Below are 259,477 nucleotides of genomic sequence, written 5' to 3'. Positions count from 1 at the left end.
TAGTTTAAGTTGATCCCCATCTGTGTAAAAAATGAGGTAAAAACTTCCCTTCTCCCACCCTCTTTGTATATCCTAAGTTCTTCCAGACAGAAACTGTCCTTTATCACCTAGCGTAATGAGGACCCAAATTCTGTTGGAGCCTCTAGATAACAATTCAATGCACATTAAGTTCTAGAGAACATATTCTCCTTTTCCCTATGTAATTACAATTTGTTAATGAGTCTTGATATGCGAAACATTAGTCTCTTGCACTGACATCTCCTCCATTTCCTACCAAACATTTATTCTGTCTCATCCACCCTCACCGTCATCTTCTGGGGATTTTTCCTCTTTCCTTTAGTATAATATGGTACAATTCAACCCCTTTCTCACAGCTTTTAACCCAGATCTAGAGAGAGGAATTCAGGAGATCAGATCACTGCAGAAATGCTATAGAAAGTACCTTGGCTATATTTTGAGAGAAAAAAATGGAAAGCAGAGGTCTCTGTCCCTCTGGTAGCAGCTGTGATGCTGATGTATATTTATTTTATCAGCCTTTAAAACATCTCAGAATTGAAGTAGCCAGTATCAAAAGGCACTTTTGAAATTTTTGTCTTCTGCCCTGGTAGAAGTTCTCACATCAAAGAGACATATAAAAGGTCCCATAATGTACCACGGTGGCATGATTTCCTCCTGACCCCAGCTGAGGATCCATTTACATTCAAGTATGAGGAATCAGAGTCTTGGCAATTTTATCAGTTTTTGTCCCTGCAGAATAAGTGTATAATTCTTATAATTAAAAAGACTGCCTGAATCCTCAGCTGTGCAGATCTCCTACTTGGGGCAGCTGGGCATAGGAAACAAAGGCAAATAAACCTCTTTCTCCGTTTTTTTAATCCTGGGACTGGCTGAGAATCAAACCAACCATCTGCACAAGTTAAACTAACCTCGGGGCATCTCTGTGTGGTGCCATAAGGACTATTCTGCCAATCCAGGATTGGCTGAGTGCATTGTGCTCCAACTCCATCCACTCTCACTTTCAACATGTGCCTATGTCAGAGATGGGAACAGGTGGTGTAAAGCCTACTTTGCAGTGCCGTACCCCCATGTCAGATGAATCCTCAGCTATCAAATTAGGGGTGTTGGTCCCTTTACGCCCCTATGACAGTACTAAGGACCTAGCAGGGGCTAAAAATCTGGCTCGTTGTTTTGAAGTATTTCATATTTGATTCCTCATTGGAAGGCTTTCTTACCCAAATCAACCTCAGGGTGCTGGGCCTAGACAAACAAGGATCCTGAGAAGGGCTTATTTCCCCAATGAACTTTTTCAGGCTTCTGAGCAGAGCTGACATTATTCTATAGTGCCCCCAAATGGGCTGGACATCTCACAGTATAGATAACTTGCACCAGAGAGCGTATAAGCCAATTTTACACATGAAATAACAAAGGATCAAGAAGACAGTGGGGTGGAATGGTGTAGGAAAGAAAGCAGTGACAATAGTAACACTGAAGTTGCCAAGCAGAGGCATATGTACACAATATGGCTCAACAAATTATCTTCTAAAAAGAGGATCTTACCTGATGCCCTTCTTATGGCAGAAGTGGTTCTTATGGAGGGATTGCAATAAGGTGAGTGATACTGATCATAGGAAAAACTTCTGGCCTCAATGAACATTCAGACTGCTGGGTTTAGACACAAGGAAAAAGATGTCTTCTGTTCTTACACAAATACATCTTGAGAAGGCTGCCCCCTTGGATTACTACAGATCACTCACTTTATGACATATTACTGTGGTATGTCACACATATACCTGGAATCTCAATTATTTTAATACATCTTCAGAGGGCCTTGCAGGGACAAAGGATACCCAGCTAAATGGATGCTAACTTAACCATGATAGATTTCTCTGCAGAGGGTTTACAGGCTCACTCTGAGTGCACTTCATGCAGCAGGCACGGTCTCAACATCCCATAGTTCTCATACATTCCCCAAAGAAGCAGTCAGGTGTGAGGGGTAGCGTGAAAGGTTATATATTCCCTTCAGTTATTTGGGCCAAGCTCATTGGTTGCTTCTACACCAGGGCTCAGTTTACCAGACCTGTCTCTAATGGCAGTTCTACCTGTGAGGAACTGCTCCACTAACACAAATGAGAAAACATAAAAGCAAAAAATATATTTTAGGCCAACATTTCCAAACCTAGGTGCCTTGTGTTAGTCTTTAATCTATATTAGGGTTCCTAAACAAAAAACAGCCTGATTTTCAGTGATGCCAAAGAAGTCTCAATATTAATTTCAGAGACCAACATCAGGCATCCAAGTTGGAAAATTCTGGCTTTAATCTCCAGTTCAGCTCCAAATTATTAATTTAGGGGAACTGCGCTTGCATCCATCAGATGAAGGTTCCATGCATAGACACTTTCCCCTGGCCACAGTATGTCCATCATAGACATTCTTTAAGATTTTCCTATGCAGCAGGACTACAGGAAATTTGTCTGCATTTTACTGGTTGGCACAGCAGAGATCTGAAGGACCTTTTCAAAAAAATCATAATAGTTACATGAGTACTCACATCCAGACTGTCTCTTGGCCAAGGGAGGATTATTGTCTTCATTACAGTTTCTGGGGTTTTGGCTTTTCTAGTCTTAAGTGGATGACAGTGTCACATTTTTATAATAAGAGCCCTAAATAACGTGTGTATAGCTAAGAAGGGTTAATTTCAATCTGCCTCTACAGGACTGCTAATGCCTCTCAGAAAACTCTGAAAGGTTTTCAGACTCAGAAGCAATTCTGCCTCTCTGTCTCAAATATTCCCTCATATTATTTGCTCCCTTCTTCTTTATCACTGTTCCAGTTTTCATTAAAATAGTATCTCTTATTCAGCAGTTCATCTGCTTCCTGCTGCATAATCATCTATGATGTCACCAGTGTCAGTTGTGGTGATCGTTATGATGTGACAAAAAGAAGATTCTGGCATCAAGTAATGCCTAACGGGCAGAAACAAGTGAACTTGAAAGGAAGAGATACTCTATTTCCATGTTCCTCCTATAAAGAAAAAGGATGAGAAATTGGGGTGGGGGGGAAGATAGTCTTTTGAATTAATCACAGACTTTAGAGGCAGGTTGTTTTCCCAGCTCCGCCGCAGATTGGCTGTATGACTTCAGAGAAGTCAAGTTATCTGTACCTCAAGTTTCCCTAACTGCAAAGTGGAGATAATAAAATTATGTGCCAGGGCTGTTGCGAGGCTAAATACCTGAATGCTGGCAAAGCACTTTCACACCCTCCAAAATAAGTTTAAAATGTTATTAAATACAGACGACAGACAACTGAAATACAAGAATTGTTTCTAAACTGAATGTGTTTCCAAGAAGACTCAATGGCTCCTTATTAAAGGGGCTTTGTATGGTAATGTGACATTTTGCAGCCTACATGCAGCCAATTATCTTTGAAAGAAAAATGACCAAGTTATTTTGATGAAAATAGGCTCTAATTGAAAAATTTCTGTGGGAGTTGAAATCCAAGGACCAAATGTATATATAATGCTGATGCAGGAGCAGTTATTAAAAGGTACTAGAATAAAGGAGTCTCAGCAGACAAGGGGGATTCAGACATCAGCCCTGTTCCAGACTAGTTTATAACACTAGCTGGAGCCTGTACCACATTATGCTAGTAATATTTATTAGTGTTTCCTTATACTTCCCTTATGCTCCCTCCTGGACCCCATGTGAAATGTAGTAATATTACACTGAGGAAGATAACTGGGGCTGCTTAACGTCTCAAACTCACAAGGTCTATGGTGTAAAAAAATTAGAGAAGAATGATATATCTACTCGTCTAACAAGTGTGCAAATACACCGATGACACTCAGGATGTGCAGGAAGGGGCCACTATTGCTTTGATCCTGCAGTATTAAGTCAGTGAGAGTTTTACCACTGACTTCAGTGGGAGCAAGAGTAGGGCTAAAGTGCAGAAAAAGTTGCACCTGCACTCAAATACATACAATAAGTACCTATAATCACACCCACACCTAGCAAAAATCTACCTATAGTCCACCCACATGTCACCATCACATATACAATCTGCATTCACCCACAATCCAAACTATTATATTATCAAATAGGGCAATTTTAAGGCCGCCCCACATGCCCTGCTCCCGATTCTACTTTTGGGCATTTACATTTTTATGTATGAGGACTATTGGAATAGGGGTGGACAGGTAGAAAGGCAGGCTGGGCAGCAGACTGAGGGGCTGGCACATTCAAGCAAACGCTCAGGCTTCAACCCTTCACTGCAACTGTAAGCCATTCTTCATTTACTTCCCTTGTCATAATAGCTTGATTTATGCCAAGAGTCAACTTCATTAAAACACATCTAGTGTATTTCTGACATTTAGGCCCAGTTACAAAGCCAATTAACAGGGATGACCTCTGCTAGTTTTAGGTAATCTTTAAATTTGGGATAGTGTTATGATCTAGTCAAAAAGGGAGTATCAGTCTACCCTGAGTAAGGGGCATCGCCTAGCTGCGCCACCCCAGGAATAGACATGAGAACCAATGCTGATTCAGTCATGATGCCTTTCCTGAGCTGGGAGGGTTTGGTAGGTTGCACTCACTTCTTTGAGGATCCCCAGTGTACAGGCACAGGGCTGCCATTTTCTTCTGCACCCTGTACTCCCTGCAGGCTATCAGTCAGCCTCTGGGGTCTTTCTGTGGCTCAGCCCTCTGGGCCAGGTCACACAGTTCAATCCCCTTTTGATGAACAAAGTCAAAACACAAGTTCGTGGAGCTTCAGGGCCAGTTATAAATAAAATAGCTTCTTGTTGCTTTAGTTATGGTCTAGGGAGTATCCTTCCTCACTCCAATGGTTCGAGCCAGGAACTGTCTTGCTAGCAGCAGGCAGCTCCTTTTATTTTGGCCTGCTGAGTTGTAACTGGATGTTGCTGGTCCTCAGCTCTTTTAGCTGCTGGAGGGCCAGATCTCAAGGGTTCCCAAAATGGCTGCTCCTGGGATGCCTCGAGGCAAGCCTGGAGGTCAAATATTGGCTCCTCTTTTCCCCTCAGAGAATTATTTCCTGGGTCAGGGTGCATCAGAGTAGTGGAGCCTCCAGCACTGTGCACTTGCCACTGGTAAATCTATGCAAGACTGCTTCTCTGTCTCTTTGGGAATAGCCGTCCATGATACATTGCATGCACAACCTTCAGACACAAGGTCATTTTTCATCCAATCCAACTCCCTTTTTTGTGTAATCCTATCACATCTATTTTCCATGATGGCCTTCAGAAGAACGTTTATGAAGACCCATTTTGAGCCTCTTCGACCCACATCACATGTGTCATGTTACCTGTTGGAGAATCATTTTTGTTTTTCTCCTTTGCTTGTAGGCTAGTCTTCCTTTCAGCGTAACTTTGATTAAGGCTTTGCATTGCTATTTCCAAATCTTTGGTCTCTGAGACGAGCAGCTCTTCCTCTTACACTCCAGCTCTTCTTGGGCATACCTCCCCGCATCTGCTGGCCTGGTGGTTTCCCTTTCCAAGGTTTTGAGGTACTGCCTCAGTCTGTTTGTGTTATACCTGACATTCCCTGGACCTCAATTCCCTTGAGGGATACTTCTCACTTTCTAGTAATTCAATTCTTATTTTGGTTCTTGATAACCTGGGACTGTTGAAGGACTTTCACAAAGCTCTAAGCTCCATCTGTAACAAGTAGAACTGTTGTTCATAACCTGCTTGAGGATAAAGATGGAAGGCAAATTCTTGCTCTCACTTTATGGCTTGAGCCATGGTCCAGTCCCTTGGAAAGCACATTTCCCCTAGCTCCTGTAAGGCTAATGCCTTTTGGCCCACTAGAACACTGAGTTGTGCCATGACTTCCTCCTGGACCTCATCAGCTGCAGCTACCTTGTCTTCTAATTTTCTCCAGTCTATTAGTGCTTGGGTTTGTTGGGTAGTTGTCTGCTGCCATCACTGCAGCCACTACAGTTGACACAGCCTTGCATATTTGTGGCTGTTGATACTAAGTCCTTCACAGAGTGGTGAATCCAGGCCATTGCAACATCTTCTGGAGTGCTCAAATCCTCACTCCACTTTCTTTTGAGGATGAAAGCTTCCTGATCAGGTGTCACCAAGATTTCCATTTCAGTGGCAACATGGAGTCTGAGGGTATAGGGGAAGGTGCCCCCATGCTCTCTCCTCTCCCTTGTGTATTCTGAAATGCAAGTTTGCTTTCTTTCTTGCTGTCTCAAGGACCTTATTTATTACTTGTATGTAAATGGAGGTAAACATACATTCCTTTGTTTAAGGTAGACCTGCTTAGCCACTCCTGTCTAATCAGGGCTACATGGGTTTGAATGTGTGCTACTAACACCATAGAAGGGGAATTCCTAACTTTACATACCTTTCAGCATGATATTATTGACCAGCAAGTTATTAGTTTTCAAATGATACCTCACAAGGCAGTAATCTTTGTACAAAGTATGCAGCAGTGTGTAGGGTATGAACAGAATGCATTCAGTCACACTTGGTTCCCTGCCAAGGTGCTCCTGGAGTCATCACTTCTGCTCCATCTGACATCTCATGCTCAAGCAGGGCATACACATTGCTCTAAGTCATCATCCCTCCTTGACACTAGGGGGTCTTGCACCCCAGTTCTGATAAGTGTGGTGGGTTGCCACAAAGGCCTGGTATGCTCGATCACAGAGAGAGAAAGTTGTTCCGCCTTTTTCACGGAGCAGCTTACTCTTTCCTGAGCACCTGGCCACTGAGTATGGGTAACAGAGCCAGGACTCCTCTCTGCTATTTGTTTGCAGTGGGGGTAACAGGTGAATACCCCTACTCACTTTCCCATGATCAGAGTCTATCTGAGCAGGGAGACATTTCTCCCATCGCAGCTAAGGTCAAATAAATCAGGTAACAATCCAGGCTATGTTCAACTCATCCCTTGCAAAAGGATGCACTTTCTCCTTATAACCTTTTTTGATGTTGCCCTGCTGTTCCAATGTCAAGTGAGAGAAGTCAGCTGGGAGATCTGAGTCAGAGATAGCAGAGGATGTGGATTGTTATGTGCACCAGGCTATTGTGTTCCCTTGGGAGAGCTGGCTATATTATCCATCCAGTTATTTGTACGGCCCTCACTGTAGTATGAGCACCTCCCATGTTTTAAGAAATAGAAGGTTCTCTCTTCCTTCCCTGCTACCAAGGAACAGGCTTGTGAGGATTTAGTTTATTTAAATAAATTAAGCAGCAATAATGAGGATATTCTTGTGGGAAAGCCTGGGTGAAGAGGTGGGTTTTACATTAAGAGCCTAATGTATGAGGTTAATGGCCATTATTTCTTCTAGCAACAATTTCCATGGTCTTGGTGATGCTCCTGTGAAGGAGCCGTCTTCCACAGTCACAAGCTTCCCACACTGGTGGACAGCAGCAGCATTCCAGTGAAATGCAGCTGGAATAGGAGGTTGTGGTCACATAAAAAGACAGCCAATCTCTCAGATGGCCAGGGCTAGTCCCACATAATGCTTTGAAAATTATGACAAAGGTCTTCAACTGGACTCTCTTTTCTTTGGGGGAGACAATGCAGAGTGATGTGCTCTAAGTAAATAGCGTTGCTGAGTAGGGCTGTTGCATTCTGAGCTTGCTGGAGATTTTTCAGGACTTGGAGATTCATTCTTGTACATGAAGAGTTGCAGTAGTCCAGACTAGATCTTACAAATGCATGAATCACTGTGGCCAGCCCTGCATTAGATAGGCTCAGGTGCAATCTCCTGGCCACCCTCGGATAGTGGTTAGCATTTTTCATTGCTGTAGCTACTTGGATGAACAGTGCAAAACAAGAGGAACCCATAGCTATGGGCCAATATGTGTTCAAGGGAACTGATCATTATGAAGGAGGAAAGTTCCAGCAAGGTGCTTCTTTCCACTAGCTTCAGTTCAGTCTTATTGAATACAGCTTATTGCTCTTTTTCTGGGTGCTGATCTCAGAAAAGCAGTCAGAAAGCTTGTTGATAGTATTCAGTTGATATAAAGGCAATCTAGAACTGGGTGTCATCTGTACAATGCAAATATTTCAGCCCATACTGTCTCATTAGCTCTCCAACAACTTCATATAGATGCTGAAAAATGGAGAGAACTGAGCTTTGAGAGATCTTGCATGAGAAAAGGCATGGGGGGCATACAGGAGAAAGTTAGACACCTTTCTGGCCCCAAATTCAGAATCAGCAACAGCACTGCTGCTGTATCCACACTCTTTCAGGTCTTGAAGAAGAGATAGCAGGTGCATGAGACAGGAAATACATAATTTGTGTTTACTGCATTTTATGTATAGTCGGTTTCGCTGAGTATACTAACTGAATAAATGGAGAAAAGTTTTTAAAATTCTCTAGCTTTTTTTCAATTCTAAGAAACTTTGGGGTTAGCTGTAACAATGTAAGTAAAGTTTTCCCAGTCACAACTGTGATTTTTAAGTTGATGACGACCTTCTAACTATAGGTTTCATTATAAGCGATGTGGTAGAGCAAGAGCATTCAAGATGCCCTTACCAGAGGATTCAGGGGGCCTGGGGCAAAGCGGAGGAGCTCCAGTGCTTGTACTCACCCAGCAGCAGTCCGGGTCTTTGGAGGCATTTCGGCAGAAGAGGGCCCTTCAGTCGCTCCACGTCTTTGGCAGCACTGAAGGGCCCCCCACCACCGAAATGCTGCTGAAGACCTGGACTGCTGCCAGGCCAGGGCTCGCAGGGCCAGGGCCAATTGCCCCTCTGGGGGCCCTGGAATTCTACAGCCAAATGGCTGCGAGGGTTAGGTAATCTACTTTCTAGTGACAGCGTTCTTCTCACTAGATACTTCTTATCATTCTTGCCAGAGAACTTATTCCTGGGGTTCACAAAAACACTTCTAAAGAGGACCATTTTAGCTACTTTGGGCTAGACTGCACTGACAGCAGGTATTTTCCAAGAGTTTCCCAGAAGGAACATATAAATGTTTCCCTAAAAATGGTCTTAAATCTCCATCTTCTGTTTCAAGTCACTGAAGTTGAACACTTGGCTATACTATAAAATGGCAGATTCCATATTTCTCAGGCACAAACTACAAACATTCCAGCAAAGTGCCCTTTAATGTATATTTGTTTGACAGGTGCCAAGGCTGTCTTCCTTGGATACAGCTTTTTTAAAATGGGAAAATAAATTAAGAGATTCCCCACTCCCTCCCCTAGTAAATGCAGCCTCTGGAAGCCAGAGATTAACACTGGAAAGTGGGGAAATGTTTGCTGAAGTTTATCGCTATGAGCGGTTGGGGCTGGATCATATTCAGATGTTTACGAGTTTGTTACTGCCTCCAAGATAATGGAATTACCTTTTAGTTTAAGTGAAAGATGCTTATGTTTTTAGATTTGTATGTTTCAGGTTCAGTCCCTGCAGATGACCTAGTTCAAAAGGCATCATTACAAATAGAATGCTATAATACACTACAGGGAGCAAGACATGTTGGCATAATGCAAGATGGAATGTTGTGAACTGTGTGTAGTTACATAGAGATTGTTATATGTATGCCACATAATATGATCAAAAAGTCTACCTCATTATCTCTGAGAAATGAATGAAACAGATCTGCAACTTCCACAAAACCTTCCAACTTACCTCTGCAGGAAAGGATGATTAATATTTTACATTTATACTATCTTTCTCTTGGTTAATTATTCAAAAGCATAACTGACTAAAACACACAGGAAGCCCAGAGTGTCAGGTCAATTGGTTGTTTTTGTACTAGGTTGGTTTTCACACACTTGTTTCAAATATCAGTACATGGAATGATGATAAGTCACAGGACCAGAAGTATAGTGAAGGTAAAGGCTGCACAGAATAGCAGAGTTTGGAAGTGGGGTACATTGCAGATAAATGATCCTCTTTATAAGGCAAGTCAAAAGGCAAGTTATCTAAGGCAAGTCAAACATTTTAGGATTGGTACCCTAGCAGATCAGTCTTCTTTCCAGCATTAAATTAGTTTCCATAGCAATGATAGAGCTTACCATGTGCAAGAAGAGACTATATTTTTGGAGGTAAGCTAGACACACAATTGAGGACCTAATTTGTGTACACACTTACCATGATTATATAGGCAAACTGAATAACTATATAAACATGTAATTAATTGTGGCTTGTTTAATAGTCTGCCTCCAGATTAGCAGTCTGCAATTTTTGGAAATGATAAAAGAGCAAGTAAGAGATGCAGTCCATCTTCCTGACAATGCTGGATTGTTCCATCGTGCATTTTCTAGTAATTTGTCCAGTCTAGTATAGCTTTAGAAGTCCCACATATAGGGGCTACCACTTCTTTTGGGAGTCTAGCCTACAACACGATAGATCTTATTGATCAGGAAAAGTATCCTGAGCTTCATCCAGTTTCTCTTATGCCCCCGATACCATCCTAGATATAGCTCTACTCCATATTTGGTATTTACATCCTTGAAGTATCTATAGATTATTATCATACTCCCTCTTGGTTATTTTATAGACACCCTAGACATATTTACCTCTTAGTCTCTCCATCCCTTTGAGCACTTGTGTTAATGATCTGAAACGCCTCCAGTTTTCAGTAGCAAAAGGGTATGTAAGTATGCGTCATTTTCCTTAATGACTATAACTGTGGCCTTCTCCTCATCCTTCCAAGTCCCAGATTATTCTTTTGCTAGGACCTATATCCATGCTTTGTAGAAGGGCCAAACAGCAGCACTGGGGACATCAGCAGGAATGGGGAAGGTTAAATCCCCAGTACCATTGTCAGAGTCAAATCTAGTATTAAGTAACAGAGCTGAGAGATTATCAAGTCCCTTGCTCGGGAGGATAATTATCACCATACCACAGCAGGTACTATTCCCTTTCACTGGTTGTGTTTGTGCCATTGCCCACCTCCCCATGGGGAACTCCAAAGAAGCCCAGCCGAAAGGGTGCACTGAATCACCACATCTCCCAGCTGGCTGCCCAGCCTGGCACAACTGCACACTCCCTCTGGGTGGCCTACAGCTTACTGCACCAGAAGCCAGCACAAATCAGAGCTCATTTGAGCTCTGTATTTGTTCAGTCCAGTTGCACGTGCCTGAATACGCATGACCCTCCCAATCCTTAAATGCAGTGACAGCATTCCTTACAGCCATATGCTCCTTCTGCAAGGAGCAAAGAGGCACAAGTGCTATCTCTTCAAACATTCCTTCTTTCAGTGTTACAAGAAAACTGTCTTTTCCATTAAGGAAGCTTTCCTCCACATCAGTATTTTAGTTAAGAAGGCCAGGTGCCACTTCCTCCTCAGGGCAAGGGGGGGGGGGGAAAATCAGGGAAAGGAAATGGCTCAGATTCATAGATTCCAAGGCCAGAAGGGACCATTGTGTTTCAAACCAAAGCTGAAACTAAATGCAAGATATTATTTATTCTATGTGAAACAGATAAGATGTAAGGCGTACCCAAAATGAAGGCTCCTCAGTGGGTGTCAACATAAAGGCAAGCCAATAAGATCATCCATCAGCTATAAGGCTCTCAGCTCAAGAGATGGCTACATCTTGGTTAAGAGAAGCAAAGAGATTTCTTACTCCTCTCCACCTCCATTTATAACACTTTAGAGTTCATCTTCTTCTGAAGCATGGGCTATAGCTGGTGGCCTGATGATCAGACTATTGACCTGCTACACTAACTCATGTAATAAATGTTAGTACTTTGCATTCTTTAGTAACTTTCTTGAGGTTCTCAGAATCCTTTAAGAAAAAAATAATTACAATAACCTAATAAGGTATCATTATCCCCATAACACAGATGGTAAAACTGAGACAGAGATAAGTTATTAATAGGGCTGTGTGAATAACACTGTTTTGGCTCTCCAGCAGTACTGAAGAAGGGGAAAAAAAGAAAGTTCAGCTTGATTCAAACTAAATATTTTGTTTGGGGTACTGTGAATCTTTTAAAATAAAAGCAAAGGAAATGAAGGGCTAGATTCACAAACAGTGCAGGAAGTGGTGCTCCCATTGTAGCCTAACAGTTAGGGTACTTACTTAGGGGATGGGCGATTGGTTCAAATCCCAGTTCTAGAGCAGGAATTTGTATGTAGGTCTTCCCACACCCAAGTGAATGCCCTACCTAGCAGGGTATTCTGGGATGAGTGCCTCTCACACTCTCCTATTGAAGCTTTTACTTTATATACATTAAATAGTCATTGAAACAGAGAATAGAACCCAAGTGGCCGCCTTCCCAGGTGAGAGCACTGATCACCAGGCTATAGAATCATTTTCACTCACTCTCTCTCTAGCCCAATGACTAACCAAGTATTTTATACATTTAGTCATCCACAGCCACATCATGGAAATATAGAGCCCTGCAGGCAACTGTTGATTACTTGTTGGGAGCAAAGCAGAAAACATGTGTATTTAACAGACCCGATAAATTTCTCAGAAAGCCCTGGCACTCCACAAGTTCCCTGGCAGAGTGCTTTCTGTTTTGCACTGCTGCGAAATGTTTATGTTAATTTTTACTACAAAGAAGGTTTTTCAAAATATGAGAACCCCAAAAAGGTACAAACTTCAAAGCTCAACTTTGTGGAAATACTCTGCCTCCACCTGCTGACTGGAGGTGAAATGTAAAGCTCTCTTCAAGTAAGACACTGTTCCCTCTAAACTCCATCCTCTCCTGTTGTGACTGTGCAGAAATTCATAGGTCTGACAGCTCTGATCCTGCAAATATGGTCTGATTTCCTGCACTGCTGTGCCTGCAGAAAAATACCATTAAATGATTCATCAGGGTGTATGTAGTTTAGTGCTTTAAAGCATTATCCATTTTCCTTTCTGGCATGTGCAATATAGCACACTTCCCAATATGCTGATTCAGTAGCTTGGCTGACTACCAGATAAACCATTCTTTATATCACCCTCTTTGTTGCTTTGTGGGATTGTAATGTAGCAGGACTCACCACCACAGTGCCTCCTGCTGGCCATTCTGGGAATTAGCTCTCATTTCACAAGAGCGCCCCCATCTAGTGGTGTTTTGCCCATTGTCATTCTCATCTCCACCTCTAGGACCCACGTTACTTCCCAGACCGCAGCGTCCTCTTCTAGACACAGCCCTCTGACTGTGCCCCACACTGTTCTCTCCCTGCTTCCAAGGGACCCAACAGTCCTCAGTGCAGCCACTTACCTCCATGGCAAACTGCAATATCTGGTCTAGCCACTCACCTCAGTGGCAAACTGCAGTTCATGCACTGGCCACTCCCCTCGGTGGCAAGTCGGGGCGGGGGTGCAAAGCAGGGGACCTGGGCCAGCTGTCCCGCTACTCGGGGTCCCAGCCCAGGGACCCTATAGCCAGCAGTCATGTACTGCCCCTCCTCCAACTCCTGTCTGTTCCCCTGCAGCCTTAGCACCATCTCCGCTCTTATATCAGGGCCTCAGTCGGAGTTCTCTCTTGCTTCCCTGATCCTGCCCAACACTGCTCTGTCCATCGTGCTGTCTCTCTCAACCCTTCTACAGGGCAGACAGTCCTCCTCCCTTGGCCTCCAGGGAGACACTGCCTCTGTTCTGCTCAGCAGCCCTTCTTATATGGGCCAGCCTGGCCCTGATTAGCTGCTCCACTAAACCTTCTCCCTATTGGCTGGCTCAGTAAGCCCTCTTGGCTGGGTTCTGCACAGTCTTCCCAAGGCTGCTTTGACCCTTCTTCTGCCTGTGTGGGGCAGCCGCTCAACCACAGAGCCATGTGACATCTCCCTTAAATGAAAACAGTTCTTAACCTATAACCAAGCATGGAACATTCAATCTGAATGCAAGAAAAAAAAAAAAAAAAAGATGTGCAAAATGCTTTGCCTACAATGTGTAGTACATCCACAGCAACCATCCTGCTCCATGAGTTTGAGTGTACTGTGTCTACCTACACACAGCATTCTCTACAAGCATTGAAGAGTCTGGATTTTTGTATCTATCCTATAATTCTCGGCCCAATTACCTGGACCTTCCCAGAAAGAAGACCATGATATCTACAGCATAAGTGTCTGTTGATGCCTGTTCACATCTGCAGTTTGTTTGTTGTTTTGTCCTACATGCGCATAAGTGTCAAATTTTGTACAACTCCACGACGCTTCTTGATATTGACTTATTTTCCTCTGCAGGGTTGCCACACACACAGAAGAACCAAGTGTTGGGGAGGCAGGAGCCTCTTCCACACGCAGCTTAAAATCAGAAGGGCTTAGTAGGAATTAGGGACAGGAGGCGGTACTGCGGTTACCACTGGGGAATCAGTCTATTGGAGCAGGACCAGGACTGTGGATCATGCCTGGAGGGACAGTCTGGAAGAGGGTTTTTTCACCCTTAATTCTGGCATTTTCTATCTTTTGAGTTCTTGACTTTGCAACTTTAACATTGTTTTAATGTCAGTTTTCCCATCTTAAATAAATTCTGTTCTTATATATATATACTCTCACACACACACACCCCTCTCTTTCTCCCAGTGAAACTGCAGTACAGTATTATGGAAAACATAAGTGAAGAGAGGCCAAAACCAAACCGTTTGTTTAAAATAACCTACCAAACTTTGAGGGGTCTGCTATAAAAGGACCTAGCTCCAAACTATTGCATGCTTTTCATTTTTCAAGATCAAAAACTGACCAAGATTTTGCAAAAGCCAAAACCACAGTCTCCTCTCCCTGCCAGTTCTGAATGCCCTTAAAGGGACACTGACACCTAATCAGCTTCATGTTGCAAGTTTAATGTAATTTCAGACACTCCTCAATCTCTTTGTCAGACGTGTGGTTTTACCACTTTGGGTTTTTTTGTTTATTTGTTTGTTTTGTTTTGTAAAAGAAAGGAATCATGTTTCTCTATCCTGTGATAGGCCTACACAAGCAAAGGGGGAATGGAGCATACGGGGCAAACTATAAAGATTATACACAAAGTGCAGTCAAAACCAAGAGGAAACTAACTGAAAAAAGAATCTATATTTGGTTTAGATATCTCCTTCATAGTGATCTTAGGAGTTACTTGTAACAATAGGTAAAAGCCTTCAGAACGAAATAGAACTTTTAATCTGTTGTTCCTTTAAACAGAAATGCACAAATCATGACAAGTTGAGTGTCTGTAACACAGAAAATGGCAATAGACATTTAGCTGTTCTTCTGGCTCTAGACCAAACAATTATGTGGTAAAACGTTTCCATAATTTGGAGGAATTCTGGCACTAAATTTGCCAACACACCTCAGCAGGATGGTCATCATCAGTATGCGTCACTGGCAAACTGATCCAAGAACAATAGCACTCAGTTTCTCATTATATCAAATCCCCACAGAACACTTGGTACAGAAACCGGCAGTCTCTATGCAAAAAAATAAATGGACACAAAGCAGACGTCAAGAATTATAACATTCAAAAACCAGTGAGAGAGCATTTGAACCTCCCTGGACACTCAATTTCAGACTTCAAAGTGGCCATTCTTCAACAAAAATACTTCAAAAACAGACTTCAATGAGAAACTGCGGAACTGGAATTTATTTGCAAATTTGACACCATCAAATTAGGCCTGAACAAACACTGGGAATGGCTGGGTCACTACAAGAAGTAATCTCCCATTGACTGTTGAGTATCGGCCATCCACCCTGAGGAATTGGCATCCTTAGCACTACAAAAAGTAATTTTTACTCTGACATTCACACCTTCTTGTCAACTGTTGGAATGGGACACATCCACCCTGATTGAATCATTGCCCCCTCCCCCACACTTGGTAAGACAATTCCCCTCTTTTCTTGTGCTGTATATTTATGCCTGCCTACTGTAATTTTCACTCCATACATCTGAATAAATGGGTCATAGCCCACAAAAGCTTATGCTCTAATACATTTGTTGGTCTTTAAGGTGTCACAAGACTCCTCGCTGTTTTTGCTGAAACAGACTAACATGGCTACCCCTCTGAAACTTGGTACTATGTTCTTCATAAGACCAAAATGTTAGCTATAGCTTCTATGCATCTGTTAGGAATTTTCTCTAACAGGTATCTTAAGTGTTTTTCCTTCTTTAGCTTCAGGCTACTGCTTGTTGTCCTTTCAAATTTAGTTATGCTAAATAACTCACTTTCACTTATTATTCCTTAACACTCAAGCATGTAAGTGAACATGATGTTTTACAAACAAATAAGACATTATCCCTTCTTCTTAGTGTAGTTCAGATATGATGCACTGGAAAACAGTTTCAGCTCAGGAATAAATGGAGATACGGTTGGGGGAGAGGGTATCAACACTGGAAGCCTTAATGAAAGTTATGGGTTTTAAGGACGATAGGGGTGGCACTTGATACATACAAAGTAGAAAACTATTTTAAGCATGGGGGCAATGTGAAACGTGGCATAAAATTCAATGTGGGAGAAACAGAAAGGGAGCAGTTAGAGAGGATTGGGAGAAAAAGAGCATGCAAAGAAATATGTGGGCAGCAGTGTTTAGAGCCTTGAAGGCAAAGAGTATGAATCTGTGGAATTGGAGAGGAAGTATATGAAGGAATTTTATGCTTACTTTGCACATACTTTTGGACTATTCCCTCTAGCTCTGTAGCCTTTGCTAGGCTGTATAACTTTAGGATCTTCTGATTCTTTAATATTGAGAAAATGAGTGAGAGCAAGAGGAGACATGATCAGAACACAAAGCCACCTTGTCTGCTATGCAGAAAACCTTCTCAGGGTGAGACCACACAGCATGCACATTGACTCCATTTTTTTTTTAATATCAAGTGATCGAAGATTTGCTTTTCTTACTATTTCACATGTACATGGGTGGCCATTTTCAGTGGCCAGTAGTCATATGACATGTAGATATGACAGGTGGCAGTAAATCATTTGCCAGTGAAGAAGATCTTTGATAATATTCCTAGAAGTGCTGCCATAATTTTGTGTAGAACGGTGAAGAATTAACACCTGATACCAGGAAGATGAGAATTAGCCAAGTACCACACAGTGCAGCTTGCACTCTTATTGCTGCTGTTCTGCTCTGCTTATGTGAAAGTAAGCATTTTAAAAAATTAAGACTTAAGCAAGAGATTTTGTGACCTTAAGTCAGTCATCCATATTTCTAGAGGAACCTGGTTCAATCTTAATGAGCCCCTAATTTTAAATTAGCCATAAAAAGGAGAGCACAAGGGTGATGAGAGAAATATTCACTACAGAAGTCACCTCATTTACAAGCTGTATGTGAAAGCAAGAAGCTAGAAAAGGTGCATGGGTGACTAATGCATGTGAAGGATGTATGTTGTGTACAGTACACCACTGCCCTCTGATGGAACAAAATCAGATTTGTTCTAGTATGTGTGTGAGTTTGCAGCTTTGTAGACGTGTTGGTTTCAGGATATTAGAAAGAAACAAGCTTTCATCAACAGAAGTAGTCCAACAAACAATATTACCTCACCCATCTTCTCTCTACAGTATGTGTATGGGTGTCGGTGGAAGACACATTTTCCCTTTCTTTGCTGACCTCTGAGGGTTTATTCTCATGAGACAGAGAAAGAAAGGAACAGAGACCCAATTTTTTCCTAACCACTGTTGTAATTATTGGGCCTTGTCACACAGTATCCTACTCACCACTGGAGTGCCTCCTTTTGGTGATCTGTGGGGATTAATTCTGCCAGGCCAACATCCCTTTCTATAGTTTCACTCTAATCGCTCTCTCTGTATCTCACTCTCTTGGGGCTCCACTGCTCCCAGCCAGGTCAGTGTAGTCTTCCCTTTCCAGGGTAATCTCCAGACCCACTGGCCCAGGCAGTTCTTCCTCTTTCACAACCCCTTAACAATGCCACTTCCCTAATGGCTGGTAGGGGAACCCAAGGCCACCCTAAATGCTGGCTTCCAGCTCAGGGACCTACAACAAGCAGTCAAGATCCACACAGTCCTGAACATTACTGCTGTATCCATGGACTACTTAACCTTACCTTCTTTTTCCCCCTTAGAACCACTGCAATTTCTCTTTGCCACACACTCCTAGTCTCAGCTCCTGGTCTTTATACAGGATCCACCTGTTCCTGTCCAGCTGAGCCTTGTGTCTAATTAGGCCTGGCTCCTCTTCCAGGTGGAGCCTACGCTGTTAATTGCCCCCTGATCCCCTTCAGCCTTGTATGGGATGGACACCCCATCATAGTCATACACATTTGTGCCTAATTGTGAGCTCAACTGTAAAAAGTACTTGAAAGGTCATAAGATAACACAATAACCTATAATAAAAATGGTGATGGAAAGAGGTCCGAAAGAGGCAGAAAGACTGAGTTAGTTCAAACTAAAAGGATTACTGATATAACTCAAGGACTGTGCTAAGATCATGGTTGTAAACAAGAAAATGTGGGACGAGAAATTAATGAACCAAAATTGGTTTGTTGGATATTAGGCCTAATTGACTGACCAAATAATGAGCAGATGGGCTATTCCACCTATCACTCCCTTTGTGGGTCCTTCAAGAAAGCCTGGCTACTGGAGCAAGCTTCACCATCATGGATACCACCCCAACCATCTCCTAAGAACTTCAGCCCTCTTCATCCTGATCCCAAGAGAGATTCTGACTAGACCAGGCCAGAGAAAAGGAAACAGATAATACCTCTCCAGCTCAGTCTGAATCCTGAATGCTATCTGGGATGTGAGACTTCATCTCTCTCTCCTATTCCCATGTGTCCTTTTCCTTCCATATCTTATTCCTTCTCTTTCCTATCCTCTCATTTTTCCTTCTCTCTAGTGAGATCTGGCTTAGCAAGCCAAGACTGCATATTTTTGCAACACTGCTGTAAGCCTGTGACCAAAAAGAGGTATTTAAAAGCAATGCCTTAAATGGCCCAATGCTGGCACAAGTTGACCGGGTCTCATAGTGGCTGATAAGATTGGATGCTGGGCCTCTGTTTTTGAGTAGTCAAGTTACAAGTGAGAATCAATACCAGAAACAGAAGCTGCATTTTCTGTCTCTGCTGTTCGCGTGTGTGTGTAATATATGTATTCATTCCATCTAAATTAATACAATACTGCTCGGGTCAAAAATGAGCAACATTATTTTTATGCTTTGGGGGTCATGAAGTTGAGTCTTCAGGAGGAAACTGAATTGAGATAAGGTAATTTGCTGAACTGGGGTTGGGAGAGAATTCCATGCATAGTGGGTGGCATTGAGGTTATCAGTTATAAAAGTTTCAGCTTAGAGCACGGGGGTGATGTACTGATGCTCTCTTGAAGTGACTCTACAGTATGTACACAAGTTGTTCTTACAATGACTGAGACTGTACACAAAGCTAGGTAATATAAAATCCAAATGACCAGGTTAATGTGCACATGTAATTACTTAATGAGTAATACTGATAGTAACTGTGCATGTAAATTAGGCAAGCAATTGTGTATGTCTAAAATTTGAAAAATCAGACATTTAATTGTTGGACATTTTATTATAATTTCAGGTCATTTATATTAACTCTGTTAGAAACTATAACATATCATTGACTAATAATGTAGTACCAAAATACTGCAAAAAAGACTTCTCATTTAATTGGAAATAGAGTCAGAAAGCTAGTCAAATGGATTACAAGTCCCTGGCTCCCAAATGTGCTTAATCCATTAGACTACACTGCCTCTCTAAACATTTCACATCTTTATTTTAAAGATTTCTTAAAATGAATGTAGGGCTAGTGAAAGATGTGGACTGGCTGCCTGGAGACCTGTACTTGCTGGGAACAATTCTCATTTACACTGGGACCACTTTGGCAGCATAAAGAAGCAGAAGTGGACAGCAAGAATGCTTCCTCGGTAGAGGGCCACCATTTCCAGTGCAGACCCAGCATATGAATTCTTCACCAGCCCTGCTCCCAGCACTAGGGCTAGATCAGGGATATGGCCAGCATGCACAGCACTATGGCTATTCTCTACTTCAGGGGTACCATAGAAAGCACACTAAGTTAGAATAGCCTAAATGCCAGCCAGGGCCAGGAAGCCTCCTGCATGACCTCAGAACAGGAAGGCACAAATGCAACTCAAATCCATCTTTGCCCACACTTCTCATCTCTTCCCCCTCAACATCTGCCATAAGTACAGGAATAAAATAACTGACAATCAGGCCCTCTATTTATACCCTAGTGAAGGTACAGCAGGGGCAATGGAAATGTAAGCTTCACTCTCCCAAGCCTGGTCTACACTACGCGTTTAAACCGATTTTAGCAGCATTAAACCGATTTAACGCTGTACCCATCCACACAATGAGGCCCTTTATATCGATATAAAGGACTCTTTAAATTGGTTTCTGTACTCCTCCCAACGAGAGGAGTAGCGCTAAAATCGGTATTACCATATTGGATTAGGGTTAATGTGGCCGCAAATCAACGGTATTGGCCTCCGGGCGGTATCCCACAGTGCACCATTGTGACCGCTCTGGACAGCAATCCAAACTCGGATGCAGTGGCCAGGTAGACAGGAAAAGCCCCGGAAACTTTTGATTTTCATTTCCTGTTTGTCCAGCGTGGAGCTCTGATCAGCACGGGTGGCCATGCAGTCCCAAATCCAAAAAGAGCTCCAGCATGGACCGTACAGGAGATACTGGATCTGATCGCTGTATGGGGAGACAAATCTGTTCTATCAGAGCTCCGTTACAGAAGACGAAATGCCAAAGCATTTGAAAAAGCTCTCCAGGCTATGATACAGAGTCCACAGCACAGTGCTGCGTGACAAGCGTAACGGAAAGCCAAAGAATCAAATGGACTCTTATGGAGGGAGGGAGGGGGGACTGAGGACTCCAGCTATCCCACAGTCCCCAGCAGTCTCCGAAAAGCATTTGCATTCTTGGCTGAGCTTCCAATGCCTGTAGGGCCAAACACATTGTCCGGGGTGGTTCAGGGTATAGTTTGTCAGTGTACTCCCCCCCGCCCGTGGAAGAAAAGGGGAAAAAAATCGTTTCTTGACTTTTTTCAGTCACGCTATGTCTACTGAATGCTGCTGGTAGACGCGATGCTGCGGCAGTGAAGAGCAGTATCTTCTCCCCTCCCCTCCCCGGTGGCAGACAGTACAATATGACTGCTATCCGTCGTCATCATCAGCCCGTGAGTGCTCCTGGCTGGCCTCAGGTGAGGCTGGCCGGGGGTGCCTGGGTTAAAATAGGAATGATTCCCGGTCATTCCCAGTAGATGGTACAGAACGGCTGGTAACCGTCCTCATCATAGGAACTGGGGGCTGAGCTCCATCAACCCCCTCCCTTTCATGTGTAAAGAAAAGATTCTGTACTGCCTGGACTATCATAGCAGCAGGATGCTGGGCTCCTCTCCCCCACACTGCTTAATGTCCTGCCCAGACTATCATAGCAGCTGGAGGCTGCCTCCTCCTCATTTTATCTCAGTAACAAGTCAGTGTTTCTTATTCCTGCATTCTTTATTACTTCATCACACAAATGGGGGGGACACTGCCACGGTAGCCCAGGAAGGTTTGGATAGGAGGGAAGCAACGGGTGGGGTTGTTGCAGGGACACCCCCTAGAATGGCATGCAGCTCATCATTTCTGCGGGATCTGACAGGGAGCGGCTGTGCTCTCTGGTTCTCTTATACACTGGTTCTCTAGTACACTTGCCCCATATTCTAGGCAGGACTGACTCTATTTTTAGATACTATAAAGGAGGGATTGACTCGGGAAGTCATTCCCATTTTTGTCTTTGCGCCCCCAGCCGATCTCAGCCAGGGGCACCCATGACAGCAGCAGACAGTACAGAACGACAGATAACCATCATCTCATCACCAATTTACAATGGTGCAGCAGACAGTACAGAACGACTGATAACCATCTCTGCTGTCATGAAAAGGCAAATGAATGCTGCTGTGTAGCATTGCAGTACTGCCTCTGTCAGCGGCATCCAGTACACATACGGTGACAGTAAAAAAAAGCTGAACGGGCTCCATGGTTGCCATGCTATGGCGTCTGCCAGGGCAATCCAGGGAAAAAGGGCGCGAAATGATTGTCTGCTGTTGCTTTCATGGAGGAAGGAATGACTGACGACATTTACCCAGAACCACCCGCGACAATGATTTTTGCCCCATCAGGCATTGGGATCTCAACCCAGAATTCCAAGGGGCGGCGGAGACTGCGGGAACTATGGGATAGTTACGGAATAGCTACCCACAGTGCAACGTTCCAGAAATTGACACTAGCCTCGGACCGTGGACGCACACCGCCGAATTAATGTGCTTAGTGTGGCCGCGTGCACTCGACTTTATACAATCTGTTTTACAAAACCGGTTTATGTAAAATCGGAATAATCCCGTAGTGTAGACATACCCATACAGAAGTGCCTTACCCCTCCTCACCTGGCACAACCAGCTGTAGAGCTATAAAGTTGTGAAGAGGGACACTCACCTCTCACGAGTACCTCCCATCAGGTGGGTGTGAACCTGCACTCTCTCTTTCTCTGCTCAAAGTGCCCTGTCTTTAGTTACCCTCATCAGGTGGGTCTTCAGTGGCTCAGCCCTCCGACCAAATGACACACAATAGATATGCATGAAAGCACAAAAACCCCTTCCTGGGAAATAGGTTCAACTGGGCCTGTCCCTGTGCCCTTTAGTAATGTCTGCAGCCCTGTCTCTGGGCTCAGTTATCAAAGGTCCAACAGGGCCTATCACAGTGCCCGTTGGTAGTGTCTTTAGCCCTGTCGCTGTGCTCTGTCCTCAGCCCCTTCTGAGCTAGCTTTAAGTCAGTGTTTCTGCCCTGTTACAGAGCAGTGCTCCCAGGGCTTTCTCTCTGGGGGCTCTTTGCCTTGAAATTCTAGCCTTGTGCTTAGGCTTCTAAATGAAACCTATCCCCTGCTTGTGGCTTTGGCCACTCTTCCAGTGGGGGGACCCAGGCCCATCCACTACTCCAGGTCCCAACCCTCCTGGACCCTACAAATAACAACCACATGATGCTCCTTTAATAATTGCTACTGCTATTCCCTGGGCCATTTTCCCCATAGCCCCTTTCTCTTCACCCTTACCTCGGGGCTGAAGTTCTTCCTCATGGAATGCCAGTGTCATCAGAACTCATCTTCTGGTTCTCCCTGGAACTCCAGCAAGGAACACCTGCCTTGCTCCTCTAGTTCCTGCCAGCAATTGGTCTGTTCTGGCTCTGCAGCTTTGCCTAACTGAACCTGCTAGACTTTGATAGGCTGCTTCCCTGCAGCCTTTCTAGGCAGGCCTGGAGGACTCACTTTCACTGTTCCTTTTCTGGGGCGGGGTGAGGTAGGGGGTGTCAAAAGGCCTGGTCCACCTCATCATAAAGGTATTTTCTGCTCCAAAACATATTAATTCTGTCAAGCTGTTTGGAGTGGCTCATGAACATGAGTGCCAACTTCAGGGCAGACTGTTACAAACCAGGACACAAATCCTAAACTGATTATGTCTTCTATAATTAGATTTCACCAATCAAGTATCAAGAGTGAACTCTTCGAGTACTATAACAGCCTTAACATGTAGTCACAGACAGTCCCCTTGGTCTCAACTATCTTGCCACCTAGGCGGTACTTTATCCCAAAAATCACAATATTTAGGTTACTCCCATCCCACAGGACCAGTCTCTTACCCCAGGCCAGTTGTATTTTAGACCATTGTCTCAAAGACAATGCTTGTAACCAGTCTTATATTAAACTAACTAAAGTAACTAAACTAACTAGGAAAAAGAAATCAGAGGTTCTTAAAGATTAAAATAGGTAAACATACACACACCAATGAGTTACAGTGTTAGGTTCCAAAAAGAAATAGAAGCTGCTATAATGTGCAAGCTCTATATGTCTTTTAGGGCTAACACAAGCTAAGCAGTATGTGTTATCCTTGCCTATTCTTGGAAATATTGCCCTCACCAAAATCCAAGCAGCACAGAGATACAAACCTTTCTGGTTAAGGATTTTTATTGCCTTCCCCCAGAGTTCAAACTGTGATGAGATGAGTCTTTGTGCATGTCCCCTCTTCATGGATGTGGAGAGAGCAATCAACACAGTCTTTTGTCCACTGATGTTCCACAATGTGCAATCTGGTATCTATAGGACTTCTTTTGCTGGGCAGAAAATGACACCTCTTGTAGTAGTTGATGCAGCAACTCATGGTGTTGGATGCCATCAGATGTCAAGGGACATCTACATAGAACACATCACTGGACACTGGCAATAACAAGAGGGATGAGCTGCAGTGCCGAGGAGAAAAGCAGTCAGGAAAGTAACTGAAATACTTCCCTGGTGGATTGTATTTTCTAAATGGACAACCTACCCTAAATGCTCAATTACTGAGGGATAATCTATGCTCAGTCCTATATTTGCTTTCCACAACCAACTCTCTGTATAACTTTTCATGAGTGATGTACCTGAGTATTCAGATACTAATATCTAAATGATATTTTTAAATTTATTCACCTTAATTTGGGTTATTGCTGATTATGCACTATATGCATCTTATGACTTTTAAAACAAACTTTGTGGATAATCTAAGCACTATGCCCAAATGTACAGACACTCTTTCCTTAACCTGTTTATTATATAATTTTTTAACATTAGCTTTAATATTTTTTAATTAGTACCTCACAGTTGGTAATGCTCCTCTCCTGTCTATGGTGGTTTCTAGTGTCATAGCAAACACTTTTATAGTTACAAAGTAAACACTTAAATTTTATGTTATAATATGGGATACAGATATTATAAGTGAGATCAATGCATGCAGCAACTCACAAGCATTTCATAAAATCCAAAACCTGAACACATCTCTAGAAATCTATTTTAACAGTACAGTACTAACATAGGTGAGCCAGACTAGTTTCCAACTGTTACAGCAGGCAAACATCCATATGTACTACATCCGCTCTTCCTTTCCACTACTAAAAATAAGAAATCTTTGCCATATTTGTATCATCTTGCTTGTAGTTTGGTTTGGCAATTGGCAGAATTACTAATAAAATCTGATTTTATTACATAATGGAAAACCACAACATTTTTGCAAATTGAAATTCTACCATGCAATAGAAAAGATACATAAAGTTCAAACCATGTAAACCTAACATAAAGCCCTGTCTTTTTTGGCTCTGCATTGTTACAGTAATGAAGTAAATGATGTAGTAATGAGGCCATTATTCTGGCATCATCACCTAAACTGAGAGGCAGATCAGATCGTTAACTTTAAATGGTGTCTGTCTCTTTCTTATGAAAGTTTGAGTAAAGAATGGAAAGCTGAAGCCCCTCTCACAGTCTGCAGGACCAGGCTGCAAGGGTGAGGCTGCTGAAATTCAGTACACTGAGAAAATGCCTGAATTTATGTATTAGAACATTTCACAAGTCTTCTCTCTTCGGCCATGGCTACACTAGAGAGTTGCAGCGCTGGTGAGGGGGTTACAGCGCTGCAACTTAGGATGTGGCCACACTTGCAAAGCACGGCCAGCGCTGCAACTCCCTGGTTGCAGCGCTGGCTGTACACCCGGTCGAGCCTCGGGTGTAGGGATTCCAGCGCTGGTGATCCAGCGCTGGTCAGCAAGTGTGGACGCCCATCAGCGCTTTTATTGACCTCCGGGGAATAAGGAGGTATCCCAGAATTCCTGTCCACAACAAACCGGAAGAAAGGGAGAGCTCGGAGTTCAGCCAAACTGCTTATTTAAAAAACAAACACAGCTCCTGTTTGCTGAGCGAGCGGAGGCAGGCAGGGGAATTACTTTGGAATGTTCACAGCTGTTTGCTTGAAGAGAGAAACAGCACGCTCACACGGCAGGGGGGGAGGGGGAAGTCCATGTTGAGCAGTTGCTGATCTGGTCTGACGGGTATTTAGCAGTACATAATTTGCATTTAGTGAATGAGGGAGGAGCGGGGGAAGGGAGTTAGAACTTTTAAAATGATTGAAGGTAGGCACAGTCCTTAGAACTTGCAAGGCAGGGAGCTGAGAACAGTGTCAACTCCAAAAATCCATTCTGTCTGTCTCCTCCACGCTGCCTATCACATTCCACCCCACCCCCCTCTTTTGAAAAGCACGTTGCAGCCACTTGAATGCTGGGATAGCTGCCCACAATGCACCACTCCCAACAGCGCTGCAAGTGCTGCAAATGTGGCCACACTGCAGCGCTGGTAGCTGTCAGTGTGGCCACACTGCAGCGCTGGCCCTACACAGCTGTACGAACACAGCTGTAACTACCAGCGCTGCAAAACTGTAAGTGTTCAGAAGCCATTCTATAGCACAAGCTTCTCCAACTCCACTCTGCTCTCTTGTATTTTAGAGATAACCAGAGCAAGTTTTAAACAACAAAAAAATATTTAAACAAGAAAATACTTAAAATAAATATAGTACTGATGCTCCTGTAATGTAGCCTGGCTGAACTCTCTTCATCCACCACTGCTATTGGTTCCCGTCTATTTGTTGCCAAGTCGCACATTTAAAAAAAAAAAAAGCAGCTTTCCCTTTCAAAATAAGCCCAAAACAAGCCCAACTCATTTCAGAGGGAGGGAAGAAGGGGCATTGCTTCATTTGTAATGAAAGAGATGCCCTGGCACAAATTAAACACTACACACACCAAAAGGGACAGGAACAGTGGGAGATTTTCCTCCTGAGGCCTGGAAAGGAAAATACTCAGGCCATGGCTACACTAGAGAGTTGCAGCGCTGGTGAGGGGGTTACAGCGCTGCAACTTAGGATATGGCCACACTTGCAAAGCATGGCCAGCGCTGCAACTCCCTGGTTGCAGCGCTGGCTGTACACCTGGTCGAGCCTCAGGTGTAGCGATTCCAGCGCTGGTCATCCAGCGCTGGTCAGCAAGTGTGGACCCGCACCAGCGCTTTTATTGACCTCCGGGGTATAAGGAGGTATCCCAGCATACCTTTTAAGCCTCTCTGGTAATCCTGCACACTCCACTGCCCTGGGCTCAGCTGACCCCACCTTTAAATGCCCTGGGAATTTTAAAAATCCCCTTCCTGTTTGCTCAGCCAGGTGTGGAGTGCAATCAATCAATCAGCGACCATGCCTCCACGCCCCAGACAAGCCCCAGCATGGAACAGTTCCGAGCTGCAGGACCTCATCAGTGTTTGGGGTGAGGAAGCTGTGCAAGCACAGCTGCGCTCCAGCCGGAGAAATTATGATACCTATGGGCAGATATCACAGTCCTTGCTGATAAGGGGCCATGAACGGAACGCGTTGCAGTGTAGGGTAAAAATTAAGGAGCTGCGCAGTGCTTACTGCAAAGCCCGTGAGGGAAATCGCCGCTCAGGAGCTGCCCCCACAACTTGCCGTTTTTACAAGGAGCTGGATGCCATACTTGGGTGTGACCCCACTGCCAATCCGAGGACCACGATGGAGAGTTCAGAGCAGGGAGAAGTGGGGGGGAGTGCAGAGGAAGCCAAGAGTGAGGCTACTGGGGTGGAGGGAGACACCCCGGAGTCCCAGGAGGCATGCAGCCAGGAGCTCTTCTCAAGCCAGGAGGAGGCTAGCCAGTTGCAGCAGCTGGAAGTTGCTGGTGAGGAAGAAGCTGAGGAGCATGCTCGGGGTAATCAGATTTTTATATTTTGGGAGAGGACGGTTTGGGTTATGGCTGCCTGCATGCATGCCTAAACGTGGAATAGCCCATTGATTTGCTCTATCACGTCTCTGTAATCTGCCTCGGTAATCTCTTGAAAAGTTGCAGCCAGAGCGTGGGCAATGTGCTTTCGCAAGTTTATAGGGAGATCCACCGTGGTCCTTGTCCCGGTCAGGCTAACTCGTCCGATCCACTGTGCAGCGAGGGGTGGGGGTACCATGGCTGCACACAGGCAAGCTGCATAGGGGCCAGGGCGGAATCCACATTGCTGTAGAAGATCCTCCCTCTCTTCCCAGGTAACACGCAGCAGTGATATATCTGGCAGTAGGAAACCCTGTTGAGAATTTAGGGATACTTCAGTGCAGGGCGGCAGGTTCGCGGTCTCCCACCCCCCTTCCAGCAGGTAGCCAGCCCCGCGGTGCGTTCCGGTCTCCCACCCCCTTCCAGCACGTAGCCAGCCCCGCGGTGCGTTCCGGTCTCCCACCCCCCTTCCAGCAGGTAGCCAGCCCCGCGGTGTGTTCTGGTCTCCCCACCCCACCCCCAGCAGGCCGGCAGTTCCGCGGACCGCCCCCCCCCCCGCCAGCAGCTCGCCAGCTTCGTGTTCCCTACTGTCCCCTGTGCAGGCCACCAGCTACCTCCTCTACCCAGTGCAGATAAACCCCAGTGAGCCATCAGTCAGTTCCCCCTCCCAGGTGAAGTCGGGGCAGAAACACTCACCCCATTGCTCGCCATGCCTTCGCTTCCCTGGCCTCTCTGTGTTATGTTAGGTATGTGGGAATGATGCTACTAAAAGTCTACAAACTCCTTCACTGTGTGATAATAAACAATGTAGCCTCTGTGTATTACATGTTTCTATCTATGTTTTTTTTTAGTGACCTTGACTAATGCAGCCGGATCACCGGCCTCACGTCACTTGCAGAACTTGAGAAAAAATCCACGAAAATCAAAAGAGGAATTGATCAAAGCAGTTATGAATCACTACAACAGAGAAAGTAGGAAGACGCAGGAATGGAGAGAGAAAATGTATGAGTGGAGGCAAACAGAAAGCAGGAGAAAGGAATTGGCTACCAAAAAAACCTCAAAGCACATGATAAGCCTCCTGGCTCGCCAAACTGACTCTTTCGAGTCTCTCGTAGCCATGCAGGGAGATCTGTACCGTGGTAACCCACAACCCTCCCAAAGCTCTCTTTCTTGTTCCCCAGTATTTGCACAAAACACCTTTCTCCAGCAGCCAGTTTCTTATTACCCCCAGCTGCCCCCAACACCTGTACGATCACCTACCAGCCCTGATAACTACAATTCTTACCCTGTGCACTCCACCCCCATTCCTCTGCAGCATAGTAATCCTGAAGTGCAGCAGACATTGAACAGTAATCCAAACAGGACATATTCAAACCTGTGAATGTACAGTCCACCACCCTAACCCCCCTGGCCTTTTATGTTCTGTACTTTGAATAAAGGATTTTATGGCTTTTACAATACTTTTTATTATTGCAGAAAGTGGTAAATACTGTACCCCAAGGTAGAAAGGAGCACAGCAAAGGCACCAAACATTACTGTTGGCTCTCAGCATCAAATTGCTCCCTTAAGGCATCCCTAATCCTTGAAGCCCTTTCCTGGGCCTCTCTAGTAGCCCTGCTCTCTGGCTGTGCAAATTCATCCTCTAGGCGTCGAACCTCGGAGGTCCATTCCTCACTGAATCTTTCACCCTTCCCTTCACAAATATTATGAAGGGTACAGCACGCAGATATAACAGCGGAGATGCTGCTTTCCCCCAAATCTAGCTTCCCATAAAGACAATGCCAGAGGGCTTTCAAACGGCCAAAAGCACACTCCACGGTCATTCAGCACCGGCTCAGCCTGTAGTTGAACCGGTCCTTGCTCCTGTCAAGCTTCCCTGTATACGGTTTCATGAGCCAAGGCATTAAGGGGTAAGCGAGGTCTCCAAGGATCACAGTGGGCATTTCGACATCCCCTACTGTGATCTTGTGGTCTGGGAAAAAAGTCCCGGCCCTCAGCTTCCTGAACAGGGCACTGTTCCGAAAGATGCGTGCATCATGCACCTTTCCAGGCCATCCTGAGTAAATGTCAGTGAAACGCCCACGGTGATCCACAAGCGCTTGCAGAACCATGGAGAAATACTCCTTGCGATTAACGTACTCCGATGCCAGTTGGGGTGGTGACAGAATAGGAATATGCATCCCATCTATTGCCCCTCCACAGTTAGGGAAACCCATTTGTGCAAAGCCATCCACAATGTCCTGCACGTTCCCCAGAGTCACAGTTCTTCTTAGCAGGGTGCGATTAATGGCGGTGCAAACTTGCATCAGCACCATTCCAACGGTGGACTTTCCCCCTCCAAACTGGTTCGCCACCGATCGGTAGCTGTCTGGAGTTGCCAGCTTCCAGATTGCAGTAGCCACCCGCTTCTCCACTGGCAGGGCAGCTCTCAATCTCGTGTCCCTGCGCCGCAGGGTAGGGGCGAGCTCAGCACACAGTCCCATGAAAGTGGCTTTTCTCATCCGAAAGTTCTGCAGCCACTGCTCGTCATCCCAGACTTGCAGGACGATGTGATCCCACCACTCAGTGCTGGTTTCCCGAGCCCAAAGGCGCCGTTCCACAGTGCTGAGCACGTCTGTTACTGCCACAAGCAATTGAGTGTCTTGAGCGTCAGGCGTTTCAATATCATCGTCTGACTCCTCACTGTCACTTTGCAGCTGAAGGAATAGCTCCACTGCCATGCGTGATGTGCTGGCAACATTCATCAGCAAGGTCCTCAGCAGCTCAGGCTCCATTTGTAACAGAAATCTCAGAAATCACGCTGCAGACTCACAATGCCGCCAATCTGCTCGGAATGTGTAGCAAAGCACCACAGGGTGTTGGAACAGGAAGCGGAAAGACCCGCACACTTCCTTCCCCTTCCCACAAGCCACAGCGCCAAAATGGGACGAGGTGCTCTGTGGGATAGCTGCCCACAATGCACCACTCCCAACAGCGCTGCAAGTGCTGCAAATGTGGCCACACTGCAGCGCTGGTAGCTGTCAGTGTGGCCACACTGCAGTGCTGGCCCTACACAGCTGTACGAACACAGCTGTAACTACCAGCGCTGCAGAACTGTAAGTGTAGCCATGGCCTCAGATGTTTGCAACAGGGTTTAACCAGGGCAGTGGGCAGAGAGGGAGGAGAATAATGACACACATCTCTGTTTTTCCAAAATCAACAGCCAACACTGACTAGGCAAGGTCGACTTTCCCCTTCAGACTGCAAATCCTGGCTGAGGACAAGTGGGGCAAGCACTAAGCTTTGCTAGCACGTGGCGGAGCGCCAGGCAGTGAGTGAGGGGCAGGGGACGGCACTAGGACAGCCAAAGGAGGGAGCAAAGCTGGGAAGTGGGAGGTGGCAGCAGGCGCCATTCACTGGGTGACTAACTTCGACCAGAGATGACTCACCTCCTGCAGCACAGAGGAACAGAGGAGGCCATGGCGGGAGGTGTGGGTGGCAGTGGTGTCCCAGTTAGCAGCAGCTGGAGGCTGAAGCAGCTGGGTGGCAAGCTTATGGACCTAGAGGTGGCTGGTCAGGCCCCTGTGTTCTGCCCACAGCACAAGAGCAGGAGCAGGGACCATAGCAACAGAGCTCTCCCCTAAACCTCATCTACACTACAAAATGTTGTTGTAGAAATCTGCATGGAACTTGAGGAAACGAGAACAGGCTGCAGGAAGGAGGAGTTTGGAGAAGGCATCAGGAAGATAGCCTGTGTACCCAGGGTTTGAATGCTAACTGCTGTTGAATGCTATCACAGATAGTGACAAGCAGAAGTGAAGACATCACTCAACCACCACCCCTCTACTTCAGGGGCAGGTGGTGAACCCACCTAAATGCACCTCTGGTTTCTAAGACATTGCTGACCTTGGACAACCAACTGTGAGTGGGGAGCAGTAGAGGGAAACATGCAACAGTGACTTAAAAGTATGTAAACAATAAGTATTTGGAGCAGTGTCCTTTGCCTCAGTTTCCCAGTTTGCATTGTGCAATTAGACTTAAAGAATTAATCGTTTGTAAAGCAGTTTATAAGTAATGATAAGTGACTCTCAAACTGTTTAAATCATCATCCCAGTAGCTTAGTAAAGGGGAAATGGCCCATTTCAGAGAGGAACAGCCGTAATGAAAATCAGTAAAGTTCATAGCAGCATTGGCATTGCCTTTTTCAATGTCATGAAAAGGCTGACTACATGGTATGTAGCTCCCACTAGAGAATTCCTTAGATTCTTGACATATATTGTAGGAGAAGCAGCTGAAGGATACCCACTGACTATGAATGTTATTTAACATCCTACATTTGCTCCTCTACTCATGCCTTCAAAAAGGGGCTATAGAAGCTTAACTAACATTTATAGTCAGCTTTTTTTCAATGATGTCGGAGTGAAAAATTATCTTTTGGCAAGACAAACATGCCATTGTTGCTTAATATGGCATTTCATGTAGTTATGGCACTTTAGCAGTTGCTTCTACAGATTATTTCAGGAATTCTGCAGTGCAGGCTACAGTTTCTGCTCTTACATTTAGGAATCTTGGGAATTAGGCACCCATTCATATAGGTGATGATCCTAATATTTCAATTTTTTTTAATTCTACAGAGAGGAGATATAGCCAACGTACCTAATTCAGGAATCATACAAAGGATGATATAATATGCTCCTGCTATATCAGGAATTTCTCATTTATTCAGTGCAGGAAATCTCATTGAACCATGATTCTGTTCTATTTCATACAAAACAGCAGTGGGTTGTCACAGGGTTAGGTATTCCTTCATTTAGCTGAAGTATAAATGGTGATAATCAATTAACTCAAACACTTTTTAAAGTACATGATGGTTGACTATTTTGGCACTTGGCAGACATATTTGATTGAACTGAATAATTTGAAAATCTTTCTTCAAGGTCTAGAATAAACATACTGTGATTTCAGAAAAAATATACTGCATTCAAGAAGAAAAAAATATTATCCTTTGAAAAAACTTGTGTGAAACTGTTAGTGCAGAAGTATTTTAGCATGAATGGATTCCTAGAGAAAATTAATTTGAATATGAAGATGTAAAATTGTTGGTCTTGACTCATCTCAACAATCTTGAAGCTCATTTTCAAACGTGTGTTTTCAAATTGTTACACAGACCATGGGTGGTTCGCTACTCTGTGTCAGTAACTCTTGTCAGGCCTGACATACTGACTACACACACTGTTGTCATAATCTGCATCTAAAAGGTGTCATGTAAAGTATCCTATATAATCTGGTAACTGGCTGGTCCTGAAAAACCATTGTGTGGTGTGTGAATGGAGTGTATGCAATGAGATAAAAATATGCACTAAAGTTGTTTTTGTGTTTGGCGAGCAATGCTTAATCCCAAACTGCCTAGACAAAGGAATGTGTATTTGCTTGTTCAACCACCTTGGTCATCAGGCAGAGACAATGAAGGTAAATTTACTTATAAGGTTAACAAGGTTATCAAGTGACGGAGAAGACAGCATGGTGTCTATAACAAAAACTTTGTCTAGGCTTACTTTTTCAAAGAATATATTTCAAAGGTTTTCTGGACAATAAAAGGAAGGGGAGATAACCTCATAGTTATCCACTAATAGGCAGATACAAGAGGCCAGGGCTCTTGTAGATCTAAGGAAAGTGGCTCCTTCAACCCAGAGGGTTGAAGTCTCTGGGATATAGGTGAGAAACCTGCAAAGGCAAAGACTGTAATTTGCTGAAGTTAAGTTTAAGTCTTAGAAGCATCATTTTACTTTCGTTTGTCACCATTTCTATCCTTACCCTTTGTACCTGGTATCACTAAAACCTATGACTTTGTGTGTAATAAACTTGCGTTACTTTACTAGAAATCACTTCAGTGCTGTGATTGAGATAAGAATGTTTGTCAAACACCAGTTAAATTAATGAGCTGCAGTGTATCAACTCAATATCTTCTGTGAATGTACAATGGTAGGGCTATGCATTGCAGAGAGACATCTCCGAGGATCTCAGGGGCTGGAGTTCACTGACTGATGCCTGCTAGGCAAGGTTAAGACTGGTAGACTCTCAAGGAGTTTGCCGGTGAAGAAGGCAGACAGGCATGGCAGGGAGCTGACATGTAGTCCCATCTCCAGCAAAGCTCACTGTAGCTGAGGCAGAGAGGTAACAGTGGTTTCAGCAAGCGTGTTACACAGATGCAGACTTTTCAGAATATTATTGGACTTTAAACCCAGTCAGAAACTCAATTAGCTTTACTCATTTTCCATTCACAGCTCAAAAACCTCTTTCAGAATTCAGAAGCAACAAGACTTAGCTCAAAATTCAGCTGAACTCCTCTTAATGAGTTTCTGCATTAATATCCTCAATTGTCCCAACAGGCCATAGGAAAATTAATTCCATCCACATCTGTTTACGTCTGCAAAACTGTATTTTACACCAGGCAGTAAATAGAGACAAATTCATCTTCAAGTAGGAGATCTACAAACTAGCAACAAAAGATTTTCTCTGTTTGAAGGTGGAAATTTATCCTTCCCTCTAAATAAGAAGTAAACCCATTTTGTCAGTAGCCATTTAAAAGTTAAAATTAAAACCTGTAATAACTACAGTATATTTGCAGTAAATTTGAGAAAGTGCTGAGGTAAAGACATTTAGTATTTACTACTATATAAGGGGCTGTTTATGAAGGTTTATGCCTTGCACTGGAAAATAAAGGGTTAACAGTGAGTCTATGGTACCTAGAGGAGAGACAGCTAATTAAGGATTGATGGAGAACCAGACTCTAGGGCCACTAGGAAGAACTGAGCTGTAGCTAGGAGTTCAGACCCTAGGATTGGCACCAAAGGTAGAGGATAGCAAAGATGAAGGGGTTTCAGGGAGCTGCCAGGCATCTGGGAAAAGCTTCTTGGGAAGACAAAATTCCAGGGAAGGTGAGGACTGAAGAGCACAGCTCCACAATAGATGCCTGCAAGTAGGCAAAGGCCAGAAGTAGCTCAGAGAATCAGTGAAGAATTGCAAGGAACAGACCCCAACTGCTTATGGATTGTGAGCATTGCAGTTTCAATTATGGGCACTAGACATGGCATGGCACAGCACTCATTTTGTGTCTCTTTTTTCTACTCTTTTGAAAACCCATGACTTATGTAAAAATTAGTTTTTTTATGTATCATGCATTGCAGATTCTTTATGAATGTGCAATATTTCTAATTTATAATAAAACAAGTGAAACAGCTTTAAAATGAAAGAGCGCAAGTGGAGAGCAATATATAATGATTTCGAGGAGGGGGCTCCAGTTCACTGGAGAGTATACACCTTGCTCTTGTTCTTTTGCCTTCTGGACCTGAATGTTGTCAGAGGCATTTGATGGGTGGAAAAAGCTGGGATCCTGGATGAGCTGAGGTGGGAAATGGCATCTGAGAACATGACTGTGGGGGTATAGCAGGGAATATATGCTGGTGTTTGCAATACCCTGTATCATTTCAGGGGCTGCAGAACATGGAGGGGTCCTGGTTGAGGGCACTGGTTTGGCTGTAGGCCTGCTAGCAGCATACACTCCAGCAGAGCATTCTGCTTCTGTATTTTCTCCAGGAGTTGCCTCTGCATGTCCCTGTCTTTCTCTGCAGTGCTGTTTCTGCCCACTTTGACACTCTGGATAGCTGCCTGTCTTTTTCCCTCTCAGATTGCAAACAACTTCCAGCTCTCAGTTTTATTTTTCTGTGGGACCCTGCAATGAGGTCTCTGAAATCTCATCCTGAGTTTTCAGTTTCTTCTCCCTCAGGTTAGCCAGCCACTTAGCTGTTGATAAAGGCCCTGTCCTTGAAGTTCTGGCCCTGCAGATGCCATGGCTGGGGGAGCATGAAAAAAACAAGTGGATGAGCTCTACCCTGACATCTGGTGGTGAGTTATGGCAAGTGTGGAAAAGAATTTCAGAGGCTGATCGTGTTTGCATAGGCACACCCACCACGCCTAGCATAGCCCACAGCAGCCTAAAATGGTTACTTTCACAGCTGTGGAATCCCCAATTTCTTTGTTATTGGGGCAGGAGGAATAAAGTGTTGTCACCCGGATTAAGTAAATGAGGAACTATGAAACTGTTTTATGATAAAGGGTTTCATCATCAACTAAATAGCACTTGCTAGACAAGGGATATGGGTTCCAAAACCCAGTGAATTAAGAGAGGTTGAGGACAGTTATCTGTACCTCTGGTGTTGGTCCTTTGTGCGAGCCAGATGCACCAATTGTACCCCCTCCTCTCTCCACTGTTGAATATCAGAGCTGATTTTTGATTCCCTTAAGAATCTAGATACAGGTTACTGAGCTGAACTCACTTTGGGCTAATGGTGCACCAGCATTGGGGCTCCCCTACTAAAAGCTGAAATCAATAAAGAGCTAAAATTACTGAGCTGAGAGCACTGAGTACTGTGCTAACTAGTGGGGTAGCCTGAAGCTATACTGCGGAGCAGAGCAGTTTGCAGAGTGGAGTGGAGCAGTTTGTGGCAGTTGGCCCTGGACCACGTAAGGTGCCCCTTTCTACCCAGGCTGGGAGGGGGAGGACTCTTGAACTGCACTGACCCGGGACAGAGACTTTTGGGTTGTGGGACTTTTGGGACTGTGGGTGATCTTTGGGTTGCTGGACTCTAGGGACATTTGGAGTATTGGACTTTGGAGTGTTGGGGTGATTTTGGGGTTGCTGGACTCAAGAGCCCAGGGAAAAGGACACGGCCCAATTTCCTGGAGTGGGTCTTTGTTCATGGTTTGGTCTATGAACTCTAGTTGAGGTGTTTTCCCAATTTAATGCTTGTTGTTTATCTCATGTTGTTAAACATTTTCTGCTACACCGAGACTCTGTGCTTGCGAGAGGGTAAGTATTGCCTCTTCGAGGTGCCCAGGGGTGTGTGTAGGATTTTCCCAGGTCACTGGGTGGGGGCTTGAGCTGGTTTTGCACTACGTTGTAGGGAAGGGACCCCTATGTATTGAACCTGGCCCTTGCTGCTATCAATTTGGCCTGGCAGAAGGGTTACATTCATGTTCCAGAGAGGCAATTATACCTTTTTAAAAAATATGTATTTGACTTCCCCTCCCTGAGCTTCCTCCCAGTCTTGGGGAGACCTCAGAGATGGAAAGTGGTGTGTTCTGGGGCCTAGATGGGGAATTTTGGGTGGGCAGTATTTGCTGTTCATGTTTGCAGTTGTCTTTGGGGCTTTTGGGCGAGGGCTGGGAATTATGTTCCTAGTTTGGGTTCACAGTTCAGGCTGTGCCTTGGCAGTACTTACATGGTGTCAGAGGTTATGGGGCAGCATCTGGTGGCAAGCTGGATAATAATGGCCTCTTCATTCCCCTTAGGTTGGCCTGATTCTCCATGCAACATTACACTGAGCTGGGTAACTAGGGGCCAGAGAACCATAAGGGCAGACCAGTGACATATGTTGTGAAGTTATTCACCAAGATGTTGAATAACACCCCGTCCCCCAACAAGATGCTTTAGAAGTGGAAGGGACTTGTGAGTTTTGCTGCGGGCAGTGACTCTGCAGCTATCCTGCACAATGTCCACACTGCAATCAAGCAAGTTCTCAGTCTTAGATTCTATTGTATCTCCCCTGAAGACATGCTGAAAGTGCATTAAAAAAAAGATTGGGGTCTGTATTGATTGTTTGAAATCTCCCAGGTTTTTCTATGTAAGCTTGTGAAAAAGCCATTAAGAGCTGTACAGCTGTGCTATCCTGACGGTAAACTTCTCTTCTCAAAATCCCTGCTTCAAGCCAAATATACCTCACCAGGGAGCTGTCATTTTACTACCTTTATGGCCCATGTTTACGTCATGTAAACAGAGAACACTAAATTGTCCTATGTCTTTTCTGAATATCCTCCCAAATGGAATAAGATACCTCTTCTCATTTGCTAACATTTTCAATTCCTAGATGACTGATCTATATGTTAATGATCATTTATTTTCTCAGGGCTGCGGGAACAGTAAGTCTTGTTTCTCTTAGCAAAATGTCCTCCTCACTAACTTCTTCCTTAAATAACTGATCTGGTCTCAGTTTGGGGTCTAAATCTGTGCTTTCTTTGGGCCATCCTTTTAAAACAGTTACTCTCAGTGTATGCTAAAAGTTCTGTTTTTCAGTTTAAAATTCTCCTAATTATGAATTAATAGGAATATGCCTCACCACATGAATTCCATACTCATCAATAATACTTTCATGTGGTATTGATCTGTTTATCACCCTGTTCAAGACATCTATATTCTTTACTCCTTTTATATTCTACACAGAAATAATATCTCTGCACTCTCAACATCATACATTAGATCAGGGGTAGGCAACCTATGGCAAGCGAGCTGATTTTCAGTGGCACTCACACTGCCTGGGTCCTAGCCAGCGGTCCGGAGGGCTCTACATTTTAATTTTAAATGACGTTTCTTAAACATTTTAAAAATCTTATTTACTTTACATACAACAATAGTTTAGTGATATATTATAGACTTATAGAAAGAGACCTTCTAAAAAGCGTTAAAATGTATGACTGGCACGCAAAACCTTAAATTAGAGTGAATAAATGAAGACTCGGCACACCACTTCTGAAAGGTTGCCAACCCCTGCATTAGATTGTAATTTGGTGCTGAAGACCAAGGTTTTTAAAAACAAACTAATACTAATTTCTACATATAGAACTTTCTGTCCTGTATAAATGGTGTATAGGGTTGTTGAACCGAAGATGAACAAAACTAAAACACAGTTGGTAATATCTCCTCTTTAAGCTTGCCATAGTTTCTTTCTGCCTTCTATGCAATCGCTTTCCCTTCTTGCATAAGATTTGACCTCGTTCTCTGGAAGATGCACCTATTGACAGTGCACCTGACTCAGGTAACTCACAGTATTTTAAAATGGATAGATTAATGAACAATGTTTTACACTGCTCTTTATGTCTGTTTTCCCAATGCCAGACAATGTTATTTTCCAACAATTTCCTTAAGGGGAAATTTGAGGCCCTCATAGCATTCCCACAATATCTCCATTTCATGATAGAATGTGAAGAATTATAACTAAATGGATCCCAGTTCTATACAAACCACCCAGCTCTCAAGTGCACTTACAGTACGTATATCTCATCCCATAAGATATATCAGGTAAGCACAGATTTACATTTACATACCCCTGGGGGAATTCTGCACCACTGCGCTATGCAGAACTTGTGCAGAATTAATGGTCTGCACAGAATTTATTTTTTTTCCTGCAGAATTGGATGTTGCAGAGCTGCTGGCCCCCACTAAGGGCCACTGGACCTGGCAGAGCCCAGCTCCTAGACTGAAAATAGAGGACACTGCTGCAGAGAGGGTGTGAGTTACCAGCATACCTTGAAAGAAGGAGGCAGAGTGTGGGCCGTGCCCCTGTAGTGAACGGAAGGTTCAGCCCAGCCTATCAGGGATGGAGGCCCTGCACAGTGTCATCCCTGAAGATCCAACACTGAAATCACCACAGGAAACTCCATACAAGCCCATTCTGACCTGCATTAGGCTCTCTCTCCCTTTGGTTCCCTGGGCTCGGAGAGTGAGAGGGTGCGGGTGTCTGGCCCTGCAACTGGGCTTGGGGAGGGAGGTGGTGCGGGTGTCTGGGCCGAGGGCACCCTGTGGCTGGGCTCTGCAGGGGAGGGGTAGCAAGTGTCTGGGCCGGAGGGACCCTATACAGCCCCTTCAAGCACCCCCAAATACCCCAGTACACACACTCCACCAACATCTCCCAACTGTACCCCCTACAACTTCCCTTCTACCCAGCAGTGTCCTCTATTTGGGATCCTCTATATAGTAACCCTACAGAGTCAGGGTGAAAAAACAAGAGTCAACTAAAAGACCTGAGGGGCAGAGTTTCCCCCAAAGATATGCCCAGCTGGCATGTATGATCAGACTGAGGTGCCCAACAAAAAACATTACAGAGAAACAGGAACTGGGTTGTCATAGAGGTTTCTTTAACTCTCTACTCCTGGGGAAATCTTTTTTGTACCTGTATTGTTACAGACATACTTGCTGACAGGTATTTTGAAATAAATTACCAGAATAATTAAAACTAACCTGATTATATTGTGTTATTTTCACAAATAAAATATGCAGGATTTTGCAGAATTTTAAAATACTGTGCACAGAATTTAATTTTTTGGTGCAGAATTCCCCCAGGAGTAAAAATTTACAGTACCCCTGGCCCCAGAAAGTGAGAATACACCCCCGATGTACAGAAGAGCAAGTTGTATTAAAAAAATTGAGAGAGCTTTGAAGCACCCATCATTGCCTGTGTTCGTGACATTGGCAGTAGACTACGTCTGTCCCTGCTAAGACAGTTCTATTTCCATATAAAAACAAAATTCATTAACATTATTTTTCAGTTGCCACTCATCCCAGCAGCCACTTCCACTCTTCTTGTGAAACTCAGCTTTGCTTTCTGGATCCCTAGGCAAATAGCATTGTTGTAATATAATCGAGATGATTCAGCATGTTTAGAGATCTGCTATCCAGATTGTAGGGACCAATGCATTGGTCTGAGTTGCAGAAAGGTCAAGGTCAGCTGGAAGGCAAGATGGGAAGGAGTGGAGATACTGCACAGAACTAATGAAGCAGGAAAAAAAAAACATTTCTGGTGTTACCTTCTCCTTTTACCCACAGCTCTCTCCATTCCTTTTCCTTAGCAACATGCAGAGAGCCACCAGTAGCCCTGAGATACAGTTCTAGACAGCACCTGACATAATTAAATTTTAGACCAGACCTTGCTCTGCTTCAGGGACCTTTCTGTTTCCATAACAGCAAGGCAGCATTTGCATGCACAGATATTTGAGATGCAATTTTATAACAGCCTGAAACTCTCACATGTTGCAGTCACTGGGTCTGCAAGGCTGTCTGGGCCCCCTGCTAAACAACAATGTTGATTTACAAAGCAGGTCTCCCGGCTCAGTTTTTTGCAAGCCAGACTGAAGTTGTAGATAATGGGAAGCTGTATTGAGGCACAGAACTCTGAACGGATATATAAACTTGGATTAACAGCAGGCAAAGTGAGTGAAGGCTTCTTACACAGATACTCTTTGAAAAGCAACCAAGGTGTGTACATGAGGTCAGAGGGAGTTTTAAAAAACACTTACAAATGAACCATTCTGCGAGATCAAGGATCAAAGATTTTTCATTACATTCCTCCTCCCCACCCTCCATGATGAAGGGACCTCCCTGGGAACAGTTCCTATCAGCTAAATTTTTGAGGGAAGAGGATATAAAAATGCCTCACAAGGAAAAACGATCTTCTCTTTGCTGTTTGCATTCTCACTCAGTCAGAGGCTCTAAACTGAAGCAATAGATCCCTCAGAGTTATCCCTGGGTTTGCCCTGAAAGACATGTTGAATTGACAGATCACCACAAGTCTGTTGCAACTTATTTGCATGATATGCTTGCTTGTGTTAGCCTGTAAATAACCAGTGCTTAATTTATGCCAGGGCTTGCCAGAGCTCAGCCCCTGCGCTTCTGGGCTTGCCATGTCAGTTATGAAAGTGAAAAAATGTTTGAGCCTCAGCACCTAATTGCTTGAACCACAGCACCTATTTCAAATTAAGCACTGTAAATAACTTTTATTTTCCTAGTTAATAAACCTTTAGATAGTTTATTACAGAACTGGCTACAGATGTTGTCTCTGGTGAGATCTAATATACAAACTGATCTAAGGGAAGTGACTGGTCTCTCGGGAATGGAAGCAACCTGAACATTTTGTGAGTGTTTGTGTAAGTGAACATTTGTCACCAAGACCAGCTTGCTTGAGTGGCAAGATGGAAGAGCCTAAGGGGACTGTCTGTGACTCCATGGTAAGACTGGACTGATCCAGGAGTTCATATTAGTTACTGGATTGGTGAAATTTAGTTATAGAACATACCACCAGTCTGGAGTGTCTGCCCTGTTTTTGACAGTCTTACCCTGAGGTAGGCACTCACAGTCCTGAGCAACTCCAGAGAGCATGACAAATCTATCTTAGAAACTTGCCTTTATTTTGACCCATCTGAAATGGGAACTATCCAGCCACAAGCAGTAGACATTGGCTTTGAGCTAATTAATACTTTAAAAGGACATGTTTGGAGGTGGGGGGAGAGAGAGGTAAATTTCAAATTTTGTAAAACCAGGTCCAATAGGAAGTGGCATTGGGAATTTTTTTTAATTCCACTGAGAATATGAATATAAATAAAATTTTTATATATGTATAAACACTTTCTGCTGTGTTTACAACCCTTGTAATACCCTGTGTTTGCAGGTTTGTGCTAGTGTATAAGAACAGGAAAGTGAAACTGACTGTACTTCCAGTCTATTTTCAGTGTACTATGCTCCAAAATGAGTGAAATGCTAAAACTGTACATCAATAGTGAAAATTAAATTAGATTATTTTCATTTACAGGGTTATCTAAGGTATTAATAATTTTAATTATTTTTACAATGGAGTCTCTTTAAAATAAAATGATTGTTTAATTTTTAAAGGAAACAATTGTCTATAAATATATATTTAATTTTTTTTTAAACTACCAGATCCCCTCTCTCTCTGTGAAGGTAAGAGAGGAAGAAAAATAATATAGAAAGCAAGATGTTTGGTTATACCAGTATGCCACATGGGAATGTGGCGCACACTCGCTCAGTGTATCGTGTGCTTTTATACCAGCCCCCAGGAGACTTCGGGTGGACAGTAATTCATAGCAACACATTCACTTGAACCAGATCCTCATATTGCTAGGGTTAACGCACGCAAGATGCACATCAGATCCTCTACATCTTTTAGGACTGAGGTTATTCTTGGTCTCTCTCCTAGATGGGAGCCCCATGTGTCCCCCTTTTCTGTGTCAATTTCATTGAAGTTGCCCTCATTGCTATCTTGTTCTATCTCATTACACTGGATCTTGTTTCCTCTCCCTATGAAAAAGCACTGCACTTGCTCCCCAGGAACCCTTAAGAACAATTAGTGTTATTTCCTTTATTATGACTTTCAGTTTTATAGAAGCTGCTCATTCATTCTGGCTCATCTGTTCAGACTGGGGAAGGAAAAAATCCACCTTTTCCCATTTAATAAAACTTTTTCCTGATATAATGATATCATAATGATCTGGAAAAAGGGTTGAACAGTGAGTTGGCAAAATATGCAGATAATACAAAATAACTCAATATAGTTAAGTCCAAAGCAGACTGTGAAGAGTTACAAAGGGATCTCACTAAACTGAACAACACTGCAGATGAAATTCAGTGATGATAAATGCAAAGCAATGCACATTGGAAAACCATAATCCCAGCTATACATACAAAATGATAGAATCTAAATTAGCTGTTATCACTCAAGAAAAATCTTGGAGTAAATAATGGATAGTTCTCTGAAAACATCCACTCTGTGCAGTGGGAGTCAAAAAAAACAAAGGCAAAAAACTAACAGCCAGGGCCATAACTAGGGCAGGGCAAGCAGAGCAGTTGCCCAAGGTGCAGAGACACTAGAGGTGCAAAAATGGGCTGGCATGAGCCCCTTCCTCCTCCTCCCCACCCCCGCAGGATCGGGCCCAGCAGCATCCAGCTAGAGCCCAGGGTGCTAGGCCCCCCCACGCAGGATCGCTGGCCCAGTGATCCTGGCCAAAGCAGACTCCCAGCATTAGGACCCTGGCAGGGCAGTAGATGGGCAAAGTGCTGAGTGCTGCTTAACTCCTACTGAGCATGCTCATTGTTCACATCTGCTGAAGCTGCTGTCCTCGCTGGGGATTGAAAAGGTTAAATGGGGACAAAGAGGCCAAATCAGGGGTGGGGCAGTGTCTGAGCAGGGAGGTGGAAACTGACTGCATGGGGAGGGGTCAAACAGCTGGAGGCAGGGGCAGGGGAGGGACTGAGGAGCAAAATTGGAGGCAGGGGGTAGGAGCTGGAGTTCAGCTCTGGGGTGAAATGCTGCCAGATGTTGGCAGAGGGCAAAGCCCTGCCACGGGGCAGGGCAAAGGGGGTAACAGATACCCCGATAGGGCAGGTGGCTCAACCTAGTCGCAAAAATAAGGGGGGGGGGTGTTCCATGCTTATGAGGAAGTGTTCAGACAAGAAAAAATGAAGACATCCTGGGCTGCTTATGACTTACAGTTGGGGAAGCAACAGTAGAAACTAAGTACTGTGTGTCTTACAGAGACCCAGCTGTGCTGCTACAGCTGTGCCACTGTAGGGTCTCCCATGTAGCTGCTCTTTGCCAGCAGGAGACAGCTCTCCTGCTGGCAAAATAAAAACCACCCCCAAGGAACAGCAATAGCTTTGTCAGCGGGAGAAAGCACTGTCCATATTGCACTTTTTGTTGGTAAAACTTTTGTCAATCAGGGATGTGTTTTTTTCCCCACACCTCTGACCATCAAAAGTGCAGTGTAGACATAGCTAAAGAAAGTAAACACAGCACAAGTAAAACAGACCTTTTTAGTCAACACTCAGTAAGGGTAAAACATGCCCTGCTCCCTCCTTTAGCTGTGTTGTCCTGTTATTGTAACCTACCCTTACTTGTTGCTGCCCCAGCCTGATTCAATCGTTATTAAAAGAACAGAATAAGGAGCCTCCTTCTGAGCCATTGTTATAATGCTCCATTAACTTGCCAGCAAGGTGCACTCACACATCAGGGAATTGACACCGTCAGAGCAGACTGGCCCAGGATGCTGAACACACTTTGGCTTTTTTTTTTTTTAAAGGCTTCTAATCTTGGGCTAGGGCCAATTTTCAGTTGTGCCCAGACAGATAAGAATACAGACCATTTACTGTACAGGTGAAGAGACCAATAGGGAAATCTGCACTGCATTCAGATCTGGATTGGGGCTGCTGGTGAGATACGAACCAGTGAAGAAGCATGTCTGCTGTGACCTGTGCTTGTAGCATTCTGGGCTGTGACCCAACTAGTCTGTTCCTGACACCCTTCTCTACGAGACCAGGGTCATCAACTCAGTGATATGCACATCTAGCCACTAAACCAAAGGCACTGTCTCACACTGAAGCATACACAGTCTGATTTCACAATCACCACAGCCATATACTTTCTTCTATCTACATACTTAGGTGTGTGGGGCCTTGCCTGGCCAGAAGTCAAAAGTCATAGAACCACAGCGTTAGAAGGGACTGCAAGGGTCATCTAGTCTAACCCCTTGCAAAGATGCAGGATATGTCATGCCTCCTATCAGCTGTTTCAACATAGCTTCCCCAGCTGAATGATACTTCCCAGACTGGCCTTATACAAACAAGCCATGCTGTTATAATCAGAGGCAGATTATGGGTTTTGGGGGGCCTGGGTCTGTGCAAGTGGGAGCCCCTCCCCACCCCTTCCAGCAGCAGTTTCCCTCCCAGCATGCCTGCCGGGGAGCAGGTGCTTCCCCTGGTCCCTGACACGAGCGTTGGGCAGGTGAGGAGAGCAGGGCAAGCTCCTGTGCCTCAACCCTGCCCCCCAGCAGGAGCATCAGGCAGATAGAGCAGGTTGGGGCATGGGGCGCCCCAACTGGCCAGGGCCCCTGGGCTAATCTGCAACTGGCTATAATCCTTAATCCCAATTTGCTTGGCAGGATTCAGCGGGAGAAATGATCAGGTATAAGCCAACCATAATATTGTGCCAGGAAGTAAACAATAATCAATACTCTTCTTAGAAAAATAAAATCACAATGCAAAAGATAAAAAACAGAAATCTTACAACTCCCCCCAGCCCCCACAATCCAAAATGGCCGTCTCCCTCCAATAAAGGCCAGAGAAAGGGTGGCTTCTGCTTATACAGAGACAGATGGTATGGCTGTAATTCAATTGCTAGGGAATCCACTTCCGTGTTAAATTCATTCTTTGTGTACTCTTGTCCCTTTTATTCTCCCATGTGTCACTGAGAGAGATGGCTGTTTATTCTAGCCACAGTCTCACTGTGGGGTGATGGAAAACCACCAGTATCACTTTAATAAACAAAAATGCAATTCTATGTCTTTCTGAATGTTTCATACTATAAAGTCATGGCAGTATCCATATTTATGTTACGATTATTTTCAGATCATTTTTTTTTTCAGTGCTTACCAATGAGTTTACTCAAAGTTTATAAAGGAGGATACTATGCGAATGTTAAAGGACTGTGTGAAAATTAATGTGACACCTAAAGGAAGCATACAATAGCTTTTATTGTCTATGGACTGTACCAATACACAAAAATAAATGCATTATCATTATTCTATAATATCCTAACTCATATCATCTAAAAAACCTGGTAGGGGGTGCAAATATGCTTGCTTGTCCAGGGCGCTAAAATGCCTAGTTACCGCTCTTCTAACAGAGTCTCAGGAATCGTTAGGAAAGGCATAGAAAATAACTATCATAATGCCACTATATAATCCATAGTATGCCCACACCTTGAATACTGCGTGCAGTTCTGTTTGCCCCATCTCAAAAAAGGTATATTGGAATTGGAAAAGGTACAGAGAAGGGCAACAAAAATGATTAAGGGTACGGAACAGCTTCCATATGGGGAGAGATTAAAAAGAGTGGGACTGTTCAGCTTGGAAAAGAGACAGTTGAGGGGGGATATGATAGAGGTCAGTAAAATCATGAATTATGTGGAGAAAGTGAGTAAAGAAGTGCTGTTTACCCTTCACATAACAAAAACTACAGGGCTACCCAATGAAATTAATAGGCAGCATGTTTAAACTAAACAAAAGGAAGTCTTCTTCCACAAGTCAACCTATAGAACTTATTGCCAGGAGGCCAAAACTATAATGTGGTTCAAAAAAGAATTAGATACATTAATGGAGAACAGATCCATCAATGGCTGTTAGCCAAGGTGGTCAGCGACGCAACAACATGCTCTGGGTCTCAGTAGCCTCTGATTGACAGAAGCTGGGAGTGAATGACAGGATGGATCATTTGATGATTACCTGTTCTGTTCATTCCCTCTGAAGCACCTGGCATTTGCCACTGTCAGAAGACAAGACACTGGGCTAGATGGACCATTGGTCTGACCCAGTATGGCCATTTTTATTTTCTTAAAGAGAATTATTTTGTCAGTGAAATAGAACCGGGAGACAGCTGCAGGAAATTGCCCTGGATGATAGAATCATGAAAGAGATATGGTGCTATTTCTTTGTGCTGGTTTCAGAAATCAAGTGGATTTATATCTTCAGAACTAACTGCCAACATAAGAGACTAGGGGCCCAGTTCTGGTTCCAGCCAAGCTATGCTTGGCACTATAACAGAGAGGGCAGGAAAATATGGCTTCATGCTGCCTTTATGCCTTCCCATATCCTGGCAATGTCTGGGATACTGACCAGCTCCTGTCATAAATTAGAGTAGCCTTGGAGCTGCTCTAACTTATTCTTGGTTGCCCATAGCCTCCAGAGCAGTGGTTCTCAAACTTTTTTTGTTTTTTTGCAGACCACTGCAGGTCTCGGCAGACCACTTAATGATCTTTCCAAATTTTGTTTGTACCGTTAGCTAACTATTGTAAAGCGCTTTGGATAAAAGCGCTATATAGGAAAAGGATATAAACTGGACACTAGGAAAGTTAGACTTGAAATTAGATGAAGATTTCTAACCATTAGAGGAGTGAAGTTCTGGAACAGCCTTCCAAGGGGATTAGTGGGGGCAAAAGACATATTTGGCTTCAAGACTAAGTTTGATAAGTTTATGGAGGGGATGGTGTGATGGGAGTGCCTAATTTTGGCAATTAATTGATCTTTGATTATTAGCAGGTAAATATGCCCAATCATCTGTGATGTTAGATGGGATGGGATCTGAGTTACTACAGAGAATTCTTCCCTGGGTGCTGGCTAGTGAGTCTTGCCCACATGCTCAGGGTTTAACTCATCGCCATATTTGGGGTCAGGAAGGGATTTTCCTCCAGGGAAGATTGGCAGAGGCCCTGGAGGTTTTTTGCCTTCCTAAATTCTCCCCATCCCCTCTTCTCACCCCACTGCCCCCTCCCACCTACCCTCTATTTCCTCCAAGGCCGCTACCTCACATGTACGTCTTCTCCGGGATCCAGGCATCTATTTAGTGGAGCCATGCCTGCACAGCTCCACTAATTAGGTGGGTGGCCCTTCATTTTCTCACGTGCAGCCGCCCAGGCATGCACCTTAGAGGGAGCTATCCACGGATCACCTGAATGGAGCTCGCTGACCACTGGTGGTCTGTGGACCACAGTTTGAGAACCTCTGCTCTAGAGGATTTGTAGCAGCTGAGAATAACTGGGCACACCAGGAAGGGAGGCTCCAGGATGGATACAATATAGTTGGCTCTGTCCCCACTGGAGAAAAGCCTGTGATTGGGGTATGATGCCCTGTAGGCAAATTCATTACCTTTATGGCCCTCTTACAACAGCTTCAGTGGCATAAGATAGGGGTTAAAACAAGTGATAAAACACCTTTTACCATCCCTGGCTTGGGTCTCTAGATTAAGTAATTAAACAGGTGAGCTGGAGAGAACATTTGTTGCAACAATGTATCATCCTCCTATCCATTCCCAACAGAAATACTACACGCACATGCCTCAAATTCAGTTGAGTTATTCCCAGAATGTATTTGCATACAAACAACCTTAACTCTGCCCTGTAGTGACACCAGGAGGGGAAATATCTAACGTGTTTTTAAAGAGCAGTTTAATTTAATCTGGGACTACAAACACTAAAATTATTAATCATAACTGTACAGTTATTCCATGGTATCACTGCAGGGCAACATTAAGTTTTTTTAGGTTCCTTATATGTGGATTTACTTACTTTAACGTGTCTGGATTTAAGTGTAAACTTAACTCCGAATTTCTTGGGTTTGTGATTCCTGATTTTGGGATAATTGCAATATCCCTGTAATGGTTGTTACCTTTAAGCAATTGACATGTACTCTCAACCTTAACTCAATATTAATTTAGTTTTTGTTTTGGATTTAATATCTTACATGTACATAAGACTGAATCTAAATTAATTTTACAAACAAGAATCACTTCCTCCCAAGCATGCAGGCCCCATGACCAGGAGGTGGAAACCAAAATCTTGTAGGTCAAAATAGTGTGTTTCCATAAAGTGACAAAGTAACCTTTTGATCAGGCCATGGCTAAGGAAGGATCTCATGTAGCTGCCCATGGAGTGGAATGTATGAGCTTCTGGAGCCAAGTCCAGGTTTCAGAGATTGACAGGTGAAGAAACCCAACCCTTCCTCCACATGTCCTGTGCTGCTGTTACTCTTGCAGTAACTAGGAGAACTGAATCCCTCCTGCTGAATTCTAGCAACAAACTTGGGGTGTACAATCCTTCACATGGGTGATGAATACCATTCTGGAGGGTGAACTTAAGCACTATCCTTTCTTAGCCTTTGCCTGATCAAGGGGTTCCTTTGTCACATTGTGGAAACTCACTGCTTTGCCCTACACGAATTTTGGTTCTCATCTTATACAGCCTTCAGCTGGCAGATAATTTCCACTTGTCCACAATTTCTGGTATGGAGCAGGTGCACAATAGCCGCAGATGCCACTTTCATGGAACCTTAAGCTCTCCTTCGCACACACTTTCCATCAGGTATTAGGGCAGAAGCTGAGTCAGTGTCTGTCTTCGTTACGGTTATGCTGAGTGTTTCACTTTTCGGATTAAGGATATTTGCAAGTGTAAGAGGGCAGTTTGTCTGTCCCTTTTACAGGTAGGTGTGGATAGGCATCAGCCAGTCTTCTTCCAAGGCTCAGTCCTTCTAAGAAAAGGCATTCTGGGACTTGTAAGTCTCAAAAAGGATCATATGGCCAAACTGAAGTTAGCATATTGTCAAAGGGGAAGATAGATGACTGTCATCTGACCAGTCACAACATCTAAAAAGTCTATGGCTCCATATGGAGAGGTAGACTCAAGGGAACAGGATAAGATGTCTAGCGCAAGTAGCAATAGCAATGAAGACAGAACAGCATGGTCTTCAGCACAGGTAGTACAAGCCTGGCATGGCCCATTGGTATGTACTTGGCTTGCTAGCAGATTCTTAAGCCTTTGCTGCACTATCTTCACTGCTGTTGTTACCTGAGCTAGCTGAAGTAATACTAGCTCCAGATGGCTAGCTTCTGCACAGCTTTTACTGTGTAGACAAACCCCTAGGGAGTTAAAAGACCAGCTGGGAAAGGGTCTTCTGAGGACCCCTAGGCTGGTCTACAAGAAAGATGCTGTGGGAGGAGGAGTGTAATATAACTGGAAAGAAGCCAGACAAAAGCTTGAATAAGAAGGTGAAACATGACAAGGCTGTTTGGCTGGTGAAGGGCAGATTGACAGATAGGACCCCAGGGCTTTCAAGTATTAGCTAATTACTCTTTCCTACTCACCTACTGATAGGAGAATAGAGGTTCAGAAATATTAAATGATTAAGATCCCAGCATAATTGGCCCAAAACTAGAATCTTGAGTCTCAAGTTCAGACCAACAGATAATGTTGTCTCATTGGTATTAACTCTTTAGTTACAAATTCAAAATATTTTGGGGACTGTTCCATTTAAAGTGAAATTAGTGTTGAACAAAGAGTACAGCTTCACAGCCCAGGTGACTATAGTTCTTTATGTACAGCACAATAGGTGCCAGGGAAAGCTTCCCCTACTCTAATCCTTGCCAATGTACCTTTCCAGGAGTCTACAGAGACCACCTAGTGGAGCAAGATAAGAGTTTGGTCTCTGGGGTCCATTAAGTCCCTGGACTCTGTAGGGGTTGTCAGCAACAGAGCTAATTAGTACCAGCTGTGATGTTGGATATCACTAGGAACTGGTAGGTCACCTGTCAGAACACAAGAGTATGGAGATTTCATGAAAATTTCTCACCAAGTCCTTGGTCTTCTGTACTTATCTAATATTAGCTTGGCCTTTCCAGCTTTCTCAAAGGAAGTGTTCAAACTTGCACAGACTGTTATTACTGCTGAAGCATGACCAGACAGATTTTTTGAAGCCTCGGACAATTAAGAGAATAAATTAAAGCACAACATGTGCATTTGTGCTCTTGGCATATGAAGCTAAAAATACAAAAGCTTCATGAAATGCACAAAGCATTATCCTCCGGTAAGGGTGGTGTTAAATTTAGTGCTGAAGTGAAAAAAAAACAAAGATCCTAAACCTACCAACTGCTGGGATGAGAGAGAGAACTCTGAGGTGAATAGGAGAACAATGAAATTGTGACATTTAAATGCTGCTTCAGAAGTAACAATGTCTGAATTGTAGTCAGTCTTCCATTCATTATCTTTCTATGTGAACAGCTGTTCTGTAGGGGACAGAAGCATCTGGTGACATTTGTCTCCTAGCCTTTCACTTCGGGAGTCTTGGTGTTAAAAACTGTTAGGTCATAAATCATTATCTGAAAAAAGTTTGGTGGCCTCTTAGCTTTGTCTCCGTGGAACAGGTATCCACATTCAATGTTCCAGACAGACTTAGAGAGGCCATTCAGCCAATTTTAAGCCAGAGATGATTTTGCCCGGTATCATGGATGAGGGATGCCATTTTGAAGGGCATGCTGCTCTATCCCCAATGGCACAGTGTACATGAAGTCACACTGGCAGGGATCAGCAGCATGCTGTTCAAAATAGCATCCATCGTATGGCATGACCTTGCACACCAGGGCGGCGAGGTGTCACACTATTCCCACAAGTACCAGATGTCCTGTATTCTGGGGAATATGTGAATGGTCACCTCAGACACACCCTATAGAACCTGGCACAGTTGGTAGCCTTTTCTCTTATTTTTTGCAACTTTCTTCCTCTCTGACAGCATACTTCCCAACTTTGCCTGCTGTACACGGGCGGGAGATAAACATGAAAAGGTGTCTCCACCTTTGCCTAAAATGTGCCACCATGCTGTTGCTCCTCCTCACCTAATGCTTCCTGGGCCACACCATTTTCTTCCTTTTCCTCCACCCCCAGTCTAGCTCCTGTTTGGTGCTGCAGTATTTTCCCCTCCTACATTCCAACATGAGTCCCTTTCCCTCTCCTAATGTAATGGTCTGGGAAGTACCATGGGTAGGGCCCTACCAAATTCACAACCATGAAAAATGTGTCATGTACCGTGAAATCTGGTCTTGTGTGCTTTTTCTCCCTATACTATACAGATTTCACAGGGAAGACTGGCCTTTCTCAAATTGGGGGTCCTGACTCAAAAGGGAGTTGCAGGGGGTCACAAAGTTATTTTATTTGAAGAACGGCTAGCCAAAAACTCAAAAAGGTAATAACAAAATGTTTTTTAAGTACAGCAGAAACAGGAAGCCTTCTAAACAACCAGTGGGGACACTGGATGATCGAGATACAAAAAGAGCGCTTAAAGACAATAAAGTCATTGCGGAGAAACTAAACCATTTCTTTGTTTCAGTCTTCACAGCTGAGGAAGTTAGGGAGAGTCCCAAACCTGAGCCGGCTTTTGTAGGTGACAAATCTGAGGAACTGTCACAGATTGAAGTGTCACTAGAGGAGGTTTTGGAATTAATTGATAAACTTAACGTTAACAGATCACTGGGATCAGATGGCATTCACCCAAGAGTTCTAAAAGAACTCCACTGTGAAGTTGCGGAACTATTAACTAGGGTTTGTAACCTGTCCTTTAAATCGGCTTCTGTATCCAATGACTGGAATATAGCTAATGTAACACCAATATTTAAAAAGGGCTCTAGAGGAGATCCCGGCAATTACAGACTGGTAAGTCTAACGTCGGTACCGGGCAAATTAGCTGAAACAATAGTAAATAATAAAATTGTCAGAAACCTAGAAGAACATAAATTGTTGGGCATGGTTTCTGTCAACATGGTTTCTGTAAAGGGAAATCATGTCTTACTAATCTATTAGATATCAGAGGGGCAGCCATGTTAGTCTGGATCTGTAAAAGCGGCAAAGAGTTCTGTGGGACCTTATAGACTAACAAATGTTTTGGAGCATGAGCTTTCATGAGTGAATACCCACTTCGTCAGATGTATGTAGTGGAAATTTCCAGAGGCAGGTATAAATATGCAAGCAAGAATCAGGCTAGAGATAACGAGGTTAGTTCAATCAGGGAGGATGAGGCCCTCTTCTAGCAGTTGCGGTGTGAACACCAAGGAAGGAGAAACTGCTTTTGTAGTTGGCCAGCCATTCACAGTCTTTGTTTAATCCTGAGCTGATGGTGTCAAATTTGCAGATGAACTGAAGCTCAACAGTTTCTCTTTGAAGTCTGGTCCTGAAGTTTTTTTGCTACAGGATGGCTACCTTTAAATCTGCTATTGTGTGTGCAGAAGTGTTCTCCTACAGGTTTTTGTATCTTGCCGTTCCTAATATCTGATTTGCGTCCATTTATCCTTTTATGTAAGGACTGTCCAGTTTGGCCAACGTACATAGCAGAGGGGTTAGAGTTCTTTGAAGGGGTCAACAAACAGGTGGACAAGGGGGATCCAGTGGACACAGTGTACTTAGATTTCCAGAAAGCCTTTGACAAGGTCCCTCACCAAAGGCTCTTATGTAAATTAAGTTGTCATGTCATAAAAGGGAAGGTCCTTTCATGGACTGAGAACTGGTTAAAAGACAGGGAACAAAGGGTAGGAATAAACGGTAAATTCTCAGAATGAAGAGGTGTTCCCCAAGGGTCTGTCCTAGGACCAATCCTATTCAACTTATTCATAAATGATCTGGAGAAAGGAGTAAACAGTGAGGTGGCAAAGTTAGCAGATGATACTAAACTGCTCAGGATAGTTAGGACCAAAGCAGACTGTGAAGAACTTAAAAAAAACTCACAAAACTAAGTGATTGGGCAACAAAATGGCAAATGAAATTTAATGTGGATAAATGTAAAGTAATGCACATTGGAAAAAATAACCCCAACTATACGTACAATATGATGGGGGCTAATTTAGCTACAACGAATCAGGAAAAAGATCTAGGAGTCATCATGGATAGTTCTCTGAAAACTTCCACACAGTGTGCAGAGGTGGTCAAAAAAGCAAACAGGATGTTAGGAATCATTAAAAAGGGGATAGAGAATAAGATGGAGAATATATTATTGCGCTTATATAAATTGATGGTATGCCCACATCTTGAATACTACGTATAGATGTGGTCTTCTCATCTCAGAAAAGATATACTGGCACTAGAAAAGGTTCAGAGAAGGGCAACTAAAATGATTAGGGGTTTGGAATGGGTTCCATATGAGGAGAGATTAAAGAGACTAGGACTTTTCAGCTTGGAAAAGAGGAGACTAAGGGAGGATATGATAGAGGTGTATGAAATCATGAGTGATGTGGAGAAAGTAGATAACTTTTCCTTATTTACTTATTCTCATAATACAAGAACAAGGGACCACCAAATGAAATTAATGGGCAGCAGGTTTAAAACAAATAGAAGGAAGTTCTTCACACAGCGCACAGTCAACCTGTGGAACTCCTTGCCTGAGGAGGTTGTGAAGGCTAGGACTATAACAGGGTTTATAAGAGAACTGGATAAATTCATGGAGGTTAAGTCCATTAATAGCTATTAGCCAGGATGGGTAAGGAATGGTGTCCCTAGCCTCTGTTTGTCAGAGGGTGGAGATGGATGGCAGGAGAGAGATCACTTGATCATTACCTGTTAGGTTCTCTCCCGCTGGGGCACCTGGCATTGGCCACTGTCGGTAGGCAGGATACTGGGCTAGATGGACCATTGGTCTGACCCGTACGGCCGTTCTTATGTAGAGGGGTTGTGGTATTACCACCCTTACTTCTGCGCTGGCTTCAGAATTGTCTGGGGAGCAGCAGCTGTTGGCTGGGTGCCCAGCTTTGAAGGCAGCGCCCCACCAGCAGCAGCGCAGAAGTAAGGGTGGCAATACCATACCATACCATGTCACCCTTTACTACTGCTGCTGGCGATGGCTCTGCCTTCAGAGCTAGGCTCCTGGCCAGCAGCCACTGCTCTCCAGCTGCCCAACTCTGAAGGAAGAGCCACCGCCACTGCCAGTAGCAATGCAGAAGTAAAGGCAGCAGTACTGCAGTCCCTCCTATAATAACTTTGCAACACCCTCCCCACACACACACAAATCCTTTTTGGGTCAGGACCCCTACAATTACACCACCATGAAATTTCAGATTTAAATAGCTGAAATCATAAAATTTATGATTTTTTAAAATCCTATGACTGTGATATTGACCAAAATAGACTGTGAATTTGGTAGGGCCCTAACCATGGAGTAAAGAGAAACAGGAAAAAAGGGATACTACCTGGGGAAGTGTGTGTGACAAGGGGTTGGAGGGAGGGGAAGAATCTGGTAATGTGTCAGGAGAAGGAGAGAGCCAGGAAAGAGGGTGGACTTGTCTACACAACACAGGCTGGACTGAATTTAACTACAGGTATGATGTATAACATAGAAAAAGGTCTTTTTAAATTGTTGGATGCCAAGTAATTTTCTTTTAAAAATATTTAGTTCAAAGAAACAAGAAATGCTAGGCCAGCTCTTACTAATTGTTTCTCTTACTCCCAGCTCAAGGGTCTAACTCCCCCTGTTTTAATCACAGTGGTTCTTTTATGCACCTTAGGGGACACCTTCAGAAAACTAAACAAAATAATCACAATTATTAACCATGGTTATTTTGTTATTAAAGGAAAAGAAACATTGAGCAAAATAAAATCACAAATGACAGAACACAAATAAAACACCATCTACTTCAGTAACAATCTCTGTTGTATGCTTCTCCGAGGAGAGCTTTTAGCAGAGATTACACCTTTCAGAGTGGGTCACCTCCAGAGGCATTCTTCATTTGGTAAATTCAGACAAAGTATATGGTTTCCCAAATTTATTGTAAGCCCATTTTAAATGGGCTTACAATAAATCTCAAATACTTTAAACTGTTTATTATTGGGCAATAGAATTTGTTTAAAGGAAGTTGGGTTCCAGTCTGATACATTATTCATAATTTAACACTTTATAATTGAGCTAAGCAATCAAAGAAAATATTTATATCAGTTATTCAGAAGAAGCCTTTTAAGGACCTGTCTTGAGCAGTCCTGGATTGACCAGTGTGCACTTGGCGCACTTGCACAGGGCACCCCATTTCAGGGAGCTTCTGACCACTGGAGGGAAACAAAAAACAAACAAACAAAAAACTGAGCAGCACTGCAACCCCATGCACTAAGTCACAACACCTCTCTCAAATTTGGCCTGGCCGCCCCTCTGTCATGGTGGAGAGATGGCCAGCCCAAAACAGAGTGGTGCAGGGCGGTGTGAGAAAAGAGTGAATGACCGGAGTGAGTGGAGCTGGGCAGCTAGGATTCAAAGGAGCTGCTCTTGCCTGGGGCAGGAACAGACCACTGAGCTGGATGAGTGCTGGTGAGTAGCCAGGAAGGTCCTGGGAGCAGTGAGTGAGAGGCTGGGGGCAAGTTGTTGGGCTATTGGGTAACTGGGAGATGTTGGGGGCCAACATGTAAGCTATATCAAATGGGACTGAGATGCTGGGAGCTGCAGTGAACAGGATGTATGTCGCAGCTGTTGAGAGGTGTGCTGTGGAAGCCAGGATAAGTGGAGCTGATGGAGGGTTATTGGGGTATATGTGCGGTAAGGGGGGCATTCTGGGGTCTGTGTGTGGTGGCGTATGTTTAAGGCAGGGACGCTTTAAGGAAAGGGGGAAATTTCCATAGTGCCCAGGGCCCCAAAATTCTTTAATCTGAGTCCAGTTTTCAGTCAGGCCAATTATAAATATTAAGAATCTTTCATCCAATTTCTTTGTTTAGCTCATGTCTCCTCTCCAGAAATACAAGGCCTAACCATTTGGTGATTAACAGAAGAGATAGTTAGTTACAATATCATTTCCATACCCCAATAAAATCATTACAAGACTTTTAAATCTAATCTCCTGGCAGTGTTTTATGGTATGTCTACACTACAAAATAAATAAATAAATAAACCCTGCAGCAGCAAGTCTGAGTGCCTGGGTCAATTGACTCAGGCACCTCCTATGGGCTAAAAATAGCAGTGTAGATGTTCCCACTTGGACTGGAGGCCAAGCTCTGACACCCACCTCTTTCACTGGGTTTCAGAGCCTGGGCCCCTGCCCCGGCAGGAAGGTCTAAACTGTTATTTGTAGCCTCATAGCACAAGCCTGAGTCTGTTGACCCAGGCTCTCAGACTTGCTGCCATTTTTGTTTTTTTCCCCAGTGTAGACTAATCTTTTGTTAAGGTCCTCTTGCCATTTTATGCTGAAGTTCTGGCAGGACATGGATTTTTATTTTCAAAATATGATCATTTTAGGATTCAAGTGTATTATCAGAGCTGTGTGGAGGTCCAGGCTCGAATAGTCGAGCGGCTGCAGGTCAGGACTGAGACATTTGCAAAGTTGGGTGGGAGATGTTTGCATGCTGCCTGCCTGCACTACACAGTACCTTGCTGCGGTCATTCAATTCTTCAGTTTCAATAGTCATTCAAAAATTTAAAAAAGAAAAGAAATTAGCAAATTAAATGGACCAAGAAAAATGCTAGCATGACTGTCACTGGCTGTATATCTCAAGAGAAACCTGTTGAGTGTGTTTGAGCATTTCCTGAGGCTTATCTGCAACTATATTCCCTTGGCATTATGCTGCTATTGTTGACACTCTCCAAGGATCACTTCTCTCCAAGAAATCAAACACTCCCTAGATAATTTTAATAAAACACTGGAGCTTTAGTAAGCTCATAACATGAGGCATATAATAGGAGGCAAAACCCTTCAATTCCTCAAACAAGAAGATAGAAAAAAAGTAAACATTATTCCAGTCACTGATCTTTTGCTTCCTTTTGGCCAGAACAAGTGATGAAATCTGTTACTGCTTTGCTCCTGAACAACAAAATATCATCTCAGTCCAAAACTGTATTGGAATTCTGGCCATAATATCATGTGGTCCAGGATTTCAGTTAGTCTTGTAGGTTTCATTGATTTCAATCCTAAAGACTAGCTTTCCTAGCAGCATCCTCTGTTTTTCATTAACAGAGGCTCCATCAATAGTGGAGCTAGATCTATGTTAGGAGAAGCGATTTCTACAATGGTTTGAAGTTCAATATGAGAATAACTTGTGCTAAATATAGCTTAAGTTATTAGCAATTGCTGCTTTTGGTAATTAACAAGAAAAATTGTATCTCAGTATCACCCCAGAGCACGCCACTCAGGAAAATTATTGAGGGAAGCTGCTCAGTGCCCAGATGAGGCCTGTGAGGTATTATAACATAGGTCTGGTTTAACTAAGGGTATGTTTTTAAGCCAATGTATTTAAAGGTGCAAAACCCTGGTTGTGCACTCTTTAACGCAATGAAAACCTGATTTATCATCTTAGCTTGCACTGATAAATTTACAATAGCAGTCCATCTCGAGGTATGGGAAGTTACATTTTTCCCAAACTAAACAGGGACAGTGGAGGTTGTTCCTCCTTGTCGTTTGGTTGAGACCTGTTGCATCATAGGGCATTAATAATTCTGTATCCACCTAGCCAGTTACAGTGAAAAACAAGAGCATCATAGGACACTGAGATTCAGATAAATCAAACCCAATTTTAAAATCAGTTTAAAATTCATGTTTACCCGTAGTAAAATACCTCTGGTTTAAAGAAGCAAGAAATCCTCTCTTGCTCATTTTGTATGTTTGTTTCTCTTCCCCAGAGGATAGCACTGTGGCCTCAACAACCAAGTCTGAGGAAAGACTATTGTAGGTCTTAAATTTTTGGGCCTATTCTCTGGGCTTTTAAAACCAGCATACACTGGTTCACTCCCCAGAGGTCTTTAGGCTTTATTAAGTCATCCATAAAATCAATGACACCCTCCAAGTGCTATCTGAAGAGGAAAGAAGATATGCTGTAAGAATTTTAATTTTAGTTACAGTGCATTTGATGATCAGTATGGACATGAAAGGAACATAACTAAACTTTGCAAAACAATATTCCTTGGAGTGTGGAAATATTGTCAAAAATACAATCCTTTGTTGTTAATAAAGCATGACTTTATCTAATCTAAACATTTTCTATCTTTTATGAACACTTAGAACTATGCCTGATATTACTAATGCTTGTAATAAGTTTAATTTATTTCACCTTTTCTTTCCCCAAACATGTTTCTCTTCTGGTGTTTGTTGCAGTATGAACAATGGAAAATAAATCTTAAACAGCACAGAATTAAAACATTTCACATGTCACAGACTTTGTATATGTAAAATGTAATTTAAATTAAGCTTGTCCACGAGACTTCAGAACTCCAAAGAATAATGATTCTGACAGATTAGTCTTTCAAAATTGTACCAGTCTTTTAGTAACATGAACTGTATTAAAAACAAGACAAACGCTGCAAAATGAAAAATGTATACTTATGTCCAAAGACTTAAAACATTGTTGAGAAATTGTTTTAAATTAAACATGGGGAATTTAACAAAAGATATTTTTAATCAGTCATTTGTCTTTCAAGTAACATTGAAATTAGAATGATTTGTAATATACCAATGCCATCTATTTGATATCATAGAAAATGCAGTTCAGAAATTTGAGTACTAAACTGATAATCTGAAATACAGATGTTAGCTGGCATTTCAGACGGAGCCGGGGTACCTCGCTTTTCCTAATGCCTCCAAAACCTTAAGCAACTCCTATAACATCGGAGCAGAATCAGAGAATTGTTTTGCAGTCTCTCCTCCAATCTGTGAGTCAGGTGCATTCTCTTAGCAAAATTAGAATCCTAGCCATGGCACACAGTTCTCTCAGCTCTTAGGGACAGATAAGGACAAAGAAATTGACACCTATTTTCCCAGTGTAATGGTTTTGAGTGGATCCTCCCTGTCAGCATCACAGGGAGGCCACTCTACCTTGCTACATCACCTAATGGCAGAGAGCTGATCAACAGTTGATTAACACAGTAAGTCAGTAGAGTCTAGGACCCTGGCCCCTCAGGACAGGGCAATTGGCAGTCTCTGGCTGGGGCAGACAGCAAGCACTGCCAGGCTCAGTCCTTGGGGCAGGGCAGAGCAATCTGTAGCCAGCCCTCTAGCTGGGACAGACAGCATTTAAACACAAGTCATTCTCTCTAAGGTGAATTGGCTGTCACCCCAGAGGTGGGGTTGGCAGCAAGTGGAAGGGGAACCCAGGCACACCCTACTCCACTGGGTCCCAGCCCCGGGCCTTAACAGTGGCAAGGAATCCCATCACTGGGTCAGTAGGGATCCTGCCAAAACATGCTGACCGTGGTTTCAGCAACACAATCGGACTAATGTCTGGTTTCCCTGGTCTACTTCCTCCCCCTACCTGTCTGTAGGGCTTCATCGCTCGCAGGCCTTTGGAGTACTCTGCCACCAGCAATTTCAGCAGCTCATCAGCATATTCCTCCAGAGTGAGGGGTTGGTACAGCTCAGTCCCTGGTTCAGGGGCCAGCAGCAAGGCAGAGGCATCTGACTCCTTCCCCAGCTTTCCCTCCTTTCAACTAAGCTGGAGGCCCCCTCTCTTATACTTCCTGTTCCACCCCTCTGCTTCCAGTGGACAAGGTGTGCCAGGCCTGGCCATGCCCACCAGGCAGCAGGGATAGTGTCTCCTGTCAGAGGAAGGCCACTCCGCCTTGCTATACCACTTCATTTGTAATTCCCTTTCCTTACCTCTAAGTTCAGATAGATTTTTATGCTAATTTTTTGGCCCGTTAAATGACCTCCCAAATGAGTCTAATGCAATAAGGCCAAGTGAATTATTTCTAGCATCCAAACTTTCAAGGTCCTCCGCAAGTTCCAATTTACCAGATGTAATTATTGTGATGAAAAACTCTCCCTTGGGTTCTGTCCATGAAATGTCAGCACTTCAAGCAATTAATCACATTATAAGTCACATTGGCCCAACATTATTAATGATTCAAGATGTAATGATTGCACTTTATGTAATGGTCAGTAGAAGGAATATACCACTAGTCCTGTGAAGACCCACTGAAAACCCAGCACCATTGTAAAGAAAGAAAGTCCATTAATTTATAATAGTCTGAAACTGTCTTTTTTAGTGAAAGGTGGGAATGTCTCAGAGCTCAGGCTGCAGCCCTAGCCCTAATGTCTACACCACAGTTAAACAGCCCTTTAGCCCAAGCCCTGTGATCCCAAATCAGTGGGCATGGTCCAGCCACAGGTGTCTAATTGCAGTGTAGACACACCTTGACTGTTTTCAAGCCACAACAGTGGTAAATCACCAGAGGATATAACATGCTTGATGTTTTCATTCTCTCTTTTGCAAAAACGGGCCCTCCAGGTAAGAGATCTCTGAACCAGCTCTTGGATTATCACTATTTAGAAAAAAATCAAGAATAGTCACTAATACTTAGGGTTTATTTTAGTGGCTCCTAAATTATGCCATATTGAAATCTGACTCAAATGCAAATTTTGAAGTGATTGACCTACTCTCAGGTCTCCAGTTCTCCCATTTCAAGCAACTTTCAGGTAGAAGTGTCACAGCATTTTTAATTTTTCCAGCTAGACAAAGCTTTGTGTCTATACTTCACCATGTTCATGAAACATAATTTTGAGGATGTTAATAAACTCAAAATACAGTAGTAGTTTCAAGAAATTACTTTTCTTGTGATCTCCCCATCAAAATTAGAACAACCCCAGGAAATCTAGGACAGAGGCCAATTCTAACTACTCAGTCACTCTTTGGAAAAAACTTTCTTTTGTTTTACAACTCATTAGCGTGCCTGTACAGTCCATACAGAACTAAATGCCTTGTAGGAGTAGTGATGAGGGTCTTTAAGGGGCTTTACTTGTAGTTGAGGAATTCATATTTAATTTAGAGCCAGGTTGTAGCCCCAGTTTGTGCAGTCATGCAGTGCAGTAAAAGGGTATCCCTTTAGTCCCCTGCATAAGCTACCCATACTAGGTGTAGCAATACTGAGGGATGCATAGCCTCTGCAGACGTAGATCTTTCCATCCACCCCAGAGCAATGGGTGTGGAAAAAGTGGAATCTTGGCTATTCTCCCATAGTGCACCAGAAGAAGTACCTTGTGCCAGGTAGAGACCTGGACAGGCTACTTTCTTCCCAAAGCAAAGGGAAACCAAGAGGCAGACTGTGACCCTGAATCACAATCAGCCTCCGAGTCTACTCTTGGGATAGAGCAAGAGTACTAGTGCAAGAGTACTGCCCCTTGCTTGAGGTTCATCGGAAAGCCACAAATGCCTTTCAAGTGAAGGGCTAAGTTTAGTTTAGTGAAAAACCAACATCTGCTATACCTGTTTTTCCACTTTCCTGCTGCATTTCACTTCAGACTGCTGTACACATAGACTGCCCCTGTGTTGCTTACTGTAGGGTTAGAAGGGATTGCTGGATTGTGAATTTTGTCTGACAGATCTGCATCCTGCAAAATTACTGGGTGACTACCAGATAGAAGAGATGGAAATAATTTTCCTTTGAGAGTGTGTGTATTTGAATCCACTTCCCATTGAGAACTGCTGGAATCTTTAATCTCTAGGTTGCTGTCTCCATTTCTGAGGGAGTTTCCACGGTGGCAATCTAATAAAATAGCACGGGGAGATCACTTAAACTCTGCAATATCACCTTCATTCTCCAAGATTTTCTGTCTTATTAATGGGGTCCACTTGTCAGACGTCTTGGGCCTGATTTTCAAAAGTTATGAACACCCAAAATTCCTGGAATCTGAAATCAGTGAGAGATGTGAACACCTCCGAAAATCGGACTCCTCATCCCTACAGCTTCTCTCTGCCTGTGTAGTAATATAAAGATAAGGTTATGCACCTGTGTGGTAACACCACACAGACGATCCAGATTCCTGCTGCCAAAGGAATGTATGAGAGCAGCCTCTAGATCCAGATGTGCATACTCCCACTGGCAGGAAGAATCCTACAGTTATGTTTGAGGGTTGTGCTCACCAGAGTTATGACTCTGGCTCTCTGTCTTACTGCAATAGATTTGTTTCCATTCTGTTATTCTATCATGTTAGATTTATTTCTGGTGCAGTTTTTGTATTTTATTAAATACAAATTCAATTTTTAGTTCTCTCAGACATTAATGAGTTAGGCTTCAAAACCACTGTGAGGTAAGGTAGTATGATTACCCCATTTTGTAGATGGGAAGTCAAGGCACTGAGAAGTTTAGGATGCCTCTTGGAAAGAAGATATGATGTAGAATCAGGAATACAAGCCTGTATCTCCCAAGACAAGTTTGTGTGGAGAATTGGATGGTGGCCTCACTATGCTTTAAGGGCTCCAAGCCCAAATGCCCTGTGTCTCAGAAGAGCTAAGTCTAGGTCTAGCCCTGCACCAGTCTGCAGCTCTACTTTTGTGGTACCATTTTTTTACCTCAGCACAAGAGCCATTATCTCTCAGTGATATCTGCCCTCTGTGTTCCAGTGTGTGTGGAAACAAGCATGAAAGCTTTTTCTCTTCATCTGTTGACTATGAAAGTAATTTCTAAACACCAGGCTCAGCCCGTTGAAGAAGTAAGCTCAGTAGTTTAACTCCCTGGTTATACAATTTAACTCTGGCATTAGGAGCTCCTCCTTAAGTGGTTTTGGACTTCCACATGAGTGAACCAGTGGTCTCCTGATCCTCTAACCTAATCCTCTCTCTTTTTAAGATGAGATGTAAAGAAAGACATTAAGTTTTACTTCCATCGTATGTAGCCCTTTAGAAGAACGAAGTGCCTGTTTGTCTGTTTCCAAGACTGAAGTAAGGTATAGCCCTTGCCACCCTATCAGTCATTGGCTAAAGGCACTCTAGTGAGGTATTTCCACCTCCTGGACTGAGAAGTCCAAGGGAATGGCACTGGAAAATTGAAATACCACTACATCACGTGTCTTGCACTTTCATTACACTTTACCAAGTGGACATAAATGCAAAGGCAAACTTAGTACCTAATACACTGGTCTACAATTTTTGAGAAGTCATCTGCTTCAGAGATAAAATGTGAAATTTATTATATATTTTGATGTGCTGAATTCAAATATGACAATTAAAACAACTGATTGGCTACTGTTTCTAAGATATTTAAGTTTTTACATTTTATGTCTATGTATATTATGTAGATAGTAGAGTTTTAATCATAAATTGTAAACCTAGGTCTTTTCATGTGTTTATGGTTGCTTTACATGATAATATTTCACCTGTCCTGTTTATGGAACACTTTAAAAATCAGCAAAAGGGTTATATAAATAAAATTTATTATGAAACAAAAGGCAAAACACTATTATGTACATAGTTTAGTCCTATTCAGTGTCTACTCAGCGCTTCTTGGCTTGTCTCTTGTATTCATTAAATAGAGCATCTCTTGTCACTGTCCAGCAATAGTCTGCAAGCATTGATGGGCTCCATTTGCCCTGATAGCCTGCCAGGAGATTCCACTGCCATAGTCTGGAGCCCAACAGCTCTGCTTTACTCTTGGGTAGTTCCAAATCCCTGACAAGGTCATTCAGTTCACCTTGTGTTATGAGGTGTGGTTCAGAGGAGGAGGAGGGGAGAAAATGTGGGTCCTGTGACATTGATGGTTCAGGACCAGAAGTTTCATCCTCTTCCTCTTCCTCGTCTGACTCAAGTGAGAATGATTCTGGTGCATCAGGAACCGGCAGTCCTTCTCCGTGGGGTACTGGGCGTATAGCTGATGGAATGTTTGGATAATGCACAGTCCACTTTTTCTTCTTTGATACACCTTTCCCAACTGGAGGCACCATGCAGAAGTAACAATTGCTGGTATGATCTGTTGGCTCTCTCCAAATCATTGGCACTGCAAAAGGCATAGATTTCCTTTTCCTGTTCAACCACTGGTGAAGATTTGTTGCACAAGTGTTGCAGCATATGTGTGGGGCCCACCTCTTGTCCTGATCTCCAATTTTGCAGCCAAAAGAAAGGTGATAGGCTTTCTTAACCATAGTGGTTATACTGCGCTTTTGTGATGCAAAAGTCACTTCACCACAAACATAGCAGAAGTTATCTGCACTGTTCACACAAGTAGGAGGCATTTCTGCTCACTTTGGCTAAACAGAAATGTGTCCCTTTGCAAAATCAAACACTGACAAATAAGAGAGCACGACACTGTATGATTTCTAGAGCTGATATAGGGCAATTTGTTCAGCAGAGTGATGGAAGCTTCGTTATGATTGCATCATCCATGACTTCTAGGAATAACATGATGCAATTCATACCATGTATGACGCAATACCAGCTTCAGATTGCATCATTCATTGTTTTGCCTAAAATGCAAGTACTGTCCAAACCCAGTCATAGATTTATTCATAGATCTAGTCAAAGATGTATTTTAGTCATTTCTGGTTTAAACTGAGATCCCTTCCCTTTATAACTCACTTATCCTCCGCCATTCCCAAGTCAAGGGTCGTATATACTGACCCAATAGCATATCTTGAAAACTAGAGCCAATCAACAATTTTAAGCATCATTTTCGTTCTCAGTGACCCAGAATTAGTAAAGTTGGACTACATTTATTTCAGAAGCATTTTGGCTGTAAAGCAGTGATATTTTGCAAACTGCCTCTTAGTTATGTTTTTCATCTCTTATGGGACTGCTTTCTATATACACTGGCTTTCTGATATTTTCCTCAAAATGTTTCTTGTGGTTGGGAGAAAAGGAGGAACAAATTACACATACCTGAATACAAGAATCTAAGCCCTCTCTCCAGATAAGTGAAATCCAATCCCATTCAGTCTGAGAAAGGGACTGTTACTCACTGGAATTCTTCCTTTCCACTTCCTCCCCTCTCATGTTATGGCAGCAAAGGTGATATCCACTTCGGCGGATATCACCCACGATAGCTCATGCTCCAATAAGTCTGTTAGTCTATAAGGTGCCACAGGACTCTTTGCTGCTTTTACAGATCCAGACTAACACGGCTACCCCTCTGATACTTGATCTCATGTTATGGACATCTTTATCGGGGTTGGAAGCTATTGGCTTTAAAATTTACTGAAAGGTAAGAGGGTGGATTCTGCTCTGCTGTCCTCTCCATTATACTGTTGGGTTATTTTTGCCTCCTTAGTAGATGATGCTATAACACTGTAAAAGCAGCAAAGAGTCCTGTGGCATCTTATAGACTAACAGACATCTTGGAGCATGAGCTTTCATGGCTGACTACCCACTTCATTGGATTCATGACATGACATCTGACGAACTGAGTATTCACCCACAAAAGCTCATGCTCCAAAACGTCTGTTAGTCTATAAGGTGCCACAGGACTCTTTGCTGCTTTTACAGATCCAGACTAACACAGCTACCCCTCTGATGCTATAACACTGGTTGTCTGGAATTTTCCATGGGATGGGAGAAGGAGGCCTATGAACTTACTGTGAGTAATATTCTCTCTCACACTGGATGGAATTATATTTTATTTATCAGAAAATGAAGACTGAAGGGAGATTTTCAAACCTATTTCAATGCCTAAAGATGCAGATGGGTGCTTTTGAAAACCCCAATAATACACATCTTTAGCTGTAGGCACTGAAATAACTTTGAAAATCTGACTCTAATGGTCTTCACTTCAAGAAAGTGGTCAGGAAGTAGGAGGAAGAGGCAATGCGAGTTTTCAGAGTCATTCTTCATCAGTCTTCATGTTGAAACCACACTGGAAGCTAGCAGTGCTTCCAGAATAACACAGCAAAGAAACAGGCTGCACTAATCTCTCTGTCTTTATCAAATGTGGTTGCTATGACAATAGAAATACATTGTGAGTTTTAAGAGTTGGAATTTTCTATGATTCACTGTATATTTTTAGCCATTTTTCCTCTTGTTCTCACCTGACAACTGTCTATAATGCCTTTTATGAGGCTAAGATAGGACTAAATGGCCAGGCCTCAGCATGGGAAAAGGTTAATGGTGAGTTGTCCACGTAATACATATTAAGCTTAGTGGCATTCATTAAATATCCTCTCACTAAAGCCTTAGATGACAACTTCCTGGCCAAATCTCATGACTTCTACACCATCCTCATCCTTCTTGACCTCTGAGCCTTTGACACCATTAAGCACTCCCTACTTCTTGAAATCCTAGAATTCTCTGGCCTTCATGACTGCACCCTCTAATGGTTCTCTTATCTCTCAATCTTCATATGTCATTTGGTGGATCTTCCACTCCTCTTCCCCTTTAAAAGGGCATCCCACAGGGTTCTTTCCTTCGTTGCCTCCTTTTCTCCCTCTATAGCATATCCCATAAACCAGGCCAACTGTAAGTGTCTACAAAAAGAACAGGAGTACTTGTGGCATCTTAGAGACTAACAAATTTATTTCAGCATGAGCTTTCGTGAGTTACAGCTCACATCCAAAGAAGTGAGTTGTAGCTCATAAAAGCTCATGCTGAAATAAATTTGTTAGTCTCTAAGGTGCCGCAAGTACTCCTGTTGTTTTTGTGGATACAGACTAACACAGCTGCTACTCTGAAACCCGTAAGTGTCTAAATATAGATTTAGGAACCTAACTTTAGATGTTCCTTTTTGTTCGCCTAGGACTACATAGCTAGGAGAGATAAGAGTGAGAAAAGGTAAGACAAGTAACTGCAAAATGAATGTTATAGGGAAGGTTTTGTCCTTACCTATAATGATGTACAAGAACAAGGAAATATTTGGTGAAATAAAAAGGAAGCAAACTTAAACCTTAAAATCAAAATATTTTCTTAACGCCCAGAAAAATTAACCTGTGAGGTTTCCTGTTTCAGGCAAGATTCAAGAAAGGATTAGACGTTGAAGTATGACATACATTTGCATCTGCAGGTAAAATGCAAGGGCACTCAATCCTGTAAGCTTAATTGCCAGTTGATGTCAGGAAAAAAAATCTCACCAGTGGGACAGTGTTATATAATTGGGTATATTATGCGACATTCTTCTGTAGTAACCATCTCTCCCATCTGTGATGCTCTCCAGGGGTACCCAGGGTTCTGAGGCACCTCACTATCTGTGCAGAGCATGAAGCAGTCTTGCCTTTGCCTGCTGTGGATAAGCTTCCTGAAAGCAAGAGCCTCTGACAGCACAAGCACTACCTTCCAGGCCTCCGCAGGCTCTCCTCTCTCTTTGTACAGGTAATGATAGGCACACACCAATCCCCAGATTCTTGGAGCATTCCCTGCACTGTCCAGCTTCTTATCCAGTGGACATTGACAGACATACCAGAACTCTTATTCCCAAAGGAACAGTATACACTAGTTTGTAAGTTTCAACTCAGGAGATCAATTGCTTAATACAACTGCACTTAGATATATGTATGGTGAAAACAAGAAAGTTTTGAATTTCAAAGAATAGAAATTCATGTGATAGTGAGTAAGAATATTGGAAACACATGATTACATATACAACAAAATCATAACATGCTTTCTAGAGACTAAACTTAACTAACAAGTTACTCTTTTGTCTAAATAAGTTTATCTCATTCAAAATTCTCTGCAGCATTTTCAGTCACGCCTGGTTGAAATCCCACTTTCATGAAGGAAATTCTCTTTCCATTTACTTCTTAGGAGAAGGATGTCAGGGTATCTTCTTTGCTTCCCAAACATTCAGTTCAGTCTGGTGCTAGGAAAATAGTTGTGAATGAGACAATACTTGATTTACATATAAACAGATAGATGGATAAAATTTCTTGTCTGAAAGAAAGCCTGTTTGTCACTTTTGTTGGTGACTGCTACCTATACATAGACTTTAAGAACATATTTTGGAGATATGATCTGAAGTTAGTAAGATCAAATTCAATAGGGACAAATGCAAAGTACTTCACTTAGGAAGGAACAATCAGTTGCAGGCACAAAATGGAAAATGACTGACTAGGAAGGAGTACTGCAGAAAGGGATCTGAGGGTCACTGTGGATCACAAGCAAAATATGAGTCCACAGAGTAACACTGTTGCAAAAAAAAGTAAACATCATTCTGGGATGTATCAGCAGGAGTGTTATAAGCACCACACGAGAAGTAATTCTGATCAACCCTGTGCTGAATAGGCCTCAACTGGAGTATTGTGTCCAGTTCTGGGCGCTACATTTCAAGAAAGATTGAAAGAAGAAGAGCAACAAAAATATTAAAGGTCTAGAAAACATGACGTATGAGGGAAGATTGAAAAGTTTGGGTTTGTTTAGTCTGTAGAAGAGAAGACTGAGAGGGGACATGATGCAGTTTTCAAGTACATAAAAGGTTGTTACAAGGAGGAAAGAGAAAAATTGTTCTCTTTAACCTCTGAGGGTAGGACAAGAAGCAATGAGCTTAAATTGCAGCACAAGCAGTTTAGACTGGACATTAGGAAAAACTTCCTAACTGTCAAGGTGGTTAAGCACTGGAGTAAATTGACTAGGGAGGTTGTGGAATCTCCATCATTGGAGATTTTTAAGAGCAGGTTAGACAAACTAGGTAATACTTAGTCCTGCCATAAGTGCAGGGAACTGGACTAGATGACCTCTCAAGGTCCATTCCAGCCCTCTGATTCTATGAATAGTCCTTTTGAAATGAAATATACTACTGTCAGAAGAGGAAGGGGTGTAAATCACTTCTAGGCAGCTTGCATAGCTGTTAGTGAGGTGTTACTGCATATTTAACAGGACTCAGATCAAGGGCTAAACATAGCTTCTTAGCTTTGCTCAGCCTTTAAATGGATTCACTGATCCGTTTTGTGTGTTGTGATCTTGGTTCTGGAATGCACCTCTAACTCAGAGGTTGGAGTAAAGACTGCATAACAGTTCTCTGATCCTATTCAGATGGGGAGCATCTTTTACAGGAGTTGCTTCGGGCTTTGGAGGTATGCTAGGAAAAAGAAGTGTGTGGTGCTACTCCTATTCTGAGTGTATTACCAGTGTAGACTGGTATTTCATGTTAATATTTTAGTACTCAAATTTCCAAACTGCATTCCCTGCAGTGTCCAGTAGATGATGCTGGTATGTTACAAATACTACTCAATTCAATGTTAGTCAGAAGAAAGATGTCTGATTCAAAAAACATAGATTACCTAAATTCTTGTTTCATTTAAAAGCCTTTCACAATCCCCTCTTTAACTTTGAAACTAAGTTTCGGAAGTTCCTTAACTGAAGTTACAATTTATTCATTTAGATTCTATGATGTGCAATAGTTTTTCACCTTCCTCTCCAGCATGGGGCATGGCTCACTTGCATGTTTAAACTAGTGTAAATGGTGGATTCTCTGTAACTTTAAATCTTTAAATCATGATTTGAGGACTTCAGTAACTCATCCAGAGATTATGGGTGTACTACAGGAGTGGGTGGGCAAGGTTCTGTGGCCTGCAATGTGCAGGAGGTCAGACTAGATGATCATGATGGTCCCGTCTGACCTTAGAGTCTATGAGTTGGTTTCGTGCTATGTAAAATTTGTGTACCTTTGTTCACACTGCAATAATTCTGGGCTTGATACTTACACTAGAATTTAAAATATCCAGAATTAAGAGGAAATAAAAGATTCCGCACATACATAAAAGGAGAGAGGGAAGAGTGAGCCCTGTGAATCTTACAAGGTAAAGAATGGCCTGTGTTCCTTTTCTCGGTCTTTCTAAAACCATCTCCATGGTTAGCATGCCTAAATTATAAAATATTGGGGATGAGTTTTAAAATAATTCTTACTTTGGGACAGATTCTGATATACTCACTTGCTCAGAGTAGCAGTTTACTCCACAAGTAGCTTCCTTTAAAGACAGTGTAACTACTCATGGAGTAAAGTGCTACCCAACATAAGTATCAGAATCTAGCCCTTTTCAGAGAGAGGGGGTGTGTGTCTCAGTGGCCTTTTCTTAGGGATTCCTCATGCTGGGGAGAGAGAGGTATCGTTTTCTGTGGTGGCATGTGCCTGGGAAGAGAGTGAGTACATTAGTTTTTGGAAAGAAGTATGAGAGAGTTGAGTGCATGGATGGTTTCAAGCGAGTGCTTGAATTACCATTTCTGTCTGAATACAGAAGAAGGTTACAGTGAGGTTGTTGTGGGATGGAGATTATTGTGTGTGTATATGTAAGATTGGATGTGGAGTGACAAGAGTGAGTTGAAAATTACTTCACTGGAAAACTGGTGACACAGAGAATGGAATAGTGTTGTGTAGTTTCTTATATGGACTAGGGGATTTTTGGATGAGGTTAAGATCTGCAAGTTTGATAGAAATATTGCCAATAGTGAACAGGTCATGATAGAAGGTTCTGTTTTTCTATGCAGTGTTCTGAGGAAGTGTTTTTGATGGGAGTTAAAAACATTCAGAAAGTAATTATTCTTTGAGTGCTTGTTCACGTCCATTCAAATCAGGTGTGTGCACGCGCACATGCATGGCAGCTGGAAGATTTTTCCCATAGCAGCCTCTGTCGGGTTGGCCTGGGTGCCCCCTGGAGTCATGCCTTCATGGCACTCAATATAGAGCCCTGCCGACCTGCCACCCCATCAGTTCCTTCTTACCACCAGTGATGGTTAGCTGGAATGTCCCATAGCTCTCACTTTAAGAAGCGCCTCTGTCCATTTTGTTTGTTTATAGTTGTTCTGTAATTAGTAGTAGTAGTTTTATAGTTACTTTAGCCTGTGTTTGGACGGCCCAGAGCCATGGCATGCTGCAGTCCCAGAGGTTCAAAAAGTGTGAGTTCTGTGCTAAGTGCATGCCAGAAAGTGACTCACACACCACATATTTAAGCTGCCTAGGTTAAGGTCACCAAAAGGACCATTGCAGAATCTGCCACAAGTTTCGCCCCAGAACTTTGAAAGACAGGAAGCAGCGGCTCAAAGTTGTGCTCATGGAGGCAGCTCTGTGCCCCCACTCAGACCTGGGATCAGAGGATCCCGCGCCCAGCAACTCCTACTCAGTGCAGAGCACCCTGGCGCTGTCATCCCAGGACCCAATGCTGAGAAAGGACTCTTTGCAAGACTCTCAGCACCATTATGGCTCCTCCTGAGTCCACTCAGCAGGTAGGCACTGGTCTCAATCGCCGGTGCCTCAGAAGAAAGAGAAGCCGGAGGGGGATATTTCTCCCCAGCCAAGTCTAAAGAGCCGATGATCATGAGACCCCAGTTGAGCCACAGCACCTTGTCACCCATAAGGGTCGTGTCAACTCCTGCCTCAGTGGGGCAGTTGAGTCCGGGCCCATCCCACTTGCCAGAATCGAGGAGTCAGCAGCTGCAGCTTCCATCGACCCTGGAAGCATTTGAGGCAGCTCAGGACTTATTATGCCCCAGGGCGCCGTTCTTACCTCCAAGGAGAGATGAACTACTGGCACCGACAGCACCAGCCTGCCCCACAGCATAATCAAGAGGGAAGCCGGCCATGCTGTCCAGGTGCTCACCTTCTCCACAGTGACCCCTGCCGCCAGTATCCTCGAAACGAGAGCACAGATAGACCCCTAGCTCCTGACGCTCAGTGCCCTGCAGCACAGCTCCTCCGTGGTCTTCTTTTTCTGAGACCTTGGAGTTGGAGTCCAACTCCTATTGCTTCAGCAGAAGTAGGAGCAGGAGATCCAGGTCACGGCAGGAGACATGAGCCTACCCAGCACCGGTGGCCTCCGCAGTGGCAGAACCCGATGCAATGGCCCTTCTGGATGTCCTGGGCCTTCCATCAAAGCCAGGGTCGGAGCCAGGGGTCGAACTCGGCAGCAACATCTGTAGCTTTGGCTACCTTCGTGCCACCTTCTGCCCCTCATGGACCCACAGCTCCGGTGCTCCCTGAGGCACTGTGTCAAGCTACTGAGGCACTGCCACCACTTACTTCAATAACGCTGGCTGCGGCCCTGTTGCCAGCACCATCGGCATCAACATCGCACTGACGCCATCAGCAGCACCTATATCGGCACTGATACCTCCTGCGCAGGGCCGGCTCCAGGCACTAGCGCAGCAAGCAGGTGCTTGGGGCCGCCAATGGAAAGGGGAGGCATGTCTGGCCATTCGGCCACCAAAGAGGGAATGACCTGCTGCCATATTGCCGCCAAAGAATGAAGCGGCGGCGGTAGAGCTGTCGCTGAAGTGCTGCCGATCATGGCTTTCCCCCACCCACCCCCCGCCAGCAAAAACGCTGGAGCCGGCCCTGCTCCTGCAGCACCTACAGTGATGTCTACAACCCCAGCATGGGTGTCTTCTGTCTCGGCACAGAGAGGCACGGCACCATCCAGGTAGGCAACAGCTTGGGATCCCCAGGATTCACGTGACCCTTGGGCACTGATGGAAGTGAACAGCCAACTTTTATAGGGGTTTCTTCCTCTTCTTCGCCAGATGAGGTGCTGAGAGGCACCGCTATAACTGCAGCCCTGGAGGACAACAGGGCGTTGCAGTAGTTGCTGCACTGAGTTGCACAGGGCCTGGGTATTCAGGCAGAGGTAGTGGAGGACACGGATCCCATGGTGGATGTCCTCATGCCCTCCAGACCTGCATGCATTGCCCTGCCTCTTATCAAGACCATATTGGACATGACCAAAACTTTATGGCAGACACCATTCTTGTTGCCCCCCACAGCTAAGCACAACAATAGGTGCTATTTTGTGCCATCTAGGGGCTACGAGCATCTATACTCACACCCACTGCCTGATCCCCTTGTCCTGGACACTGCCAATCAGCACAAGCTGCAAGGTTACCAGGGACCCTCCCCTAAGAACAGGGAGGTGAAAAGACTTGACCTTTTGGGGAGGAAAGTCTATTCTACAGGTGGGTCATCAGGCCATTGTCAGCAGGTAGTGCTATAATACATGTGAGGCAATGGCAAAATTTGCAAAGCTGCTGCCACAAGACTCCCATGCCGAATTTTTGGCCTCTCTCAACGAGGGCAAGTTCATTTCCCAGGCTTCTCTGCAGGCGGTGCTGGACAGAGCTGATGCAGCATGAGGGTGATGGCTACAGGGGTGGCCATGAGAAGAGGTGCCTGGCTACAGGTCTCTGGTCTCCCTTACGAGGTCCAACAGGCAATACAGATACAGGATCTTCCCTTTGATGGTGTGACTCTGTTTTCCGAAAAGACGGATAAAAGGCTTTACAGCTTGAAGGACTCCAGAGCCACCCTCAAATCCTTGGGCCTTCACACCCCCACCACACAATGGAACACTTCAGGCTGCAACCTCCGCCATGGTTCTTTCAACAACAGAACCGACAGGATGATTCAAAGAGGAGGAATAGGAGCAGCAGGAAGAGGCTGTGCCCATCCTCAGGCCAGGGCTCTAGCCAATTCAAGCCACCTTCGGGCCCAAAACAGGCCTTCTGAAGGAGTGATTGAGGACAGTGTACCAGCACAAAGACTGGATCCACTCCATGTTACCCTTTTGTCCTGACTATCGCCTTTCTGCACTGCACGGTCCTGCATCACATCGGACCATTGGGTGCTCCACACGGTAGAGAGGGGATACTCCATCCAATTCTGTGCCATCCTGCCCTTCCATCCCTCTTTCCCATCCCTCTTCAGGGATCCCTTGTACAAGAGGTGCACTCACTCCTATCACTAGGGGCAGTGGAAGAGGTTCCTCAGGAGCAGAAGGTTAAAGGCTTCTATTCCCAGTATTTCCTAATTCTGAAAGCCAAAGGTAGGCTCGGGCCCATCCTAGACCTGCGGGAGCTCAATAAGTTTATAAAGAAACTCAAGTTCTGCATGGTCTCCTTGGCCTCCATCATCCCTTCCTTGGATCCAGGGAAATGATATGCCGCCCTCAATTTGAAGGATGCATATTTTCATATTGCAATCATTCCATTCCACAGAAGTTATCTCAAGTTTGTGGTGAACAACAGCCACTATCAAGTTCACGGCCCTCCCGTTTGGCCTGTCAGCGGCACTTCAAGTGTTCACCAAGTGTATGGCAGTTGTGGCCGCATTCCCGCACAAGTGGCAGGTACAGGTGTTCCCATACCTCAACAACTGCCTCATCAAGGGCCGCTTCAGGGCCCAAGTGGAGGCACAAGTCGACTTCATAATAATGATGTTCGATGAAGTGGGCCTTCTCCTCAACATGCGGAAATCGACTCTGTCCCCGGTTCAGCAGATTGAATTCATAGGGGCAGTACTTGACTCGTCACAGGCCAGGACATACCTCCTGGAAATGATGTTTCTGGCCCTTGCCGACATCATTTGAAGTCTCAGGCAGTTTCCCACCACCACAGCAAGGAATTGTCTGAAACTTCTAGGACACATGGCCTCTTGTACCTAACTGGTGCAACATGCCAGGCTCAGACTCTGGCCACTCCAGTTGTGGCTAGTCGTGGTGTATCGGCCGGCTCAGTACAATTTGGACAAGGTTGTGACACTACCTCACCAGGTCCTCGACTCCCTCCAGTGGTGGTGTGAGCAGGTGTCCCCTTCACTGGTCTTCAACTACCCCTCTTGCTAGTGACAGATACATCAGCCTTGGGCTGGGTAGCACATCTGGGAGACCTCAGGACACAAGACCTCTGGTTTCAGGCAGAACTCACTCTACACATCAATGTCAGAGAGCTGAGAGCGGTGCCCCTGGCATGCCAGACTTTCCAAGCCCACTTGACAGGGAGATATGTATCAGTCATGACAGACAACACCATGGCGATGTTCTATATCAACAAATAGATGGGGGATGCACACTCCTCTCCCGTGTCAGGAAGCCCTCATGTTGTGAGACTTCTGCGTAGAGCATTCAATACACCTGCAAACATCGTACCTTCCTGAGGTACTGAATGAGTTGGCAGATTATCTCAGCAGGTTGTTCCACTGCCACGAGTGCTCCTTATGCCCGGACGTCGCAAACTCAATCTTCCAATGGTGAGGGGCTTTCCCCAGACAGACCTGTTCACCATGTGACACAATAGGAAATAACAGCAGTTTTGCTCCTTCCTGAATCACAGCCCGGGCTCCATCGCAGACATTTCTCCTCCCCTGAAGAGGCCGTCTCCACTATGGGTTCCCACTCTTTCCTCTCCTTCACAAGGTGCTCCTCAAGTTACGGAGGGAAGAGACTTCAGTGATATTGATAGCTCCAGCCTGGCCCGCCAACACTGGTACACATCTTTCCTGGAAATGTCCATGGAAGCCCCAGTCACCGTGCCACTCCTGAATTTAATAACTCAGGATCACAGCTATCTCCAGTACCTGAACCCCAAGTCATTGCACCTCATGGCGTGGAAGCTCCGTGACTGAAACCTGTGGAGCTCTCCTGCTCGGACCTAGACAAGTTCTCCTTGGCACTAGGAAACGCTCCACCCAGGCTACCTACCTTGCCTAGTGGAAAAGATTCTAATCTGGTCGGCGCAGCATCATTCATCCCCAATGCTTGCATTTATACCACTTATACTGGATGACCTTCTCAACTTCAAGCAGCAGGGACTATCCATGTCATCAATAAGGGTTCACCTGGCCACCATCTTTGCCTTCCATCCAGGCACAGACGGGCAGGTGGTCCTTGCCAACCTTATGGTCAGCCATTTCCAGAAAGGTCTCGACAGGCTATATCCACACATATGACAGCTGATGCCAGCCTGGGACCTCAAACTTGTCCTTTCCAGACTGATGGGGCCGCCCTTTGAACCACTGGCAATGTGCTCCCTACTCTTATCTCTCGTACAAGGTGGCATTTCTGGTAGCAATAACCTCAGTCAGGAGGGATTCTGAGCTCAAGGCCTTAACATCAGAGCCTCCTTACACCATGTTCTGTAAGGACAAGGTTCAGCTTGGGCCACACCCAGCTTTCCTCCTGAAGGTTGTCTCCCAGTTTCACATCAGCCAAGACATCTTGCTCCCAATTTTCTATTCTAAGCAGCACTCAAGTGGTAGGGAGCAGAGACTTCACTCATTGGATGTCTGCAGAGCGCTAGCCTTCTACAGTGAGAGAACTAAACCGTTCAGAAAGTCCATTCAACTGCTTGTGGTCGTGGCAGACACAATGAAGGATCTTCCAGTCTCCTCAACTAATTTCATCGTGGATCACGTCCTGCATCCGGGAGTGCTACACCTTGCCCCTCCAGTTATGGCGCACTTGACCAGGGAGCAGGTTTCTTCAGCAGCATTCCTGGCGCAAGTTCCCACCCATGAAATATGCAAAGCATCGAGGTAGTCCTCCATATATACTATCACTGCACATTATGTGATTACCCAGCAGGCCAGAGATGATGTGGCCTTCGGTAGAGCAGTGCTCCAATCAGTGGATAACTCTGACTCCACCTCCAGAATTTAGGCTTGGGAGTCGTCTGATTGGAATAGACATGAACAAGCACTCGAAGAAGAAAAAACAGTTATTCACCTTCTCGTAACTGTTGTTCGTTGAGATGTGTTGTTCATGTCCATTCCAATACCCCCCCTCCGACCCCTCTGTCAGAGCTGCTGGTAAGAAGGAACTGGGGGGGGGGCGGCAGGGGTCTGTATTGAGTGTCATGAAGGTGCGACTCCTGGGGGTGCTCAGGTCGACCCTACGGATGCTGCTGTTTTCCGGCTGCCATGCACATGAGCACACACACACCTGCTTGGAACAGGTGAACACACCTCGAAGAGAAGGTAACCATTTTTTTTAGTTAAATGAACAATTAATGGATTGACTACTATAATCTGCAGAGTTTGAGTGGGTTCCAGACACTCCAAGAGACTGGCTTGTGAATGTTTTGGGTTGCAGTGTTTTGTGAGATAGAGTTTGAATGCAATACTCATGGAGTGATATTAAAATTGCTTTTTTGATTTTTTTTTAGGTGCTGCTTTACTTTTCAGGAAGTAGCTAAAGAAATTATTTAGAGAATGCTGTTTATTGAGAGTTGTGTGTCTAGCTTGCTATTGTGAGATCAAAGTAGTTTTTTCCTTGTAACTGCTACTGAGGATTTAATTTTAGGGCAGTTAAGATTAACCTGGAAGTATACAACTGAAGTAATTAGACATTGATAAAAGATTTGGTCTTCCCATGCAGTTCTGAGGAAGTGTTTGGGGAGGAAAGGATTAATGATTTTTTTTTAGAAGGTGATTTTTTTTAATGACTTTAAAGCTCTGGGCATCAATTTAGGGGGAGGGGGAAGTGCAATAATTTTGGCAGTGCTCGAAACAGGATTAATTAGATACATCTGAGGGTTTTTATTTGTGGTAGATATCAGTGACTTAAAAAATCCCAACAGGAAGTGTTTTCTACTGGGTGCTGCAGTCTGAAGTGTTTGGGTTTCACTGGCTGCCAGCTCTTTCCCAAGAGGCAGGCAAGTAGGAAAGGCAGCCAGAAGGAGTCTCCCACCCTATTCCCTTACCCTGCAGGCAGGGCTGAAATTTGTTTAGTAAAACATTGTGTAATTTTGCGTTGTGTATTCACCAGGATAGATTACATTTAGCATATGTTGATGACTAGGAAGAGATTTTGCAACATGTTTGTATAAACCTTTGTTTGGTTAGTGCATCATTTGTACAGTGTAATTTTGGTTATGTGGTTCACTATCATAGTATATATTTGGATGGATTTCTTGTTGTGTTTAGTAGAATAGATGATGGGCAATTGAAATGTAGAGGGTAACAGAGGGAAAGAATGAGTGAAGATCTCCAAGAGACTTCAGAGGGGCATGCCATGAGCTCTGTAAAAGGAGGAAAATTTCATTAACGGAATTTGCTATAAAATAATTTGACGTTTTACTGTATAAAAAAGGCTTAGAGCAAAGCACATGTATGATATGAAGGAGTATGTAAAGTGTTAAATGGTCATGCTGTGGCACGTTTAAGAGATGGACAGAATAAGAACATACTTTGTTACTTATGTCTCATGGTCCTACACTATCCCTGTATGTGTAGGTTGGTTGGAAAATTTTATGGCTCAAGCTCCAGCTACGGATTTGGGGCTGTTAAATTCATATTTGGTATATAGAAATAAAATTGAGATTTCAGCTTTTTGGGTGATTTTTAAATAGATACTTTCAGGGAAGGAAAGATTTGGATGGGGAGACTTCTGAAGTTTGACCATAGTGGTGGTAATGAGTTAAATGTGAGGGAGAAACTTGGTAAAGAGTTGTCTGTATTTGAGGCTGCCAAATTTGAGAAATTAGATCAGATCTCTGGTTGCTATGAGAAACTTTTATGTGGAGCAAGTGAAAAATTATGGCAGGAACAGAAGTATGGCATGATGTCAATGTCTGTCTTATTATATTGCACATTTGGAGAGTGAATGGATTAAAGATGTGCACTGTGCTAGTTTTGATTTAATGAGTAACAAGCAAACAGGACTCCTCATAAAAGTGTAATGAATGGAATGTTAGGGGATAAAGTCCTTGTAATTGTAATTAGAGATCTGAACATATATTAAAAGTTTTTGATTCAATTTGTGAAACTATTTCAGAAAGTTATTTGTTTGCAGACTGAAAGAGGTTAGTAAGTTTCAAAGGAGCAGGTAGATGGTATAAACAGCAAAGCGATGTGTCTGTTTTGCACTTCAGGAATATACTTATAACTTACCATTTGATAAGAGTGATGGAGGGAAAATTGGTAATTTTGGCTAATGGAATACCAACAACAACAACAACAAAAGAACATTTGGCAGGAGTTGGGCAGTATGTTTGTGAAGGGAAATAATTCTTTGTATGCTGAGATGGATATGGATGTAGATGCCCTAGTAGAGAAAATGCAGATTGGACCTTATACTTCCTTCAAAAGTGGGAAATATATCTGATCAATATGCTAATCATTTTTTTTATAGCAATGATGTAGTTGGGGAAAATACTGAGTTATATCAAATGCATCAAGTGATGGATTCCCCAGTTTCTGTAATAAAAATCTTTTGAAGCATGAAGCTCCCTTGATCTTTTCTCTTTTGAATGTGGAGGACAGTTGTAAATATGAAATTTCAAAGACTGAGTACAGAAATTCACCAACTAAATTTCATGATGATAAATGTAATAGGACAGTTCAGCATCTGTTTAAATTACAGTGGACAAGAGAACTTAGTTCTTTAGGTGGTATTTGCCATATTCTTTAATAGGTCCAGGGTATAGGAATTAAGAGATCATGACACTGCAGCAAATGATGGAGAAGATTTTTGAAAAAGATAAGGCAATGGAAGTTAATCTTCAAAATATCTTAAGTAGATCTGGTCAAAAACTTTTGGTTGAAACTGTGTATTGATTGAAAAAATAAGTTTTTGTTTAAATAAGACTTTTTGCAGGATGGCTCCTTTCTGTAGAAATTTTTGATTTTGTTGAAAAACTGAACACCCAAAAACTGAAATTTTCAGCCTAATATTTTGATTCAGAAATGCCAGCACTGTATCTCATGGGAGTTGTAGTTCAGGTGTCTCATTCCCCCATTCTCTTCTATGGTCTGGGCTCCCTTGTTGGACTACATCTCCCATGATCAGCAAACATGGCGTTCATGGTGCATCATGAATGATGTAGTCCATCTAGGGAGCTAGGACTGTAGAGGAGAATAGGGCATAAGGCACTTGAACTACAATTGCAATGAGGCACTGCTATAGTACTTTCAAATCAAAAATTTGGGTGTACAGTTTTTTCACCAAAAAGTCAAAATTGTCCGTGGGGAATACAGAACATTTTCTGACCAGCTCTAATCTGAAGTAATATGCATGGTATCAAGAAATACTGGTATAGACAAAGTCGTGAATTGTCTTGTATGCTAAGGTATTTCGGGACTCCCATTTGACTTCTTACTGGGGTGTGCAGAGTACAGATGGGAAGGAATGCTGATGTGTTGAGGTGGATAAATAGCAATTAAGAAGGTACTGAAGTAGAGTGTGGGGGGAGAGCTTTCTCTTCTATTAATCTCTTGGAATTTCCACCACAGACTTCAGGTTATGTTGCAGTTTATCTATTTAAAGAGTCCTCCTCTGGGAGAAGTAGAAAAGTACTTTTGGAGAGTAGAATATTAGAATTGTGATGTATCATATATTCATATGCTTCTTTGGATAAAACGTGCTTCATAACAGATAGCAATGAATCAACTGAGCTTAGTTTTATAACTAGTTGTAGAGAATACTAGTCTTCAATCATTGGCTGGTTGCGTGGAAAGCCAGGATAAGTATTATGCATGTTGTCGGTTTCAGTTTCCATGGAAGATAGCTCCACTGGAGAAATAAATGATGAGTCTTTAGTTGTATAGCACCATTTGAAATCAAGATCGATGCCACACAAATCAGAACATCTTACTAATAATTAAAAAGCTGCTGTGGATATGAAGTTTATTGCTGACAATTCTGTTGTATCAGCTTGGTATACTGCTTCATGAGTCTGCTGATCAGTTGCCTGAGGCAGATTTGTATGGGAAGTTTCTTGAGATTCGTTAGTAAATTTTGAGACAGAGACAGGGAAATATGCAACCTCATAAAGATGCTGAAAGAATTACAGCAGCAGATCCAGAGAGCACTGTTGTCTTGTGAACAGACCAGACCTAATTGATGTTAGCAGGAGGATGGTTTTTTTGTCAGAGGTAGCAGAGTTGAATGACAGCAAGTTTGACATTTCTGAAGATTGTGAAAAGGAAGATTTGGTCTAAGTTGATGGAACTTTGATGGAAATTCTCTGAAGCAGATTGAATCATGGTGTATTAATCATGGAAAATTGCAAGAACATGCATCAGAAAAGATGCATTTGTATTGCTTTTTAAGCTAGGTGAGAGTAGGATGAATTGGTAGGTGATTACAACACACATGAGGAGTCACAATTAATCGGTCAGTTGGCTTGTAAAGAGGGTGAAACACGTTGAAAAAGTAATTTAGAAGAATTACAATAAGTTTGAGAGCTGGTATAGTTTACCAGACAATCAAAATTCAGAGATGTTGTAGATTCATTAGGTAAGCCTTTCGCTATTACTGAGGCTGAGGTAGCTGAGTATGGTTAAGATCATATAAGTGGTACATGTTGCCTTAGTGATTAGAGGCTATTACTGACATATGTTAGTAATGAGGCTGGGATTGGGAATTTTTTTTTAATTCAGATGATTTCTGAGTTTGCATAATAAATGATTCACTCTCTTATATAATTGTGGCTCCAACAGGCTTAGCAGTTTATAGTGAGGGTGAGGTTAGCCTGTCACTTGTTATGGTTGCCAGTGAAACATGGGAAGAATTTACAATACAGAAGGCTGTCAGCAGAAGCGGCTTTTGAAGTTAGGTATTGTGAAGGAGTGTATTACCCTTTTAAGGGTCAGTCAGGAGCTCACAATCAGAACAGCCTGTGTATAATTGAGGAGACACCCTGTTCCACCCTAGAACTGACATATTTGAACAGAGAGATGAGCGGGAGAGAGGAGGTTAGAAGCTGCCTAGCTTGCAAGGGTGTTGAGCTATCTCTCCAGCTCTGGAAGGCTAGCCTGACCAGGCACAGAGACTTTGTTTTAGGATGCTAAGTTTGGGTACTCTAAACCAGGGTTTTGAGTAAGGATCTTTGAACAGGTATTCTAAGTTCTCCTTCCATGGGGCTTCATTAAAGGTGATGTACTTCTTTTGATTGTCTGTTTTGACTTCTCATCCCCTCATCTTTGCAAGCAGAAGTTTTGAAGCCCAATTGGGGAAAAGTAAGGTGGGCCCTACCTGCAGTGCCATACCTGACCACAAGGATGTGCATAGCAGAGCCCACCCATTTACTGGTCTGTTTGTATGATGATATTGATGGTGGATGAAGTGAAGATGGCCTCTCCTCTTATGCTCCTTTTCATTCAGTTACATTTGCAGGAGGTTTTGAAAACTGTAAAGCCCATGATGGTATTTGGTGGGATGTTGTTTTCAGGTGATCTTTCTTTCAAGAATGGGTGAATATCAAGAGAGGGAAAATTATTTTTGTAGTGCTTCGCTTCTTGTCAGCTGTTGCGAATAGGTCACTTCCATCTTAACTGAACTGGCCTTGTTAGCACTGACCCCTCACTTGGTAAGGCAACTCTCATCTTTACATGTGCTGTAATATTTATACAGCTTACTATATTTTTCACTCCATGCAGCTGATGAAGTGGGTTTTAGCCCATGAAAGCTTAGGCCCAAATAAATGTGTTAGTCTCTGAGGTGCCACAGGGACTCCTCCTTGTTTTTACTGATACAGACTAGCAGGGCTACCACTCTGAAACTTGCAAGTGTTAGTTTCATGCCTGTTTTAAGTCAGTTTCTAGTTATTATTTGTAGTGAGGTAAAACCTCTAGAGCCCCATGCAGGTGCAGTATAAACTCAGGGGGTCTTGCCCTAGTAGGATGTTTCCAAAGTTAAATGATCTATTCCAAGCTTGGTGAACTGCATAGAAAGCAATCTAGATTTTTCTACAACTGTTTCAATTGTTATATTCAACAGTTAGTAACAAAGTAAGAATATACATTAAAATTTTAAACCTAACCAGTGTCCCTTAAGTGACTTGACACAAGATGTGAGAACATGTTTGTATTAGAGCTGAGTGGGACTAATATTTATTTAATTCTCTTTTTTATATAGGAATTAGATACAGTTCTCCTATTGGCTAATTTCTAAATGATCTGGAGAGAAAAAAATAAGAGTTTTCAGGTACCTAAGTAGCCCCTGGAGTCAGTTAATGATTCCCCCCCCCCCCCCACACACACACTAAAATCTGAAATGTGCCATTTGGAACCTGTGTGCCACTTAATACTAGAGACAGGAATTCTTTCCTGGCCAGTTGGTGCACGCCAAATTAAAATCTGGAGTCCCCTGTAGTTTTTTTCCTAACTGCTGTCAAAAATTTTTGACACACCAAGCGCCCCATGGGCAGCCAACATAAAACCAGGAAAGACTGGGTATCTGGTAGGTAAGGTACACTCAACACCTACTCAGGCCAGGGCTGTGCAGCACATTTTGGGATTTGATTCTCTGGTATCCATTGATCTTGATGGGGATGGCTGCAGATGCTGTTGTCATAAGGCTCTGAGTGGTGGTGCAGTGTCAGCCCGGTTCCTCCCGAGGAAGGTGACTGGAAGCCCAGCGGGGCTTCCTGAGATTGGCTGCATTGGCCTAGCCCGCTCGCTCCCCTGTTCACATGCCGATGCCCCCACCCCCGAGGCCTTCGGAACCCTGTGGCTGTAAAGCTGGTGCCCTGCCATGAGCGGTGCTGAGCCAGGCCCCCCCGCCCCCCTTCCGGCCCCTCCTCCTGTCACTGATTCGGTGCTGGAGCCCGGAGTGTCTGAGCTCCCCTTGCCCAGTCCCCCTCCAGCAGCGGCGGCGGCTCCGGAGCTGTCAGTGCGCAAACATCAACCGGGGCTCCGGGCACGGACACTTACACGGCCAGGTCCAGCCCGCGGCTCCAGCGGAGTCAGTGCCCAGCAGCAGCAGCAGCAGGTACAGTCCCGCCATCTAGCTCACCCTGCGTAGCTGCCCCCTGCAGGCCGGGAGCGGGGGTCGGCTGGGGTAAGCCCTGAGGAGCTGCCTTCGGGAGGACAGCGGCTCACAGGGGGTTGGCGTCTCAATGGAGGGTTTAGCCCTGGGGGAGGGGGCTGTAGGGTTATCTGGCATTATCTTACGGTGGGGCTGTAATTACACTGCAGGAGTGGAGAGTGTCTGTGGGGAGAGCAACATGGAGTATTATGGGGGGAGGGGGAGACCCTGGGAGGGTTAATCCCTGCATAAACCTGGGAGAAGGGGAACAAACTGTGATTATTATTACCTAGATCTCCAAACTGTCATCGTGGTCATGGTCTGCCCCCAGCCCTGCTCCTTCAGGAGGAGCAGGCTCCACAAACACTCCGAGAAAGAGCCACTCCAGGCAACCCCCTCCTCAGGTGCAATGCTTCCCTGCTCTTTTCCCAGGTAATACTGTAATACTCCTGTGGGCAGGCAGGGCCGGCGTTAGGAAGTGTGGGGCCCAATTCAAACAGTTTCGATGGGGCCCTGGCAGGGATGACTTAAAAAAAACCACACATGTAAAAAAACATGTGGGGCTTCTATTCCCTGGGCGGTGCTCTGAGTCTTTGGCGGCACTTCGGCGGTGGGTCCGTCACTCGCTCCAGGTCTTCAGTGGTGCTGAAGAACTCGCTGCCCAAGTGTCGCCGAAGACCCAGAGTAAGCGAAGGACCCGCCGCTGAAGTGCCGTTGAATACCTGGAGAGAGTGAAGGATCTGCCACTGAAGTGCCTCTGAAGACCCAAAGTGCCGCTAGGTGAGTAAAAAATAAAAAGATGCCTCTAGCCAGGGAAGGGATTCTCAATGGGCATGGGGCCCTCTTAGGCATGGGGCCCGATTCAGGGGAATTGGTGGAATAGGCCTAAAGCCAGCCCTGTGGGCAGGGCTGGCTCCAGCCACCAGCGCAGGAAGCAGGTGCTTGGGGCGGCCAATGGAAAGGGGTGGCACATCTGGATCTTCAGCAGCAATTCGACGGTGAGTCCCTCGGTCCCTCTCGGAGGGAAGGACTGGCTGCCAAATTGCCGCCGAAGAATGAAGTGGCGCAACAGAGCTGCAGCCGATTGTGGCTTTATTTTATTTTATTTTATTTTTTTGTGCCTCTTGGAGTGGCAAAAAAGCTGGAGCCGGCCCTGTCTGTAGGATGTGACTTGCCATAATGCTCAGTGCCTTGGGGCTCTCTGCCTCCTCTCTTTGTGGGGCTGGATCACTCCTTATCCTGAGTAAGAGGTTAGACTTGCAGATAGATTAAAATGACATACCTGACAAATCCCAGATTTTCAGTAGAAAATGGTTAAGGTTTATGTGGAAGATGCAAGGATCTATGGGTCCTGGCCCTGCTCTCCTTGGGGTTACACCTCAAAGTACTTCCCTGAAGCCAGTTTCTTGGAGAGAGGGAGGGAGAGTTAAGCCTGTATGGTCTCTCTCTAGTTGGTTTCCTGAAGGATTTGAACCCCATGGCTCCTCCTGGGATTAGTCTGTGACTCCATTGACTTCTGAAAAGTGTAGTTTTGTGCCTGGTATTGTGATCAAATCTCCCTTGTGTGTTTGACAATCCTATTGTCACTTCCTCTCCCCTCCACCCCCAGCTCCTAGGAAAATGGGTCAGCCTCTCCAGCTAACATATCCCATAAGACAATTTGTGAGTTTCTGCACTGCCAGCCGGTTAGGAGGCAGCATTCTGGTCCTTCTGTTTATGCACATACTGAATATGCCTTGCTTCAGTTATTCATCCTGGTGCCATTGCAACTTCCTGCAGCTTGTTTCCTCAGGAGCTGAATGTGTAACAAGGTTTTAAAATACTTTGTCTTTGAAACTATGATTCCATCCAGCTACATGGCAGCTGTCTTCTTGCACACCCATAGTCAAGGAGCTAATGGCTAACTGATACCTGAGAAATTACTGTGTCTGTGTGGAGGCGGGTGTCTGAGTACATCAGGGGTGTCCGTCCCATTCCCCATAGTCCATCCCAAAGAAACATGATGGATTATGATGGGGTAAATGGGCAGAATCACCCCCACAGTGCCTCCTGCTGGTCACTTTAGGAATTAGCTCAGGTTCCAGTGGAGCACCCTCTGCAGGCCAGTGATCGGCCTGTTTCCTGCTATAGGCCCTGTGTCCCTCCCTGGACCCCAGTGCCCCTTTTATGTGGGGTCCTGCCCCCTGGCAGCAACCTCTTTTCCTTAGGGGTTTCCCTTCCCTGGGAACCCCCCACCCTCTATCCCCACTTTGCTTCAGTGTAGGCTACTGCCAGTCATTGTCTAGCCCCACACCCTGGGGCAGACTGCAGTATCAGCCACTCATCATCAGCAAAGGGGTTTGGACCTGCTGCCTTGGCCTACCCCTGGGTTGCACCCTACAACCCCAGTACCTCCTGGCCCAATTCTAAGCCACAGCCTGGGGCTTTCCAGGCAGGAGCTCCCCAGCTCCACTGCCTTTCCCCAGCCCTGCTTTACCCCAGGTACCTGCTCTAGTTCTCAGCAACCAGGCCCTTCTCCCTCTACAGGCAGAGGAAGACTATCTGCCCTTGGTTTCCCTGGCCTTCTTATTAGGCCCTGTCGCTCAGTTTGGGGCGTGGCCCCCAGCTGCAGCCACTTCCCCAATCAGCCTAGCCTAAAAGGCTGCTTTCTCCAGCCCCAGCCCTTATCCAGGGCTGCTTTTAACCCCTTCAGGGCAGGAGCAGAGATCCACTCTGCTACAGATGGGGTTGGGGTCTTAAATATGAAATCATATTTCTGGAACTTAGTTTGATGACCACTCATCTTCTAGAAAAGTTGGTCTTTCCCAGGTACAGTTGGTCTCAATGGAGGAGAAGTTGGGGATTGACTTAATCCTGATAACACATCATGGATATTATCTGTATTTAACAGAGGAGGAGGAGATGGGCATAGAAGTGGGAAGTGAGTGAGTCAGTGGTGAAATGGAGAACCTTATTAGATATTATGTGTATTTTAGTTTGATCAGCTAACATCTGGACCACTCTCACTACTGTGGGAGCTGGACATTTTACTAAACTGGGAACTATTCACACTTCTAAATATCTGGACTCAATAAGCCAGATAAACCCACTGCAGCCAGATGGCTCAAGTGTTGCTTGAGGGATGCTCTAATCAGGCAGATGCTCAAATATCCATAGTTCAGTTATCCTAGGAAAGTCTGGAAAAGTTGTATTGCAATTGTTTCTAAATTCAGTCAGGTTTGCAGTTAAACATAATCCAGAAAGGAGCAAACTCCAGCAACAAGAGCCATGTATTGATTTCCAGTTTGTATAAGACAAGTGCACAAATAGGGAAAAGCTATTTCTAAGGTAAAAAAGACCTAGACCATTTAGGTCTCTTGTAGATAGTAACCAGTATCTTTAGTTTCACCTGGAAATGAACTGGCAGCCAGTGCAGAGCAGAAGTGTAATGAGCTCTTAGGTAGCCCCCTGAACTGTTGGTGGTGCTCTAGCCAAAAAGTGTGAGCAGTTAGACACAGGTACAGCACATTGCAGTGAACCAGCCTCAAGGTGACAAAATCATGGATAACCAAGATGAAGTGAGCATCTGAGAAATTAGAATTCAAAAGTTCTTCCTTCTGCTCTCTTCTGTGTTCTTTCCTCTACTACACTGCCTTTGTTACAAGATGAGAGCAATGTTGTCCACAAAACGGCCCTGGAGCCTGCTCCGTCTCCTCTTGGACAGGGTCTGGATGCCAGATGCTGAGGTCTAATATTCAGAGTTACTTTATAATTTATTCCTGAAAACCACAAAAATTTTTAATTTCTCAGAGTCTGTTTTCTAATGTGAGTTGCACATTGTCCCCCTGGTGCAAAGTCCTCCCTTACAGGATCAAATCTCCATTGCACTGGAAATAAAAGGGCAGGTTTCTAAGTGGTGTTTTAAGGATCAGGGTTATGGCCTGACAAACTAACATTCCATTATTCATTGTTCAAACAGAGCCTACCCAACTGAGCTCCCATGTTTTCTCCAGCTCAGACAGGAGATGCCTCAGTTCTTCCCTCCTGATTGTCATCCAGGAGTTTAGTATAGATCTCATTAATCCCTTGGTTTTTGATTCATCCCTTGTGACTGTCCAATTCCCAATTGACTTAATGACATACAGCATCCCGGCTCCGCACGCTCTTGTAATCTGTCCCCCAGAGTGCTCTGTTGCCCTCATCCACCCACTGAAGATTGCTCATTTCTTCCAGTCAGGTTAGAGAACAAAAGAGGAATTCCTGCTGCATCTAATCAAAGAGCTGAGGCTTCCAGCAGAGAGAACCCAACCAGGAGCAGGAATTGATCACAGAACTGAGCAGCAGAGAAATCCATCCAGAGGCTGGTAATTGATTACAAAGGCTCCATGGGGGAAGTTGTACAGGCTAGACCTCACTCTGTCCCCCAGCACTTTGTTCATCCATCCCATACATAGCTGTTACTGTGGAAGTGGCTCAGGCTGCACATGCACCTGCCAGAAAACCCTTTGCTAGTTAAGTGAAAGGGAATGTAGAGACTGTGGGCAGCAGGAGCAAGAACTTAACCATATAGCTTCAGTCACCTAGTGGGATGGCACCTTTGAAAAAAGTGGGTAAAAGGAAGGCAGATGGATTCCCCTTTGGCTAGAGTGCTTGCCTGAGCTACTAAGGCTTGAGGTATGTGGAGGGTGGCTGGAATGGTGGTGATAGATAGGAATGAACAGACTCTCATAGATGCTGGAGATGGAAAAGCAGGGCCCATTACAGCCAGCCTAGGCTCCCCTGCAAAACCTTTTTATTGCTGCACCTGCAATGCCCAAGGTTCAGTGTGTTACTCCTTCCCACATGACTTCCACCACCTTGCAATATGGGAGGGGAAGGAAAATTCCCTCTCCCTGGGGGAAAAGGATAACGAGGTATGTATCAATAACTGCTGTGTGTTTGGAGAATAGTGGATGGAGACTTCTTGAAGAGGAGAAATCTGTGATGTGCTCTGGCCAGGGCAAAAATAGAAGAGATGTGCTCAGAGCTCTCAGCACATAGCAGATTGCTTCCACAGCATGCAGCACTGGAGTTTTCATAGAAAATATCACCTATTCTTGACAGGATGGGGATGGGCTCCCACCCCAAACAGAGGCCTTTCTCCCTTCTTGCCCACCAATTTCCCAAGGTTGCAGGTTTGGCAATGTCATAGGGCAACCTACCTGGAGTGCTCTCCTGCAGCAGAACAGGCAGGTGGTGCCTGCCTCAGTTTTACTCCTTCAGAGTTCCCAGTAACTCCATCCAACCTTTCTTGCCTCAATAATACGCCTTCTTTGGGCCAGTTTATTACAGAAATGATAGTCTATAATAAAAGTCCCAAAACATAGTCCACATGCAATGTACGTAGTCCTCAAAATCTAGTACCTCAGCACCCCACATACCACACTGCAGTGTTTTTAACCACACCTGGCTTTTTGTCAGTCCTCTCCTGTCCTTCTGCCAGGACAGTCATCCCGACCCTTCCAGCTGGAGTGCAACCCTATTCTTTCCATCAGGAAACCCCCCTTCCTCCAGTGTCTCTGCTGGGAGCTGTTTCTCACAATGGAAACATCAGTCACTCCCCCTGTACATTTAACCCTTTTGTCTCAGGTGGGAACTTCCACTGTCCCCCCTAGTTACAGCTCTCCAGCATGAAGGCCTTAGCAGGAAGGTCTCTCCACTGCTTCCCTATCTTCAGTGCTCTCCAGTCCTCACTCTCTGGCTTGGGGAGATCAGCTGGCAAACCTCTCTGCTGCCTTCAGCCTTCCCTCAGGAATCTCCTACAATCTCCTAGTCTCTGGCAGCTCTCACTTGCTAGTCTGACATCTGTAGAGTCCAAATGCCTTCTTTTTAGACCAGTTGGGGTCAGCTGACCAGTCTCAGGGGCACTGGCCTCTTCACTCGTATAGGGCGAGTGTCACCCTGTGACAGGCAGATTTTCTAAACCAGCTCTAAGCCCTACTAGGTTCTATCTAGTCCTCCCTTCTTTGAATCCAAAGGAGCCATGTTCCCTGCAGTCTGCTTTCCAGGGCTATAAGAATCATGGGATTCTCCAGAACTAAACTGTACAGCAAAGACTACTATTTTGCAGCACTGCCCAGTCCCTTCAGCAGGCTCTGTCTTCCTCATTGCCCACCGGGCTAGCCAGTACAGTACCCCTTGTATTACTGATGTAATTTGATATTAAAATACTTTTATTTTATGCTGACTCACATTTTCACTATGTGGCAGATCTTTTTATTGAGGAGGAACTACATCATAGACGTTGTTGGAGCAAAGCTGAAGGTTCTAACTGCTAAGAGGGGGACAGATGGAGCTTCTAGCATCCAGGAATGCATAGGAGTTGGTTTTAGCTTTTGGTATCAAGGAAGCAGCTGAAGAGTTTATTACTAGGGAAGGCTTGGACCAACTTTCTCCCACTTCTTTTCCCAGAAGAGACTAAGTCTGTGGGGAGTGGAGGTTTAAAGTTCTCAATCCACACCCCAGAAATCTGAAAGCAACTAGCTACCTTGCTCTATACTTCCCATTACTACATCCAGTATTGACAAAAAAGCATGTTACCTGGATGCTTCTGCTAGAATAATCATCAGTGAAATAATTGTCAACATTTTAAACTGACATCAAGGAGAACAGTGTTTACATGCTATAGAGATGAATGGGGATGTTGGCAATTCTCTGAGCAGTTGTTTCATGTTGCCTGTAGACTCTTGCAGAAATCATTGGATTACATTCACTTTATGTTTTAAGATTTTCTTTGCAACATAAGGGCTGCAGACTTAATTTCTTTTAAATGAAATCTGAGATTCTGGACAGTTGTGGAGCAATTTAAAAATTTGCAGAGGTGGGCGTGCAAAGCAGGAGCCAGAAGCGACAGACTGGGTAAACTTCGTTTTCTGAACAACTGAAACTCCTTTAAACAAATAGAAATGCAAACCTCATAACTCTTTGATATTTTTATTCTGAGCCACTACCCCAGACAAGGGTGATAGTCCTTAGTGGGAGCAAGACTAAACAAAATCTACCTGGTGGACTTATTAAAATCTTGGCCTAATACCTCATACGTAGTGCAGACACAGTGCAGCACTTGTGGAAGAGGAGCTAAAAGAAAGGGAGCCACTTAGAAGAAGAATATTGAAAGAACTCCTTTCTGGACAAGGCATAAACAAGAAGCTTCTCTGATGTCCCTAGAGCAGATGTTTAAGTCTGTGAATGCTAAAAAGCATGAAATGGGAGAAAATAATACATGAGAGAGAACAACCAGAAAATCAGTCTGAACTGACGACACAGCCTCTACCCTATACTAATGTCTATCACAGCTCAGAGTAAAGCCCTCGCTAAAAACAATGCCATGCGAGAGAGACAAAAGAAACTACTATAAAATGAAGTCCAGTCCCACAATAGACATTTTTAGGCATTCCAGCAAGGAGAAAAAACCCGGATTATGTAGCTGTTATGGAAACAACAGTGCTCAAATGTGTAACATAAATAGTATGGAACATTCTTCTGTGTATGATGAAAAGCTATTGGATCCCAGTGAGGAGACAGGTAGAAAAAATAAGAGGAATCATGATCCTTTCTTTCAGATACCATGGTGATGAGCTCAATAGAAGATCCTGACTAGAATAGATGGAGCATGCTCCGAGCTCAGCCAAAAAGAATTTTAAATCCTCTGAAGGGAGAAAGATTCTTCTGTCCCCAGGCTTTTTATGTTTCCACTTAGACAAAAGAAAAGCTCTAAGAGAAGGTAAAGATCATCACATAGCAAAAGGAGTTGAAACAATTTTTACACGAGCCAAGCACTGGGGAATCTTTAAAATGAAAACAGGATGCTCTCTGGGACCACAATGCTGCAAAGTGACTGCTGGAAATAATCTGTTTTGAATGCACAGGACAAGGAGAAAATGGAAGAATTAGACTCTGATATTTAAAAGGCTGCTTTCACTGAGGCTTCGCTCAATGAACTGTGGCATATTAGCATTGAAATCCAGTGTGGTTGAAATATTCTTACAGTGGAATTATCCACAAAGTGTTTAAAATCTTTGTACTTTGATATTCTCTGGGACTTGTGAGCACAAAGTATGACAATGAGCAATAAATTCTGTATAAGCTCTGACTGCTCTTCCCCCCCGTCTCCTTTCAGTGGAGTACTTTGTGAAAAATAAGAATATATTTAGAAAACTGATCATTTGGCGCCCTATGTGCTGCAGAAATTATTCACTCCGTCATCTCCTACCCCTGTCCTTTGAGGACTGACCGTTTCAATAATCAATGCTAATTCATTGCTCTGTGTGTGTATGTGTGTGTGTGTGTGTGATGTTTTTTGTCTCCTCTCCCTACCCACCATGTATGTTTAGTACTGATGTTTCCCAACACAGTATTTTAAGATGGGGTGCTGGCCCTTTAAAGAGACTGTAGGTCAACAGCAGCGTGCTTTCAGTTCTGGCTCCAGAACAAAGAATTCTGGAAGGCATACGCAAAGCAGCCAGGCATTTTGGAAAAGGATATAAAAGAGCTCCCTTTTCTCCCAGTACGAGAGAGGCACCAGGGAAGTGGCAGGATCTGCAGTGCTGCTTCCTGTTAAAATGGCCTGAGATGAAACATATGAGGCAGATGGACAGAAGAATAAGGAATTGAGTCCATTTGCATCTCTGGCCTCTTCACTGGGGCTCATACCAAGCAGATTTTCCTTATTGGTCGTTAGTGCAGAACTCTTTCTGTACCACTTCTGCCTCTGCCCTCTCCCCAAAGGAAGCCTGAAATTTGGCCTAGTTTTAATGTGGTTATTTGACTGGCCTCTTCGTGTGTGTCTACACTGGAGGTGGAAGGTATACTTTCCACCTCAAGTAGATATACTCTCACTAGCTCTGATGGATCTATCGTGCTAATAATAGAAGTATAGCTGCAGTGATGCAAGTGGTGGCATAAGCTAATTGCCCAAGTACATACCTATGGTCTCAGATGGGCTTATACCTCTGGGGGCAGCCTCCCTGCCACTTGCACTACCACAGCTAGCCACCCCACTCTTTGTGTCTGCTGCCGTGGCTACATTTCTATTTTTAGCACACTAGCTTGATCAGAGCTAGCATGGGTATGTCTGCTTGAGCTGGAAATTACACCTTTCCTCTCCAGTACAGATATACCCTCAGTTGTCTTCCATGCCTGTAGTGCCTTCTGTCCCACTGCAACTCAAGTCACAGCTGCATTTGTGCAGAGCAGGTCCCACTGCCATACAACCCAGGGAGCTCTGAATCCTGGTGTAGTGTGATTTGTTATCATGGGGGGAGGGACAGTTCAGTGGTTTGAGCATTGGCTTCCTGAACCCAGGACTGTAAGTTCAATCCTTGAGGAGGCCATTTAGGGAACTGACATAAAAATCTGTTTGGGGATTGGTCCTTCTTTGAGCAGGGGGTTGGACTAGATGACCTCCTAAGGTCCCTTCTAGTTCTATGATCTGGATTTTGGAGGCCTAGATTCAACTACACACTTAGCTCTCTAGGATCCAGGGCAGCTAGCTGTCTCCAGGCAGGCAGGCCATCTTAGTTCTTGTGAAGAAAGTTTCTCTTTTTCCCTCCCAAACTTTTATTGAAAACTTTACCAGAAAAGGCTGTGGTGCTGACAACTATCTCCACTCTGTCTGTGTTCCCAGCCTTTCCACCCACCAGTCAATTTCTCTCACAGACACTTTCAGGCTTTCTCCCGTGCTACCCTCTTATGCATGGGGAACAGGGGAAATATCTCTCATATAATCTGTACAGCCACTATCTTATCCTCCTTCATATTCCTCCTTTAAAACTTGCCTCTGCTTTGATGCCAACAAAACCTTGCCTGATGATCATAACTAGGCAGGTGATGAAGAATGACCCTTCCCCCCCCACACTCATTTAGTCTTACTAACTTGTTCTTCACATGATTGCACATGTCTATTCCACTTCAGGTGTATGTGCATCCAGTGCACCAGAGCTGGAGATTTTTTCCCTTAGCAGTACCCATTGCAGTGGCACATGTGCTCTCTTCTTCCTCATGCTGCTACACAATGGTGTAAGGATTCCCCTCAGTTCCTTCTTACCACCTCTAATCGGTAGTCTGAGCACATTAGCTTCTTGCTGATAATGTTCTTCCTTTCCAGAGACTTTGTTTATCTCTTGTATGTAGTTAGTGGTGTTTGTTTTTCATGGTTGTTAGCAACTTTAGTGTAGGTTTCATTTGTTGCTTTTCTTAGGGTCGCTTCCCACTTGTCTTGGGTACTGATGCCTGGTACTGGGGTGTGCTTCAGTCTCCAGGCTTTAAGCCTTAAGAAGACTATGCTAGTAAATGACCCTCATTCCAGGTGCCTAAAGTGCCAGGGTCACCTCCATGATCGTTGTCAGATCTGCAGAGACTTTAAGCCCCAGATGAAAAGGGTTAGGGAGATGAGACTGATAGAATTTATAGCGGAGGTTTTGGATTCTACAGTAGCCAGAGCTTTCCCCCTCAATCCAAATTCCAGATAATGTTAACCACTTCCACAGACCTAAAATCTCATCCAACCATGACAGTAAGAAACCAGTGATTCCTTGTCCTATTTATAGTAGTATAATTACAATAACAAAGCTGTGCCAGTTCTTTGCTATATTCGTTTGATTTGTACATTCTATCCCTGTCGTCAACCTTTTTGACTTTTAGGTTATAAGTCTTGCAGCACAGAGATGACCCTTATCTGTGTGTATTTGTACAGCACAATGGAGTTCCAGTCCTGACTGGTTTTTTTGGGTGCTCCCATTATATAAATATACAATTTGTTTACTGATATACATTTTCCTTTTTCATATCAAATCTAAACAAGCTTGGTAGTATTCCTTTATAATATAAAATAGATACAAAGGCATATATGAGGGCTAAACCTTGGTTATTTTGAAATAATTTATACTTCCCATTTTCTCTTTAAATAGTGTGAGTTGATCCATTATGAGGTTTATCCAGATCAAGTTCAGCAGTGCCATCTCTCTGTCATTCCACCAGATCAATCATAATGGCATGGGTTATATTTTTAAGCTAGTGTTTAACAGTGTTTTATAACAATTTCATGAAGTTCTAGGATGTCAGTAGTTCGAAGGTTACCAATGGTATCATAGGAACAATTTCCAATATAACCTTTATTGCAGGGGTAGTCAACCAATGGCACGCATGCCAAAGGCGGCACGTGAGCTGATTTTCAGTGGCACTCACACTGCCCAGGTTCTGGCCACCAGTCCGGGGGGGTCTGCATTTTAATTTAATTTTAAATGAAGCTTCTTAAACATTTTTAAAACCTTATTTACTTTACATACAACAATAGTTTAGTTATATATTATAGACTTATAGAAAGAGACCTTCTAAAAATGTTAAAATGTATGACTGGCACGCGAAACCTTAAAATAGAGTGAATAAATGAAGACTCGGCACACCGCTTCTGAACGGTTGCCAACCCCTGCTTTATTGTGTGTTTTACTTCTGCCCACAAGGCTGATGTTAATTACAGGAAAATAGGAAATTCCTTGTAATTTACCTCTCTGGTTTCAGTTGTAGCCACTACTTCACTTACCTCTCGCTGGCTGGTTTAACCCTCTGGCCAAACCAAAAAGCCCTCCTCAGATGAACAAAAGTACTAGGAAGGAGTCTTCTCTCTACCAAGAGCTCCAGTCCTGAGCCCTAAACAATGGAGTGGCCAGCTGCTTCAAGCCTCTAACATTTCTGCTTCACTCTTTCTCTTGTAACTGCCCTCTAGGCTTGCCTGCCTCTTGGCCTTCTCCCTGGCTTCCTTTCATCTGGGAGCCCTACTGTTCATCTTGCCTGGGTCTCAGTCACTGGCAGCCATCCCAGTTAATTCCTTTCATCTTTCTGCACTTCCTACATATTCCCAACACCTTCAAAATGCTCCCTCCATAGAATCATAGGGCTAAAAGTGACCTCAAGAGGTCATCTAGTCCAGTCCCCTGCACTTATGGCAGAACTAAGTATTATCTAGACCATCCCTGACAGGTGTTTGTCTAACCTGCTCTTAAAAAGCTCCAATGATGGAGATTCCACAATCTCCCTAGGTAATTTATTCCACTGCTTAACCACCCTGACAGTTAGGAAGTTTTTCCTAATGTCCAACCTAGCTGCAATTTAAGCTCATTGCTTCTTGTCCTACCCTCAGAGGTTAGAGAGAACAATTTTTCTCTTTCCTCCTTGTAACAACCTTTTATGTACTTGAAAACTGTTATCATGTCCCCAATCAGTCTTCTCTTCTCCAGACTAAACAAGCCCATTTTTTTCAATCTTCCCTCACAGGTCATGTTTTCTAGACCTTTAATATTTTTTGTTGCTTGTCTCTGGAATTTCTCCAGTTTGTCCACACCTTTCCTGAAATGTGGCACCCAGAACTGGACACAATACTCCAGTTGAAGCCTAATCAGCGTGGAGTAGAGCGGAAGAATTACCTCAATGTCTTGCTTACAAAACTTCTGCTAAAACATACCAAAATGATGTTTGCTTTTTTGGCAACAATGTTACGCTGTTGACTTATATTTAGCTTGATGCACTATGCCCCTCAGATCCCCTTCTGCAGTACTCCTTTCTGTACAGTCCTTTCCCATTTTGTAGATGTGCAACTGATTGTTCCTTCCTAAGTGGAGTACTTTGCATTTGCCCTTACTGAATTTCATCCTGTTTACTTCAGACCATTTCTCCAGCTTGTCCAGATCCTTTTAAATTTTAATTCTATCCTCAAAAACACCTGCAATCCCTCCCAGCTTGGTATCGTCTGCAATCTTTATAAGTGTACTCTCTATGCCATTATCTAAATCATTGATGAAGATATTGAACAGAACTGGACCTATGAAGGAACTGGACTTATGAAGGAAGGCTGAAAGAATTGGGTTTGTTTAGTGTGGAAAAGAGAAGACTGAGAGGGGACATGATAGCAGTTTTCAGGTATCTAAAAGGGTGTCATAAGGAGGAGGGAGAAAACTTGTTCACCTTAGCCTCTAAGGATAGAACAAGAAGCAATGGGCTTAAACTGCAGCAAGGGAGGTTTAGGTTGGACATTAGGAAAAAGTTCCTAACTGTCAGGGTGGTTAAACTCTGGAAGAAACTGCCTAAGGAGGTTATGGGATCTTCATCTCTGGAAATATTTAAGAGTAGATTAGATAAATATCTATCAGGGATGGTCTAGATAGTATTTGGTCCTGCCATGAGGGCAGGGGACTGGACTCGATGACCTCGCGAGGTCCCTTTCAGTCCTAGAACCTGTGAATCTATGAACACAGAACTGATCTTTGCTGGACCCCACTCAATATAGCCTTCCAGCTTGATTGGGAGCCACTGATAATTACTCTCTGGGAATTGTGAACCCCTGGGAACTACTCTCAGCCAGTTATGCATCCTCCTTATAGTAGCTCCTTCTAGGTTGTATTTCCCTAATTTATTTATCAGAAGGTCATGTTCTAGACAAGCCTCTCCCATCTGATTCTACTCCCCAGAGTGACCTTCCCTGTGGCCTGTCACTCAGTTCCTTGTTTAGTGATGGCTACTTTGGCAAGGCTTGATCATATTGCCATAGCAGCCCCCACACTGGCTGGGGGAGAGAGGGAGTCTAGGGAAGAGAAGTGCATGCGCACATGCTCACACACATGGATCAGAATAGAAGTGAGGCTTTTCTAACCTTGTGAGTGGAGAGGATGCTTTTGTTTTTGCACCAATGTAGCTACATCAGTCCAAAAAACCCCAATCTAGACACCACCTCAGTCTCTCATGTATACAAATGGGAAGTGTGATAGCATTAACTAAACTTCACATGGTAACAGATGCATCTGACTTTTTCAGGTTATGGCTCATAACCTGTTTGGGGCAGTCTACACCTGTATCTAAATCATGCACCCCTGAATAGGGGTTAAACCCATTGTCAGCAGTGAGTAACTTTTTTTTTTTTTTGCTACCTATTACTGACAGTGCGTTCAGCACCTGATCAGCTGTGTGTGGTTTAATTGCAAGTGCAGACAATGCAACAATAATTCAGCATCATTTCAGAAACAATGGTTAAAACATCTCTGCTTTGATAGCCTTTTCATTCTAGTCTTCAAGACTGATGGGTATGAGAAAATTCTTGTTCTCATGTGCCTGAGTTCAGAGTCTCTGGTTATGTGTAGACTAAGATTAAAAGATTGAAGGTAATGTCTTGTTTGTTTTGTAGGCTAACATTTTGAAACCAATATAGACAGGGCAAGCTGTAGTTGAACTCATGTTAGCTGGTTGAGGTGAACCCATGGCTCCCACTTAAGGTTTACCTCTGTCAGTGTGTTTAAAATGTAACTTGCCCTGTCTACACTAACATGTTTGTGTTTTTAAAAAACAAACAAAAATCATCATCATAGTCTAGGCACCCCTTTGGGACTCTGAACTGAGGTGTCAGAGATTTCATTAATATTCTGAAATGCAACGTCACACTAGAGGTGTAATGACATTTCTATCAAAACACAATCTCTCCACTTCCTTTTCCTAACTGGGGCTGCAGTTGGGGAACTTCAAAGGGTTTGTTGTCCCTCCAGGGATATTTTAGCATATGGAAGCCAATATATCACACTAACGGACTCCCTGGACTAAAGTAAAGATTTGAGGTGAATGATTCCCTATCTTAGCTCACTGTAGTTTCTGCATTTCAAAATGTTATACTTCCCCAAAAGCATCCTAGGTAGTTCACAGAGAAAGGCTTGGTAATGTCTCTCCAGTGAGTATTGTCCCAGAGCAGGGCCAACAAGAGGAGGGGGAAGCTGGTACAAAGTACAGGGGCCCGGCGGTTCGGAAGGGGGCCTGGGGCCTGGCTTCGTCGGCCCTGTTTAGCCAGTCCGCCCTTGCTAGAGGGCCTGAAAAAGATTTTTCACTGGGGTCTGAACCTGCTCTCAGCTGCCCTGCCCAGAGTTCAGTAAAACCTCAACCATCATAAGCAGAAAAAATCTGAAGTCAGGAGTGGGTCCCTAGGCACTTCCACATGGGACCCTTTGCACAGTTTCTGCTTTTAAGCAAGTGATACAATTAGTCTTTTCCTTGGTGTTGTAAGAAATGATGAGTTTGCATCATTATCTGATTCTCATTTTTCTGGCCAATGAATGGAACAGAAAGTATATCTGGGCAAATCAAAAGAAACAGCTTCATCATATCCCTGCTAACCACAGGGCAGGCAGGCTGCTCATTACACAGGCTTCTGATGATTTAGATAATTGAGACACTTGCAGCTGTCTTTTAATATTAGGGTGAAAGCAATGTGTTCCAGGGTAGTCAACTAGAAAGTGCTAGTCATCTTTCTTGCAGCTTGCATGATTCTGTAAAGCTTTTATTATATTTAATCCAGCAGCAGTGTGTCATTCGAACTCTGTCTGATTCTTCATCTCTCACTTGAGTGAAATTCCCATTGAAGTCAAAGGGGATTTTTCTTGAGTAAGGGCTGCAGAATCCAAATCTTACTAATATTTTGAGAAAAATCCATATCTGCCTAACAATCAAAAAATGGGGTCATCTTTCTATCTCTACAGAAGACATTTTAATGTTATGAATATCAGTGCAAGGATAAAGCTAACTTTTCTTCCATTTATAGGTTGATGCTGTTCCCAGGTCAGAAAAGTCACCTCCAGCCAGTACTAGGCTATTGATGACATTCCCAGGTCAGGCAAAGGGTGAAATGTGTCTCATTCTTTTAAAAAATGGTTTGAAATGCCTATCTTGCTGTGTGAGTCACTACCACTTTGGTGCCTTTCTTTCAGATTATTAATTTAATGTCAATAATTCAGTTGCATTTCGGAATCATCTGGCTGCTCCAGCCACATAGAAATAGCCTCCTGATATATCCTTCTGACTGCTTAACCTCAGTCAACAACCTCTGAAAACTCCCATTCATATATACCAGTCACAGATGGTCCCACAGCAATGCCCATCTCCCCCTTCCTGCTGCTCTTGGCATCTAAAATATGAGACCAGGGTAGCATAGAATGTAAAAGAGAAGAATGGCCATACTGGGTCAGACCAGTGGTTCATCTAACCCCATATTCTGTCTTCTGACAGTGGCTGGTGAATAGAACAGGGCAGATTCCAGTCCCAACTTCTGGAAGTCAGAGGTTAGGGACATCCAGAGCATGGGGCTGTGTCCCTGACCATCTTGGTTAATAGCCACTGAAGTACTTATCCTCCATGAACTTATCTAATTATTTTTTGAACACTGTTATAGTTTTGTTCTTCACAGCATCCCCTGGCAATGAGTTCCACAGATTGACTGTCTGTTGTGTGAATAAGTACTGCCTTATGTTTGTTTTAAACTTGCTGCCTATTAATTTTATTGGATGACCCCTAGTCCTAGTGTTATGTTAAGGGGCAAATAACACTTTCTTATTCACTTTCTCTGCACCATTCATTATTTTATAGGCCTCTATCCTATCTCCACTTACTCGTCTCTTTTCCAAGCTGAACAGTCCCAGTCTTTTTAACTCTCCTCATATGAAAGCTGTTCCATACCCTGAATCATGTTTTTGCCTTTCTCTGTACTGTTTCCAGTTCTAATATGTCTTTTTTTGAGATGGGGTGACCAGGACTTCATGCAGTATTCAAGATCTGGGTGTACCATGGATTTATAGAGAGGCAATATGATATTTTCTGTCTTATTATCTATGCCCCTTTCTTAATGCTTTTTTGACTGCTGCTGCACATTGAGCGAATGTTTTAAGAGAACTATCCACAATGATTCCAAGATCTTTCTTGAGTTGTAACAGCTAATTTAGACCCCATCATTCTGTATGTATAGTTGGGATTATGTTTTCCACTGTACATTACTTTGCATTTATCAAAATTGAATTTCGTCTGCCATAACTGTTGCCCAGTCATCCAGTTTTGTGAGAGCAGCAAAGAATCCTGTGGCACATTATAGACTAACAGACGTTTTGGAGCATGAGCTTTCATGGGTGAATACCCACTTCGTCAGATGCATGTAGTGGAAATTTCCAGGGGCAGGTATATATATGCAAGCAAGCTAGAGATAACGAGGTTAGTTCAATCAGGGAGGATGAGGCCCTGTTCTAGCAGTTGAGGTATGAAAACCAAGGGAGGAGAAACTGCTTTTGTAGTTGGCAAGCCATTCACAGTCTTTGTTTAATCCTGAGCTGATGCTGTCAAATTTGCAGATGAACTGAAGCTCAGCAGTTTCTCTTTGAAGTCTGGTCCTGAAGTTTTTTTGCTGCAGGATGGCCACCTTAAGATCTGCTATAGTGTGGCCAGGGAGATTGAAGTGTTCTCCTACAGGTTTTTGTATATTGCCATTCCTAATATCTGATTTGTGTCCATTTATCCTTTTCCATAGAGACTGTCCAGTTTGGCCAATGTACATAGCAGAGGGACATTGCTGGCATATGATGGCATATATTACATTGGTCGACGTGCAGGTGAATGAGCCGGGTGATGGCATGGCTGATCTGCTTAGGTCCTGTGATGGTGTCGCTGGTGTAGATATGTGGGCAGAGTTGGCACCGAGGTTTGTTGCATGGATTGTTTCCTGAGCTAGAGTTACTATGGTGCAGTGTGCAGTTACTGGTGAGAATATACTTTAGGTTGGCAGGTTGTCTGTGGGCGAGGACTGGCCTGCCACCCAAGGCCTGTGAAAGTGTGGGATCATTGTCCAGGATGGGTTGTAGATCCCCAGTGATGCGTTGGAGGAGTTTTAGCTGGGGACTGTATGTGATGGCCAGTGGAGTCCTGTTGGTTTCTTTCTTGGGTTTGTCTTGCAGTAGGAGGCTTCTGGGTACACGTCTGGCTCTGTTGATCTGTTTCCTTATTTCCTCGTGTGGGTATTGTAGTTTTGAGAATGCTTGGTGGAGATTTTGTAGGTGTTGGTCTCTGTCTGAGGGGTTAGAGCAGATGCGGTTGTACGTCAGTGCTTGGCTGTGGACAATGGATCGTGTGGTGTGCCCGGGATGGAAGCTGGAGGCATGAAGGTAGGCATAGCGGTCCATAGGTTTTCGGTATAGGTGCTGTTAATATGACCATCACTTATTTGCACCGTGGTGTCTAGGAAGTGGACCTCCCGTGTAGATTGGTCCAGGCTGAGGTTGATGGTGGGGTGGAAGCTGTTGAAATCGTGGTGAGGTCTCTTTGCAGTCAGCTTTTGGACTTAACTATCTTAAGTAATTTTGTATGGTCTGAAAACTTTACCACCTCACTGTTTACCCCCTTTTCCAGCTCATTTATAAATGTGATGAACAGCACTGGTCCCAGTACAGATCCTTGGGGGACTTCACTATTTACATCTCTCCACTGTGAAAACTCACCATTTGTTCCTACCCTTTGTTTGCTGTCTTTTAACCAGTTACTGGTCCATGAAAGGACCTTCTCTTTTATCCCATGACTGCTTACTTTGCTTAAGAACCTTTGGTGAGAGACCTTGTCAAGGACTTTCTGAAAGTTCAAGTACACTATATCCACTTCATCACCCTTGGTCACATGTTTGACAACACCCTCAAAGAATTCTAATACATTGGTGAGGCAAGTTTTCCCTTTACAAAAGCTATGTTGACTCTTACCCAGCAATGTGTTCATCTATGTGTCTGATAATTCTGTTCTTTACTGTAGTTTCACCCAGTTTGCCTGATACTGAAGTTAGGCTTACCAGCCTGTAATTGCCAGGATTGCCTTTGGAGCCTTTCTTAAAAATCAGCATTAACTATCCACCAGCCATCTAGTACAGAAGTTGATTTAAGTAATAGGTTATGTACCACAGATAGTAGTTCTGCAATTTCATATTTGAGTTGCTTCAGAACTCTTGGGTGAATACCATCTGTCCCTGGTGACGTATTACTGTTTAATTTATCAATTTGTTCCAAAACATCCTCTGTTGACACCTCAATCTGGGACAATTACTCAGATTTGTCACTTAAAAAGAATGGCTCAGGTGTGGGAATCTCCCTCAGATCCTCTGCAGAGAAGATTGATGCAAAGAATTAATTTAGCTTCTCTGCAATAGGTTTGTCTTCTTTGTGTGCTCCTTTAGCACCTAAATTGTCCAGTGGCCCCTCTGATTTTTAGCAAGCTTCCTGCTTCTGCTATGTACTTACATTTTTTTTGCTCTTTAAGCTTTTGCGTCTTTTGCTAGGTGCTCTTTATATTCTTTTTGTACCTGCATAATTATACTTTTACACTTGAGTTGCTAGAGTTTGTTTCTTTCTATTCTCCTCACTAAGATTTGACCTCCAATTTTTAAAAGATGTCTTTTTGTTTCTAATCACCTCTTTTACTCTGTTGTTTAGCCAAGGTGGCATTTTTGATCCTCTTACTGTTTTTTTACTTTATACATTAAGCCTCTACTATGATGTTTTTAAAATTAGAAATTGGAAATTAGAGCATGTTTTGTGCAGTTTAGTTTGTCTCCATCTTCTTCATTCCTGTTGCTGCACTATGGTGTCTCAAATCTCTTCTCCCATTCTTCCCCATCGGCCACTGTTCCTTAGTGGGATAGACTGCTTCAAGGCAACATTGTATCGTTGTCTCCTTGTATTTGATTGGTTTTCATAGTGCGCTTCTATAATGTAACCACATATGCCAATGCTATAGGTGGTAAGGGAGGGTAGAGTGGGTTTGCCAGAATCCTGACTGGTGCCCAAATGCAGTGAGAGTACTGCAGCAGATAGGCTATGTGGCCCTGGAGCTAGAGCTTGTGTGGTCTATTCTGGAGACCTGGGTTCTAGTCCTATTCTGGATCTCTCACTTCACTCCTTAGTTTCAGAGCTTATATGATGAAGTGACTGCAGTGCCTATCACTAGCTTCACACGCTGAAACTATTGCTGCCCTGGCAATTTGCTGGAAAAGTTCAGTTATACTGAAAGAGATACCAATGTGGGTTTAAATTTAACAAACACCAGAAGACCTGTTGGAATAGTGGGTGGGCATTCTAGTTGTTCCTAGCTGAGAATCTTGCAACGACAGCATCCAAGTTCAAGAAAGGATGCAGTGTGCTTCTGTTTAGTGTGGCATTGTGGCTGGCTGAGAACTTTCTGATTGTGTCATGGTGATATGGTGAGGTGTGTTCTAGCTGAATTGACCATTAGTATTTTGGTATCAGTGCCCCCCAGACACTTTCTAAATGATTTTAAATAGAAAAATAACCTAAATAATCCTGAGACTGGTGAGTGGGAGTTGTCACAGAAATAACACATGCTGTTGGAAACACAGCATAATTAACTACTTTATTTAAATAATTTACTAGTGAGTTATTGGGAAGAGCTGATAAAGTGAAATCAGAAACTCTGCTGCAGCTGGTTATGTCCGCACTGTGATAAAATACCTGTCACTGGCCTGGGTCAGCTGACTTGGGCTCTTGGGACTTGGTTTGAGGGGCTATAAAATTGCAGTGGAGACATTTTGGGCTTGGGCTGGAGCCTGGGCTCTGAAACTCTTTCCCCTCGTGTCCAAAGTTACCTTTTTACAGAGAAATCTGCTTTGGAATTGAAATTGGGCAGTTTTTTGAGGCAACATAAGGTCAGAATTCACTGAAGAGTTTAATAAACTGATAAAGTCCCTTTGTGTGTCTTTTGCCAGAGGGGCTGTCACTGGCCGATCCTCTGACTCCCAAATGAACTGAGTCAGCCGTGGAGTACAGACAGCACGTTAGAACCATGCTGGTTAATGTAGCCGATGACAGAAAAGGATTCAGCGTTTCTTTCATTCCCATTCCAAATACAAGTACGGATGCCACAGTCGTCATGGTACTCAGTGCAGTCACCCTTATACACAGGTTGTGTATGTCTACACTGCAATAACACACCCCCAACTGGCCTGTGTCAGCTGACTCAGGCTCACAAGGCTCAGGCTAGGGAGCTATAAATTTGCAATGTAAACATTTGGTCTCAGGCTGGGGTAGGAGCTCTGGACTCTGCCTCTCCTGAACTGGTTCCCACAGCTACTACATTCAAATCTCTCACTTGAAACTAACTTCTACCATGATGCTTACAAGGAATAATCAACCAATGGCAAGTCTGGGGGGCTGCTCGGGATAATTTTTATATATAACAAATTGATACAAGATAAATGAATATATCTATTTTAATAAAACCATTTAACCCTGGCCTATCATCAGTTTAAGCATTCTGCAGTACACGGTCTTTCTTTCACCTTCCTTTGTCTGTTAATTTGTGAGTTCTTCAGGGAAGGGAGTGTCTTTTCTTCTATGTCTGTAGAGCACTCAGGTGGTACTGCAGTGTAAACAAAATTAAGGGTATATGTAGACTGCAATGTAAGCCCAGGGTTAGTAGAACTCAAGTTAGCAGACCCTGGGTTTGTTACCATAGGATTTGAGCATCTATACTTATTTGTAACCCTAGGTTAGGAATTGTTAAACCCTGGGTCCCAGCTTAGGGCTCCAGTGTCTACATTGCATTATATGGGCCTGAGTCCAATCACCCATATCCCAGACTTTCTAGTGCCCTCCAAAGTGTGGCTGCTATAACCCTATGTTTTGATGCAGTGTGGGAAAACTTGACTGTCTGCTAAGCTTGACTGTCTAGAGCAGTGGTCTCCAAAGTGGGGTGCGCAAGAGGATCCTTGTGAGTGCACGGCAGAAGGAGCATTTTTTTTGTGGTTTTTTACCACGATAAAAAATGTTTGAAGGCCACTGGTCTAGAGGACAAAGAAAATTGGCCTGTGAGATTGTAAGATACTTTTGGTGGACTCCTAGAGCATGAATCCAGTGTGGCTGTCAGGGGCGGCTCTAGGCTTGGCGTGCTGGGTCCTGGAGCCGCCCCTGGTGGCTGTGTCTACACTGCAAAGCAATAGGGTTTGAACCCTGGGTTCTGGCATGAATCAGGCTCAGACCCTCCACCCCATGGGGTCCTAGGACTTTAGGTCTAAGCCATGGGTTAGTGCAATTTGTGTGTAGAGAATGGGAGTTAGGGCCTGAGTTTGAACCCTGTGCTTACATTGCAGTGTAGATATAAGTAGGATGTCTAATTAACAGCGTCCACCAACTTCCCTGGCTTACAGTTCCCACACCCAGGGCCGTCCTTAGGATTTATGGGGCCCTACGCAGTATTATTAAACTGGTGCCCCTATGCCGGATGGCAGCCCAAGCTCACAGCCTGGTGGGGGAGGGGGAGGAGGGACTTGACAGCAAACGATAATGAGATGCCTGGCCTGAGAGAGGCATGGTGGCAGAGAGTCACAGTTCCCCGCAGAGACTTCCATGCCCTCTCCCTCATGCAGAATGGACATGAAGAAAGTACCTAATTAAAAGCACTAAAATTTGGGAATAAAAATGTCAGTCACAGGTTTTTTGATATGCCCTGAAGTTTGTCAGAGATTTATTTGCAAAAACTTCATAGTAAGGGTGAGTCAGCTGTCCTGCTGAATATAACATTACATATAATGGAATACATGATGCAGCTCTTCTCTGTTTTACATTTTCTTAATCAGTATTTCTAAGCTGAATTTATATTTTAAATGTACTCAAATCTTAAGCCAGCATTCCAGATTACTACATATTTAACTCACTGAAACAAAAACATTCTTTTAAATTAATCAGAGAGGTTTAGTGTGTTCATAACAATGTTCACTGCTTTTAGAAAAAGGGAACAGTAATTTACTTTGTGTGATCATAACAAGAGACATGGTTATGAAATTTCAACAACTTTAAAAAAATATGTTTCCAAAGATTTTAGGTATAACAAGGATTTTGTCTTACTAAGGTACTGATTTTGCTGGAGGATTCTTTTAAAACTAGTTCGTCGGATAGTCAGAAGTAAAGAAAGGGAAACTCTTTGTCCAGCTATCTGGAAGGGAAGGACTGTTGTCCCTTTAAGGACTCTCTTCAGTGGGGAGTGGGGGGAGAGGTGGTGAAGGGATGGACAGAAAGGACACAGGAAGACTTGGAAGCACTTTTTTTTTAACTATAGTAATTAAAATGTGTATTTTAGATAAGGGAGGTCTTTTGAAGGATTTATTTAAAAAACTGTATGTCTGAAGATCCACGCATTTAAGGCTAAAGATGATTGTGCATCTAAAACTCTATGCAAGCATTTTTTAGAAATGTGATTTTATAATCTTCACCAGCTCACTAATGAAATATTTTTAAAGCAAATTTTAAACAAAGGTCCTGTAGACTGACATGTTCTGTGTAAATATTACATTAATGCACAACTGTTTTTGTCAGTAATGTCAGAAACTGACAGTATAAAAATTTATTTGGGCATAAGCTTTCATGGACATCTGATAAAATGGGTTCTAGTTCACAAAAGCTTATGCCCAAATAATTTGTTAGTCTTTGAGGTGACACAAGGACTCGTCCTTGTTTTTGCTGATACAGACTACCACTCTGAAACCTGTCAGTATATACCTTGGGGTTGGCAAATGCCTGTTAAAAGGCTTTATTACCCCTTGAATGTCTCTTTAACAGTTTCAATGTTGTGCTAATAGGTCTGGCAGGCTGGAGGTTTTTTCACTTTTAACTACTAGATTCCCTCGCAAGGAAGACTCACCAGGCTAGAGCAGCCATCTGTGGGAGCCTGCAGGAAGGGTCAGAACAGGGATAGGAAAACAAGAGGGTGGACTCTAAGACCCAGTGGTGCCCCAAATTTTCAAGTGCCCTACGCAGCTGCCTATGTTGCCTATGCCTAAGGACGGCCCTGCCCACACCCTTTAAAGCAACTAGTGCTGTATCAGGCCCTTAGGCTAATCTTTCACAGTGACATCTGCATGGTAATCTCTAGACCATATGTTCCTCACTTGCATTTTTAGCATAGTACAAGGCTTATATTAGATAATGTTGCTTCCTAGTCATAGAATTTCAATCCTGTAAATAAAAGTGTTTCCAGAAGGAGACCTCCCAGAATCCTGATGAGGGTTGAGATTTCTGTGCACCGTGAGCTGCAGGGCTCCATGTAGTTACCCCTGAAGGCTGCCAAGCTCTCAAAGCAAAGGGATTTTTAGGCCTCTGAGCACAGGACTAGAAGCTCCACCTCTGGCTGCAGACAGCCCTGGGATCTGAATTGAGTCATGGTCCCAGGTCTTAGTTAGAGAATCTGTCTTCAGTCACACTGATCAGAGATGGGACTCAGGACTCGTCAAAGCCTGACACAGGCACTGGAGTCTATGTAACAAGGTACAGTTCTGGGTTTCACTTGGTGTATAAGTTGAAAATACTTACGCTAAAATGTGTTCCCTTTTTCTTTTCAGATATGATGATGGCCCTGAAAGCTAAGCTCCTGTTTAGCTTCCTCTGCCACGTGGCCTGTACCCGTGTGTATGGCTACCCCACTGATCCTGGGACTGAGTTCCGCTCTGCTTTCTCTGTGGCTAGAACCAGCAGCATGGAAGGGAGCGTTGAGATGGTCATCACCTTTGACAAGGTCTATGTGAACATAGGCAGTGACTTTGATCCCAAGGCTGGGTTGTTTAGGTGTCGGATCCCTGGGGCCTATTACTTCTCCTTCACAGTTGGGAAATACCCCAAGAAAAACTTGTCTGTCATGCTGATGAGAAACAAGAATGAGGTGCAAGTGATTGTGTATGATGAGCATCACCGTAAGGAGCGGAAGGTGGCTAGCCAGAGTGCCATGCTGCAGCTGGACTATGGAGATACAGTCTGGCTGCGTTTACATGGGGACCCTAAGTATGCCCTCTACAGCAATGCTGGCCCATACACAACTTTCAATGGGTATCTTATCTATCCAGATACTTCTGCCTACTTCCAAAATGGTGTAGTCTCTCAGGAGCTGGGGGGAGCTGCAGGGCTGCCCCATCCAGCTATACATCAGCTTTCAGGAGAGCAGAATGAAGCCTCAGAGGGACACATGTTGTCTGATCAGCCTGCTAGAGAACGAGATCCTCGCTCTGCATTTTCTGTTGCTCGCTCACAAAGCCTCCTGGGAATAGATGAGATGCAAACCCAGCATGAGCCAATCACATTTGACATAGAGTTTGTGAACATTGGAAGGGATTTCAATTCCTCAAGTGGCATCTTCTTGTGCCGTGTGCCAGGCGCATATTACTTCTCCTTCACCATTGGCAAAATGCCTTTTAAGACCATGTCAGTGAAACTTATGAAAAACCACAACGAGGTTCAGGCCATGATCTATGATGACAACCATTCCAAGAGGCGGGAGATGCAGAGCCAGAGCATTATGTTACCTCTGCACTACGGAGACACTGTCTGGCTCTACAGCCACCAGCATGATGGCTATGGTGCCTACAGCAACCATGGCAAGTACATCACCTTCACAGGGTTCCTCATCTATCCAGAGGCTCAGCCAAAGCCACCCCCAAGTCCCAGTTCCCCCACGAGGTCAAAAATCTAAATGCAGGTGTGAAAGGAATGTAAGAGAAGCCAAGATACAGTGGACTTGGGTGCAGGTCCTGGTTGGATGTCACCCTCTATGTGACAATGTTAAAGAGCATGCTAATGTGTTTCCAGTGCTTTCCTTATGCTGCACGCTCATGTCCTGGCTGCAGGGCCATTGCTGTTTCTGTCTTTTATCTGTAGAATGATCTTTGCAGGGGGTAGTGTGTGTCCAGTGTTGCCGTTCAATTTAAGCATAAAGCATGAGGTAGTTTGGTGGCAGGGGCAGTTAATGAGCTGTTGTGATTCAGGGAGCCACTGCAGAAATGCTGGGAGACCTACTGAAGACAATGCCACCAGAAGGCACAGCATCTGATGACATTCCTTGCACATCCAAGGGAGGCCTGGGAGAGAGAAAATGTAATTGAAATGAATTTAATAAAAGTAAAAAAATAAAATGTGCAGGGTTTGCGGAAACATCCATTTTTTGTTTAGATGCTGGACTTGTGTGTATAGAACTGCCTGCGACACTGATTCTGGGCAGGAGAGAGGCTCTGATATTGTGTGAACTATTGCATGTGTTTGTGCTGTGAAGACTGTTAAGCAGAGTTAGATTGTATGTCACTGTGCCAGAGTGTATGTATTTTGTGGGAGGTCAGGGAATAACAGGAGGAGGTATCCAGTGTTGCCAACTCTTATGATTTTATTGCAAATCCCATGATACAGTGTCTGATGTTTTGCTTAAAGTCTCAGCGGCTGAAATCCACAGATTGTGTCTGTCTGTCTGTCTGTGATTCCCAGCTTTCATAACAAAACTCCCCACTAAGTTTCTAGCTCTTGTGGTTATGGAGACAAGTTTGAAAACATGAATCAAGCATACCCTAAAGGCTCCTAAACAAGAAGGCAAATAAAAATAACCCAAAATGTGTATTATTTTTTTAAATCTCCTGATTTTGTCGGTGCCTGGCTCATGATTTTTGAACATTTGGGGATGGCAGTGGTCTGAATGTGTATGGCAATACTGCCTGTATTGAACTCTACCATTGCCAAGAAATGGGCACTGTTAACGTTATAGTGTGACTAGACTTCATAACACAACATTTTGTTTCCTTGTTGCTCTACCTAACCCTGCCTTAGGGGGAAGCCACCACCATACTTCTAAAGTATAGGAGGTGATTTCAATGTCCATGCAGTCATAGTCCTTGCCTTTGCTCCACACTGTGTCCCAGTGAGCCCCACTCCTGTTATAGAGGGACCAGTGTGGATGGCACTAAGATTGCAGAGGATTGGGGGCAGTGGCAGCACAGTAGTATGAGAGGTTGTGGGAACCCAAGAGTTCAGTGGAGCAATGGATATTAGGGGGCTCCTCAGAGCTATGGGATTAATGTTTTGTGTGAGATCTGTGTTCAAATGTTGGCTTGGATCCCAAATTCAATAAGGTTTTATAGGTCTCAGCCTAAACTTTGGCTGAAACTTGCCATCAACTTGGCTTCATTCACAGTCTTTGTTCAAAAGAAGACAAAGCCTCTAACCTAACCACCCATGAAAATTCTAATCCCAGACAGTACCTCCTTATCTGAGGTCCTCATATCAAATGCCATAGTCTCAACCAAGAAAGATGCACCTCACCTAGGGTCCTTACTTAAACCTTAGCAATATTGTAGTCTCAAATCTTTCACCCTCTTGTGAAACCCAAACCCAGCCTTATATTCATTTCAATTTCTCTACCTCAATCTATATTCATTTGCAAGACCCCCATGGAAATCTTACCCCTAAAAGACTAAGTGACTTGCATAAATGGGTGAAGGTTTGGGATTAGGGGTGTACAAAAAAGTGTAAGATTATAGCGTGAGGAAGTATTTACATTTTATTTCCAGTTTCCAGGAGTTGGAATGCAAATAAGACCCTGGTCCCAATTTCTACACTCTTTGCAAGATCTATGACTTGCAAACTCCCTGTTCTCCTGTAAAATTGTAACTCTGACCTTTAAAATCATTCTCCGTGCCCCAAAACCTTGCTTCTGGGCCTGGCATTATTGGGTTACTGCTTCTCATCTCCATCTGTCAGATAATGAGAAAAATATAAACTAGGTTCAAAGTTAATTGTTGCTGTTGGGAATATCATTTTCTGCATGCATTTCTGAAAGTGGCTCCTCTGTGGAAGTTGCGAGTCTAGTAAAACTGTGTGGGAAGTATGACCCTAACCATCAAAGCGCAGGCTGTAGAGGCTCAGGATTAGTGCATCTACAGTGTAAATGGGAGGGCCAGCACAAACCAAGAAATCAATACCAAATAAAACTCACCTGGACTAGCTGAATGTATGTCACTAATACCATTGCGGAGGGAGTATTACAAAGAAGCATCATTGAGTTCTACATTGATTAAATTCCTGATTATAAAAATCATGATTGCACATATACAGTACTGTTCCAATTACTTTATTTGTAAAGTACCACAGATGTAGAAGAAAACTCTCTACAAGAGGTAAAATCTTCTGTACAAATAACTGGATCCCTGCCCTCAAAAGTTTAGTAGATGAGAAACAAGCAAATACCCATTCTGTACTAATACAAAGTGGGTAATGATATCTATACCAGAAGGGTTCATGGAATCAGTACATTTGCAGGAGTTTTTCGAAGGAAATGGGTGCATATTACTTGGGAAACTGTTCCAGGCACCTGGTATGGGATGACAGATAAAATGAGTCAGAACTTAATATGAATCACCACAGAGTGTAGCCACCTATAAAGTGGACCACAGCAATTGTATGAACAGCACAGCTATGCTGTACAGTGAGTTACTGTAGTAAGGGAAAAATACTGTATCCAACTGGGAATTTAGGGAGGCAAAATGGAATTACCTGAGATGGAATTCAGCCATTACATGCTAATACCTGGACTTCTGGAAAAAGTGCTGTGACATCTCTAATGGCGATCGGTGATCAAGGCAGAAGTGCATCTCAGAAGTGTGTTTTCTACGGAGATCCTAGGGAGACATCCCAGGCCTTGTTTCACATTTAAAGATGGGACAATAGCTGGTTGGATAAATGCCTGGAATTTTGCCAGTATAATACAGAAAGCAAAAGAGGAAGAATGGTGGCACTTTTGCACAGTAACCAGCATAATCTGGGATGACTGGCAGCATTCAGAATAACAAGAATGCAATTGAATCTCATCTTGTCAGTCTCCTTACTCAGTGCCTCTCTTCATCATGGCCAGGTTGGAATGATATGACTTTTTCAGTGAGGTTAAATAAAAAGGCTTCTCCTTCCAGGGCCAGGAAGCCAGGAGAGTGGAATTTGCAGGGCAGAATCCCTTGCAGAGATCATGGAGGATTTCATCAACTAATTGAGAAAAGAAACTGATCCAGAGATTTTTGTCCAGGCCCTGAATGGAGCGAATCTGATAAGCGCAGTAAACGCTGGTGAAGAGAAGCTGATCGAACTCTACTGGACTCAGAGGGGCATCTGCCTGTGAAAGATGTTTCAGCTGCTCCTTGATTCCTTCTGATGTCTTGGGAACCTGGTGCTGGAAGATCTGGAGAAATCGCTTTGCTGAGCGCAGAGAGGCCAATTCCTCATCCTGCAGCCTGACTGTCTCGTTAGCCTCAATCTCCAGTCCTTCCCAGAGCAACTGAAAGAGAAGGGCAGTATGAGAGCAGGAAGTCTAGGGCCAACCACTGTCCTGCAGCTGTGGGTCCCCTGCAGGGATTATGAAGAGATCTGCCACCCCTAACAAATCCAGGATTGTAAAAATGAAGTCAGGGTAGGGGGATGTGTAGGGTATGCAATACAATATGCAAACAAGATTGCTAAAGGTAAAACCATGTACATTTGAACAAACAAATGAGATTTTGTTTTCAGGCTCCTGCGTGTCTGCCTCCCACCCTATCCTTGACTTCCCCACCCAGTTCCTCTCATCTGCCCTATTCTTCCTTTCTAACAGGACCGGCTCCAGGCATCAGTGAAGGAAGCGGGTGCTTGGGGCGGCCAATAGAAAGGGGCAGCAGTCCTGTTCATGGGGCGGCACGTCCGAGTCTTCGGTGGCAGGTCCTTCACTCTCTCTCTTCCTCTTCAGTGGCACTTCAGCAGCAGCTCAGTCGGGTTTATCTTTTTTTTTCCCTTCACCGCTTGGGGCGGCAAAAAAGCGGGAGCCAGCCCTGCTTTCTAATCCCGTAGTTCCCTTGCCTCCTATAGTGCTGTTCTCTTGCCTCCCCTCCCCACATTCCCCTGCACCCAACAACATCTCTGTCCAGCCTGTATATGTCTGACTTCTTCTTGGTCTCCCTTCTGGGCTTCTACATTATCCTCTTTATCCCTCTTCCTCATCCCTCACTTCATTTCCTCCTCGTAGCAGCCTGCCTGATCATATTAGCCAATGGAAGCCTGACTTCCAAACCATCCAAAATAAGGAGAGAGGGTGGCTAATTTTATTATGGGGGGAGAAGGGAAATCACAGAGAAGTTATTGCTAAGAGCCTAAGCAGCTTAAAACCAGACCCTAAAATCCTGAGTTGGGGTAGTATCACAAGGGCTGGCAATGCTTTAGTCCTATCTGACATCTCTGGGCAGCACCTCCTCTTCCCTCCATCTGAGGGCCAGCTCCCCTCCTTCCTTCCCTAACTTGCTCCCTGACGTTCCCTGTTTCTGTCTCTTGCATGGCACTTCTCTGTGTTTGTCAGTGACGCAGACAGGTTTTTTCATATGGGGGCGCAAGAGGAAAAAAAACCGCAACTGTTGAATAATGCTTTAATGAGTTTTGTAGCGACTAAATTTGTCCACTGTTAATGAGCTTCTGTTCCAAACTCAGAGTTTCATTTGTCAATGCAATCCCTACATTTGGGGGTGGAAGATGAATGCCTCTCCTTAAGCTTCCAGTTTCTCTGTTCCATGTATTCTCCTCCTCTCCACCTTGTATCTCCTCCACTTTGTATCTGGCCTTTCCCCTTAGCTTTGGGGAAGCCAGGCAGCATCTGCTGCTTTCTCCTGCGTCCTGCACAGCAGGCACAGCTGTTAGCTCCTGGATGTTCTTTATATTGTAGCTGTGTCTTCTCTCCCTGGGCAGAGGCGGAGTTCAGATCTCCCTGCCTTTCCCTCGTCCTAGGGAGAACAGCAGGGCAGGGTGCATCATGCTGGTCTGTGCCCCTTCCCTGCTCTGGGAGGGAGCGGGACTGGCTCTGTCCCGTGGCTGGGGGAAAAGTGACACCAGGACATGCTGCTTTGGGCAGGGGACAGAGTTGGGGCCTCTGCCTATCTTGCAGCTCCACCCACAGGCTATCCCACCAGGAAAGGCCAGAATTCCTGCCCCCCTTGCCCTGCCCACAACAGGATGCCTTCCTCTGGTGCATCCCCCTGGCTCCCTGCTCTGGACGACTTCCCCGAGGGATGGGGCGAGGGGGGGCTCAACCCTGTCATGAGGGAGGGAGAGCAATGGATGCTAAAGTCAGAGACGGAACAATTCTAGTGGGGGAGGTATTGTCTCTGTGGGAGGGAGCCCAGCCCTACACGCGGGGGAGGGCAGTGTGGGAGGGAGCTGCAGGCCCCGCACACTGGGGGCGGGAGCTGCATGGCCCCATCCCCTTGATCTCTCCTTACACACTCAGCCTGTCCTCTCTGGAACAGGCAGCACAGGGCGAAGAGCCCTGATCCAAGCTGTGTCCTCGCTGCGGGATCCTCACTGCCCAGTACCCCGACTCCTGGTGGAAAGTCTGCACTTCGCTACAGTGCTGCCCAGAGCAGGCCAGCCTCGAGGTTGGTGACCGCCCTTTGGGACAATCATCACTGGAAATACGGTTCCACTCGTGGCAGCTCTGTGAGCCGTTACTCTCCCCGCATGCTGCCCCGGCAGAGACTCCACCCGGCCTCCGTCTGAAGCGCACAGTGATTTTATCCATCTGTCCACCATCAGCCCAAAGGTGCTACCTTGTGGGACATGTTGTGATGACTGGAGGCTTTGCTTTTGTGTACACCTTATTAGAGAGAGAAGGAGGGTGAGGTAACATCTTTTATTGAGCCAACTTCTGCTGGGGAGAGGGGCCTGAAGAAGAGCTGTGTGTGTATTAAAAGATATTATCTCTTTAATATCCTGGGACCAACACTGGCTTCAGCAACATGGGGTATCCCCTATTGTCCCATCAGGAAGTTCAAGGACTGTGCTGACCAGGAAGCCAGGTAAGTCTACCCCTTAACCCTGGCACCAAACTGGCTACCTTCTGTCTTTGCTCAGTGGGCTCCTTTCTATTTGCTTTCTCTCAGTTCATTTGAAAAAGCATTCCTACTGCAGTATGGCCTGTCCCATTCACTTATTACTCCCCTACTCACCCCTCTAAAAGTGCCATAATTAAACCTACCTTCCTCAGAGCATAAGCCAACCAACAACTGACAGGGGTTAAGGAAAGTTATTCCATAATTATCCATTGTGGGGTTTCCTCTGAAGCATTTGGTGCTGGCTACCAACAGAGACGGGATGCTGGACTAGTTAGACCTCACTTGTGGGGTGACCAGACAGCAAGTGTGAAAAATCGGGATGGGGGGGAGGTTAATAGGAGCCTATATAAGAAAAAGACCAAAAAAAACAGGACATCTGGTCACCCTACTCACTGGTCTCATTCAATGGCAGTGACTTTGCCGAGATGTATACTAAGGCATCTTCTAGAGTCTCCTGAAATAGAAAAACAATGAGAACTAGCGGAACATTTGGGTGTTTAAAGGTAGATTGGGCAGGATCCCCCACTCCTAGTCCTCACAGGAGCTCTCACACTCTCATCCTTTCCCATGGGCCCCACAACATAACCCAAATAACCTCTAGCATGACGTTGGCATCCTCCAGCTTGTTATGAAACACATTCACATCAGCATGGTCCTCCGTGTGAAGTTGCCCATCTGGAAAACATTAAAGAGCCACAGAGCTTCAGAGAGCAACAGCTTAGCACATCTTCCCTATCGCCTCTCACTAATCATGTCTGTCTATCTTTGATATTTCTGAGGTGCCTATGCCTCTGGTATCTAAGGGTATAAATATACAGCAGCTGAGAGGTGTAATTCTCAGCATGTGTAGACATACAGCTGATAGTTCTCTGAGCTAGTGCTTAAAAATAGCAGCATGGCTGCAGCAGCTCAGGCTAGCCATCCCTGATACCGCCAGAGCCACACCGCTAGTTTTAGACAGTAGCTTGAACAAAGCTTATGTGTATGTCTAATCACCCTGGGAATTACATCTCCCAGCTGCTTCGTAGATGTACCTTAAGTGCCAAAGAGTCTAACCATTGGATTTGGGGGAGCAGAAGTGGGGTTTTATCAGGGAGATAGAGCAAGTTCAAGAAAGTGAAGGGAGGATTTCAGGACATTGACCCCTTACTCCCAGCCAGTATCATTCTGGAGCTGGGATGTTAGGGAGCAAAAATATCTGCTTTGGTAAGCCTGTGGGAAAACCCTCCGTGCTGGGATTTGTATCTGTCCCATTTGGTCCGAGAAGGATTCTGAACTGATCTCCTTCAGTGACTGTTTTGTAGCATCAGCTTCCAGGAACTCATATTGTGCAGGGAAATGATTAACCATTAGGACACCAGCTAATTCCTGGGTGGATGTCACCTGAGGCCTTGGCTCATTTCAAGGGGATTTAAGCTAAGGGAGATGAACACTGCATCAGGGAGGGAGAGTTTCTGACTACTGAAAGGTAGCACTAACCTAGGATTCTGAGGCACAGCCCTCCCTCTTCTCTTGGCCTGTGTGCTAATGGATACTAGCTCCCCTCCTATCAGTTCCAGACTCCTTCAGGCCAGGGAGGAGGAAGCAGGGTCATGTTGGGTGGGCCAGAATTGGAAGACAACTAGCATGGAACACAGAATTTCTCTGTGCAGAAAAGCGGTGCTGGCAGCAGGGGGAGAGGGAATGGGAGGCTGGCTCCCTTTTTGGAGTGAGGGAATCTTCTGGTCCTCATGTGAGGAGGGAGAAGACAGAGCTGATGTTGGGTAAACTAGCCATAAGTACTCAGCATATCTTTCTATGGGATCCCAAGTGTTAAAATTAGCAGGTGCACATAAACAGAAATGTGATTTAATCTTTTAGTTGTATGGTGTTGCTATCAAAACCAGCTTCCAACTTTCCATTCTGGAGGAAAGCTCCCTCTGGGGATGGTAGGAGCTGTTCAGAGATGGATACTGCTTTCCCTTCTGCCTGAGGGAAGGTTCATTTCTCTACACAGCTGCAGACTCCCTGATCAAAGCCAGATGTGCTTTCAGAATGTTAGCTGGGATTACAGAGGCTGTTTCCATCTCCTCAATGCACATTCCAGCAAGGCTTATGGCTCAGGTAAAGATACAGCATCCTCTGAGAGCCGCTTTTCTGGATTTCTCCTAGTGGTTACCTGATTCCCATTTCACCTTCTGCCTATTCTGACCACAGCTAAGTGCACAGATCTCTACAGTGGGGATTTCAATGAACGAACAGGGTTTCAATGAATGAACAGAAAAACCCGCAAACCACTCTTACTAATATTTAAAAAATACATTCCAGTGTCAGTGTAGAAGGTAGAGTAAAACATACATAAAACAAAACATAACAAGAAATGTATGAAAATAATTGGCCCAACAGAAGCTGTTCTCACAGGCTTCCCTCACAGTATTTCCTAATAAAGAGCCTTGTAAAGGCACCTGGAAAAGTTTTCTTCAGCAGGGGCCAAAGGAGTCTCTCCTCCTGCCTCCAAGTGGTCTGCCTCACACTAACAGGCAGTGGGTTTCTCACCCAGGGGACATCTGGGTATTTCATAGGAAATAATTCAGCAGGTGATCCTCTGATTTTGAAGGATGTAGTGTCAACAAAAACCGTAAGGGCATAAAAGGCATTTGGGGGGACAAATAAGTAGTATATGTCAGGAGTAGAGCACTCAACTTCTCTGGAAACATACTCTGCCATTCCTCTCCCCTCAGTCAGAATAGAGTCTAGCATAGAGCACAATTCATTTGCTCTCTATCACAGAAAGTTGTTTTGTCAGTACAGCCAGCCCACCGGCCTATTTGGGGAATTAGGTAAAACTCAGCACGAGTGGAACTGCACAAACACATTTGTTTTGCAGAGCAGCCTCCTCCCTTGCAGGTGCACCTCCTACCTGTCTGCTTCCAGGATCCAGCAAACACATAGAGGACCAGTGCTGTCCACAGCCAGGCTCTGAGCTGCAGCTGGAGCAGGAGCGCCATGCCAGGTAGGAGTCCTCACCAGTTCTGTAGATAAATGTCTTGGGTGAAGCGAGAACTGTTTACTGTGGCGTCTCTCCTCCCTTTCTCTGATCACAGCAGCCTCTACTGGAATGGATCCTCCCTTCTCCCTCTCTCTGACTCCAGTCCTGGGAAGGGCCTGTTGTTGAATTCTTTGTTCCCAAAGGGTATTTTCCATTGCAATCTGGAAACTTAAAGACTTTGTTGTTTGGTTTTTGGCAGAATTCTTAAAGCCTCTTTTCCAAATTCTGATTTTTCCACCTAAGTATTTTAATGGGAAGTTTCTAATTCCAAGGGATTTTCCATTTAAACACATGTGACAAACTGGAGTTTAATCTAATTTCTCTGTAGAGTGTGGATACAACCCTCTCCTCCCTCCCTTGCCCCTCCCATGCTTCTCCTAAGCTCCTTGGCTTTCTTTTAAATTTTCCATTTACTGAGTTTGGAATTTTCAAAACAATCTTGAAATATCACAGCACAACGGGGCTGGCAGTCTTTATAGGCTCCACAGCAGGACAGCAGCATCCAAGATATACAGCCTGACAAAGGAAAGGTCATTCTTTCTTTCCAGTAGAAACACTCCTGGAGGGAAAGTTTAGTACAATGATCTGTCAGACAACAAAGACAAAAACCAATCAGCCTTCAGCTAACTCACTGCCCACTTGTGTGACTGACTTCTGCATCACAATAAACAAAACCAGCCTTCAGTTTTGTAGTTATTTATACAAAATCCCACCTAGATCCCTCCCCAGCTATTACCAGGTCTCTACCCCTGTGCGCCCGTGACAGCCCCTTTCCTCATTTACAGTCCCACTCAGGCTAAAGCTTTGTGGCCTCTGGAAAAAAAACAAACCCTCTCTCCCCTAGATTAGGAAGACAGGAAGTAGAACTTTCTTAGCAGCAAGATGGAGGATTCCACTCTGCTGTAGATGCTGCCACCAGAATCAGTTAAACTATTGTTATGAGGCTCAGAGCTAATGCTCTGGCTGATGGTTTGGGTCTGAGCATGTAGCGCAGGGCCTTATGCGCTGCATGGCCCTAGGGCTGCCACTGGCAATGAATGTGGTTGCATTTAGTTACAAATGTAGATACCACTCTATGGAAAAGGTATTTGTGATCCACAGAAAATCCAGTGGCTTAGGAAGTGGGAGGCTCAGAATCTCTCTCCTGAGGGAACTGTTTTGGATTTCTGAAGTCAGGCTATTCTTCCTCACTTCCTTCAGCTCCAGTTACTCCTCATTAAACCCTTTAATCTATGATGGAATCTCTCAACCTTTTTTGGAGAGTGAACATTGTAGTAGAGATGGTCTTGTGCACACCTCCCCCTCGCCATTACATCTTCTGCTTGCAATAACTACAGCAGTTGCTGGCATACAAAATTATGTTAGGAAAATATTTAGGTGATTTTAATGCAATTTAGCACTAGGGGGGAAGTTGGCAGTATGTGACCAGGTAGTTCCCTGTGGAGCACCAGCAAATTCTCCACGTATCGGTTTGAAAACCACTGCCGCAGGAGGGTATTCAGTTATAGTTTTTATTTTTTCTTTGTTGATTTCAAGACAGACGCTCAGGTAAAGTTAAAAGCGTTCTCTGGCTGCTCCTCTTCTGCACATCTGTAAATTAGAGTTGACCAGATCACTGCACTGGGACTTGCTCTGCTAATTCATGCTAGAATATGTCAGGGTCAGTAGCAATCCCAAAGCATTTCAAAGTTAGTTGTTGTGAAGAAAGTTGGTCTGTTCCTCCAGTGGGATCTACCAGTGTCTACTAGGGCTTTGAAGACACTTGAGCCCTGGACAACTTTGGGTTCATGCTCACCAGTGGAGGAAAAATGTACATTTCCCACAGAACTTGAAATATTTCAAGGCAATGCAAATCCATCTCTCACTGGTCCAACCAACATTAGGTCAGGACTCTTCTCCCTTATTGTTACATAGTTCCCCTTCCAGCTCCACCAGCACTTTAGCCTCTAGTCTGAGTAGCACTAAGTGAGGCCTTGTAGGCAAGGATAGTATGGATGAGTGAGTAGGCTGCAGCTACAAGCATAACTTCAGTTATAAACCCCCAGCTTTCTCTCACCAGAAGGGATTTGGCCCCAGTCATAACACTAGTTTCCTCAGTAAATACTCTGGATAGTCATGAGCTTTTCCTTAAGCCAAGTGCTGTGCTCTGACTCCATTAGGATAGCTGTTTGGACTCTACCACCGTCCTTTAGCAGTTCTAGCATTATGTCTTAGCTTGGCAGGGCCCTTCACTTCTTATTCATTTCACTCAAGCTCCCCACTCCCACTTATGCAAAAGTTTTCCTTCTGTTTCACTGACCACACCTTATTTTTCTGGCTTATCACAGTAGTCTTTTGATAATGTTACATGTACTATTATTCATGGTACTTTGCCCCAAGCAACTTTGTGGGGTTGCAGCAGGGAGCGTGCTTTGTGAAGTGCTATCTGCAATAATGGATAAATTGCTGAAAAGTACTACTTACAGCACAATACATGCTGTCCCACAGCTTTCTATATTCCCACCATACAACAGCACTGGACGTGTTTTATATGTCATGTTTCTAGCTGTGGCCACAAGAATATTTTCTACCTAATTGGTGGGATGCATAGGCTCAAAGCGAAGCTGGGAATTGTATAAAACCTAGAAAGCCTGTTGACTGCTCTGACTACTGCTTCCCTCTCACAAGAGAAGTCATAACTTTTCATGACTATGCTGAAGACAACTGTCCTTCACTAGAAAAGGCAGCTCTAAGTCAAGTCCCAAACACAAGGATTTGCAGCAGCCTAAAGAAAGCCAAAACAAAACCAATGCTCGCGAGCACAGAGTGGGGAAGAAAGCATATCCTCCCTCCTCTACATATTTTACCTCTAGGCTTTTATTTCATAGATTCTGAGGCCAGAAAGGACAGTCACGTTTGTGATCATCTAGTCAGACCTCCTGAATGACTCAGGCCATAGAACTTCCCTGAAGTAATTCCTGTTTGCACTAGAGCATATCTTTTAGAAAAACATCCAATCTTGATTTAAAAATTGCCAGTGGTGGGAATCCACCACAACCTTTGGAAATTGTTCCAATGGATAATTACCATCACTGTTAAACATTTGCACCTTGTTTCCAGTCTAAATTTGTCTAGTTTCAACTTCCAAATGTTAAATTGAAGAGCCCATTATTGTATTTTGTTCCTCACATAGGTACCTATAGACTGTAATTAAGTTACCCTTTAACCTTCTCTTCCTTAAGCTAAACAGATTGAGCTTGAGTCTGTCATTATAAGGCACGTTTTCTAATCTTTTAATCATTGTCACACTGGACAGAGTATTCCAGCAGCAGTTCACCCAGTGCCAAATAATGATCTAATAAAGCCTTCCTATTCAATATTCCCCTCCTTACACATCCAAGAATTGAATTATTTTTCAGTCACTGCTTCCCAGGATAGAGTCCCCCAACCTGTAAGAAAGGAACAAAGAACATAAGCCAAGGTGTATAACTTCAAATTAATATTATGAGTTTTAAAACACAATAGTTTGCTTGTGCCGTTTACCAAGTGATCCAGATCACTCTGTATCAGTGACCTGTTCTCTTCATTATTTACCACTTCTGTCTCATCTGCAAACTCTGTCAGTGATGATTTTATATTTTCTTCCAGGTCATTGATAAAAATGTTAAATAGCATAGGCCCGGGAACTGAGCTCGGCGGGACCCTACTAGAAACTTACCCGCTCGATAATTTGTAATTGCATGTTGAGACCTGTCAATTAGCCAGTTTTCAATCCATTTAATGTATGCCTTCTTTATTTTGTATCATTCTGGTTTTTTAATTAAAATGTTTCCCTGTAAACAGGTTAAGTTCTTGCCACACCAGTTAAATAGAAAGCGGACATTTGAGTTCTGCATTATCTGCTCCCCTTTTCCTTTCTGTGCTCTGGTCTCCTCCCTAGTTCTTCCTTATAGGAGTCCCACACCCAGTTTATGATTTTTTTTTCCTGTTAATGATTTTACAGTTTACAGTTAATGAAAGGCTTAAACAACCCCAGGTGCTTTTCAGCCAATTAGAAAACTGCATTTTCCATTCATGAGTTCACAGACAAGGGTCTCATGTCAGGTTTTATTCATATAAATATTAAGGTAGAATAGGAAGGTCAGTGCCACACAGGAAGTTCCCAGCATCCTCTCTGTCCTGCTGCTATTTTGTATCTCCTTTCTTTTCTCCTGCTTCTAGTTTCAGGGTCTCTGGAGCTGTGCGATAGGCAGGAAATGTCTCCCAGGGACTATTCAGATCAAATTTGCGGAACTCCTGAGCCAGCTCCACAGGCTCTGCCACCACCCGTTTCACCTCATCATCATAACGCACCTGCAACAGGGCAAAAACAAGCTGGTCACCATTGCTTGTTCCCAGTCACTGAACAGCTTCTTCTGTTAGCCAAATACAAAAAATGACAGGCTTGCAGACTGCTCACTCCAATATTTTAGTTCAACACTCATGAGAGCTCAGGACACATGGCATAAGGAGAATCCGGCAATGTGCAGGCGTGTACCATCCAGCTCTGTCACACACATCAAGCCTGATCCCTTGCTAGGGATTCCAGTCCTAATTTCCGAACCTCAGCTCTGCAGATGTCATTTTGCCCTTTCCTACAGCAGCCTCTGCTATTCCAGTTCTGTTCCACCTCTCAAAATAAAGTTAATGCACCTAATCCTGTCCCTTCTCTTCTAGTCTCCAGATTCAATTGTGCAAAAATACTAAGCTTTGTGATGCAGTCACTTAGAACTAGGTGGAGACCAAACAAACTCATTTAATTTGTGTTTTAATCTAGATAAAAATCTAGGTTAGAGGAATGGGATATGTGAAGAAAGCTGAGGCAGCTAAAGGTGATGGCTTTGTAGTCTTGCCATTAGATTTGAAACACCTCCTCCAGAAAGATCAACTCAATCATTAAACCTTCTGAGGGAGTTAAACCAAGTCTCCAGCAATTCAGTGGGAATGAGTTCGATCTTCTGGATGGGACATTAAAAAGTAGATGGTCCTGTCTTCTTTGTCTGGAAAGCAAAACTTCTTGCTGCTCTTGTGTAAGAGGAAAGGTTTGCCCTGTGTCTCTGGCCCCAAACTTCTCTATTATGCAGGATGCTGTGTGTTGGCTAAACTCCAGGGGGAATGCGTACAGTGCCTGAAAGGCACTAAGAAAATGTAAATGATTATTAAGCAAACATTTTACAGTTCCATAACAGCCATGTCCCAGCTCTGAAGCACAGATGGGTTTCTGAATGCAGAGTGAACCAGAATTCTTCATACCTCTACATATCCAGAGAGTGGAAAGTCCTTCCGGAATGGGTGGCCCTCAAACCCATAGTCTGTTAGGATTCGCCTCAGGTCAGGGTGGTTGGCAAAGAAGATTCCATACATGTCCCAAACCTAAAAGAAAGGAAACCAAACAAGCCACATCACCCCATCCTAGAAAAGCCCGTCAGCATACCTCAGAAGCTTAAAACTTCCACACCTCATTTAAGAGGGGCCAACCCAACTAAGAAAACCTCTTTCCAAAGGGGCCTGCCCAGCCTCCTTTTTCTCTCTCATCCTAGAAGGAAGCCACCCCTCGCATATACTGTACCAACAATGTGTAGGCTGGATGCCTGGACAGTGTAGTGGCTAGGCAGTTGATCTGGGGCACTGCTCATAGATTCAAAGGCCAGAAAGGACCACTGATCATCTAGTCTGACCTCCTGTATAAAATTATGGGTTTTAAGGAGGCTTGGCAGAATTCAATTATTTATTTGCAATTTAGATGTTTATTTTAAACATTCTCCCCCCCATTTAAATTTCCACAGTTGTGCAAAATTATGGGCTTTAAGAAGCATTTTTCCAATTTTTAATCTATTTAAATTTTCACAGTTGTGGGAAATTATAGGGGGGACAATTACTTAATGATAATAGACACTGAGATTCAAAAAGTTAAAGCTTTAACTCCGGTAAAACACAAACTGTTAACATCACGTGTCAAAACAAAGTAAATAGCCTAAAATCAACCTGTAGCTTACAAGCAGTATTTTTCTTACTTTGCCTGTCAACTTCTATCATCATCGGAAATATTTTTTTCCACCAGTTTGTGTGTGTATGGCAAAAAAATCAACATTTCCTGATAAAAATCTAATCCTTCCAAGTCTATATAACACAGGCCTTAGAACTTTCCCAACAGAATTCCATTTGAATTTGAGCTTATATTTAAAAAAACCTAAATCCAACCTTGATTTAAAAATTATCAGTTAGACAAATTCAGACTGGAAATAAGATGCAAATTTTTAACACCAAAGGTCATTAACCATTGGAATAACCACCATCCTCACTACTCAACCTGTGGCCCAATCAGCACAGAGTTGTGGCCCATGTGACATCCTCAGGGCCATACAGGTAGTATTCAATGCGGTTCACATAACATATTATGGGCTGCATACGTGACCCACAATGGTAAATAGGCTGAGAACTACTGTCCTAGAGGATAACAACATTATAAGGCAGTGGTCCCCAACGTGGTGCCCTCGGGCGCCATGGCACCCGCCGGGGCATTTATGTGTGCCCGTCTAGTGCCCAGCAGGGGACCTGCCGGGGACAGAGAACTCAGGCTGCGGGCGTGGTGTTCTCTGTTCCCAGCAGGTGCGGGGCCTGCCTAGTTCCCAGCAGGGGAGAGAAGCTGCAGCCCCACGCCTGCCAAGGACAGAGAACTCTGGGGCTGCAGGGACCGGTGTTCTCGGTCCCTGGCAGGAGCAGGGCTGCGGCTTAAGCCGGAGAGAAGCCGCGGCCCCAAGCCTGCCGGGGACAGAGAACTCTGGGGCTGCAGGAGCTGGTGTTCTTGGTCCCCGGCAGGTGCGGGGCCCACCTAGTGCCCAGCAGAGAAGAGAATCTGGGCCCCGCGCCTGCTGGGGACAGAGTACTCCAGGGCTGCAGGTACCAGTGTTCTCTGTCCTCATGGCTTTTCTCCGGCTTCTCTCTGGATTCATATATTATGTAATATTAAATATGTTTTTTTTGTATTATTTAATGTACAAATACAAAATAAGCCTTGTAAAATTGTTGGCGCCTGCCACGCTCTTCTGAAAACATGAATGTGCTACTGGTCACAAAAAGGTTGGGGACCACTGTTATAAGGAATAGCGAGCATGAATTTGTCAAGAACATGCCAAACCAACCTAATTTCCTTCTTTGGCAGGTGGGAAGTAGAAGATGTGATGTATCTTGATTTTAAGAAGGTTATGACACAGTCCCACATGATATTCTCATAAGCAAACTAGGGAAATATGTCCTAGATGAACTTACTATGAGGTGGGTACACAACCTGGCTGAAAGACTGTACTCAAAGAATAGTTATCAATGGTTTGCTGTCAAACTGGGAGGATGCAGCTAATGAGGTCCCATACTATTCAATATTTTCATTAATGACTTGATAATGGAGTGGAAAGTATGCTTGTAACATTTGTAGATGACACCAAGCTAGGAGGGGTTGCAAGTACTTTGGAGGACAGGATTCGAATTCAAAATGACCTTGTCAAAATTAAGAATTGGTCTGAATTCAACAAGATGAGATTAAATAAAGAAATGCACAGGACTTCACTTGGGAAGGAAAAAATAAAATGCACAACTACAAAGTGGGGAATAACTGGCTAGATGGTAGTACTGCGGAAAAGGATCTGGGTTATAGTAGATCACAAATTGAATGAGTCAACAATGTGATGCAGTTGCAAAAAAGACTAAAATCATTCAGGGGTGTTTTAACAGGTGTCTCGTGAATAAGACATAGGAGGTAATTGTCCTGCTGTACTCTGCACTGCTGAGGCCTCAGCTGAAGTTCTGTGTCCAATTCTGGGCTTCACACTTTAGGAAAGATGTGGACAAATTACAGAGTCCAGAAGAGTGCAACAAAAATGATAAAAGGTTTAGAAAACCTGACTTATCAGGAAAGGTTAAAAAAACTGGGCATGTTTAGTCTTCAGAAAAGGAGACAGAGGGGAACCTGATAATCTTCAAATATGCTAAGGGCAAGAAGAGGATGGTGATCAATTGTTCTCCACGTCCACTAAAGGGAGAACAAGGAATAATTGGCTTAATCTGCAACAAGGGACATTTTAGGTTAGATATTTGGAAAACTTTCTAACTATAAGGAAAGTTAAGCACTGGAACAGGTTACCAAAGGAGGTCGTGGAATTTCGGTCCATGGAGGTATTTAAGAACACATTGGACAAACACCTGTCAGGCATGGTCTAGGTTTACTTGATCCTGCCCCAGCACAGGGGGCTGGACGTGATGAGCTCTCAAGATCCCTTCCAATCCTATGTGTCTGATTCTAAATTGTTCCAATGGTTAATGATCCTCACTGTTAAAAAAACCAAAACTACATCTTGTTTCCAGTCTGAATTTGTCAAACTTCCACTTCCAGCCATTGGATCTTGTTATACCTTTTGCTCAAAGCCCTCAGAAGAATGTCAAGTGCCTCTTCTCCCATTCCCAAGGGCAACACCATTCCCTACTGCACAGTTCCCAGAGGAATAGGGTTTCATTCAAATATTGCCTCCTCCAACTCCCATATGGATCCTGTTCCCAAGCACAAAGCCCTTGGGAAAGCACACTGGAGCTCACCTCTCTTTCATACCAGTTTGCTGCCTGGTGCACTGACACTGCTGAATCAACAGGTGTCAGCTCATCTGTGTACGTCTTCACACGGATCCGAGAATTGAAGCGCAGAGACAGGAGATTATAAACAATCTAAAGGGAATTGAGAAAAAGCAACCAATTTATTGTGTCCTAGCTCATGTACAAATTGTCTCTTGGAATGAACTGAGATTTTTATAGTAAGATACCCGGCTGAAGGGGCAAGGGCAAGGAAGATGACAGGTTTTCAGATGAGTTTTCCAGTGAGACCATGATAGCACTTCATACCTATAGAGCAAGGGTAGCCACTCCATAGTTAAAATTCAAGCTAATTTTTCTACTATTAGCCTGATTTATGAAAAAAACAAAAACCACCACCTCTAATTGCCCCAGAAACAAACCAATTCTCCTGAAACTTAGCTGGCCACATGTAGTGTTACAGTCTATACCAGGGGTCGGCAACCTTTCAGAAGTGCTGTGCCGAGTCTTCATTTATTCACTCTAATTTAAGGTTTTGCGTGCCGGTAATACATTTTAACGTTTTTATAAGGTCTCTTTCTATAAGTCTATATTATATAACTAAACTATTGTATGTAAAGTAAACAAGATTTTCAAAATGTTTAAGAAGCGTCATTTAAAATTAAATTAAAATGCTGATCTTACGCCGCCAGCCTGCTTAGCTCATGTCATAAACAGATAGTTAAGGGTTAATGTCTCTTTTACCTGTAAAGGGTTAACAAACAGGGAACCAAACACCTGACCAGGGGACCAATCAGGAGACAAGATACTTTCAAATCTCGGTGGAGGGAAGCCTTTGTTTGTGTTTTTTTTGGGTTTTGCTTTGTTCTCTCTGGGCTCTGAGAGTGACCACACGTACCTACAGGCTCTCTAATCTTCTATTCCAATTTTGTGAGTACAAAGGTAGAAAGGCAGTATAGTCTTTTTATTTGGTTTCCTTTATTTGCAAAAGTGTAGTTTGCTGGAAGTATTTTAAATTGTATTTTGCTGGGGGGGGAGGCTTCTTTCTAGTTTCTATAAGCTGACAGACCCTGTAACTTTTTACCATCTAAATTGCAGAGATAAACTTTTACCTTTTTTCTTTCTTTTATTAAAAGCTTTGCTTTAAGACCTGTCTGATTTTTTTCTCCTAGTTAAGGCTCAAAGGAACTGAGTCTGTACACACCAGGGAATTGGTAGGGAGAAGGGAAAGAGAGCAGGGGGGAGAAGGGAAAAGTGAATTTCCTCTTTGTTTTAGATTCATGGAGTTTGAATCTGGATTGCCTCTGGGTGAAGGGAAAAGAGGAGGGGGGAAGGTATCATTCCTCCCTGTGTGGTGATTCAAGGAGTTTGAATCACAGTGATCTCCTAGTGTACCCAGGGCGGAAAGGAGCTGGGAGGAAGAAAGGAGGGGGAAGGGAAATGGGTAATTCCCCTTTGTTGTGAGACTCGAGGAATTTGGGTCTTGGGGTCCCCAGGGAAGGTTTTGGGGGAGACCAAAGTTTATCAGGCACTCTACTCTAAGTCCTGATTGGTGGCAGCACTACAGGATCTAAGCTGGTAATTAAGCTTAGGGGAATTCATGCTAGTACCCATATTTTGGACGCTAAGGTTCAGAATTGGGAATTATATTATGACAGCTCGCTGCCAGCTGGGGTTCTGTTCACCTAAACCAGCAGCGGGCTGAGCAGGGTCTATGGCCGGGACCCCAGACCTGGGTGGGGAGGTTTCAGGGGTCAGGGATGAGGGCTGGGGTATGTGGGGGGTCAAGGATCAGGGCAGAGGGCTGGGTGTGTGTGGGGGGTGCATGGCAGAAGGCTGAGTGTGTGGGGGCTCAGGGCAGAGGGATGGGGCTGTGGGGATGCAGAGCAGAAGGCTGGGTGTGCGTTGGGGTGGGCGGGATTCAGGGCAGAGGGCTAGGGGGCGCAGGACAGAAGGCTGTGTGTGTGAGGGGGTTCTAGGGTCAGGGCAGAGGGCTGGGGAGTATGGGGGCTGCAAGGCAGAAAGCTGAGTGTGGGGGGTCAGGACAGAGGGCTGGGGGTGTGTGGGGTTCAAGGGTCAGGGCAGAGGGCTGGGGAGTATGGGGGCTTCAGGGCAGAAAGCTGAGCATGTGGGGGGGTCAGGGCAGAAAGCTGTGGGGGGGTTCAAGGGTCAGGGCAGAGGGCTGGGGGATGTGGAAGGGTGCAGGGCAGAATGCTGAGTGTGGGGGGGGTCAGGGCAGAGGGCTGGGGGGCGTAGGACAGAAGACGGTGTGTGGGGGGTATTAGGGCAGAGGGCTGGGGTGCTCAGCCCGCAGGGGTGTTCCCAGCCCCCCCTGCCCTGAGCGGCTCAGGGCAGGGGGCCAGAAGAGATATTTCTGTTCCACCTCCTTCCCCAAGGCTCCGTCCCTACCTCTCTCTGTCCCCTCTAGGGGATCGCCTGTATGCTGTTGCTCTCCCCCCCTTCCCCTCACTAGAGCCATCAGCTGATTGGCGCAGGGAAGGAGAGGGGACGGGGCAGGAAAGCACCACTCTGGGGGAAGAAGCAGGGGAGAAGGAAGTTTGGTTGCTGCAGAACCAAGCTTCTGCCTCCTGCCCCCGCAGGGGAGAGCAGTGGGCGAGGGGGCTGGGGGCCAGGACTGCGGCAAGCATCTGCGTGCCGCTCAAGATTGGCTCACATGCCATATGTTTGGCATGCGTACTGCAGGTTGCCAACCCCTGGTCTATACCATAGATTAATATCTCATATTGTCCAAAGGGGGTGAAAAGTAATAAGAGTTTAACTTGACCAGTTTATAAAAAGAGCAGAAATTGGAGACAAAAATACTATTACAACTTGGATGCATTTAAACTAAAAACTGATCAGGGAGTTGCAAAGCTTTTGGCTAGGTCACCAATTGTTTTAGTAACAGATTAAGGAGGCTGGCAAACTTTTTGGCCTGAGGGTCACATCGGATTTCCAAAATTGTATGGAGGGCCGTTTAGGGGAGGCTGTGCCCCCCCAAACAGCCAGGCATAGCCTGACCCCTGCCCCCTATCCAGCCCCCCCTGCTTCTCACCCCCTGACGGCCCCCCTGGGACTCCTGCCCCATCCAACCCCCACTGTTCCCTGACCACTCAGACCTCCTGCCCTCCCATCCAACCACCCCTTCTCCTTGACTTCTCCTCACTGCTCCATCCACCCCCCTCCTTCCTGACTGGCCCCCATTCAACCCCACTGTTTGCTACCCTCTGACCACCCCACCCTCGAGCCATACCCCCACCCCCGATCACCACCCTGAACTCCTCTGCCCTCTATCCAACCCTCCCTGCTCCCTTACTGCGCTGCCTGGAGCACTGGTGGCTGGCGGCACTACAGCCACGCTGCCCAGAGCGCCAGAAAAGGCAGCCCTGCCGCCCAGCTGGAGCCAGCCACGCCACTGCGCAGCACAGAACACTGGGTCAAGCCGCGGCTCTCCTGCTATGCTGCCCGGCAAGAGCTCGCAGTCCCGCTGACGAAAGCATTGCACTGGCAGAGCAGTAAGCTGAGGCTGCGGGGGAGGGGCCGGAGGCTAGCCTCCTGGGCCAGGAGCTCAGAGGCCGAGCAGGTCCCAAAGGCCAGATGTGGCCCACGGTCTGTAGTTTACCCACCTCTGGAGAAGGATATTACTAGAATGGCAGGAAGTGTCAACATATAACACTAAATATGTTTTGATTAGTTCTGATGGGATGAGGCTGTCCTCTCTTTCTGGATATTGCATTATTAAGTGTCACTTGGCTACTAGCTTAACCTTACAGGAAGGAAGCTGTATTACTGTGTGCCAACCAGTCTTGCCAGCATGGTCACGTGCTAGGAACCAGGAATCTATCATCACACTGATTAGCCTTCATTGTCCACCATCCTGAAAGATGTCTTGACCCGAATGGGCAAGAAGCAACCAGGTGACATCTCCATGTTCATAAGGTTAGCTAAACCCAGAACGATACCTGAAGTGTGAAACTTAGGTACTGCTATTCCCTCCCTTGTGTGTAAGTTACCTTCCCTGTTCATCCCTCCCCCTCTAATTCTCTTCTATATAGGTTCATATGCCACACTCATCTGCAGTAGCTGAGTGCTTTCCAGTAGTGCATTAAGCAATGTAACTACAGAGCTGTTATGTGTGGGTTATTTTCTCATCTTCTTCCCACAGCAAGAAGTATGTGCAGTGGCATGTCTTGTTTTGGTAGCTTTGCTTGTTTGAATATACCTTTTGCTATGTATTTACATTACAGAAGGTACGGTAAAAGAAATGCGCTTGGCATTTGGAGTGGAAAGTCATGAGGTTTATGAGGGTCATTAGTTCCTGGGGAATTCATACCAGTCTTGGACCGCCTCTCAGAGGAAGTTGTGTCTCCTGCACAGGTGAGCCTTACTCTGATTGTTGAGAGTTCCACTGTGCCACAAGAGCATAGTTGTCAACCACAGTTTTTACCCTGGAGTTTTAGGAGGTCTTTTAGCTCTTCGGTGCCCAGACCATGGAACACTTTGAAGATAAGGACTAAGACATTGAACCTGGTTCAAAATTCTAAGGGAAGCCAGTGTAGAGGGCAGAAGACTGGTTTGATATGTTCAGAGAAGGCTGTGTTGCTGAGGAGATGTGCTGCAATGTTCTGTACTAGCCGGAGTTTCCTAAGGGCTGAAGGTTTCGTCCCTGGGTGTATTGCAGTACTCCAATCAAGAGGTGCCAAAGATACAAATAACCAAGACCAGGTCTTCATCCACCAGGATGGGATGGAGTCTCCAGGTCAACTGAAGATGGTAGAAAGCCATATTTGCAGGTGGTGCCATGTGAGACCTCAGAGTCAGTGATGAATCTAAGGTTACTTCTAGACTACGGACTGAATTGACCAATTGTGGGTGTGTGCCTTCAACCAAAGGAGGCTGCACTGTGGCTGCAAACTCTTCAAAATCCTTTTCTCTGCCCACTAGCATCACCTCTGTCTTGCTTGGGTTCAGCTTCAGCCAGCTGTTCTTTTACCACTCCCCCTGCCTCTCTCTTTTTGCCTTACAGACCAGTTTAACCAAGACATGTCCATCCTTGCATTATTGCTGTGAGTTTGTGGCCAAAAAGGCAAAACAATGCATTAACACTGGTAAAAATCTTTCAGGTCTCAGAGGAGGTACAAGTGAAAGACAGAAGCTGTGACTTCTTATCTTTTCTCTCTGGGTGTGCATCTGTGTTTTGGAACAACTGAAGAGCTACTGTGTAGGATTTTCAAGAGCACCTAAGGGAGTGAGGTGCCAATTCTCATTGAAAGTCAGTGGGAGTTAGATGCCTAAATCCACTAGGTGATTTTGAATATCCCACCTACCATTTATAACTAATTATTTCCTGCAGTTTTTAAAAAGCTATTAATACAAGGAAGTTGCTTCAAGTAAAAACCATTAAAAAGAAATTTGGTAAATTACGGTTCAAATGCTTTAACTTTTTTATGTGGTTAAGAAGAGATTTAAAAATATATTTTGTGTTGTATATATGCAATAGGAGTTTAGTGTTCCTATATAAAGGGTTTTCATTGGTGTAATCAGATCAACTTTAACTAGATTTAGCTACCCTGTTGCAATTTTTTTTAAACATAAACCAAGTTTAAAGAAAAGGTAATACTGTTTTTAGGAGTTTGATACCAATAAAACAGTTTCAGCCCAACTCTTTTAGTTTTTTGTTTTAGAATACACCACCTTTCATCTGATGTCGAAACCCCATGAGGCAAAAGAGAAAGATGCTGTACCAGACTATGTGAACTGCAAAAGAGAAACTGCCAGATCCCATGGAGGGACAGAGGCTAGTTTTAGAAAAGTGTGTGTGAGAGAGACAGAGATCAGGCCTAAGAAGTTAGGTGAAGCAAGGCCATGAAGGATTTTAAAACAAAGAAGGCACCTTCACCATAGATGGAGATGCAGCTGGGTAGGAGCAGAGCCAAGACATGAAATTGTAAATATTTTGGGGTTGAGACTGTCTCTTTGATGTGTGTGTATGCTGCTTAGCACAATGGTGCCTCAAATCCTGTTTGGGGCCTCTGGGTGCTACTTCACAACTAGTGCTAACTAACTAGAGAAGTCTGCCTAGCTACAGAGGCCACCCAGGAGAATGGAGCTGTTCAGAGTTGAAGGCTGCAAGGAGGGCAAGGAAGATGAAGCAGAAGGAGCTGACATCATCAGAAAGAAGATGGTTGGTGAATACATGGAGGAGAAAGGTTTGTGTGTCATAGTCAAAGTAAATCAATGGCTTCAGATCCAAAGAGTAGTGTTACTCCTGGGGAAATTCTGCGCCCAAAAATTAAAAGTGCTTTATATTTTGTCAAAATAACACAATATAATCACACCAGTTTCAATTATTTTGATAATTTATTTCAGAATACCTGTCAGCGAGTATGTCTGTAACAATACAGACAAAAAAAGTTTCCCCCAGGAGTAGAGAGTTAAAGAAACTGCTGCAAGAACCCAGTTGCTGTTTCTCTGTAATGCTTTTGTCAGGTGCCTCAGTCTAGATATCACACATACCAGCTGTGCACATCTTGGGGGAAAACTGTGCCCCTTCAGTCTCAGACATCCACATCCCCAACCCCCTCCAGAGCCCAGCTGTGGAGCACTCCCCTCCCCAGCCCAGACACGCACACCCCCTAGAGCCTAGCTGCGGGGCACACACCAGGCCAGACATCCACATCCCCTAACCCCTAGAGCCCAGGAATCCAGAGAGAGAAACAGCCTGTTGCTGGGTCCCATGCTTGTATGGAGTTTCCTGCACGCCGCCTCCTTCCTTCAGGACGTGCTGGGAACTGCAGCAGCCCAGAACTTCTGCCTTGGAGAGAAGAGGGGGGCTATCTGCCCCCTGCTTACCCCATCTCCATAAAGCAGGGGGTGGGACACACGACAGGACTCAGGACAGAGGGAGCTTGCTGGCAGCAGCTGCTGTCTCAACCTGCTGATCTACTTAAAAAGGCAATGCACTTAGAGTGGGGTCACCATACTTAAAGGGGCAATGCGCCTCTCTCTCACACAGGGTGTGTCTCTCTGTCTCTAGCTGCTATGCTGTCTCCCCTCCCTCCAGTCATGCTGCCTTGTAGAGTGTGAAGCTCTAACAACGTGTTAACCCTTGAGGGCTCAGCCAAGGGCTAGTTCATCATTTAGCAGTAAGGCATTCCCTGGGAAATATCCCACCCTCTTCCACCCTCTGACTTCACCACCTCAACCAAGCTTCATAATCATCATTGCTGTGTACAGTATTGAATTGTTTGTTTAAAACTTACAGTGTGTGTGTGTGTGATTTGTCTTGTGAAAAATTTTTTTTCCTGGAACCTAACACCCCGCCCCCCACCATTTACATTAATTCTTATGCGGCGATTGGATTCGCTTAATATTGTTTTGCTTAAAGTCGCATTTTTCAGGAACTTAACTACGTTAAGCAAGAAGGAACTGTATTTGGGAGCCGGAGAGCGGGGGTCTGCTGAGTCTAGTGGCCCCTAATGGTGGCCAGTAGCTCTGCATCACTAATTCTATGGAGAAAAGTGAAATCCTGCATTGGGCAGTGGCACAGAATTCCCCTAAGAGTAGTAGTATGCACTTGTCTCATGACACCCAGACGCAGACACCTCTCCTCAGAGTGCCTCGGGCTCACTATTTAATTGGGTATATTAATATGTCAGTGATACAACTGATTCTATGCTCAGTGGATTAAGCAAAACCCAAAGCTCTCAGAGCAAATAAGCATAACTATTGCAGAATGCAAAGGCCATGGTCAGAGCTGTAAACAATTGCTTATCTTAGTATTCAACACCCTCATGGTCTATAACTCTTTGCAGATCTGTACCTCCAAGGAATAGTTCCTACCTCAAAACGGTATTGTCGAGTTGGGACATCAATAGCAGTCAAATCAGCCAGGGATTTAAATTGGGCATTGGTGTGATCTCGAAGAAAAGTCAGAATTGGAACAATCCCATCAGGATGGATAAATATCTCCAATTCATTAAAACAGGTCACCTGTGGAAAAGAACAGAAAGCGAATTAGTATAGACGCTGAAGGGATTGAGCAATGCATTGAATAAAGCAGGATACTCAGATCAGGAGGGTTTGAGGTCACATGATCAGGTATATCACATCAGACCAAGAAACTCAATAGCAGAAATGGTTTTTAGCCAGCTCTATCACTCTCTCCCACCCAGAGTCCTGTAAATCTGCGGATATCCGCAGACCATGTTTGCGGATCATGGATTGGATGCAGATACAAATTTTGTATCCACACATGGCTCTACTAGCCAGCTCCTCACTACACATACCCCAAGCTAGAATGATTTGATTGGTAATACCTACCTGGACTTGCTGGATATACTTGGGCAGAATTTCAGCCACATACTCTCCAAAAGCACATAGCTGGTTCTGGGCCACTTCATCCTTTGGTCGAACGGTGGCTGGAAAGAACAACAGACTTCTCGTGGCTATTGCATCATAAACCACAGAAAGAGGAGCAGTAACTCCCAGCCCACACTAGTTCAGCATGACTCTAGTCAGCTTGGTCATAGGTCTGTCCCCCAGCAGGGAGCAGCTAGGCAGGGGGAGACAAGCCATGATTGCAAAGATCAACTCAATGAGAGGGAGGCACCTCACAACATGGTGAACTAAATGGCTATCTACCAACACCAGGAGGAATATATAGTGTCTAATCTCTGGTAATGTACACGATGCATAGCACATTTAGGAAATAGACTTTGGTAAGTGGCTGGGCACTGGAGTAGACTTGCCCATCAGATGTCAGACAACAGAACACCCTGTCACCATGAATATGAAACTACTTGCATCACACTGAGTGGAATCAGAAGGTAGGGGGATGTTATAATTCAGTAAAAGGAATAAAGTGAGAGAGAAGTTTAGAGTGAACATCAGCAAACATTTCCTAAGGAAAATAACAGACTGATTCCTGATAAGAGGAAAGCAGTTTCTCCAGCACATAATGTCTTATTTTTAAGAGGACAATCCCCATTTTCCATATAATGTTCTAGCATCTCAGCAACTTCTTTCACAACACCTGAAGTGTCCTTGTTTTTTCATTTTGTCAACCAAATGGTTTATTTTTTGTTGTTCAAGATTTATTGAAACACAGAATTAGATCTGGGATGATTACCAAAAACAGTCTAATGGAAAGAGTATTACTAAAATTAAAAATCCTCTTCCCCTCTGAGAAATATGCAATGGTTATGGAGTCAGAAGCTGGCAGTAGCAGCACCAGCACACTTTGAAAAAATAAAGCACATACATTTTCTTTTATATATGTAAATGTCACTGCAAAAATGTTCTGGGTTGATTTTGAAAATATGGTCACCTTACTGAGTTATTCTAAATAATACCCACTATACAGACTCCAGGAGTTGGTGAAATACTAATAAACTCAGACTTACGACGGGTCTCTGTTGTGGAGCTCCCCTCAAAACGAGCTTGCAACAGTACTGCAGGCCGTGCAGCAGCTACAAAGAGAAAGAGCATAGATGAAACAGTCTGTACCACATACTCCATTCTCCTTTAAGGAGGAATGCCTTCTTTCCTCCTTTCCAGAGACCAGGAGGCTTCCTTATGTTGCCCCATCCTGGTGAGGTGAGCTCCATTTTACATATGGCAATTAAGTCTGACCTTCCTCTGCCTGCCTGCCCCCCAAATAATAATCATATAGTGTAGTGAAAATACCCCAAAAGAAATTATGAATGTGCAGTTCAGCAGACAAGTCCTACTCACACACACACACAAATTCTACCACGGGGGCCTACTCCCTCTACTAAGTACAATGCAAAAACAAAGGCTACGGTGATACTTTTTCCATGAAAAGCAATAAACCCTCTTCTCCTAAACCAGAAATCTGATTATTCACACTTTAGGAGTGGAGGATGTATCGCTCAATTTCCTACAGCAATATCTAAACTATATGCCCAACTATTTTACTTGGAAATGAACAGTGCTCGATATACTAGAGCAAACTAACACGGTGACACCCCGCTTAGCAGAAAGAACAGATCAAATATAACACGCAACTCGGAGATCTTTTCTTTCTGTCTTGATGTTTATATCACGATCATCACCACGTTATTCAAGCCTTCTCACAGAAGCGCTAACTCAGCAGATATCTTACAGGCAGATTCTCACTAAACCTGGAGTCACCAACAGAAGCGAGGCTCGGAGACACCAGGGAGACGCAGGTGGCCAGTGAGACACAAAAGACAACTGCCATTTAGCTGCACAGAACTCAGCGAAATAAAATCTTTCCCCAAAGGGCGGCATTAGCCGACCCAGCGAGGCAGAGGCGAACAGGGCAGGAAGACAGCCTTTGCCAGCGAACCCCTCCAGGCAGGGCTGGAAGGGGTCACGGTGACCCCTGCCCCAGCCAGAGGGAGCTGCACACAGGCCAGACCTACCGAGGGGCTCCTCGCCCAGACAACCCGACTCACGTGGGGCCAGGGTCACGGGGGACCCGACTCCCTCCCCGCCAGCCCAGGCCGAGCCGCCCTGCCCCACTGCCTCACCTCTAAGGCCAGCCCGGGCCAGCCCCAGCGCTGCTGCCAACATCCTGCCCTGGGCAGCGAGCCGGGGACACAGACACACAAGGACACAGACCAGAACCGGAAGGCGCCTCTACCACTGAAGTCCCCAGTCCATGAACCGGAAGTAGAACTTGCCACAGCCGTCAGTTTCTCCGCGAGTTGCTGGTAAATTGACCGGAAGTTCCGGACGCGTCGCTATGCGGAAGAGGAAGGTGCAGCCGTTGTGAGGTTCCCCGGCAGGCTGGTGGGAGGTTCCTGTCGGGCCGGCGGCATGAAGGGAAGAGCCGCAGGTGGGAGCCCTCGCGGAGCGGGCGCGTTTCCCAGGCTGAGTCCGCGCGGGGTTTTTCCCTTAGTGTCACCGCCCTTCCCCAGCGCGGAAGGGCCGGAGCCGCGAACCTCGCCCAGGCTGTTGGGCACCCTCGGTGGGGAGCGGCGGGCGCTGGCTCCGGATCCAGGATGGGCCGCGCCTAGGGGAAGGTGCCTTCCTGTCCCAAAGGGCGAGCGGGGTGGAGGAGGGTGGCGGGCAAGGGGAAGTGGGGGCCATGGTTTGGCCCAGCGGGTGGGGAGGGGGCTTTGGCTGGCGGGAGGTGCGAGGGGGGCCACCCCGGTTTGGCTGGACTCAAGTGACTTGGGGGTCTCGGAAGAAGCAGATTTCTGGGCGGGATCTGAGCGGAGAGGCGGCCACAGGCCAGTTTGGGACTGGTATTTCAGGCCTGTGGGCAGTGTGCCGTACATGCAGGGGAAGCCCGGGGTAGGAGGCGTGGACAGGAGGGCAGCAGCGAAATGCAGGCCAGTCTAGTGTTGTCCAAGAGCTTACTGGAATGTAAACCTCAGTGGTGAAGGGCTGGATGAAAGGAGGCAGGAAAGATCCAGGGAGGGGACCGCTTTTCCAGGCATCTTCTGCACTCCCAGGATGGGACCAGCATTGATTTGGTGGGCTTGGAAGTACAGCATACAAAAGACTCATGCAATTTGAAAGATGTAATCTTTATTCCATGATGTGATCAATTATCCATTGTCACAAGAAGTAAAGCTCTATCACATTTGAATTCATATGCCCTTCATTCATCAAACAATCTGTGAAGCACTCCACTTTTTCATCACTTTTTCCTTTGTTTCTTTTTTCATCAGTTCTTTCCTCCTTCTTGCGGGTAGCTCCATCCTTCTCTTCCTTGGATTGATTGCATAATTAGATACTTATATGAAATTCAATAAAATCATTAATAGTTTTTTTTAATCTCTCAGCCACAACTTGGATATACTGGAGGGAGCAATGATATGGATAGTAGGGAGGCCAAAGAGGAGGAGGTTACAGTAATCAAATTGGGAAATAATCAGGGCTTGTAAAAGTGTGTTAGCTCTTGGGACAGAGAAAAAAGTGGTGGGAGAGGGAAAGGCCTAAGATGACTCCCTGATCATGTAAGTAATATAAACAATGGTGTTGTCAACTGTGATAGAGAATGGGAGACATGAGGAAGATATAGGAGGAAAGATGAGCTTAAATTGTTGAGGTCTCCATGAAGAAATGTGGGAGAGACAGACTCTCCAGCTGATCCCAGACCTGCCCAGCCAAACTGCCCTTCACCAGAAAAGACAGAAGTACATCTGAGTATCATCACTATGGAGATAGGAATTGAAATTGTTATTGAAGGTCTCTGAGTGATGCTAAGAAATAATGCTCATGAGCACATGGTGTAGGAGAAAGCATGAAAGTGGATCCTCCCATTCTGTATTTTACCACCAGTCTTTATCTCAAGATTATATGACTCCTCAATCTCTGAAAAATCCTGCACATGATATGTGGTCAAGTTAATGTTATGAGGAAAAAGTCACCTTTAGCATTATCAGAATTTGTGCGCTTGTTTTTGCAGCCTTTAGTCTGCTTCCAGTGTAGTTTTTAATAGTAGTACTAAAATGTCGTTTCCCTGGTGGATTCTTTATTTTAGACAAGAGAAAAGGAAAATGACTGTTGGTATCTATTTTATTTTCTATATAGGTAAATCACCTTCATCTTTTTGAACACCTTCCAACAGTTCATTAAATGACATGATTAGCATCTGTCACATGTAGTTCATTCTTTTTCTCATCCTCTCCCCAAGAAGGAAGCTATGTGTGCATTGCAGTGTGTTGTTTTGGTACAGCTTTTTAATGAGAACATGCTGCTTTGTATTCATATTGGAGAAGGCACAGTTGAAAAAATGGACTTTTCACCTGAAGTAGGTGATGAAGTTTGTGATGGTCCTTAGTTCCTGTGGGAGTTTGTTCCACAGTCTGAGAAGGTCTGTTTCCACACAAGTGAGCATTACCCTTTCAGTAAAAGTTTATGGTGCCTGAAGAGTGATGTTGCCGATCACCTGAAGTGCCAGGATAAGAATGGTGATCTTTTAGGTATCCTGGGCTCAGGTTGTTGAGTGCCTTGAAGATAAGGAACAAAACCTTTACTTCGACTTGAAATTGCCTATGGGAGGACATTGTAGAGAGCAGGGACTGGTTTGATGCAGCTGTGTTGGCCTGTTTTGCCGAGGAGAAGTACTGAGTTCTGTACTAGTTAGAGATTCCAAAAGCTTGATGGTTTCATGCCCAGATATGTTATGCTGCTGTAGTCCAGCTGAGAAGTAACAAAGATGCTTATAGCTGAGGCAAGGTTATCATTCTCCAGAATAGAGGATCTTCTTGACAACCAGAAATGATAGGAAGTGTTGCACATGGAAACTGCTCTGTGTGTGTGTTAGTTTCAGCAAAGAACCCCCAGGATTGCTTCTAAATTACAGACTGAGTTGAACAATTGTGGGCCTATATCTTCAACCGAAGGACTACAGCAATTGCAAACTTCTTGGATGAAATCATCTTATTGAAATAATTGAAAAATGATAATGCAGAGATAGCTGCTATGGTTAAGATTGAATGTTAACATTATGGACCACTAGAATTGGGGCTAGAAATTTAGTCTCTCGCTGAGGGGTGAAAATGAGTTTTGAGTGAGCATAGTTCCAATTGTAAGAAGCTTGTCTATGTTCTGCTATTGCTGGGATGCATCTACTGCTGATGCCAAAACCCTCCAGTTGCACAGAAGCATCACCAGTGAAGTAAAAAGGTAGCTATCATCCCTCTCTCCAGCAGCTCTTCTTTGTGACAGAGACCTATCTCTCCTCCTGCTCCTGAGGAGATGCCTGCCAAAGAGACACCATTGCTTCTTTTGACCTTGTCCTGCTGCTAATGGAGAGTATGGCTAATAACATCTGGCTTGAAATGTGATGCCTTTCTATTGTACTTGATTATCTGATCCAAGTTGCCTGGGAGTAGTCGTCTCTGCAGGTTGTATCTCATATTGAAGGTGCAGGGCACTTCATACAAATTTAATGCAACTGTCAGGCACTTGGCAAATTTCTCATCTGGGTAGTTTGAGGGCTCCTGGTCAGTTCTGGCATGACTCTTCTCCCACTTTATTTTCAGAAAAATAAACTCCCAATATATGTTATCTCTACACATACATCACCTCATTTTCATATGGTAATTAGCACCTAGTCATGCTATTAACTGCTGCTTCTGCTCTTTACCAACACACCTTGCCTCAACCTTGTTTGCATCTGACCTGCCCACACTAATATTACTATCTTTTCTTGCTTTATTGGTTTCAGAAATCCCTGTTATGAAACCAGAGATGGGGAGTATGCAATGTGAGAAGAACGAATTTGACTTTATTAGAGTCATAAATTCTGAAATTTCTTTCATGTGCCCCTTCTGTTGTAAATGAGAGATTCATGATTTGGGTTGCTGGATATGTCCCCTACATATCTTAGATCTCTTTTGCTGTATTTCGCTAGGACGCTGAGATTGAGTTGAAAGAGTAATTGTTTGCTAATTCCAGGGATTGGAATATTGGGATTCCACTGTTGCATGAGGCTACCATTGTAGTGAGAGCTGTGGCAGTTTTAATCCCATCACTTCATGTGCTGCCCTTATAAGGAAGCACTGCAGTTCAGGTGGAAGTTTCTAGTAGCTATGTTACTTAGGCTGCAGTTTGTTTGGCTACCCACCAACTCCTCTTGACTTTTGGAGTTACATGCTCCCTGAGCTGCACGATCTTGTTAGTTGAGGGGGAGAATCTCACTGCCATTGTTTTACAGATTGCTGGAGGTCAGATCTGTGTAGCAACATGGACTCATCGGAGGAGACTGGGGGCTCCTCCACAGAAGAGAACTACTTTGTGAACTACACTTTCACTGACCGTTCTCACTCAGGCCGCGTAGCTCAGGGTATTATGAAGCTCTGTCTGGAGGATGAGCTCTTTGCTGACGTTACCATCTCAGTGGAAGGCAAAGAATTCCAGCTGCACCGGCTAGTCCTCTCAGCTCAGAGCTGCTTCTTTCGTTCCATGTTCACTTCCAACCTGAAGGAGGCCCACAACAGGGTGATTGAGCTGCAAGATGTTAGTGAGAGTGTTTTCCAACTCCTGGTGGACTATATTTACCATGGGACTGTAAAGCTGAGGGCAGAAGAGTTGCAGGAAACGTATGAGGTGGCAGATATGTACCAGCTGACTGCCCTTTTTGAGGAGTGCTCCCGTTTCCTGGCCCGCACGGTGCAGGTGAGGAACTGTCTTCAGGTTATGTGGCTGGCAGATCAACACAGTGACATGGAGCTCTACACCGCTGCAAAGCACTGTGCCAAGTCACACTTGTCACAGCTTCAGGATACAGAGGAGTTCCTGCACCTACCTCTCCGCCTGCTGACAGACATCCTTACAGGTAGGCACAGGGGGCTTTTGAGACCAGCCAGGATGTGGGTGTGGAGAGAGAATTGGGGTGGCTATCTCAGAGGTTTGTGGGGATTATCTGAACAACCAGCAGGGTGGCTTTGAAGGACAGAAGGATGGAATTCAGAGACTGATCAAATCAAGTCTTCCTATAGCAAACCATCCAGCATAACTTACTCAAAGAAGCCTTGGTAACTGCAGCTGGCAATGAAGCATCCAACCTTTGAGCAATAGCTGTATTAACATAAAAGATGCTGGTAACATGGCCATATTGTCTGTCTCACAGCAGTTCCTGGAGAAAGGATAACAACCTCCAACCTCATAGGTTTCAGGGGATGCTTGGCATTAAACCTTATTGGGGTCCTTGCTCACTGATATCTCGGATCTAGTTTATTAACCTTCAGTGAACTGTTGAGCTTCTATCCTATGTGGTATTTTCAATAATACTATGAGTTTCCTCAAATAATTGTCAACTTCAGTAGAAAGCATTTCAGAGCTGGATTTGTTTGTCTGTAAAGCGCCAAACACGTGTTGTGTCATATTAAGTTGGTTTTCCACAGAAGATTCTTTGCTCCACACTTATTGTAGGGCTTTCAGTAGGCAATGAAGCCACATAGCTGGTGTAGGGGAGCCTATAATTGTATGTGCTTTCCTTCAGATTTTTGGAATGTTTGCAGGATTTTTCCAGAAATAACTCAATGGTACGTTAAGTCTGTTTGCTAGCTCCCTTAACAGCTTGGGATGCATGTTGTTCCACTGTTGTGTATATGTTCATCTTCCAAGGATTCCCTTATCTTTTTAGCAAGAGCTATTTTTACAGGGGCTTTCTCCTATCTTAGTTACCCGAACTTTACTTCTTTTGGAAAACATATCTAAAGATGGTGCCCAGTATTTCAGCCATTTGAGTCATGATTAATTCCAGCCCTTTCATTCTCCCTACTCTCTTTTTCCTTCTGGTATTATGGAGGTGCTGGTTGCAACTCCATAATTAAGGTTGGATATCATTTTTTACTTAAAGCAGGGCTTCAATGTCTTGTTTGCATGAAAAATACAGTACATCATCCCCAACTTTACTGCACATTCTGCCACTACAGAATGAATTTTCAAAGTATTTACAAGTAAATCTGTTAATTTGTTTGTTAAAATTAATTAAATATGTGGTCCTTTGTTACATTTCTTAATCTGCCTTTTCTTTGTCCTGAATGATCTTAACACTAGAATAATAATGCAGACACTTCAAACTTTCCATATACTTAAAATTAATTGAAATTTTATGCATAGGCCATATTTGAAGAAAGTAGGGTATAACTTTAGTGTAGTTATAAACAATTGTATCTAATTGTTAGGTTTGTATACACTAGACAGGTAACTCAAGTGGAGCCTATTGGTTGCAGTGAGTCAATGGTATGAAGGAGAGTGGACTCATGTCAAGAGTTCTCACTGGTAGATTGCTTGACTGATCTGCCACTGCTCTTTAAAAATTCTATGGTTTCATGCTGGCTTGGGCATCAGGGCTTGAAAGGCTTCCCCGTGGTACAGCTTTGATGGCCCTACAATGTGTTGACAGCACTGCCAGGGTAATTCAGGCAGGACTATGGGGAAGTCCTTAAAATTCAGTGGTACTGGCCCTGGTGCTCTTTGCTTAGCAGTATTTTAATTAACACAGCCCTCCAATAAGTCAACTGCAAATTAAGGGCCAGATTCACCGGAATGCTTTGGGTGCTTTGTGCTGCTCCAGCGAGGCAAAGCAGCTGTGAACCCACCCTCGCTGGCAGCTGTGCACTGCTTTGGAGGTACTGGTGAATCTATCCATAAAAGTTAAAATTAAAAAAAAATAAGATTAATACTGAATATCTGCAAATCGTTAGAAATATCATATGGTAGCATTTTCTAGGTTAGGCTGTGTATGAAACTTTTTAATTTAAAAAAGCTTACGAAATCCACAGACAAACTGTTCAGATGGAGTTAGGGTTGAAAGTGTATATCAGTAACTCAAGGGTGCAAAAACCTACAGCTTGTTTGTAATTACCCTGAAAACATGCATTTGGTTGGGAGATGTCCAAGTAATCTCCACACCGGATTTTAACATCGAGAAGGAAGAAAATGAAGTAAGAAAGGATACAGCCATGGGTAAGAGAATGGACATAAGGAGGAAGGGTAGTGTAGATACCAGTCTAATAGGTGATACTGGCAGTAGCATGTCTGTGCCTAATCGGGTAAAGAATGTGAGTGAAGCCAAACAGCAAGAATTAAGACGTTTGTAAACCAATGCGAGGAGCCTAGGTAACAAAATGGAGGAACTAGAGTTACTGGTGCAGGAAGTGAAAGCAGATATTATAGAGATAACAGAAACGGGTAGAATAGTAGTCATGACTGGAGTACAGGTATTGAAGGGTATGTGCTGTTTAGGAAAGACCGAAATAAAGGCAAAGGTGGTGGAGTAGCATTGTATATCGATGATGAGGTAGACTATAAAGAAATAAGAAGGGATGGAATGGATAAGACAGTGTGTGTCTGGGCAAAAATCACATTGGGGAAGAAAGCTACTAGAACCTCCCCTGGTATGGTGCTTGGAGTGTGCTAGAGACCACTGGGATCTGAGTTGAATATGGATAGAGACCTCTTTAACATTTTTAATGAAGTAAATACTAATGGGAAATGTGTGATCATGGGAGACTTTAACTTCCCAGATATAGCCTGGAGGACAAGTGCTAGTAATAATAATAGGGCTTAGATTTTCCTGGATGTGATAGCTGATGGATTCCTTCACCATGTAGTTGCTGAACCAACAAGAGGGGATGCCATTTTAGATTTGGTTTTGGTGAGTAGTGAGAACCTCATAGAAGAAATGGTTGTAGGGAACAATCTTGGTTCAAGCAATCATGAGCTAATTCAGTTTAAACTAAACTGGAAGGATACACAAAAATAGATCTGTGACTAGGGTTTTTTATTTCAAAAGGGCTAACTTTAAAAAATTAAGGAAATTAGTTAGGGAAGTGGATTGGACTGAAGAACCTGTGGATCTAAAGGCAGAGGAGTCCTGAAATTACTTCAAGTCAAAGTTGCAGAAACTATCAGAAGCCTGCATCCCAAGAAAGGGGAAAAAAATTCATAAGCAGGAGTTGTAGATCAAGCTGGATGAGCAAGCATCTCAGACAGGTGATTAAGAAAAAGCAGAAAGGAGGGACCAGCAAGGAAAGTTACCTTATTGAGGTCAGAACATGTAGGGATAAAGTGAGACAGGCCAAAAGCCATGTAGAGTTGGACTTTGCAAAGGGAATTAAAACCAATAGTAAAAGGTTCTATAGCCATATAAACAAGAAGAAAACAAAGAAAGAAGAAGTGGGACCGTTAAACACTGAGGAAAGGGGGGAAGTTAAGGATAATCTAGGCATGGCCCAATATCTAAACAAATACTTTGCCACCGTCTTTAATGAGGAGCTTAGGGATAATGGTAGGATGACAAATGGGAATAAGGACATGGAAGTAGATACTACTACATCCGAGGCAGAAGCCAAACTCGAACAGCTTAATGGGACTAAATTGGAGGGCCCAGATAATCTTTATCCAAGAATACTAAAGGAACTGGCACATGAAATTGCAAGCCCATTAGCAAGAATTTTTAATGAATCTGTAAACTCAGGGATTGTACCATATGACTGGAGAATTGCTAACATAGTCCCTATTTTTAAGAAAGGGAGAAAAAAGTGATCTGGGTAACTACTGGCCTGTTCGTTTGACATCTATACTATGCAAAGTCTTGGAAAAATTTTTGAAAGAGAAAGTAGATAAAGAAATTGAGGTCAGTCGTAATTGGGACAAACCAACCTGATCTCCTTCTTTGAAAAGGTAACACATCTTTTAGACAAAGGAAATGCAGTGGATCTAATTTACCTCAATTTCAGTAAGGCATTTGATACGGTTCCACATGGAGAATTATTAGCTAAATTGGAAAAGATGGGGATCAGTATGAAAATTGAAAGGTGGATAAGGAACTGGTTAAAGGAGAGACTACAACGGGTCATACAAAGGTGAACTGTCAGGCTGGAGGGAGGTTACTAGTGGAGTTCCTTGGATCGGTTTTGGGATTAATCTTATTTAATCCTTTTATTACTGACCTTGGCACAAAAAGTGGGAATGTGCTAATAAAGTTTGCAGATGACACAAAGCTGGGAGGTATTGCCAGTACAGAGAAGGATCGGGATATCGTACAGGAAGATCTGGATGACCTTGTAAACTAGAGTAATAGTAATAGGATGAAATTTAATAGTGAAAAGTGCAAGGTCATGCATTTAGGGATTAGTAACAAGAATTGTGTTATAAACTGGGGACACATCAGCTGGAAGTAACAGAGGAGGAGAAGAACCTTGGAGTATTGGTTGATCACAGGATGACTATGAGCTGCCAATACGATATGGCCGTGAAAAAAGATAATGTGGTCTTGGGATGCGCCTGGTGAGGTATTTCCAATAGAGCTAAGGAGGTGTTAGTACTGTTCTGCAAGGCACTGGTGAGACCTCATCTGGAATACTGTGTGCAGTTCTGGTTTCCCATGTTTAAGAAGGATGAATTTGAACTGGAACAGGTACAGAGAAGGGCTACTAGGATAATCTGAGGAATGGAAAACCTGTCTTATGCAAGGAGACTCAAAGAGCTTGGCTTGTTTAGCCTAACCAAAAAAAGGCTGGAGGGGAGATGATTGTTCTCTATAAACGTATCCGAGGGATAAATACCAGTGAGGGAGAGGAATTATTTAAGCTGAATACTAATGTAGACAGAAGAACAAATGGATATAAATTGGCCATCAGAAAGTTTAGACTTGAAATTAGATGAAGGTTTAACCACCAGAGAAGCGAAGTTCTGGAACAGCCTTCCAAGGGGAGCCGTGGGGGCAAAAGACATATCTGGCTTCAAGACTAAGCTTAATAAATTTGTGGAGGGGATGGTATGATGGGATAGCCTAATTTTGGCAATTAATTGATCTTTGACTATTAGCGGTAAATATGCCCAATGGCCTGTGATGAGATGTTAGATGGAGTGGAATCTGAGTTACTACAGAGAATTCTTTCCTGGATGTCTGGCTGGTGAGTCTTGCCCACATGCTCAGGGTTTAGCTGATCGCCATGTTTGGGGTCGGGAAGGAATTTTCCTCCAGGGCAGATTGGCAGAGGCCCTTGGGGTTTTTTGCCTTCCTCTGCAGCGTGGGTCACAGGTCAGTTCATGGAGGATTCTCTGCACCTTCAAGTCTTTAAACCGCATTTTGAGGACTTTAATAGCTCAGACATAGGTTAGGGTTTGATACAGGAGTGAGTGGGTGAGATTCTGGCACCGGTGTTGTGCAAGAGGTCAGACTAGGTGATCATAATGGTCCCTTCTGACCTTAAAGTCTATGATTCTATGATTATAAACCCAGGAAATTCAGAGTTAAGGTTACACTTAAAAGAAATCCAAACATGTTAAGGTAAGAAAAAACAGTTAAGGCACTTAAACAGCCTTAACTCTGACCTTTAGTGACACCATGCAATAACCGTAGGATTAGGATTATGGTATTTTAATGTTTGGTCCCAAATTAGGTTGGTTTGATTGTTCTGGTTAAAGGCTCCTGTGGTGGAATTTTTCCCCTTGTACAATTGTATTACCCAGGTAGGCCTCTAAAATGGGCCTCAAACGGAAATACACCCATAGTGCGGTTAGACAGAAGCACTATGTTAGCTTAAGCGCTCCCTGTACTACAACCCAGTTAGTGGAAGCCCGAGGAAAATAAGCAAGCATTAGTGATAAGCATTAAAACAAATGTAATGCAGATGATCTTTTATTTATAAAACTTGTCCATTGCTAGGCCATTGGACACGTTTCCAGAATAAAACCATACATTTAACTTGTGTATTGGTTGCTAGAGCCAGTGATTTAGACAATCCCACTAATAATGGATCAACCCTAAACAAAATAAACTCCTTCATTATGAGCAAACAGGTGGATCTTGTCTAATGCATTGAATGGCAAACTAACTTGGGGCTCTGTCAGGCCCAGAGGAAGCAGATTTCAGAGTCAAGGAACCTTCAGAAGGAATGTCATGCCTCACACAATCAAAGCTGAATCTAGAGAGGATTCTGCATGGGGGAGCGACGATCTCTCAGGCAGTCATATATACAATCACCTAGCATGCTGTTGGCAATTTACTAAAGATACAAGGGTTTATGGAAGGCCTGCACAACTTGTAAAGCAGCGAGGGCCATATTACTCTAAAGAAAACAGCTGAGGGCTGAAACCCACTGACACCCCCCGCCCGAAACACCCTCTCCAGTGCTGCCCAGCCTCTCTGAGCTTCCCCCCAGTGCCACCCGCCCCGCAGAAACAAACCTTCCTTCCTCAGTGCCGCCCCGCCGAAACAGCGGTATTGAACCTCGCTAATATGTTATAGCGGGCCCCTAAGGTAGTGTAATTAAGGTAAAAGAAAAATGTCTTTTTGCTAGAAGTAGAATAAGATTTCTCGGAAGTCCTAGTGAGTGCCCATGAAGGGTGTTTGCTAAGATCTGTGACATTAGCTCACTGACTTTGACTTAAATAGAACATTTGCTGTGTCACCCAGGAAGCAATATCTCCTGATGTTGAACCAGATAGACTTGATACAGGTGCCTAGTTGCTCCTGCTGGCCGTACTAGCCAGGTTTTATAAACCTCAGCCTCACTCTTGCTCAAGATAGGGTTTGTTTGTGTCCTCACGGTGGGAAGAGGTTATGCGGAAGAGGGTGGTGGTTCAGCTCACCCCTTGAGAATAGAATGTCAATTTATTGTAAATTCTTTTGTCTCTGAAACTACAGATGGTGTTCCATGTTCACAGAATCCAACAGTTGCCATAGAAACCTGGATCAACTTCAACAAAGAGGAGAGGGCAGGCTTCTCGGAGGTGCTGCGATCCAGTCTAAAGGTATGGATGGCCCCTGTGCCCTGTGGTTAATGCAGTTATCATACTGCTCTGGTTCCCTACTCACTGAAGAAGGGCTTCTACCCTCATTTGTGACCTTGTAGTGTTTGAAAAAGCTGTGGCTTCAATACCAGGAATGCGCGCACATAGGTAGAAAACCCCAGGTACTGTCAATGACCTCAGCCTCGAGGCTGCTCTTGCCGATAGGGTTAACTAATCAGTGGTATTAGCCTGGCGTTCCCCAAGTATACAGATAAGGAGCCAGTTTAGAAAGCTTAGGGCTTGGCATTCCCATGACTATAATTCTGCTCCCTGAGCATTTCCTAGCCGTTAACTGAACTGAAGCCTGTTTCAGGTGCAGGGCACTGCTCATTTTACCAAGTCAGGGATAAAAGGTGCCTAGACAAGGCTTGAAGCACAGGGGGTGGAGGATGTAGGAGCCTGAGACCTTATAGTCAAGTGAGGCTGAGATGACTTAACACAGAGCTGCTGGGCCCCAAAACTCCCTAAAGGGAATGGAGCTTTGGATGGTGCTGGCATGTGTGCTGTGATGCAACTCCTACCTGGATTCTGACAAAAATCCCTTCTCTCTCTCAGGAGATTGGGGAGAACGTTCACATCTACCTGATCGGGAAGGAGTCATCGCGTACGCACTCACTTGCTGTCTCTCTGCATTGTGCTGATGATGACTCAATCAGTGTGAGTGGCCAGAATAGCCTGTGCCATCAGATCACTGCAGCTTGCAAGCATGGCAGTGACCTGTATGTCGTAGGGGGCTCCATTCCACGGCGCATGTGGAAATGTAACAATGCCACTGTAGACTGGGAATGGTGTGCTCCTCTGCCCCGTGACCGACTCCAACACACCCTTGTCTCTGTGCCCAGCAAGGATGCTATATACTCACTGGGGGGCAAGACGTTGCAGGACACACTCTCCAATGCTGTCATATACTACAGGGTGCGAGACAATGTGTGGACAGAGACCAGCCAGCTGGAAGTAGCTGTCTCTGGGGCAGCAGGTGCCAACCTCAATGGTATCATTTACCTGCTGGGTGGGGAGGAGAATGATCTGGACTTCTTCACTAAGCCCTCCCGGCTCATTCAGTGCTATGACACCAATACAGAGAAGTGCCACGTGAAGCCTTATGTATTGCCTTTTGCAGGGCACATGCATGCTGCTGTGCATAAAGACCTAGTGTTCATTGTGGCTGAGGGGGACTCGCTGCTGTGCTATAATCCCCTCCTGGATAGCTTCACCCGACTCTGCCTGCCAGATGCCTGGAGCTCAGTACCGTCCCTCTGGAAAATTGCCAGTTGTAACGGCAGCATCTATGTCTTTCGGGATCGTTACAAAAAGGGAGATGCCAACACCTTCAAACTCAACCCAGCCACCTCTGTGGTGACTGTCACCAGTGGCATCAAGGTGCTGCTCACTAATCTGCAGTTTGTGCTGGCTTGAGGTGACAAGTCCACGGACAAGACAACATGAATATTCTGTAGAGCAGCTTAGAGGCACCCAGTTTCCTTAGCACTTGCCCCAACAAGACCAGCTCACAGCACCAGAGTGCTCCCTCCTCTTTAGCCCTGCGTGCAGGCAGTATGAGTCTCCTGGATGTGAGGCTGTTTTCCCTTTCAGTACACTCTCTCTAAGTTGACTTACAGCATCTTAAATCCCAGATGGACTAAATAGTGTTACTATGATCCTCTGATATGAAGCTGTGTTTCAAGCTGACTGCAGCAGATAGGCTTCTTAGGCCTAGAACTATCCACCACCAGCAAGCCCTAGCATGAGCAGCAACCCCTTTTTGTCATAGCCTTTTAATGTAATAGCTCAGGAGGCTGCATGTGCTGCTGCCATCACTAGTCACAGGGAATGGCCACCCTGTACACTCCCTAAAAAAGCTCTATGCAGTTTGAAATGGGGCTCCAATATGAATGTTTCTTGCTAAGGCTACAGGACTGGCTTCAGGCCAGAGGCACTGACTAAAGTGGACTGTACTGTAGACTGATTTCAGAGGTGGGTCCAAGGCCCTGACTTGGTTGTGCTTTGCCCTAATGTAGGGGAGATGGACTTGCTGCTACTTTGCCACCTAGCAGAAAGAGGAAAACTCTCTTTACAATACTACTGTGCCAATGCTGGTTTCTAGCCCTACTAGTGGGGCTCCCATCCTTCTGACGTTATACGACAGAGCTGTACGATGGTTAAAGATAAAACTAAAGTTCATTTTCTCACAGCCTTCCCTGCTGACACTGTAGCCCTTTAGATGAGAACCTGAATAAAAGTGTCTGGTGGGACAAAGATATGGTTTCTTTTTTGCTGGTTGTATTAATGCGAGAAGAGTTTGACACCCTTCTATCCCCTGCAATAATGGCACTGATGTGGGAGGGGTAGATCAAACCCTTACAGGTGCTCTAATGTGTGTGTGTGTGGGGGGGGGGGGTGCAGAAACAAGTGTCCAGTTTTCAACTGGAACACCTAGTCGAAAAGGGGCCCTCCCCAGCCTGCTGAAAACGAATGAGCGAGGGTGGGGGACAGTGAGCAGTGTGGGCCGGGTGGGATGGAGTGAACAGGGCAGGGCCTCGGCAAAGGGGTAGGGCAAGGGTATTCGGTTTTGTTTGGTTAGAAAGTTGGCAATCCTAGAGTCAGGTATTGTATGTGTAAGGACATGATGCCAGAAGCTGTTAAGAAAAAAAACAAGCTTCCCATTGCTGTTGTGCGCCTGAAAAGTTCTTTATTGGTTGTGCAGCAGTCCATTCCTTATTAGTTCACTAAGAACTTGTGCTTGTTGTGGGGAGCTGATGAATGGTTTCTGGTAGCTCTTGTTGACTCTCTGCAGCTGCCTCAGCAATCACATTCCTGTGAAATCTTTCCAGGACCTGGACCTGCCTGGGGCGAACAAGGATGTGAGGACGGACCCTGGCAATGGCTTCTATTGCTTCCTGAGGGCTCCACTGGTACAGCTGGAAAGGCAGAAATTCTGAATGAAAATCCATTCTGTCTAAAGATGGGTCAACACAGGCTTCTGGAGGGGCTAGCTTTTTCCAGAGGCTAGTTTAGGTGGTCAAGGAAAGTGGCTCACTTTACCCCTTCTTGTACTGAATATCCTCTCCTGCCTACCCCTCAGTGAAACATCCAGCTCTCAACAGGAGCTCCTGAGAGGACACTCCCTCAAATAGAGGGGTGCAAATGATTACCTAAGGTTCCACGTCTAGAGCCCTACCAAACGTTCATTTTGGTCTATTTCAGTGTCATAGAATTTTAAAAATTGTACATTTCATGATTTCAGCTATTTAAATCTGAAATTTCAGTGTTGTAATTATAGGGGTCCTGACCCAAAAAGGAGCTGGGCAGGGGTGTTGCACTGCTGCTGGGAGCACAGAAGGGTGGCAATACTGTAAACACACAACTGCCTTTTAGGTCAGGACCCCCAAATGGAGAAACACTGTCTCCCCTATGAAATCTGTATAGTGTGGTAAAAGCACACAAGACCAGATTTTACAGTCCATGATATGCTTTTCATGGCGGTGAATTGGGTAGGGCCTAACCATTTCTCACCAAATTCACATGCTTTTGTGGACAACATCTCCTGCCCTGATCATAAGAGCCCCTGGCCAGACCCAGCAGCTTTACTTTACCTGATATGCTTTCCTAATACAGGTGAAAGACTGACTCTGCTCTTGCTTCTTGCTGCTGCTCAAGCAAACACTAATGAATGCAGTACTAAGGGATTCCTGCACAAATGTAGAAATGCCAAAGCGTTCTACAGTTGCGCCCATTTTCAATATCAGTTTATGCTGTTATGAATCTGCCTCAGTGTGTGGGAACTTCAGCTTTATTCTATCTTGAGTTTCTTACCCTTGGTGCTGCATTTTATTTTGCATTTAAAGAAACAGTTAAACTGTGCAGTTACTAGTTAGACCAAGCTTCCCATCAGCCTGAGCCCTGCAAGGTCCCATTCTTGGCTAGCTGCTCACTCACTAGTCACTCTTCATTAGCTCTGCTTCCCTTAGCCCTTCCCATGAGCAATCAGGATTTATTACAGCAAGCAGTACTGACTAGGCCAGAGGTAGGCAAACTGTGGCCTGCAGGATGCTCCTGCCCAGCCCGAGTTACTGGCCCAGGAGGCTAGCCTATGGGATGCTCCTGGCCTGGGAGGCTAGCCCTTGGCGCCCATCCCCCACAGCCTCAGCTCACTGCACTGCTGGTGCAATACTCTGGGAAGCAGGGCAACTGCAGAGCTGTGGCCTGACTCAACTGCACAGGGGCATGGCTGGCTCCAGCCAGGCTGCCAGCCACCAGTGCTCCAGGCACTGTGGTAAGGGGGCAAGGGAGTTCAGGGTGGTGATCAGGAGGTGGGTTGGTCAGAGGGCAGCCAATGGGGGCAGTGGTCCCTGGGGGGCAGTCAGAAAGGAAGGGGGAGTTGGTTAGGGGTGGATGGGGCAGGGGTTCTGGCGGGGCCATCAGGGGACAGGCAGGGTTGAATAGGGCAGGGGTCCTGACAGGGCTATCAGGAGGTAAGAAGCAAGGTGGGGTCAGATGGGCCATGCCTGGCTGTTTGGGGAGGCACAGCCTCCCGTAAGCGGCCCACCATATAATTTCAGAAGCCCAATCCGGCCCTCTGGCCAAAACGTTTGCCCACCCCAGGACTAGGCCCTCTGCAGAGTAGCCACAGAATCTGCCAGAATCATCTAGGAAATTAAATGTGATAGCTGCCTCACACATTTAATTGCAGTCCACTTGCACATGAAGTCAAGAAACATGTCACCCATTCAGCTTCCATTGCCCATTTCTGTGCAGACAGCTGAGCAGGCAGAGGCATAACTCTCCTGTAGAGTGCTGAGCAAGCTAGACTACTTAAAATGGAAACCATGTTGTAACATGCACTAGTACTTTGCTTCCAGCAAGTAGTGATTTGTCAGGGTAGGTGAAATTCAGAACCCTAGGAAACTCATTCCCATACTAGTGTCAATGTGCACAGAGATAAGAAGTGGAATATCAAAGGAAGCCTGTGTTCCAGTTCATCTAGCAGTTTTACATGATCAGCCTTACCTACCCCTTCAACACGAGCAGAGGGAGTGTCTGGCAAACAGTTCATCCACAATGAGCCTGGAATTTAGCCACCCTCTAACACTGCCTCTCCTTCAAGTGGCTATGCAGCCTAGACTCAGTACAACCATAATATTGGAAATTATACCTCTACCCTGATAGAACGCTGTCCTCCGGAGCAAAAAAATCTTACCACATTATAGGTGAAACCGCATTATATCGAACTTGCTTTGATCTGCCGGAGTGCACAGCCCTGCCCCCTCAGAGTGCTGCTTTACCGTGTTATATCCGAATTTGTGTTATATCAGGGTAGAAGTGTAGTTCTTGGCATGCCTGACACTGAGCAGACCCTTTGTAACTCGCAGGGGGAATTCTGTGCTACTGTGTGCACACATATTTAATGAGCCTCTGCAGATTTTTAATTTTTGACGCAGAAGAAAGCTGCCAAAATGTTGCTGCAGTTCCACCTTTTTCCCCACCACAGGGCGCTGTGGTGTAAGAACAGCAGCAGCACCAACCAGAGACTAATGTCTGCAGTTCCACCTTTTGACTACCAGAGGATGCTGTATCAATAGAACAGGGGTCGGTAACCTTTCAGAAGTGGTGTGCCGAGTCTTCATTTATTCACTCTAATTTAAGGTTTCATGTGCCACTAATACATTTTTAGAAGGTCTCTTTCTATAAGTCTATAATATATAACTAAACTATTATTGTATGTAAAGTAAATAAGGTTTCAGACTGTTTAAGAAGCTTTATTTAAAATTAAATTAAAATGCAGAGCCCCCTGGACTGGTGGCCAGGACCCGGCAGCGTGAGTGCCACTGAAAATCAGCTCGCGGGTCGCCTTCGGAACCCGCACCATAGGTTGCCCACCCCTGCAATAGAACAAAGTTGCAGCTCCCTGCAGCCAAGGAGAGGGCTGCCTTCACAGCACTTGTCAAGACAAGTTAGGAGAGAGGGCCTGTGGGTCAGAGAGGGGCTCATAAGGGCTAATTGGGGAGGACAGACAAGTTCAGGGGCTGAATGGGAATGGAAGCACAGGGCCATGGGGGGAGGGGGCGAAGAGGAAGAGGTAGGTGCAGAGACATACAGGGACAGAGGAGGGGTACAGAGCTCATAGGAGTGACTGGGTTAGGGTACAGAGACACATTGTTGACAGGGCAGATGTGCCTGACTGGGAGAGGCTAGAGGCCAGTCAGGGTCTGCAGAGGGGAAGCTCCCTAACAATCCCTCCCTGCCCTCACCCTAAAACCTGTTCCATACTTTTCCCCACCCAAAACCAACAGCCCTCCAAGTTCACACCCAGGCTCCTTCCCAGCACTTTACTTCCCTCTCCCTCAGCTCCTCTGTTACCCCTGACTCCCCCAAGCCTTTGCTCTGCTTCTGAGGAGTGTGGGAAATATGGTTCTGTATTGTAGTTAAATGAGTTATTACTCAGAGTTCTGTATTAATATGCCTAATAAGGAATCTATTTGTCAAAAAACATTTCCTGAATCTTTGTTGTTGTCTGTATTGCTACAGACATACTTGCTGACAGGTATTTTGAAATAAATGACCCAAAATAATTGAAACTGGTGTGATTATATTGTGTTATTTTGACAAATAAAATATGCAGAATTTAGAAGAATTTTAAAATAGTGTGCAGAAATTTTAATTTTTTGTTAAATAATTTTTAATTTTTTGGTGCATAATTCCACCAGGAGTACCCTGTTGCCCATGCAGCAGCAGCTTCTGCTGTCATCCACTCAACTGAATTTACTGAATGGAAGCAACTTGTTGAGGAGATGGCCCCTTATCTCAGCAATAATTTGCCTATCCAGGGAGCCTGGGGTATAAATGTGCCCCCTTTAAGTACAGAAGCCTTCTAACCTGAATTAAGTATGCTGCCACCATGGTGGCGCTGCGGGAGCGTCCTGCCTTGCAGTGCACATAGACACTGTTCCCATACTCCCGATGCTTCAGTACAAATGCAACACCTCTCTGCAGGTTTTCCAATGTGGGAACTCCAGTCAGGTCCACTGTGCTGAGACGCAGCTGCTCTACTCCCATTGCCTCCCACTCCTGTAATAAACACAGAAGGACTGAATCAGTCACCAAGCTTGGGGTGGAAGAGTGAGTAGGCCCCATCAAGACAGCAGAGAGGTATAGCAGCCGTGCAAGGGAGTAAAGGTTAGTGGGGGGAAATCAAGACAGGAACAAATTGGACATAACGGAAGGGAGAAAAAAAATCTTTGTCATGGTTATCAGAGGATAAAGAAGGGAGTGTAAACTAGATGCTAAGAACAACTTTTGTGAGGGAGTTTTCCAGGTGAAAGAGAAAACACTAAGTGACCCTTACGATATGTGAGTGAATGTGTGTGTTGTGGGGGCTGTGTGCTGAGCCAAGCAGCCTGCTAGGCTGAGAGCTTACTCAGGAGGCTCTAGCCTGCTATCCCTTGATCCCTAACCCCTTTAAGATCCCTTAACAAGGGGGTGGGCTAACTCAGGGAGATCAGGGGTTTAAAAAGCCAGCTCCTAAGCAACCAGAGGAGCGGCGAACAGGGAAGTTTAGCGAGGAAGTGGGCAGATTTACCTAACAAACATATTTTAAACTTAAGCCAATTACTCTCCTCTTTGTCCATCCCTCAATCCCCCCCAAAAAGTCTGCAAGAGTAAAAATAACGAAGGCAGAAGTCCATCAGCAGAGTGGGGCTATCCAGTTTATTGCATTGAGTGCTACATGTACAGTTACCTGCCTTGTGGGGAGGTGCAATGAGTGTGCAGGCAGTGCAAACACCTCATAGTCGTCAGAGACACAGCACATGCTCTTAAGGCCAGAGTGGCTTAACTATAGGAGATATGGAAGACAGGTACATAGATGAGACTTTCCACCATACAACAGAATGGTCCCATCCCCACTCTGACAACTTCTATGTTATTAAGGAGGATGAAAGTCTTGGAAGGACTTGGAGCACAGGGAAACAATCCCATAGTTAGGACCCTCTTTCCAGATGGTATCATGGTATCTTTGCACACGGAGGATAACCCTCCTGAGATAGGAACCCCATCCTCCCTGACTGAACTAACCTCGTTATCTCTAGACTGATTCTTGCCTGCATATTTATATCTGCCTCTGGAAATTTCCATTACATGCGTCTGACGAAATGGATATTCACCCATGAAAGCTTATGCTCCAATACATCTGTTAGTCTATAAGGTGCCACAGGACTCTTTGCTGCCAATTACTAGGAAGAGCCAGATAACAGTAATAGAGGATTTGATTATTATAAACACAGATAATTGGGTTTCTGATGATCAGGAAAATTGCTTGGTAAATTGCCTGCTGGGTGTGAAGGCTGCTGAGGAGCCAGTGGCTGATGTAGGTATCAATGACAAGGAAAAGAGGTCCTGGAGGCCAAATTTAAGCTGCTAGGTAAGAGATTGAAGTCCAGGACCTCCATGATAGCATTATCTAAAAAGCTTCCAGTTCCATGTGCAGGACCAGGAAGAACTGTGAGGTGTCAATGCATGGATAAGATGATGGTACAGGGAGGAGGATTTTAAGTTTATTAGGAACTGGGGTACCTATTGGGAAAGGAGGAGCCTACACAGGAAGGATGGGCTCCACCTAAGCCAAAATTGAGCCAGACTGCTGGCACATACAATTAAAAAAGGTTGTAGAGAGTTTTTTAAACTAAGGGCTGGGGGAAAGCCAACAGATGCAAAGGAGCACATGGTTCAAGCAGAACCGTCCCTTAGGGATGAAATTATTAAAGAGGGTAACTATATCCTAACAAGGAGGACAGGAAAGAAGTTGGTACAGTACAGGTAGGAGCTAGTGAGGAACAGCCAGATGTAAAAGAGGCCAATTTAAATGTAACACATGAAGGCAAGCAACTGAATATTGACAAAATGTACAAGTGCTTACATACAGATGCTAGAAGTCTAAATACTAAACTAGGTGAATTAGTGTGCCTAGTATTGAATGAGAATATTGATATAATAAGCATTATGGAAACTTGGTGACACACCTGTCAGGGATGGTCTAGATAATACTTAATCCTGCCTTGAGGGCAGGGGACTGGACCAGATGACCTCTCAAGATTCCTTCTGTCATAACTTTCCTACTCAGATCTGAACCTTAGAGTTCAGAACATGAGAAGCTAGCATGAAACCTCCAAACTTAATTACCAGCTTGGATCTGATATCGCTGCCACCAGCCAGAAAATTCCAGTGTCTGGCTCACTGTGGTCTCCCCAAAACCTTCCCTGGGCGACCCCAAGACTCAGATTCCTTGAGTCTCACAACAAAGGGGAATAAACCATTTCTCTTCCCCCTCTTTACCTCCTGCCAGATTTCCCCGCCCTGGGTACTATAGGATATTCCATGCTTCAAGTCCTTGAAACACAAGTACTGAGAGATCAAATATCTCTCTCCCCTCACCCAGAGGGTATGCAAATTCAGGCTTAGAAAATCTAACACAAAGAGATTCTCTCTTCCCCCCTGTCTTCTTCCTCCCACCAATTCCCTGGTGAGCTGCAGACTCAATCCCCTTGAGCCCCCACTAAAAAAAAAAATCCAACAGGTCTTAAAAATAAAGCTTTATATAAAAAGAAAGAAAAAGACATAAAATTGGTCTCTGTATCAAGGTGACAATATACAGGGTTAATTGCTTAAAAGAAAAAATGAATAAACAGCCTTGTCCAAAAAGAATACAATTTAACACATTCCAGCAACTACACACATGTAAATAAAAAAAAACACAATATAAACCTATTGTCTTACTATCCTTGTACTTACAACTTGGAAACAGAAGATTAGAAAGCTTGGAGATAAAGAGATCACTCTCAGAGCTGAGAGAGTCACCCGAACCGAGACAAAGAACAAAGAACTCACACCTAAACTTCCCTCCACCCAGTTTTGAAAGTATTTTGTCTCCTGATTGGTCCTCTGGTCAGGTGTATCAGGTCACTGTTTGTTAACCCTTTTACAGGTGAAAGAGACATTAACCCTTAGCTATCTGTTTATGACACCTTCCAGTCCTATGATTCTAATCAATGGGATGTGGTAATATCAGGGTACAAAATATACAGGAATCACAGAGAAGGTCATGATGGTGGGAGAGTGGGACTAATATGTGAACTAGTCAAAATAATCTTAAATGAATTAAACTGTACCACAGAATCTGTACGGATAGAAATGTCATGCTTGAATAATAAGTGTAGCAGCAGGAATATACAATTGACCACCTAATCAGGATGAGGATGGTGATGGTGATTGTGAAATGCTCAGACAGAAAATGCAATAATGGGGATTTCAACTATCCTCATATTGACTGGGTATATGTCACCTCAGGAAGAGTTGCAGAGATAAAATATCTAGACACACTAAATGACTACATCTTGGATTTAGTCCTAAGCAAAGCACAGGATCTGGTCCAACAGGTGAATACAGCTGAACAGCTCAGTAATAGTGACCAGAATATAATTAAGTTTAACATCCTTGTAAGAGAAAAAATGTCAAAGAAACCCACCACAGCAGTATTTAACTTCAAAAAAGGAAACTACACAAAAATGAGGAAGCTAGTTCAATGGAAATTAAAAAGAACAGTCACAAGAGTGAAATGCCTGCAGACTGCATGGGGACGTTTTAAAAATACCATAATAGAGGCTCAGACTAAATGCATATCCCCCTCCCCCAACAACAACAAAAAAAACCAACCCAAAACAAGCAGGTAAGGGGGAGGGGGAAGGGGAAGGGCCACGATTGCTAAACAGCATAGTAAAATACACAGTTAGAGGCAAAAAGGCATCCTTTAAAAATTGAGAATCAAATCCTAGAGGGGAAAATAGAAAGGAGCATAAACTCTGCCACGTCAGGTTTAAAAACGTAATAAGGCAGGCCAAGCAAGAATTAAAAAAGCAACTAGCTAAGGACACAAAAACTAAAAGCATTTTTTTTAAGTCTATCAGAAACAGGAAGCCTGCCAGTCAGTGGAGCCTCTGGAAAATTGAGATGTTGAAGGAGCACTAAGTGAAAACAAGGTTGTTGCAGAGAAGATACATGAATTCTTTGCATCAGTCTTCATTGCAGAGGACATGGGGAGATCCCCACACCTGAGCCATTCTTTTTAGGTGACAAATCTGAGGAAATGTCCCAGATTGAGGAGTCAATAGACAATTTGGAAGAAACTGATAAATTAAATAGTAATGAGTCACTGGGACCAGACAGTATTCACCCAGGAGTTCTGAAGGAATTTCAAATATGAAATTGCAGAATTACTAACTATAGTATATAACCTATTGCTTAAATCATCCTCTGTTCCAGATGACTGGAGGGTAGTTAATATAATGCCTATTTTTTAAAAAGGTTCTAAAGGCAATCCTGGCAATTACAGACCAATAAGCATAACTTCAGTATTCTTACAAATTGGTTGAAACTATAATCAAGAACAAAATTATGAGACACCTGGTACGCTGGGAAGAGTCAACATGTTGCAAAGAGAAATCATGCCTCACCAATGTATTAGAATTCTTGAGGGAGTCCTGAAGCACGTGGACAAAGATCATCCAGTTAATAGTGTGTGCTTTAGACTTTCAGAAAGCCTTTGACAAGATCCCTCACCAAAGGCTCTTGAGCAAAGTAAGCAATCATGGGATAAGATGGAAGGTCCTTTCATGGATCAGTAATTGCTTAAAGTTAGGAATAAAAAGATAGGAACAAATGATGAGTTTTCACAGTGGACAGAGGTAAGTAGCAGGTTCCCTTAAGAATCTGTACCAGGACTAGTGCTGTTCAAGATATGCAGAAATGAGCTGGAAGAGTGGGTGAACAGTGAGGTGGCAAAATCTGAAGACTGCAAAATTACTCAAGCTAGTTAAGTCCAAAGATGACTGTGAAGAGCTACAAAAGGGTTTAATTAAACTGAGTGACTGGATGATAAAATGGCAGATGAAATTCAGTGATAAATGCCAAACAATGCACATTGGAAAAAATAATCCCAACTATACACACAAAATGATGGGGTCTAAATTAGCTGTTACCACTCAAGAAAGAGATCTTGGAGTCACTGTGAATAGTTCTCTGAAAACATCTGCTCAATGTTCAGCATCAGTTAAAAAAAGCCAACAGAATGTTAAGATACATTAGGAAAAGGATAGAAAATAAGATTGAAAATATCACAATGCCCCTCTATAAATGCATTGCACACCCACATCTTGAGTACTTCAGTCAGTTCTGGTCACTTCATCTCAAAAAAGATAATTAGAATTGGAAATGGTGCAGAGAATGGCAACATAAATGATTTGGGGTATAGAACAGCTTCCTCATGAGGAGAGATTAAACAGACTAGAAGTGTTCAGTTTAGAAAAGAGATAACAGAGGGAGGATATGATAGAGGTCTATAAAATCCTGAACACTATGAAGAAAGTGAATAGGAAAGTGTTATTTAGCACTTCACATAACACAAGAACTAGTGGTCACCAGATGAAATGAATAGGCAGCAGGTTTACAACAAACATAAGGAAGTACTTCGCAAAATACAGTCAGCCTGTGAAACTCATTGCCATGGGATATTATGAAGGCCAAGAGTATAACTGGGTGCAAACAAGAATGAAATAAGTTCATAAAGGATAGGTCCATTAGTGGCTAGTATCCAAGGTGGTCAGGGATGCAACCCCAGGCTCCAGGAGTCCCTCAGCCTCCAACTGCCAGAAGATGGGACTGGATGAGAGGATCACTCTAAATTGCCCTGTTCTGTTCATTCCCTCTGAAGCATATTACACAGCCAAAGTCAGACACAGGATACTAGGCTAGATGGACCATTGGTCTTATCTAGAACATAAGAATGGACGTACCGGGTAACAGGAAAGGTTAATACATTAAGTGGTACAGAGAAAGCCAATTGGACTCTCCATCTGGGAACAAGAGGTGCCCTCTGAAGTTAGGGCAACAATGAAGAAATTTTAATGAAATGTAGAATACTCCTCAACTTCTGTCTCCTCCAATGTTGCTGCTCTCTTCCTCCTCACCACCATTTTTTTAAAATTATTGTATTAAACTGAATGTCGACTGTCAGCTTCTGGGTGAAGAAATCAAGTCTTAATTCAATCTAAAAGAATAGAGCTGTGGTGCTATGTATTCTGGAATTTATTGCAGGAAGATATCACTGTAGGAAACAGCTTTGTACATTCCACTAAAGTATTAAATATATTATCTCCAGAGACACTACAAAGGATGTTACAGGGCTTTCAACTCCCTCATTCTTTAGGATGGGAACTAGTCCCAACCGGACAGGGCAGAAAAAGATTTCCCTTGTGGTACAGTATGGCAAAAATACATGCTGAGGGGTAGTGTTATTCCTTCCTCAGAGGCATCTGACACTGGCTGCTGTCTGACAAGAAAGCAGATCAGACAGCCCTTAACTCATACATTTCCATTTCTACAGCACGAACTACTCTGCTTATTCCATATTCGCCAATCATGCATTATGTTACTCCAGAGCTTCTAACTTCAACTGTTAGTCGCTTTCAGCATCCGATGTTATGAAACTGATGTTGCTTGCTATTGTCAGAAATACTTGGTTGTAACTGTTCTTCAGCAGTTCTCTGGAGCTTCAGTAATGTGGCAGGTTTGGATACCTCTAGGGATTGGCAAGGGCATAAACAGTCTTTCATACATAGTTTCAAATCCAGCCCAGGTCACTAGAGAACAAAGTCCATCAAAGTCCACCCACCAGAGAAGTACAAAACTCAATAGTTAGAACTGTCCATAATGGTTTGAAATTTGATCTTCACCTCACCAGGTAGTATGAAAGATTGAACTGTCTTGTCTAACAGGCTGCAGGGACTGTGTGTTGTACAGCTCCAGGCACACTGACTACACATCCATAATAAATGATGGCCAGATGAGTACAGTTTCTATTGGACAGATGTCACAGCTACAGTAGATGCTAACTGGCCTGCTTCTATGCATTCTCACAAGAGGCACTTGAAAGCAAACAGGCCATGAGACCAAACACCTCTCTAACCTCTATGGGGAATTTCTTCAGGGCAACCTATGGAAACTTAGGCTGACGATGCACATGCTTCGCAGCCTCAGTGGATTTATACTAGACGTGTCTTTTTCCAGCACTGAATTAATGTATTACTCCTGTGTTAAATAAAGGGCTCGGCTGAATACTCCCTTTCCACAAACTAAACTCACCCCAGCAAACATTTTAATATACAGCACTTAGCTCTGTTCAACTAGAAATCGCGTTAAGGCGCTCAAACTTTGCACGCCGAGTACAGGTCTGGAAAGCATTAGGGGATCAGAACAGGGAGCTTCTCCCTTCAGGGGAGTAACGGCTCTTCCTGGGCTGAAAGGCAGCAGCCTTTCAACAGTCCAGGCCGCTCTGCCAGCGGAGAGAGAAGTTACCCACCCTGCTGGCAGGGCGGAGAAGTGCAGGGGCTCGTGACAGCCGCAGCGCAGCGCAGCCCTCCCGGGGGCCGGGACGCTCCCCACCCAACCGCTCACACAGACCCAGAGAGCAGAGGGCCCAGCAGGTGCGGGGCAGGCCCAGTCCCCGGCTCACCTGGGCAGAGCAGCAGAGGAAGCGGGTCTCGTACTCCTCGTTCAGGGTGAGCACCCCGCGCACGTTCTCCTCCTCCACCAGCTGCGGGGGAAGACAGAGTCAGAGCCGGCAGAGCCCGCGCCGCCCCCCGCCCGGACCGCCCGCCCTGTGCTCCGTTACCCTGCGGCTCCGTGCCCGCAGCGGCAGCGCCCCCAGCAGCACGGCCCGGTCGATGCGGTGGAACCAGGGCCGCTGGGAGCCGGGCAGCCGCTCCCGCACCAGGGTGTAGAGCAGCGACGGGTAGAAGAAGAGCCGGGCGGCCCCGAAGCCCAGCGCGACCGCCACCCCCATCCTCGCGACCGCAGGGGGCCGGCTGGTTTGCTCGGCGGCGAGGGGTGAGAGGAGGGCGGGCGAGTTCACTAGACTGGGGCGGGGGGGCTAGGGCGCGCGGACGGACTCACTGGGAGTGCGAGCTGGGGGGCGGACGGGCTCACCGCGCGGGCGCAGGGGAGTCGGTGGGAGCCGGACGGACTCACTAGGCGGGAGGGGTCTTGGAGCTTGTGCCTTCTCCTGTCTCGCTGCCCCCGGGCCCGCCATGGTCTCTCCCGGAAGCGCCGCCATCTTGCGAAGCCGGCCTGAGGCGGAGGGAGCGGAGAGGGGCGCGGGCGGATCCCCGGGGCAGGTGAGGGCGGCGGCCGCCAGGAGGTGCCTGGCCCGGGCAGGGACGGCGTGGAGCCAACGGTAAGTGAGACCCGCCCATCTCGGTTAACGGGACCGGCCTCCCTTTTCCTTGAGTCCCTGGCTAGGGGCCATCACGGGCCCGGGCCTCTCTGATCCCTTCCCCATAGGGAGCCACCTGTGCGGCTGGCCCCCGGCCTGGTGCTTCCCTCGCTCTGTCTCTGCCCGTCGGGCGGGTGGGGACTCGCTGGCTCCGCTGAAAGGGCTCTTGGCCAGAGCTGGTCCCCGGGGAGTTCGGAGCAGCTCCCTGCTTGCCTGCTGTCCCGGAGTCTCGGTGCCCAAGACATGTCCTGTGGTGACCCAGGAGTCGCTGGAGCTGGTGAGCGGCTGTCAATGTCTCGCAGGCTCCCAGGTCCCCCGATAACCCGCATTTGTGGAGCGGGCTAGGGCCCCGCTCCTAGAAGCGCCAATGGGGTGTGCGAGCTTGCTGTGCAGCGCCGTGTGCCCTGCCTGGGGCTAACTGCGCTGATAAGGGCTGGGGCCGTAGCCGCTCCAGAACCGCTTAATGGCGCCGTCATGGGGAAGGGAGCACTTTGCGTGGATTGCGATGTTTCTGGCTTCGAGGCGAGCCAATTCTCTGTGGGATTCGTGCTCTGGCTACATCTCATGAAAACATTCCCTTGAAAATACTGAAAGGAAACAGAATCGCCGTCCTGATATGGTTTTGGGGCTCATGCCCTTTAACTTCTTTTTGGTCTCCAGCTGGTGTCCAACAGATACTCGGTTCCAATCCATTTTTCATCTCTCTCTGCTGGCTCACTCAGTTCTGTTAGTTTCTTGGGCTGGTGAAGTGTTATAGTGGTGGGAAGCTGGATGAGATGTCATGTTCAGATGATAGGCTTTCATTTAGGATGGGTAAATGGGAAGGGAGTAAGAGAATGAGAAAGGGGAAGTAAAGTACATATCGGAGACCTCTTTGGGGTAAATATGTGAGAGAGAGAGGCAATACAAGGGAAATGGTAGAGAACAGTGCAGGGAAAGAAAGATATAAAGACTTGATGGAAGAGGAAATAATAGATAATAGGAAAGAAAATATAGAATGACGATGAGAAGAGAAAACAAGGTTTAACAAAAGCCTTGGTGAAAAAGTAAGCTATTTAGGGGAAAAAAAGTTTATTGAATTGGAAGTTGAAAGACAATGCTACAATAAAATATGTTAAAGAACTTTCGTTTCTCTAATTTCAGGGAATGGTAGTGCTGGTGTTTTTCACATGTAAAATTGTAGGCTCGGTCCTCATGCTGATAAGTGTAAGGGAAACTTTTCAAATGCTCTCTTGTGCTGTACTGTCCCACTGCGATCAAGATATGTTTGAGGTGAAACTTCCTTGATACAGAAGAGAGAAAGCAGAAAGTTATGTATGAGGGTCCTCTGACTCTAATGTGTTTCTACTTTGATCTGCTGGACTTGTACTTGATAACCTGACTGAGTTGTAGATCTTTTTTTCTTGGGCTTGAGAGTTTTACGAGTTTAGAACCCGTGACTACGGTAATTGCCAGACTTATTACAGGTGCCTTTAAGTAACACTTTTTTATAGCTTAGTTTAACAAATGGAGTTTATTACACTGTGTGAACATCCTAAATCCTCATGTATGCTTGCTATCATTGATGCTGTAGGCAGCTGTGTAGATTTTTTTTTTTTTAGTGCAAGAATGTCAAATATTTACATGAGAATGTAAGGGGGGGCCACACTGGGTCAGACAAGTGGTCTCAGTGCTAGCCCAGTATCTTGTCTTCTGGCAGTGGCCAGTGCCAGATGACTCAGGGGAATGAACAAAACAGAGCAGTTATCAAGAGATCCATCCCCTGATGTCTAGTCCTAGCTTCTGACAGTCAGACGTTAGGGACACCCAGGGCACAAAGTTTTGTCCCTGAACAGTCTTGGCTAATAGCCATTGATGGACCTATCCTCCATGAATTTATGTAATTCTTTCCCAAACCAATTATATTTTTGTTTTTCACAACATCTCCTGACAATGGATTCAGCAGGTTGACTGTGCGTTGTGTGAAGTACTTCCTTAGGTTAGTTTTAAACTTGCTATCTATTAATTTTTGTCAGGTGATCCCACCTTTTTGTGTTATGTGAAGAGTTAAATAACAGTTCCCTATTCATTTTCTCCATAGCATCCATGATTTTACAAATCCCTACCATATCCCCCCTCATCTGTCTGTTTTCTAAGCTGAACAGTCCCAGTCTTTTCAATCTCTCCTCATATGGAAACTGTTCTGTCTTATTAATCGTTTTTGTTGCCCTTGTCTGCAGTTTCCAGGTCCAATACATCTTTTTTGAGATGGGTGACCAGAATAGCACACAGTATTCAAGATGTGGGGGATACCATCGATTTATATAGTGGCATAATGATATATTCTGTTGTCTTATCTATCCCTTTCCTAACTATTTCTAATGCTTTAGGAATCTGTTAAGACCTTTCTGTTGTCCTTTCCAGAGCTGTGTCAAGACCCAAATCTTGAGCAGCCAATAGTGGTGCTATTTCAACACTGACTGTGTTGGGTGTTATGAGAGCACTGTACCTCAGTGTATCAGATATTTAAAGCTGCTACTCAGCTGGCTGCCTATGGTGGGCAAGCTCCAGTTGTGTGGGGTTTAGGATTATATCCCCACATCTGAATCTGCCCAGGTGCAGGTCTGCCAGCACAGAATCCCATTGAAGTTACTCAGGCGCATGGGTTGTACCTAGATGGATCCAGTTGCAGGATCTAGCCACTAGAATCTAGTTAGCTAACTATTTACTAGATAAGGGGCTTCAATACATAGTGCAAAAAATGATCTCTGTTATAGATATCATTTTATTTCCTGGCACCAAAATTCTAATATTGTATTGGAGAGTAAGACTGAGGCCCTGATCCTGCAAACACGTAGGTTATATCTACATTACAGAGCTTATCCCGGCCTAGTCCCCTCAAGTAGATGTGGCTTTCATCAATAGAAGTTTTTCTTTCAGTGTAAGAGTACTACCTTCCTGGACAACATTAGCTACCGTGACAGAAGTCCTCTTTTACAGTGTGTGTATGTCTGTGGGAGGGGGAGAGGGGATGAGTGGGAGTGAGTTTGTCAGGATGTCCATGATGGTCAGGGATGTGGAGGTTTCTTTCACACCCTGACTGACATAACTATGTTGATATCACTTTTACATGTAGACCAAGCCTTAATTGTATACTTAAATTTATACAGCTGAGTAATCCCGTTAAACCAGCTGGAATTATTTACATGCATAAGTGTCTGGAGGATCAGGGCCTTATTTGTATTTTAATTCCTGAGAAAGCAGGATCTGTAACTATTGTTGGAAGAAACATCTGAATATTTTTGTTAAATTTAATACTAGTAAATCACTTTCAAATTATCCAATTTAAAATATTAAAAGCTGTTGAAAGCTCAGATATACATTTTAAAATTGGTTACTTTTAAAGTGCTTTGTGTGCAGTGATGTAAAAGTGTAGAACTTGCCTTTCAGTAACCTACAGGCCATTTCTTTCCCACATATTCATTGTAAGCTATAGATTGTCACTATGGTAGCTTCTTAGTTAATTATTAATTTTTTTATTACCTTTAAGACGCTCTTGTTTAGCAACTTTCTTCTTTCTAATAGATGTAATGTTTGGAATATCTCTTATATTGTGATGGAGTTTTCCTTTACCTCTCTGTCTTTTGCCATAGATGCTGCTAATTGTGGCCATTTTGAAACAGCCGGTACCAGATTGGATGTAAGGGGAAGGGGCAATCTCTTAGGCATGAAATAATCATGGATTCTTGCATTTTTAGAGTGAATCCATAATTATTGCTCTCCCCCACACACACACACACTTTTCTACAGAGCCTGAACTTGTCTTTAACAATGTTTTTATCTTTTAACAATGCCTATTCTGTTAAATCAGCTTTACAGAAAAGTTTTTCCAGCCAGTACCAGTAGCAGTAAGGTAGGGGGACTTGCTCCTTCCTATTCTGTTGCTTCATTAAGATGTGAACTTCAGCACCCAGTTAACACTAAAAAAAAAAAAAAAAAAAAGCCTTTTTCACAGTCCACACCTAACAGTTACAAGCCTTGCAAAGTTGTGCATACCCTAAAGTTTTTTAACTATGATTTAACCAGTGAGAGGTATGGTAGCCTTAGCTAGTTACAAGTAACACCATTAAGTTTGTGTTCATACAGCAGCTTTTCTGCCATCATAGTTATTTGGGCATCCATATCTTCCACCTGGCCTTACTGTGGTTTTCCGTGTATTCTGGGAAAACCTGGGCAGATACCTCATAGCTGGAGGACATAGACACAGAATGCCAAGAGCAGCAGTACATGGCGCAGTGCACTCTGGTTGTGCTAATGTATGGAGAGGAAGACTAGCTAAATGGTTACCCTGGATCTGCACTTTTCAGATTATAAAAATGAGATAGTGACAGTGATTGAGATATCAGAAGAAAAAGTGCTGGGACAAATTGATGAATAGCAGCAAGTCACTAGTATTAGAGGATATACATTCAAGAGTTCTGAAAAAACTTAATGAACTGCCAAGAAAAATCTGCCATTTCTCATTAAAATTAGCTATTATAGCAGAGAGCTAGAAGGCATAACCTTTGGAAAAGTTGCTAGGGGTGATCCAAAGAATTACAAAATAATAAATCTTATTTTGATACTAGCTAAATTGATAGGAATTCTATTTAAAAATACAATTAAAACATATAGATAAGTTTATGTGGACTAACTAGCACAACTTCTGCAAAGGAAAGTCATACTCTAATGCAGGGGGTCTGCAGTCTTTCAGAAGTGATTCGCCGAGTCTTCATTTATTAACTCTAATTTAAGGTTTCATGTGCCAGTAATACATTTTAACGTTTTTAGAAGGTCTCTTTCTGTAAGTCTGTAATCTATAACTAAACTATTATTGTACGTAAAGTAAATAAGGTTTTTAAAATGTTTAGAAACTTCATTTAAAATTAAATTAAAATGCAGAGCCCCCTCCCCGCCCCCCCCGGACCGGTGACCAGGACCCAGGCAGTGTGAGTGCCACTGAAAATCAGCTCGTGTGCCACTTTTGGCGCACATGCCATAGGTTGCCTACCCCTGCTCTAGTCTGTTAGAATTTTTAGACATGTTGATACTGTGAATAAAGGAGAATAGTTTGGATTTTCAAAATGCCTTTGACAAAGTCCCTCGGAAAAGGCTGTTAAAAAAGCTAAATAGTCATGAGGTGAGAGACAAAGTACAATAATGGATTAGAAGCTGGCTGTGGAACTAAAAAGTAGGAATGACTCACTCAGTTTTCACCATGGTGGAAGATTAATGCGTCTCAAGGAAATATTTTTTTACACTAATTTAGTTGTGGAAGTCACTGCAACAAGATACTATAGAGGTCAAGAGTTTAGCAGGATTCCAAAAAGAATTAGATGTTTATATGGATAACGAGAACATCCACAGTTGCATTCAGTAGGAAATAAAATAACAGAAGGGATGTAAACCTTCAGGCTTCAGGGCATAAGCCAGTCTCTGACAATGGTTAGTAAGAAACTTCTCTGTAGGCAGACTCTTCCATAAGTATATACTACAGGGTTTCTTGCATCTTCCTCTGAAGCAAGTGGCATTGACCACCAATCTAGTGGCAATTTCTTTGTTTCTTTCTAGTCTCATTCCTCTCCCTCTTTCAGACTCGTGTCCCAACCCATTTTTTCCTTAGTTTCTGAGGCTCCTTGCCACTCTTCACAGGAGTCTATTCCAGACACAAACACTTTTTCCAGAACATCAAGCTTAGGAGACAAGGCAGTCCCAGCCACTCTAGAAGAGAGTGGCCTAGAACCAAAGACAGTCATTCGTAGGTGATTTCCACAAGACCATCTGGTTCTCCAGTTTATAATATATGACTGTGGCTGTAACAAGCTGGGATGGACTAGTGTGTAGGTGATTATCTCTACCAGTTGCAGATTGTTGGCCTTCAAACACTTCAGTGGTTTCTAGAGGTCTCAGAAAGAGGGTATGTACTGGACCTGCTTAGTTCCGTTGCTTCCAGATTTATCCATTTTCCTTCCTTCAAGAACCCGCAAGAACGTGAGCAGAAGTAATCAGCTGTTCTTCATCTCCTGCACTTTGGGGTAATAGAGCCAGCCCCAAAAAGGGAGCATGGTTTGTATTTGGATTTATTCTTGGTCAAGAAGAAATGAAGCAGCAACAGGGCAATAAACCTGAAGAATCTCAAAAAGTTCCTGAGGAAGTCCAGATTCAAAATGGAAATGTCGATGTCACCCTGACTACAGAGAAGATTTTCTGTCCTCAGTTGACTTATAAGGTGCAGCCCTACACGTCCCCATTCATCAGTCTCATAGCAGATTTCTTCACTTTGCCTTTCGACCTTGTCATTTCCAATACAGATTGTTGCCCTTTGGCTCATCGCTACCCCTGGCTATTTACAAAGATGTTTATCATCTTTGCAGTTGCCCTCAGGCAGAAAAGGGGTTCATCTCTGTCCACTGGCCATTGACCTGTTGGTAAGGGATTTACCCAGAAACAAAGCTAAACAAGACATTCTGAGGACAGTCCCGATCATGGAGGGGAGTGGGAGCTGTGAATTGGGAAGGAAACCACTTAGGGTATGTCTACACTACGAAATTAGGTCGATTTAATAGAAGTTGATTATTTAGAAATTGATTTGATGCAGTCAATTGTGTGTGTCCCCACTAAGCACGGTAAGTCAGCGCTATGCGTCCACAGTATCGAGGCTAGCGTCGACTTCCAGAGAGTTGCACTGTGGTAGCTATCCCACAGTTCCCGCAGTCTCTGCCACCTATTGGAATTTTAGGTTGAGCTCCCAGTGCCTGATGGGGCAGAAACATTGTTGCAGGTGGTTCTGGGTACATGTTGTCAGGCCTCCCTCATTCCGTCAAAACAACAGCAAAAAATCGTTTCTTGCCTTTTTTCCTGGGTTACTCGTGCAGCCAACATACCACAGCAAGCATGGAGCCCTCTCAGCTCACTGTCACCCTATGTCTCCTGGGTGCTGCTGGCAGACGTGGTACTGCAGTGCTATACAGCAGCATCCCCTTGCCTTGCCTTGCCTTGCGGACGGCAGACGGTACAATATGACTGCTAGCCATCATGGTTGTCCCATGGGTGCTCCTGGCCGACCTCAGGTTGGTCAGGGGCACCTGGGCAGACATGAGTGCTCCTGGCCGGCTTTTGTGAAGTCGGTCGGGGGCGCCTGGACAAAAAAGGGAATGACTCCAGGTCATTCTCTACTTCAAGTTTTGTCTAATGGAGATTCAGTCCTGCCTGGAATATCATGCCAGCTGCAGGCTTCTGCCTCAGGCTGCTCTCTCAGTCGGCAGCACCGCGTGGTTGCACCTACCTGAGCCTACCTCTTGCTCCAATGGCTCATGAAGCCTGGACAGTAGTAAGGAGCAGTTCAACTTTAGGCTGAGCAAGTGCATAATGGTGGTAGAATATGCCTTTGGATGTTTAAAAGCGCGCTGGTACAGTTTACTGACTCGGTTAGACCTCAGTGAAACCAGTATTCCCATCATTATTACTGCTTTCTGTGTGCTCCCAAATATCTGTGAGAGTAAGGGGGAAACATTTATGGTGGAGTGGGAGGTTGAGGCAAATCGCTTGGCCGCTGATTACGTGCAGCCAGACACCAGGGTGGTTAGAAGAGCACAGCAGGGCGTGCTGTGCATCAGAGAAGCTTTGAAAACCAGTTTCAGGACTGGCCAGACTACAGTGTGAAAGTTCTGTTTGTTTCTCCTTGATGAAAACCTGCCCCCTTGGTTCACTCTGCTTCCCTGTAAGCCAACCGCCCTCCCCTCCTTCCTTTGATCTCCACTTGCAGAGGCAGTAAAGTCGTTGTTTCAAATTCATGCATTCTTTATTAATTTATCACACAAATGGGGGGATAACTGCCAAGGTGGCCTGGGAGGGGTGGAGGAGGAGGGAGCACAGGGTTGGGGTAGTTGTAGGGGCACCCCCTTGAATGGCATGCAGCTCATCATAGAAGCAGCATGTCTGGGATTCTGACCCAGAGTGGCAGTTTGCCTCTCTGGTTCTTTGTTAGGCTTCATGCGGCACTGCTGTGAGTCACTGTTATAACTCTATCCTTCATGCCTTGGAGAGTTTTTCAAATATTCTGGCATTTCGTCTTTTGGAACGGAGTTTAGATAGCATGGATTCATCTCCCCATACAGTGATCAGATGCAGTACTTCCCATTTGGTCCATGCTGGAGCTCTTTTGCAATTCTGGGACTCCATGGTCACCTGTGCTGATCAGCTCGTTACGCTGGCCAAACAGGAAATGAAATTCAAAAGTTCGCAGGGCTTTTCCCATCTACCTGGCCAGTGCATCTGAGTTGAGAGTGCTGTCCAGAGCGGTCACAATGGAGCACTCCGGGATAGCTCCTGGAGGCCAATACCATCAAATTGTGTCCACACGACCCCAAATTTGACCCAACAGGATTGATTTCAGCACTAATCCCCTTGTTGGAGAGGAGTACAGAAATCGATTTTAAGAGCCCTTTAAGTCGACAAAAATAGTTTTGTCATGTGTATGGGTGCAGGGTTAAATCGATCTAACACTGCTAAATTCGACCTAAACTCATAGTGTGGACTAGGGCTCAGACGCTTTCACCTCCACAATGGTTAGCTCACATGTTAATGAAAATCAACACATCTCCCATGTTCATTGTTTGTCAGGAGAGACAGGACAGACTAATTTTATTGGTAAAGGTGGTCAGAATCCTTGAGGATGTTGCAGTTCACTTCCTGTTGTTTTGGGAATTTTTGTGTTGTGTGTGGACACATTAAGGTAAGCCCTAGTGTACATGAGAGTTCACCAATCTTCTGCTGTCCTGCTCTGCACAGCCTATCCCTTTCTGCCAGGCAAGTTCAGCTTCTTCATTTAGAGCATAATAAACTGTCTAAAACCTTTTGAAGATATTACCTATAGCTGCGCTGGACAGGATGGTGCTTACACTAATGCCAGCTTCAAAGGTTGGGGAGCTGACACAGAGATGAGGTCAGTACAGGGAACTTGGACTGCAGAGAGGTTAAAAAATAAATTGGTTAAAACTCAGGGCAATTTGTTAAGGACTCAGAGCCCTCCTCCCATGGGTGAATAGCTCCCATGTCTTAATTGTGACAGACAACACCAATGCAATGGCCTATGTCAGCAGGTTGGGGCAAAGTTGTCATCCGTGCAAAAGGGAGTGCACCTTTTGATCCCCTCAGCAGTGTGAAATTTCTAGTGCATCTGACCTCTGCATATTCAGGGAAAGAAAACCATTGGGATGAACTGGCTAAGCAGGGAACAATTAGATCAAGTGCAGTGGAGTCTTCAACCAGAAGTGTTTCAACTCCTATTGAGGAAATTCAGGGTCTCACAGGTAGACCTAATTGCATCACATACAGACTGCATTATTCCCTGCCTTCTTTTCCACCCAAAAGAGGGATCCAAGGGCAGTAGGCATGGATGCTGTCTCCCATAAGTGGCCAGTGGGCTTCCTATATGCATTTTCCCCTTGGTATTCAGGTCTATCCAGAAGATCAGGAGAGAGAAAGCGCTAGTAGTATTAGTAGCTTTGTATTGGCCAAGAAGGCTATGGTTCTCCAGTCCTCTTAACGTGACTCAGACCAACCTCTTTTCCTTTCTTTATGACATGGTCTGCTCTTGGCTCAGGATTTGTCACCCACAGAACCTTTGACTAACTGCCTGGTTTTGAGCTCTCAATTGAAAGAGAGAGGTTACTTGGAAGGCATCATCTCCACTCTGCAAGCATCTAAGAAAATTACATTTCAGGCTGCACACACAAGAGGCCTGAGTTTAACTTAACTAAATTGATTTTTAAAACATTTTAACCCAGTGAAAACTCTTTGTGAACAAACACATCAGGTTAAAACAGGAAATATTGGTTTAGCTTGTGCCAGTTAATTTATCAAAACAAGCTCAACCAGTATAAGCCAAGTTTAAACCAACATGACTATCCCGTATTTTGCAATGGTTTAACTAAACCAGTTTAAATTCATACCTTCAGTTAAACTAGTGCAACTTTGTATGTAGACTAGACCTAATACAGCAGAACCTCAGAGTTATGAACACCAGAGTTAAGAACTGAACCAGTCAACCACACACCTCATTTGAAACCAGAATTATGGAATCAGGCAGCAGCAGAGAGAGAGAGACACAAAAAAAAAACCAACAAAAGACAAATGCAGTACAGTACTATTAAATGTAAACTACTAAAAAAAAAGTTGCTGTGCTATCTAGTATGCTTGCTTCACTGGCAAAGGATTTCTTCATGCTTAGCTATTTTGCACTTGTTTAGAGCTGCATCCTTATTTGTTGTCTGAGGATTCATTAAGAACCATATCGAGGTTCCGTGATGGAGCGCAACAGCCTGATTCAGCATTCATTAGAGTATTCACTACCTTCAGAAAGTATCCGTGTATTTCATCCCCATCAAGGATGGCCTTCTTGGTAGTCTTCACCTCTACCCAGAGGATGGTGGTGCTTGGGGGCCTTACCTTTCAAAGAATAGTACTGCACATTCCAAAATAAGGTACTTCTTCAAACAGACCTGACCTTTATCTCCAAAATTAACACAGTGTTTCACAGAGTCCGAGAGATCATGCTCCCTTCCTTTTGCTCAAAACTGTCATTCAGAAGAGAATTTGTGGCATAAATTGAACGTCCATAGAGCCCTTAAGAGCCATCTTAAAAAAAAGAAAGCATTTTAATCCACTGTTACAAAGTGGATGAAATGACTGTAATTTAAAAATGTCTCTCTCAGAAACCAGTATTGACACATATTTGCTGAGACAGGTGCTTTTCAGGGCTGCAGGATCTTGTGCATCATATAAGAATGACCATACTGGGTCAGACCAATGGTCCATCTAGCCCAGTATCCTCTCTTCTGGGAGTGTCCAATGCCAAGTGCTTCAGAGGGAATGAACAGAAAAGGCAATCATTGAGAAAACCATCCCCTATTGTCCACTCCCAGCAGTCACAGGCTAGGGATACCCAGAGCATGAGGTTTCATCCCTGACCATCTTAACTAATAGCCAGTGGTGAACCTATACTCCATGAACTTATCTAATTCTTTTTTTTAACCCTGTTATAGTTTTGGCCTTCACAACATCCCCTGGCAATGAGTTCCACAGGTTGACTGTGCATTGTGTGAAGAAATACTTCCTTTTGTTTGTTTTAAACCTATTGCCTATTAATTTCGTTGGGTGTCCCCAGGTTCTTGTGTTACATGAATAGGGCCATACCTAATTCATGGTTCACTTTGGTCAATTTCACAGTTGTAGGATTTTTAAAATAGCCAGTTCCACGATTTCAGATGTTTGTATCTGAAATTTGATGGTATTATAACCCTGGGGATCCTGACCCAAAAGGACTGGGGCGAGGGGGAGTAAAGCTGTTGTAAGGCTATTGTGGGATTGCCACCCTCACTTCTGTGTTGCCTTCAGAGCCTCCTGCAGCTGGGGGAAGTTTCTGAAGGTGGGTCTGATCTCCCCCTGAGAGCAGCCATTCAGGGGAAGATGAAGTCCTAGCCCTGCTGGGACTAGCAGCTGGAGTCAAATGCATAGTAGGAGCCCCTGACTATGGCATCCCCCAGCCCTCCCCCTCCCCTAGAATAGCTAGATTTCATGGGGGAGATCCGATTTTGTCTATGAATTTGGTAGGGCCCATATGTCAAGGAGTAAATAACACTTCCTTATTCACTTTCTCCACAACATTCATGATTTTGTAGACCTCTATCATATCCCTTCTTGGTTATGTCTTTTCCAAGATAAATAGTCCCAGTCTTTTTAATCTCTTCTCATATGGAAGCTGTTCCATACACTTAATCATTTTTACTGCCTTTGTCAGTACCCTTTCCAATTCTCATGCCTTTTTTGAGATGGACTGAGCAGAACTGCACACAGTATTCAAGGTGTGGGTGTACCAAGGATTTATATAGCAGCATTATGATCTTTTCTGTCTTATTATCTATCCCTTTTGTCATGGTTCCTAACATTATCTTTTTTTGACTGCCGCCGCACGCTGAGTGGATGTTTTCCGAGAACTGTCCACAGTGATGCCAAGATCTCTTTCTTGAGTGGTAACAGCTAAGTTAGATCTCATCATTTTGTGTGTATAATTGGGATTATGTTTTCTAATGTGCATTACTTTGCATTTATCAACAGTAAATTTCATCTGCCATTTTGTTCCCCATGCACGCAATTTTGTGAGATCCCATTGTAACTCTTTGCAGTCTACTTTGGACTTAACTTAGTTATCTTGAGTAATTTTGTATTATCTGCAAACTTTGCCACCTCCCTATTTACCCCTTTTTCCAGATCATTTATGAATATGTTGTACAGTATTGGTCCCAGTACCGATTTCTAGGGGACACCACTATTTACCTTTCTCCATTCTGAAAACTGACCATTTATTCCTGCCCTTTGTTTTCTGGTTTTTAACCAGTTACTAATCCATGAAAGGACCTTGCCTCTTATCCCAGGATTAGTTACTTTGCTTGAGAGCCTTTGGTGAGGCATCTTGTCAAAGGCTTTCAGAAAGTTCAAGTACACTGTATCCTCTGGATCACCCTTCTCCACTTGTTTGTTGACCCCCTCAAAGAATTTTAATAGATTTGTAAAGGGAAATCATACCTCACCCCAAAGCCATGTTGACTCTTTCCCAACAAATCGTATTCATCTATGTGTCTGATAATTCTGTTCTTTATGGTAGTTGCCACCAATTTGCCTGGTATTGAAGTTAGGGTTACTGGTCTGTAATTGACAGGATCACCTCTGGAGCCTTTTTTTTTTTAAAATGGTGTCACATTAGCTGTCCTCCAATCATCTGGTATAGAAGCTGATTTAAATTACACTGGTCTACAATTTTTGAGACGTCATCTGCTTCAGAGATAAAATGTGATATTTATTATGTATTTTGATGTGCTGAATTCAAATATGACAATTAAAACAACTGATTGGCTACTGTTTCTAAGATATTTAAGTTTTTTACATTTTATGTCTATGTATATTGTGTAGATAATAGAGTTTTAATCATAAATTGTAAACCTAGGTCTTTTCATGTGTTTATGGTTTCTTTACATGATAATATTTCACCTTTCCTGTTTATGTAACACTTTAAAAATCAGCAAAAGGGTTATATAAATAAAATGTATTATGAAACAAAAGGCAAAAAAACTATTATGTACATAGTTTAGTCCTATTCAGTGTCTACTCGGCGCTTCTTGGCTTGTCTCTTGTATTCATTAAATAGAGCATCTCTTGTCACTGTCCAGCAATAGTCTGCAAGCATTGATGGGCTCCATTTGCCCTGATAGCCTGCCAGGAGATTCCACTGCCGTAGTCTGGAGCCCAACAGCTCTGCCTTACTCTTGGGTGGTTCCAAATCCCTGACAAGGTCATTCAGTTCACCTTGTGTTAAGAGGGGTGGTTCAGAGGAGGAGGATGGAAGAAAATGTGGGTCCTGTGACATTGATGGTTCAGGACCAGAAGTTTCATCCTCTTCCTCTTCCTCGTCTGACTCAAGTGAGAATGATTCTGGTGCATCAGGAACCGGCAGTCCTTCTCCGTGGGGTACTGGGCGTATAGCTGATGCAATGTTTGGATAATGCACCGTCCACCTTTTCTTCTTTGACACACCTTTCCCAACTGGAGGCACCATGCAGAAGTAACAATTGCTGGTACGATCTGTTGGCTCTCTCCAAATCATTGGCACTGCAAAAGGCATAGATTTCCTTTTCCTGTTCAACCACTGGCGAAGATTTGTTGCACAAGTGTTGCAGCATATGTGTGGGGCCCACCTCTTGTCCTGATCTCCAATTTTGCAGCCAAAAGAAAGGTGATAGGCTTTCTTAACCATAGTGGCTATACTGCGCTTTTGTGATGCAAAAGTCACTTTACCACAAACATAGCAGAAGTTATCTGCACTGTTCACACAAGTAGGAGGCATCTCTGCTCACTTTGGCTAAACAGAAATGTGTCCCTTTGCAAAATCAAACACTGACAAATAAAGGAGCAGGACACTGTATGATTTCTAGAGCTGATATAGGGCAATTTGTTCAGCAGAGTGATGGAAGCTTCGTTATGATTGCATCATCCATGAATTCTAGGAATAACATGATGCAATTCATATCATGTATGATGCAATACCAGCTTCAGATTGCATCATTCATTGTTTTGCATAAAAAGCAAGTACTGTCCAAACCCAGTCATAGATTTATTCATAGATCCAGTCAAAGATGTATTTTAGTCATTTCTGGTTTAAATTGAGATCCCTTCCCTTTATAACTCACTTATCCACCACCATTTGCAAGTCAAGGGTTGCATATACTGACCCAATAGCATATCTTGAAAACTAGAGCCAATCAACAATTTTAAGCATCATTTTCATTCTCAGTGACCCAGAATTAGTAAAGTTGGACTACATTTATTTCAGAAGCATTTTGGCTGTAGAGCAGTGTTATAGGTTATGTACTACAGTTAGTAGTTTTGCAAGATGGCGACCTGGTCAGCTTTCATACATTTGCAAAATTTTACAGGCTAGACGTTCAGGTATCAATGGATGCTCCTTTTGATAGGAGGATGCTCTGTTCTGTAGACTTCTAGTAGTAGAGAAGAAATTTAGAAAGCTGCGTACGGGTTCTGTTTGAATGCTCTTTGAAGGCAAATTGCTATAGAAATCGTGCTTCCCCATAATTTAAACATCTCTAGCTTGTGTATAGGACACCTTCCTTAAACCTTTTTCTCCTAAATGCAAAGTAATGCACACTGGCAAAACATAAACCCAACTATACGTGTAAAATGTCATTGTGGATAGTTCTCTGAAAACATCCACTCAATGTGCAGCGGCAGTCAAAAAAGCGAACAGAATGTTGGGAATCATTAAGAAAGGGATAGATAAGACAGAAAATATATTGCGTCCATATAAATCCATGGTACACCCACATCTTGACTACTACGTGCAGACTTGGTCACCCCTTCTCAAAAAGATGCATTGGAGAAGATTCAGTAAAGGGCAACAAAAATTATTAGGAGTATGGAATGGCTGCCATGTGAGGAAAGATTAATAAGACTAGGACTTTTCAGCTTGGAAAAGAGATGACTGGGGGGGTGGGATCTGATTGAGGTCTATAAAATCATGACTGGTGTGGAGAAAGTAATTAAGGAAGTGTTATTTACTCCTCATAACACAAGAACTAGGGGTCACCATGTAAAAGTAATAGGCAACAGGTTTAAAACAACAAAAGGAAGTATTTTTTCACACAACACACAGTCAATCTATGGAACTCCTTGCCAGAGGATGTTATGGAGGCCAAGACATAACAGGGTTGAAAAAAAGAGCTAGCTAAATTCATGGAGGATAGGTACATCAGTGGCTGTTAGCCAGGATGGGCAGGGATGGTGTCCCTAGCCTCTGTTTGCCAGAAGCTGGGAATGGGCTAAAGCAGTGTTTCCCAAACTTGGGACATCGGTTTGTTTACCTGCCCCGTCCACAGGTCTGGCCGATCACAGCTCCTACTGGCTGTGGTTTGCCACTCCAGGCCAATGGGAGCTGCTGGAAGCAGCGTGGGCCGAGGGACATACTGGCTGCCGCTTCCAGCAGCTCCCATTGGCCTGAAGCAGCAAACCGCGGCCAGTGGGAGCCGTGATCGGACGGACCTGCGGATGTGGCAGGTAAACAAACCGGTCTGGCCCGCCAGGGGCTTTCCCTATACAAGTGATGTCCCAAGTTTGGGAAACACTGGGCTACAGGGGATGAATCACTTAATGATTACCTGTTCTGCTTATTCCCTCTGGGGCACCTGGCATTGGCCACTGTCAAAAGACAGGATACTGCGCTAGATGGACCTTTTGGTCTTACCAGTATGGCTGTTCTTATGTTCCTTATTATAGTCCACCCAAAAACTCATTTCGGTTGTTACTAATGAGAACTGATATTTTTTTTAAATAAAAGCTAATTTAAATCATCAAGGCATGCATTTGTCTTAATGAGGAACCATGTTATCTTGTAATATTACCCTTCTTCCTTTCCCCTATAAATCTCATTACCTGTTTCATGTGTTTAGGTTGTAAATTGTTGGGTACTGAACAAACACAGAGTAGTAAGGACTATCTGCTTCTCTGTGTTTGTACAATGCCTAGCACAACGGGGCCTCATTCTTGGTTGGTCCTTAAGTTCTACTATAATAAACATGATTAATAATAAAAAAGCTCTTCAGAGAAAGGTCTTGTTTATTTCTCTTTCTTCTTTCTCTGAAGCACAAAATGCAGTTTTGACTGCTCAATAATAGTTAACTGTAGTGATACATGAACAAAGAGAAGATAATTAAAATGAATTGGGGAACCTTAAATGAGAATTTCCTGATTCTCATGGGCTGGATTCTCATATATTACTTTGTAGTGGGAATTTCCTTTTGCATTAGATGTCATAAGTGCCTTCCTTTGAATCACCTGACATTTGATCATCAGAGGCAGGATCTAGACAGGGTTCTATCTCTTCCACATTTGTTTGCCACAAAATTCATCCTCTGGTGCAGAATTGTGCATCAGAATTCATGTTTTTAAAACGTTGGCCTGGTCCTGCACCACTTACGTTAATGCGAATTTTACTATTGATTTAATTAGGAGCAGGAGCAGAGTCTATATGGTAGCCCTTGTTGTGAAAAAAACCTTGAAAATGTGACCAGTGTGTAATTGATGCAGTTACCCTCTGAAGTTTGCAGACGGTCTGAAGCAATAACTGTATAAGAGATGTGAAGTACCCCATTCACTTTAATGGAGTGTTACCTCTGAAACCGAAAGAGGAGTTTAAACGTCAGCCTTGTTTCTTATTTTATTACTGATTGTTTAGCAGAAATATCCAGCTGATGTGCTTATCTCAGTTCCAGACTCGCTCCCATGCCTCCTTTTGATGCTAAAATTTCAGCTGGTCCCTACTTATCTGCCCAAATGTCAAGTTTTGTCCTTAATAACTTCTACAGTACGAATACAAAACTCTGCAACATACTGATATAGGAAAATATGAGTCAGCATAAAATAAATTGAATTTAATATACAAATAGCTGAGGCTGCTGTATTGATTATACTATTTTCATATTTAATAAAAACATACACTTTAAAATATAAATGAAGTTGCCACTGAATTTGCAGTCTGCCACACCAGAATCCAGGGATCAGGCCCCAGAGCTTATATCATGCTTTCTGATTAGCAAATGGGGCCTTGGGTATAGAATTAGATTGCTGCTTTCTTTCCATGCCAGAATTCTTGTTATCCTAAAACAAGGGCTTGCATGTTAATCTGGGTCAGGTATTTTTTTCCTTTTGTAAAAATAATATGAAAAATTACATTGTCTGAGAATGTTAACTGTTAAAGATTTAAGCTGTAGTAACCTAGTAGGGAGATCAAGACTTCTAACATGTTTTTCTTTATACCAACAAGTTTGTATTAGCCAGTTTAGGAAAGTATCAGAAAAAGCCAAATGAAAATTATTGCTGTAAATCAGTTTGAAGAATCTGAGTAGGTAATTGGGCAGGTGTTTCTGGAAGTGGCTATGAAGGCATGGCCTGTGCAGATCAGATAGCAGCTCAGGAATGTGGATAGATTTAGGATTTTCTGGACATTAACGTTTCCCCTTATGTCAGACTTGGTGCTGTTTGTTGGATATGGGTACTGGAAATTTGTTTAATTGAAATGGACTCCATCAAACCTTTCTTGAAGCAAAGTTCATAGTGTGCCACCCCGCCACTCCCGCTTTAGAGCTTAATTCTCTTTCTTCTCCAGCACGGTCTGACGGTGAATGAATGTGTGAGAAGAAACTTGTCTCAGCAGTGACTCCGTTCATCGACCATGTATGGATAAAGCTGTTCAACTCTCTGCTCCTCCCTCTGAGAAAGCTGAGCAGAATGTGTTCTGCTGAAACTCTCATTCCACTTTCTGCTTTCTATATTTGTACAGCAACAACACATTAGCTAGGTGGTGTGGCTGGTCTTGTGCAGGCACGGCATTTGCTGGTCAGAATTGTGAGCCAGAGCTTGCAGTCTCTGTCCTTGCGTCCGTCCATCTGTCTGTGTTTCTGGGGAGGACTGATTTCCACATGAAAGGTGATCTATTTGTGAGGCTTTTCTTGTAAGTTACAATCCATGAAAGTTGTGAAACTAGGACTGGGAGTGGAGATGAGTATACAGTTGCTTTGCTAGGAAAAGTGCAGTGAGCGGGTAATCACACTAGAACAGCAATGCTGCAAGCTCCAAAAAGAGGGCTCCTCCTCTCTGAGGGGCTTTGATGGCCCTGCCTGCCTTGGGAACTGGTATTATACTCTGCCACGAAAGAGCTGCTCTCACTCTGACTTCCCTGAGGATTAGTGAAAGGTAGATACTCTACCTGACAAGCTACATGATTTCTTTGCCACTTGTGGTTAACCAGGATTAATAAGGGGATAGACCCTTCCCCTCCTTTTTTGGTTTGAGGCAGTGAGTGCAGGTTGAAGGTGATGTTGGACGTTGGGCCTTCATGGAATACCTTATAAGGAAGAGCTAGAAACTTAACTGTTCTCTCTGACTGCGCATTTGTGTGAACCTCACACTAAGACCCTATTTACACCAAGGACATTTTTAAAAATTGTCTTCCCTTTAATACAAGTTCAGCTGAACTGGGGTTACAGATGTTTAGCCTCATGTAAACAGACTGCCAGCTGCGGACGCTGTTGTAAACAGCGTTGACAGGACCTACTCTGAGCAGGGTTAATGAAATGGTGCTGAAAACAGTGGTGGCAACTGCACCAACCATTAGCACTGGTGTGATCTTTTGAAAAATTTTCCTCAGGATAGACAAGATCTTGATGCTGACCACTTATAGCTCCTGCTCACTTCAGCTGGAGCTGTGGATGTTCTGCACCTCTGGAAACCACGCCCTAAGTCTCTGGGATTTTGGTTACTAAAGCTTTCTGCTGATTCATGTGTGGAAAGTAAAAGGAGAGATGTTTGCTCCAATCTTCCTTGAGTGCTCTAGGGAACTGGTCTGAGTTGACTTCTTTCCTACAGTATCCCCAATATGTTTCAAATGTTTGAAATGTTTGTAACTATTAGGGTTGGACCCGTCACCTCCCAGAGGAAACAAACAGGTTATGGGGCTGAATGGGGGTCTCAAGACTCCACAGGTGTGTCTGTAGACATATTTGGGATCAGAAGAGAAAAAGTTGATAGATCTGTGTGACACTCTTGGACTGTCTACTTAACAAGTGGCTGTTTGTTGTGTGGCTGATTTCTGATAGTTGTTGTTTGTGTAATGTAGACACATGCTGACAGTTGTTCCTCCTTCATCTGGTAGCCCTGTGATGTTCACTGCATATGGCGTGGCTTCTGGAGTTTCAAACCCTTCTTGCAAGCTCATGCAGAATACCAAAGATACTGCCACATCCTCTCAGTGCTCTCTGCCTCTCCTCATTCCTGCCTGTCCATTCTGTATCCCCCTATAGGCATATCCTCCTCTATGAGCACCAGCAAGAGCAGAGGAGCAGAGATTAAATTGGAACAAATCTTACTTTAAAAAGCTAATTTAAAAGTAAAATTGGGATTTTACTCAATGCAGCTTGCTTGTCCCAGGTACTTCATGGTTACCCCACTCCTCCCTGGCCTTTGGAATGCTTCCTGATACTCTCCCTGCCTTTGCCAGTACCCCTATTGAGAGAGTAGGAATAGGCACATAATGACAGAACATCAGAGGATGGTGGTTTGCAGAGCTACACTCCAACTTCCATTTCTTGGAAAGCTGATGTATTTTTCAGTGCAGTAAAATCTGCCTTGCTTCTATATCCTAGTGGCTGAAAGGGAGCCACTTCTGGCTATGCCTATTCCTGTTGGCTCATGGGAGCCATGCTACATAACATAATGGTTTAGGAATTGGTAGTCAGAAAATCTTACTTGAAAATATACTGTAAGCTTGAGTAGTCCTAAGGGAGAAGGCCCACAGATCCATGTTATACCCACAAAAAAGGTTGTTTCGTGTCCTTTTTATAGCGACTTGCACACCAAAGCAGGATTGGAAGTCAGGGGGAATCTAACCTACTCTAGCATTCTTTTAAAAGTTCTAGGAGGCAGCTTATTTCTGATTTTATTCTAGCTACTGTAATCCTCCTAAAATTAAGGAACTCCTATTGTTCCCTGCATACTGATAAAAAGGGTAATAGTAAACAACAGTGTATCAGATTGATAGGAAGTGTATTGGGGTATTGCAGAGATGGGAGTTAGGTCCAGTTTTATTAAATAGTTTCATTAATGATTTAGAAGGGGAGGAAGACAACATGTTAATATAATTCACAATTGTTGCTGAACTACAGTTACAGATGACACATACCAGAAAGACAAAAGTAGGTTAAATATGAGCAGGAAAATAATTAGATTCAAGATGGAGGATGCAAGATTAATCACACACAGAGATGAAGGCTGCAAGGATTCAGATGAGAAAATATATTAAATGAACTAAATAGGTACAGGTTGGCCGAAGGTGGGGTTCTGATTGCTTGCAAATTTTAAAAAGAGAGCCCAGGGACAATGAGGAATTATCCAAAAGGTATAACTAGGAATAGTGGAATGAAATTGAGCAAAGGATAACAAAAAAATGAACATCAGGGACAGTACTCTGATAGTAAGGTTTATTATAGTGTGGAATATTCTCTCTAGGGAAGTAGTGGAAGCCTCACCACTTGGGATGGTTTAAAACTAAACAGGGTAAATCCAGGGAGACTGGACTGTAGATAATATAGCTATGAACACTGATATTCTTAACTTATTTCTGTCTACTTCCCCACCCTCTTCAATCTCATCTTTTATTGAGCACTGACCTCCCTCATTCTCTGGGGTAAAGCCCCCCAAAGTTGAATGAGAGGCATTGCAGATTAATGTGTGATACTTGCAGTCTTTCTTTGAATTTAATCTCCATGCAGGGAAATATGCAATGACAAACTGTCTTTTCAAAATGTATAATAAATTCATATTGACCTGATGTGTGATGTGAGTATGCTGACAGTTCTTGGGAAAGAAGATGAGCTATGCTGCTGACATGGGAGTAGAGAAAGAGTGTTACAGCATGTGAATCGCCATACCTGGATTCTTGACCCCTTTTCTATTAAGAAGACAGGATATATGGGGTCTCCTAGAATCCTATAAGAGGTGTAAGAGGATTTTGTAGCTGTGGTGGGTTTTTTTTTGTTTTTTTGGTTCCTCATTAAGATGTTCAGCCAATAGTTATATTTATAGCACCTGTTTTGACATGAAGTTTGTCCAGTCTCCATCTCTTATAACGGTGGAATACAGGTAATGTCACACTATTCCCTGCAGGAAGAGTGAATGGAAAGAATAGAAGGAGAAAATAAGTGAGTAACTGAAAACTTGTGCATGAAACTGCAAATGAGTGCTGAATATCTCTAATGCTTGGCAAAGTGCATGGGCAGTCTCTGAACCATGACAGCAATTGAATGCAAAGACACTGGGTCACTACAGTAAACAATCATCCCCCTCCATGAATGTCTTGAATCAGGTGACGGACTCAGACCCAGCACAACAGAGATCTGTCAGGGCCTTAGAGAATCCTGAAGAGAATGTAAAAGTGTCCTGTCACAGCTGTCAGTGAACATTAATCACCGCAAGAAAACTTGCCTAGAAGGGATGTTTGCCAGGTCCGGGGCGGGCCATGGGTGTTTGTGGATGAAAGGCAGCTTAAATCAACAAAGACCGAAAGATTTTTTTCCTCCATACTGAGTAGATGACTTTTAAGTGACTTTCTTGCCAGATCACATTTCTTCAAACAAGACAAAGTCTATGTTGGGGGTGACGCTAAAGCCAAGGTGGTTCTGGGAGAAATGTAGCATTTAGCATTTGTATGTCTTATGTACCCTCCCACACGCTTAATCTTTTTTTTCCCTATTTAGATTGTAAATTCTTGGGCCATAGGTCTTCTATGTTTTGTACAGTGCTTAGCACACGTTGGACAGTCTATAAATAAATTTTTGAGTAAGAGGGAAAAATATAGAAAAACAGGAGTGCTCAGAAGCCCACAGGGAGAAATTACAGTTTAAGCACATGAAAAAATCCTCCTCTGATGAGATTTTAGTTTTAATTTACAATGTCACCTGAAAGTAAGAACAGGCATTCTCATAGCATTGTTGTAGCCCACATCACAAGATATTTACGTGCCAGAGGCACTAAAGATTCATATGTCCCTTCAGGCTTCAACCACCATTCCAGAGGACGTGTCCATGCTGATGATGGGTTCTGCTCGATAACGATCCAGAGCGGTGCAGACCGATGCCATTCATTTTCATTATCTGAGTCAGATGCCACCAGCAGAAGGTTGATTTTCTCTTTTGGTGGTTTGAGTTCTGTAGTTTCTGCATCGGAGTGTTGCTCCTTTAACTCTTCTGAAAGCATGTTGCACACCTCCTCCCTCTCATATTTTGGAAGACCCTTCAGATTCTTAAACCTTGGGTTAAGTGCTGTAGCTATCTTTAGAAATCTCACATTGGTATCTTCTTTGCATTTTGTGAAATGTGCAGTGAAATTTTCTTAAAATGAACAACATGTGCTGGGTCATCATCTGAGCCTGCTATAACACGAAATGTATGGCAGAATGCGAGAGCAGACATACAATTCTCCCCTAAGGAGTTCAGTCACAAATTTAATTAACTAATATTTTTGAAGAGCATCATCAGCATGGAAGCACGTCATCTGGAATGGTGGCTGAAGCATGAAGGAGCATATGAATGTTTAGCATATCTGGCATGTAAATATCTTGCAACACCGACTACAAAAGTGCCATGTGAACACTAGTTATCTCTTTCAGGTGACATTGTAAATAAGAAGCCAGCAGCAGTTTCTCCTGTAAATGTAAACAAACTTGTTTATCTGAGTGCTTGGCTGAACAAGAAGTAGGACTGAGTGTTCCTGTAGGCTCTAAAGTTTTACATTGTTTTGTTTTTGAGTGCAGTTATGTAAAAAAAAATTCTACCTTTTGTAAGTTGCACTTTCATGATAACAAGCTTGCACTATGGTACTTGTATGAAGTGAATTGAAAAATACAATTTCTTTTATCATTTTTACAGTGCAAATATTTGTCATAAAAATAATATAAAGTGAGCATTGTACACTTTGTGTTCTCTGTTGTAATTAAAATCAATATATTTGAAAATGTAGAAAACATCAAACATATTTAATAAATTTCAATTGGTATTCTGTTGTATAACAGTGAGGTTTAAAAGTGTGATTAACCGCAATGAATTTTTTGAGTTAATTGTAATTAATCGACAGCCCTAATTTAACTAAGAATATTTGGGCCCCTAACGTATATCTATCTAAATTAGAGTTTGTGGTCCTGTTTTAACTCAACTTAATTGATTGCCCATTAGTTAGTTAGCGAATATGATTATAAATGCTAATCTAGACTGTTAATAAAAATTTGTTACTGGAGCAAACAGAAATCAATTAAGTTATGTCTAAATATAAAGCCCTAGTGGGGAAGGGTAGATGCAGTAAATGAGCATGGGTACACTCACTGGGCAGGGAATGTATTCTGTAGGCACACCAGTGTGTTAACAAGACTCAAGCCATGTCTACTCTCTGGGGACTATAGCAGTGTAGCTGTGATGCAGTAGCTATGGCAGCTTTACTCTGTAGTGTAGACAACCTACACGAAGGCAAGGAGTTTTTCCATTGGTGTAGGAACACTACCTCCCTAAGCGACAACAGCTCTGTTGATGGAACCTTCTTCTGTCCACATATTTGCCTCTACACCTGGGGCTAGATCAGCATAGCTATGTCGCCCAGGGTATGGCCTTTGAGTAAGGTAACTACATCAAACTAAATTTTAACTGTAGACTAGGCCTGAGAATTTGGAAAATGTGACTAGTGTGCCACTTGGAGGTATTGATAAAGCAACTGTTCTTAAATCCATGTTCTGGGGGCCAAGGCCCTGAGCCATTCCTTTCAGTAGCAGCAGCAATCCTATCTACCTGATGTCCTATTAGAGGCAACAGTTGGTTCATTAGCAGTCATATCTTTTCTCACTCCTGCATCCTTGCATGAAATATGCAGTGGTATAGTCTTCATTCCTCTTCATGGGAAAGGTGGACAGTAATAGAATTCCCCCACATACTCAGTAGGAGAGGCTGGAAACAGAATCTACACCCAAATGCACACCCTTGCAGGGGGAAGGCAGCAGCAGAATTTTTCTCTTTGCAAAAAGAAATGTGAAATATATCCCTGTGGTGATGCTATTTATTTGACAGTGAAGCTTAAGAAAAAAAAATGAGTCACAGGGATCTAAATAACATAAAGAATTATGGAATCTGAGCACTGACACAAACGTAGACTTTAAACTGGGAATTTCAGACACTGGTGGCCAGCCACCCGTTCAACTGCACTAGTCCGCACCCCTTGTATAGATACAGTAAACCATTGTAAGGGTCTTGTCTACACATAGAGTTAATCAAGGATAGCTATTCCAGAAAAATATTTGGAATAAGAGTACCTTTTTCTGAATTAGCCTAATCCACTTTGGAATTTTGGAATGAAAACATCCACACATGGAAGTTATTCCAGAATAGCTATTCTGCCTTAAATTCACACTCTGCCTTATTCTGGAATAATTTCCAGGTGTGGACAAGTCCTCAGCCACGATTTGTACCTGTGTAGTTCACCACTGCTTGAAACCATAGTAAACTGCACGGATGCAAGTTGCAGCTTATGTTTTCCTGCCTCTAGTAGGTGTGTTTACCCATACATCCAAACAGCGGTTGGCCACCCAAGACTAATAATGGGGTAAATCCTCAGTGAACACACAAAACCTTTCTCTGCAGTTGTACAGAATATAGTACACCATGCACACTTGAATAGAGGAGTGGCACCTGCCAGGAGCAATGCATTACGAGAATACAGGAAACTGAGTTCTAGTTTTCTTTGAGAAGGGAGAGAGTTGTAAGGCCTTACATCTGATGCATAAACTTACATAAAATAAACGGTATAGTTAGGTTCTAAATGTGGTTAAAACAAGCCATAGTGTGAAATTTTTTATCAAATGACAGATGCTTCCCAGATGAATATTTCCCAGGCCTCTCAGAGGTGGTTATATCAGATTTGTTACTTACTTTTGGAGCCTTCACTGTTCTACATACCTGAATAGTACAAAGAGAGAGTTTTCATCAGTGCTACCTACATGCGTCATGGATTCCCGTGGCTAGTACAGTGTTTGTAACTTACACAAAATGTTAAGACTGATACTGAAGGGGTCACATGCTTGTATCCGGCATGAGAAGAGACATATCTGAAAATTCTGAGAAGTTCTATCATCATGTCCTGCAACATTTGTAAGCACGAGTTGCTTATTTCAGGCCTTACTAAAACTGAGTAGCACAAACGTATACCTTTGGGCTCATTACACTTCTGTGGGGCTTATAAATGTCTGTCAGCTCTGGGTTAAAAGGCAAAACAAAAAAGGCTGGCGGTAGGGAGCTGAGACTTTTGGGGAATAAAATATATATACTTTTTAAGTTTACTTCAATAAAAGAAAAGAGGGATCAGGCTCAGACAGATATTTTGTCTGAACCACAAGTAGAAACTCCATAGTCAAGGATGTAATTTGTAGTTTTTAATTAATATTTAGAATATATAAAAATGTTATATGTAGTGCTTCTGTTCTAAGCCCAATAGTGAGCTAACTGTAATGTTCTCAAAAAGATAAAAATTTGATGCACAATTTTGGAGTTATTTGCTGAAGAGGAGTTGAAGTTATTGTGGAACCCTTCAGATTTTCCTGATCTTCAGATTTTTTGTTTTTTCAAACTCACGAGTTCCAGTGAAATTATTCTTGTTTGTTATATTGATTTATATCATTAGACCTTGCTTCGGGGGCTGTATTCAGGTTGAAGCACAATATTTTATAAAAAGATTTGAACAAATTGTGAAGAATTTAGAAGAGCAACACATTCTTAAAGAAAAAACCTATAAGGAAAGGTTACAAGAACTAGGAATGTTCATTCTGGAGAAGCAGCAAAGAGTCCTGTGGCACCTTATAGATTAACTGACATATTGGAGCATAAGCTTTCAGGGATGAATACCCACTTCATCAGACGCATCTGATGAAGTGGGTATTCACCCACGAAAGCTTATGCTCCAATACGTCAGTCTATAGGTGCCACAGAACTCTTTGTTGCTTTTTACAGATCCAGACTAACACGGCTACCCCTCTGATACTTGACATTCTGGAGAAGAGAATGACTGTAGATGTGATAAATATCTCTGAATATGAAAAAGTATGTTAGAAGGAGGATCAGGATCAATTATCCTTGCTAATTAATGGGAAAAGAACAAGAGGTTGTCAGGCTTGACCTGTAGTGGGGAGAATATAACGGCTCTTAAGACAGCCTTTCAAAATTCTGCTTACTCCCAGATGGGAAGGGTTCTGATATTTTTTGTTCAGGTGAGTCAAATACTATACGTTTCACTGTTATAATGGTAAAGGATACCTGGGTAGGTAAACTTTCTGGACAGTTTTACTAGGCAGTTAGCCTTACTAAACTGTTCTTATATGTCTAAACTGGGAAAAGGGGTGTGTTTTTAAAATGTGTTAACTAACACCTAGTTGTAGACAGGACAATTGGCATTTTAATTAATTTTAGCTGGTGGTATGGGTCAGTCCTTTAGCCTCTCAAGAGATAAATACCCTACATTCGCAGTACTTCTCTCCCTCCCCAATAAATTTAAACCTGAACAAAAGATCCTTGTGGTGTTCTTCCATTAAAACACAAGGAAGACCTATCACAAATATTTCTAAATCCTGTTATAACGAGGCAGTTGTCCTTACAGCTCCCTGATAGCTAGAGGGGCAGACACTGCAACAAGAGAAATCCTGTGCCCTTAAGAAGAGAATCATGATCTCGTCTCATTAAACACAAGTAAATGTGGCTATTGCTGAGATCTCTCTGTGTTCTCTGTCTGCTTATTTACTGAAAGTGTGAAAGAATTGTTTTCCTTGCTATGCTGTTGATTCTGTGTATTCCAATCCAGAGTTTTTCCATCTGCACTACTTGGTATTAGCGCTCCCATCTGCAGGTTCATGGGCATACTATACTGCCCCCACTGCCAACACAATATAATAAGGGACTACAGGATTGTCTGTAGTGCTGACAGCAGCTCTGCTCATTCTGTTTTGGGAACCCAGAAGACAAACCACTTCAATATCACTAAGAAGCTGCCATGACAGTGAGGCAATTCCTATTCCACAGGCCTGTGTTTTTAGTTTTCTTTTATACATCCTTCCATTTGTTCTCCGCAGTTCTGAAAAGGTGCAAACATTTTCTGTGAAAGATGTCTAAAAAGTGATGGTGAGTATCTCATGCTGATTTCTATTATTAGAAATTCACTTTACTATCCCCAGTCCTAGGCCTGTGTAGGGTTACTGGAGCTTACTTGATGATTCATGGTATCTTTGCTTGTAGCTCCAGAGCACAGAGTGTCTATTTTCATTCTTGTCTTTTAGAGTGAAGACTGCGCCTTCTAGAGGGAGGAGCATAGCTACAGGTATGAACCAAATACAGGTTCCCTCTCAGTTGCTTATTGGACCTTTCTCTTAGATACCTTTTTAGAGCAAGATTTCTATTGGCTTCAATAAAGTGAGTGTTCATTTTCCCTTACAAAGAGCAGTGCCCCCTGAACCCTTAGGCTTTGGGCAATTTGCTGTGTGCGTACTGTGGTGGGGGTGGGCAGAACCAACTTATTAGGACTATGAGTACCAAGTGAGCAGCAACCTTCTGCGCAGCTTGGGGTTTAATGACCTTAGAGAAATAACTGGTAAGAAGGAAAATGTTGCTGCTTCATAATATGCAGTCTCAGCCTTCCATCAGATCCAACGTGCTTGAGGCTCTTGGGGCAAATGGCGACTTGCATGCAGGTGATCCAGTTTGCAAGGTTTGCTCCCTTAAAATGTAGTTTAGGACAGTTTACCATCTGACTATTCACTTGGATAGCGGGGGTCCATCTTTCTCCACTTGGCCACCTCCTACGCAGTTCTCCAAAGACAAGATGACTTCTACGACCAAACCCAGAATTTTTGTTTTAAGTTGTCTCTGTTTCATTTGGACCAGGCAGTATACTTATCTGTATTCATGTTAGCTGCATGTATCTGGGAGCTTGAGTTGCTCTTACTGCATCAAAACTTCAGCCCTCATCTTACTCTCTCTTACTCTGTCTCAGGCCTAGTCTACACTAAAAAATTAGTGAAGTATAAAAATGACCCAGGCATGTGAAAAATCAGCATCCCCGAGTGATGTAGGTAAGCTGTCCTAACCCTCGGTGTAGACAACACCACCTCTTGGGGAGGTGGATTACCTATGATGATGGAAGAATCCCTCCTGTTGGTGTAGGCAGTGTTTACACTGAAGCGCTATAGCAGTGCAGCTGCAGTAGTGTTTCAAGTGTAGACAAGCCCTCAGTGAACACTGTTGGAGATGTTCCTGCTGCATTAGTGACTTCTGGTGAAGTGTCATGGGAAATTGTGCTGTTTAATGGTATAAGTTGAAGCGTTAAGAGTGTTATCACAGGTCTGTCTAAACTAAAGTGTTGTAACTGCATGGTTAGCATTACTCTATTAGGAAGAGGCTTTGTGTGCCTGGGGTTCTGTGAGGCTGGCAAATGAATACTGTTGTAGAGAGAGATACAAAGCAAGGATTTCAAAGTAGGATAAGAGCAAACAAATTGTAAAAATTGACTGGAATAATGGGTGATTTTGTAAGTTACCATAAAATTAACTGGTTCTGTGTTACATTTGGGACAATTTGGAGAAACAGTTTAATGAGTAACTCCTTTTTAAAACAGCTTGTATGGTTTTGATGCCTGCAAGGAAGGAGGAAACTTGAGACTTGTTGCTCTCAATCCTGCCCATAAGATCTTCTAAACATTATCAGGGAAGAAAGAAAAACCTTTTTAACGTTTTTAAATTCCTATAAAAACATAACTTAGATTGTGCTTTTTAAAGGATGATTATCAGAAAATAGACGTTTGTAATTATCCAATTTAAAAATATGGTATCCCTTAATTAATAATAATAATTAAAAAAAATTAAAGGTAAACCTACCTAAAAAACACAAGTCAAAAAGTGAACATTTAGACCATGGTCTCATTTTAAAGTTTAGATCTGGGTTTAAAGTGTATTTCTTTTGAATAGAGTTTTGGTTCACAATGTAGGTCTCACATAGTGGGATGCTGTGTGCTTTGTCAATGTTTAGGGGTTAACTGAAGCGGACACCTGGTTCTCTAGCAAGGGATTCTGAACCTTTTTCTTTCTGCCCCCCCTCCAGCCCTCCAATATGTTATAAAAGTTTCACAGCCCACTTGTGCCATAACTGTTTTTCTGCATATCCAGTAGATTAAAAGCCAGGGCCAGCATTAGGGGGTAGCAAGTAGGACAATTGTCCAGGGTCCTATGCCAAAGGAGGCCGCGTGAAGCTAAGTTGCTGAGGCTTCAACTTCAGCCCCAAGTGATGGGGCTTGTGCGTTCCCTTTTTGCCCTTGGCCCCAGTGAATCTCACACGGGCCCCTCACTGGTTTATTTTGGCAGACCCCTTAAAACCTGCTCGGGGGCCCCCCAGGAGGCTCCAGACCCCTGGTTGAGAACCACTGATCTAGGCTTCCTTCAGTCAAGTAAGCTAGAATGGAGACCGCTTTATATGTAAATATAATTACTTTATACAGGGTAGTACTCTGCTGGATTTTTGGCTTGAACTATAGGTTTCTTGGTCCTAGGCTAGAGATTAGTTTCTTAGCTGTGTTTTAACAGGAGACAAAAATTATAAAATGTGGTATAGGTTCTGGTCCTGAAATTGTTTATCCAGAAATTATCAAGAATATTGAATGTTTGCTTTCGTCCTACCTTTGTAGTTGAATTAAAACTGCAGGTTCCTTTAACAGGGTTAAAAGGCAGTACACGGCAGACCTATTCTGATGCTAGGTTTCTGGGCCTGTGGCTTGTGTTCTGTGCCTGGAAAAGAATGGCTGTGGAGGGGCCTGCATTATTGCACAGAGTTACCTAAGGAATTCAGGAGTCCTTTCCTGTTTGTTTCCTATCAACATAGAGCTTCATTCAGATGAAATACTAGGGAGTAGTGAACCCTGAGAATTAGCAGTGCCTTCATTGGACTCCAATAAGCATCAATTTTCTGGACTCAGGCAGGATCCAGGGGTACATTATGTGGAGTAAAACTCACCCATAAGTGTGAGGTAGCTTGCCAAACATTGTGTCTCTATGATTCTCTTCTCTTGAAGCATTCGGGGTGAGTCTGCAAGCTTCAAAGTTACCACAGATCCCCTCTAGCTATATCACTATCCAACATTCGGTAGCTAAAATAATAATCTTTGTCTCCTCCTGTGCTTAAACTACAAACACTTTCACTAGCTCCATCTCTTTCCACAGAAAGTTTAGACTCTGTTCTCACTTTTAAGGCTCTATCCATGCTTCTGTCTCCTCTACCATCACTTCCTACCTTGTCCCCTGCTCTCTGTCATGTTTGCTGCCTTTGTTGCCACCATACCACTTTTTGACTGCTTCCTTCACCTTTTGTGTGTGCCAGGTGTCGTCCTCATTTTCAAATCCCTTCTAAAGCCCATTTCTTGCCCTAGTTTCAGACTCTATTGCAAAATTGCATAATTTGTATTATTTTCTCTCTTTGGGTAGCATAACTTCTGTTTTACTTTTCAGTAGGTTTAACTAATACAGTGGTAAAAATACTGAAAGTCGTCAGAGTCTTGTCTACACTGGGATTCTGACTGTTGGTAACACCAATGGGAATTTCGTGCTGGAATTCCTGGTTGTATACTTAGCAAATAGTCTTTCAGCTTAGGCAGGACCTGAAATTGTAATATGTATATAATTGTTGGGGGGGGTTTCTTTGCTTTTTTATCTTCTTTCATGTTGTCTTTCTCCATCATTAAGAAGCAAAAAAGGACACAAACCCAGTTTATTTTTGGCATACTAACCTTAATTTGTTTGTCTGTAGGTGTGAATCAAAGGCAGGGAGAAATGTGAAAGCTACAGATAAATAAGTCTCCGCTCTAAATGCAACTGTCCTTAGTTTCATATAGCAAAGTTTCTTCGTCATTTCAGTGTCTCCTTGAAAAGAATAAACGTGTGATTATTACTCCTGTAAGATTGGACACAATGAATTACCCTAGCAAACCTGTGTGGTGTTTAGTCATCCCCATTAACTCCCATTTTTATGTTGTTGTTGTCGTCTTAGTCATTCTCAGCAAAGTTTATGCTGTATTTTGTGTATCAAATATGTATGCTATCCCATTATACAAGGCTCATCTATGCTGGATATAATAAAGCTGTTTCTGTATTCCTCTGTGCTAAATGCCCTCCTTAACTATCTGACAAAGAGGTAACAAAAGGAATTGGCTGACAGCACAGGCTTTCCCCACCCCTGTTTAGATCAGTGAGGTGTAAACAGATGTGCCAGATAAAATGGAGAAATTAAATTTATCAATCTGGAACAGACTGGGACATTTATGGCAAATTTAGGTGGCTGTTTTCAGGGCCAGTAACTTTGACATTTGACTTTTTGGTAATACTTTCAATATATCTTTAATCTTAAGTAACCAAAATAAAACCTGTAAAGCTATCAAAAGGAAGAGACCTTTACTGGGAAAAGATCAAAATGTTCCAGGTACCTCTCATATTAGCGCCATCAGGAAGGTTCACTGAAATATGTTAAGTGTTTAACTTATCGCTAGGAGAACAGGTACTGATGGAAAACAATTAGACACAAGAGAAGTTGGGTAGTTCCCATGCATTCTAGTAATGGGATATGTACAGAAGTTTTAACAAAGATTTCACCTTTGCATTTAAAATTTTTCAGTTGAGCCTCTGCAGTGTTTTGTAGCATCTCTGTTTTTATTCTTCTGATTTTCTTAATTGGGTTTGAAGATTTAAATTAAAACGTGGAGATTGTTGCTGACCAGGATGGTTGTTATCTCTTGTTAGTACCCTCTATCTCATAAAAGTTTTAAGTTGTGTCTTATGCTGTGCACAGACCTGGTACATTGAATATTTACCACTTTGATTTCTGTCCAAATGCCCTTCTGAAAACAGAGTCCGCAAGATGGTGAGGAGCTAGCTGCTCTTGGGAATTTTCTCTGGTTTCTTCCTCGGTTGCTCTTACTGACTTTCACTCTGTAAGGGTATGTCTACACTACGGGATTATTCCGATTTTACATAAACCGGTTTTGTAAAACAGATTGTATAAAGTTGAGTGCATGTGGCCACACTAAGCACGTTAATTCGGCCGTGTGCGTCCATGTACCGAGGCTAGCGTGGATTTCTGGAGCGTTGCACTGTGGATAGCTATCCCATAGTTCCTGCAGTGTACCCCACCCATTGGAATTCTGGGTTGAGATCCCAATGCAAAAACAATGTCACGGGTGATTCTGGGTAAATGTCACTCAATCCTTCCTCCTTGAAAACAACGGCAGACAATCATTTCCCACTCTTTTTCCCTGGATTGCCCTGGCAGGTGCCATAGCATGGCAACCATGGAGCCTGTTTTGCCTTTTGTCACTATCACCTTATGTGTACTGGATGCTGCTGACAGATGCGGTACTGCAGCGCTACACAGCAGCATTCATTTGCCTTTGCAAGGTAGCAGAGACGGTTACCATCCCTATTGCACCATCTGCCATGCCATTGTAAATTGACAATGAGATGACGGTTATCTGTCATTCTGTACCGTCTGCTGCTGTCATGGGTGCTCCTGGTTGGCCTCGCTGAGGTCGGCCTGGGGCGCATGGACAGAAAGGGGAATGACTCCCCGGGTCATTCTCTTCTTTGTTTTGTCTAAAAATAGAGTCAGTTCTGCCTAGAATATGGGGCAAGTATACTGGAGAACCAGAGAGCACAGCCGCTCTGTATCAGAGCCCCAGAGATCCTGCAGAAATGATGAGCTGCATACCATTCTAGGGGGTGCCCCTGCAACAACCCCACCCGTTGCTTCTTTCTTCCCCCAACCCTCCTGGGCTACTGTGGCAGTGTCCCCCCGTTTGTGTGATGAAGTAATAAAGAATGCAGGAATAAGAAACACTGACTTTTTAGCGAGATAAAATGTGGGGAAGGAAGCCTCCAGCTGCTGTGATAGTCCACTCACTCACTCACTCATGCCCATCACCCCAATCGGGGTATGGGCCGCCAACCACAGATCTCCAGAGTCCTCTATCCTGGGCCATTCGCTCTAGCTGGTTCCAGGTATAGCCCATTTTTTTGCTATCAGCCTGAAGGTCGCGTCGCCAGGTGTTTCTTGGACGGCCTCTTTTCCGCTTGCCTTGGGGGTTCCACCGCAGTGCCTGTCTGGTGATGTTAGTTGGCTGCTTACGTAGTGTATGTCCTATCCAACCCCACCTTCTCCTTCTGATTTCTTCCTTTGCTGGGAGTTGACAGGTCCTCTCCAAGAGGTGGATGTTACTGATGGTGTCTGGCCAGCGGATCTGGAGAATCCTTCTGAGGCAGCTATTAATGAAGGTCTGGATCTTCCTGATGGTTGTTTTGGTTGTCCTCCAGGTTTAAGCTCCATACAGTAGGACTGATTTCACATTGGAGTTGAACAGTCGAATTTTTATTGCCAAAGACAGCTCTCTGGAGCTCCAGATGTTCTTGAGCTGTAAGAAGGCTGCTCTTGCCTTACCAATCCTTACTTTGATGTCTGCGTCTGTGCCGCCCTGCTGGTCGATGGTGCTACCTAGGTAGGTGAAGGACTGCACTTCTTCCAGGGGGCTTCCATTCAGTGTGACTGGGTCATTGCTGATGGAGTTAATCCTAAGGATCTTGGTCTTGTCCATGTGATTGTTGAGGCCAACCTGTGATGATGTGGCTGCCACTACGTTGGTCTTCTCTTGCATCTGCTGTTTACTGTGCGAAAGGAGCGCAAGGTCGTCAGCAAAGTCCAGGTCATCAAGCTGGGTCCACAACGTCCACTGGATTCCGTTCCTACGCTCGTAAGTGGGTGTCTTCATAATCCAATCGATAACGAGGAGAAAGAGAAGTGGTGACAACAAGCATCCTGCCTGACTCCAGTTTGCACCTGGAAGCTGTTAGTAAGCTGCCCTCCATGGATCACTCTACAGTGTATACCGTCATATGAGTTCTTGATCAGGTTGACCACCTTTACTGGGATGCCGTAGTGCCGAAGGAGCTTCCAGAGGGTCTCTCGATCCACGCTATCGAACACTTTCTCATAATCAACAAAGTTGATGTACAACGAGGAGTTCCATTCCATAGACTGCTCGACTATGATGCGAAGCGTTGCTCTCTGGTCCGTGCATGATCTATTCTGCCGGAAACCTGCCTGTTCATTTCGTAGCTGTGGATCGACGGCATCCTTCATTCTCTCTAAGAGGACTCGGTTGAAGACCTTCCCTGGCACCGACAGGAGTGTGATTCCTCTATAATTGGCACAGTTGCTAAGATCTCCTTTCTTGGGGATTTTGATGAGATATCCCTCTTTCCAGTCTACCGGAATCACTTCTTTTTCCCATATCTTCTCAAAGAGGGGGTACAGCATTTCCACTGAAGCATCCAGGTCTGCTTTCAGGGCCTCTGCTGGGATGTCATCAGGTCCAGCCGCCTTCCTATACTTCATCATGGTGATGGCTTTTCTGATCTCATCTCTGGTTGGTTTATTGCAATTAATTGGGAGGTCCTTGTTGGCTGGGTTGATATCTGGTGGATTTGGTGGTGCTGGTCTGTTCAGGAGTTCCTCAGAGTGCTCCGCCCATCTGTTCATCTGTTGTTCTATTCCTGTTATAGACTTTCCCTGCTTGTCTTTAACGGGACGTTCAGGCTTGCTGAACTTTCCAGACAGTCGCTTGGTAGTATCATACAGCTGTTTCATATTACCGCTGTACGCTGCCTGCTCCGCTTCTGCTGCCAGTTCATCCACATACTCTCTCTTGTCCTTCCTGATATTCCTCTTCACTGCTCTATGGGCTTCAGCATACTCTTTTTGAGCTTTGGCCTTTGCTGCTCTAGTCCTGCTGTTATTGACTGCTGCCTTCTTCTTCTTTCTGTCTTCTATCTTGATCAAGGTCTCTGCTGTGATCCACTCTTTCTGCTGGTGTTTCTTAATTCCAAGCACTTCCTGGCATACTGACCTAAGTGTCTCTCTCACTTTCTGCCTTCTGTTTAGTACACTGTCTTCCTCTTCCTCAGACCGATCCTGTAATACTGAAAACTTATTCTTCAGCGTCCGTCCAAAATCTTCCTTGGTCTTATGGTCCTTCAGAAGGCTGACGTTGTACTTCACTCTTCCGTCTGACGCGTCTATCCAGTTCTTTTTCAGCTTCAGCTTCAATCTGGCCAGCACTAAGTGATGGTCGGACGCCGCGTCTGCTCCTCTTCTAACTCTAACGTCCTGCAAGGATCTTCGATCATGTCTGCATTAGCAAGAAGTTCAGATCTGATTTTCTGTCATGCCTGCTGGTGATACCAAGGTACTCTTGTGGATCCACTTGTGAGGAAAGATGCTACCTCCTATGACCAAGTTGTTAAGTGCACACAGATCCACAAATCTCTCTCCATTCTCACTCATCTCTCCCAGAGCGTGGGTCCCCATGACTTGTTCGTGTCCTGTGTTGTCAGGTCCAATTTTGGCATTAAAGTCTCCCATAAGGATGATGATGTCTTTGTCTGGGAGAATCTCTAATATTTTCTGGAGTCTGTTGTAAAAATAATCTTTGTCCTCCTCTTCGCTGTCATTAGTTGAAGCGTAGCACTGAACAACATTCATCTTAATCCTCTTCATTTTAGTTCTGAAGGATGCCGTGATGATCCTGGGACCATGTGCCTCCCAACCAATCAGTGCTCTCTGTGCCTGCTTGGACAACATGAAGCCTACTCCCTGTGTGTGGGGTGCGCTGCTCTCTTCATGTCCTGAATACAGCAATAGCTCTCCTGTCAACAGTCATCTCTGTCCCGCTTGCGTCCATCTTGTCTCGCTAATGCCTAATAGGGTCAGGTTGTTGCTCCTCATCTCTGCTGCAACCTGCGCCGTCTTTCCTGACTCGTACATGGTCCTCATATTCCATGTGCCTATGGTAATCCTCTTGGTTGCAAGAAGGGTAATCGGCTTAGTGGCTTCCTCACGACTTTTACCACCCAGCGTCATGCATCTTCGAGTTGAAGACAGTTCTTTTTCCACCCTCTGGAAGCTCCAGTCTCTGTTGTCTCTATTGTTGGCGTTTCTGTAGCAGGTTGATTTTTTACGAGGTGGAATTGCTAGCCCCACGCCCAACTCTCCTCCTTTATCCTGACTTGGGACAGGCAGATAGCCCTAAAGGACCTCTCTGATGGAGTTTGTGATAGTCCAGGCAGGACATTAAAGGGTAGCGGGGGAGAGGAGCCAAGCCTCGCGCTGCTATGACAGTCCAGGCAGTACAGAATCTTTTCTTTAGACATGAAAGGGGGGGCTGATAGAGCTCAGCGTGCAGTTGCTATGATGAGAACGGTTACCAGCTGTTCTGTACCATCTGCCAGGAATGACCGGGAGTCATTCCCATTTTTACCCAGGCGCCCCCGACCTACCTCACTGAGACCAGCCAGGAGCACTCACGGGCTGATGATGACATTGGACAGTAGTCATATTGTACCATCTGCCACCAGGAAGGGGATGCTGGTGTTCAGTGCTGCAGCACCCCGTCTACCAGCAGCATGCAGTAGACATAGGGTGACATTGAAAAAAGGCAAGAAACTTTTTTTTTCCCTTTTCTTTCAGGGGGGAAGGGTGTGAATTGACGACATATACCCTGAAACACCTGGGAAAATTGTTTTTGACCCTTCAGGCACTGGGAGCTCAGCCAAGAATGCAAATGCTTTTTGGAGACTGCGGGGACTGTGGGATAGCTGGAGTCCTCAGTACCCGCTCCCTCCCTCCATTAGAGTCCATTTAATTCTTTGGCTTTCCGTTACACTTGTCGCACAGCACTGTGCTATGGACTCTGTATCATAGCCTGGAGATTTTTTCAAATGTTTTAGCATTTCATCTTCTGTAACGGAGCTCTGATAGAACACATTTGTCTCCCCATACAGCGATCAGATCCAGTATCTCCTGTATGGTCCATGCTGGAGCTCTTTTTGGATTTGGGACTGCATCGCCACCCATGCTGATCAGAGCTCCACGCTGGGCAAACAGGAAATGAAATTCAAAAGTTCGCAGGGCTTTTCCTGTCTACCTGGCCAGTGCATCCGAGTTCAGATTGCTTTGCTTTCCAGAGCGGTCACAATGGTGCACTGTGGGATACCGCCCGGAGGCCAATACCATCGATTTGCAGCCACACTAACCCTAATCCGACATGGCAATACCGATTTCAGCGCTACTTCTCTCATTGGGGAGGAGTACAGAAATTGGTTTAAAGAGCCCTTTATATCGATATAAAGGGCCTCGTTATGTGGACGGGTGCAGGGTTAAATCGGTTTAACACCGCTAAATTCGGTTTAAACGCGTAGTGTAGACCAGGCCTAAGTGATACTGTTGGTGAGTGCAGTGCTAAGAGAACATTTTTGTAGCTTCTGCCCTCATCTAGAAAAAGACCGAGGAGCTAGGAGTGCTGGAAATGATGATGGTGATATAGCCAAAGAGCAGTGGAAGGAGATTTGAATTCTCCCAAATTTGAGCTTTGAGAGAAGCTGAAGGAATTCTCAGAGTAACAGTTTCTGAGGCCAGGTCCACACTACAGTGTTAAATCGATTTAAACAGCGTTAAATCGATTTAACGCTGTACCCGTCCACACTACAAGGCACTTAAAATCGATTTTAAGGGGTCTTAAAATCGATTTCTGTACTCCAGCTAAACGAAAGGAGTAACCTTAAAATCGATATTACTAAATCGATTTAGGGTTAGTGTGGACAGAAATCGAAGTTATTGGTCCCATTCTTTTACTGAGCTACCCAGAGTGCACCGCTCCGGAAATCGATGGTAGCCTGGGACCATGGACGCACACCACCGAAGTAATGTGCCCTAGTGTGGATGCGTAAAATCGATTTTATAAAATCTGTTTTATAAAATCGATTTTATTTCGATTTTACTCTGTAGTGTGGACGTGTCCTGAGTTTACTTTTTTAGTAGTTGTGCAGTAAGAAAATAGTGTGACGATAGACGGGCAGTTACTTCAGACCTGCCAGGGAGACTTTCTCACTCCCATTCATGTGATTTTTTTTTTTTTTTGGTATCAATGTAAACCTTTGTCATTTCAGTCACTTAAATAGAAAACATAGCTGTAGCTGGTCAGGTGCTGGGCTGGCAGCCTAAGGCTGCTTTAATAACTGCAATCTGTGCACCATGAAAGCAAACATTCGGGTAAAGTCTTGCAGCTGTTTTTTACTAGAGAAACAGTTCATTGTGTCTAGAGCCTGGGGTCCATTGAGTTGTAGAATTTTCTAGCACCTGCAACCTCAGCTGGTGGTGATTGAGTGCACCTCCTGCATGCTCCCTTTGGCTGCTTTTCTGAAGGGGGGGAGAAGGGGAGTGTGTGTGCCTGAAGAGGGGATGCAAACAGTTTGTTTTGAGATCATTCTCTGAAATGTATGAACCCTATCTTTCTAGTGTGGAGGGGGTGAGACTGAATGGCTCATGTTATTAGGAATGACATTTAGGTCACTGGCAAATTGGGTCTTGATTGCTGTTTGACTTGTGTGCAGTGAATTGGTGATTTAATCCATTTCCTAGCAGATAAGCTTTGACCTAAAAGCACTATCCCATTTGACACTAGTTGTCCCACTTGTCGCAATCTCAGCAGGGAGCCAATGATTCAGTGTGCCACAAATTGAATTTACCTCTTGACAATAGTGGTGGCACTACTAGAGCAGATGTGAGGCATGCTAGAGGAGGAGAAAATGTGTATTGGTACTATCTGTGCTAGGGTGACTATATGTCCCGTTTTGGCCAGGACAGTCCCTTTTTTAAGCCCTGTCCCAGCTGTCCTGACTTTTTTGGCAAAAGTGTGCATTTACCCCATTTGGTCTTGCTGACTTGATCAGTTGGCAAGAGCAAACTGGACAAATGCCCACTTTCGTCAAAAAGTGGGATGTGGAGGAATGTAGGGGGCGAGGTGAGTGGCAACGCCAGCCCAGCCTCACAGGGTGGGGAGGACGGACTTGGACCAGCAGCAACGCCAGCCCGGCAAAGGTGGGGGAGCCTTGGGCAAGCAGCTTGGACCACCCCTGCATGAGGAGAGGAAGTGGGGGGGGGGAGTGTCAGGCTAGCTGTGGTGTCCCATTTTTCCTTTGGGAAATAAGGTCACCCTAATCTGTGCAGTAACAATTCATACTCCTGGGGGAGTTCTGCGCTACTGCACAAGTGCAGAATTTGTCACCTGCAGATTTCTTCCCCACGAAAAACTGATTTTTTTGACTGGGAAGCAAAGGGAAACCACAAGAGCGGTCATGCTTCCCTCCCCAGCAGTATATTTTGGGTGCCCAGGGCAGCCGGCAGAGAGGTAAATCACTGTGGGCAGGAGGCGGGACTGGGGAAGACCCGGCTGGTGGCTCCTGCCCTGCACTGGGCTCAGCTGCTAGTCCCGGCTGGGCTGGGGAGGATGGGACTTTCTCTTCCCCTATGTGGCATCCAGGGCTGGGTCAGACCCACCTCCAGATTTCTCCCCCGGCTGCAGTAAACTCTGCAAGCTCTCCTGCACCCATTGCTCCTCAGCTGCAGGGGGAGGGATCCCTGTACAGGGAGCTGCTCCTCTATATGCTAGACCCCATCATACCCAGACCCTCCCGCCGAGCCTCAGACACGCACTCAGAACCCCTCTCCCCATGACTCCCACATCCTCTACATCTGGACCACACCAGCGAGCCCCCCACAGCCAGATTCTCACCTCACTGAGCTCTACTCCCTCAGCAGCTGGACCCCATACTGAGGCCCCCACACGCTTCTGCTGAGCTCAGCCTCACCCCCATTAGCCCACTCCCTGCCACTGTGCCCCAACCACCTTCACCTAGACCTCCCCAACAGGCTCCTGTGCACCAGATCCCCCACTGAGCCGCCTGCACCCAAATTGCTCCCACACAGAACCCTCTCAACCCACGCCTGGATCCCCCACATTAAGCCCCTCTACACTTGGATCCTGCCTTGCTGAGCCTGCCGGCCCACACCGAGGGGCAGGGCCCAGGGGTGTTTCTGGGGCAGACTGGGTCCTTGCGCTGTGTCAGAGTTGGGTGCCATACTGGAGTCTTCACATTTATTTGACAAATTTGCAGAATTTTAAAATATTGTTTGCAGAATTTTAATTTTTTGGGGCACAGAATGCCTTCACAAGTAAATGCTTTTGGAGGATTGAGGTGTTGCTGGCACTGTTTACTCACTAGATTGGATCTCAGTGAGGCAAACATGCCCATCATTTAGGGATCTAGGGTATGACAGTCTGGACCTATACATAGAATGTTTCTGCCGACGTGCACAGGCAGAAATTGTGGAAAAACAACATCGCTTGCCTCATAACCTAAGTCACGCAGAACGCAATGCCATCCACAGTCTCAGAAACCACCCTGACATTATCATCAAAGAGGCTGATAAAGGAGGTGCTGTTGTCATCATAAACAGGTCTGACTACCAAAAGGAGGCCACCAGACAACTCTCCAATACCAAATTCTACAGGCCACTTCCCTCAGATCCCACTGAGGAATTCACTAAGAAACTGCACCATCTACTCAGGACACTCCCTACACTAATACCGGAACAAATCAACATATCCTTAGAGCCCCGGCCAGGGTTATTCTATCTACTGCCCAAGATCCACAAACCCAGAAATCCTGGACGCGCCATCATCTCGGGCATTGGCACTCTCACTGAAGGACCGTCTAGATATGTGGGCTCTCTACTCAGACCCTATGCCACCAGCACTCCCAGCTATCTCTGTGACACCACTGATTTCCTGAGAAAACTACAATGCACTAGTGACCTTCTAGAAAACACCATCCTAGCCACCGTGGATGTAGAAGCAGCAAAGAATCCTGTGGCACCTTATAGACTAACAGACATTTTGGAGCATGAGCTTTCGTGGGTGTATACCCACTTCGTCACATGCATCTGACGAAGTGGGTATTCACCCACGAAAGCTCATGCTCCAAAACGTCTGTTATTCTATAAGGTGCCACAGGATTCTTTGCTGCTTTTACAGATCCAGACTAACATGGCTACCCCTCTGATACTTGACATGGATGTAGAGGTTCTCTACATAAACATCCCCCACACAGATGGAATACAAGCTGTCAGGAACAGTATCCCTGATGATGCCACAGCACAACTGGTTGCTGAGCTCTGTGCCTTTATCCTCTCACACAACTATTTCAAATTTGATGACAATATATACCTCCAGATCAGTGGCGCCACTATGGGCACCCGCATGGCCCTATAATATGCCAATATTTTTATGGCCGACCTGGAACAACACTTCCTCAGCTCTCGTCCGCTCACGCCCCTTCTCTACCTATGCTACATTGATGACATCTTCATCATCTGCACCCATGGGAAGGAGACACTGGAAAAATTCCACCACGATTTCAACAGCTTCCACCCCACCATCAACCTCAGTCTGGACCAATCTACATGGGAGGTCCACTTCCTAGACATCGCAGTGCAAATAAGCAATGGTCACATTAACACCACCCTATACCAAAAACCTACTGAGCGCTATGCCTACCTTCATGCCTCCAGCTTCCATCCCAGACACACCACACGATCCATTGTCTACAGCCAAGCACTGAGGTACAACTGCCTCTGCTCCAACCCCTCAGACAGAGACCAACACCTACAAAATCTCCACCAAGCATTCTCAAAACTACAATACCTGCACGAGGAAATAAGGAAACAGATCAACAGAGCCAGACGTGTACCCAGAAGCCTCCTACTGCAAGACAAACCCAAGAAAGAAACCAACAGGACTCCACTGGCTATCACATACAGTCCCCAGCTAAAACCCCTCCAACGCATCATCAGGGATCTACAACCCATCCTGGACAATGATCCCACACTTTCACAGGCCTTGGGTGGCAGGCCAGTCCTTGCCCACAGACAACCTGCCAACCTGAAGCATATTCTCACCAGTAACTGCACACCGCACCATAGTAACTCTAACCAATCCATGCAACAAACCTCGATGCCAGCTCTGCCCATATATCTACGCTAGCGACACCATCACAGGATCTAACCAGATCAGCCTCACCATCGTCGGTTCATTCACCTGCACGTCCACCAATGTAATATACACCATCATATGCCAGCAATGCCCCTCTGCTATGTACATCAGCCAAACTGGACAGTCTCTATGGAAAAGGATAAATGGACACAAATCAGATATTAGGAATGACAGTGTACAAAAACCTTAGGAGAACACTTCAATCTCCCTGGACACACAATAGCAGATCTAAAGGTAGCCATCCTGTAGCAGAAAAAACTTCAGGACCAGACTTCAAAGAGAAACTGCTGAGCTTCAGTTCATCTGCAAATTTGACAGCATCAGCTCAGGATTAAACAAAGACTGTGAATGGCTTGCCAACTACAAAAGCAGTTTCTCCTCCCTTGGTTTTCACACCTCAGCTGCTAGAACAGGACCTCATCCTCCCTGATTGAACTAACCTCATTATCTCTAGCCTGCTTCTTGCTTGCATGTATATACCTTGGAAATTTCCACTACATGCATCTGACGAAGTGGGTATTCACCCACGAAAGTTCATGCTCCAATGCATCTGTTAGTCTATAAGGTGCCACAGGACTCTTTGCTGCTTTTACATACCCATCATTATAGCTGCATGTTATGTACTGCATAATATCTGTGACGTGAAGGGGGAAAAGCTACCGCCAGGGTAGAGCAGCAAAGTGGACTGTCTTCTGAATTTGAACAGCTGGACTATTAGGTCTATTAGAAGAGCCAACTGTGGAGCCATATGGTTGAGGGAGGCCTGAAAAGCCCATTTTAACAGTCATCCACAGTAATGTTGTCTGTTGCTTCTATGAAATAGTGTGTCTCGTGTATAGAGTATAGGTGGGTTATTGCCTTCTGCTGTGAATTTTGCAATGTGTGGTGTAAACTAACAAAGATAGTTTGTGTTTCCAAAAATACAATTTTATTTTGTTCAAAGAAACAGGCAACAAATTAAAGTGCAAACAAACATACAAGGTAAAAACCATTTAGCAACACTGTAACAGGGTAAACCATACTTAGGGCCCTTCATTTTCAGTTTTTATTTTATTTTTCCTGAGACTTTCAGTGTGTATTATCACAACAACAAAAACAAGTGAAAATCAATACAAAAAGCTCTTAATAATTTTTCTGGGTAAATATCGGGATTTATTTTGGTGGACGGAAAGACCCAGGAGGAAAAAGTATTCAGTAGATTAATGCTTAGAATTCCATTCATCAGTGAGGTTTGCTGCAAAACTAAAACACCTTGAGTTTAAGAAAATATCTCTTTTAATTCCCAAATAAAACTTTTCGTTTCAATAAACAGTTTACTGTTGACGGGGCTTTGGAACAGAGCACGGAGCTGGAGCACGGAGCAGCTCCGGAGCACTTGAGCTGCAGGTTTTTTTCTGGAGCTGGAGCACAACTCCAAAGCCCTCATTGTAGATTTAGAACTATTAGCCTATAGATATTTACATTTAATAATTCAGCCACGCCATTTGCAGCGCAAACACTCAACTTCATCCTTTTCTCCTGCTTTTGTTTTTTAAAACTTTTGAATACTTGTATTCTGATACAGATTTTCATTTTCTTCCCATTTTAGTGTGTCAAATCTTCAAACCGTTATCTGCCAGCAGCTTGAAATATGTATATGGTAGGCGTGAAATTCGTCAGTACGTTCAGATGTATACGCACTGTAGAGCTTGCGTACACGCCTGTTCGTTTGTGTGTATCTTCTAGACTAATAATAGCCTTACTTCAACAGGCAGCTTTGAATATACACAGAGACTAATGTATTCTTGTAATACATATATCTCATGCAATGTATTGTATTTTCCTAATAAAACAAGTTATTTTTATATATATTTGAATCCTACAAAAGTAGGATGAAAGTCAGAAAAAAAATGATACTTTTTATAAAACCTGGGAACTTTTCGGTAAAAATCTGTTTAAACTGAAAATGAAGGGACTTAACCATACTTTAAAACCTCAAGTATAAATGGAAGTAAACCGTGAACATTCATGTAAACTTCCTACAGTGTAGTACAGGGGTCGGTAACCTTTCAGAAGTGGTGTGCCGAGTCTTCATTTGTTCACTATAATTTAAGGTTTTGCGTGCCAGTAATACATTTTAACGTTTTTAGAAGGCCTCTTTTTCTAAGTCTATAATATATAACTAAACTATTATTGTATGTAAAGTAAATAAGTATTTTAAAATGCTTAAGAAGCTTCTTTTAAAATTAAATTAAAATGCAGAGCCCCCCAAGACCCGGGCAGTGTGAGTGCCGCTGAAATTCAGCTTGCGTGCCGCAGGTTGCCTGACCCTGGTGTAGTAAGTTGTGGCTGATCCTGTGGTTTTTGCATGTCAGTATATGCGTTGCTCTGGTTCTTGTTTTCTCCTGATGTGGCTTGGTAGAGGTAAGGATGTATATGATGCTGCCACTTGTTGTGTTGGGGAGTGTAGAGTGCACTGACCATGGAGTTTTCCAAGGTTTAGAAAAGCTGCTGAGTCTGGAGTGTCTGTGTCAATACTGCTCTACAGCATCTGAGTTTGTTGCCTGAGCAAACCCATGATGTCCTGGTGCATTTTTTTGATGCTCATGCTTGCCCTCTGCTGCAGCAACTGCTCTCTCTATTCTTGGCCCTTCCCTATAGGCATGGTCCTATGGCCCCTCCATGGCCTGTGTTTATGGTCCAAGGCCATAGAGGGTTGGAGGATCTTGCAGAACAAATCCTCCCTACACCTCTTCTTTTTCTTCCTGATCTCTGTCAGACATTCAGCAGGCCTGGAGGGGTGATTAAAGGAGACAGACATACCATATGATTCACAGTCATAATAGAAAGGGAAAGATTCAAAACTCCATTACATTATTACCATAAATACCTTTAATAAGAAACGCTAATTGTCACATTAGCTTTGGAGTGCCTCATAACAGCACTGCTCTGCAATTCAAACCATGGTGAATATGGCCTACCCTAGTGTGGAGTGGGAATGAATTCTGCTCCATGGAAGCTTTAAACCCTGGGGATCCCTGGGTATAGGTATAGGAAAAGTGCAGTGAATATTGGCAATATTGGCTCGGGGGGGAGGGATCTGGAGCAAAAAAATCTGTATTTGGTCCTGCTAGTGAAGGCAGGGGGCTGGACTCGATGACCTTTCAGGGTCCCTTCCAGTTCTATGAGATAGGTATATCTCCATATATAAGCGATATTTTCACAGGCAGTGGTGATTTTGGTTGATATCTAATTCCTGAGAGTGACAAAGGCACAGAGAACCCATCTTCTACTGACATCCTGAAGCCACCTGGGCCCTAATCCTACTAGCCTGCAGTGGTGCCAGCCAAACTCATTGCAGAGTGACAAGGGAACGTTTCATATCATGAGGGGAAAAACATGGCTGCCATACCTAGAAATTCAGGAGAGGATTGCAGAATATCTCCATGAAATTTCCATTGAGATCGCTCAAGAGGATAAAAGGAACATCCCTATTCAGATAAACAAAGTGCTTCGCATGGCTCCCTCTGCCTAGCCCAAGAAACCAAAGGATTTAAAAGCGGATGCAACTCTATTTCTGTCTGTTCTACCTCTACCCGATCACCAGACACTGATCTGATATGGATGGTATAATTGGACTGTCATACTGCTTTTTTGAATTTATTCTCTTAATATTTTATTTTCTAATATTATAACATAAAAGTAAGGAATCAGAAATCAATGCCTTTGTTCTCTAATCGTGGATATGGGATGGGTGCAATTTTTAAATGAGGAAGAAGGGCAGAAGAGGTGAGGTTTCAGGCACCGAAAAGGGAAAAAACGATTATCAGCAATAATGCATGTACACTCTTACCCGAGCTCTTTTCCCCTTCATCAGCAGGCTCATCTATGTTCATCTGACAGAACTGGCTTGTCTCTGGCAGAGTTTCAGACAGCTTGTGGCATGGTTTGAGTCCCGCACGGCACCCCGTCGCCCATCTTGCTGTCTGGGGGTCTCTGCTTTGGGTTCCTGAGAAGTGTCCAAAGTGGAGAGTGGGATGCTGGTGGGATCACTTCCAAGTATGACATGCTGTTTGTTGTAGAAGTGACAGATCTATGGAGCAGCAGCAGATTTCTTGTTGACCTCCCTTACATTCTGGCATGCCAGTGAAGTTCCTCTGCTTTCATGCAGCACTGTTGCTCATCCCTCTGATGCTCAAGTTTCAGCATCCCATGTGCAATATGCAGGTAGATGTTGATATTTCTATGACTGTTCCATAGCGTACTTGCACAGCTTTGTCCCCCACAGAATGAGGATATCCATGACTTTTTGCCTGCTCCAGGCAGGAGCATATGTATTAGCTCTGTGTGTGCATGGAGCTGACATGGTCAGATACACACAGCAAAAGTGAGCTGGTAGGTGTGCTCACGAAGGTGAGCAATCAGGAAAAGGCATTTCAAAAACATACGAGTTTTAAAGGTTGGTGGTGGGGCAATCTTCTGGTCTCTGTGACCACTGGGCAGTGGAGATCAAAATTGTGACCTGAGTGGTCACTGTCACAGGGACATTGTGAGATAGTTGTTGCTGGACTGTTAGGGTTGACACAAGTAATGTAGTGTGTACACTTGTCCTGCGAGTAGGTTGACCATGGTTCTGTGTTGCTCAGGGAGGAGTTGTTACCATTTTGCTGTAACCGGGTGCTTACATCAGCAAGAGACAAATTTTGGTGTACTGCATATACATGCACAACTAGGTTGATGCAGGTCAACTTAGGTTGACCTAATTCATAGTGTAGACCAGGTTTGAGAGTGGAAGAAGAATAGTAGGAGGGAGATTTGAGTGGATTGAAAGGTGTGAGTGGGAGTAAAGAGAGTTAGAACTGGCACATAGGGAGAAGCAGAATTGTATAAAGCTTGGAAGGTAAGACCAAAAAAATCTAAACTTGATATGGAAATCTTTAGGGAGCCAATGAAGGGATTTCAAACTAGTTTGCCTTTAAACTGTTATGTTTTATGTTCAGTAGAATGAAGCCAGCTTTTCTTTAGGAAAAGAAGAGTAGGAAGACATGGCAGGAGTCACCCTTAATGATTATCAAACTCCTCCTGTGAAATGTTATAAGTAATCTCAGTACCCCTTGTAAAATCCATCTTCCAGGAGAATCTGTTGCCAGAACAGCTTCCCTCCATTCTGCACTCAACTGTAAGGCCAGGCAGAACTGCTTGGGAAGGCTGGATGGAAGTATTTTGTTTGGTGTTCTGCTATCCTTTGACTGGTAAGACTTGGAGTCTGTAGCGCCAAGCTACAGAACTACATAAACCTTGGAAAGAATCACCACTACATCGTCCCCTTGTGTAACCACATTATTTTCTGCAGAGCTTCCTGGCCCCAAATTGTGGCAAACTTTAGAGAGCAGTTTTGGCAGGACTCTAAGCTGGAGTGATGTTTGAGTGTAAGGTAATGTGAAGTCTGCAGTTCCCAAACTGGGAAACTGATGTATCTGAGACCAGTTATTTTTTCATCATTTCACAGAGGTAGCGCGTGGGATGTGATCCTTGCCAGGTGGTGGAGGACGGCTGTTAAAACAGTAATGGAGTGCAACTGTTTCTTGTGTAATATTGGTGAACACATGGTTTTAAATGTTGTTTCCATTCAGGTTAGTACTGGTCGGTTTTCCCAGCATATTCAACACTGGGCTCCTTTGTCTTCCCATTTGTAGTAGTTCTGTGCATATCTGTAACATCTTTCTCTCCAGGATCTCAAAGCGCATTACAAACATATAAACCTCTTAACCTCGGTAGGTCAGCATGTATTGTCCTTGTTTTAATTATAAGGAAACTGGTGCACCATGATCAACTGACTTTACCAAGATGACTCAATTAATCCATAGCATTGGTCAGTACAGAATCCAAGAGTGTTGACTTTGTTCCCTACAATGACCACTAGACACTTTCTCCTGTTCTTGCCCTCACATTTCATGTACTCTGTATGTATGTGCAAAGTATTATTCTTATTGTGTGAGACTTCATGTGTTTTGGCACGTAGCAGAGGGAGAGTAGTCAGAGCAGGCACTCCTTCACAGATAAGAAGGAGGTTTTGAGTGGTCAAGCCTCCTTGTAGCAGCAAACTACTAGAACTCATTATGGCAAAAGATATCAGCCATACCTTGATCTATGTTGGCCCTGTAAGGTGTCAACACTCAGGTCCTGATCCAAGTTCCAGCACCTATCTATTAGTGGACCCCAAGGCTGGCATTTTTAGGGGTGAAGAGTTTGTTGGGGTCTGTGAGGTTAGAGTTTGTGTTCCTTCTGCTCTGTCAACCACTGCTATCTTCATTGATCTGACACTGTTTATCTGACAGAGCACTCAGTCCTGCTTCGCCAGGGAAAATTGCACAAAACAAGCCCAATGCATCAGCACTTTCATTGTGTAGTGAGCTGAGCCTCCCTTCACATGGTCACATCCCCCTTTTAATCCATGACTCCATGTCCCTTTTCCAGTCCAGCCTATTTCTCTGATATCTATTGCTGGTCTCCCTGAGCTCCTGTTTCTGTGATTTGAGTGTTTTTTGTGTGGCTTGGTGTGTTAAGACTTGCAGGACTTTAGGAAGTGGCGTTTTTGTTTGTGGATTAGACAGTACGTTGACTTAGTGTTAGTGGTTTGTGACAGACAGAAGTGATGGCTGCGTTTAAGTTGGATTTCCTCCCAGAGATGATGGTGGACCATTGTTCCTTGAATGCCAGTCCTGTGTAAGTATTTTATATCTTCATATCTGCTTTTTTGCTTATGTTCTTAGCTTGGAATTGCCTCTTTGGAAGTTTCTTTCCTACCTAATGTATTCCTCTTGGAGGAAAAGGCGAAAGGGCAGGAGAGTCTTGGAGCTGCATTCTAAAAGAAATCCTGGAAGTTGTTTACAGTTGATTTTTCTCCTGCTCAGAACACATCTTCATTCCCTCTGAAAACAGTTAACCCCTTTGGGGTAGAACTACTTGGTGGCAGTCCTTACAGAATCCAGTAGAAGTCACTATACTGATGCTCTGAAACCAGTGGCTGAAGTGCAGTGTTAGGAGATTCCTTCCTTCTGAATGGCTTTGGACTGCTCTCTTTTAGACAGGAATTGAATGATCTTTGAACTGTTTCTAAGGTCATATGGTGACCATGTGGATTTAGCCACCAGGAGACATGCTGTTAATCTCTATAGTGCCACAAATACTCCTCGTTGTTTTTCTCCTCTTGGAGCTTCTCATGGGAGTGACACCAGAGCTGGGACCAACTGCCACAGGATAATGTATACCTATCAGTTGCTCTCCCTCAGAATTCAAGCATTATGTAGTTCACCCCTTAATAAAAGGAGTTGGGTTTTCTTTGAAAGGCATTAATCCCTTGCAGTGAGAGTTCTGGTGGAGTGAAAGGCATTATGTCACACCCTTTCCTTTTCCCAGTAGAGAGCCTTATGCTTCCCATCCTTGTCAACCCCTTCTTAGAATGTGGGAGCACTTTATGGCAACAGTTGTCTTCCTATGTGTCTGAACCAGCACATAGCAAGTTGAAAGAGATGCCAGAGTACACACAATAAATATCCAGTCCACATTTAATGGAACTTGACTGGTAATTTTGTTTTTAAAAATTCCATGATTTAAGACTTCTTAATAAACACTGTGGAAGAACATGACCACAGATAAGTCCAAGATGATAAAACAGCTATCTTCCTTAATGTACAGTAAATAAAGAGGACAACAAAAAAACTAAAATAAGAAGACTGGCCCAGAAGGCCACTCACGGCCTTCAACCGTGTGTGGGAGGGAGGAGGGAATCATTTCATAGTCACTGGCCCCCTCTCCCCTCACTCTTCTAGATTATACATAGGGATTGTTAGCAGTTTCACCCTGCTAATATCCGCTGCTGTAGCAGGATAGCATTTCAGGCAGTCTCCCGGAGCAACTCACCCTGTATTATTTAAGGTCTTTGATACTAATAGTAAGACTCATCTTGCACTAGCTAAACCATGAGCCAATGCAGATTGTTGTGTAGGATCATCAGTTGCTGGGTGCTGTTTGAGAGATGACCTGGAAGCCTGTTGAAGACAAAATCTTGTTTACTGTATTCTGATAAATGATTCCTCCTCCCTAATTGGGCCCCCTGTACTATATTCCATTAGTTTTCTCAAAATGATGGTACTTCAAGATCAATGATAAATCAATCCTGATCATCTTGTGGGACCAAATAGTGTACAAGACCAATGTGTTCATTTTCAGCCACAATCCTGACCTTGTTTTTTCCCCAGAATTTTGTTCAGAGTTCTCTGGACCCATGAGAATCTTACTGTAATGTGAACCTCTTATGGAACTTCTAGTGTCTTCATTCTAGTCACTTTTCCTTAGCTTAAGAGGGACCTGTGGATTGTCAGATTTAAATAAAAATTCTTTTGCTCCCCAATCATTTTTATGGTTTGTTAGTAGGTTTGCTGCAAATACCAGGTTTTTGGCTCCTTCTCACTCCAGTTTTTTCTTGTGTCCAGTTCTACGGTGATGAGCAATGACATTTCAGTCTTTTACACAAAAGACTTTGGTGTCCCAAATCTAGGTGGCTGATTATACTGTAGGGCAGGGATCGGCAACCTTTGGCACACGGCGGCCAGCACATCCCTCAGCCCGCGCCGCTTCCTGCAGCCCCCATTGGCCTGGAGCGGCGAACTGTGGCCAATGGGAGTCATGATCAGCCGAACCTGTGGATGCGGCAGGTAAACAAACAAGCCCAGTCCACCAAGGGTGCTAAAGGTTGCCAATCCCTGCTGTAGGAGCTAGGAGGGGAAAGACAGTCTCCAAGCACAGAGCTCTATAGTGAGAGTGATGGCTAAATCTAAATGTTCTCTTAGTTTGCTTGGAGTGTGCAGGAGTCCTTTTAAAATACTGCTGTTGAGAGATCTTTTTCCACAGCATCATAAGCAGACTGTTTGGAGCTGCAACATTAGTTGGTACCTAGGGAGGATTAATCTAGACAGGAGGTGATGATGATGATGTAACAGAAGTTCCTCCCTGTCCTGTGCAGCTCAAAGAAAATGAATGGCACACTGGATCACCCAGATCAACCTGACCTAGATGCCATCAAGATGTTTGTGGGGCAGGTTCCACGGAGCTGGTGTGAGAAGGATCTGAGAGAACTCTTCGAACAGTATGGTGCTGTCTACGAAATTAACGTCCTGAGGGACAGGAGCCAAAACCCTCCTCAGAGCAAAGGTGAGCACTTCTATCCTTTTTAGCTGATACTTGGGTTCCCAGCTTTAGTCACTTGCACTCTGTCATGCTTCATCTCTCTGCTTATTCACATGCCAAGGAGTTAGCTATAGATATACAAATATATACACACCTGACTTTTGTGCTCTATAAGTGCATCTGCATTCATATGTAGCTGTACTGTGATCTCATTGTGAAAATTGGGCTAGAGTGATCAGAGAAATGGGAGACCATCAAGGGAAATGAGTGTCCAAGGTATGTAGCCTATTTGTTAGGTTTAGATTTCTCTCCTGAAGGACTGTAATATTGGAGGTGTAATATTTTGGATGAAATTCAAAACAGGTCTTGGCCATCTGAACCAACTGAAGGTCGGTGGAACTCTTTTAAGAGGTTGCTAACCCCAGTGTCCTTGCTAAATTTCATATCAAGTAATTACATTCTCCTGCAGTTCAGTTGGCTACAATATGTTTCCCTTCCTATCTTAACTGTTTCATAGATTTTCTGTGCACTGTCAAACAACTGCTGTGTTTCAACTCGGGGGTAGCTCCATTTCAGAGGTGATGAGTCATGCCTGTAATGACAGTTTGTAAAGCACTTTGAGAAGGAAAGTTCAGATGCAGCTCACAGATCTGCTTTGTATATGCCAACTAAGTAGTCTATTATAAGCATTTGTCACTTGGCTTGTGAGAGAGGGGATTTGCTATGAGATGTTTACATGTGACTATTATATGCATTTTATTTAATATTTCTGGTAAATTTTTTGAAAGGGTAAATTTTGCCGAGTATCAGTAAAAACTTCCTTGTAGAGATCTATTAGGTTGCAGAAATGTCACCTATGGGAAGTGGTGAGAGCCTAATTGCTGTTGATGTTTAAAATTAAACTGAACAAGTAGGGAACAATCCTATCTTGGCTCCAGGGGAATGGAGAAGAAACTTATAGTAGTGCTTCTTCATCTTTAACTTCTGGTTCTTATATCCATCCTCTAGAGTAGCTACTTGTTGGAGACTAGCAAAACAGAAGATAGTAACCTATTCTTTAACACTTCTCTGAATGACATGCTCTCACGGGAGTACAGGCAATGTCTTTCTAGTCTGCATAGAAAGGGGATAGAGTTGTCGATCTGGAAACAGAGGTGGTCAGGTCCTAAATCACGAATGCCACCCGGAGCCTGTGCTGATGGGAAGACAAGGGAAGAGGGAGAAAGGAATTGGGGTGAGGGAGAATACACTTCACACAGACCTGCAAGTCTGCACTGTCCCAGGGGCTTGAAGGAAGAGGAATGAACAGACTAGAAAAACTTAACAGTTTTTTTCTCTCTCTAATTTCTATGATTCTGTAGTGTGCATTAGGGGAGACAGAAATAGTAGAGGCTAAGGACTGCTCATAAAGCTGAACTGTATTGTCTGTGCTTAATAACTATCCTATTTGTAACTATATCCACTTTTATAGACAAAAAGCCTGTGGGGCATCATGCGTTATTGGTTATGTTTTGGAGTTGTAACTTTCTGTATAAATAACTACAGTCATTTGAGAACTGTTGAGTGTAATTGCTTTGCACACTATGCCTATCTAGTGGAGACAAATTCCATCTCAAGAGTTTATGCCCAAGGCTAGAGTCTGATTAAGTGGGCAAAGAGAATGTTCATTATTTGTCCTGAGTGCTAAGTGGAGCATTTAAAAGTCTGTCTAGAGAAGGCTTAGCCCTGGTGATGCCAAGAGTTAGTCCTCATTGGGCTAGGTATCTTTGAGAGTGGTGCTGACAGTATTGAACAATTACTTGCACTGGCAGAAAAACACTGTGCTTACTGGAAAAATGAGAATGTCTCTAGAAAAGTATTGTTGGGCAAGCCCAGTTCGGATGAGAGGAGAGCTCTTACGAACCTTTTGAGTGTGATACAGGGGCTGTTGGGCCTAGTCATTGAAGACATCACATGTTATATTGTACTTATTTTGACAGAAGTCCTATTCTAAATAGATTCAATATTAAGCTATTGCCATCTGTTTCCATCCATGATCCTCGTGTCTATCAAAGAGTTTGTGTTTGAGGGGTAGAAGTGGTGCACTGTGTATCCCAGTATGTCACACAGGAATTGAATATCCTTGATTTGCTTGTTTTGGGTTTGCATTGCAGGGTGCTGTTTTGTTACATTTTATACCCGTAAAGCTGCACTAGAAGCACAGAATGCTCTCCACAACATGAAGATCCTCCCAGGGGTAAGAGGCAGCATGCTTCTTCAAGCATCTCTTTTGCTTGTCTTTCTGTCCTTCAGTTACTCATGTTCTGAGCTCTTTGGCTTCACTGATGCACAAACATTGCCATGGTCTTCTGCGTGATTATTTTAGAACATGACTTCGGAGGGAGGGACCTTGAACTACAAGTCATGGCAGCAGATCTCTGAGGAATTTTCAAGAGGTTTTGAAGGGAAAGGGATGGCAGGGAATTGTGTGCGCTGCATCTGGGGAACACCCTGAGGTACCAAGGGGGAATGGGGGCATATCAGTATGAAAGATATAGGGAACACTCCCTGGGGTCCTTTCCTAGAAATTTCTGTGGGGTTATGTCTCACCCTTCTCTAATAGCTGTGTTGGCTCCCCTCCATGTCCTTAGTGGTTCCTGTGGAGTAATGTGACTCAGCTAGTTACAGAGTGAATGCATCAAGTTTGAGGTGCTCTTCTTTGGGTTTCAGATGCACCATCCCATCCAGATGAAACCAGCTGACAGTGAAAAAAATAATGGTAAGTTGTACTAAAGTCTGGTTTTTAGGGTCTCATTAATGTTGATAGGGAAATTCCAAGAGGTCCCATCCCTGTTGTAATGGTCTCTGGGCAGCAGAGCATCTGTGTGTGTAGTGAAGTTTGTGAATTCGAGAGCTGGGAGGAATTTATGCCCACAAAGGGATAAATAAATACAGGTGAGGTTTCTAAACTTCCTGGAATCACACTCTCTCTCCTGCTGCTGCTGGTCACACAACAGTTCTGCTAATTGAGAAGGCATTCAGTGAGTTATTTTCTGTACTTGCCTGGTATTTAACCCCAGATACCATTATCCATGTACTTGGCTGGTCGATTGGTTTGAGACAAAGTCCACCATATCTAGTGTTGGAGTCACAGTCTTCTCTAATAAGGTGTGTGTGCTTTACAGGAAAGATGAAACGGGGGTCTAAATAGCTTTTTAAGGCAGAGGTTATCACTTGCTGTATATTTGTACAGTGGCTAGCCCAGCATGATCCCCCAGACTGGTTGAGGACCCTAACTGTTACCACAGTATAAATAATAAATTCTTCATAGTGGAAATTTGTTTATTTATACACAGATACTCCATCAGCAATATCAGTACATGCAGAAAATGCCAGAGTTAAGGTTGCATGTAACCCCCTACTTTTGTCTTTTCTCCCTTTTACAAGTACATTTCAATAATCTAATTACATAATCGTAGACTTTTCTCAAATAATACAATAAAACAACATACAATAATTCAGCAGCCTTGGTTAACAGTGTGTAGCATAATATCTTGTAGTATTTTTTCATTCTTTTATGCTTACTCTAATTTTATTGTCTTCTTGGACCAGTATATTTATTGTTTGATTGTCACAGCAGCTGTGTGCTCAGTGCTGTATCAGACTTGGAAAGACAATCCTTGCCCCAAAGAGCCTACAATTTAAAAGATAGACATAAAGAAGACAGGATGCATTGGACACCCTGGAGAAGGGAGTAACTTGGAGTTGGGGTCATCTTTATATATAAACACATTTAACTCACTACTTCTAGACAACATGGAAGGAGTGAATCTGGAGACAGTTTGAATGAGGAAGGATTGGTGACTGACTCAGTTGAGTTTGGCAGGTCATTACATAAATATGGAGCAACCTGGAAAAGGCATGGGAATTGGAGAGAGAGAATAAAAAACCAACGGAATTTCAGATCTTGGCAGTATTGCAGGGTAGGAGTTATGGAAGGTTTTGCATGACTCGGGATATGAGATATAAGCAGTGTTGGAGTTGTGCTGGGTCTTGAAGGCAGGGACAAAGAGTTTGTGGGGAAACCAATTAAAAATCATACGTCTGTATGAAAATTAACCCACATTGTTACAAGTAACAATTGAGATCCATGTAACAAAGAGACTAGAAAAACCATAAAGAATAATTTCAGATTTTGAAGCTGTGCTGGCTGCAACTGATTGACAAGAGCATGAGAAAATCTTGTAATCTGAAACAATTTGGTTGGACGCTGCTTGGAAAGTCCTTCTAGAGCACCATAGAAAGCCCACAGGAGGGAGCTTCATTCCTATATGTCTTAGGAATGACTCAAGTGAATAAAGCAGAGCTCCCACCCTTGAACCTTTCCAGGTATGCTTAGCCTTCCTTACACTTTCACTGGCCAGCTACATTAGCCAGAGTGCTGCCTTCCTTTGCTGAGCTCTGTGACAAACCCTGTGCAGAAAGTACTGTGCATAACATCCATTTTTAAAGGTTGTAACTGGGGATCTATTCTGATTTTTCATAGCAGCAAAGCTTGTCACAGAATTGTGCTCCAGAATCTGAGCTTTTGGCTTTTATTTTTTAGTAAATGTTATGCTTCTGGCCTTTGTGGTTGTGAAGAAAGCCTTGAAAATATAATGTACTGGAATGATTTCTGCTTCTTTGCAGACAGCCTATAACAAGGGTCCCCAACGCGGTGCCCGCGGGTGCCATGGTGCCCACGGGGGCATCTGAATGCGCCCGAGTCCTGGCTGGCGGTCGAGCATCCGCCGAAATGCCGCCGAATTCGCCGCCGACAAGCAACATCATCCAGAGGTGTCGCCGCCGAAATGTTGCCGAATTTCTGTGGCATTTTGGTGGATGCTTGACCGCCGCCACGGTCCTTCGTCTGGTGGCCGCAGACGAAAAGGTTGGGGACCACTGGCCTATAACAATAGCCCTGAAAAACATGAACTGCTCTATTCAGTTAAATGGGTTGTTAACCTAAAGATGACAATCTGTGGTATATAATAAACTGAGTATGTAAGGGCAGTACAAAATATAGTGTGACTGTACCATAGTAAATAACATGGGGCTACTCTGTTGTTATCCATTTTCATATTTAGCTCAATAACATCATCTGTTTTAAAAATTCTCTGAAGCTTGTGCAGAATTTTGAGAATTTCCTTCAGAGTGCAGCAGAACCTTTCTGCAAAATTTAGGTTCAGATCACAGTAGATTACATGGGGGCTTTGTTTAATTCAATCAAATCAAGACCAAATTTCACCAGGATGCTCTGGTGGCTAGTTATAGGCCACATTTAAATGCCTCATTGTTTCAGCACTAGAGAAATTCAGAAAAAGGGAGCTATAATTTATTTATGAGAAATGAATTGTTCTCTCATTTACAAAATCAGCTGAACTTTGTGTGCTCAAACTCTCTCTCTGATATGCAAAGTCACCATCAGGTTAGAGTCCTGTCAGAAAATAGTTTCAGGCCCAAAGGTAAATGTTTCAGAAAGTTATCGGTGTCTAGTCGTGAGGTGAGAGAGAAAGTTCTGCCATGGGTTAGAAACTGTCAAAAAGACAATCGAGTTCAGGATGAATGGTCAATTTTCGAAGTGGCAAAAGGCTAACAGTGGGATACCTTGAGGTTCCATACTAGGTTTGGTATTGTTTAATATATTTATGGTCTGGAAAGCGGGTCAGCAATGAGCTAGCAAAATTTGTACATGACATAAAAATATGGGCAGTGTGATGGCAGATAACTCAACAGTTACTCAGTACACAGTGACAGTGAAGAAAGCGAACAGAATGTTAGGATGCAAAAAGAGTGGGACAGAAAATTATACTAAAATATAATTAATGCTGTTCAGAATTTTTCTAATGAAAATTTTTTCATCAAAAATGGTCTTTTATTGGAAATGAAAATTTTTAAAGGAAATTTGGTGTTTTTCAAAATTTTCTGTCTTTAAATGAAAATTTCCAAACTAAAAACAGGTTTGGTTCTTTTTCAGGAAAACAAAAAAGAATTTTTGAATAAAAAATGTTCGTGAAAAAATTTGAATACATTAAAATTGTTCTTTTTCAAAAATTGGAATGAAAATTGTTTTGAATTTTAATAAAAAATTTGCAAAAAAAAAGTGAACTCTTTTGATTAGCTTGGATTACAGTATGACTATCTAAATTCATTATATGTGCTCATCTGGGATACTATGTTGGATTCTTGTCACCTGTCTTTGAAGGGACATTGGCAGAAACAGAGGAGATTTAGGGATGAACCACGAGATTGAGTAGAGGTATGGAAAGACTACTGTATTAAGAAAGAGATTGAAAAGAAGATTGACTGTTAGGAGAGGAGGTAAATGAGCGGAAACATGATAGAGGTGCATAAAATACAAATAGTAACAAGAAAGTAAATTGTATTTACCCTCTCTTATAATGCAAGAACAAGGAGACATTTGATAAAACTGTAAACTAACAAATTTATAACTGATAAAACAAATAGGGACGTCTATAATTTTGGTCTTGGGTTTTTTTGTGGGGCATTCACATAATACATAACTGATTACAGGAGCTCCATAGGTTATTTATTACTGAGTCCAAGAGCTTAGTAAGAGTCAAAAAAGGAGTAGACAGTTACATAGATAATGAACGCATCTACAGTTACATTAGATAAGATAAAACAAAACATAAGGAATATCATACCCTGTTGACTTAGAGCAGTGGTTTTTAGTCTGTGGTCCACAGACCCCAGGGCGTCTTCAGGCTTTGTCTGAGATTTCCAAAGGGGTCTGCACCTCCATTTAAAATTTTGTAGGGGTCCACAAGTGAAAAAAACTTGAAAACCAATGGCTTAGATCATAAACCATCCACTAACTGACAAGTATGGGGAAGTGTCTTCCCCTGGGCAAATTAACTGTCCTCTGTAAGAGGACTGACTTAAAATTGATCCCAGTTGCGGGGAGGGAATTAGGAAGTTCTATAGATACAGGGTTGAGAAGAATTCAGAAGAGTCAGGAGAAATGACAGAGTGCTGCTGGAGACAGCCAGGACCCCAGCTGGAGAGCTGGGGCTGAGTTTCTGAGAGAAGCAGTCTGGTAAGCCTCCAGGAGCAGCCTGAAAGTTTAGAGACTACAGACCCAGGATAGAGCACCTGAGTAACACCAAGACTCTAAAGAGGAGAGAGTAGGGGGAACAGCTAGAGAGACTATCTGGAGACAATTGAAGACAGACCTCAGAAGAGAGGAGCTGTGCCCAGAGAGAGACTGGGAAGAGAGAAACTGTTTGAAACTTGTTCCTGGAGGAATTCAGTGCCAAAAAATAAAAATTCTGTGCACAATATTTTAAAATTCTGCATTTTTTTTGTCAAAATAACACAATATGATCAAGCTGGTTTCAATTATTTTGGTAATTTATTTGAACTACAATACAATGGACAGAGAATGGGAGTGGGGAGCCTTGGAGGAAATCACCAAACCCGTGTTGTCTAATAGTAATGTAGCTAGTATTGACCCTTTACTTCTGGTTATTAGACAACAAAAAATGCAGCCATATGCTCAGTGTTGCATCATAGGCAACTGAAGAGCAAGTGAGGGCTGGGGATTTAGATTCACAGTTTATACTGGCTACTGACCATCTCCAAAAAGGTCAGTAGCAAACAGTTAATGAAGCACATTTTGATAAGATTTTTTTTCAGTCCAAAATTTAGACCAGTTTTAATCACTAAAGCACCATAAGCATTTATAGGGCCATACTGTTTACAGTAAAGCTCCTTTGCACCACTCTGGCAATGTAAAGAAGCCTTAAAATTTTTACACCTGTTTTATGCACCTGGGGGAATTCACTAAGAACAATGGAACAATTCACTAAGCAGGCAGGCTGCTGCATTCTGCTCTGCCTGAGGGAACAGAGCCTGCCCCATGCTTACCTCTTCAGAAAAACTCCAAAGCCCTGCCCCTTCACACCGAGCATGCCACAATAGCAAGTGAGAGGGACAGAATGTCTGTCTGTCTCTCTCACACACACGACTGCCCAACACCCCCACCCCCATGGTAATTTACGACACTACCGTCTGCTCTGGGTGCCCAAACCAACCTGCCTGCACTGCCAGGAAGGGAGTGCATAACCGCTCTTGCAGGGAAACAAAGAAATCTGTGAGGGCCATGAATTCTGCGCAAGCACAGTGACGCAGATTTCCCTGGAGTAGAAACTGAAATAGCCAGACCTCAGAGAGGTAGAACTGTGACACCAGCAAGAGTCTGGGAAGAAAGAGTGTTTTTAAGTTCTCGTTTTAACAAACTAGTGCCTAAGAAGGAGTGCTAATATGTGACTTGTATTGAGGAGTTCCATGGAGAAAGGAAACTGAGGACAGGCACTGCAGAACCACCCAAGACCAGTAGCGGGCATGGCAGAATGAGCGAATACATCTATATCTCCTTCAACAAAGCTCTCTCTGTGGGAAGAGTTCAGTTCAATCCCCCACATTCAAAAGGCTTGGAAGGGAGGAGCAAACATTCAGCACATTATTATTTATTAATGTAATTAAAACATAAAAACACTTGTAGACTCCTTTCAGCTTTGCTATAAATGTTCTATGTGCATTCTCTTAAATGAGTAAAATCTTATTACTTGGAATAGGTGGGAGTTTGGACAAATCCCTAGAGATTTCTACTGTAGGGAACAATCGCGCACTGTCAGGTGAGGAGGAGAGGGGTTTGACTGAATGAGAAGAACTAGTCTTCCTCAATCTAATTGCTGATCCCTTTAACCTCTCTCTTTTCTGAGTTGATACTCAGTGCTTTGTCACCCTGAGTATCTCTTATTGCAGGAACACTGCTCCTTCAGCTTCTGATTTCAACCACTAGAGTAGCTGGGTAATATGAAGAAGGCCTACTGAAACAATGAGAGCTCTGGAGTTCCCTGCTTGATGTGAGTGCTACATTACTGTAATGTCAAAGCTTCTTTCCTTTGATTCCTCAGCAGTGGAAGATAGAAAGCTGTTTATTGGGATGATCTCCAAGAAGTGCAATGAAAATGACATCCGGGTGATGTTCTCCTCCTTCGGGCAGATTGAGGAATGCAGGATATTACGGGGCCCAGATGGCCTGAGCCGAGGTAAGCACAAAGCTTCCCTGACAGTTCAAGATTTTCCTCTGGACTCTTCCCCCTGCACCTCAAGATCAGATTTCAGCTATATTTGTGATTGGTAGGGTGCTTAAGCCCCAGGGGCATTTTCCTTTGCCTTCAGTTGTTGAGATGAATCTGGGGGTGAGTTCGATTCTTTCTGCCCTCTCCCCAGGTTGTGCATTTGTGACTTTTACAACAAGAGCCATGGCACAAACAGCAATCAAAGCAATGCACCAAGCACAGACCATGGAGGTAAGATAAACTTTTTTGGGGATGTGGGGATAGGCTGCACGACACAGAGATCATAAAGCTTGATGGGTGGGGGGAGAGGGGAGCTTTGGAGTTAGTTTTCCTGACAGTGGGTCTTGGACTGAAAGATTTATTAAATATTTTAGCAAATAGCAAAAGTCAATACAAACTAGAGTGAAAAGCAGCTGAGATTTTGAACATTTGAGGTAGGAAGGGCACCTTTATATGTGCGGGGGGGAGAGCATGCCATTCACATAGTTTTTTGTCATATTTATGCAGTTGCTTGGGAGGTTGTAACCATGTGAACTGCTATTTGCAGGGTTGCTCTTCACCCATCGTGGTGAAATTTGCAGATACGCAGAAGGACAAAGAGCAGAAACGTATTGCTCAGCAACTCCAGCAGCAGATGCAACAGATAAGCGCTGCCTCTGTATGGGGAAACCTGGCTGGTCTGAACACACTTGGACCCCAATACTTAGCAGTGAGTTTCCTGTGTGGGTTCTACCAATCTGCCTATCTAAGATGCTTATATAGGCCTCCTCACTGTACTATTTGAGCATGTAACAATCTTCAATGTATTTATATTCACTACATTCCTGTGAGGGAAGTAATGTTATTCCCCATTTTACAGATGGGGAGCTGAGGCATAGAGATACTGTAACTTACCCAAAGTCACCTGCTGGGAAGATTTTCTCCTTAGGTTAGCTTCTCTTGAGTACTTTACATATATGTAATTTCAAGCCCCTTTTCAGTTCTGTCTGTCATCAAAGTTGTTGTATTCGTCTCCCATTCTTTTTTCTCCAGCATTTATTACATTACTCTTTTTATTTCCAGTGACACTCACCAATGTCTTAGGTGCTGTACAAACAGAAAAGAATATCTGACCCCTACCCCAAGGAGCTCACAATTTAAAGCCCCAACAAACTGGCAGGCAGAGACTAGATATAGTGAATAGTGGTACAGCATATATAGCATTTTATAACAAAAAATGACAAACTAAATTATTCTTCAAGCTTATTGTCACCAATTTTCTCAGTTGTTTGGCTTTGCTGGGTTCAAAGGGGAGAAATGTCTCTCACGTCACTGCTCTGGCTCTTGTGTGGGACTTCAAGGGGTGAGGGATTCTCCTCATGCTGTTACAGTGTAGGGGGTAGAGAAGGGTGAAATTTTCACCTCGTTCTGGCTGTGATGTAATGCAGGAGGTGGGGGAAATTTCCCTTTATGCTATTGCTTTGGATTTGTTGAAGTGGGATTTCTTTGTGACAGCACTCTAGCTATGAAGAAAAGGACAGGAATTCCCCCTAAATGGCATTCTGGCTGTGGCTCAGTCAGTACATGATGGGCATTCCCCTCATGATGGTGCTTTTGTTGTAGCTGAAGAATTTGAAGGGCATTCCCCAAACCCTGGCAGTCTGGCTTCAGTGTTATGTCTTTGTGTGGTTGGCAATCACATTGCGCTAGCAATCTAGTTGTAGTGTGGGGTATGAAGGGGGATTCCCTTAGCGGTGGCACTCTGGTTGTGGTGCTTAAAGAGGATTCTCCTTACACACACACACACACACACACACACACACACACACACACACACACACACACACACACACACACACACACACACACACACACACACACACACACACACACACACACACACACACACACACACACACACACACACACACACACACACACACACACACACACACACCAGTCTTTTGGACTGGGTGCATGGATGATGTGGATTCCTTTTGCCCATAGTATATGGAGAAAGCTTTCTTTATGATGATCTTTGGCTATGGCGTGGTGCGTGAGCATTGGGGATTCCCATTATGACGGTGCTCTCACTGTAGTGTATGTGAGGAATTCTTCTTATGCTGGTGCTTTGGCTGTAGCATGATGCATGGGCAATGAGAATTCTCCTTATGGCGGCACTCTGGCTGTGGTGTGGTGCAGTTTCTCCCAGAAGCAGAGCCAGCCCTCACTCTCACTCTTATTTTGTTTTTTGGTGTAATGTCTAGCTTTATTTGCAGCTCCTTCAGCAGACAGCAGCTGCCTCATCTGGGAACCTGAACACATTGAGCAGTCTCCATCCAATGGGAGGTGAGTGTTTCACCTGAAGACAGGTTCCATGCCAAAAACAGAGGCGAGGCAGTGGTGATCTAGTAGTGAAGGAAACCAGAGGGCTGCTGATATATCTGCCTCCTTTATGAAGAGTAGTCCTGAGTTACTCACCACTGTACAGGAGAGAGAGGGATTATGAGGTACCCAGCCCTGCAGTTACAAATCTGCATGCGAGGATGTTCTCCTTTGAGTTTAGTTAGCAGTGGTTCCCTGGAAGTTGCCGTATGCTCTCAGGATCCACCCTACCTCTGGTGGGCATGTTTTTGAGTAAATGTTTGTCGTCTTTCATGAGCAGAGAGGCTTGGAACTCTAGATTTTCTTGAAAGTAGGGATGTGTCTGAAGCATCACATGTTGAAATAAACACTACTGCATATATTTAATTGATAGGACATTCTCTGAGGCTTTTAATTTAAATTCTTTTCTTGTAAGAAAGAATTTAAATGGATAAAATGTAGAAAATGCTATTGTAAGAAAGGTGACTTGTAAAAGTGGCCTTTCATTCAGGATATCTGCTGCTCATGCATTTGAGTCACCTGTCTGATATCTCTCTGTAGAGCTAATACAGGTACAGAGGAGGGAAATGTCTTTTGTATTTTAATAAAATGAGCCAAATTCCTCACCGGGGGCTGTAAGCCAGGATTCACACCAATTGCAGCTACTTCAGCAGAGTCATAAAGAATTGTTCTGTGGGGAGCTGAATCAAAGGCCATTTAGGGATTTGTAGATATTGAAAAGGATCTTGAATTGTGACTGAAAGTGGTTTGGCAGCCAGTGCCTTCATGGAAAAAGAAAAATAATGAAAACTATCTTAGTACCATCAATCACCCTGCCAGATCCTGCAGTCTGGAGGCTACATATCATAATAAACCATGTTGAAAGCTGTTAATAGATCTATCATTAAATTCAACAGTTAGGAAAGCGAAAGTTATGGTCCCAGCATTGCATAGACATATTAAGCCATTAAAATTATCTCCATATACTGTACAGTCATGCAAAACACTATTTGCATTATGTGAATAGAGGCCAAGTTAACAATGTGAATTAATTTTGAATGTCCTGATTTATGTGTGTGCATCACTTAGCTGTAATACATTAATGAGAAGGAGCTTATGGAAAATAGTATATTATAGCCCCTTCTGCATCTTGTAGAAAGTTGGACTTAAAGCCAGTATGTCATTTCTCACCCTAGGCTCTGACTCTAAGGCCATGGCTACACTAGAGAGTTGCAGCGCTGGTGAGGGGGTTACAGCGCTGCAACTTAGGATGTGGCCACACTTGCAAAACACGGCCAGCGCTGCAACTCCTTGGTTGCAGCGCTGGCTGTACACCCGGTCGAGCCTCGGGTGTAGGGATTCCAGCGCTGGTGATCCAGCGCTGGTCAGCAAGTGTGGACGCCCACCAGCGCTTTTATTGACCTCCGGGGTATAAGGAGGTATCCCAGAATTCCTGTCCACAACAAACCGGAAGAAAGGGAGAGCTCGGAGTTCAGCCAAACTGCTTATTTAAAAAACAAACACAGCTCCTGTTTGCTGAGCGAGCGGAGGCAGGCAGGGGAATTACTTTGGAATGTTCACAGCTGTTTGCTTGAAGAGAGAAACAGCACACTCACACGGCGGGGGGAGGGGGGGAGTCCGTGTTGAGCAGTTGCTGATCTGGTCTGACGGGTATTTAGCAGTACATAATTTGCATTTAGTGAATGAGAGAGGAGTGGGGGAAGGGAGTTAGAACTTTTAAAATGATTGAAGGTAGGCACAGTCCTTAGAACTTGCAAGGCAGGGAGCTGAGAACAGTGTCAACTCCAAAAATCCATTCTGTCTGTCTCCTCCACGCTCCCTGTCACATTCCACCCCCCCCTTTTGAAAAGCACGTTGCAGCCACTTGAATGCTGGGATAGCTGCCCACAATGCACCACTCCCAACAGCGCTGCAAGTGCTGCAAATGTGGCCACACTGCAGCGCTGGTAGCTGTCAGTGTGGCCACACTGCAGCGCTGGCCCTACACAGCTGTACGAACACAGCTGTAACTACCAGCGCTGCAAAACTGTAAGTGTAGCCATGGCCTAAGGTACATAAAGTCAAGTCTATCCATTCTAGGTTTTTTCACAGCTCTTAGTTAAAGACATGAACCTGTCAGGTACCAATCAGCACCATCTTGTGGAAGCAAAAAATTACTAGGGCTGTCAAGCAATTTAAAAAAATGTATCTTGATTAATTGCGCAACCAAAAAAATTAATCGCGATTAATTGTGCTGTTAAACAATAATTGAATGCCACTTATTTAAATATTTTTGGATGTTTTCTACATTTTCAAATATATTGATTTAAATTACAACACAGAATACAAAGTATAAAGTGCTCACTTTATATTTATATTTATTTTTATTACGTGTTTTTCACTGTGAAAAAATAAAAGAAATAGTATTTTTCAGTTCACCTAATACAAATACTGTAATGCAATTTCTTTATCATGAAAGTTGAACTTACAAATGTAGAATTAAGTACAAAAAAACTTGAATCCAAAAATAAAGCAATGTAAAATTTTAGAGCCTGCAAGTCCACTCAGTTCTACTACTTGTTCAGCCAATCACTCAGACAAACAAGTTTGTTTACATTTTCAGGAGATAATGCTGCAAGCTGTTGCATTCTGCACTAACTGTAGCATATATGTAGTTTTTAATCCATTACATGAGAACATAAGAATGGCCATACTGGGTCAGACCAAAAGTCCATCCAGCCTAGTATCCTGTCTGCCGACAGTGTCCAATGCCAGGTGCCCCAGAGGGAGTGAACCTAACACGTAACGATTAAGTGATCTCTCTCCTGCCGTCTATCTCCACCTTCTGACAGACAGAGGCCAAGGACACCATTCCTTACCCATCCTGGATAACAGCTATTAATGGACTTATCCTCCATGAATTTATCTAGTTCTCTTTTAAACCCTGTTATAGTCCTAGCATTCACAACCTCCTCAGGCAAAGGAGTTCCACAGGTTGTGCGCTGTGTGAAGAAGAACTTCCTTTTATTTGTTTTAAACCTGCTGCCCATTAATTTCCTTTGGTGGCTCCTAATTCTTATATTATGGGAACAAGTACATAACTTTTCCTTATTCATTTTCTCCACACCACTCATGATTTTATATACCTCTATCATATCCCCCCTTAGTCTCCTCTTTTCCAAGACGAAAAGTCCTAGCCTCTTTAATCTTTCCTCATATGGGACCCTCTCCAAACCCCTAATCATTTTAGTTGCCCTTTTCTGAACCTTTTCTTATGCCAGTATATCTTTTTTGAGGTGAGGAGACCACATCTGTACACAGTATTCGAGATGTGGGCATACCATGGATTTATATAAGGGCAATAAGATATTCTCAGTCTTATTCTCTGTCCCTTTTTTAATGATTCCTAACATTCTGTTTGCTTTTTTGACCACCTCTGCACACTGTGTAGACATCTTCAGAGAACTATCCACGATGACTGCAAGATCTTTTTCCTGATTCGTTGTAGCTAAATTAGCCCCCATCATATTGTATGTATAGTTGGGGTTATTTTTTCCAATGTGCATTACTTTACATTTATCCACATTAAATTTCATTTGCCATTTTGTTGCCCAATCACTTAGTTTTGTGAGATCTTTTTGAAGTTCTTCACAGTCTGCTTTGGTCTTAACTATCTAGAGCAGTTTAGTATCATCTGCAAACTTTGCCACCTCACTGTTTACCCCTTTCTCCAGATCATTTATGAATAAGTTGAATAGGTTTGGTCCTAGGACTGACCCTTGGGGAACACCACTAGCTACCCCTCTCCATTCTGAAAATTTACTATTTATTCCTACCCTTTGTTTCCTGTCCTTTAACCAGTTCTCAATCCATGAAAGGATGTTCCCTCTAATCCCATGACAACTTAATTTACATAAGAGCCTTTGGTGAGGGACCTTGTCAAAGGCTTTCTGGAAATCTAAGTACACTGTATCCACTGGATCCCCCTTGTCCACATGTTTGTTGACCACTTCAGAGAACTCTAATAGATTAGTAAGACATGATTTCTCTTTAGAGAAACCGTGTTTACTTTTGCTCAGCAATTTACGTTCTTCTATGTGTCTGACAATTTTATTCTTTACTATTGTTTCAGCTAATTTGCCTGGTACTGACATTAGACTTACCAGTCTGTAATTGCCGGGATCACCTCTAACCTTTTTGAATATTGGCATTACATTAGCTATCTTCCAGTCATTGGGTGCGGAAGCCGATTTAAAGGACAGGTTACAAACCATAGTTAATAGTTCCACAATTTCACATTTGAGTTCTTTCAGAACTCTTGGGTGAATGCCATCTGGTAATTACAATGTAAATGGGACAAACTGCTTAGCACCTGTCCCCAAGAAATACAAGTGCTCAGGAGGATAATTGATGTATATGTCACGTTTGTTCTATGTGCACTTTTTAAAAGATGTTTCTATATTTGTATTTAAAAAAACAACTTGAACTGAGTTCTTTGGGGCAAGGAGTATGTGTTACCATGTACTTGCACAGCACCCAGCACAATGAGGCACCAAACCTGACTCGGGCATCTGAGTGCAAGTGTAAGACAAACAAGAACATAACTTAGTTTTATATTCATGTGGGTTTTGGGAATGAGTTACTTGGGGCTGACACGAGGGGAGAGGAAGGGATTGGATGAGTAGATAAAAGATGGGCAGAAGAAATGTGGGTGAGATGCACAATATATAGGGAAAGTTGGATTGGGCACCTGAAGGATTAGTGAAGTAGAAAAGGGGTGGGATGAAAGGAGACTGACAAGCAGCAACAATACAGCAGTTATGCCAGTGTTGCGTGAATGATTTATGGAGACTCAGCAGACTCTCCTGGCTGCTGCTGTTACTATGTGGAGTGTGTGTAGGGAGGTCACTGGTCCCAGGCAAGTTCCTTTGGGCCTGGGGGTTAGGTACAGATGGACCAGAAGGCCCTAACTTACCTGTTGCACGCTTGGCTGTAGCTGATGCGCTGGCTTTTCTGGGGAAAGAGCCCTGATTGTCTGGGAATTTCTATAGTGAATTGTGAACCATGGAGTTGGGACCCACTGGGATTCATGAACAGGTCCAGAGGTATCATGATCTGTTTCCTTTATGGCTAGATGGGAACTTTTTATCTGTTGTAACAAGATGGCATAGCTCCTCCCAGCTGCCATTGTTCCCCATGCAGAGTAGGGGAGGCTGCTGGTCCAATTTGTTTGAATGGACAATGATATCAGAGCAGAAATCCTGTGCATTCTTTAATGTGTTGCAGGGTTGAATGCGATGCAGTTACAGAACCTGGCTGCATTAGCAGCTGCAGCCAGTGCAGCTCAGAACACACCAAGTGGCACCGCTGCACTCACTTCTTCCAGCAGTCCCCTAAGTGTGCTCACCAGTTCAGGTAAGAAGGCCATTTGTTGCATAGTGAATTATTGCATGGCTTAGATCAGCTCGGGAGTCCTTTATGCCACCCTCTCTCTCTCAGTCCATAGTTAATGCTCTGTGTATTCTTATTAAGGCAGTTATAACCAGTAGAAATGGTCTTTTTGCTCACCTGTCCAATGAGGTTCTGTAGTATTTGTTAAGCTAGGTATACTTTTGCCAGCAAATGCCTTTGTGTAAAGAGTTTATTTTCTCCAGGGGCTTACTTTAATCTTGAGTAAAAGGAAGTGTTGGGATTGCCATAAAACAGGAAGTCAGCATCTCTCTAGTCATTGCTAGTACATGCAGATCACATAGTCCGTCACTACTCAAGCAGCATTTTAGGCAGATGCTGTAGAGTTTTTGGCCTCTCCCAAGTTTTCTTGCAATAGACATGCCCTTGAACATGGAGTAGTGCACATGTATGCAAGAAAATCCACACACAGCTTTATCTTCATTAAACCCTGAGGAGCAATCACAGTTTCCTCTAAAACAAACATAGCTCTAATTTCCAGTATGTTTTGTTGAGTGGCTAGGGAGAGAAGACATTATCTCATACAGCTGCTCGTGCAGGGATGCAAATACAGACAAAGTTTTGTTCTCCTTACCCTTTTTTTTATTCTTTCCGATATCTTTATTTTGGGTGTTATACCAGGGAGATTAGAACATCTAAGATCTCCTTAAGCACTGTCTTGCTGACTTTTTGTTAAGTGTGATTATCTAGACATCCAAATTAACAAAGATAACAAATGGCAAAGCAAAAACGTACACCCAAACTAGATTATATGAGCCAAGCTCTATTTTAGTACCAGTGTAAGCCAAAATTTTGTCTGGGCCAGCTGCTTCTGCCTACTCTAAACCACTGACACAGGAAAAGAAAGAGGTCCCTTTATTTATAGAGCCCATTTCTTGCTTTGGATTGTCATGATTTCAGCCACCGTAGACCATCATTAATATTCGTAGGGTTAAGGAGAGGACTGTACTTTACTGGTCTCTAGCAGAGGGTTTTTCTTTTCATGGAAAGGCCTAATTGCTCATCCAGCTCTAATATACAGTCTGTAGAGATGATAACCTTACCCCTGTCTGCCAGATCAGTCTACTGTTGTACTGATTCATATACATACTGCTCACCAGGCCCAGATGGCTAGTGTTGGTGAAAGAGACTTATGGGAACTTTGGTTGGGAAACCTCATGTTGCAGGGTCAGAAGTTAAATTGTGGACCTTTGGTTTTGATTTAAATCAGAAGGCTTCCCCTATCTATGGAAGTCCCTAAGGAAGATTCAAGCTCAGAGGGCCTTCAAGAGAACACCTGTTGTCAGAGAAGTTGTCCCTCATAATTTTTTTTTTTACTGAGAGGTGTGGTTCACCAAAGTTGACAGTTACTCTTTTAGTTACTTTGACTGCCTGTCAGATTACCCTATAGTAAAAATGTTTACCATAAAATCCATATCAAAGAGTTCAGGCTATTAGAGAAGAGAAGAGAGAGAGAGAATTCCCAAGGCCCTTTGCTTCAGTCCCTCCCTAAATAAAAACATGTATGTGAGCATAGTCTAAGAACATAGATATTTCCTTGCACTGAAGGGGTATAGTTGTACTCTCTCAAGATCAGCCCATTTGAGATACCAAAATGAGATTACACACACAACAGATTGTGCAGATGTTCAAAATATGATCACACAGGCTCTGTTGGGCTAGTCAGGTTTGGTTCTTACTCGATAAGATTTAAAGTAAGGTGTGTGTATATACACACACAGCTAAGCCCTCACTCCCAGAGTTGTGAAAATGTCAGAATTTAAGCTTTCATTAAAAACATGTTTCCAATCTTCACCTGTAGAGGAAGAAAAAACTTAAATGTGACCCTAGTGTAACTGGTACAGTGGTTTTTGTGTGTCTCTGCAGAGAGCCTCCATTCAGCTGAGCAGAGCAGTAGCCATCCTTGGCTCCATATCAGCCACCAGAATAGAATCTGGTCTTTGCTGCTTAATGGGACTAGGCTGTAGGGTTTCAGTGCCACACAGGGCTCTCTAGAATTGGCTTTCCCTCAGTGGACCTTAAATGTTCTGCAGGAATACCATCCACTTGATGAGGCTCAGATGCATCCCAGGGCTCTGCTCCTGTCCTTTGGCCTTTTCCATGGGTCATATTGGAAGGAAAAAATAGTCGTTTTCTCTCAAGTGCCATCCACTCCTGGTGCCAAAATGAGATGATGCCACTCAGAGGAGATTGTGCAGATCTCTGATTCTCCTTATCCTTTCTTCTGTGCTTTAATAGCATACAGTATAACTAGGGTGACCAGGCAGCAAATGTGAAAAATCGGGACAGGGGTGGAGGGTAATATACAAAAAAAAGAACCAAAAATCGGGACTGTCCCTATAAAATCGGGACATCTGGTCACCCTAAGTATAACCTCAGAGTTACGAACTGGCCAGTCAAACACACACCTCATTTGGAACCGGAAGTACACAATCAGGCAGCAGCAGAGATGGAAAAAAAGAGGGCAAATAGAATAGAGTACTGTGTTAAACGTAAACTGCTAAAAGAAAAAAGGGAAGGCAGCATTTTCCTTCTACACAGTAAAGTTTCAAAGCTGTATAAAGTCAATGTTCAGTTGTAAACTTCTGAAATAATGTTTTATTCAGAGTTACGAACATTTCAGTTACAAACAACCTCCATTCCCAAGGTGTTCATAACTCCTGAGGTTCTACTGTAATATAGTTAAATGTTGATATTTAAACGATCATTGTTGGACATCTGAGTGGCCATCCCAAAGAGATGTATGGGGCAATTCACATCTCTTAAAGCTATTGTTTCAGGCTCTCTGCAGACTCAGGCAGACATTACTGCATCAATTACACTTCATATTTTCAGGGATTTCTACATAACTGCAAAGGCTGAAGACTTAAATTACAGTTGTGATTCTGGAGAACAAGATAGCAGCACCAAGAAGATTGCTGGGGTTGTTGACCTGGCAAAATCTGGCTCAGTTTTAATCCTGTGCTGTACTGTGCTTATATGCCATTTACTGTCATTCTTTTGAAAAAAGCAGAAGTAAAGCTTTATAAACAACATTCGATGTCATGGTATGTCTCCTCACAATTAATCACAGAACTTTGAGTCTTGACACCACTGGCATATCAGTTGATCTCCAGTATTCTCCTGCTTTTTTTTTTTTACTTGCATTTGTCACTGGAAGGGTCTTTGAGAAGATCACCTGTGGTGAGTTCAGTGGGAGGATTACCTACAACCTTGCCACTACAGGCTGTTATCTCTTCAGATCCTACACGCTAAATGGAATGAGGCCTAGTTAGTGGTACTTGTTAGACTGTAAGCCCTTTGGGGCAGGGACTGTCTGTTATATGTTTACACAGTGCATAGCACAATGGAACTGGGTCCTCTAGGCACTGCTGCAATACAAATAGTAAGTGTAATAGTAAAAGCTAAATAGTGTTAGTGATTTTCACACCTCTCAGGCCACGCTAGTCTCTTATTTAGAGCCCTTTCCTGGCTCCCCTTTTTCCATGTTAAATTCAAGCTCATGGTTCTCACTTTGAAGCTGTGCACAACACCACTCCTCTCTACATCTCTGCCCACATTTCTCCCTAATTCTATTCCACTGCTCCCTGCCTTCACCCTGGCCTTGTTTATGTGGGAAATGTACACTGATTTAATTTAAATTTGTTTTTACTATCAGTTTAGTTGAACCAGTGCAAACCCCCTTGTGGGCTCACTTATCTCAGTTTGAGGGGTTATTTTGATTTAGTTTAAACAGATCCTAATTGACTAAGCTAAACTGAAATAAATGTCCACACAATCTTTTGCACTCAAATTGGTTTAAAATTACACCTTAAATTAAACTAGTGCTGTTTTTTTATATACACAAGGCATCCATTCCCTTCTCTCATGTCTGTTCCCTCTGTATCCTTCTCCACTCTTGGCTTCATTCCTTTTTTTGTGCTACTCCTTGTTCTTGAAATAATCTTTCTTGTGCTCCAAATGACTGTTCAGATCCTGCCTTGTGGCACATTCTTCTACAAAGCTTTTAAGTAGTTAACCATTGTAGAAGTAAATCTCACTTTAGACACGACACAACAATTAGCACCATTTCTCAACTTGGATCTTCGGCTCGCCAACTGGTATGTCGTCTGTTTAGTCTATCAACTTATGGAACAGATCATAACGTTCTCTCTGCATTGTATAGCGCTAACCATACTAGCTTTGCTCAAATAATAATGATCTGTTAGGTGGCCCTCTTCCCTCCGAGTCAGTATGGAAATAGTAACTCAGCTTAGCATTATGGAAGGGATACTGTTGTTGGATTCTTTTAGTTGAGATGTAAAACTGAGGTTCTAACTAGACTCCAAAGGTTCTCTGGAACTTTTATAACGAGTAGTCTTGTTGACCAGGTATCATGGCCAAAATGAAATCCAGATTTTAAAATTCTGATCTCCTTTGTTCCCCTACAGTTTTTATTGGCTACAGGATTCCTTATTTCTGCCCTAAAACGTTTTGTAGCTTTCCTGTACCCTCTTAAATAGCTAATATACCACCCCAGAAGTGGCTGAGTGTCAGATGACAGGTGAAATTATTAATGTATAAATTGTGTAGAACAGATTTGGATGAAAAATGACAATTACGAAATATTTTTTCAAAAATTTGAAAAACTTCAACTAGCTTTAATAGTATGTAAACCACATTGAGAACATTTTGGCTGAGGTGCAATAGAAACATAAGAGATTAACTGAGTAGAGAATGCTAAAATGTCACAGCACTTATCGCTCACTGATGCTTGTCAGCCTGTGTACGCTTGTGATCTGTCATATCCAAAAAGGTGGCTCTGAGACGCCTCTATAATAACAGGGAATGATTCTTCTTTCTCACCAGTGCTGAGACATATACAGATGACCTATGGTTTGAACCTCTATTCCCCTGCAAATCTCTCTCTTTTCAGAAACTACTGACCTGAAAGAGACAGGGTGCTTCCTATCAGCTGTCTTATCCAGTTTGTTGTGACTAACTCTATCTGTTGTTGAATTGGGTTCAGTGTTGACTGTGAGTGTGTTAGATACCACGCCTGGTTAATAAATAATCTGTTTGATTCTTTGCTTAAAAGGACAATTAGCAATCACACTCTTGTGATGGAGAAGGATAACTTTTGTGTTGGAGATATTTGTTCTCTGACTTGTTCCTGGCCCTGACCTCAGCCCCAGCTGCTGCAGCAGGAATTCCATAGTGGAAAATGATTTCAGTTGCCAGAATAGATTCTAGGCATCTGTTCTTCATGTTCTATCTGTAAGGGAAAACCTTGTGTTCAGTCTGACTGGAGCCTTCTTTAATCTCTTCAGGATCTCTCTCTCTCTCTCCCCTCTTGCATGTGATTGATAGTAATACAGTCTCGGATACTTATTTTATTCCACATTGCAGCACTACTGATTTTTATATTATTCGGGTGGAGACCCCAGCTGGTTATCATGCTTTGGTTGCATCCAGGCCTGGCTTAGATACTCTGCAGCAAATGTATTATTAACTATGTTGTTCTTATTTTATATTAAGTAGCATCCAAAATGTGCTGGGTACTGTACACAAACACAAAGATAGTCCCTGTCCCCAAAGAGCTCTTGCTATGAAAAGACAAGAACAGTTAAAGGTGCAGGAAAGGGATTCCTCATACATGCACATCAATCAGTGGGTTGATTGACCATAGCTTGTTAGTTCGTTTTTTAATGTAAACTATCCTCAACTGCCCTGCTCTAGTCATTATTGGTTGACTAGTCACTTGTTACTAGTTACTAGCATTGTAGTAAAAATGGGTTAATGAGGGATTTGAATGATAAAGGGCAGAAGTTATTGTCTGGTGTTTAATTCTCTCATTTTAATAGCAGGTTCCTCACCTAGCTCGAGTAGCAGCTCCTCTGTTAACCCAATGGCCTCCCTTGGAGCGCTGCAGACGTTAGCAGGTGCTACAGCAGGCCTCAATGTCAGCTCTTTAGCAGGTAAGCTCTATTTAGTGAGGGGAGGGAAAAATGACTGATTATAATTCCTGTAGTTGTGCCAGTGCTTCCTGGATAAGCTATTCTGTTTATCCCTGCCTGTTCTCTGTTGCTTGTTTCTGACAGCAGTGAAGTGTATTGAAAGTTGACTACCATTGGCTCAGACACACCGCTCAATTATTAAATCTTCATTTCACTTTTCTTGCATAGGGATGGCAGCCTTAAATGGTGGACTTGGCAGCGGTGGCCTCTCAAATGGCACGGGTAGCACAATGGAGGCCCTCACTCAGGCGTACTCTGGGATTCAGCAATATGCTGCTGCCGCATTGCCCACTCTCTACAGCCAGAGTCTGTTAACACAACAGAGTATTGGTGCAGCAGGAAGTCAAAAAGAAGGTAGGTGGGAAGTTATGCTGAGGACTTGAGTGGGGTTTGAGGAAGAGTAAGCCCTGAGCTTATGCACATACCACATGCACAGCATTTGCCTTCCTAGAATCACAGAAGCTGGAGTGAAAATTCTCTTATAGTTCCTCTATTCAGGGGGACCACTGCAGAATTGTGCCATATAGATGATTTCTCTGGTGCTTTGTTCAGTTTTAAACATTCCTTTGCGGGGAGGTGTTGCCACAGCCTGATACGTGTCACTATCAGGGATATTTCTTTTCTTAATTTAAGTTTATTGCATGTATTTCTTCCTTTTGTTACTACCCTGAACAGTCCCTGTTGCTGGTATTTTGACACTTCAGATTCTGAATTAATTTAGCATGTAGAATGAAAGACTGTGGACTATGGGACTGTGATGTGGGCAGCAGGTGCAATGAGGAGGAAGATTGACTTAGAGGCAAGGAACAAGACCTGAGAGTTTTAGGGCATTGCCAATATACAGGATATCAGGAGCATTTTAGTCTTTATATTCAATATGACTGGTTTCCTCATGCTGCAGACTTGGCATAAGTACCTGTTTTGTTTTAGTCAGCACCCTGGGCTGATTCATACCCATAGGTCTCCCATGCAGCAGCAAACAAGGTGATCTGTGGTGCTGAGCCAATGTTGACTTCAGTGTGATGGCCGGAAGTATAGTAATCAGAGAAGAGACAGTGGGGAAGGAGCTAAAATCACATTAATATTTGATGCTGGCAACAGACCATGTTGCCTTATTTTGAAATCAAGATGGTCCGGTTTATTGCTTTCTCAGGGAGAAGAGGGCAGAGTTAATTATATTGAACAGCTCTTGGGTCTCTGCTTTGAGATTAAGGCTCGACCTCCCATGCTTTTGCTGAATTTGTGTTTCTAATCGATGGATGTTTTGAAGGTCCAGAGGGAGCCAATCTGTTCATCTACCACCTCCCCCAGGAGTTTGGGGACCAGGACCTGCTGCAGATGTTCATGCCATTTGGGAATGTCGTCTCCGCCAAGGTTTTCATTGACAAGCAGACCAATCTAAGCAAGTGTTTTGGTATGTTGGTTCCAGTCACTGTCAGTAGCAGGGGGTGAAGAATGATAAGATAGATCACTGCCATTCTCTGGGAGAAAATAAGTTGGGTGGAAGTTTTCATGAAGGGATGGCAGACAGTTGCATACAGTGGTCAGATAGGCAGAGGTATTTTTCTTTATTCTTTGACCTCAGTAGTCAGTCTGTCTAGGAAAGCCCTGACCTTCAGACCCCAGTAGCCTGAGGTGATGCTGGAATAATGTGGGTGTGGACAACTCTTATAGTTAGGACCCTACCAATTTCACAGCTGTGAAAAAACATGTCATGGAATGTGAAATAAGTCCTTCCCCAAGAAATCTAATCTCCCCCTTGCAGCTGGGAGTGCCCCTTTTAAGGGGTTCCCAGCTGCAAGTCCTGGCTGGGGGGATGGAGAGGACTTGTCCTTCCCCTCCATGGCCACTCTTGCTCTCAGAGGAAGATCAGACCCACCTCAGAGTGCCTCCCCCTGGTGCAGGAAGCTCTAGCCCCAGAGGTTCCTTCAGCTGGCGGAGACTTGTGGGGTGGGTCCAATATCACCTTGCTCCTGGGAGCACCCCAGCTAGGGGGGCTCCTAGCTGCACCTCCCTGCTGGGTTGAGAAGCAATAGGACTTCTCTTTCCCTTGCATGGCAACTGGGGGCAGGGGTGAGATCAGACCCACCTCCGAGTGCCTCCCCCTACTCCTGGAAGCATCCCCAACCAGGGAGTTCCCAGCTGTAAGTCCCTCCTGGACTGAAGAGATACAGGACTTGTCCTTCCCTTGCATGGCAGCTCTGAGAGAGGTTGTGGGGGGGGAATCAAACCCACTTCTGGGTACCTTTACAGTTGGGACCCCCATTGCTACAATACTGTGAAATTTCAGATGTAAACACCTGAAATGTGAAATTGACCAGTTTAAAAACCCTCCGGCAGTGAAATTGATCAAAATGGACTGTGAATTTGGTAGGGCCCTACTTATAGTAGAATCCTCAATCCTGTTATCCACTGGGCCTCCTTTGCATATTGGGATAACTGTAGCTGATCCTGCTGGTGCAAATGACAGATTGTTCCTCACAGTCTCTTCTCTGGTGCTTTGTCCAGTCTCGTTTTAAGCAAGTGATGTGTGTTACTTCATTTCCATTAAGAGATTATTTCACAGCCTAATACAGTTCACTATCTGGAAGGTTTTCCTGATATTCACCTTGAATTTTCCGTTTTAAAAATTTTCATCCCATTACTCCTAGTTATGCCACAATGTACTGCCCTAAATTATTCATCATCATTAGTGTTTACAACTTGAAAAATCTGCAGACTGTTGTTATGGTACCATCCTGACCATTATTGGTTAGCCAAGCAATAGTGGATTCTACCTACATACATTATTAAGGTTGCAATATAGCTTCCATTATAATTTCTTGTCTTATCAAACATATCTTTGTGAAACATTCATCTCATACTGAAATTACCAATACTTGGTCTCTATCTGAAGGGGATATTTTTAAAGTTCAGCCAAACTCCTTAAAGCTTTAATTGAGATGGAACCACTTTTCCTATGTAGAACGGGGCAGAGAATGTGGTTCTTTGGAAAATCCTGATTTTGAACAGAACTGCAGGACAAGTGGTTGAAGTTCCAAGTGTGGGGGAAAGCCTTCCCTCAGAAGTTGCTGCAGCTTAGATTTGGAAGAAAATATTATTGCTTCTTAGCAGATGATACTAAGCATGCTTAAGTCTACATAGAACATAATAGAGCCTTGCTCATTTTGTGGCATCGCTGCATGTTCTGTGTGCTTGTCCTGAGCAGGGCCCTGGGAAAATCTGCAGAGAGAGATTGTGAACATCTCACTGAAATATGCACAGCAAATTTTTTTCAGATCCTGCCTTAATAATAGAGACTAGAGCAGTGTGGGTGTGAAAAAAGCTTAATGGATGTTGCAGTCTCAAGGTATTTCTACAACAATCTACATACACTGCTTTTTCATCCAGCTCTCCAGTGTAAACAAGTGTAATGCTCTCCTGTTAACTCAACTTGCAAAATATTTCCTCCAATCAAATAAATAGCAGCAGCTAAGGAGGCAATTTCTTTTGTGGCTTTTTTATACCATGCCAATCACTCTGATATCTGGGTATTACCTGGATTAAATTTCAAAGCCTAATTTGGATTGTATGAAGTCTAACACTATTAAGCAAAGCTGTTTAGTATTTGCCATTTTTCTTAAAAAACAACCCTACAATTACGCAAATTTGAGCTTGCAGTGTTAAAATAACAAAGCCAGGAAATACTAAGGTTAAGATTCCACCAGCAACGATAACTCAACTAAACTGAACACACATACTGTTTTCCATTCTTCTTTTCGTAGTTAAATGTATAGAGATTAATATAAACTGTATCTTTAAACATATTCCATAAAACATGCAGGATGTACAGTATGGTCAAATAAATCGTTGTTGGAACCTTAATTGTTCTGTATCCTAATTCATGGTCATTTTAACTCTGCAATCTTAACATGGTGCTTTTTGTGTATAGTTCTGTTGACTTTTTCCTTAGAAGTTCTCTAATCATTTTTCTTGTTTCTGAACTCCTGATAATTTGTCAATATTTTTTCTGGTAAAATGAGGTGCATGGTCATACCAGAACCTTAGGGAATGGTAGTACTCTTTCCCTGCACTTTGATGACTGTAGTATGCAACCCAAAATTTGCACTGGTCATTTTTGCTTTGGAAACTTGTGTCTAATTTCATGTCCCCCAGTGCTGTTGAGTCTCTCATAATAGTACTGCTTCCCTGGTTTTTCCCTCTCTTTTCAATTACTGTGATTTTGGTTATTTTTCCAAGGATATGTTTATCTGCATTATCCCAAGCTATCACATTTTGTTGTTTTCTGCCCACATATTTATCCTCTCTATATCCCTTTTGTATTTTCCTTTGTCTTCACTAGTATTTCTATCTCCTTCCAGATCAATAATGTCCTAGTTGCTCTCTGTTCTACATCATGAGCAAAGATGTTTAGCAAGTCCAGAACTAGCAGATTCCTTGTGGTACTCCATGATATATTTCCCCAACTCAGTACTTTAATATTTTCAGCCAGCTAGTGTTCTGTGCATGTTGTTGTTCATATTCAAGTTATTTTAATTCATTTTGATTAAAATGTCTGCTTGATAAAAATAGATATCTAAAACTGCACTTCCGTCAACTAATTTTGTAATCCTATTAAAAGAGCCAAACAAGTTTGTCTGGCAAGATTTGTGTTTTGAAAATCTACTGTTCTGTTTTTGTTGTTTATGGCACCATTATCCTCTAAATGTTTAGCGATGTTTTTTCTTTTAATATTCTATTATTTTAGTAGGGATAGAATTTTAGACTTGACAGGAAGCTAATTAGTAGGATGCCTCTTATTTAATTTTTTTGAAGATTGGAACTATGTTTATTTTCTCTCATCTCTCCCCAGTTACCTGTAATACTTTAAACTAAGTGAGTGGTTTGATAATTTTTTGTTAGTTCCGCTAAATCCTTGGATGCACTTAATCTGACCCCGCTAACAAGTATTTCACATTTTCTTAGTATTCCCTTATTTTTTTAGTCAGTATCTGTTGCTATATATCTTTCTTACTTCCCAATTTTTCTTACTTGTTAATGTTTTTCTAAGGCAAACTTTTTAAAAAGGAGTGAATTATCTTGGCTATTTTAGGGTAATTTTCATCTCCTTTCTCACTTCTTAATACACTTAGTTTCTCCCAAGGACTACTTACTCTGATTATATATCTGTAAGAAAATTTTTATTCTCCTTAGTCCCCCTGGTTAGTATATTTCATTCTATGTTTTGGCTCCCCTTACTTCTCCCTGTCCATTTACAGCTTTAATTAACTTTTGTAAACTTCTTTCTTTGCCTCCCTCTTTTTTCCTTTTCCAAGTACTTTGTTTATTTTGAATTCAGATTGCACATAATTGCTCAAGAAACCACCCTGGCTGCTGCTTTTACTTTATATTATTTTTTAAACAAAGTTATAGTCTCTTTTGCCTTAAGTATCATGTTTTTCAATTACCCAGCCATGTTCCATGTTGGTGGATTTTAACGCTTCCTCTCATTTACAGCTTACTAGACTTCTTTCTGAGATCTAGTCCCTTTATACTGCTGGATTCTGGCATTCCCTGTCAGTTCCTCTATACCAGGGCTCGGCAACCTTTCAGAAGCAGTGTGCCGAGTCTTCATTTATTCACTCTAATTTAAGGTTTCGCGTGTCAGTAATACATTTTAATGTTTTTAGAAGGTCTCTTTCTATAAGTCTATAATATATAACTAAACTATTGTTGTATATAAAGTAAATAAGGTTTTTAAAATGTTAAAGAAGCTTCATTTAAAATTGAATTAAAATGCAGAGCCCCCCAGACTGGTGGCCAGGACCCCGGCAGCGTGAGTGCCACTGAAAATCAGCTCGCGTGCTGCCTTTGGCAGGCATGCCATAGGTTGCCTACCCCTGCTCTATACTGTGGTCCTCCAAGGCATCTTCCCCACTGGTTGGAATCTGTACTTTTATGATCGTGAAGTTTTTCTCTGAATAACTAATGAACCTCTTTGAAACATGCTAGGTGTATTTGTTACCCAGTGGAGATCTCTGTAGTTAAGCCTTTCTGAGTACAGTATCCTGTGGTCCCAGGTACCCTGAAAGCTGTCTCATTTCACCTTCCTAGTCTCTACTCTTAGGGGTCTCTAACAAATGCCCACTGTTTCTCATTGTGGCCCTATTCAAAGAATTTTACCAACATACTTACTGTTTGTCTAATCATAGTGTCTCAGCATGTAAATATTTCTAACATACAACGCCATTTTTCTTCCCCTTTTACCTTGCCTATACTGACATTCCTGTTACAAGAGTTATCAGCTAGGTTTCAGTTATGCCCAATAGATCAGTTTTTGTTCTCATAACTGGAACATGGTCAATAGCTATAGTTAAAGTTACATAAGAATTTCCATGCTGAGCTCCTGTTTGTAATTATTTATAACTTTCCAAAGTTTTCATCTTTTGGACTGAAAATTTCCAAGTCTGGTCTCTCCCCTGGGGTGATTTTTTGTGAAGTTTGAGTAAGCTATGTTTGAATCTGAGGAGACTGGTGGAAAAACCTTTCCCTGTCTGGTTTTTTTTTTTTTTTTTAATTGTAGTGCTACTTTTTATTTTTTTAAACAACAGCTCTTGTGCCAAAGTGGCTTGTGGTAGAAAGCTGCAGTTTGGCCAGGAGCCTTTGAGAAGGGCCTGAGTGATCTAGTGAAGTTATGAGCTTTTGAAAATGGCACTTCATGCAAACTTGTTTACCTTGAGATAACCTGGGTGCATGCAGCTCTTGGAGCAGAGGGTCTTATCCACTTGTCTGTTTGGGATCTGAGCATGCTATAATTATGTATTTTTCCTTTTCCCAGGTTTTGTAAGTTATGACAATCCTGTCTCTGCGCAGGCTGCCATCCAGTCAATGAACGGCTTTCAAATCGGCATGAAGCGTCTGAAAGTACAGCTCAAGCGCTCTAAGAATGACAGCAAGCCATACTGAGCGCCCCTCCCCTCTGGGACTGGAGGGAGAAGGATCTTCTGGTAAGTTGGGGAGGAACGCACTTAGTGATTCGAAGTCCTAAGGCTGTGTTTTTACAGTCCTGGATGCTGATCCATGCCATTCTAGCTGGCACATCTTCCCCCTGAAGACTCAGCTGCAGCATCCGCTGGGATTTCTGCTTCGGATGGAGGACAAGTTTGTGATTTTGTTTCCAGTATTTTACTTTGGATTTTAGGTGCCATATCACTGAGGTGTTTTTTTGTTGTTGTTGTTTTTCCTTATTTGAAGTTTGCTGTGTTTGTATCCAGTGTGCGTTGAGAAGGACCAATGCCAGCTACCTTGTGGGGGGCGGGGAATGGGGAAGTATAGAAAGAGCAGCAGAACTGACACGACACAAGAGGGAAGGAGGAGGAGCAGGACTGACATCAGACAGCATTGAGGAAAAGAAAGGAGGGAAGGGAGAACCACCTTGAGATGGGTATGGAGCAGACCTCATGTAGCCTTTGCCATGCCCCATGCGCTCATATTTCCTTAGTTAAATGTCTTCTGTGGGAATTTCCTAGCTGAATCTGTCTCTAGAGCAGGTGAAAAATCTAGAAGAGCAAAGAGGTTAATGAGTTAAAGGAAAACTGCAGTCATTATTTTGCTATATAAAGTGGTATTTATTGTTGCACTGTGAATATACACAGCACTTTTTAAAAAAAAATTTAGACACTCTCCCTGCCCAGAAAACCTCATAGTCCATCTAGAGTTACATATTAATTGAATTTCCCAGTGTTTAGGAAATCTTATTCTTGACTGATCCGCTGGGAATTGTGCTAGGGTTTAGAGAGGCACTGTAGTCTGGAGGAATAAATTTGGGGCTGGAAGCCAGGAACTCCTGAGTTCTTATCCCAAGTCTGCCACAGACTTTCTGTGTCACCTTGGTCAAATCTCTTCCCATCCCTGCACTTTAGTTTTCCATTTGTATAATGACAATAATGCCCATCTCACAGGTCTTTGAATTAATACTCACTAAGCACAGTCTAAGTGCTAATTATGTATTGTTAAACCATTAAATTGACAACAAATAATACATCATACTTGACATGTTCTGAGGTTTCTGCTGCCTTGCATATCCAAGTGGGAACTGTTTCCACAGTCATACTCTTTTCCAAAGGCAATTTCCTGTTCATTAGTAATTCTGTGATGTGATTTGGTATAGAAATTAGATTTACTTTTTACACTGCAGTTTTCCTTTAAAGTGTTGAGTGTACTAGAGCAGACCCTTGAACCACCCAGTCTTATTCTGCCTTTGGCAGTGGCTATCACCCAGTATGTTGAAGGAAGAGCAGACACTCCCCTCTTGAACACACATATTGGCAAATTCACAAATGTGCAAAGAATGTATTACAGGGGCCTTAGTATACACTGATTTTAGAAGGCTCAAAGCTCCTTTGAGACTCTGGCCTGAAGCACATCAAGGAGTCACAGTAGAGGCTATTGCTCTAACCACCAAAATCCACCTCTGTCACATGGGAAGTTTACAGTTTCTGTATATCTTTAATAGAGATTCCATTTACCTCATATTTTCTCCATTTCCTCTTCGCCTTTATGTTCCCAGTTTGGGTTGATGCTTTTCCTCAGCCCACCAAGTAACATTGCAATCCTGTGTTTGGGAGCTGGCTCCTAAGTAGGAAGCAGGTGGGGTCAGACACAGGGTGTTTACTTCCTTCTCTACTCTAGCAAGAGGAGCCATAAGCCCCTGAAATGTTGTTTAGAATCTGCCTGTGTTTACAGATACTCTGTTACGGTCCATGGGGAAAGTCAGGCATATCCAGGGACTGGGTCCCCTGGACTCTTAAACCTCACAAATACAAGGCCTGACCCATAGCATTAGAGCACCAGTGTAAAATGCCCTTTCTGTTGATGAGTTTGAAACTCAAATAGTGTTTTGGTGCCAACCTGTCTGTAGTGCTGGCAGATGGGTAGGAGAAATTGTCAGTATTATACAGAGAATATTGTGGTGACAAAAAGCACAGACTGCCAAATTTCCCATTTATGCTGGCATATGGTACCCTTTCATGTTGACTATTTGGTTCTGTCTATAAACATACATACATACATACATTTAGGTGAACCATGTACACTTGAATTCTGTGCACTGGGAGAGATGTGTCCTGGTTTTCTGAGAAGAACGTGTTGGAGTGTTAAGGCCTCTAAGGTCATAATGGGATTATTTTATAAATATACTTTGCAAAAAAAAAAAAAATGACAAAAAGAAGAGAGATCATGATTGAGAGCAACCGCTCCAAGCATGATCTGCTGTAACCAAGAATGTTGTTTCTATTTTTATAGAAGTTTTATACCACTCCAGGGTGGAGAATATTTATTACTTAAATTATTTCACTGGGGAAAAAAAGGCCAGGGTTTTGTAGAATCCTGAAGTGATTGTTTTACACATACAATTATGTGCATGATTGAAACTACTGATTTTCAGTGGCCTGTTTTCAGGCTGACTAACTGCTAAATGAGGAAGGATTAATGCTGTGAATCAGTGGAGGGGATAGCTGTACTCTGTGGTCTCTACAGTCACTCTTTTATAGTACGCTACATGCTGCTGAGACCCTTGCTCCATTGACCCCAGACATGGGCCTGTTCCTTTAAGAAGTCATTACAGTTGTCCTGTATTTAGTATCTTTAGCCTTTGCATCCTGTACTGACCAAACTCAGCCTTGTTGTAGACAGGTGTAACTTCCATTGATTTAAGTGGAAGATTCACCCACTTATGTCAGGGATGAATTTAGCCCTATGACTCTTCCCAGATAATGTGATTATCTTTACTAGAAGCCTAACCTGGGCTAGCTCTTGTGCCTTACTGGCATGACTATAATGCAAGTATTGCCAATGCAGATCTATGCAGGTTAAATTCTAAGGGCCTGATGCCCAATATCTCTGAATTGATGCAATTCCATTTAATTTAATTGAGCTACACTAATTTATACCAGCTAAAGATTGGACCCTAAATGTTTGTCTGCTTCAGCTTCATTCAGTCTATTTGTGTGTCCAGGCATGTGGTGCCAAAGTTAATAAATGCATCAAGTCTTTGACTGGTGGAGGTTTTTTACTGCGCAGTGCAACTGCTTGTATAAAAATAAGTGTATTAATTTCTGCTTGGTGGCAGCTGCTACAGACTAGGGATTTCTCTCTCTTCCTTCATTCCTTCCAGATTTGAACAGAGTTTTCTTCCTCACTTTTTGGCAGGAAATCCTGTATTTTTTTAATCGCTCTCATTCTATTGCAAATCAAATCAGTCAGCTGTTTTGAGGACCATTGGAATAAATTGACTAAACATAAAAGCAGACTCTGAATTAGCAGCCTCTTGTGACAAAAGTCAGGTAAAATCACTTCGAACTACTCTTTAGAAATAATCCAAATGAGAAACTGTCTCCAGAACAAAAACTTTGTATGCTACCAAAGACTATTAAAGATGAGACTGGAAGGGAGAAGAAAAGAATTTACGTAAATGAAACTGGCATAATTATTTGGGACAGACTTGACCCATTCTGAAATATTTAAATATTGGAAGCTATTGCAAAATATTTAGGTTGATTATAATCTATGCACTTCTCTGAAACGTCTTAATGTTACATTGATATTAGCATAAGAGTTGACTCAGTTCAAATAACTACAGAAGGATTTGCTTAAGTAGCCAAATGGGCAAAGTATTTTGTATGCTCATAATCTAAAGAATCTGGATTTTTCCAAAGAGATTCTACAACAGAATCCAGTATGATTTCTGTTGAACCACAGAACTCCAGACTGCATGTATATACTCTGCAGATTCTTGTAAATAGCAATCTGCTTCATAGAAACAAGGGGGAAGTATTTGCCTGCTTTGCGACTTTCAGAAGACATTTGATTCTACTTGGCATCCCATATTAAGAGGAAAGAATTAGGTAAGACTGAGATTGGGCTTAGGCTGATACTGTTTAATATCTACAGCTGTAGCAAACCTATTCTGATTAGATTCTTCAGCACCTAAATAACAGAGTCTAAAATTAGATGTCTCCTTACAGCTTAGTTATCTTACCAATATGCAGAGCCTGCATTTATTAGAAAATGCTTTTGATACATATTCATTAAAATCAACCCTCATTTTGCTTAGGCTTAGAACTTTCCAAAAGAGTCTGAAACAATTTTTGGAAATATTTTATGTTTTAATGATGAGATAATAGATCAAACAAGTAAAATCTATCTGGAAAATACAATTATCACCATGGGAAATTCCACCCAGACAATTAAATCCTTAAATAAAAAGCCCTTAACCTGGACAGTAAAATATATATTAGAAACTTGCCTGCCTGCATGGCAGAATTAACTCAGGCAATTCCATTTGTTGATATCTCTATAGAAGGGGAGAGAGAATTCTGCATACTTGTGAACCCACTGACTTCCTCCTGAAATAAAACAGATAATCAGCAGCAATCTAAAAACAGCTCAGTGAAACACTGTTTTACATGACTATTTCACCTGAGCAATGTCATAGCTAAAAAATTACAAATCAAGAGTGCAGATGCCCACAGTGTACATTTGGATTTTTCTGATGCAAACAGACAAATATAAGGATGTTGTGGATCACTAAGCAGAAATGTTACAAAGTATAAAATATAGAATGCAGAAAAATTTCAGTATAATGTTATCGACCACCACCGTGAGAGAGAAACAAGGACACAGAAATAACTGTCTCCCTTTCCTTATGTCATTATGTGCCTCAACCTGCCACCCCTCCAGTCTTTCATCCAAGTCTCTCCTTTAGACACTTTTTCCAAAAGGCCTCTAATGAATCCTAGTCTTTCCCTCAAAGTTGTTGACAGAGAAGACATTTGAAAATATCTACCAAAAAAAAAAAGACAAAACCACACAAGGAATTCCCACGATGTCTGCTAAATGTCATTTGAACCCTTAGCTTTTGTTCTTTCCCATGCTCCATTTCTCCACTGATACTTTGCCTTTCTGGATTGTAAGCTCTTTGGGGCAGAGACCTGGTTCTTGTAGCTGTTTGCCAAGCACCTAAAAACCTGCTAGAACTATAGAAATCATGTTTAATGTTGCAGTGTCTCTTGCTAGTTGAGGTTTCACTCAGTCTCCTTGCTCAGTTGTCTTTGGAAGGGTAAGCATGGGGAGAAAACCCAAACCACCAATGCTAGCCAGCCTGTGGCAACATGTTTTTGTTGCCCCATTATTCAGAGAAGGGTCCTTGAACTCCTCGAGCTAGCTGCATGTTCTGGGGAATCATCAAGTTCACTCATAGGGATACTGAAAGCTTCACATCACTCACTAGCAACCCTTAAGCAGTTTTGAGAGACTCTGAAGAACATGGCACCACAACTGGGTGTAAAGTGGAATCCTAAAAGATACCTCCCTTTCTCCTCTACATTCCACGTTCACTCTAAAAGGCTCCCTCTCTTTTGCAGTTTGGTGGCCGCAAGAAGACAGCAAAGCTGTTAGCATCCCTTGGTAGGGATCCCATCAGATCTGAAAACTCTGCTCAAGAAAGGTTCAGGCAAAATACTTCCCAGTTTTCCAAACTGGCAACAGTGACTGTAGAGTTTCTCAGTGCCCAGAATCCCCTTCTCACAAATCAGAGTGCAGAGGGCTTTCTGTTGAAAGAGTTGGGAAAGGAAAATTTCTGCCCAGGTATAATAGTGTGAAAAGGGCTCAGCTAGGACAAGTCTTAAGGAATTCTTCTCTATTGTGTGGGGTTTTTGGTTCCGCTTATGTGTCTTGTACAATCTTTTCATTTGGTTCTAAAATCAACCAACCCTCCCTTTTGTGGGTTCCTAAGGGATGGGAAGGGACTGGAGCTGAAGCAAAGAGCACGGATTTCCTGAGCTACCACTACCTAAACATTTCCCTTGATTAGACATAAAAAGGTCTCAACTGTCAAATCACCTGTGAATCACCCCTGTGTCCTCCGTCCTGTCTCTTGCTGTCTGAATTTCTGTGAGTTGGGTGTTAATCCTGGAGCTGTATCTTTGGAGGTGGGCTCCTGGGGTGGGGCTTGCTCTGTTGTCTTTCTCGCAAGCAGAGCTAGCAGGGACACTGGGCATGGGGCAAAGGTGAATGCACAGCTGTCCCACAAAACCAGTGTCCAAAGGGAAATCCAGGCCTCTGCTTCCATTTTATTTCTGGCATTTTGATGTTTACTTGGTGTCCTCCATGTACTTTGACTTTTACTTGTCCATCGTTAGCATGTGCTGCCCTCCCTGTCAACTCCCCTCCCCAAGAGGTCTCATTGTACAGTGCCCATTCCTGTTCTCTCTCTCCTTGTTTGGATGTACTGCTCTGTGTAACTCAGTGGGTCTCCCTCTTTCTGGTTTGTTTTTTTCTAGATTCCTGCCGTTTGTTCATCGTTGTGCCTAAAGCATGTCGATGTGGCGTTCAAGTACATCGTCCAAATCCTTGTCTCTTCAGCTTCTCTGATGCTTGAACTCTCACCTTTGACCTTGTGTTGATCTTTGACGCTGATGTGTATTTTTATTACGTTTGTTTCTTTCTTTGTTTTTGGTTTGTTTTTGGTTTTTTGTTTTGGTTTGTTTTTTTTGTGTGCTGCCAAATTTGGTTTTGCTAGAAAGACTGCTGAAGGAGAATATTTAAACTTGCATTTGAATATAAAAAAAAAATTCTATTTTTCTAGAACTTCGTAAGATAACCACTTGATTTTGTGATTCTGACTCTTTGTAATTATCTTCCGAGCAGCCTTGCTAGCATACCGCGTGGAGTATTTGTATTTCTGTGAACATACAGCCAGTCACTTTCTCGGCTTAGTTTTTTCTGTGTGCTTAGTTTTAAAAACAAAAATCTGAAGAAAAAGTCAATTGAATAATGCGACTTAGCCTTTCAGGAGGCTTCTGGTCACATTTTGCTGAAATGGTTTCTGTGCTTGAGGAAATAGCTTGTATTTTTATGAGTTCAAACTCTGACTTGAGTGGCATCAGCACAAAACACTTGAACTATATTCTCCTGATTGTAGCGGCATTTTTGCCCTGGCACTTACTGTTTTTTCCTTTCCTGTGTAGTTATCAGCCTTTGTCTGCAGTGAAAATTTGATCAAAGTTGATGTTGTATTTTGTTAAACCCGAGCATGCTTGTTTTGTTTTTGTTTTGTTTTTGTAACTACAATCTCTTCAGCAAAATGTGATTGTTTTAGTTTTATTCTTCCAAATTCAGATAGTGCATGTTTCCTGCTGTTTTCTTCACACCCTCAAATATATCACCTTCACCTCTCTGTTTTCTATAGTTTGTGCAAAAACTGAGCAATTTACTGGGTTTCAAAGGTATACTTTTAAATTGTTTTTTGGTGTGACAAATTTCTGATCAGATGCCACCCGAAGCATCTACCTGTGCACTTGGACTGTCTGCCTGACACAGCATCTGGGCCTTGTTACATCTCCACAGCTGTCAGAGGCTCCCAGGAGGAGGGTTGGTTGCATTGTTCTAGTAGGAGTTTTGGTAGACCAGGATAGATTGGAAGCAGGTAAGTGAGGGATCGTTGCAGTAATTCTGCTTCTAAAATCCCGGAGAACTGGGGCTCCCTTCATACATTCTTAAATTTTATTTTATATAATTTGGGGCATAATTTTTGTGAGGTTCAGCCCCAGTTTAACACTGTCAATGAAGTGGTGGAGGGAGGCTTAGTGGCTCTAGGTTAGCACTGGCAGTAGAGTGTTCAGAATATCCCAGAGAAGGCCTTTGTAAGCCTGGTCATGCAACTGCTGGCTCTTACTCCAAATGACAAGCACAATAAAACAGCTTCTTACGCTGTTACCTGAACAGGGTACCAACCCCAGCTCCTCTTCTCAGGGGCCTTAGCTGGGGAATCTCTATAAAGATCTTTTTTTTTAGTTTTTGTTTAGTCTTTAATTGGGTAAAGAGTCAAGCAGTTTCTGTTCCTGCCCTGCAGTACAGGCTACTAGTCTAAGGGCATCTGGCTTCCCCTGACCCTACAAACCATCTGCTGTGAGACTACATGGCTAGAAACTGGCACTTGGAAGCACCTGCAAGACTGTGGCTACGGGGAGACCCTAGTCACTAAGGGAGGTGAGCTGGTGAAGGACCCCAGTGTGGGAAAAGCATATGAGGTAAAATCCTAGGGGGAGAGAGGTTGGAAAGAGTGAAAGATCTGAGTCTGATTTCCTGGCTTGGGGTGGTGAAAAGGGAACGAGACGATTTATTCTTTCCCCTTCCAGAGTTGGCTTGGGATTTCACTACTTCTCAATACATGTTATTTTTGGCTGTGATTTATAGATCTGGGACTTGGGGGATGAGGCTGTATGAGAAGAAGGTGGGGACTCATTTTGAGATAGGATTGTGAGATGGCTGCTGTTAGCCCCACAGTCTGAATGCATCAGGCCGTCTGTCAGTTGGGGCGCTCAGGCCCCGCAGTGTATTGAGTAATTTTGCCAATACATTTCTATACAATGTGCATTCAGTTCCATGAGGAACTCTGGGGAAACCTGTGGAAAAATCTCTGGAGAAAATCAAAATGCCAAACGTTGGATGTTCCTTTCCTTTCCTTTCCTTCCTTTTCTCCTTTTGGTTGTTTTAATTGTTCTGTGGTGGTTTTAATGGATTTGAGACAGTGGAGCAGCAGCTGCCTTTTTTATTTTTGGCTGCTTTTTGTGAATAATTTAAAAAAGAAAATTTACATTTTGGAGACAAACCTGTGGGCTTTTTTATTGGTACAAACGTATTTAACACTAGGGGTTTTGTACAGTTTTTTGCCTTTTCTACTAGAAAACAATGTAAAGTGATTCACAATGTGACAAGAAAACAATTTGCCACTATGACCAAATGTAGAGTCTGTTCTGCAGTAACAGGATTTAATCAACTCGAAGTCGTGATTCAGTTGTAGAAATGCTTTTCTTTACTTTGTTTGAGCTGTTCCTTTTCTTGTTTTGATTTGCAAAACAAAATGTCTTCTTGTGTGAAATTGTGTTGTACTCTGTAGAAAATTATGGATTTTACTTTAATGGTTTAAAAGCAGAGGAGCACATGTTGCTTTTCTAATCTGATCGCGGAGTTTGTGTAGTGGATTTAAAAATGAAAAGATTTGTTACAAGTTTGGAACGAGCGAGTATGTGTTAAAGGAATTTTCTTCCTTCGTGTGTGTTTTTTTTTTTCTTTTGTCCCGATGGGGAACTTAAAGCTGTTTTAATTGCACAGACACACCACCAAGTCATTTTGTATATGCCAAGTGTGGTATCTTCCTTTGTTTATTTGCTATTAAACTGTTTGAGAAGAGTCTGTTTGTGTCATTTCTGTGCTGAATCTCAATCTCTCACTCTACAAATGGGTGCAGGTGAGGAGAGGGGACTCTGCCAACTGGGATTAAAAGGGGCATGGAGGAATACCTTCCAGTTTCTTAACCAGGCAATGTATGACAAAATGTTCATGATATGCCACTCTCTCTGAGTACATAAAATAACCGTTGGTTTCACCACTGTGCTAACCTATTACTGTGAATAGACGTGGGCAAGAATTTATTATCCTTTTATCTTGCCCTCCAGTTTCTCTCCTATATTATTTTTTTCTGAATATTTCTCTGTTCACTAACGTAAATTGATGCTTTTCTTTCTCTTCGTCCTTCTCATTCTCTCTCTTCTTCTGGGAGATCTCCTATCTTCCCTTGAATTTTACCCTTTCTCTCCCATGCTGGCAAAACTGTTAACTCAGTAGGAGCAGGATTGTCCCTGACCCATGGTGCAGTGTTCCAGGATTCGTCATACATACAACTCTCTCTCTAAACTGGGATACAGGGTCCTGGGGCCCCTAACACACACGAAAAGGTGAACAGCTGCCTGCCCACAGAGGTGGGATGGTGCACAGTATTTCCTGCATACACACAGGAGGCATTTTCTGTAGAGGAGGGGTGTTTACCCAAAAAATATTTAGCAGATTGAGGTTATTTATAGCAGTGGTTTTCAAACTTTTTTTCTGGCAACCCAGTTGAAGAAAATTGTTGATGTCCGTGACCAAACAGAGCTGGGGGTTAGGGGTTTAGGAGGGTCTCAGGGCTGGGGCAGAGGGTTGGGGTGAGGGCTCCGGGGTGGGGCCAGGAATGAAGGGTTCAGGGTGTGGGAGGGGGCTCTGGGCTGGGGCAGGGTCTTGGGGTTGGGGTGTGGGACGGGGTCAGGGCCAGGGAACCAGCCAATAGGAGTGTGGAACCAGTGCTCGGGGCGGGGGCAGCGCACAATGTCTCGTGGCCTCCCCGCCCCCCCCGCCTAGGAGCCAGACCTGCTGCTGGCTGCTTCTGGGGCACAGCGCAATGTTGGAACAGGTAAGGACTAGCCTGCCTTAGCCGGACACCACTGCCAACAGAACTTTTAACGGCCCAGTTGATGGTGCTGACCAGAGCCGCCACAACCCAGTCCCTTCCATTCCGTGACCCAGTTTTGGGTCGTGACCCACAGTTGGAAAACCACAGATTTATAGTACATTCTTCTTCCCTAAATTTCTTTGGCCTCTTCAACTGAATAGGGTATTCTTCACTTCCTGTCCTAACCTATTTGGTAGTGTTACTCTCCACTGTTTCAGTGGTGAGTGAAGTTATCCCTGTTTGTGAAGCACTGTGAAATGGTTTGGAGTGAAATCTGTTGTGTAAGATTGAGGGGTTTGGGTAGATGGAATGTGATTCAATTAGAATCTGGCCAAGATATTAACATTAATATCCCTAAATCTAGGGGTAAGTACCATGGAAGTTTAAACCCAGCAAGTGAGCATATTTTCAGTCTTTTTAAAGGGCTTTTAAAATTCAAAAATAATGTCACCTCCCCTCCTTCTGCTGACTCGTATGTAAGTCCCTTACTCAGACTGTCACAGTCCTGGGTCAGCCACACTCCATTTCCAATGTGTCCTTCCTCTCTCTTGGCCCACTCCACTGGGTAGAAGGGGCTGTGTCTGCTTTACACAGAACACCACCTTTCAGCAGCCTCTAAGCTATAGATAACAACCAGTGTTTCAGTCTCTAATGATCTGGCTGTTTCACATGACTCTTGTAAACTTTAACATCTACATAAGAAGCTTGGAGCATGTTGATTCAACCCAGATGTTACAGACCTAGGGAGGCAGTTCCTGCATTCTCTTCATTGTCCTGCCCATGCACTGCTTGTTTCCTCTCCCACCTCCAGAGAGTGAGAGCAATTCTCTCCTGCTCCTTTTATAGGAGTCACCTGTACTTCAGTCTACTTCACATTTATTTGAAGTTCTCTGATCCTTTCTTTGCCCTTCTGACCCACAGTTATACCTCAGTATCAGGAGCAGCAGAGAGGGCAGAATGCTAGCAGACTGGAAACAAGTTATCAAGCTAATCCCCTCATGCTCTAAGAAACCCCTCAACCAATTTACACACCAAGGCCCAAATTCTGCTCTGAGTCACAGCATGCAGCCTCATGCACAAGTGTAACCGAAAAACATTTAAGACATCTCATATTCAGTTGCACTGTATACAATTGGCGGATTGCAGGCTGCGAAGGCAACTGGCATAAAAGTGGGTATGTGCAATGAGGGAGGATGAACTGGTGCCCAGGGAGCAGTGGGCAGCTAAGCAGGTGGACAGTGAGGGTGTGGTAAGGCAGGCATGTATGGATTTTTTGGGGGGTGGAAGAAAGAAGCAAGGTGCCCTGCTAATGACAATACAAGTCTTAATTCCTCAGAGAACCCTGGATGGTAAGGCTCTAAGTGGCAAGGTGGTTCCACCTATCCGCCTGCCCTCGGCTATGACACATGGGTTTCAAGTTGGTAAGTTGCTTGTGAGTGTGTGTATCTGTATCTGTCTTCCTCAGCTCACCAGGTTGAGCTTTATGCTGGCTCTTCCCAGTTTGACCAGGCAATCAGCTCAGCACATCTCCTGGTACTCCTCTCTCTGTCTCTCCCTCCCTCTCCCCTCCCAACTTCTTAGCTGCTGTGACATGCTCTTACTGGTCTCTCTTCATCTCAGCAAGAAGACAGTTGCAGCAGCTGGGTCTGTGAGGCTGTGACTTTCAGCAGAACAGAGTCCACCCCAAAGGTAAAAAGGTACCAGGTTTGTGACCACAAATATAGGACAGCTCTGTCCCCACTGCAGCCAGAGACGTATCTTTGTTAGAGGGGGCAAAGTATTCCACAGCCTCCCCCTCTTCCTCACAGGAGCATCAAAGCAATGGTTACTAGTGGGGAGAAGTGCCTGAGTAAGGTGGTCCAAAATCAGCAAGGAGCAGTTCTGCTGAATCAGTGACTCTTAGACAGTCTGTGGAGTGAAATTTTACAGGGCATCTGCTCCAGCAGAGAAAATAACTTGATCTTGCTTTCTCTTGGGTGGCTGTTACCCTGATGCCCCTACCCAGTGGGTGAAGCCTGCAGACTTGCTTCACCACAGAACTAGCTGCATCTTCAGATCCAGGAATCTGAAGAGATTTTTTTTCCTTCAAAGGAGAGTTCAACCTGAGGCATATTTTTTTCCAAGAGGATCATATACAGAAGCACTATGAGGAAGGGCCATTCTCCCACCCCAGAATCTAAGGCAGCTATACAAAATACTAAGGGGGAAATGTAAGAGCTTCAGGCTGTCAAAGCCCTTTTATTTAATCTGTTCCTAGCCATCTGTGCTTGAGGAAGAACAGTTCTGTCTACCTTAGCTTTTTCTATAGTAGTCTCTAAGCACACAAAAGCCACATAGGATGGAGCTATGGTTGTCAGCAGGCAGACCATGGGCCAAATCCAGACTGGCAGATGCTTTTGAATGGACCCTGAAATCTTTTCATTTACTTATCATTGTTGGGGGGTTTTTCTTATTATTTTCTCTGGAGGCTGACCTTGACAATACCTTTGACCAAGAAATTTGGACTTGGACAAAAAATAACTGACTACCCCTGGAAAGGCCTCCAGTGCATTCCACCTGGGAGAACCAAGATGGCAAATACCATGATTTGAACATCACAGATGGGTTACATAAACTTCCTAAATGGGAGTCACCCTGGAGTTCACCCCGAAAGGGGCCCCAGCCAGTCTTCCTCCATTTGAAGTCTTTATCTCCTCTAAGAATGCCCTTGATAAAAAGGAGGGTGGGACTCTTCGGAAAATGTCTAATTAACAACACAATGCCTCAATGCATTCCCTCTCTGCAGGACATGGCTCCTATGTCCTGATCTGTATTCTGCAGTCTGGTGTATGAGTGAATGCTAATATCCACTTTCTGACATGATGCTGCACAAGGAAGGCTCCGTCAGATTAGCAACCCCATCTATGACAGGTCATCTGGTTGAGAGAAGAGCCCATGACCTAGCAACTGTTGGCCCACCAAATTTAGGATCCCTCTCTTCTAGTGAAAGGGAACAGACTATTCAGGGACATCCTAGATCAAGGCACTAAGGTGCAGCAGATCAGAGGAGATATGTCCCTTGTATCTAGAAACCCGGATTCTTAAAAGAACTGATCTAATTTTCCTGTCTCTTTTAGGAGATATGTAGGAAAGGATTTCAAAGCTGCCTTCTCACTAGCCCAGTAAAATTCTGATTCCTAAGAAGGTGAAGGAATCCTACATTTTGGAGTGCAAGATGATCCATCACAATTGATAGCAAGTCAAGGATACAGGATGCAGGTTCTCTTACTTGGTATGTGAAGTTCTTTTAGTAGTGTCCCCATGGGTGCTCTACTTCAGGTGTGTATGTGCTTCTGCACCTTTGATCGGAGATTTTTGGTAGGCATGCCTGTTCAGTGCACACATGCACTCTACACATCCTCATGCCCTGTACCAAGGATCTATAGGGCTGCATGGGTGAATTGCCCTCAGTTCTTTGTCAACTGACTTCTACTGAGTGCTTTAGTATTGTTTAAATAGCTAGTTTATAGTTTGTAAATAGTTCCTTTTTACTTCTGTTTTTTTCCTTGTTTGCAGGTCACTTTAGACTTAATTTCTGGGATACTCTGTGATCTCCAGGCTTTAAATGTCTTTCCTGCCAGGAATCTATCCCAGTTAATCTGAGTGTCTGGAGGATACCCATA

The 259,477-nt window shown here is 43.6% G+C and overlaps 7 protein-coding genes across 18 annotated transcripts; 4 read left to right on the top strand and 3 right to left on the bottom strand.

Annotated features, from left to right (window-relative positions):
- The first annotated feature begins 26,905 nt into the window (after positions 1-26,905).
- On the top strand, positions 26,906-28,877 carry LOC127051341 (zinc finger and SCAN domain-containing protein 20-like). Its single transcript, XM_050953598.1, has 2 exons — positions 26,906-27,428; positions 28,331-28,877. Exons 1-2 carry the CDS (start codon positions 26,906-26,908, stop codon positions 28,858-28,860), a joined length of 1,053 nt encoding a protein of 350 aa, XP_050809555.1. The 3' UTR covers positions 28,861-28,877.
- A 58,867-nt stretch (positions 28,878-87,744) lies between these two features.
- On the top strand, positions 87,745-109,587 carry C1QTNF4 (C1q and TNF related 4). Its single transcript, XM_050953584.1, has 2 exons — positions 87,745-87,872; positions 107,720-109,587. Exon 2 carries the CDS (start codon positions 107,722-107,724, stop codon positions 108,838-108,840), a length of 1,119 nt encoding a protein of 372 aa, XP_050809541.1. The 5' UTR covers positions 87,745-87,872; positions 107,720-107,721; the 3' UTR covers positions 108,841-109,587.
- A 1,655-nt stretch (positions 109,588-111,242) lies between these two features.
- On the bottom strand, positions 111,243-122,024 carry FAM180B (family with sequence similarity 180 member B). 3 transcript variants are annotated; one of them, XR_007774479.1, is made up of 4 exons: positions 117,924-122,024; positions 115,620-115,699; positions 111,681-112,452; positions 111,243-111,498 (listed from the first exon to the last, which is right to left on the bottom strand). XR_007774479.1 is itself a non-coding variant. In XM_050953628.1 (4 exons), exons 2-4 carry the CDS (start codon positions 118,009-118,011, stop codon positions 112,009-112,011), a joined length of 612 nt encoding a protein of 203 aa, XP_050809585.1. In that variant the 5' UTR covers positions 118,012-118,035; positions 118,467-122,024; the 3' UTR covers positions 111,243-112,008. The 3 variants fall into 3 exon arrangements, 2 of the variants coding, with proteins under 2 accessions (XP_050809585.1, XP_050809584.1); XM_050953628.1 differs by having other exon boundaries at positions 111,243-112,452; positions 117,924-118,035; positions 118,467-122,024; XM_050953627.1 differs by having other exon boundaries at positions 111,243-112,452.
- Positions 122,025-122,124: 100 nt separating this feature from the next.
- NDUFS3 (NADH:ubiquinone oxidoreductase core subunit S3) lies at positions 122,125-137,318 on the bottom strand. 2 transcript variants are annotated; one of them, XM_050953612.1, is made up of 7 exons: positions 137,165-137,311; positions 136,052-136,117; positions 134,970-135,067; positions 134,490-134,639; positions 126,657-126,782; positions 123,324-123,443; positions 122,125-122,384 (listed from the first exon to the last, which is right to left on the bottom strand). In XM_050953612.1, exons 1-7 carry the CDS (start codon positions 137,205-137,207, stop codon positions 122,217-122,219), a joined length of 771 nt encoding a protein of 256 aa, XP_050809569.1. In that variant the 5' UTR covers positions 137,208-137,311; the 3' UTR covers positions 122,125-122,216. The 2 variants fall into 2 exon arrangements, with proteins under 2 accessions (XP_050809569.1, XP_050809570.1); XM_050953613.1 differs by lacking the exon at positions 126,657-126,782 and having other exon boundaries at positions 137,165-137,318.
- Positions 137,319-137,371: 53 nt separating this feature from the next.
- On the top strand, positions 137,372-151,162 carry KBTBD4 (kelch repeat and BTB domain containing 4). 4 transcript variants are annotated; one of them, XM_050953526.1, is made up of 5 exons: positions 137,415-137,472; positions 139,179-140,276; positions 141,310-141,930; positions 148,759-148,865; positions 149,460-151,162. In XM_050953526.1, the coding sequence occupies exons 3-5, from the start codon at positions 141,339-141,341 to the stop codon at positions 150,318-150,320; spliced, it is 1,560 nt and encodes a 519-aa protein (XP_050809483.1). In that variant the 5' UTR covers positions 137,415-137,472; positions 139,179-140,276; positions 141,310-141,338; the 3' UTR covers positions 150,321-151,162. The 4 variants fall into 4 exon arrangements, with proteins under 4 accessions (XP_050809482.1, XP_050809483.1, XP_050809484.1 ...); XM_050953525.1 differs by lacking the exon at positions 139,179-140,276 and having other exon boundaries at positions 137,372-137,472; XM_050953527.1 differs by lacking the exons at positions 137,415-137,472; positions 139,179-140,276 and adding an exon at positions 137,512-137,659.
- Positions 151,163-151,571: 409 nt separating this feature from the next.
- PTPMT1 (protein tyrosine phosphatase mitochondrial 1) lies at positions 151,572-163,880 on the bottom strand. 2 transcript variants are annotated; one of them, XM_050953619.1, is made up of 5 exons: positions 163,621-163,880; positions 163,462-163,542; positions 156,640-156,735; positions 155,778-155,969; positions 151,572-151,822 (listed from the first exon to the last, which is right to left on the bottom strand). In XM_050953619.1, the coding sequence occupies exons 1-5, from the start codon at positions 163,789-163,791 to the stop codon at positions 151,631-151,633; spliced, it is 732 nt and encodes a 243-aa protein (XP_050809576.1). In that variant the 5' UTR covers positions 163,792-163,880; the 3' UTR covers positions 151,572-151,630. The 2 variants fall into 2 exon arrangements, with proteins under 2 accessions (XP_050809576.1, XP_050809577.1); XM_050953620.1 differs by lacking the exon at positions 156,640-156,735 and having other exon boundaries at positions 163,621-163,877.
- A 174-nt stretch (positions 163,881-164,054) lies between these two features.
- CELF1 (CUGBP Elav-like family member 1) lies at positions 164,055-254,740 on the top strand. 5 transcript variants are annotated; one of them, XM_050953519.1, is made up of 14 exons: positions 164,055-164,181; positions 215,411-215,598; positions 217,728-217,810; positions 218,284-218,332; positions 224,535-224,669; positions 224,854-224,933; positions 225,250-225,411; positions 226,949-227,030; positions 232,332-232,460; positions 238,358-238,471; positions 238,679-238,864; positions 239,781-239,924; positions 245,328-245,496; positions 251,830-254,740. In XM_050953519.1, the coding sequence occupies exons 2-13, from the start codon at positions 215,421-215,423 to the stop codon at positions 245,453-245,455; spliced, it is 1,470 nt and encodes a 489-aa protein (XP_050809476.1). In that variant the 5' UTR covers positions 164,055-164,181; positions 215,411-215,420; the 3' UTR covers positions 245,456-245,496; positions 251,830-254,740. The 5 variants fall into 5 exon arrangements, with proteins under 5 accessions (XP_050809476.1, XP_050809477.1, XP_050809480.1 ...); XM_050953520.1 differs by having other exon boundaries at positions 250,912-254,740; XM_050953523.1 differs by having other exon boundaries at positions 226,961-227,030; positions 238,361-238,471; positions 245,328-254,740.
- Positions 254,741-259,477: the final 4,737 nt, after the last annotated feature.

The sequence above is a fragment of the Gopherus flavomarginatus genome, chromosome 5 (assembly GCF_025201925.1).
Source record: "Gopherus flavomarginatus isolate rGopFla2 chromosome 5, rGopFla2.mat.asm, whole genome shotgun sequence".
Classification (NCBI taxonomy): domain Eukaryota; kingdom Metazoa; phylum Chordata; order Testudines; family Testudinidae; genus Gopherus; species Gopherus flavomarginatus.
The sequence above is the reverse complement of the archived record's forward strand: the minus strand, read 5'-3'. Positions and strand labels throughout refer to the sequence as shown.

What these genes read in the sequence shown, in the direction of transcription:
- FAM180B (XM_050953627.1), bottom strand. Translation starts at nt 118,011, where the DNA reads ATGGCGCTCCTGCTCCAGCTGCAGCTCAGAGCCTGGCTGTGGACAGCA. An exon ending in TGGATCCTGGAAGCAGACAG is followed by an intron (nt 115,700 to 117,923) that starts GTAGGAGGTGCA and finishes AATGTTTTCCAG; the next exon opens with ATGGGCAACTTCACACGGAG. An exon ending in ATGCCAACGTCATGCTAGAG is followed by an intron (nt 112,453 to 115,619) that starts GTTATTTGGGTT and finishes CTTCTCTTTCAG; the next exon opens with TTGCTCTGGGAAGGACTGGA.
- LOC127051341 (XM_050953598.1), top strand. Translation starts at nt 26,906, where the DNA reads ATGCCTCCACGCCCCAGACAAGCCCCAGCATGGAACAGTTCCGAGCTG. An exon ending in AGCTGAGGAGCATGCTCGGG is followed by an intron (nt 27,429 to 28,330) that starts GTAATCAGATTT and finishes GTTTTTTTTTAG; the next exon opens with TGACCTTGACTAATGCAGCC.
- PTPMT1 (XM_050953619.1), bottom strand. Translation starts at nt 163,791, where the DNA reads ATGGGGGTGGCGGTCGCGCTGGGCTTCGGGGCCGCCCGGCTCTTCTTC. An exon ending in TGCGGGCACGGAGCCGCAGG is followed by an intron (nt 163,543 to 163,620) that starts GTAACGGAGCAC and finishes CTTCCCCCGCAG; the next exon opens with CTGGTGGAGGAGGAGAACGT. An exon ending in TGGCAGCATACTTAATTCAG is followed by an intron (nt 151,823 to 155,777) that starts GTTAGAAGGCTT and finishes CTGCCTTTCCAG; the next exon opens with CTGTACCAGTGGAGCCCTCA.
- KBTBD4 (XM_050953525.1), top strand. An exon ending in GCTGACAGACATCCTTACAG is followed by an intron (nt 141,931 to 148,758) that starts GTAGGCACAGGG and finishes CTGAAACTACAG; the next exon opens with ATGGTGTTCCATGTTCACAG. An exon ending in TGCTGCGATCCAGTCTAAAG is followed by an intron (nt 148,866 to 149,459) that starts GTATGGATGGCC and finishes TCTCTCTCTCAG; the next exon opens with GAGATTGGGGAGAACGTTCA.
- CELF1 (XM_050953519.1), top strand. Translation starts at nt 215,421, where the DNA reads ATGAATGGCACACTGGATCACCCAGATCAACCTGACCTAGATGCCATC. An exon ending in AGCAGGAAGTCAAAAAGAAG is followed by an intron (nt 238,865 to 239,780) that starts GTAGGTGGGAAG and finishes GATGTTTTGAAG; the next exon opens with GTCCAGAGGGAGCCAATCTG. An exon ending in CAATCTAAGCAAGTGTTTTG is followed by an intron (nt 239,925 to 245,327) that starts GTATGTTGGTTC and finishes TCCTTTTCCCAG; the next exon opens with GTTTTGTAAGTTATGACAAT.
- NDUFS3 (XM_050953612.1), bottom strand. Translation starts at nt 137,207, where the DNA reads ATGTTGGCAGCAGCGCTGGGGCTGGCCCGGGCTGGCCTTAGAG. An exon ending in GGCCCGGGCTGGCCTTAGAG is followed by an intron (nt 136,118 to 137,164) that starts GTGAGGCAGTGG and finishes TTCTCTTTGTAG; the next exon opens with CTGCTGCACGGCCTGCAGTA. An exon ending in CAAACTGGTATGAAAGAGAG is followed by an intron (nt 123,444 to 126,656) that starts GTGAGCTCCAGT and finishes CCTTTCTTTTAG; the next exon opens with GTTTGGGACATGTATGGAAT.
- C1QTNF4 (XM_050953584.1), top strand. Translation starts at nt 107,722, where the DNA reads ATGATGATGGCCCTGAAAGCTAAGCTCCTGTTTAGCTTCCTCTGCCAC.